Source organism: Eutrigla gurnardus (assembly GCF_963514095.1).
Source record: "Eutrigla gurnardus genome assembly, chromosome: 7".
Lineage (NCBI taxonomy): Eukaryota > Metazoa > Chordata > Actinopteri > Perciformes > Triglidae > Eutrigla > Eutrigla gurnardus.
In genome coordinates this window covers 25,897,140-26,167,320 of record NC_139921.1, presented here as the reverse complement: position 1 = coordinate 26,167,320, position 270,181 = coordinate 25,897,140, and the positions used below count along the sequence as shown (strand labels likewise).

The 270,181-nt window shown below is 43.0% G+C and overlaps 14 protein-coding genes, 1 long non-coding RNA gene and 1 pseudogene across 40 annotated transcripts; 8 read left to right on the top strand and 8 right to left on the bottom strand.

Moving 5' to 3' along the window:
- Positions 1 to 39,006: 39,006 nt before the first annotated feature.
- Positions 39,007 to 53,741, bottom strand: zbtb24 (zinc finger and BTB domain containing 24). 11 transcript variants are annotated; one of them, XM_084013684.1, is made up of 10 exons: positions 53,196 to 53,336; positions 52,983 to 53,086; positions 52,772 to 52,844; positions 52,364 to 52,549; positions 43,732 to 44,576; positions 43,044 to 43,211; positions 40,483 to 40,566; positions 40,316 to 40,399; positions 40,133 to 40,214; positions 39,007 to 39,990 (listed from the first exon to the last, which is right to left on the bottom strand). In XM_084013684.1, exons 4-10 carry the CDS (start codon positions 52,375 to 52,377, stop codon positions 39,129 to 39,131), a joined length of 2,139 nt encoding a protein of 712 aa, XP_083869810.1. In that variant the 5' UTR covers positions 52,378 to 52,549; positions 52,772 to 52,844; positions 52,983 to 53,086; positions 53,196 to 53,336; the 3' UTR covers positions 39,007 to 39,128. The 11 variants fall into 11 exon arrangements, 8 of the variants coding, with proteins under 8 accessions (XP_083869810.1, XP_083869811.1, XP_083869812.1 ...); XM_084013685.1 differs by lacking the exons at positions 52,983 to 53,086; positions 53,196 to 53,336 and adding an exon at positions 53,553 to 53,741; XM_084013686.1 differs by adding an exon at positions 45,299 to 45,371 and having other exon boundaries at positions 52,772 to 53,343.
- Positions 53,742 to 54,625: 884 nt separating this feature from the next.
- ddo (D-aspartate oxidase) lies at positions 54,626 to 57,239 on the top strand. Its single transcript, XM_084013754.1, has 5 exons — positions 54,626 to 54,704; positions 54,810 to 55,005; positions 55,484 to 55,592; positions 55,688 to 55,864; positions 56,019 to 57,239. Exons 2-5 carry the CDS (start codon positions 54,834 to 54,836, stop codon positions 56,575 to 56,577), a joined length of 1,017 nt encoding a protein of 338 aa, XP_083869880.1. The 5' UTR covers positions 54,626 to 54,704; positions 54,810 to 54,833; the 3' UTR covers positions 56,578 to 57,239.
- A 151-nt stretch (positions 57,240 to 57,390) lies between these two features.
- On the bottom strand, positions 57,391 to 95,710 carry LOC311016186 (SAM and SH3 domain-containing protein 1-like). Of its 2 annotated transcripts, none has more exons than XM_084013752.1 (18): positions 95,218 to 95,710; positions 67,269 to 67,397; positions 66,673 to 66,723; positions 66,188 to 66,237; positions 64,827 to 64,867; positions 64,397 to 64,483; positions 64,138 to 64,250; positions 63,588 to 63,689; positions 62,550 to 62,682; positions 61,505 to 61,905; positions 61,236 to 61,307; positions 60,994 to 61,134; positions 60,770 to 60,902; positions 60,372 to 60,541; positions 60,081 to 60,287; positions 59,669 to 59,819; positions 59,412 to 59,543; positions 57,391 to 58,169 (listed from the first exon to the last, which is right to left on the bottom strand). In XM_084013752.1, exons 1-18 carry the CDS (start codon positions 95,686 to 95,688, stop codon positions 57,451 to 57,453), a joined length of 3,303 nt encoding a protein of 1,100 aa, XP_083869878.1. In that variant the 5' UTR covers positions 95,689 to 95,710; the 3' UTR covers positions 57,391 to 57,450. The 2 variants fall into 2 exon arrangements, with proteins under 2 accessions (XP_083869878.1, XP_083869879.1); XM_084013753.1 differs by lacking the exon at positions 95,218 to 95,710 and adding an exon at positions 69,693 to 69,966.
- Positions 95,711 to 97,230: 1,520 nt separating this feature from the next.
- On the top strand, positions 97,231 to 99,203 carry LOC311016536. The gene is made up of 2 exons (XR_014597502.1): positions 97,231 to 98,522; positions 98,673 to 99,203. It is a non-coding gene; the product is annotated as an uncharacterized lncRNA (long non-coding RNA).
- A 267-nt stretch (positions 99,204 to 99,470) lies between these two features.
- On the bottom strand, positions 99,471 to 121,650 carry stxbp5b (syntaxin binding protein 5b (tomosyn)). 7 transcript variants are annotated; one of them, XM_084014284.1, is made up of 30 exons: positions 121,179 to 121,650; positions 119,773 to 119,870; positions 116,345 to 116,426; positions 116,094 to 116,194; positions 114,988 to 115,122; positions 113,235 to 113,298; positions 112,270 to 112,353; positions 111,234 to 111,357; positions 110,970 to 111,048; positions 109,736 to 109,890; positions 109,549 to 109,621; positions 108,648 to 108,795; positions 108,437 to 108,504; positions 108,280 to 108,320; positions 107,348 to 107,568; positions 107,068 to 107,252; positions 106,659 to 106,784; positions 106,381 to 106,532; positions 105,744 to 105,827; positions 105,255 to 105,317; positions 105,122 to 105,178; positions 104,986 to 105,033; positions 103,874 to 103,924; positions 103,540 to 103,659; positions 102,605 to 102,844; positions 101,865 to 102,222; positions 101,560 to 101,725; positions 101,282 to 101,393; positions 100,896 to 101,116; positions 99,471 to 100,806 (listed from the first exon to the last, which is right to left on the bottom strand). In XM_084014284.1, exons 1-30 carry the CDS (start codon positions 121,320 to 121,322, stop codon positions 100,765 to 100,767), a joined length of 3,642 nt encoding a protein of 1,213 aa, XP_083870410.1. In that variant the 5' UTR covers positions 121,323 to 121,650; the 3' UTR covers positions 99,471 to 100,764. The 7 variants fall into 7 exon arrangements, with proteins under 7 accessions (XP_083870410.1, XP_083870404.1, XP_083870406.1 ...); XM_084014278.1 differs by lacking the exon at positions 105,744 to 105,827; XM_084014280.1 differs by lacking the exons at positions 103,540 to 103,659; positions 105,744 to 105,827.
- A 5,325-nt stretch (positions 121,651 to 126,975) lies between these two features.
- grm1b (glutamate receptor, metabotropic 1b) lies at positions 126,976 to 145,568 on the bottom strand. 3 transcript variants are annotated; one of them, XM_084012799.1, is made up of 10 exons: positions 145,413 to 145,568; positions 143,723 to 144,552; positions 142,130 to 142,379; positions 137,140 to 137,375; positions 133,656 to 133,902; positions 132,386 to 132,554; positions 131,811 to 131,937; positions 129,486 to 130,413; positions 129,346 to 129,376; positions 128,658 to 128,765 (listed from the first exon to the last, which is right to left on the bottom strand). In XM_084012799.1, exons 2-9 carry the CDS (start codon positions 144,435 to 144,437, stop codon positions 129,355 to 129,357), a joined length of 2,694 nt encoding a protein of 897 aa, XP_083868925.1. In that variant the 5' UTR covers positions 144,438 to 144,552; positions 145,413 to 145,568; the 3' UTR covers positions 128,658 to 128,765; positions 129,346 to 129,354. The 3 variants fall into 3 exon arrangements, with proteins under 3 accessions (XP_083868923.1, XP_083868924.1, XP_083868925.1); XM_084012797.1 differs by lacking the exon at positions 129,346 to 129,376 and having other exon boundaries at positions 126,976 to 128,800; positions 145,413 to 145,567; XM_084012798.1 differs by lacking the exon at positions 129,346 to 129,376 and having other exon boundaries at positions 128,522 to 128,765.
- Positions 145,569 to 146,385: 817 nt separating this feature from the next.
- Positions 146,386 to 156,605, top strand: shprh (SNF2 histone linker PHD RING helicase). The gene is made up of 30 exons (XM_084012790.1): positions 146,386 to 146,532; positions 146,958 to 147,530; positions 147,643 to 147,772; positions 147,861 to 148,079; positions 148,205 to 148,283; positions 148,539 to 148,689; positions 148,867 to 148,969; positions 149,053 to 149,312; positions 149,405 to 150,055; positions 150,356 to 150,607; positions 150,690 to 150,768; positions 150,895 to 151,058; positions 151,151 to 151,407; positions 151,624 to 151,745; positions 151,974 to 152,062; positions 152,172 to 152,264; positions 152,359 to 152,466; positions 152,748 to 152,890; positions 152,979 to 153,152; positions 153,245 to 153,307; positions 153,399 to 153,624; positions 154,084 to 154,221; positions 154,401 to 154,502; positions 154,581 to 154,652; positions 154,736 to 154,924; positions 155,024 to 155,116; positions 155,218 to 155,304; positions 155,591 to 155,769; positions 155,924 to 156,004; positions 156,082 to 156,605. The coding sequence occupies exons 2-30, from the start codon at positions 146,967 to 146,969 to the stop codon at positions 156,170 to 156,172; spliced, it is 4,959 nt and encodes a 1,652-aa protein (XP_083868916.1). The 5' UTR covers positions 146,386 to 146,532; positions 146,958 to 146,966; the 3' UTR covers positions 156,173 to 156,605.
- A 405-nt stretch (positions 156,606 to 157,010) lies between these two features.
- Positions 157,011 to 162,905, top strand: LOC311015508 (uromodulin). The gene is made up of 9 exons (XM_084012791.1): positions 157,011 to 157,621; positions 158,334 to 158,422; positions 158,549 to 158,653; positions 160,333 to 160,493; positions 160,571 to 160,706; positions 161,392 to 161,486; positions 162,042 to 162,210; positions 162,389 to 162,509; positions 162,616 to 162,905. Exons 1-9 carry the CDS (start codon positions 157,534 to 157,536, stop codon positions 162,789 to 162,791), a joined length of 1,140 nt encoding a protein of 379 aa, XP_083868917.1. The 5' UTR covers positions 157,011 to 157,533; the 3' UTR covers positions 162,792 to 162,905.
- A 710-nt stretch (positions 162,906 to 163,615) lies between these two features.
- On the top strand, positions 163,616 to 169,083 carry fbxo30a (F-box protein 30a). Of its 2 annotated transcripts, XR_014597493.1 has the most exons (4): positions 163,616 to 163,790; positions 164,662 to 166,742; positions 166,840 to 167,412; positions 167,684 to 169,083. XR_014597493.1 is itself a non-coding variant. In XM_084014138.1 (3 exons), the coding sequence occupies exons 2-3, from the start codon at positions 164,730 to 164,732 to the stop codon at positions 167,041 to 167,043; spliced, it is 2,217 nt and encodes a 738-aa protein (XP_083870264.1). In that variant the 5' UTR covers positions 163,616 to 163,790; positions 164,662 to 164,729; the 3' UTR covers positions 167,044 to 169,083. The 2 variants fall into 2 exon arrangements, 1 of the variants encoding a protein (XP_083870264.1); XM_084014138.1 differs by having other exon boundaries at positions 166,840 to 169,083.
- Positions 169,084 to 170,931: 1,848 nt separating this feature from the next.
- On the bottom strand, positions 170,932 to 173,597 carry stx11a (syntaxin 11a). The gene is made up of 2 exons (XM_084014139.1): positions 173,460 to 173,597; positions 170,932 to 172,085 (listed from the first exon to the last, which is right to left on the bottom strand). Exon 2 carries the CDS (start codon positions 172,051 to 172,053, stop codon positions 171,184 to 171,186), a length of 870 nt encoding a protein of 289 aa, XP_083870265.1. The 5' UTR covers positions 172,054 to 172,085; positions 173,460 to 173,597; the 3' UTR covers positions 170,932 to 171,183.
- A 561-nt stretch (positions 173,598 to 174,158) lies between these two features.
- LOC311016450 (syntaxin-11 pseudogene) lies at positions 174,159 to 177,105 on the bottom strand (annotated as a pseudogene). Its single transcript, XR_014599281.1, has 2 exons — positions 176,985 to 177,105; positions 174,159 to 175,044 (listed from the first exon to the last, which is right to left on the bottom strand). The product of XR_014599281.1 is annotated as a syntaxin-11 pseudogene (transcript).
- A 3,643-nt stretch (positions 177,106 to 180,748) lies between these two features.
- Positions 180,749 to 187,155, top strand: akap12a (A kinase (PRKA) anchor protein 12a; the record flags this gene model as incomplete). The annotated part of the gene is made up of 4 exons (XM_084013873.1): positions 180,749 to 181,138; positions 183,692 to 183,785; positions 183,907 to 186,998; positions 187,117 to 187,155. Exons 1-4 carry the CDS (start codon positions 181,016 to 181,018, stop codon positions 187,153 to 187,155), a joined length of 3,348 nt encoding a protein of 1,115 aa, XP_083869999.1. The 5' UTR covers positions 180,749 to 181,015.
- Positions 187,156 to 188,315: 1,160 nt separating this feature from the next.
- On the top strand, positions 188,316 to 192,021 carry LOC311016271 (uncharacterized protein; the record flags this gene model as incomplete). The annotated part of the gene is made up of 2 exons (XM_084013872.1): positions 188,316 to 191,673; positions 191,754 to 192,021. One exon carries the CDS (start codon positions 188,316 to 188,318, stop codon positions 191,643 to 191,645), a length of 3,330 nt encoding a protein of 1,109 aa, XP_083869998.1. The 3' UTR covers positions 191,646 to 191,673; positions 191,754 to 192,021.
- A 930-nt stretch (positions 192,022 to 192,951) lies between these two features.
- rmnd1 (required for meiotic nuclear division 1 homolog) lies at positions 192,952 to 196,429 on the bottom strand. 3 transcript variants are annotated; one of them, XM_084013144.1, is made up of 12 exons: positions 196,293 to 196,429; positions 195,470 to 195,940; positions 195,279 to 195,384; positions 195,108 to 195,183; positions 194,924 to 194,963; positions 194,739 to 194,839; positions 194,540 to 194,646; positions 194,408 to 194,472; positions 194,195 to 194,271; positions 193,920 to 194,040; positions 193,730 to 193,846; positions 192,952 to 193,463 (listed from the first exon to the last, which is right to left on the bottom strand). In XM_084013144.1, exons 2-12 carry the CDS (start codon positions 195,881 to 195,883, stop codon positions 193,431 to 193,433), a joined length of 1,257 nt encoding a protein of 418 aa, XP_083869270.1. In that variant the 5' UTR covers positions 195,884 to 195,940; positions 196,293 to 196,429; the 3' UTR covers positions 192,952 to 193,430. The 3 variants fall into 3 exon arrangements, with proteins under 3 accessions (XP_083869270.1, XP_083869268.1, XP_083869269.1); XM_084013142.1 differs by having other exon boundaries at positions 195,470 to 195,985; positions 196,293 to 196,414; XM_084013143.1 differs by having other exon boundaries at positions 195,470 to 195,985; positions 196,196 to 196,313.
- A 479-nt stretch (positions 196,430 to 196,908) lies between these two features.
- ccdc170 (coiled-coil domain containing 170) lies at positions 196,909 to 200,201 on the top strand. 2 transcript variants are annotated; one of them, XM_084013900.1, is made up of 8 exons: positions 196,909 to 196,994; positions 197,157 to 197,339; positions 197,504 to 197,806; positions 197,975 to 198,175; positions 198,249 to 198,422; positions 198,567 to 198,809; positions 199,030 to 199,233; positions 199,939 to 200,201. In XM_084013900.1, exons 1-8 carry the CDS (start codon positions 196,968 to 196,970, stop codon positions 200,191 to 200,193), a joined length of 1,590 nt encoding a protein of 529 aa, XP_083870026.1. In that variant the 5' UTR covers positions 196,909 to 196,967; the 3' UTR covers positions 200,194 to 200,201. The 2 variants fall into 2 exon arrangements, with proteins under 2 accessions (XP_083870026.1, XP_083870027.1); XM_084013901.1 differs by having other exon boundaries at positions 198,567 to 198,798; positions 199,939 to 200,069.
- Positions 200,202 to 201,117: 916 nt separating this feature from the next.
- syne1b (spectrin repeat containing, nuclear envelope 1b) lies at positions 201,118 to 269,424 on the bottom strand (the record flags this gene model as incomplete). 2 transcript variants are annotated; one of them, XM_084013896.1, is made up of 146 exons in its annotated part: positions 269,409 to 269,424; positions 267,661 to 267,946; positions 261,914 to 261,975; positions 259,455 to 259,550; positions 258,485 to 258,568; positions 257,556 to 257,648; positions 257,200 to 257,375; positions 256,892 to 257,088; positions 256,143 to 256,252; positions 255,457 to 255,489; positions 255,174 to 255,281; positions 254,937 to 255,074; positions 254,327 to 254,491; positions 254,118 to 254,230; positions 253,839 to 254,007; positions 253,643 to 253,739; positions 252,981 to 253,183; positions 252,699 to 252,863; positions 252,459 to 252,611; positions 252,214 to 252,357; positions 251,888 to 252,055; positions 251,644 to 251,802; positions 251,388 to 251,552; positions 251,180 to 251,314; positions 250,705 to 250,863; positions 250,231 to 250,439; positions 249,783 to 249,891; positions 249,471 to 249,635; positions 248,780 to 248,947; positions 248,515 to 248,691; positions 247,398 to 247,538; positions 247,143 to 247,303; positions 246,815 to 246,965; positions 246,134 to 246,361; positions 245,948 to 246,046; positions 245,618 to 245,805; positions 245,380 to 245,503; positions 245,071 to 245,237; positions 244,694 to 244,847; positions 243,968 to 244,593; positions 243,691 to 243,870; positions 243,147 to 243,297; positions 242,824 to 242,982; positions 242,401 to 242,583; positions 241,968 to 242,069; positions 241,614 to 241,817; positions 241,300 to 241,507; positions 241,046 to 241,158; positions 240,716 to 240,921; positions 240,482 to 240,631; positions 240,096 to 240,387; positions 239,822 to 239,994; positions 239,390 to 239,699; positions 239,020 to 239,184; positions 238,439 to 238,795; positions 238,191 to 238,327; positions 237,660 to 237,837; positions 237,275 to 237,457; positions 237,009 to 237,152; positions 236,384 to 236,539; positions 235,905 to 236,069; positions 235,643 to 235,815; positions 235,375 to 235,528; positions 235,108 to 235,251; positions 234,720 to 234,884; positions 234,285 to 234,602; positions 233,878 to 234,033; positions 233,490 to 233,660; positions 232,987 to 233,313; positions 232,757 to 232,909; positions 232,484 to 232,651; positions 232,125 to 232,301; positions 231,875 to 232,021; positions 231,662 to 231,787; positions 231,202 to 231,378; positions 230,662 to 230,927; positions 228,237 to 230,397; positions 227,635 to 227,972; positions 227,390 to 227,534; positions 227,093 to 227,311; positions 226,720 to 226,988; positions 226,469 to 226,634; positions 226,220 to 226,375; positions 225,978 to 226,130; positions 225,697 to 225,879; positions 225,420 to 225,557; positions 225,104 to 225,289; positions 224,816 to 224,938; positions 224,521 to 224,703; positions 224,125 to 224,268; positions 223,735 to 223,914; positions 223,321 to 223,461; positions 222,856 to 222,969; positions 222,609 to 222,770; positions 222,183 to 222,377; positions 221,883 to 222,059; positions 220,711 to 220,902; positions 220,158 to 220,289; positions 219,887 to 219,987; positions 219,628 to 219,781; positions 219,395 to 219,523; positions 219,135 to 219,284; positions 218,784 to 218,993; positions 218,489 to 218,590; positions 218,275 to 218,394; positions 217,982 to 218,182; positions 217,678 to 217,851; positions 217,421 to 217,552; positions 216,930 to 217,126; positions 216,685 to 216,817; positions 216,338 to 216,520; positions 216,013 to 216,162; positions 215,726 to 215,902; positions 215,465 to 215,620; positions 215,209 to 215,364; positions 214,883 to 215,053; positions 214,557 to 214,690; positions 214,213 to 214,417; positions 213,883 to 214,065; positions 213,630 to 213,776; positions 213,377 to 213,531; positions 213,039 to 213,186; positions 212,861 to 212,958; positions 212,508 to 212,742; positions 212,040 to 212,234; positions 211,690 to 211,815; positions 211,356 to 211,511; positions 210,576 to 210,734; positions 210,042 to 210,208; positions 209,729 to 209,891; positions 209,176 to 209,363; positions 208,937 to 209,087; positions 208,613 to 208,795; positions 208,306 to 208,443; positions 207,606 to 207,797; positions 207,180 to 207,507; positions 206,477 to 206,545; positions 205,595 to 205,722; positions 205,268 to 205,394; positions 204,895 to 205,106; positions 204,586 to 204,786; positions 204,369 to 204,497; positions 204,065 to 204,277; positions 203,874 to 203,966; positions 202,996 to 203,054; positions 201,118 to 201,355 (listed from the first exon to the last, which is right to left on the bottom strand). In XM_084013896.1, exons 2-146 carry the CDS (start codon positions 267,725 to 267,727, stop codon positions 201,118 to 201,120), a joined length of 26,337 nt encoding a protein of 8,778 aa, XP_083870022.1. In that variant the 5' UTR covers positions 267,728 to 267,946; positions 269,409 to 269,424. The 2 variants fall into 2 exon arrangements, with proteins under 2 accessions (XP_083870022.1, XP_083870023.1); XM_084013897.1 differs by lacking the exons at positions 236,384 to 236,539; positions 255,457 to 255,489.
- Positions 269,425 to 270,181: the final 757 nt, after the last annotated feature.

The window sequence follows — 270,181 nt, the reverse complement described above, 5'->3', positions numbered from 1 at the left end:
CTAACATATGCTTCTATATCGCGTGTTAATCAAAATCTGAGTGTAGTGAGTGCAAAATAGTTATAAAAAGGCTTAGTCATATCCCCCACCAAAAAAAGTCATACTATAGCACGTCGAAAATTCACGAAAAAGTCAGTCAGGATATATTCATAAAAAAATATTTAAAATTGTTAAAAAGGCATAAAAATCGCTCATATCGCTTGATGCACCAAGTCTCAGTGTAGTGAGTCCAAAACAGCCATAAAAAGCCATGATCAATTTTTTCAGGGAAAAAAAAAGTCATACTATAAAAGTCCTAACATATGCTTCTACATCGCGTGTCAATCAAAATCTGAGTGTAGTGAGTGCAAAACAGTCATAAAAAGGCTTATTCACGGCAGGCAGGTGGTTGAGTGGTTAGAGTGCATGCCATTTACCCATGTCTGCATATATGCAGCAGCCTCAGGTTCGAATCCCGGCCTGAGATCCTTTGATACATGTCACATCCCCCTCTCTCTCCCATGTTTCCTCTCTATCCACCGCTAAATACAAAGGTTTCTATGCAAGAAAATAATCTTAAAAAAAAAAAGCCTTAATCATATTGTTAAAAAAAGGTCATGCTATAGCATGTCGAAAATTCACGAAAAAGTCAGTCAGAATATATTCATAAAAAAATATTTAAAATTGTTAAAGAGTCATAAAAATCGCTCATATCGCTTGATGCACCAAGTCTCAGTGTAGTGAGTCCAAAACAGCCATGATCAATTTTTTCAGGAAAAAAAAAAGTCATACTATAGCATGTCGAAAAAAAAGTGAAAAATCGACAAAATTCATAAAATGTTGTAAAAATGATGTAAAAGTCCTAACATATGCTTCTATATCGCGTGTCAATCAAAATCTGAGTGTAGTGAGTGCAAAACAGTCATAAAAAGGCTTATTCATGGCAGGCAGGTGGTTGAGTGGTTAGAGTGCATGCCATTTACCCATGTCTGCATATATGCAGCAGCCTCAGGTTCGAATCCCGGCCGGAGATCCTTTGATACATGTCACATCCCCCTCTCTCTCCCATGTTTCCTCTCTATCCACCGCTAAATACAAAGGTTTCTATGCAAGAAAATAATCTTTAAAAAAAAAAGCCTTGATCATATTGTTAAAAAAAGGTCATGCTATAGCATGTCGAAAATTCACGAAAAAGTCAGTCAGAATATATTCATAAAAAAATATTTAAAATTGTTAAAGAGTCATAAAAATCGCTCATATCGCTTGATGCACCAAGTCTCAGTGTAGTGAGTCCAAAACAGCCATGATCAATTTTTTCAGGAAAAAAAAAAGTCATACTATAGCATGTCGAAAAAAAAGTGAAAAATCGACAAAATTCATAAAATGTTGTAAAAATGATGTAAAAGTCCTAACATATGCTTCTATATCGCGTGTCAATCAAAATCTGAGTGTAGTGAGTGCAAAATAGTTATAAAAAGGCTTAGTCATATTCCCCCCCCCCCCAAAAAAAAGTCATACTATAGCACGTCGAAAATTCACGAAAAAGTCAGTCAGGATATATTCATGAAAAAATATTTAAAATTGTTAAAAAGGCATAAAAATCGCTCATCTCGCTTGGCGCGCCTAGTCTCAGTGTAGCGAGTCTAAAACAGCCATAAAAAGCCATGGTCAACTTTTTCAGGGAAAAAAAAAGTCATACTATAGCATGTCGAAAAAAAAGTTAAAAATCGACAAAATTCATAAAATGTTGTAAAAATGATGTAAAAGTCCTAACATATGCTTCTATATCGCGTGTTAATCAAAATCTGAGTGTAGTGAGTGCAAAACAGTCATAAAAAGGCTTATTCATGGCAGGCAGGTGGTTGAGTGGTTAGAGTGCATGTCATTTACCCATGTCTGCATATATGCAGCAGCCTCAGGTTCGAATCCCGGCCGGAGATCCTTTGATACATGTCACATCCCCCTCTCTCTCCCATGTTTCCTCTCTATCCACCGCTAAATACAAAGGTTTCTATGCAAGAAAATAATCTTTAAAAAAAAAAGCCTTGATCATATTGTTAAAAAAAGGTCATGCTATAGCATGTCGAAAATTCACGAAAAAGTCAGTCAGAATATATTCATAAAAAAATATTTAAAATTGTTAAAGAGTCATAAAAATCGCTCATATCGCTTGATGCACCAAGTCTCAGTGTAGTGAGTCCAAAACAGCCATAAAAAGCCATGATCAATTTTTTCAGGGGAAAAAAAAGTCATACTATAGCATGTCGAAAAAAAAGTGAAAAATCGACAAAATTCATAAAATGTTGTAAAAATGATGTAAAAGTCCTAACATATGCTTCTATATCGCGTGTCAATCAAAATCTGAGTGTAGTGAGTGCAAAACAGTCATAAAAAGGCTTATTCATGGCAGGCAGGTGGTTGAGTGGTTAGAGTGCATGTCATTTACCCATGTCTGCATATATGCAGCAGCCTCAGGTTCGAATCCCGGCCGGAGATCCTTTGATACATGTCACATCCCCCTCTCTCTCCCATGTTTCCTCTCTATCCACCGCTAAATACAAAGGTTTCTATGCAAGAAAATAATCTTTAAAAAAAAAAGCCTTGATCATATTGTTAAAAAAAGGTCATGCTATAGCATGTCGAAAATTCACGAAAAAGTCAGTCAGAATATATTCATAAAAAAATATTTAAAATTGTTAAAGAGTCATAAAAATCGCTCATATCGCTTGATGCACCAAGTCTCAGTGTAGTGAGTCCAAAACAGCCATGATCAATTTTTTCAGGAAAAAAAAAGTCATACTATAGCATGTCGAAAAAAAAGTGAAAAATCGACAAAATTCATAAAATGTTGTAAAAATGATGTAAAAGTCCTAACATATGCTTCTATATCGCGTGTCAATCAAAATCTGAGTGTAGTGAGTGCAAAACAGTCATAAAAAGGCTTATTCACGGCAGGCAGGTGGTTGAGTGGTTAGAGTGCATGCCATTTACCCATGTCTGCATATATGCAGCAGCCTCAGGTTCGAATCCCGGCCGGAGATCCTTTGATACATGTCACATCCCCCTCTCTCTCCCATGTTTCCTCTCTATCCACCGCTAAATACAAAGGTTTCTATGCAAGAAAATAATCTTTAAAAAAAAAAGCCTTGATCATATTGTTAAAAAAAGGTCATGCTATAGCATGTCGAAAATTCACGAAAAAGTCAGTCAGAATATATTCATAAAAAAATATTTAAAATTGTTAAAGAGTCATAAAAATCGCTCATATCGCTTGATGCACCAAGTCTCAGTGTAGTGAGTCCAAAACAGCCATGATCAATTTTTTCAGGAAAAAAAAAAGTCATACTATAGCATGTCGAAAAAAAAGTGAAAAATCGACAAAATTCATAAAATGTTGTAAAAATGATGTAAAAGTCCTAACATATGCTTCTATATCGCGTGTCAATCAAAATCTGAGTGTAGTGAGTGCAAAACAGTCATAAAAAGGCTTATTCATGGCAGGCAGGTGGTTGAGTGGTTAGAGTGCATGCCATTTACCCATGTCTGCATATATGCAGCAGCCTCAGGTTCGAATCCCGGCCGGAGATCCTTTGATACATGTCACATCCCCCTCTCTCTCCCATGTTTCCTCTCTATCCACCGCTAAATACAAAGGTTTCTATGCAAGAAAATAATCTTTAAAAAAAAAAGCCTTGATCATATTGTTAAAAAAAGGTCATGCTATAGCATGTCGAAAATTCACGAAAAAGTCAGTCAGAATATATTCATAAAAAAATATTTAAAATTGTTAAAGAGTCATAAAAATCGCTCATATCGCTTGATGCACCAAGTCTCAGTGTAGTGAGTCCAAAACAGCCATGATCAATTTTTTCAGGAAAAAAAAAAGTCATACTATAGCATGTCGAAAAAAAAGTGAAAAATCGACAAAATTCATAAAATGTTGTAAAAATGATGTAAAAGTCCTAACATATGCTTCTATATCGCGTGTCAATCAAAATCTGAGTGTAGTGAGTGCAAAATAGTTATAAAAAGGCTTAGTCATATTCCCCCCCCCCCCAAAAAAAAGTCATACTATAGCACGTCGAAAATTCACGAAAAAGTCAGTCAGGATATATTCATGAAAAAATATTTAAAATTGTTAAAAAGGCATAAAAATCGCTCATCTCGCTTGGCGCGCCTAGTCTCAGTGTAGCGAGTCTAAAACAGCCATAAAAAGCCATGGTCAACTTTTTCAGGGAAAAAAAAAGTCATACTATAGCATGTCGAAAAAAAAGTTAAAAATCGACAAAATTCATAAAATGTTGTAAAAATGATGTAAAAGTCCTAACATATGCTTCTATATCGCGTGTTAATCAAAATCTGAGTGTAGTGAGTGCAAAACAGTCATAAAAAGGCTTATTCATGGCAGGCAGGTGGTTGAGTGGTTAGAGTGCATGTCATTTACCCATGTCTGCATATATGCAGCAGCCTCAGGTTCGAATCCCGGCCGGAGATCCTTTGATACATGTCACATCCCCTTCTCTCTCCCATGTTTCCTCTCTATCCACCGCTAAATACAAAGGTTTCTATGCAAGAAAATAATCTTTAAAAAAAAAAGCCTTGATCATATTGTTAAAAAAAGGTCATGCTATAGCATGTCGAAAATTCACGAAAAAGTCAGTCAGAATATATTCATAAAAAAATATTTAAAATTGTTAAAGAGTCATAAAAATCGCTCATATCGCTTGATGCACCAAGTCTCAGTGTAGTGAGTCCAAAACAGCCATGATCAATTTTTTCAGGAAAAAAAAAAGTCATACTATAGCATGTCGAAAAAAAAGTGAAAAATCGACAAAATTCATAAAATGTTGTAAAAATGATGTAAAAGTCCTAACATATGCTTCTATATCGCGTGTCAATCAAAATCTGAGTGTAGTGAGTGCAAAATAGTTATAAAAAGGCTTAGTCATATTCCCCCCCCCCCCCAAAAAAAAGTCATACTATAGCACGTCGAAAATTCACGAAAAAGTCAGTCAGGATATATTCATGAAAAAATATTTAAAATTGTTAAAAAGGCATAAAAATCGCTCATCTCGCTTGGCGCGCCTAGTCTCAGTGTAGCGAGTCTAAAACAGCCATAAAAAGCCATGGTCAACTTTTTCAGGGAAAAAAAAAGTCATACTATAGCATGTCGAAAAAAAAGTTAAAAATCGACAAAATTCATAAAATGTTGTAAAAATGATGTAAAAGTCCTAACATATGCTTCTATATCGCGTGTTAATCAAAATCTGAGTGTAGTGAGTGCAAAACAGTCATAAAAAGGCTTATTCATGGCAGGCAGGTGGTTGAGTGGTTAGAGTGCATGTCATTTACCCATGTCTGCATATATGCAGCAGCCTCAGGTTCGAATCCCGGCCGGAGATCCTTTGATACATGTCACATCCCCCTCTCTCTCCCATGTTTCCTCTCTATCCACCGCTAAATACAAAGGTTTCTATGCAAGAAAATAATCTTTAAAAAAAAAAGCCTTGATCATATTGTTAAAAAAAGGTCATGCTATAGCATGTCGAAAATTCACGAAAAAGTCAGTCAGAATATATTCATAAAAAAATATTTAAAATTGTTAAAGAGTCATAAAAATCGCTCATATCGCTTGATGAACCAAGTCTCAGTGTAGTGAGTCCAAAACAGCCATAAAAAGACATGATCAATTTTTTCAGGGGAAAAAAAAGTCATACTATAGCATGTCGAAAAAAAAGTGAAAAATCGACAAAATTCATAAAATGTTGTAAAAATGATGTAAAAGTCCTAACATATGCTTCTATATCGCGTGTCAATCAAAATCTGAGTGTAGTGAGTGCAAAACAGTCATAAAAAGGCTTATTCACGGCAGGCAGGTGGTTGAGTGGTTAGAGTGCATGCCATTTACCCATGTCTGCATATATGCAGCAGCCTCAGGTTCGAATCCCGGCCGGAGATCCTTTGATACATGTCACATCCCCCTCTCTCTCCCATGTTTCCTCTCTATCCACCGCTAAATACAAAGGTTTCTATGCAAGAAAATAATCTTTAAAAAAAAAAGCCTTGATCATATTGTTAAAAAAAGGTCATGCTATAGCATGTCGAAAATTCACGAAAAAGTCAGTCAGAATATATTCATAAAAAAATATTTAAAATGGTTAAAGAGTCATAAAAATCGCTCATATCGCTTGATGCACCAAGTCTCAGTGTAGTGAGTCCAAAACAGCCATGATCAATTTTTTCAGGAAAAAAAAAAGTCATACTATAGCATGTCGAAAAAAAAGTGAAAAATCGACAAAATTCATAAAATGTTGTAAAAATGATGTAAAAGTCCTAACATATGCTTCTATATCGCGTGTCAATCAAAATCTGAGTGTAGTGAGTGCAAAACAGTCATAAAAAGGCTTATTCACGGCAGGCAGGTGGTTGAGTGGTTAGAGTGCATGCCATTTACCCATGTCTGCATATATACAGCAGCCTCAGGTTCGAATCCCGGCCGGAGATCCTTTGATACATGTCACATCCCCCTCTCTCTCCCATGTTTCCTCTCTATCCACCGCTAAATACAAAGGTTTCTATGCAAGAAAATAATCTTTAAAAAAAAAAGCCTTGATCATATTGTTAAAAAAAGGTCATGCTATAGCATGTCGAAAATTCACGAAAATGTCAGTCAGAATATATTCATAAAAAAATATTTAAAATTGTTAAAGAGTCATAAAAATCGCTCATATCGCTTGATGCACCAAGTCTCAGTGTAGTGAGTCCAAAACAGCCATGATCAATTTTTTCAGGAAAAAAAAAAGTCATACTATAGCATGTCGAAAAAAAAGTGAAAAATCGACAAAATTCATAAAATGTTGTAAAAATGATGTAAAAGTCCTAACATATGCTTCTATATCGCGTGTCAATCAAAATCTGAGTGTAGTGAGTGCAAAACAGTCATAAAAAGGCTTATTCATGGCAGGCAGGTGGTTGAGTGGTTAGAGTGCATGCCATTTACCCATGTCTGCATATATGCAGCAGCCTCAGGTTCGAATCCCGGCCGGAGATCCTTTGATACATGTCACATCCCCCTCTCTCTCCCATGTTTCCTCTCTATCCACCGCTAAATACAAAGGTTTCTATGCAAGAAAATAATCTTTAAAAAAAAAAGCCTTGATCATATTGTTAAAAAAAGGTCATGCTATAGCATGTCGAAAATTCACGAAAAAGTCAGTCAGGATATATTCATAAAAAAATATTTAAAATTGTTAAAAAGGCATAAAAATCGCTCATATCGCTTGATGCACCAAGTCTCAGTGTAGTGAGTCCAAAACAGCCATAAAAAGCCATGATCAATTTTTTCAGGGAAAAAAAAAGTCATACTATAAAAGTCCTAACATATGCTTCTACATCGCGTGTCAATCAAAATCTGAGTGTAGTGAGTGCAAAACATACATAAAAAGGCTTATTCACGGCAGGCAGGTGGTTGAGTGGTTAGAGTGCATGCCATTTACCCATGTCTGCATATATGCAGCAGCCTCAGGTTCGAATCCCGGCCTGAGATCCTTTGATACATGTCACATCCCCCTCTCTCTCCCATGTTTCCTCTCTATCCACCGCTAAATACAAAGGTTTCTATGCAAGAAAATAATCTTAAAAAAAAAAAGCCTTAATCATATTGTTAAAAAAAGGTCATGCTATAGCATGTCGAAAATTCACGAAAAAGTCAGTCAGAATATATTCATAAAAAAATATTTAAAATTGTTAAAGAGTCATAAAAATCGCTCATATCGCTTGATGCACCAAGTCTCAGTGTAGTGAGTCCAAAACAGCCATGATCAATTTTTTCAGGAAAAAAAAAAGTCATACTATAGCATGTCGAAAAAAAAGTGAAAAATCGACAAAATTCATAAAATGTTGTAAAAATGATGTAAAAGTCCTAACATATGCTTCTATATCGCGTGTCAATCAAAATCTGAGTGTAGTGAGTGCAAAACAGTCATAAAAAGGCTTATTCATGGCAGGCAGGTGGTTGAGTGGTTAGAGTGCATGCCATTTACCCATGTCTGCATATATGCAGCAGCTCAGGTTCGAATACCCGGCCGGAGATCCTTTGATACATGTCACATCCCCCTCTCTCTCCCCATGTTTCCTCTCTATCCACCGCTAAATACAAAGGTTTCTATGCAAGAAAATAATCTTTAAAAAAAAAAGCCTTGATCATATTGTTAAAAAAAGGTCATGCTATAGCATGTCGAAATTCACGAAAAAGTCAGTCAGAATATATTCATAAAAAAATATTTAAAATTGTTAAAGAGTCATAAAAATCGCTCATATCGCTTGATGCACCAAGTCTCAGTGTAGTGAGTCCAAAACAGCCATAAAAAGCCATGATCAATTTTTTCAGGGGAAAAAAAAGTCATACTATAGCATGTCGGAAAAAAAGTGAAAAATCGACAAAATTCATAAAATGTTGTAAAAATGATGTAAAATTCCTAACATATGCTTCTATATCGCGTGTTAATCAAAATCTGAGTGTAGTGAGTGCAAAATAGTTATAAAAAGGCTTAGTCATACCCCCACCCAAAAAAAGTCATACTATAGCACGTCGAAAATTCACGAAAAAGTCAGTCAGGATATATTCATAAAAAAATATTTAAAATTGTTAAAAAGGCATAAAAATCGCTCATATCGCTTGATGCACCAAGTCTCAGTGTAGTGAGTCCAAAACAGCCATAAAAAAGCCATGATCAATTTTTTCAGGGAAAAAAAAAGTCATACTATAAAAGTCCTAACATATGCTTCTACATCGCGTGTCAATCAAAATCTGAGTGTAGTGAGTGCAAAACATACATAAAAAGGCTTATTCACGGCAGGCAGGTGGTTGAGTGGTTAGAGTGCATGCCATTTACCCATGTCTGCATATATGCAGCAGCCTCAGGTTCGAATCCCGGCCTGAGATCCTTTGATACATGTCACATCCCCCTCTCTCTCCCATGTTTCCTCTCTATCCACCGCTAAATACAAAGGTTTCTATGCAAGAAAATAATCTTAAAAAAAAAAAGCCTTGATCATATTGTTAAAAAAAGGTCATGCTATAGCATGTCGAAAATTCACGAAAAAGTCAGTCAGAATATATTCATAAAAAAATATTTAAAATTGTTAAAGAGTCATAAAAATCGCTCATATCGCTTGATGCACCAAGTCTCAGTGTAGTGAGTCCAAAACAGCCATAAAAAGCCATGATCAATTTTTTCAGGGGAAAAAAAAAGTCATACTATAGCATGTCGAAAAAAAAGTGAAAAATCGACAAAATTCATAAAATGTTGTAAAAATGATGTAAAAGTCCTAACATATGCTTCTATATCGCGTGTCAATCAAAATCTGAGTGTAGTGAGTGCAAAACAGTCATAAAAAGGCTTATTCACGGCAGGCAGGTGGTTGAGTGGTTAGAGTGCATGCCATTTACCCATGTCTGCATATATGCAGCAGCCTCAGGTTCGAATCCCGGCCTGAGATCCTTTGATACATGTCACATCCCCCTCTCTCTCCCATGTTTCCTCTCTATCCACCGCTAAATACAAAGGTTTCTATGCAAGAAAATAATCTTAAAAAAAAAAAGCCTTAATCATATTGTTAAAAAAAGGTCATGCTATAGCATGTCGAAAATTCACGAAAAAGTCAGTCAGAATATATTCATAAAAAAATATTTAAAATTGTTAAAGAGTCATAAAAATCGCTCATATCGCTTGATGCACCAAGTCTCAGTGTAGTGAGTCCAAAACAGCCATGATCAATTTTTTCAGGAAAAAAAAAAGTCATACTATAGCATGTCGAAAAAAAAGTGAAAAATCGACAAAATTCATAAAATGTTGTAAAAATGATGTAAAAGTCCTAACATATGCTTCTATATCGCGTGTCAATCAAAATCTGAGTGTAGTGAGTGCAAAACAGTCATAAAAAGGCTTATTCATGGCAGGCAGGTGGTTGAGTGGTTAGAGTGCATGCCATTTACCCATGTCTGCATATATGCAGCAGCCTCAGGTTCGAATCCCGGCCGGAGATCCTTTGATACATGTCACATCCCCCTCTCTCTCCCATGTTTCCTCTCTATCCACCGCTAAATACAAAGGTTTCTATGCAAGAAAATAATCTTTAAAAAAAAAAGCCTTGATCATATTGTTAAAAAAAGGTCATGCTATAGCATGTCGAAAATTCACGAAAAAGTCAGTCAGAATATATTCATAAAAAAATATTTAAAATTGTTAAAGAGTCATAAAAATCGCTCATATCGCTTGATGCACCAAGTCTCAGTGTAGTGAGTCCAAAACAGCCATAAAAAGCCATGATCAATTTTTTCAGGGGAAAAAAAAGTCATACTATAGCATGTCGGAAAAAAAGTGAAAAATCGACAAAATTCATAAAATGTTGTAAAAATGATGTAAAATTCCTAACATATGCTTCTATATCGCGTGTTAATCAAAATCTGAGTGTAGTGAGTGCAAAATAGTTATAAAAAGGCTTAGTCATACCCCCCCCCAAAAAAAGTCATACTATAGCACGTCGAAAATTCACGAAAAAGTCAGTCAGGATATATTCATAAAAAAATATTTAAAATTGTTAAAAAGGCATAAAAATCGCTCATATCGCTTGATGCACCAAGTCTCAGTGTAGTGAGTCCAAAACAGCCATAAAAAGCCATGATCAATTTTTTCAGGGAAAAAAAAAGTCATACTATAAAAGTCCTAACATATGCTTCTACATCGCGTGTCAATCAAAATCTGAGTGTAGTGAGTGCAAAACATACATAAAAAGGCTTATTCACGGCAGGCAGGTGGTTGAGTGGTTAGAGTGCATGCCATTTACCCATGTCTGCATATATGCAGCAGCCTCAGGTTCGAATCCCGGCCTGAGATCCTTTGATACATGTCACATCCCCCTCTCTCTCCCATGTTTCCTCTCTATCCACCGCTAAATACAAAGGTTTCTATGCAAGAAAATAATCTTAAAAAAAAAAAGCCTTGATCATATTGTTAAAAAAAGGTCATGCTATAGCATGTCGAAAATTCACGAAAAAGTCAGTCAGAATATATTCATAAAAAAATATTTAAAATTGTTAAAGAGTCATAAAAATCGCTCATATCGCTTGATGCACCAAGTCTCAGTGTAGTGAGTCCAAAACAGCCATAAAAAGCCATGATCAATTTTTTCAGGGGAAAAAAAAAGTCATACTATAGCATGTCGAAAAAAAAGTGAAAAATCAACAAAATTCATAAAATGTTGTAAAAATGATGTAAAAGTCCTAACATATGCTTCTATATCGCGTGTCAATCAAAATCTGAGTGTAGTGAGTGCAAAACAGTCATAAAAAGGCTTATTCATGGCAGGCAGGTGGTTGAGTGGTTAGAGTGCATGTCATTTACCCATGTCTGCATATATGCAGCAGCCTCAGGTTCGAATCCCGGCCGGAGATCCTTTGATACATGTCACATCCCCCTCTCTCTCCCATGTTTCCTCTCTATCCACCGCTAAATACAAAGGTTTCTATGCAAGAAAATAATCTTAAAAAAAAAAAGCCTTAATCATATTGTTAAAAAAAGGTCATGCTATAGCATGTCGAAAATTCACGAAAAAGTCAGTCAGAATATATTCATAAAAAAATATTTAAAATTGTTAAAGAGTCATAAAAATCGCTCATATCGCTTGATGCACCAAGTCTCAGTGTAGTGAGTCCAAAACAGCCATGATCAATTTTTTCAGGAAAAAAAAAAGTCATACTATAGCATGTCGAAAAAAAAGTGAAAAATCGACAAAATTCATAAAATGTTGTAAAAATGATGTAAAAGTCCTAACATATGCTTCTATATCGCGTGTCAATCAAAATCTGAGTGTAGTGAGTGCAAAACAGTCATAAAAAGGCTTATTCATGGCAGGCAGGTGGTTGAGTGGTTAGAGTGCATGCCATTTACCCATGTCTGCATATATGCAGCAGCCTCAGGTTCGAATCCCGGCCGGAGATCCTTTGATACATGTCACATCCCCCTCTCTCTCCCATGTTTCCTCTCTATCCACCGCTAAATACAAAGGTTTCTATGCAAGAAAATAATCTTTAAAAAAAAAAGCCTTGATCATATTGTTAAAAAAAGGTCATGCTATAGCATGTCGAAAATTCACGAAAAAGTCAGTCAGAATATATTCATAAAAAAATATTTAAAATTGTTAAAGAGTCATAAAAATCGCTCATATCGCTTGATGCACCAAGTCTCAGTGTAGTGAGTCCAAAACAGCCATAAAAAGCCATGATCAATTTTTTCAGGGGAAAAAAAAGTCATACTATAGCATGTCGGAAAAAAAGTGAAAAATCGACAAAATTCATAAAATGTTGTAAAAATGATGTAAAATTCCTAACATATGCTTCTATATCGCGTGTTAATCAAAATCTGAGTGTAGTGAGTGCAAAATAGTTATAAAAGGCTTAGTCATACCCCCCCCCAAAAAAAGTCATACTATAGCACGTCGAAAATTCACGAAAAAGTCAGTCAGGATATATTCATAAAAAAATATTTAAAATTGTTAAAAAGGCATAAAAATCGCTCATATCGCTTGATGCACCAAGTCTCAGTGTAGTGAGTCCAAAACAGCCATAAAAAGCCATGATCAATTTTTTCAGGGAAAAAAAAAGTCATACTATAAAAGTCCTAACATATGCTTCTACATCGCGTGTCAATCAAAATCTGAGTGTAGTGAGTGCAAAACATACATAAAAAGGCTTATTCACGGCAGGCAGGTGGTTGAGTGGTTAGAGTGCATGCCATTTACCCATGTCTGCATATATGCAGCAGCCTCAGGTTCGAATCCCGGCCTGAGATCCTTTGATACATGTCACATCCCCCTCTCTCTCCCATGTTTCCTCTCTATCCACCGCTAAATACAAAGGTTTCTATGCAAGAAAATAATCTTAAAAAAAAAAAGCCTTGATCATATTGTTAAAAAAAGGTCATGCTATAGCATGTCGAAAATTCACGAAAAAGTCAGTCAGAATATATTCATAAAAAAATATTTAAAATTGTTAAAGAGTCATAAAAATCGCTCATATCGCTTGATGCACCAAGTCTCAGTGTAGTGAGTCCAAAACAGCCATAAAAAGCCATGATCAATTTTTTCAGGGGAAAAAAAAAGTCATACTATAGCATGTCGAAAAAAAAGTGAAAAATCGACAAAATTCATAAAATGTTGTAAAAATGATGTAAAAGTCCTAACATATGCTTCTATATCGCGTGTCAATCAAAATCTGAGTGTAGTGAGTGCAAAACAGTCATAAAAAGGCTTATTCATGGCAGGCAGGTGGTTGAGTGGTTACAGTGCATGTCATTTACCCATGTCTGCATATATGCAGCAGCCTCAGGTTCGAATCCCGGCCGGAGATCCTTTGATACATGTCACATCCCCCTCTCTCTCCCATGTTTCCTCTCTATCCACCGCTAAATACAAAGGTTTCTATGCAAGAAAATAATCTTAAAAAAAAAAAGCCTTAATCATATTGTTAAAAAAAGGTCATGCTATAGCATGTCGAAAATTCACGAAAAAGTCAGTCAGAATATATTCATAAAAAAATATTTAAAATTGTTAAAGAGTCATAAAAATCGCTCATATCGCTTGATGCACCAAGTCTCAGTGTAGTGAGTCCAAAACAGCCATGATCAATTTTTTCAGGAAAAAAAAAAGTCATACTATAGCATGTCGAAAAAAAAGTGAAAAATCGACAAAATTCATAAAATGTTGTAAAAATGATGTAAAAGTCCTAACATATGCTTCTATATCGCGTGTCAATCAAAATCTGAGTGTAGTGAGTGCAAAACAGTCATAAAAAGGCTTATTCATGGCAGGCAGGTGGTTGAGTGGTTAGAGTGCATGCCATTTACCCATGTCTGCATATATGCAGCAGCCTCAGGTTCGAATCCCGGCCGGAGATCCTTTGATACATGTCACATCCCCCTCTCTCTCCCATGTTTCCTCTCTATCCACCGCTAAATACAAAGGTTTCTATGCAAGAAAATAATCTTTAAAAAAAAAAGCCTTGATCATATTGTTAAAAAAAGGTCATGCTATAGCATGTCGAAAATTCACGAAAAAGTCAGTCAGAATATATTCATAAAAAAATATTTAAAATTGTAAAAGAGTCATAAAAATCGCTCATATCGCTTGATGCACCAAGTCTCAGTGTAGTGAGTCCAAAACAGCCATAAAAAGCCATGATCAATTTTTTCAGGGGAAAAAAAAGTCATACTATAGCATGTCGGAAAAAAAGTGAAAAATCGACAAAATTCATAAAATGTTGTAAAAATGATGTAAAATTCCTAACATATGCTTCTATATCGCGTGTTAATCAAAATCTGAGTGTAGTGAGTGCAAAATAGTTATAAAAAGGCTTAGTCATACCCCCCCCCAAAAAAAGTCATACTATAGCACGTCGAAAATTCACGAAAAAGTCAGTCAGGATATATTCATAAAAAAATATTTAAAATTGTTAAAAAGGCATAAAAATCGCTCATATCGCTTGATGCACCAAGTCTCAGTGTAGTGAGTCCAAAACAGCCATAAAAAGCCATGATCAATTTTTTCAGGGAAAAAAAAAGTCATACTATAAAAGTCCTAACATATGCTTCTACATCGCGTGTCAATCAAAATCTGAGTGTAGTGAGTGCAAAACATACATAAAAAGGCTTATTCACGGCAGGCAGGTGGTTGAGTGGTTAGAGTGCATGCCATTTACCCATGTCTGCATATATGCAGCAGCCTCAGGTTCGAATCCCGGCCTGAGATCCTTTGATACATGTCACATCCCCCTCTCTCTCCCATGTTTCCTCTCTATCCACCGCTAAATACAAAGGTTTCTATGCAAGAAAATAATCTTAAAAAAAAAAAGCCTTGATCATATTGTTAAAAAAAGGTCATGCTATAGCATGTCGAAAATTCACGAAAAAGTCAGTCAGAATATATTCATAAAAAAATATTTAAAATTGTTAAAGAGTCATAAAAATCGCTCATATCGCTTGATGCACCAAGTCTCAGTGTAGTGAGTCCAAAACAGCCATAAAAAGCCATGATCAATTTTTTCAGGGGAAAAAAAAAGTCATACTATAGCATGTCGAAAAAAAGTGAAAAATCAACAAAATTCATAAAATGTTGTAAAAATGATGTAAAAGTCCTAACATATGCTTCTATATCGCGTGTCAATCAAAATCTGAGTGTAGTGAGTGCAAAACAGTCATAAAAAGGCTTATTCATGGCAGGCAGGTGGTTGAGTGGTTAGAGTGCATGTCATTTACCCATGTCTGCATATATGCAGCAGCCTCAGGTTCGAATCCCGGCCGGAGATCCTTTGATACATGTCACATCCCCCTCTCTCTCCCATGTTTCCTCTCTATCCACCGCTAAATACAAAGGTTTCTATGCAAGAAAATAATCTTAAAAAAAAAAAGCCTTAATCATATTGTTAAAAAAAGGTCATGCTATAGCATGTCGAAAATTCACGAAAAAGTCAGTCAGAATATATTCATAAAAAAATATTTAAAATTGTTAAAGAGTCATAAAAATCGCTCATATCGCTTGATGCACCAAGTCTCAGTGTAGTGAGTCCAAAACAGCCATGATCAATTTTTTCAGGAAAAAAAAAAGTCATACTATAGCATGTCGAAAAAAAGTGAAAAATCGACAAAATTCATAAAATGTTGTAAAAATGATGTAAAAGTCCTAACATATGCTTCTATATCGCGTGTCAATCAAAATCTGAGTGTAGTGAGTGCAAAACAGTCATAAAAAGGCTTATTCATGGCAGGCAGGTGGTTGAGTGGTTAGAGTGCATGCCATTTACCCATGTCTGCATATATGCAGCAGCCTCAGGTTCGAATCCCGGCCGGAGATCCTTTGATACATGTCACATCCCCCTCTCTCTCCCATGTTTCCTCTCTATCCACCGCTAAATACAAAGGTTTCTATGCAAGAAAATAATCTTTAAAAAAAAAAGCCTTGATCATATTGTTAAAAAAAGGTCATGCTATAGCATGTCGAAAATTCACGAAAAAGTCAGTCAGAATATATTCATAAAAAAATATTTAAAATTGTTAAAGAGTCATAAAAATCGCTCATATCGCTTGATGCACCAAGTCTCAGTGTAGTGAGTCCAAAACAGCCATAAAAAGCCATGATCAATTTTTTCAGGGGAAAAAAAAGTCATACTATAGCATGTCGGAAAAAAAGTGAAAAATCGACAAAATTCATAAAATGTTGTAAAAATGATGTAAAATTCCTAACATATGCTTCTATATCGCGTGTTAATCAAAATCTGAGTGTAGTGAGTGCAAAATAGTTATAAAAAGGCTTAGTCATACCCCCCCCCAAAAAAAGTCATACTATAGCACGTCGAAAATTCACGAAAAAGTCAGTCAGGATATATTCATAAAAAAATATTTAAAATTGTTAAAAAGGCATAAAAATCGCTCATATCGCTTGATGCACCAAGTCTCAGTGTAGTGAGTCCAAAACAGCCATAAAAAGCCATGATCAATTTTTTCAGGGAAAAAAAAAGTCATACTATAAAAGTCCTAACATATGCTTCTACATCGCGTGTCAATCAAAATCTGAGTGTAGTGAGTGCAAAACATACATAAAAAGGCTTATTCACGGCAGGCAGGTGGTTGAGTGGTTAGAGTGCATGCCATTTACCCATGTCTGCATATATGCAGCAGCCTCAGGTTCGAATCCCGGCCTGAGATCCTTTGATACATGTCACATCCCCCTCTCTCTCCCATGTTTCCTCTCTATCCACCGCTAAATACAAAGGTTTCTATGCAAGAAAATAATCTTAAAAAAAAAAAGCCTTGATCATATTGTTAAAAAAAGGTCATGCTATAGCATGTCGAAAATTCACGAAAAAGTCAGTCAGAATATATTCATAAAAAAATATTTAAAATTGTTAAAGAGTCATAAAAATCGCTCATATCGCTTGATGCACCAAGTCTCAGTGTAGTGAGTCCAAAACAGCCATAAAAAGCCATGATCAATTTTTTCAGGGGAAAAAAAAAGTCATACTATAGCATGTCGAAAAAAAAGTGAAAAATCGACAAAATTCATAAAATGTTGTAAAAATGATGTAAAAGTCCTAACATATGCTTCTATATCGCGTGTCAATCAAAATCTGAGTGTAGTGAGTGCAAAACAGTCATAAAAAGGCTTATTCATGGCAGGCAGGTGGTTGAGTGGTTAGAGTGCATGTCATTTACCCATGTCTGCATATATGCAGCAGCCTCAGGTTCGAATCCCGGCCGGAGATCCTTTGATACATGTCACATCCCCCTCTCTCTCCCATGTTTCCTCTCTATCCACCGCTAAATACAAAGGTTTCTATGCAAGAAAATAATCTTAAAAAAAAAAAGCCTTGATCATATTGTTAAAAAAAGGTCATGCTATAGCATGTCGAAAATTCACGAAAAAGTCAGTCAGAATATATTCATAAAAAAATATTTAAAATTGTTAAAGAGTCATAAAAATCGCTCATATCGCTTGATGCACCAAGTCTCAGTGTAGTGAGTCCAAAACAGCCATAAAAAGCCATGATCAATTTTTTCAGGGGAAAAAAAAAGTCATACTATAGCATGTCGAAAAAAAAGTGAAAAATCGACAAAATTCATAAAATGTTGTAAAAATGATGTAAAAGTCCTAACATATGCTTCTATATCGCGTGTCAATCAAAATCTGAGTGTAGTGAGTGCAAAACAGTCATAAAAAGGCTTATTCATGGCAGGCAGGTGGTTGAGTGGTTAGAGTGCATGTCATTTACCCATGTCTGCATATATGCAGCAGCCTCAGGTTCGAATCCCGGCCAGAGATCCTTTGATACATGTCACATCCCCCTCTCTCTCCCATGTTTCCTCTCTATCCACCGCTAAATACAAAGGTTTCTATGCAAGAAAATAATCTTAAAAAAAAAAAGCCTTAATCATATTGTTAAAAAAAGGTCATGCTATAGCATGTCGAAAATTCACGAAAAAGTCAGTCAGAATATATTCATAAAAAAATATTTAAAATTGTTAAAGAGTCATAAAAATCGCTCATATCGCTTGATGCACCAAGTCTCAGTGTAGTGAGTCCAAAACAGCCATGATCAATTTTTTCAGGAAAAAAAAAAGTCATACTATAGCATGTCGAAAAAAAAGTGAAAAATCGACAAAATTCATAAAATGTTGTAAAAATGATGTAAAAGTCCTAACATATGCTTCTATATCGCGTGTCAATCAAAATCTGAGTGTAGTGAGTGCAAAACAGTCATAAAAAGGCTTATTCATGGCAGGCAGGTGGTTGAGTGGTTAGAGTGCATGTCATTTACCCATGTCTGCATATATGCAGCAGCCTCAGGTTCGAATCCCGGCCGGAGATCCTTTGATACATGTCACATCCCCCTCTCTCTCCCATGTTTCCTCTCTATCCACCGCTAAATACAAAGGTTTCTATGCAAGAAAATAATCTTAAAAAAAAAAAGCCTTGATCATATTGTTAAAAAAAGGTCATGCTATAGCATGTCGAAAATTCACGAAAAAGTCAGTCAGAATATATTCATAAAAAAATATTTAAAATTGTTAAAGAGTCATAAAAATCGCTCATATCGCTTGATGCACCAAGTCTCAGTGTAGTGAGTCCAAAACAGCCATAAAAAGCCATGATCAATTTTTTCAGGGGAAAAAAAAAGTCATACTATAGCATGTCGAAAAAAAAGTGAAAAATCGACAAAATTCATAAAATGTTGTAAAAATGATGTAAAAGTCCTAACATATGCTTCTATATCGCGTGTCAATCAAAATCTGAGTGTAGTGAGTGCAAAACAGTCATAAAAAGGCTTATTCATGGCAGGCAGGTGGTTGAGTGGTTAGAGTGCATGTCATTTACCCATGTCTGCATATATGCAGCAGCCTCAGGTTCGAATCCCGGCCGGAGATCCTTTGATACATGTCACATCCCCCTCTCTCTCCCATGTTTCCTCTCTATCCACCGCTAAATACAAAGGTTTCTATGCAAGAAAATAATCTTAAAAAAAAAAAGCCTTAATCATATTGTTAAAAAAAGGTCATGCTATAGCATGTCGAAAATTCACGAAAAAGTCAGTCAGAATATATTCATAAAAAAATATTTAAAATTGTTAAAGAGTCATAAAAATCGCTCATATCGCTTGATGCACCAAGTCTCAGTGTAGTGAGTCCAAAACAGCCATGATCAATTTTTTCAGGAAAAAAAAAAGTCATACTATAGCATGTCGAAAAAAAAGTGAAAAATCGACAAAATTCATAAAATGTTGTAAAAATGATGTAAAAGTCCTAACATATGCTTCTATATCGCGTGTCAATCAAAATCTGAGTGTAGTGAGTGCAAAACAGTCATAAAAAGGCTTATTCATGGCAGGCAGGTGGTTGAGTGGTTAGAGTGCATGCCATTTACCCATGTCTGCATATATGCAGCAGCCTCAGGTTCGAATCCCGGCCGGAGATCCTTTGATACATGTCACATCCCCCTCTCTCTCCCATGTTTCCTCTCTATCCACCGCTAAATACAAAGGTTTCTATGCAAGAAAATAATCTTTAAAAAAAAAAGCCTTGATCATATTGTTAAAAAAAGGTCATGCTATAGCATGTCGAAAATTCACGAAAAAGTCAGTCAGAATATATTCATAAAAAAATATTTAAAATTGTTAAAGAGTCATAAAAATCGCTCATATCGCTTGATGCACCAAGTCTCAGTGTAGTGAGTCCAAAACAGCCATAAAAAGCCATGATCAATTTTTTCAGGGGAAAAAAAAAGTCATACTATAGCATGTCGAAAAAAAAGTGAAAAATCGACAAAATTCATAAAATGTTGTAAAAATGATGTAAAAGTCCTAACATATGCTTCTATATCGCGTGTCAATCAAAATCTGAGTGTAGTGAGTGCAAAACAGTCATAAAAAGGCTTATTCATGGCAGGCAGGTGGTTGAGTGGTTAGAGTGCATGTCATTTACCCATGTCTGCATATATGCAGCAGCCTCAGGTTCGAATCCCGGCCGGAGATCCTTTGATACATGTCACATCCCCCTCTCTCTCCCATGTTTCCTCTCTATCCACCGCTAAATACAAAGGTTTCTATGCAAGAAAATAATCTTAAAAAAAAAAAGCCTTAATCATATTGTTAAAAAAAGGTCATGCTATAGCATGTCGAAAATTCACGAAAAAGTCAGTCAGAATATATTCATAAAAAAATATTTAAAATTGTTAAAGAGTCATAAAAATCGCTCATATCGCTTGATGCACCAAGTCTCAGTGTAGTGAGTCCAAAACAGCCATGATCAATTTTTTCAGGAAAAAAAAAAGTCATACTATAGCATGTCGAAAAAAAAGTGAAAAATCGACAAAATTCATAAAATGTTGTAAAAATGATGTAAAAGTCCTAACATATGCTTCTATATCGCGTGTCAATCAAAATCTGAGTGTAGTGAGTGCAAAACAGTCATAAAAAGGCTTATTCATGGCAGGCAGGTGGTTGAGTGGTTAGAGTGCATGCCATTTACCCATGTCTGCATATATGCAGCAGCCTCAGGTTCGAATCCCGGCCGGAGATCCTTTGATACATGTCACATCCCCCTCTCTCTCCCATGTTTCCTCTCTATCCACCGCTAAATACAAAGGTTTCTATGCAAGAAAATAATCTTTAAAAAAAAAAGCCTTGATCATATTGTTAAAAAAAGGTCATGCTATAGCATGTCGAAAATTCACGAAAAAGTCAGTCAGAATATATTCATAAAAAAATATTTAAAATTGTTAAAGAGTCATAAAAATCGCTCATATCGCTTGATGCACCAAGTCTCAGTGTAGTGAGTCCAAAACAGCCATAAAAAGCCATGATCAATTTTTTCAGGGGAAAAAAAAGTCATACTATAGCATGTCGGAAAAAAAGTGAAAAATCGACAAAATTCATAAAATGTTGTAAAAATGATGTAAAATTCCTAACATATGCTTCTATATCGCGTGTTAATCAAAATCTGAGTGTAGTGAGTGCAAAATAGTTATAAAAAGGCTTAGTCATACCCCCCCCCAAAAAAAGTCATACTATAGCACGTCGAAAATTCACGAAAAAGTCAGTCAGGATATATTCATAAAAAAATATTTAAAATTGTTAAAAAGGCATAAAAATCGCTCATATCGCTTGATGCACCAAGTCTCAGTGTAGTGAGTCCAAAACAGCCATAAAAAGCCATGATCAATTTTTTCAGGGAAAAAAAAAGTCATACTATAAAAGTCCTAACATATGCTTCTACATCGCGTGTCAATCAAAATCTGAGTGTAGTGAGTGCAAAACATACATAAAAAGGCTTATTCACGGCAGGCAGGTGGTTGAGTGGTTAGAGTGCATGCCATTTACCCATGTCTGCATATATGCAGCAGCCTCAGGTTCGAATCCCGGCCTGAGATCCTTTGATACATGTCACATCCCCCTCTCTCTCCCATGTTTCCTCTCTATCCACCGCTAAATACAAAGGTTTCTATGCAAGAAAATAATCTTAAAAAAAAAAAGCCTTGATCATATTGTTAAAAAAAGGTCATGCTATAGCATGTCGAAAATTCACGAAAAAGTCAGTCAGAATATATTCATAAAAAAATATTTAAAATTGTTAAAGAGTCATAAAAATCGCTCATATCGCTTGATGCACCAAGTCTCAGTGTAGTGAGTCCAAAACAGCCATAAAAAGCCATGATCAATTTTTTCAGGGGAAAAAAAAAGTCATACTATAGCATGTCGAAAAAAAAGTGAAAAATCGACAAAATTCATAAAATGTTGTAAAAATGATGTAAAAGTCCTAACATATGCTTCTATATCGCGTGTCAATCAAAATCTGAGTGTAGTGAGTGCAAAACAGTCATAAAAAGGCTTATTCATGGCAGGCAGGTGGTTGAGTGGTTAGAGTGCATGTCATTTACCCATGTCTGCATATATGCAGCAGCCTCAGGTTCGAATCCCGGCCGGAGATCCTTTGATACATGTCACATCCCCCTCTCTCTCCCATGTTTCCTCTCTATCCACCGCTAAATACAAAGGTTTCTATGCAAGAAAATAATCTTTAAAAAAAAAAGCCTTGATCATATTGTTAAAAAAAGGTCATGCTATAGCATGTCGAAAATTCACGAAAAAGTCAGTCAGAATATATTCATAAAAAAATATTTAAAATTGTTAAAGAGTCATAAAAATCGCTCATATCGCTTGATGCACCAAGTCTCAGTGTAGTGAGTCCAAAACAGCCATAAAAAGCCATGATCAATTTTTTCAGGGGAAAAAAAAGTCATACTATAGCATGTCGAAAAAAAAGTGAAAAATCGACAAAATTCATAAAATGTTGTAAAAATGATGTAAAAGTCCTAACATATGCTTCTATATCGCGTGTCAATCAAAATCTGAGTGTAGTGAGTGCAAAACAGTCATAAAAAGGCTTATTCATGGCAGGCAGGTGGTTGAGTGGTTAGAGTGCATGTCATTTACCCATGTCTGCATATATGCAGCAGCCTCAGGTTCGAATCCCGGCCGGAGATCCTTTGATACATGTCACATCCCCCTCTCTCTCCCATGTTTCCTCTCTATCCACCGCTAAATACAAAGGTTTCTATGCAAGAAAATAATCTTTAAAAAAAAAAGCCTTGATCATATTGTTAAAAAAAGGTCATGCTATAGCATGTCGAAAATTCACGAAAAAGTCAGTCAGAATATATTCATAAAAAAATATTTAAAATTGTTAAAGAGTCATAAAAATCGCTCATATCGCTTGATGCACCAAGTCTCAGTGTAGTGAGTCCAAAACAGCCATGATCAATTTTTTCAGGAAAAAAAAAAGTCATACTATAGCATGTCGAAAAAAAAGTGAAAAATCGACAAAATTCATAAAATGTTGTAAAAATGATGTAAAAGTCCTAACATATGCTTCTATATCGCGTGTCAATCAAAATCTGAGTGTAGTGAGTGCAAAACAGTCATAAAAAGGCTTATTCACGGCAGGCAGGTGGTTGAGTGGTTAGAGTGCATGCCATTTACCCATGTCTGCATATATGCAGCAGCCTCAGGTTCGAATCCCGGCCGGAGATCCTTTGATACATGTCACATCCCCCTCTCTCTCCCATGTTTCCTCTCTATCCACCGCTAAATACAAAGGTTTCTATGCAAGAAAATAATCTTTAAAAAAAAAAGCCTTGATCATATTGTTAAAAAAAGGTCATGCTATAGCATGTCGAAAATTCACGAAAAAGTCAGTCAGAATATATTCATAAAAAAATATTTAAAATTGTTAAAGGAGTCATCACCTGGAAATCGCAATTTCTCTTGTTAAAACATGCATATCTGTGTTTGACCTCAGTTGAAACTTTCCTGAAAGGCTGGAGTTTGAAAGTGGCGCCGTTTTTTCGCTTCTGCTCTTTTTCCGAACAGGAATAGCACACAAGGGTGTGCATTCCTAAAGCACGAGATTTTGATTCTGCGCCTTCGGTGACGTCACCGTGGAGGCTACTTGCATAAGCCCACCCCTCTTTCACCACCCAACCCCGCCCCGTCCGCTACCTGAAATCGCCGAAGCGCCGCCATTATGTTTTGGAGTCTGCATGCAGGCAAGCCCCCCCGGCTCTGTCCTTCCTGCGGCGAATCAACGCGCGCCTCATTACATATTATACAATGCACATCCGGACCAGTCAAAACCTCGCGCGTAATCTCGCGTGATAAAATCGCGGTACGAAAAAGGGTCAGAACAAGCTCAATGTTTGATTAAAATTTTTTTTTTTTTTTCCTAATAAGTTTTACGAATTGATCCAAAGCGATCCAAGGGGGGCTGGATACGTATAAAACCAGGTGATGACTCCTTTAAAGAGTCATAAAAATCGCTCATATCGCTTGATGCACCAAGTCTCAGTGTAGTGAGTCCAAAACAGCCATAAAAAGCCATGATCAATTTTTTCAGGGGAAAAAAAAGTCATACTATAGCATGTCGGAAAAAAAGTGAAAAATCGACAAAATTCATAAAATGTTGTAAAAATGATGTAAAATTCCTAACATATGCTTCTATATCGCGTGTTAATCAAAATCTGAGTGTAGTGAGTGCAAAATAGTTATAAAAAGGCTTAGTCATACCCCCCCCCAAAAAAAGTCATACTATAGCACGTCGAAAATTCACGAAAAAGTCAGTCAGGATATATTCATAAAAAAATATTTAAAATTGTTAAAAAGGCATAAAAATCGCTCATATCGCTTGATGCACCAAGTCTCAGTGTAGTGAGTCCAAAACAGCCATAAAAAGCCATGATCAATTTTTTCAGGGAAAAAAAAAGTCATACTATAAAAGTCCTAACATATGCTTCTACATCGCGTGTCAATCAAAATCTGAGTGTAGTGAGTGCAAAACATACATAAAAAGGCTTATTCACGGCAGGCAGGTGGTTGAGTGGTTAGAGTGCATGCCATTTACCCATGTCTGCATATATGCAGCAGCCTCAGGTTCGAATCCCGGCCTGAGATCCTTTGATACATGTCACATCCCCCTCTCTCTCCCATGTTTCCTCTCTATCCACCGCTAAATACAAAGGTTTCTATGCAAGAAAATAATCTTAAAAAAAAAAAGCCTTAATCATATTGTTAAAAAAAGGTCATGCTATAGCATGTCGAAAATTCACGAAAAAGTCAGTCAGAATATATTCATAAAAAAATATTTAAAATTGTTAAAGAGTCATAAAAATCGCTCATATCGCTTGATGCACCAAGTCTCAGTGTAGTGAGTCCAAAACAGCCATGATCAATTTTTTCAGGAAAAAAAAAAGTCATACTATAGCATGTCGAAAAAAAAGTGAAAAATCGACAAAATTCATAAAATGTTGTAAAAATGATGTAAAAGTCCTAACGTATGCTTCTATATCGCGTGTCAATCAAAATCTGAGTGTAGTGAGTGCAAAACAGTCATAAAAAGGCTTATTCACGGCAGGCAGGTGGTTGAGTGGTTAGAGTGCATGCCATTTACCCATGTCTGCATATATGCAGCAGCCTCAGGTTCGAATCCCGGCCGGAGATCCTTTGATACATGTCACATCCCCCTCTCTCTCCCATGTTTCCTCTCTATCCACCGCTAAATACAAAGGTTTCTATGCAAGAAAATAATCTTAAAAAAAAAAAGCCTTAATCATATTGTTAAAAAAAGGTCATGCTATAGCATGTCGAAAATTCACGAAAAAGTCAGTCAGAATATATTCATAAAAAAATATTTAAAATTGTTAAAGAGTCATAAAAATCGCTCATATCGCTTGATGCACCAAGTCTCAGTGTAGTGAGTCCAAAACAGCCATGATCAATTTTTTCAGGAAAAAAAAAAGTCATAATATAGCATGTCGAAAAAAAAGTGAAAAATCGACAAAATTCATAAAATGTTGTAAAAATGATGTAAAAGTCCTAACGTATGCTTCTATATCGCGTGTCAATCAAAATCTGAGTGTAGTGAGTGCAAAACAGTCATAAAAAGGCTTATTCACGGCAGGCAGGTGGTTGAGTGGTTAGAGTGCATGCCATTTACCCATGTCTGCATATATGCAGCAGCCTCAGGTTCGAATCCCGGCCGGAGATCCTTTGATACATGTCACATCCCCCTCTCTCTCCCATGTTTCCTCTCTATCCACCGCTAAATACAAAGGTTTCTATGCAAGAAAATAATCTTTAAAAAAAAAAGCCTTGATCATATTGTTAAAAAAAGGTCATGCTATAGCATGTCGAAAATTCACGAAAAAGTCAGTCAGAATATATTCATAAAAAAATATTTAAAATTGTTAAAGAGTCATAAAAATCGCTCATATCGCTTGATGCACCAAGTCTCAGTGTAGTGAGTCCAAAACAGCCATAAAAAGCCATGATCAATTTTTTCAGGGGAAAAAAAAGTCATACTATAGCATGTCGGAAAAAAAGTGAAAAATCGACAAAATTCATAAAATGTTGTAAAAATGATGTAAAATTCCTAACATATGCTTCTATATCGCGTGTTAATCAAAATCTGAGTGTAGTGAGTGCAAAATAGTTATAAAAAGGCTTAGTCATACCCCCCCTCAAAAAAAGTCATACTATAGCACGTCGAAAATTCACGAAAAAGTCAGTCAGGATATATTCATAAAAAAATATTTAAAATTGTTAAAAAGGCATAAAAATCGCTCATATCGCTTGATGCACCAAGTCTCAGTGTAGTGAGTCCAAAACAGCCATGATCAATTTTTTCAGGAAAAAAAAAAGTCATACTATAGCATGTCGAAAAAAAAGTGAAAAATCGACAAAATTCATATAATGTTGTAAAAATGATGTAAAAGTCCTAACATATGCTTCTATATCGCGTGTCAATCAAAATCTGAGTGTAGTGAGTGCAAAACAGTCATAAAAAGGCTTATTCACGGCAGGCAGGTGGTTGAGTGGTTAGAGTGCATGCCATTTACCCATGTCTGCATATATGCAGCAGCCTCAGGTTCGAATCCCGGCCGGAGATCCTTTGATACATGTCACATCCCCCTCTCTCTCCCATGTTTCCTCTCTATCCACCGCTAAATACAAAGGTTTCTATGCAAGAAAATAATCTTTAAAAAAAAAAGCCTTGATCATATTGTTAAAAAAAGGTCATGCTATAGCATGTCGAAAATTCACGAAAAAGTCAGTCAGAATATATTCATAAAAAAATATTTAAAATTGTTAAAGAGTCATAAAAATCGCTCATATCGCTTGATGCACCAAGTCTCAGTGTAGTGAGTCCAAAACAGCCATAAAAAGCCATGATCAATTTTTTCAGGGGAAAAAAAAGTCATACTATAGCATGTCGGAAAAAAAGTGAAAAATCGACAAAATTCATAAAATGTTGTAAAAATGATGTAAAATTCCTAACATATGCTTCTATATCGCGTGTTAATCAAAATCTGAGTGTAGTGAGTGCAAAATAGTTATAAAAAGGCTTAGTCATACCCCCCCTCAAAAAAAGTCATACTATAGCACGTCGAAAATTCACGAAAAAGTCAGTCAGGATATATTCATAAAAAAATATTTAAAATTGTTAAAAAGGCATAAAAATCGCTCATATCGCTTGATGCACCAAGTCTCAGTGTAGTGAGTCCAAAACAGCCATGATCAATTTTTTCAGGAAAAAAAAAAGTCATACTATAGCATGTCGAAAAAAAAGTGAAAAATCGACAAAATTCATATAATGTTGTAAAAATGATGTAAAAGTCCTAACATATGCTTCTATATCGCGTGTCAATCAAAATCTGAGTGTAGTGAGTGCAAAACAGTCATAAAAAGGCTTATTCACGGCAGGCAGGTGGTTGAGTGGTTAGAGTGCATGCCATTTACCCATGTCTGCATATATGCAGCAGCCTCAGGTTCGAATCCCGGCCGGAGATCCTTTGATACATGTCACATCCCCCTCTCTCTCCCATGTTTCCTCTCTATCCACCGCTAAATACAAAGGTTTCTATGCAAGAAAATAATCTTTAAAAAAAAAAGCCTTGATCATATTGTTAAAAAAAGGTCATGCTATAGCATGTCGAAAATTCACGAAAAAGTCAGTCAGAATATATTCATAAAAAAATATTTAAAATTGTTAAAGAGTCATAAAAATCGCTCATATCGCTTGATGCACCAAGTCTCAGTGTAGTGAGTCCAAAACAGCCATAAAAAGCCATGATCAATTTTTTCAGGGGAAAAAAAAGTCATACTATAGCATGTCGGAAAAAAAGTGAAAAATCGACAAAATTCATAAAATGTTGTAAAAATGATGTAAAATTCCTAACATATGCTTCTATATCGCGTGTTAATCAAAATCTGAGTGTAGTGAGTGCAAAATAGTTATAAAAAGGCTTAGTCATACCCCCCCCAAAAAAAAGTCATACTATAGCACGTCGAAAATTCACGAAAAAGTCAGTCAGGATATATTCATAAAAAAATATTTAAAATTGTTAAAAAGGCATAAAAATCGCTCATATCGCTTGATGCACCAAGTCTCAGTGTAGTGAGTCCAAAACAGCCATAAAAAGCCATGATCAATTTTTTCAGGGAAAAAAAAAGTCATACTATAAAAGTCCTAACATATGCTTCTACATCGCGTGTCAATCAAAATCTGAGTGTAGTGAGTGCAAAACATACATAAAAAGGCTTATTCACGGCAGGCAGGTGGTTGAGTGGTTAGAGTGCATGCCATTTACCCATGTCTGCATATATGCAGCAGCCTCAGGTTCGAATCCCGGCCTGAGATCCTTTGATACATGTCACATCCCCCTCTCTCTCCCATGTTTCCTCTCTATCCACCGCTAAATACAAAGGTTTCTATGCAAGAAAATAATCTTAAAAAAAAAAAGCCTTGATCATATTGTTAAAAAAAGGTCATGCTATAGCATGTCGAAAATTCACGAAAAAGTCAGTCAGAATATATTCATAAAAAAATATTTAAAATTGTTAAAGAGTCATAAAAATCGCTCATATCGCTTGATGCACCAAGTCTCAGTGTAGTGAGTCCAAAACAGCCATAAAAAGCCATGATCAATTTTTTCAGGGGAAAAAAAAGTCATACTATAGCATGTCGAAAAAAAAGTGAAAAATCGACAAAATTCATAAAATGTTGTAAAAATGATGTAAAAGTCCTAACATATGCTTCTATATCGCGTGTCAATCAAAATCTGAGTGTAGTGAGTGCAAAACAGTCATAAAAAGGCTTATTCATGGCAGGCAGGTGGTTGAGTGGTTAGAGTGCATGTCATTTACCCATGTCTGCATATATGCAGCAGCCTCAGGTTCGAATCCCGGCCGGAGATCCTTTGATACATGTCACATCCCCCTCTCTCTCCCATGTTTCCTCTCTATCCACCGCTAAATACAAAGGTTTCTATGCAAGAAAATAATCTTTAAAAAAAAAAGCCTTGATCATATTGTTAAAAAAAGGTCATGCTATAGCATGTCGAAAATTCACGAAAAAGTCAGTCAGAATATATTCATAAAAAAATATTTAAAATTGTTAAAGAGTCATAAAAATCGCTCATATCGCTTGATGCACCAAGTCTCAGTGTAGTGAGTCCAAAACAGCCATGATCAATTTTTTCAGGAAAAAAAAAGTCACACTATAGCATGTCGAAAAAAAAGTGAAAAATCGACAAAATTCATAAAATGTTGTAAAAATGATGTAAAAGTCCTAACATATGCTTCTATATCGCGTGTCAATCAAAATCTGAGTGTAGTGAGTGCAAAACAGTCATAAAAAGGCTTATTCACGGCAGGCAGGTGGTTGAGTGGTTAGAGTGCATGCCATTTACCCATGTCTGCATATATGCAGCAGCCTCAGGTTCGAATCCCGGCCGGAGATCCTTTGATACATGTCACATCCCCCTCTCTCTCCCATGTTTCCTCTCTATCCACCGCTAAATACAAAGGTTTCTATGCAAGAAAATAATCTTTAAAAAAAAAAGCCTTGATCATATTGTTAAAAAAAGGTCATGCTATAGCATGTCGAAAATTCACGAAAAAGTCAGTCAGAATATATTCATAAAAAAATATTTAAAATTGTTAAAGGAGTCATCACCTGGAAATCGCAATTTCTCTTGTTAAAACATGCATATCTGTGTTTGACCTCAGTTGAAACTTTCCTGAAAGGCTGGAGTTTGAAAGTGGCGCCGTTTTTTCGCTTCTGCTCTTTTTCCGAACAGGAATAGCACACAAGGGTGTGCATTCCTAAAGCACGAGATTTTGATTCTGCGCCTTCGGTGACGTCACCGTGGAGGCTACTTGCATAAGCCCACCCCTCTTTCACCACCCAACCCCGCCCCGTCCGCTACCTGAAATCGCCGAAGCGCCGCCATTATGTTTTGGAGTCTGCATGCAGGCAAGCCCCCCCGGCTCTGTCCTTCCTGCGGCGAATCAACGCGCGCCTCATTACATATTATACAATGCACATCCGGACCAGTCAAAACCTCGCGCGTAATCTCGCGTGATAAAATCGCGGTACGAAAAAGGGTCAGAACAAGCTCAATGTTTGATTAAAATTTTTTTTTTTTTTTCTAATAAGTTTTACGAATTGATCCAAAGCGATCCAAGGGGGGCTGGATACGTATAAAACCAGGTGATGACTCCTTTAAAGAGTCATAAAAATCGCTCATATCGCTTGATGCACCAAGTCTCAGTGTAGTGAGTCCAAAACAGCCATAAAAAGCCATGATCAATTTTTTCAGGGGAAAAAAAAGTCATACTATAGCATGTCGGAAAAAAAGTGAAAAATCGACAAAATTCATAAAATGTTGTAAAAATGATGTAAAATTCCTTACATATGCTTCTATATCGCGTGTTAATCAAAATCTGAGTGTAGTGAGTGCAAAATAGTTATAAAAAGGCTTAGTCATACCCCCCCCAAAAAAAGTCATACTATAGCACGTCGAAAATTCACGAAAAAGTCAGTCAGGATATATTCATAAAAAAATATTTAAAATTGTTAAAAAGGCATAAAAATCGCTCATATCGCTTGATGCACCAAGTCTCAGTGTAGTGAGTCCAAAACAGCCATAAAAAGCCATGATCAATTTTTTCAGGGAAAAAAAAAGTCATACTATAAAAGTCCTAACATATGCTTCTACATCGCGTGTCAATCAAAATCTGAGTGTAGTGAGTGCAAAACAGTCATAAAAAGGCTTATTCACGGCAGGCAGGTGGTTGAGTGGTTAGAGTGCATGCCATTTACCCATGTCTGCATATATGCAGCAGCCTCAGGTTCGAATCCCGGCCGGAGATCCTTTGATACATGTCACATCCCCCTCTCTCTCCCATGTTTCCTCTCTATCCACCGCTAAATACAAAGGTTTCTATGCAAGAAAATAATCTTTAAAAAAAAAAGCCTTGATCATATTGTTAAAAAAAGGTCATGCTATAGCATGTCGAAAATTCACGAAAAAGTCAGTCAGAATATATTCATAAAAAAATATTTAAAATTGTTAAAGAGTCATAAAAATCGCTCATATCGCTTGATGCACCAAGTCTCAGTGTAGTGAGTCCAAAACAGCCATAAAAAGCCATGATCAATTTTTTCAGGGGAAAAAAAAGTCATACTATAGCATGTCGAAAAAAAAAGTGAAAAATCGACAAAATTCATAAAATGTTGTAAAAATGATGTAAAAGTCCTAACATATGCTTCTATATCGCGTGTCAATCAAAATCTGAGTGTAGTGAGTGCAAAACAGTCATAAAAAGGCTTATTCATGGCAGGCAGGTGGTTGAGTGGTTAGAGTGCATGTCATTTACCCATGTCTGCATATATGCAGCAGCCTCAGGTTCGAATCCCGGCCGGAGATCCTTTGATACATGTCACATCCCCCTCTCTCTCCCATGTTTCCTCTCTATCCACCGCTAAATACAAAGGTTTCTATGCAAGAAAATAATCTTTAAAAAAAAAAAGCCTTGATCATATTGTTAAAAAAAGGTCATGCTATAGCATGTCGAAAATTCACGAAAAAGTCAGTCAGAATATATTCATAAAAAAATATTTAAAATTGTTAAAGAGTCATAAAAATCGCTCATATCGCTTGATGCACCAAGTCTCAGTGTAGTGAGTCCAAAACAGCCATAAAAAGCCATGATCAATTTTTTCAGGGGAAAAAAAAGTCATACTATAGCATGTCGAAAAAAAAGTGAAAAATCGACAAAATTCATAAAATGTTGTAAAAATGATGTAAAAGTCCTAACATATGCTTCTATATCGCGTGTCAATCAAAATCTGAGTGTAGTGAGTGCAAAACAGTCATAAAAAGGCTTATTCATGGCAGGCAGGTGGTTGAGTGGTTAGAGTGCATGTCATTTACCCATGTCTGCATATATGCAGCAGCCTCAGGTTCGAATCCCGGCCGGAGATCCTTTGATACATGTCACATCCCCCTCTCTCTCCCATGTTTCCTCTCTATCCACCGCTAAATACAAAGGTTTCTATGCAAGAAAATAATCTTTAAAAAAAAAAGCCTTGATCATATTGTTAAAAAAAGGTCATGCTATAGCATGTCGAAAATTCACGAAAAAGTCAGTCAGAATATATTCATAAAAAAATATTTAAAATTGTTAAAGAGTCATAAAAATCGCTCATATCGCTTGATGCACCAAGTCTCAGTGTAGTGAGTCCAAAACAGCCATAAAAAGCCATGATCAATTTTTTCAGGGGAAAAAAAAGTCATACTATAGCATGTCGAAAAAAAAGTGAAAAATCGACAAAATTCATAAAATGTTGTAAAAATGATGTAAAAGTCCTAACATATGCTTCTATATCGCGTGTCAATCAAAATCTGAGTGTAGTGAGTGCAAAACAGTCATAAAAAGGCTTATTCATGGCAGGCAGGTGGTTGAGTGGTTAGAGTGCATGTCATTTACCCATGTCTGCATATATGCAGCAGCCTCAGGTTCGAATCCCGGCCGGAGATCCTTTGATACATGTCACATCCCCCTCTCTCTCCCATGTTTCCTCTCTATCCACCGCTAAATACAAAGGTTTCTATGCAAGAAAATAATCTTTAAAAAAAAAAGCCTTGATCATATTGTTAAAAAAAGGTCATGCTATAGCATGTCGAAAATTCACGAAAAAGTCAGTCAGAATATATTCATAAAAAAATATTTAAAATTGTTAAAGAGTCATAAAAATCGCTCATATCGCTTGATGCACCAAGTCTCAGTGTAGTGAGTCCAAAACAGCCATAAAAAGCCATGATCAATTTTTTCAGGGGAAAAAAAAGTCATACTATAGCATGTCGAAAAAAAAGTGAAAAATCGACAAAATTCATAAAATGTTGTAAAAATGATGTAAAAGTCCTTACATATGCTTCTATATCGCGTGTCAATCAAAATCTGAGTGTAGTGAGTGCAAAACAGTCATAAAAAGGCTTATTCATGGCAGGCAGGTGGTTGAGTGGTTAGAGTGCATGTCATTTACCCATGTCTGCATATATGCAGCAGCCTCAGGTTCGAATCCCGGCCAGAGATCCTTTGATACATGTCACATCCCCCTCTCTCTCCCATGTTTCCTCTCTATCCACCGCTAAATACAAAGGTTTCTATGCAAGAAAATAATCTTTAAAAAAAAAAGCCTTGATCATATTGTTAAAAAAAGGTCATGCTATAGCATGTCGAAAATTCACGAAAAAGTCAGTCAGAATATATTCATAAAAAAATATTTAAAATTGTTAAAGAGTCATAAAAATCGCTCATATCGCTTGATGCACCAAGTCTCAGTGTAGTGAGTCCAAAACAGCCATGATCAATTTTTTCAGGAAAAAAAAAAGTCATACTATAGCATGTCGAAAAAAAAGTGAAAAATCGACAAAATTCATAAAATGTTGTAAAAATGATGTAAAAGTCCTAACATATGCTTTTATATCGCGTGTTAATCAAAATCTGAGTGTAGTGAGTGCAAAATAGTTATAAAAAGGCTTAGTCATATCCCCCCCCAAAAAAAGTCATACTATAGCACGTCGAAAATTCACGAAAAAGTCAGTCAGGATATATTCATAAAAAAATATTTAAAATTGTTAAAAAGGCATAAAAATCGCTCATATCGCTTGATGCACCAAGTCTCAGTGTAGTGAGTCCAAAACAGCCATAAAAAGCCATGGTCAACTTTTTCAGGGAAAAAAAAAGTCATACTATAGCATGTCAAAAAAAAAGTGAAAAATCGACAAAATTCATAAAATGTTGTAAAAATGATGTAAAAGTCCTAACATATGCTTCTATATCGCGTGTCAATCAAAATCTGAGTGTAGTGAGTGCAAAACAGTCATAAAAAGGCTTATTCACGGCAGGCAGGTGGTTGAGTGGTTAGAGTGCATGCCATTTACCCATGTCTGCATATATGCAGCAGCCTCAGGTTCGAATCCCGGCCGGAGATCCTTTGATACATGTCACATCCCCCTCTCTCTCCCATGTTTCCTCTCTATCCACCGCTAAATACAAAGGTTTCTATGCAAGAAAATAATCTTTAAAAAAAAAAGCCTTGATCATATTGTTAAAAAAAGGTCATGCTATAGCATGTCGAAAATTCACAAAAAAGTCAGTCAGAATATATACATAAAAAAATATTTAAAATTGTTAAAGAGTCATAAAAATCGCTCATATCGCTTGATGCACCAAGTCTCAGTGTAGTGAGTCCAAAACAGCCATAAAAAGCCATGATCAATTTTTTCAGGGGAAAAAAAAGTCATACTGTAGCATGTCGGAAAAAAAGTGAAAAATCGACAAAATTCATAAAATGTTGTAAAAATGATGTAAAATTCCTAACATATGCTTCTATATCGCGTGTTAATCAAAATCTGAGTGTAGTGAGTGCAAAATAGTTATAAAAAGGCTTAGTCATACCCCCCCCCAAAAAAAGTCATACTATAGCACGTCGAAAATTCACGAAAAAGTCAGTCAGGATATATTCATAAAAAAATATTTAAAATTGTTAAAAAGGCATAAAAATCGCTCATATCGCTTGATGCACCAAGTCTCAGTGTAGTGAGTCCAAAACAGCCATAAAAAGCCATGATCAATTTTTTCAGGGAAAAAAAAAGTCATACTATAAAAGTCCTAACATATGCTTCTACATCGCGTGTCAATCAAAATCTGAGTGTAGTGAGTGCAAAACATACATAAAAAGGCTTATTCACGGCAGGCAGGTGGTTGAGTGGTTAGAGTGCATGCCATTTACCCATGTCTGCATATATGCAGCAGCCTCAGGTTCGAATCCCGGCCGGAGATCCTTTGATACATGTCACATCCCCCTCTCTCTCCCATGTTTCCTCTCTATCCACCGCTAAATACAAAGGTTTCTATGCAAGAAAATAATCTTAAAAAAAAAAAGCCTTGATCATATTGTTAAAAAAAGGTCATGCTATAGCATGTCGAAAATTCACGAAAAAGTCAGTCGGAATATATTCATAAAAAAATATTTAAAATTGTTAAAGAGTCATAAAAATCGCTCATATCGCTTGATGCACCAAGTCTCAGTGTAGTGAGTCCAAAACAGCCATAAAAAGCCATGATCAATTTTTTCAGGGGAAAAAAAAGTCATACTATAGCATGTCGAAAAAAAAGTGAAAAATCGACAAAATTCATAAAATGTTGTAAAAATGATGTAAAAGTCCTAACATATGCTTCTATATCGCGTGTCAATCAAAATCTGAGTGTAGTGAGTGCAAAACAGTCATAAAAAGGCTTATTCATGGCAGGCAGGTGGTTGAGTGGTTAGAGTGCATGTCATTTACCCATGTCTGCATATATGCAGCAGCCTCAGGTTCGAATCCCGGCCGGAGATCCTTTGATACATGTCACATCCCCCTCTCTCTCCCATGTTTCCTCTCTATCCACCGCTAAATACAAAGGTTTCTATGCAAGAAAATAATCTTTAAAAAAAAAAGCCTTGATCATATTGTTAAAAAAAGGTCATGCTATAGCATGTCGAAAATTCACGAAAAAGTCAGTCAGAATATATTCATAAAAAAATATTTAAAATTGTTAAAGAGTCATAAAAATCGCTCATATCGCTTGATGCACCAAGTCTCAGTGTAGTGAGTCCAAAACAGCCATGATCAATTTTTTCAGGAAAAAAAAAAGTCATACTATAGCATGTCGAAAAAAAAGTGAAAAATCGACAAAATTCATAAAATGTTGTAAAAATGATGTAAAAGTCCTAACATATGCTTCTATATCGCGTGTTAATCAAAATCTGAGTGTAGTGAGTGCAAAATAGTTATAAAAAGGCTTAGTCATACCCCCCCCCAAAAAAAGTCATACTATAGCACGTCGAAAATTCACGAAAAAGTCAGTCAGGATATATTCATAAAAAAATATTTAAAATTGTTAAAAAGGCATAAAAATCGCTCATATCGCTTGATGCACCAAGTCTCAGTGTAGTGAGTCCAAAACAGCCATAAAAAGCCATGATCAATTTTTTCAGGGAAAAAAAAAGTCATACTATAAAAGTCCTAACATATGCTTCTACATCGCGTGTCAATCAAAATCTGAGTGTAGTGAGTGCAAAACATACATAAAAAGGCTTATTCACGGCAGGCAGGTGGTTGAGTGGTTAGAGTGCATGCCATTTACCCATGTCTGCATATATGCAGCAGCCTCAGGTTCGAATCCCGGCCTGAGATCCTTTGATACATGTCACATCCCCCTCTCTCTCCCATGTTTCCTCTCTATCCACCGCTAAATACAAAGGTTTCTATGCAAGAAAATAATCTTAAAAAAAAAAAGCCTTGATCATATTGTTAAAAAAAGGTCATGCTATAGCATGTCGAAAATTCACGAAAAAGTCAGTCAGAATATATTCATAAAAAAATATTTAAAATTGTTAAAGAGTCATAAAAATCGCTCATATCGCTTGATGCACCAAGTCTCAGTGTAGTGAGTCCAAAACAGCCATAAAAAGCCATGATCAATTTTTTCAGGGGAAAAAAAAGTCATACTATAGCATGTCGAAAAAAAAGTGAAAAATCGACAAAATTCATAAAATGTTGTAAAAATGATGTAAAAGTCCTAACATATGCTTCTATATCGCGTGTCAATCAAAATCTGAGTGTAGTGAGTGCAAAACAGTCATAAAAAGGCTTATTCATGGCAGGCAGGTGGTTGAGTGGTTAGAGTGCATGTCATTTACCCATGTCTGCATATATGCAGCAGCCTCAGGTTCGAATCCCGGCCGGAGATCCTTTGATACATGTCACATCCCCCTCTCTCTCCCATGTTTCCTCTCTATCCACCGCTAAATACAAAGGTTTCTATGCAAGAAAATAATCTTTAAAAAAAAAAGCCTTGATCATATTGTTAAAAAAAGGTCATGCTATAGCATGTCGAAAATTCACGAAAAAGTCAGTCAGAATATATTCATAAAAAAATATTTAAAATTGTTAAAGAGTCATAAAAATCGCTCATATCGCTTGATGCACCAAGTCTCAGTGTAGTGAGTCCAAAACAGCCATGATCAATTTTTTCAGGAAAAAAAAAAGTCATACTATAGCATGTCGAAAAAAAAGTGAAAAATCGACAAAATTCATAAAATGTTGTAAAAATGATGTAAAAGTCCTAACATATGCTTCTATATCGCGTGTTAATCAAAATCTGAGTGTAGTGAGTGCAAAATAGTTATAAAAAGGCTTAGTCATATCCCCCCCCAAAAAAAGTCATACTATAGCACGTCGAAAATTCACGAAAAAGTCAGTCAGGATATATTCATAAAAAAATATTTAAAATTGTTAAAAAGGCATAAAAATCGCTCATATCGCTTGATGCACCAAGTCTCAGTGTAGTGAGTCCAAAACAGCCATAAAAAGCCATGGTCAACTTTTTCAGGGAAAAAAAAAGTCATACTATAGCATGACAAAAAAAAAGTGAAAAATCGACAAAATTCATAAAATGTTGTAAAAATGATGTAAAAGTCCTAACATATGCTTCTATATCGCGTGTCAATCAAAATCTGAGTGTAGTGAGTGCAAAACAGTCATAAAAAGGCTTATTCACGGCAGGCAGGTGGTTGAGTGGTTAGAGTGCATGCCATTTACCCATGTCTGCATATATGCAGCAGCCTCAGGTTCGAATCCCGGCCGGAGATCCTTTGATACATGTCACATCCCCCTCTCTCTCCCATGTTTCCTCTCTATCCACCGCTAAATACAAAGGTTTCTATGCAAGAAAATAATCTTTAAAAAAAAAAGCCTTGATCATATTGTTAAAAAAAGGTCATGCTATAGCATGTCGAAAATTCACAAAAAAGTCAGTCAGAATATATTCATAAAAAAATATTTAAAATTGTTAAAGAGTCATAAAAATCGCTCATATCGCTTGATGCACCAAGTCTCAGTGTAGTGAGTCCAAAACAGCCATAAAAAGCCATGATCAATTTTTTCAGGGAAAAAAAAAGTCATACTATAAAAGTCCTAACATATGCTTCTATATCGCGTGTCAATCAAAATCTGAGTGTAGTGAGTGCAAAACAGTCATAAAAAGGCTTATTCACGGCAGGCAGGTGGTTGAGTGGTTAGAGTGCATGCCATTTACCCATGTCTGCATATATGCAGCAGCCTCAGGTTCGAATCCCGGCCGGAGATCCTTTGATACATGTCACATCCCCCTCTCTCTCCCATGTTTCCTCTCTATCCACCGCTAAATACAAAGGTTTCTATGCAAGAAAATAATCTTAAAAAAAAAAAGCCTTGATCATATTGTTAAAAAAAGGTCATGCTATAGCATGTCGAAAATTCACGAAAAAGTCAGTGTGAATATATTCATAAAAAAATATTTAAAATGGTTAAAGAGTCATAAAAATCGCTCATATCGCTTGATGCACCAAGTCTCAGTGTAGTGAGTCCAAAACAGCCATAAAAAGCCATGGTCAATTTTTTCAGGGAAAAAAAAGTCATACTATAGCATGTCGAAAAAAAAGTGAAAAATCGACAAAATTCATAAAATGTTGTAAAAATGATGTAAAAGTCCTAACATATGCTTCTATATCGCGTGTCAATCAAAATCTGAGTGTAGTGAGTGCAAAACAGTCATAAAAAGGCTTATTCACGGCAGGCAGGTGGTTGAGTGGTTAGAGTGCATGCCTTGTACGCAGACGACCCTGGTTTGAATCCCGGCCGGTGGTCCTTTGCTGGATGTCACATCCCCTCTCTCCCCCGTGTTTCCTCTCTGTCTACTGCTACATGAAAGGTGTCTATGTAAGAAGAAATTTTATGAAAAAAAAAATCTGTCACAATTCCTAAAAGTGATTTGCACTTCATCAGAAATCATTTTTGTAACTCATATGAATCATAATCGGCCTCAAAAACACCAGAATAAAGACGGCTCTTCTGCATATCATTTGTCTTCTAGTGCTCGTCATTTCAAGAATGTGTTTATGAAATTAACTAGCAGGTGATTTGAAATATTCAGTTTTCAGGATGTGACCTTTAACCAGTGGGTGTACTGAAAGTTGGAAGAAAAAAATCATGGTATGCTCAGGGAAATGGTTGACAGAATATTTATATATATAGATTTTGCAGTAAAACGTATCATTCTGTCCAACCACATTAATAAAGTGCCGTATCAGCATCATCAGTCTGGAGCCGGCCCACACTCAGCTCTCCTGCGGCAGCCCCGTGGTGTACAGGTAGGACACGGTCCCAGCCTGGATCTGAAAGGTCTGGCCCTGGATGTGGTGGCTGGAGATCTGCTCGCTGGTCTGGCTGATGGAGATGGGCTGGCTGCTCTGGCTGCTGATGTGAATGGCCTGGCTGTGTGGCTCCCGGGCCCCCGGCCCCTGCATGGCGTCCTGAGTGACGGCCAGCTGCTGGACGGGCTGGTGCATCACCTGCAGCTGCTGGACGGCTCGCTGAAGGGGCTGCGGGGGTCCGTGATGGGCCTGCAGGTGCTCCATTGCCTCTTTGCTCAGCGTGATGACGTGCATCTGCTCGGGCTGGTGCATCAGCTGGCCCTCCAGCATACTGATGTTCTGAATGTGGGGGCTCTGGTCCACCACGCCGCCCTGGGTGACCAGAGCCACGTTCTGCATGTTCCCCGACGCCCCGGTGAGGAGGGTGAGTCTGGAGTGGGCCGAGTCTGCCGTCTCCCCCTCTGTGGCGATGATGCTGATCTCCTGGTTCTGACCCGGCACGAAGTTGATGTTGTCCACGTCTGCCGTCACCACCAGCTGGATCTCCTGCTCGGAGCCGGGGGGAAGCTGGTACTGCTGCAGCTGAAGGATGTTGCGCACCTCCTCCGGTGGTGGTGCGGCGACGGCGTCCGGCGAGGCCTCCGTTGCTCGTTCCTTGTTGTGGGATTTGGTGTGCGTCTTCAGGTTGTCGAGGCGGGTGAACGACAGGCTGCAGAAGGAGCAGGTGAAGGGTTTCTTCCCCGAGTGCGAGGCGACGTGTCTTCGCCTCGCACTCGGGTCCGAGAAGGTTTTGTTGCAGATGCTGCAGTCGTATGGCTTCTCTCCTCTGAAAAAAGGACATTGTGATTAGAATTAAGTTTGTTTTGTATGATAAATACTTTCCTTAAATAAAGGATACAAATACTCTTCTACTTCTGTTGACTGAATGTTCACACTATGACTTTACTAAAAGCCTCTCAATGTCTCACCTGTGAATCCTGATGTGAGTCTGCAGCGTGCTCTTGACTGTAAAACACTTCCCACAAATCTCACAGGTGAAAGGCTTCTCACCTGCAGGGATATTATCATGTCATCGAGTGCCTCCACATGTTAGACAGACATTAGACCAACAGTATTGTATAGTTATAATTCGACAGCTTGTCTGACTTCACCTGTGTGAGTTCTCAGGTGCTTCTTCAGCTGAGCCGTGTCCATGAACTTGTGCTGACACTGAGCACATTCTGGTAAAGATTTCCCTTGGATTAAAGAGTAAAGAACACATTAGTTGACCTTTGGAGTGACTGCGTTAGAATAAAGCTGCTGCGGAGGCCATTCTCACCTGTATGAACTCTGTAATGGCTTTTAAGCTGCCTCTTCTGAGTGAAGGTCTTCCCACATTTATCACAGCTATAGGATTTGTTTCCTAAGGATGCAGGAAAGAGAACATATTTACAGCAGAGAACAAGAAAAGACCAAAGACATCAAAAGAAATACATTTCAAAAATGTAATAAAGTCATCAACATCAATTTGATTACCTGAACAGTGTTTCCCCTAGAATTTTTTTCAGGCCCGATGGTACCCACCGAAAAAACCCTAAACAGACGAGACGCGTGGCATATGGTTCTATATCGCGTGTCAATCAAAATCTGAGTGTAGTGAGTGCAAAATAGTTATAAAAAGGCTTAGTCATATTCCCCCCCCCCCCCAAAAAGTCATACTATAGCATGTCGAAAATTCACGAAAAAGTCAGTCAGGATATATTCATAAAAAAATATTTAAAATTGTTAAAGAGTCATAAAAATCGCTCATATCGCTTGATGCACCAAGTCTCAGTGTAGTGAGTCCAAAACAGCCATAAAAAGCCATGATCAATTTTTTCAGGAAAAAAAAAAGTCATACTATATAGCATGTCGAAAAAAAAGTGAAAAATCGACAAAATTCATAAAATGTTGTAAAAATGATGTAAAAGTCCTAACATATGCTTCTATATCGCGTGTCAATCAAAATCTGAGTGTAGTGAGTGCAAAATAGTTATAAAAAGGCTTAGTCATATTCCCCCCCCCCCCCCCCCCCCAAAAAGTCATACTATAGCATGTCGAAAATTCACGAAAAAGTCAGTCAGGATATATTCATAAAAAAATATTTAAAATTGTTAAAGAGTCATAAAAATCGCTCATATCGCTTGATGCACCAAGTCTCAGTGTAGTGAGTCCAAAACAGCCATAAAAAGCCATGATCAATTTTTTCAGGAAAAAAAAAAGTCATACTATATAGCATGTCGAAAAAAAAGTGAAAAATCGACAAAATTCATAAAATGTTGTAAAAATGATGTAAAAGTCCTAACATATGCTTCTATATCGCGTGTCAATCAAAATCTGAGTGTAGTGAGTGCAAAACAGTCATAAAAAGGCTTATTCACGGCAGGCAGGTGGTTGAGTGGTTAGAGTGCATGCCATTTACCCATGTCTGCATATATGCAGCAGCCTCAGGTTCGAATCCCGGCTGGAGATCCTTTGATACATGTCACATCCCCCTCTCTCTCCCATGTGAAAAGTGCGGAGTTCAACAGCACCACCACGTCACGTCGTAACGGCATTCAGGCAGCTGCGATGACAACTGTCACTGATCTGGGTTCATTAACAGACTGTACTGTCCGTACGTCAACGTCACTCATGTGAGCCCGCTTTTAGTGTATGCTCGACACAGAGACAGCAGGCTACTAGTTTGTAAGCTACCTGGCTCTAGCAGTTCGCGTTAGCGGCTTATAGTCACTCACGTTAAGTTAACGTTAGTAAACTGGTCAAAATTGATCATGGATACATTTGTTTTTAAACGTCGTCGGACGGAACAACAGATGGAGGTGGCGGGCGTGTTGGATAAAACTACGGACGCACCGTTGACACCTGCAGGGGAAGATGACCACTCGGGTCCCGGCTGTTAACGTAACTATTCACGTTTCGCTGTCTCTCTCTCTCTCTCTCTCACTGTGTGCGTGTTTATAGCTGCGGGAGGGTGTTGTCAGCGCCGCCGCCAGGATTCAATTTCAATGTACGCACAGAAACGGCAAATACAACAACAAATGGAAAAATACTTTTTTAAGACAAAATCTAATGTTTTCAGTATCAGTGAAATCAGTAGTGTATATCATGGTGATAGGCCCCGGTGCAAATAGTTTTTTGTGCCCTCCATCCCCGCCCTAAACACAAGCGCACGCTTGTGAGCACTCCACGCACGCACACACACGCTTGGACACGCACGCACAGTACGGTATGATAACTCTGCCGGCCCGGGGAGAGAGACATGCATCGGCTCGGCCCGCAGTGCTCAGCAGCAGAGAGGTGACGAGACTAGAGCCGAGCTGTATTGTGTAGTGGAGAGGGGCCAACACACGCTATGCGTAATTGCGCACACACGCGCGATCGTCCTCTCAAATGCGGCTGCATCCGGCCCGGTTCAGCAGCATCAATTTTTTTTTCCACCTTCAAAAAAAGTCCTCCCAGTGCGTACTGGATTCCGGCTGGCAGCGCCACTGGGTGTTGTTATATATTCACATTGAGATTCTGACATTGATTTGAGCCCCACCGTCGTATGAGTTAGCCCCACCGTAGTTGAACCAGAAAAAATACTCTGGCGCCGCCACTGGCTGCGCGGAGGCGCTCCTAATGTAAATGATTATTGATTTATGAATGAATTGATAGGTGGCTTATTTTTGGCATATTGATTTTTTTTTTGGCCTGTACAATGGTAGGGGAAACACTGCTGAAAATTCAGCTTTTGGATTCAAAAGATGGTTGAATATATATTTCACTTAATCTCAAACTTCCTGTAATCTCCCAGTTTAAACAGAATAATCTTTACATTATGCAATAAATGAAGAACTAACGTCATTGATCAGATACCTTCGTGGAGGTTCATGTGCTCCTGCAGGGCGTGTTTGGTGGAGAGCGCTTTGGAGCAGACGCTGCAGACAAACGGCTTCTCTCCGGTGTGCATCCGCTGGTGGACCAGCAGCGTGTGCTTCTGGGTAAACGCCTTCCCGCACACCAGGCACCGAAAGGGCTTCTCCCCTGGGGAAGGAAACCCACGACATGTTGCTTTAATGCTCTATTGTTGTAATGTACATTACTTTCAGCCAACTCGTGTTTCATTGCTGTTAAATGTAACTGTAATCAGATTACCACATTTAGACATTTAACATTTCAGGTAGTTTTCCCACTTCTTTTTGGATTATTGTTGTAATTCACAACTAAAATATCCAACATTTATGGCTTACCATCAATGAGTCGAGATCAGTTAACCTGCTATGACTTGATGACCTGATGCCTGTAGGAACTTACTATCCAATTACTTTTTTTAAATGAAAAAAACATTTTTATGACTACGATTTTGACTTTTTTTTTTTATGGCATACAATGCTAGGACATTTTTTATGGTAATTTTTGATACACCAGGAGCTCTCAAAGTCCTGGTGACTGAGAGACTCTATTAAATGTGAACTATTGCAAAGCAAAGTATTGAAATGGACAGCAGATTAAAAAATGTTTCTGCGGGCCACACTTTGATAGACTATAATCCTTTACACATTACCTGTATGAGTCCTCTGGTGAATCTTTAAAAAGAGGTGGTTTTTGAACACTTTGCCACAGTCCTCACATCGGGCCTCGGTGTCGGGGTACTTCCTCTTCCTGCCTCTCTTGCCCGGCTCATCACCACCTGCTGCGTCGCTGCCAACCTTGTAGCTCTTGTATTTCACCGGTGGCCTGATTTTGCGTTTGCTCTTCCGGTTCTGGTTGGCTCCTGGGTTGCGATCCGCCTCGTCCTTAGCTTGCGACTCATCATCATCACGGTCCATACTTCCAGCCAGTCCCTCCTCTGAGCTCTTACATGGTGCACTCCTCTCCTCCAGCTCTGTTACTACATTTCTCTTCGACCGTCCTCTTTTACATTTTGACAGATCTGGCTTCTTGGCCACGTCCACCTTCGCTTGCTCGTCTCTCATCGCTGCATTGGAGTGGGCGAGTTCAGTGAGCACCTTGACAAGGTCGCCGACCTCCATCAGACGAGCTGTGACCAGCAGCTGCTCCGCGGCGCTCTCCTCCACCGACACCTGGGCGCTGTAGATGAAATCCAGCACCGCTGCAAACTGCTTAGCCGCCATGCCGTCCAGCTGGTAGGTCGACCGGCCGGTCTGACCCTCTGCCATGAACATGAGGGAGAAGAACCCGCTGCTCGCCGCCAGCAGGGCTTTGTGCGCCTTGTAGTGCACGTTTTCCACGACGAGAGTGATGTCACAGAGCAGCTCCCTTTTCCTCAGCTTGTCAAACTTGCTCAGGATGCTCTGCTTGTGTGAATCTGAGCGGAGGGCCATCAGTGATGAGGTCCTGCCTGCTGCGCTCTCAGACATCTTCCCCTCAAAACTATCACCTCTGCTCCTGCAAGCAATGGAAAACAACATTAACACTTCCATTTCAACTTTCACGACCCAATCAGTGCACTCGGTGCAGTGTCAATTCAAAAGAAAAGTTGTGGGAAAGAAGATTACTGCTGTGAAGATTCATTAGTCGATTCATTTAGTCGATTAACAGAAAAATAATCATCAGAAAATGTATTTTCTGTGTTTTGTATCATTGTAAAGTGAACATATTTAGGGTTTAGTCTGTGATACAAGAGATGGGGTATCGATATTTTTCAGCTTATAGTCAATTGCTTGACTAAATAATCAAAAATGTACCTAATAATCAAAACACTGTGGTGTAGGAATGCCATACTTTAAATAAAATCAGCCCTTTATGAGGTTGATGCTTTCAAATGGTTAGGAAGGGAATGCTAATTGCTGATCAATCAATTAGTGTTGCAGCCCTCGGTGTATTTAGTAATGGCAGAGAGTCTCGACAGGTGCAATTCTCTTTATTTAATTGTAGCACCGTGAAAACTAGAAATAAGTACAGAATGAATTGAATTAATAACACTTTCAGATGACACAAATTTGACAAATATAATTTCCACAGTGCATCTAAATTTAACTTTACACTACACATAGAAATACATAAAGTAATTCAAAATAACAAACATGTATGAAAACAATAATTAGATTTAGCTTAGTTAACACAAGTTTGTCTACAGTTTATACACACACAATATACAAGATACACACCTCACTCCGCTCACCAAGGGTGCAAAAACCCACACATGGCTGTTTCATCAACGTGCCGCTAGCTTGATGGACTCTTCAAAATATGAACAAACGGCACACAAATACGGCGCAGGTAAGACTAATTGTGCACAAAACACGGAGTGTAAGTTAGTAATAAATGTACAAATGAAGAGTAATCAAAACTGAGATGATACTGCATGTGCTAACTTACTTTAACAACAGAGGTTCGGGAGATGTAAAGAGCCGGGAGAATGAAAGGTTGCCGACTAGCGCATTCCCGGGCTTGCAGTGACGAAACATAAACAAAAGGAGCTAGCTATACAGGTTCCGGGGTTACAGTGACAGAACATGAATAACGGAGTTAGCTATACAGGTTCCGGGGCTACAATGAAGGAACGTGAATAATGAAGAAGCTCGTCACTTACACTCCCACCAAATTGTGTTATGATGAATGAACTCATTAAAGGTAAATAAACAGAATCATACACGATTTCTAGACCATAAATAGCCATACTTAAACATATAGGTACACATACAAAATTGGCTCTAGGTTACCTTAAGAATACAATTAGCCTGACATGTCTGATGCAAGTATATTTTGGATTGACAGCCAATTATTTGCATTCGAGGAGGAGCACCAACTTCTGGATAGGCCGTTCGATGATTGAGGGCTTAGAGCGATGGTCCTGTTTCCTTGTTAGTTTCCGCTCCCCAACTTGTACCTTGACTCTGCGAACTAGACCGTCTGTCCCTTCTGTCGTTTCAACTACTCGTCCTATTTGCCACTGGTTCCTTGGAAGTGTGTCTTCTTTGATAATGACTATGTCATTCACTTTCAGGTTGCGCCGGGGTACATGCCACTTTTGCCTTGTGGCCACGTTCAGGAGGTATTCCCTTCTCCATCGGCTCCAGAACTGTTCACTCAGATATTGTACTCTGCGCCACCTTTTTGCAGCGTACACATCTTCTTTCACAAACTTTCCAGGAGGTGGTAAAGCAACCTTGGATTTCATCAGGATGAGATGGTTTGGAGTCAAGGGCTCAGGTGACATTGGGTCAGTGATTCCATCAATGTTCAATGGACGGCTGTTGACAATGGCCATTGCTTCATAGAACAACGTCCTAAGGGAGGCATCATCCAGTCTGCCTGGACACTGAGCGATTGTGATGTTCAACACACTGCGAATGGACCGAATTTGACGCTCCCATACGCCACCTGCATGACTTGCTGATGGGGCATTGAAGATGAACTCACACTGTTTATCTGCTAGGAAGGCTTCCAGTGCTTTGGTGTCACATTGCTTGAGAGCTTCCTTGAGTTCATTTTTGGCTCCCATAAAGTTTGTGCCCTGATCACAGTGGAGTTGGCAAATGGCTCCTCTAAGACTGATGAAGCATCTCAAAGCGTTGATAAAGGCGTCCGTAGACATGTCTTCAAGCATTTCGATATGGACCGCTCGAGAAGACAGGCATGTGAAGATGAGGCCATATCTCTTGCACTCTTTACGGCCCCGCTTGATGACAAATGGGCCAAAGCAGTCCATTCCACAGAATGAGAAGGGTGCTGAGACTTCAATGCGTTCTCTGGGGAGTTCAGACATTTGTTGCTCCTCAACTGGTCGTCTGAGCTTACGGCATTGCACACATCTGTGTATTAAGGCGGCAACAGATTTGCTCCCACCAATGGCCCAAAACCCATTTGCTCGGAGTTCCATTAGGGTTTGACTTCGGCCCTGATGACAGATCTGGACATGGTAGTGGGACAGAATTATCTTGGTAATGTGGCTGTCTTTTGGGAGAATGATAGGGTGCTTTAGTTCTTGACTGAGGGTTGACCTTTTCAGTCTTCCACCAACGCGAAGAAGTCCTCCTTCAAGAATGGGGTCAAGACGAAGAAGAGAACTTGAGCTTGGAAGACTGTCCATTCGTGAACCTCTTTGCAGTACCTTTAGCTCTTGAGGGAAGGCCTGCTGCTGGACAAGCTTGATCACCACCTCGGCAGCTTCCCTACGTTCTACGACGGTCACAAGGTCGCTGTGATGTTCTAGCTTGGACCCTAGTCTCTTGATTCTTGCAACCACTTTAACCAGCATGGTCCAGGTGGAAAACCGGCTCAGGCGGCTTAGAATATCCTTCTGATCACTGACCTGGGTTGTGCATACTTGAATTGCCTTAACTTCTGGATCACCAACAAGCAGCTCTGTTGGAGGGCTAGGTGATGGAAACACCTCTTGTTCCCATAAAAACTTGGGTCCTGATAACCAACCAGCTGAGGAGATGTCTGCTGCATGAAGACCTCGGGAGGCATGGTCGGCTGGGTTTTGCGCCGTATCAACGTAGTGCCACTGGCTTGGATTTGTATTCTCTCTTATCAGTTGAACACGGTTTGCAACAAACACATGAAATCTCCGTGCTTCATTGTTGATGTATGCCAGCACTACCTGAGAGTCAGTCCAAAAGAATTCCTTGTCAATTTTCATATCAAGTTCGGTCCTCAACATAACACTCATCCTGGCTGAAGTGACCGCTGCGGAGAGTTCCAGTCTTGGGATACTTACGACCTTAGTGGGTGCAACCCTTGCTTTGGCCATTACGAGAGTGCAATGTACTTTGTCTTTGTCATTTTTGTACCTTAAGTAGGAACATGCACCATATCCTATATTACTAGCGTCTGAGAAATGGTGCAGTTCCACCCTGACAATGTTGCCGAAGTCTTGAGGGTGGTAGCACCTGGGTATGGTGACTTCCTTTAGCTTTTGCAGACCATTCTTCCACTCCTCCCACCGTGGACGCAGGTTCTCAGGAAGAGGATCATCCCATCCGTTGCCTCTGCGACACAGCTCCTGCAGGATGCACTTTCCACTAAGGGTGAAAGGGGCAACAAACCCAAGTGGGTCATACAGAGAGGCAACAACTGACAAGAGACCACGGCGAGTTGGGGGGTGATCCTTTGCATCGATGTTGAAACTGAAGGTGTCATTTTCTATCGACCATTGAATGCCAAGTATGTGTCCTTCTGGTGTTACATCTGGGTTAAGGTTGAGCTGCTCAGTTGTTACTGCTCTTTCTGAGGGGGCTACACATGAGAGGACCTCTTTTTGGTTAGAGTTGAACTTGTGTAGACGTAGGCCTGCACCTTTACACAGCTCCTGTGCTTCAACAATCAGTTCCTTAGCCTCTTTGACTGATGGAACACTGATTAACCCGTCATCCACATAAAAGTTCTTCTCAATGAAGGCCGGCGCTGAAGAGTGGTCGGCCTTGTGTTGCTTTGCCAGGTACTTCAGACCGAAGTTGGCACATCCTGGGGAGGAGGCGGCACCGAAAAGATGGACTGTCATTCTATATTCCTGTGGTTCTGTTTCCAACTGGCCGTCCTCCCACCATAGGAACCTCAGATAGTTGCGAACTTCAGGTGAGACACAGAACTGGTGGAACATCTTTTCGATGTCACAGATTACAGCCACGGCTTCCTTTCTAAATCGACACAGAACTCCCACCAGAGAGTTGATTAGGTCAGGACCTGTCAGTAAGGTGTCGTTAAGAGAGATGCCACGAAACTTTGCTGAGCAATCAAAAACAACTCTTAGCTTGCCTGGCTTCTTGGGGTGGTACACCCCATGATGAGGGATGTACCACAGAGTCTCTCTCTCAGAAACGGAGGGGGCTGGCTCTGCATCACCCTTGTCGATTGTCTCTTTCATGAAGGCGGTGTAGTGGTCATAATATTCTTTGTTGGCCTTTAATTTCCCTTTTAGGTGTTGCAACCGAATTGTAGCCAGCTTTTTATTGTTTGGTAGTGTCGGTGGACCACTGCCCTTGAAAGGGAGGGGCATCTCGTAGTGTCCATCCTCCTTCTGCCTAATGTTGTCGCTGAGTAGCTGTATGAAGCGAACATCATCCTGAGAGACGTACTTGTCCTCATAACTCCTTTCGTTAAAGTCTGGTTCCAGAACTTTCAGCACATCAGTGGTTTGTGGCATTAGCATTTCCTTTACTGCAACTCGGTGCACGAAGCTCTGATTTCCCTGTCTATCCAAGTGGGGGTTGGCTGACCCTATAATGCTCCAGCCGAGTATAGTTCTCTGTGCGAATGGTTCGTTTTCACTACCTGTGATGACATCCAAGGGAGCTAGAGCTGATGGGTAATCATAACCAATTAACAATCCCACTTCGCAGTCTTGTAGTGGTGGTAACTTGTTAGACAGGTGTTTGAGATGAGACCACTGGAGTGCTGTACTTTTGGTAGGGATGTGGGACTTATCAACTGGGATGAAGTCTCGTGTGTATGCCTGCTTTATTTGGACATAGGTGTCAGAGTTGAGGCCCCGAACTTGTAGACCAAAGGCAGTCTTACTTGCTATGACCGTGTTGACAGCTGTCATTGTGCTGAGCTTGAGTTGCACTGATTGAGTGTCCACGTTTAGTTCAGTCACTAGATCCTCCAAGATGAAAGTTGAGTCACTTTGTGTGTCAAGTAGGGCATAAGTGAGAATTTCTCTCTGGGGCACCATTGCTGATGACACAAGAACTGGAACAATGCTAGAGGTGGCAGATGCGTGCTGTGTCAAGGCATGGGCCATAACCTTGTGGATTTCTTTGTTTGCATGGTCCCTTCTGGCTACAGGATCTCCGCCTGACGTTTCCACAGGTGTTTTGTCTCTCTCTATATGCAAGCATGTTGGATGACGTCGACCACATGTGCTGCAGGTGTGTCGCCATTTACAGTCCTTGGTAATGTGCCCCTTTCTTAAGCATCCGAAACAAAGGTGATTTTCATGAATGAAAGTTTTCTTCTCATCTGCAGACTTGGCTGCAAAGGTAGGGCACTTAGCAACACCATGTGTTTCATCCTTACAGACTAAGCAAGGTGGCCTTGGCTTGGAGTATGAGGTTTTCAGTTCTCCTGAAGGGGAGTTTTTCATTTGAGCACTTGTGTTGAGTGCTTTGGCTCTCTTAGGAAACCTCTCGTCTGTGATTTTGGTGTTCATTAGGAGAGGGGAGGCAATAGGGTTACAAGCTATTCGGGCTTCCTTTTGCGTAAACTCTGTGAACTGTGTGAAACTTGGATAGTCTCCAGACTTGTCTAATTCTTCCACCACAATTCGACCCCATCTACGCACCATCCACTCAGGTAGTTTTTTGAGAAGCTTGTGATTTTCCTCACAATCATTTAGGATGGCTAGGCCCTTAACATGAGGAATGGCCTCAACACAACCTTGAAGGAAATCTGAAAACTCTCTGAGTGCAATAGGGTCATTTGCAGCTAACTTGGGCCACTTCATGAGCTTGTCTCGAAAGGCTCTTTGGACAACAAATGGGCTTCCATACCTATCCTGCAAAACTGCCCAGGCACCCTGATATGCATCCTCCGAGTTTCGGTAGAAGAATCCTTCCACGGCTTTGCGTGCTTCCCCAGCAAGATAACTCTTTAGATAGAGCATTTTTTCACTTACTGGGAGGGGCTTCTGGCCAATGAGAGCCATAAAGGATATCTTCCAGTCTATGAACTTTAATGGATCACCGGTAAACGTTGCAGGTTCTGGGACAGGTAGACGGCTTAAGGTAAGTGAGCTTGCAATTGCCTGGGCTAGGCTAGCTTCCTCCTGAGCTGTTTGTGCTTCAGGGCGTGCATAGTAAGGCTGGAATGGCCTAGCTTGTGGATCTAGTGGAGTTTCCAATTCAGCATTGTAGCAGTCATATTGAATTTTATGGTCAGTCTCTTCATTAACACTTTCGGGACCATTGAAGTTCTTATACGCTCTCACCCGAGCGGCAGCTACCTTTACTTCATTGTCTACATGTAGTTGTTTTAACCTTGTTTTTTCCTCCTCTAACCTTAATTTCATTTCAGCCTCCCTCTGCTTGATTTCTGCTAGCATTTGTGTTTCCTTACATTTCCATTCGCTCTCCAGTTTGTCGAGTTTCGCTTGTTGGGCATGAATTATTTGCATAGCTTTTGCCTGCTCTAGTTTGGCTGCGAGGTCTGCTTCTGCATCTGCACGTTTGTTAGAGGACCTGGAAGTGGCGCTTGAGGAAGCATCTGATCCCTGTGATGACTCAGAGATCACTGTTTCTGTTTTTGAGTTCCCAAAGACAGATCCGTACTCATTTTTATTTAGCACCATCCTCACTCTTTCCTTCTCGAGGTGGTCATTGAAAGCCTCATCTATGTTCTCTAGTCATTTATTGATGAGGTCACAGATCTCAGCTGTCAGAGTGACACATGCATCCATTTTCTTGACAATATCTGGAGTAGAAGTATGGTTGCGTCGAATGGGTTCATAGTGCTGTTGTACTATGGCATGCTTGACCTTAATATCTGTTTGGGTTTTATCAAGTTCCTCAGCTGAGCAGAAAGCCTTCAGTCTCAATCTGATCCATTTTGCTGCCTGCTTCCAAGAGTCATAGGCTTTATTGAATGCCTTTTCATTTTTCTTTGCTTCCTGTTCATGCAACTCTAGACCCTTTGCTGATAAACTTCGCTCACGAGAGCTGGGCCTGACCTGTGTCTCAGGGGGGTTGTCTGTTTCTTCAGCAGGTGTTGACATCTTGTTGATTTTGTGCTTCTGTTTGATTATTATAGCCTTAGAGTGTGTTATGTCTGGACTCAAATTTAGATGAGTGGTGACTTTAACTTATCTTTAAACTGTGTAATACCACTCACATCAGACATTTACACTTTGTGGCCACAGCAAAGTTAGCAAACAGTGACAATGCAGGCGTCATAAACACGAACGCTGCTAATACTTTATAGTCAGACACTTTTTCTTTTCAAATATTGTTACGGGTTCAGGAGTTAGGATCTCATGAGATGACATTTACCTTAGCACACAGCTCATTGCAACTTTCAACCTTAGGGCTCTAGCATTCTACACAATTCAGTATCACACATTTAAAATTGTCCTTTGAATAACTGAGGTTATGGCAGTTATTGAACTCTATTTTTCCAACATCTATGATGAATTAGCTGAGTAGGTAGCTTTAGGTTGACTTTTACCACATCAACTTTAATACCATGTAGCCTATGTGATTAGTTTTACTAGTTAGCTAAAGGTCTCTCACTGTAGCTGTGGCATCCGTACGCTGGCGTGGTGGACATCAGATGATCGTATCTGCTGGCTGATGAAGACGCTGGCGTGGTGGATGACTGGCGATGAGTTTTCACTGTTGCAGCCCTCGGTGTATTTAGTAATGGCAGAGAGTCTCGACAGGTGCAATTCTCTTTATTTAATTGTAGCACCGTGAAAACTAGAAATAAGTACAGAATGAATTGAATTAATAACACTTTCAGATGACACAAATTTGACAAATATAATTTCCACAGTGCATCTAAATTTAACTTTACACTACACATAGAAATACATAAAGTAATTCAAAATAACAAACATGTATGAAAACAATAATTAGATTTAGCTTAGTTAACACAAGTTTGTCTACAGTTTATACACACACAATATACAAGATACACACCTCACTCCGCTCACCAAGGGTGCAAAAACCCACACATGGCTGTTTCATCAACGTGCCGCTAGCTTGATGGACTCTTCAAAATATGAACAAACGGCACACAAATACGGCGCAGGTAAGACTAATTGTGCACAAAACACGGAGTGTAAGTTAGTAATAAATGTACAAATGAAGAGTAATCAAAACTGAGATGATACTGCATGTGCTAACTTACTTTAACAACAGAGGTTCGGGAGATGTAAAGAGCCGGGAGAATGAAAGGTTGCCGACTAGCGCATTCCCGGGCTTGCAGTGACGAAACATAAACAAAGGAGCTAGCTATACAGGTTCCGGGGTTACAGTGACAGAACATGAATAACGGAGTTAGCTATACAGGTTCCGGGGCTACAATGAAGGAACGTGAATAATGAAGAAGCTCGTCACTTACAATTAGCATATAAGCTGCCAGTATATAAACATGTATTTTACTTATTGCGTGGTTTTCTACGCATCTGTACCGACGTGACCCCACTCACACAGAGTTCACCGGCTACGGTTGGCTCTCCAGCCTACAGGTGAGCCCCTGCAGGGTTGTGAACAACTTGGAGGTTAGCAAGCTAAGCTAACTCACATCGCACCGAAAACAATGCACCCGCTGTTCGCCAGAAACGAGCCGCAGCTAGCGGATGAACCGCGACGTGTGCGCCCGAAATATCGCGTCTCTGTCCGTTACAGGATGCGGGGACAGCTGGAGTGCACACCGGCGACATAGCTGAAGAATAGCAGTGAGCTTTTAGGACCTTACCTTCCACTCTGGACGGAGGGCGTGATGTGAGCGACTTATCGCGAGAGGATGTGATTCAGGCGAGACTTACGCACAGCTGAGTTCCCGTGTAACCTCGGCTGTGGAAACAGGACGAACTGGTTCGCGATTGGCTCCGAACCGGCCCTCAAAAAGGGACATTGTGACGTCGCCGTGCTTGTATTTTAAAGCTGGTACATGTATGGAGTTATGTACGGCGGCCCAGAGTGGCCAAAAAGGACGAAGCAAGGAGGCAGGCGTCTGAGGGGGCGGGCTATAAATATATATATATACACACACACACAAACACAAGGCAACATGTGGAAGACATTCTTTTTTCAGTATATTTCTATGTTTGTATTAAGATTACTTATCTATTAAATCTCTGACATTTATTTTCACAACTCTTTTGAGTGATTACAATCAAATAATAAACAAACCTGATAAATATCTGTTTTTAAGTGGATGTAGTCACTCATTACAAGGACGTTGTATTTTCATCACGTCAGTCATCAGCTGTCGCGTTTGAATTACGTGCTGTGACGTTTTTTTTAAGACGTTACCTTTAGCCATCCTAAAAAACAATCTGATATATTTTATTTAGTTTTTTTTTTTTACCACATATACATAGTCATTGGGTTCTTATTGTTCAGTCTCACAATGCTATTGGATCATACATTTGTTTATAAGTCCCGCTTTATGGCCATGAACTCACACAACCTCTCAACAACATCTCTCTGTTTCATTGGACTGGATTCATCAGATTCAAGTAAGTAAAAATATCTTTTAGTGTAGTAAATCAACCTTGCAAATGAACCCTTAGTTGTTCCGAATTCTGACAACGTGAGCACAAATACAGGAATTCTGCTCCCATCTAAGCCCAATTTTGCAATATTATTATTTATTATTATTATTCTCTAAAATCATACATAAACATTTTTTTTTTAAACTCTTTAATTTCTGCATCAAAGGCCTCCTACAACAACATCTGAGAGGTAAAATAACTTCTTTTCTTTTTTAGGTTTTTCTATATCTGGGTCTTACAGGGTTAAAGTTGAAGTACGAGTCACGTAACGCCGGGGATAACAGATTGAACCCGAGCCGGAGACGACGGTGCGGCTGCAACACACACGGGAATCCTGACCGTGAAACCGGGTGAGAGGACCGAAACACTAACATGCTGTTTACACGTTTATGTGTCAGGAATAACGGAATGCAATGCTTTTTTTTATTTGTCGTTAATGATTCATGCACGTTCAGCCTGGAGACTCGGCCCGCTCCGGAATGAAACGCGTCCGGGTGGTGGTGGTCGGGGCAGGTGTGATCGGCTTCTCCACCGCCGTCTGCATCGCCGAGGCCCTCCCTCTCTGCTCCGTCTCCCTGCTGGCCGACACCTTCAGCCCGGACACCACCAGCGACGGAGCCGCTGGGATCCTATTCGCTGCCCAGTTCCCAGGTACAAGAACAGGAGTCCTGACGTTCTCAATAGAAGTACAGGTGGTAAAAGTACAACAAGTACTGATTCAACTTCTCTACTCCAGTAAAAGTAAAACAAAAATAAAGTATCCCTATAAAGGACACTTCTACCTACTAAATTCTAGCAATTTTCTGCATTAAATCTAAAGTATTAGTTTTGCAAAACATGAGTAGAAAGTACAGATATGTATTTTATTTTATGTATTTATTTAATAGGGACAGTGCATATTTATGGACATCAGTATAAATACACAATGTAAATATCATCTATTGGCAGATAACATAAAAAAACATAAAAATAACAATCATACAACACCCTCATTTAATTTGAGGGGCAAAAAAAACAAGTGTTTTTACAGATATGGGTTTATGATTCATACTCGTTCTTATCCAATATTGTTAAATTAATTCGTTATTCATCGACAGTTTTGCGTGTTTAAATTGACCGGTTCTGTCAGATATTCCCTTGGAAAGACAAAGACGCTGGTTCAAGGACACCTTTGATCACCTTTTGGCTCTCGCTCAATCCGAACACTCCCCAGAAGCTGGAGCAATGCTGAGCTCTGGGTAATAATTAATACACGGGTCTATAAAGAGAATGAACACGCAGCATTCATTGGGCCTATTTGCATCCACTGATTTACGTTTTGATTCTTTTCCAGCTGGCAAATTTTCAAGGACATTCCAGCCGATAAGAAGCCGTTCTGGTCGGACTTGGTGATCGGCTTCCGATTCATGGCCGACGCTGAACTGAGAAGGTTTCCGGGTTACAAGTTCGGCCATGCGTTCACCACCGTGAAATGTGAATGCTCCACCTACCTGCCGTGGCTGGAGAAGAGGTTTGTCCTCCATTAAACCCTCATGGTCAGGTCAAAAGGTCTTAGGTCATAGGTCATCATTATCTGTCATACAACCATTTATTATTGCAGTTCCGTCGTTTCATTCCAATGAGGTGAATAACTGGATAAACTCACAACGACATCATTTCTTCAGGTTCAGGAAAGCTGGAGGTCAAGTGGAACAGAGGAAGGTCGGCGCTCTTCAGGAGTTAAGCAGCAGCTATGACATCATCGTTAACTGCTCTGGTCTGGGCTCCAGAACGCTGGTTGGTGACGAGGCGTTGTACCCCGTCAGAGGCCAGGTCCTCAAACTGGAGGCCCCTTGGCTGAGTCACTTCATCAGAGTTGCAGACGGAAAAACCTACATCTACCCCGGCGTGCACAGCGTCACCGTAGGCGGCACGAGGCAGGAGGGGGACTGGCGACTGCAGGCGGACGCCGCCGACACGGAGAGCATCCTGCAGCGCTGCGGCGAGCTGGAGCCGTCCATCGGCAGAGCCAAAGTCCTCGGCGAGTGGGTCGGCTTGAGGCCGAGCAGGGCCAACCCGAGGGTGGAGAGGGAGGCGGTGCAGCTGCAGGGTCGCAGGGTGCCTGTGGTCCACAACTACGGCCACGGAGGCTGGGGGGTCACCCTCTCCTGGGGCACGGCGCTCGACGCCACGGGGCTGGTGAGGCAGTGCCTCTGGGAAATGCAGCATCAGGCTAAACTCTAAAACGCTAAGTAACATACTGGCAGGGAGATACAAAATATAAGATATATAAAAACCTGAAGATTTAGCAGTATCATGATTACTTGAAGGCAACACATTTAAAAATCAGAGTTCACATGATTCATGTATATGAAAGAAGCCTTTATTACTTAAATTAATGAACACAACAAATACGGTACTTGGGTTTACTGATGCTAAGACAATGCTGGCTGGGTGGAACGCAACCGTTGTAAATTGCTGAACATTCTGTCCACACTGTATTTATACCTCAGGGCTTTAGAACTGCTGACACTTTACTGTATCAACGACACCGTGATACTTAGTATTTCCTCAGGGCTTCACTACTGGCAGTCAGAGCACACGGATATCAACTCATTTCCCAAACGTATCACTCCTGTATATAATAAAACACTGTTTGAAAATGTTTAGTCACAGGAAACCAAGCAATAAATAGTTTATTAATAAATGCTTTGTTCGATGCAGCACAAAACACTGCGTTTGTGTGACTCGCTGGACTCCTCTACAAACTGGATTCAGCTAAATGAAGGACGTCGACTAGAGATTTCATTATCGACTGTACTGTAATCAAGATCTTTACATAAACTGTATGGGACTTTGTGTTCGGGTGTGATCTGCATGAATCTATTAAAAGTGTCAATGCTTTATTGTTGTATTATACTTTCTGCTTATTGTAGGCATTATGTACCAAATATACAGTTCTGTGCTTGCACATTTAAATCCATGGCACTACAAACCCATGGTTATATTTTCAGCAATAATTGGTTATTTGGGCAAAAAAATAACATCTGCGTTTAAAACGTTCAACAAACATGTTTTTTAAGATGATCAGAGTCCGACAGCTGGTCCATTCTGAGATCAATCCCCTGCACCGGAAGTCTCTCCAGCATCAGGGGACCCAGAGTTACTGGATATCGGTTTATTTCTTTTCATTTTCAGCCGGCGGGCTTCAGAATTGGCTGAAACGGTAAGATTCCTCTGAAGCTCTGATGGAATGTGTTTTGTGTGGTTGTACATGCAGGGAGTCTCTGGTAGTCCAGGCTCTGGGTGTGGGTCACGGATGGACCGTTCTGCTGGCAGCTGGAGGTGTGTGATCTCTGCTGCTTCTGCTTGTTTAGTATTATATAATGTGGTTGAAGACCTGGAGGACGGAAACACGGCCTCACAATATTTTGGAGGATTTACTGTGTGCCGTCCGCTCTCCTCAGTCTCCACGCTGGGGGTCAGATTCCAGTTTTGAGGGTCGGTGATTTTTCTCTCCTGCACTTTGTGGATGACAGCCAGGGAGAAGGTCCGCCTCAGCGGATCTGCTGCCGGGTTTCTTCTGAGCTCCATGCAGCTCTGGCTCCGAGCAACGGCTCCACTGGGAAGATGACCTTTTGCTGGGCTTAGGAGACTTGAGCTGGTGTTGGGGGGTCTTAGCGGCGGTAAGACACAGGGCAGGCATCCTGGTTCACCGCCGAGTGACGTGGAGATCGGGGTCTGGGGCTGGGCAGGGTACTCTGGGGACGGGAGGTGGCTCGACTCAAAACCTGAGGAGGACCTGCTCATGGACGAAGGTGTCTTTTTGTCCCTCCCTGAAATAAACAAGTGAAGTGTGTGCAGATCATGCAGGTGCCGCTCAGCTGACATGGATTTGCCTCAGGCAGAACAGCAGCAGAGAGAGAGCGGCTGAACGTGTGCTAAACATGAACCATGGATGAAAGAAAAGAAGCAAGCAGTCAAGTCTGGATAAGCATGGAGTCATTTATTCCTCACGCTCAACCACGACAGAAGCACACTTCAGAAAATGCTGAGACGTCAGACTTGCCACACTCCCGTCAGAAGTGTTAGAGTTTAACTTTGACCTTTACTGTGTGAGACCATTTTAAAAGGTTTGTCCTAAGTCTGCATTTTAGTGCCTTTACAATTATACAAAATGCCATATTTCAACAAGTATAATTATACTATTTAGTAAATACTTTAATTTGTCTGCATTATGCAGTTTTCAGGCACATGATACAATATTGTGCAACGTTATATTTTACTGGACTAAAAAAATATACACACAAACAGCGAAATCTTGAGAGAAATACTCTGTACAAGTGTGGCTGATCCGACAGTCGAACCACATGACCCTCTGACATTCACAAGATCCCTCATTTACAGTTACCTTTCGCGTTTTGACACTTTTTAGACGTAAGCCAAACCGAATGACCACATTAAGAATCATATAGCTATGAATAAAGCAAGCATTCACAATAAATATGTACTGCAATTACTGAGAAAGTTTTTATTATTATTATTATGTAACTCGTAATAACACGTTGGTGTCGACAGCAAACGCAAAAACCCACCACACAACTCCGTCACCACTCAACCGCAGATCTACAAGCTGGTCCGCGTAGTTTGTTCAAGGGTGTGACAAAACGCCTCAAGGTCACCGCTCATTTTAACATGATGTGAGTGAACTTTCTAGTCCCATAATAACGGAGAGCCTTGTGTTATCTATGAATATTATGTTGAAAATGTTATGCTTGTGAAGAAAGGCAAGTAATGTCAGTTCTCAAAAGCCCTTAACACACAAAAAAGTGACTTTTTGACAGTCGATGATGTAGAAACAGAAGAAAGTATGACCTGAAGAAGAAGATGCTTGGGGGGGGAAACAGAGCACCAGAGTGTGACAATAGCAGAGTCTTTCCAGAAGAGCAGGGGAAACTGAATTTGGAGGCTTGGAATGCTCGAGCATCAAGAAGAACCAGTCTTTCTGGTGAAGGATGAGGCAGAAGAGGAGGAAGAGGAGGCGGACAGTGTTCACAGGCGACTCAGGCTGTCGTTACCGTTCTCCAGGTTCTCGTTACTCTCGTAGCAGCCGGAGTCCCGTGGGGAGTCCCCCGCGAGGCCAGGCCTGTCCAGGAGCTGCTTCTCCTGTGAGCTTCCAGACTGACTGCCTCGCTCTGGGTCGCTGCTTCCTGCAATGTACAACATCACCACCAGGGGGGGGGGGGGCAAGTCAGGGACGGTACCTCAAAATGTGTGACAAACTCACAGTACGCCAATTAGAACGCCTGCACCGACACTGACACTTTGGACCCACCATCATATTCTTGCAGCAGCTCCACGGCAGTGAGCAGCACAGCTCTGTGCTGGGGGTCTCTGATGTTCAGCTCATCCAGGTCCTCCTCCTCCAGCAACTTAAATGTGTCCAGATCCTCATAGCCGTTGAACAGGAAGGTGGGGAGATGCTCCTGTGGAGGAGGTGAGGATGGATGAGGCACAGATACACACACACGTCTATGGAAGGAATTCATTTTTCACCGCAAGAAGAATCGTTTATGCTAAGCTAACAGTGTCGTGGTTTTATAGATTTACCATACAGATATGAGAGGGCTATGGATGTTCCCATCCAACTCAGCGAGAAACATACTCAAATACAGCTAGAACCAAATGAACTTCACTTCACAAAGTATTTGTTGGTACGTGTACCGGTACGGTATTAAGAGTATTACTTTGAGGTTGATGCGATGAAGCAGCTCCTCTACAGAGGTGGGTTTGGGTTGCCGGGCCTTCCTCCTCCTGCGTGTCTTCTTGGGCTTCACCTCCTCTTCATTCAGAACATCCACATAGATGAACTTGAAGGTGCCGACTTTACCGTTGAGCATCCCCATCCAGGTCCCCATCGGAGGCTTACTGATGACATCGATGACGTCTCCACTCTGCAACACAAGACCGGTGGAGTTTCTTACAGCTCATCTCTTTACTTTGTGTCGTTAAGTGGCTGGATAATAACCAGGTCCCACCTTCAGTTTGAGGGAGTCTGTGTCGTAGGGACTGGGGGTGAAGTCCGTATGGACCAGCGCTCGTCCACAGAACGGTCCGCGGTACGGCAGCTCGTCCTCCTCCCCGTCCTCGGACTTCACGCTCTCTCTGTTGCTGTTGGAGGAGTCAGTGGTGCCCACGGTCTGCCCGCCTGCACAAACCACCACAAACACGAGTCACTTCAAGACCACAAGGCTCCACGGTTGTATTAGTATTTGAAAAATATTTGAAACGTCTGTTAAATCGGACTGAAGAAATCCACCAGAAAGGTGATATAATGAGCACTTTTCTGATAAACACCACACACCTGGTGTCCAAGGTGGAGTTCAAACAAACACAGAGATGCAGCACACACACACAGTAGACAACACAGACTTACTCATGGAACTCTGTCCGCTGAGGGAGCTCCTCAGGCTTTCCACAGACCCTCCTGGTTTCAGTTTGGGTTTCTCCAAAGAGTCGGAGTCTGTCTGAGGCGAGTGAGGGCAGTTGGATATCCGGTCTGGACTCGACTAGAACACAGAGAAGTGAAAGCAAATATATGATGCTTCAGAATGTTCACAACATGACCTCGTAACGCTGACCGATGCCGCATGCACATACCTGTTCAGAGAGAGAACAGTGGTATCTCTTGGATATGTGTTTTCTCATAGTTTCTCTCACAGACTTGACTTTTTTGCCCAGAGAAATACGGGACGTTGGCGGAGACTTGATGGGATCTCTGACACCATCTCCGTCTTTATTCTGATTTACACAAACAAAAAGATAAAAAAAAGACAAATAAACAAACAAAAAGATATATTTGGATTCAGCGTTTGGAAATTCCGGAGGGACGAGTTACGTACAGCGCTGTCGTTAGAGACGACCGCGTGCAACGAGCGGTTGGTCAGGTCGAATCCTCCAAAGCTGCATGCTCGCTGTGGGAAATCAAAGACAAAACCAGGACGTTCATAAGCAGACAAGTACGTGAAGATGAATGACTGTTATTGTTATATTGTGATTGTTATTAAGGTCAGGCCACCACAGATATCGGTTTGCAGAATATAGTAATCCAGTAGAGTAGCTGTAAACATGCAACACTTGCCAACAACATCTCGACAAAGGCTGTGCTCACCCCGTGTTGGCTGAGTGGGCTGAGGATCCGGTGACGGAGCTCCCCGTCGGTCACCGAGCGAGCGAGTTTGGGTTCCTCGTCATGGCAACCCTCCATTTCAGAAAAGGACGAGCCGCTGCCTTCGCCGGCCTCCCTCTCCGGCACCGCTCCACTCGTCTCCTGGTGAACGGGGCTTCCGCTGGACTTGCTGAAGGCCTGGAAGATCTTCTGGTTGCTGCAGGTGTCCAGGCTGCTGGATGACGGCGAGGTGGTCAGGCTGTCAGAGTCCCGGTCATAGGCGAGCTGCTCCCGCAGAGCTGAAGCCAGAGAGTCCACGGGGCAAACGGCAAGCTTCTTCTGCACACCCGAGTACAGGGAGGCGCTGGCATCTCCAAAAGGAAGACCATCTACCATTAGGCTCTCTGGAGGGTTAAAAAGAGACAATGCAATACAATCAACAGAATGACAACAAGATTATTAAATATCAGGTATCAGCTAGACAGATATCCACTGCAGATCGGTTCAGTAAAATCATAAATATAATAGTTTTTGCAGCTACAATGCATTAACTTGACTAAAATAATTCTTCTCATGGAGGTGAAATTTAACTTAAATCATTGAATAGATGCAAAAGCTGCTGATCCCACTAAAACACTGCATCGCCCCCAGTTTTAATGTCTTTTTTTTATGTTGTATTGCAGTGACTGATAGTCTACAAGCTGTTTCAGGGGCTTTCCCAGCATGCAATGTGCCAGATGTGCTGGAAAAAAGAAATAGCATAATCTTCACAACACATATTCACACTAAACACGCTCCACGACTAGTGAGAGCACTCGGGACAGACTGTTATTGCAGCACAGTAACTGACATTTAGACTCATGGCCAACTCAGCATGGTGGTGTCCCAGTTCCTCCTAATCATTTTGGCTGCACAGACGCAGCAGCATTCTCAGATGCTTTTCTCACGCTTTTGACCAAGTAGCATCACACAGTAGGACTCAGAAACCGAGACGGCTGCCCCGTTGACCTTCCCTCGCGAGTTAAAGGACTGATAGCGGTTCTAGTACCCTCTGCTCCAGGCCTCTTCGACTCATCAATTCTGATCAGCTTCTTCTTCACTTTTCGGGTGGAGTTGACCAGTTTATGAAGTCTCCTGAAGGTCACGGACTCTTCTTGTTCATTGTCCGACAGGTCACAAGGCTGAGAGGACAGAAAGAAATGTCTTTAAATAACATTTAGTCACGGAAGTGGACGGCTTGTAAGGCTCACGCTCACGTCGAGGCATATTTAAAAATGTTTCTCTACGTTTATAACTTCGGCATGTCAGCGGTCTGCGAGGAGATGCTACCTGCTGAGTCTTCTGTACAAACAACTTGCAGTTTAATATAAATACGTGGTTGGAGACCACAGCCACGACACTAAAGTCTGCTCTGCATCACAAAGCACCATGAAAGACTTTCTATTCGTGGGAAAAAAAACTAAAACGCTAGCTGCTTGGAAATAACCTTAACCACGGTAAGTGAAACGGTAAGTGAAAGAGTCAGTGGCGTGTTTGAAGACTCGGGTCGCAGATGTTGAGGTTTTCTTCTGCTGACCAAAACATGAGCGTTATTGACATCCCAGAATAGACGTCGATGGACAAAATGAAAGCAGATTCAAATGCAACAGAAAGAGAAGTAAGGGGAGAAAACACACACAGACGCAGCAAAGAGGAATAGTCAGGCCATCCAGACGAATCTGAAAAATGTGCCCTGATCCTGAGCCCCCTAATCACCTCACCCATGCATAAAAGAGCTGTGGCCTGCATAACCGGGCCCTGTGCTGAATCCAGCCGCTCCCTGCAGCACAATAGGGGGTTAGCGCTTTCACAGTGATGAATAGAAGTCTGCTCAGTGCCCTGCAGTTGGGAGAGGGCCCTGAGCTTTAGAGGGGCCCCGGTTCATCGCTGGGACAGGGACAGAGGGAAAGAGAGGGACGCTGTCAACAGCTCAGCGGCCTTGGCACTGGAAGGTCGGAGGCCCTCATGCACAACACGCTGCCTGAAGTTCTGATTCAGCATTAAAGAGCCACTAAGATGCCCTCAGACCGGGAGCTTAGAGACTTACGTCGCCGCTGAATGACTCATTTGTGGTGGGACTGGAGGGCTCGGTCCACTCCGCGGGGTCGGACCTGCACGTCTGTCGGTTCTGTACTTCAAACTCCTTCAGCTGCAGAAAAAGATGATCCGTTTAGTACATGATGCAGAGCTGGAGAGCGTTCAGGAATCCAAAAAACACAACAGCCGGCACACACAAAGGGATTCCTTTCATCATTGAGCTAAAAAACATCTTTGGACCACATGCATACATCAAAATACTATTTCTTTCACTAAGATGGAAATGATGTTCACTTTGTCAGGCAAACAATTCCCTTCATAGATCACTTCCATGTTTTAAATGCATTCAGATATTCAATAAAACCTTTTTTGCAATCAATTCGATCATTTCCTGATGAAATAATGTTGTTTTTTTCCCATGAACTCAACCCAATAATGCTTTCAAGTATAGACGTTAAAGTTTGAGTTCAACTTGATCCACGCAGAAGCAGAAAAAGGGCAGCATCTGTAGCGTTGGTGTGTGGTTTCAGTGGATACTCGTAGGATGCAGGACATCATACCCGTGCCAGGGCTTCCTCTATAGAGATCATATTCTCCTTCACCATCATCATCAGCTGGATGCGTTCTTCGTCACTCATGGTGATTTCACTCGCCACAAAACCGACGTCATCACCTGTCAAGTAAAGAGTCAGGTTTTTGTCAGCGAACTTTAAAGAGGTGTGTCATTAAGATAAATCCTGAATGTCACATAAAAAACCAGTACGATGGTGATTCCTACATAAAGCACTTCTTATTTTTCGTCTTATTGACTTGACATACCTTTTGAAATCTGACGCAATGTTCCTTTCTGTGGCTTTCGAAAACTCTGCCAGAAAGACTTGCTCTTTCTCTTTCCGTCCCATTTTCCTTTTAGTGCAGAGGAAAAAACTCTCAAACAGCATCGCCACAAAACTAAACAAACATCCAAATGATAGGTTAACACTTAATAACTCCAGCACCTTCGCTGACAACATCACAAACTATTGGCTTTTGCACTGAAATACAATATAATACAAACATGTGTTTAAACATCACATTGTCATTACTGCCATCAAAGAATGCTGGATTTAAAACACCAAGCAGTAATAGGAACAAAACGTTTGTTGTGCATTAAATGGCTGCGTGAATCTACATCAATCTGAATGCATCAACAAATAAGCATTAAGTATCTCATGCATGTACTGTAGATGTATATAGAGGTTCAACTCACCTCCTGATCCATCGTCGGAGCTAGATTTGTGCACAGGAAACCTAAAAATTAAACAAATGTTTACTTAATTTGAAGATCAAGCGTGGAGAAAAACCCGGAACAGAACAGTACCTGTCGGTCAAAGTTATTTTCTTCATTTTCCTTGTTATCCCACCATCTCCCTTAACGTGTCTTCCTATCCTTCCACTCCGCGTCAGATTAAAAAAAAAAAAAGAATCACAAAAGCGCACCGTCTCTCATGACACTAGCATCTTAGTGAAGGGAAATCAAAGTGGTCAAAACCGATGAAAAAGGCCGGCTTCTCTTGGCTGATGAACAGAGGTCAGCGCTCCGCGGCCATGGCAGGAACAATACATCCTTTTTCATGTCCACTCAGGGTTTTGCAGCAGCAGCAGGGCTAACGTGGCCTCTGCATTCCCTGCACACTTTCACCCTCCCTCTGTCTGTCTGTCTGCCTGCCTGCCTGCCTGTCTGTCTGTCTCTCTTCATCTCTCTGGGCTGTTTGTTGTCTAGAACTGTCTCTCCCTCTCTCAGTTGACACTTGCTGCTGGCGTTGGATCAGTGCACGAGTGTGCAGATCATCTTCTTTTTGCTTTGTAAATGGGATATTGGTGGTCATATTGTCCTCTGTTGGAGTGTTAGAGGGTTATCTCTTGACCACGGCTACAAAATGAGCTCACAATGAAATACATTTTGTTCATGTATGGTCAATTATGGTATAATATATGGAAACACGTTCCCATGAAAGCCCTCTTGATATTCCTCCAGCATTAATATGATCTCGTCCCACTAGGGGGCAGTCTAGGTTTCCTGTTAATCCTGTGTTTCTGTCCACATTCTTAAACAGGCCTGTTCCTTGCTATAATAAAATACGGATATTGCTCAATTTTCACACGCTTAATCAAATCAAATGTGTTGCTTTATCGTTAGTCATCACCTCTTATTCGCGACAAAATATGACTAATCTTTGAAATCCCTGAAAAGAAACAATGGAGAGAAGGAAGGAAGTTCATAGGTGACACAGAAATGCTTCATAAATGGTTTGGCACCAGGAAAGCAGAGGAAACGCTCAGACCACAGGATAACACAGAGATAATGCCGGATGAGTGATCGCAGTTCAGCCTCCAGTGACTTGGATTAAATGATAGTAGTGTGATCTATAAACCCACAACACTACACATTATCTAGTCAAATTAATAGTCCCAGGCTTATGTATTATCTATCAAGTATTTACTGATGCTTAGAATGCCAACATCTGTCATTTCCTTGTCTCTACAGATAGTCCAGAGCTTTTCTGGCCTGAACGTACATCAAAATACTAAAGTTAGTAGTAGTTTTCAGAGTTATTATTGTTTTTTTACCTTCTCTCGGTCTCTGGAGTGGACGTGGTACTGCTGAGTCCAAGGGATTCCTTTAGGAGATGAAAGCAGTGTCACATTAAATACAGTTTTAGTTGTAGTTTTTTTTTCTAAGCAACAAATAAAGGAAACGTATGGCGTTGTCTTTCAAAAGGAAAGGAAAGTTGAAAATATATGTAAGGCAAAATAGATTTTACAGACTGAATCAAAAGGAATTTATTGGGTATTTCAGCTTTCCATTTAGTTGTATTTTGTTGCACTTTAAAAATAGAAATCTTATAAGTTGGTGGCAACAAAAACCCACACAGTCTCACACCTCTCAAGGCCAGCTCTCTGCATCACAGCTAGTCAAATGTTACTCTCTAGTCTCATGCTTGGGCTTTGCTCAGGATAATGATGACAAGGCTCTTATCAGGCCGTCTGCTGACGCACACGGGAGGACGCCGGCTTCTCCGGGGGGTCTGACACACTGAGAGGTGGTCACTCACCTGGATCTGAGAGCGGAGCTGCAGGGATGTAGCCGCTGAGTCAAGTGTTCCCTGAAACACACAGGCAGGGAAAGCAGAGGAGTAAATTACAGTGTCATCATAACACAGGAATAGAAATAATATTCATCTGACTGGATCGGTTATGTGTCACCGGTTAGAGCCTCTGCAATTACTGGACTTCCAACAGGTTTTGACCAGATTTCAGAAGCTATTCAAATTTAATTGGCAAGGTCAATAAATGGGACAAAATAAAGCATGTTGCCGTCTGTACTCAAGAGGCAGATTATAGCCCACCTAAAGTAAATTGTCAGAGCATAAATCGAAAATAGGTCTGTGACCTTCTGGTTTATTTTCTCACCATATCTGTGTGGTGTACCACATGTTTTCACCTTCTGATAGAGCTAAACCAGCTGTTTCCTCCTGTTTCCACTCTTTATGCTAAGCTGGTGTCTTCTTATCTAGCTCTCAGCCAGAGAAGTGCATTTAATAGACAGTGTGGGAAATTAACAACGATGGCAGCAGAAAAAAAACACAATTATTTAGTGCAGAGATATTTTTTTTGATGAGCCACGGTTTTAACCGATCAGAATGTTTACCATCTCTGCATCTTGTACTACTTTGCGTTTGCGTAGCTCCTCCATCCTTTCGCACACGTCGCTCATGGAGGTGCCGTAATACTGAGAATACTCCTGAGCCAGGTCATCAAGGTTCCCCACCGAGCCATCCTGAGGGAAGATAAAGAAGGCACTGAAACACTCAGATATATGACCTCAGACCAGCGGAGGGGGAAGGCACACAGAGATTGATGTCAAACAGCAGCCAAACCCTGTAAACACGGACCACTGTGGCGATTAAGTCCATTGTTTGGAGCTTCAGTACGGTCACGAGAAAAACAAACAGCCAGGAAACACCGAGATAAAGCACCAGAAGTGTGAAAGTATCAGAGACACCCAGCTGTGATATTGCCCCCGTCTTCACCAGCGTCTTGCCTTCCTGCCCTGCGACCCCTTCCACCTCCTCACACCTGACCCCCCCCCCCCCCCCCCCGGCCAGAGGAAGCAGCGTGTGACGCAGCTCGAACAGTCGTGAAGAGGCCACGGTTCAGTCACCATAAATCACAGGTAGAGTCACTCAGCCAGTCTCTGACACGGAGCTCCTGGATGCCTTTTAGCTTCCTACCATTGTGCTTCCTGGACTTACGTGCCTTTTGCCATGTGGAATGAGTAAATACGTTTTGTGACCTGGTGACCACAATCAATGCATTGTGGCTGGTTTCATTGTCAGGGGATTAACCCTAGTTACCCTAGTTGCCCCCTGCTGGCCATCTGAAAGGATGGAAGTTTAAGGCACTTATGCATTGGCCTCACTTTTCACCCAGAGGTTACATCGCGGTTCAGACCAATATTTTCCTTCTTTAAAAAAACAAAAAGTATGGTTAAACCTATTTTGTTACAAAAAAAACATCATACAGTCAGTTCAGAGACGGCTGGGGTCAGTCATGACTTATACAAATAACTAAAGATATGATGACAATACACTATAAAAGGTGGGTCCGTATCATGCCGTGTTATGAGTTGGGAAGACGGATACAAGCTGTGTCCCATAATAGCCTATCCACTCTGTCCATAAACAGTTTCACGCATGATTACAACAATTATTATTATGTCTCACTCAAGCCAAACCCCCGAAGGTATGCAAATGTACCCACTGAAAACAATCCTCTGCAGTGAAAAATAATGCTGTGGGCCCCTTGTTCCGTGGCATGATAGGCAGTGACTGGCTCAACTGTCCAGAAAAGAGGGCCATTCATCTGGTGGATGACGTGCCCCCGGGTCGAAAAGGGCCCTGAAAATCTGGCTGCTTTTCATATAGTCAAGAGACGAGGCTGAGGACGACTGAGAGGCTCTGAACAGTGCCTGGCTGCAGTCGCTCTTTTGCCTCAGTCCCGCCACTGATCCACATAGACAGCCTATTGTCACACAGCCACATGATATTGCATTGCCCTGAGTGCTTATTAGACACGCTGCATGTATACAGTACCTCCCTGTTGCAGACGAATGTAAACGGATAAACAATATGAGCGCCCCGTTCGCATGCCAGCCATTCTTACAGAACGGGAGTTTTTTCGGAGGGGGAAAACATTCCAGTCTGCTTTATATTTCTCTCTGTCTCCTAATTAATGGTCTCCAAGCCAGAACTTCAGCATGAGACATCAACCACAGAGGCTTGAAAAGGAGAGCGTGGTGTCACATTTCTCAGGCGCTGAGCATCTCATAGACGGACAAAAGATCCACGTGCCCCCGGGGCCCCACAGTGTCTAATGAGTGATTTTACAGTTCCCCCGTCTTGTCTCACTCTTTTAGGCCACCAGACCTGGGTCACAGAGTGCCAGCTTATCATTCCCATCACTCTATCCTGCTTTGAGCCAGAGATGTTGAAGGACGGTCCTGCTTCAGAAGTCAATGCCACGAAGCATCCTTTTCTATGACCGACGTGGTCTCTGATAATAAATGAGAGGAAAGTTAAGTAAACTCCATTTTTAACTACAGTACGTGTCGTCAGACATCTGATTCACGTATCAGAGCAGCACAGTCGCCAAACAGGACTTAGTAAAACCAAATAGACTGAAAAGATTGCATGTTGACAGACGATTTGACGCAGCTATTTAAAAAGCCTTATCCCACATTAACTAAACAACTACAGCCTCGATCCCAAAACACGTTAAAGTTCAGTCGAGGATGTCACGTTTGAAATGTCACCGACTGCAATAAACTCGTGTTAAACAGTGTTAACAAAGACTGACTGTGTTCATGCTTTTTCTATTAAAATAAAAAGTCTACATTAACCAACAAAAAAAATAAATAAAAAGCAAACATTTGAACAGGAGAAGATACGCACCCTACACAGAGTTGTCATTTGAAATGAGGTTATATGAATTCAAATGTTCCAGTGAATCTACAGGAAGCTATAAGCTCCAACCACTGGACCACATTCCAGCACAAACATAAAAATACACTCACCACAAACGGGCATCTGGCTGCCAACGGTAGCTACCCGGCACTAGTTGCTCCTCGGTTCCACCACACTGCTGTGAGTGAAAGGCAGCGTTCTGAAAAGTTAACTCAGTGGAGTGAGTGGAGGACAATACATCCTGAAGTGAAGGGGAGGGGTGTCCGGCACGCAGACATCAGGGGGAGTTTGGCTGAGGGGAGGTTTGGGGGGGGGGGTTGCAACCACATATGACGCTGGTGCTGCTGGGTGGGGCAGTCTCTCCAGCTGCAGCCCACAGGGACCGGCTGACTCACATGTTCAAATAAACCACCGCCTCTTTTGTGTGAGTCTGAGCCTGCGTGTTTACGTCTGCAGCCGAGTTGATGTGTCAGGCTTTAGGAGAGATGTCGAATATTGGTCAGATATGTCTCCCTCTACTGATACGGAGGCTTAAACAAGTCTATTTGTGCATTTTATTGAATTGTATGAGCTTTCTCTTTTAACAAAAATACATTTAGGTCCTGTTAATTCCCCCCTCCTGACAGCTTGCAGAAAGCCGTTTTATGACCATCCGACCATCAGTGGATCAAAGTTAGATGCAGCAAATGTGTCTGGGTGTGTGTCCTTGTGTGGTTGCATGACACAAACTGGGGGACACATTTTAAAAATGCAGTTCTTTAGAGCTAAAACTCTGCAGGGTATCTTTAAAGTGTCCTTCCATTAAATGCTTATACACATCCTGCTTTAGATGCACCTTCAGAGGCTTCCAACACCTAGCAGTGCACTACTAAAACATTTAAATCACTACATTCATTAAGCTGATCTACGGCTGTTAATCAGTGAATGACTGACTGAATGAATGGACTTTTTTTCCTACATTGTATTTGTGACACAAATAAACAGGAGCATACAAAAGAGCATCCTCACACTTTCATCCATATGAAAGGCTCACATCCTTTTATTTCATAAAGAATAATATCAACATGAAGTAGGATATAACATTACAAACATGCAGGTCTACATAATCAAAACAAACATATCTAAATGTTACTCAGGTTCTTTTAAAAACACTAGCAGTCTGTAGGCCAGCAGGTGGCAGCAAATATCAACTCTACTCAACATCTTTCAGTTACTTGCTGATGTGCCGTTTGATAGAGAGCTGAAGGTTGGAATTCGACTCATTAAAGTGTAAACTAATTCCCCTCAATCTAAAGAAAACTGCCTGGGTCCAGAACTTTCAATCTACCCACTCCACCAAGATGACTGAAGAGTTGAAATTCTGTCTGATATCGGCGAAAGAGAAAGCGTAGTAATCAAACACTAACTCTAATAAAACACCTAAACGGGGTGACCTTGCATCCGAGTCTCCCTGTAGAAGTGTAAGCCTCTCCAGGAGGAGCATGGTGCCTCACTGTTGTTGGCCGTCTACAATTCAAAAAGCATCTTCACATGCCCTTGAGGCATGAAGTATCAGGGTGGTGACCTCGTTTGCTTGGAGTGTTAGTGTGGAGAAATAACCCTCAGCATCTTTGCCTAACCCGACCCTATCTTCATCTTTAGTAACTGACCGCTGACTCCAGATCAGCAGCAGGAGGTCACAATACCAGTGTCAGATCTCCTACAGGAGGCTGCAGATTACGCTGAGCTGCAGATGGATGGTGGAGATGGTGGAGATGGTGGACGGCCACGTTCTGCAGACACTTGCCAAAGGGCTAAGGCGGCTCATGCCAGGATGGGGAATTTTACGCTTGGCTAAACCGCGGCGGACTGCTCGTCACCTCGGAGCACAGGGGAGCCAGGGATAGATGCCATTCCTCCCTGACAGCCAGCTCCTTTCCTATCACCGTCAAGTCTCCTGATTTTGTCAGTTCTGACCTGGAACGCCTGAGCACTCATCTGAGCTGCGACCCCTGGGGAGATCACTCTGTGCTCAGTAGAGTGAGAGACACAACCCTTGTGTCTGTGGAAAGACTAGCGCACACGATCGGGACAATGGAGTCGGTATCCCACACTCCGACGTTAAATCCAGAGCTGGGACAAATCAGATCATGACACCAACGTCTGCCGAGTGCACGTTAGAGATGATCCAGGGAGGTCTCGGATGGGTGACTGAAGGGCATTTTCTAAAACCTTGGGAAGCCATGAAATCATTCAACCGAAGTTTAAACAATCAGAAATTGGAATCACAAGGTTTTCACATGATCTGCCCTTCAGGAGAATCAAACCAGTCGCAGCTCATTCCTCTATAACGAGAAAAACCAAAACACCTACGACGGAAAACATGTTTTATGGGATGAGCGTTAAGAGATATTTTAAAACAACCGTGACAAAATGCTGTGAAAACAAGAAGGAGGAGTCTTTTTTTGATTGGATTCTGACATATTTTCCTACGATGAAGTGCTACTTCAGGTCTAGTGAAATTCAGCTAAATAGAAGTACAAGAAAGTCATGTGCCAGATGTGTGTATGTGTGAGAATCACTGATTTTCCAGAGCACCCAAGGGCCCAGTCCAGACTGACAGGCCTGGAAGAGGAAAAAGAGGATCAGTGGAAGAGCTTAACCATTCATGTCTGAGTGGTAAGTGGATTTTGACAAGTCCCAAATGAAGGGTTGATGGGAAGGGTTCTGGTGTGACATGCACACTGTCAGTCACACACACACACAGTGCATATAAAGCATCTAGTGTTCTTTGAACTGCGTCTGTGATACGCAGCTCTCATCCCACGTTTCACTTCGTCGGTCACTGAGCAAATATCTCTCAGAAGACAGCAGGCAGGTAGACAGAAGAGAAACCCACACCAGCGATGGTACAGCAACTCTGAACCAGGATCAGCATTTAAGTCAAAGACACAAAAACGGAGACCGTTCCAAAAAGCAAATTAAAAACGACATAGTTGCCTTCTGGTGTGTAAATACAGATTCATGGGGAAACCAGCCAGAGGTCCAGATTAAAAGAGGACGGAGGTGAAACTCCAAAAAAGGAGATTAAGAGGGGAGGACAGGAGGCACAGAACAAACCTTTTGTCTATAGCACTAAATCTTGCAAATCTGATTAGGATTTGCAACATTTGATGAAAACCCAGATTCAGACGGAGAAAACTAGACCCTTCCAAAAATCCCGTAGCTATAAAAATGCTGCACAAGTCAGGTTTAAGTATGTAGAGTATCTTGTTGATATAAAAGCATGCTGTGGATTGTTTGGGGTTCTGGTTTGCCCCTGTTCTTTGGGGCATGATTAATTCAGCAGTGCAGAGATCAAATGGAGAATCATCCCCTTTAGATTTCAGTTGAATTACATGCAGGGAACGTCTCCTCTGGATGGCAGTGTGTATTTGGCCTGTAGATTGTTCCCGTTCCTTAGAGTAGGTTTAATTCAGTGGTGCTGAACACAAATACAGAGACCTCCCTTTAAAATTCAACACAATTAACACCCAGAGAGACCGTTTGAATCCCTCACTCGTAAAAGGCTCTGGGATTTTCTTTTTTTAAGTGAAGCAGCCTGTGGATTGTTCATATTTCTTGGAGCATGTTTAATTCAGAGGTGCTGAAATCATTTCATCCACCCCTCACCCCCGTGCTTTGGGTAATTACCCTGGTGCGACTGTGTCCCCCAGGACACGACAGCAGGCTCACGCCGTCTCCGGCTACATTATCAGTGCGGCAGCTCTGCCCTCACAAGACCACAACATCCACTGATCCTCCAGCAAGACACGGCGCAGGACTCAAACGCAGCTGTCAATCATGCAAGATCATGGGGGCCCAGAACGAGGTAAGTCTACATGGTGTGAAAACCAAGTGAATTGGTCCAGTGAGGAAAGAGAACAGCCTCTGGGCATGTGTCCTTTGAAACCATGAGAAAAAGAAAATGCAGACGAGACATTGCCCGGCAATAAGTCAGATGGAGAAAAGAGAGGGAGTGGACCTCTGACCTTACAACTGACGGATGTGAAACGGTTAACAATGGTGCCTCATGAATGGATTTCAAGCAGAGTGGGCTGTTAACTGGTGTCAGGGTTTAAACTTCATCCAGACAGAGTGGGGGAAGCACCAGACTGTACTGTAGACACTGACAGGCATGTGAACTACACATTTCACAGCCAAAACCTTCGTCTTGCTATGGAAATGACTGATATCTCACTAGGATGCGCCTGACAACACTTTCCCCCCCCATTGTCTAGTCAGAGCCGGCATCTCTGCCAGACTCGCCGGTTGGCCCTGCCCTCCGGGATGCTGTTTCTCAGAGAGCTGCATCTCAACACTGCGATGATGTCCCTCAAACATTCAGAGGGCCGTGCTCTCCGTTTGCACATGCCCCTTCTGACAACCGCAGACATCCCAACAGGGCTGGTGACAACATCTCCTGTCCACTTCAATTTGCCTCCTCCTCTGCAGTCTCCCGACGTCGCTTCCCCTCCTCTGTCATCCCAAGGACATCCACCTTACAGCCACTACATCCATTAATGGATGCTAACTGCAGCTAGCCAAGCATGCCCTGACATCATAAGAATTGTATGAGGAACTATAATGAAGCTGAATCTCCGATAGAAAATAACATCCAAGAGAGGTCTCGCTTTCAGTGTTTGACATCGGTTCTACGACAGATTCAATTCTTCATCTGCTTATCATCGTGTAGCTATTAAACCTTGATTTCTTAAGGCTCAGATATTCCTCCCTGCACACCACGGGCTGACAGGAATAACAAGGTTGAGATGGAATTCAGTCTGCTGCAATTTCATATCATTTTCACACTTAATTTTTTGCTGAATGTCAGGAAGAACATCCAACATCCTGTCAGTCACATTTTGGTGCCTCATTGAAGTTTCAAATCAATCATAAATGTGAAATACCTGTATTTATTGGAACCAGGGCAAAACATGAGATGACATGAAAAGATCTACTTCATTTCATTAATAAAATGTCGTGTGACATAAACGCCCAACTTATAGTGGCATCTGTGGACAAAGAAAGTTGAACTATTCTTTTCTAAAGGCGCATTTAGAAGATCCGAGTGGCCACGTTGTAAAAATATCATACAAAATTTAATAATGCAGAATGCTTAAATCATATTAAGTCAAGCGTAAGCACTCAGGAATAAAAAATTCAATGATTAAATTCATGCATAATAAACCATCTCCCCGCAGTAAGCTATACAATTCCCACATACTGTGGCTCAAAATTCACTTTAGTTGATATAATGAATGAGTCTTCCCCCCGTGACTAATTCACAAACTAATGAAAAGTGCTCCAACTTTCAGGATCAATATCTCGGAGGCAATAAAAAAAAAAAGGATTAAAAGAACAAATAAAAGAATGCACCATGGTGTTGTTGCGCTACGAACCAAACAATGAATCACCAAGGGCACTTTAACAGATAATCCACCTTTAGAAACATTCAAACTGCTGGGATTTATTCATTTTATTGGATCCATTTCATCACTATTCATCATTACATCTCGGAGGAGCTGGCGAGTTACGGCCAAAAGCTCATTCAAACTTGGCCATCACTCTCTCAGAGGAGTGTCCGAGTTTCACCGACACATCGATCGGTCTCTTGATTGAAAATCTCAACCTCTTGGTCCAGATTTTGGACCCCTTTTTCAATTCCCCGCCTCCTCACTGCCTCCGTGGCTCTCCTTTTCACAACCCTTAGTTTTTAAAAAACATCTCTTCTGTCCCACCCTCTTCTTCTCGATTGCTTGATGATGCATGAAAAGAGGCATTAAAAAGTACTAGGTCATAAATCCCATCCTTAGAGGTTCTAAATAACTCAAATAGATTAAAAAGGATTCAATGTGAAACATTTTGAAAATGGAGAAGGGGTAGTATTAAATAAGTTATTCTTCTTACTACTCCTTTTCGGACATGTTAAAATGTTTAAATATTTTGTGTTTTATTACTGGTAAAAAAAAAAAAAAAAAAAAAAAAATGTTATTATTCTTGTTTGTTGTTTGTTTGTTTTTGTTTTTGTTGTTTTTCCTTTTCTTTACATTATTTCTATTTATGTTGTTATTTCTTTCACATGTTCGAAAAAAAAAAAAAAAAATGATGACTAGGCATGTGGATATTGAATCTGGATGATAAAAGCAGATCATTCATATACAGGCGGACCGTCATTTAGTAAAATTATTTCTACTCCCGAGGTGAACTGAAGGTCATGACAAGGTTAAGAAGAGAAACATATTTCGGCAAAAACAGAGGTCATGTGATAATATTAGTCCCATGACTTTGTGATTTGGCATTGACTTTTCTTTTCCTTAAGCCTTTTTAGGTGTTACGCAGAGCTGTGACATCATATCTGGAGATAATGTAGTAACCTCCAGTGAACTAGTCCTGTGCTAATAAGGCTTTAGTAGTTTTTTTTAGGGGCAGTAGATGAGGAAATATGTCTGGGTCTTTTGCAAAGTAGAGACGAAATACCCATGGTTTGGCAAACTATTTTCCTAAACCATAACAAAATATACAGTATGAATACAGTACGGGACATGCCTGTTAAAATGGTCATCTTAGCTTGTTTTATTCGAGCAACGGTCCAAAACCTGAGGATGTTTTATTGTAAGAACTTGGAACCAGCAAACGTTGACAATCAAAATAGTCGAAGATTAATTCTGTCGACTGACTTTTCGATAAATTGCCGTCACTCTATGAGGAATATACTTAAAACACAATAGTAAGTCATCTAAAAAAATATTGTAGACAGTAAAAAAATACAGTTCAAGTGAATCGTCTAATATATTCAGCATTACCATACGGTTATGAGATGGCATGTCATATTCTGGCATACACCGGAGCCATATTAATAAAAAAAAAAAAACATATGATTATATTTACAATCTCAAACTAAATGTTAGTGGAGAGGGAGGATCGTTACATTCATAAGAAATAACCGTTGTTTTTAAATCACGTGTTTATTTGTCTTGCAATTATATAACTAATAATTACAAAACCCCCGAAGGAAGGTCACCTGCCAACTTTGGTTACAGCAACGGTCAAGGGGTAAATTTGTGTTTGCTCTGTCCATCCTGCCGGCCCAGCAGATACAATACCTGTCAGACAGCTTCCTGTCATTCCTCACAGAAAGGCACGTTCTGCATTTCTTTGCAGCTTCCCTCACAGCTATGACCAGAACACGTGCTCTATTTCATCTTCTCTCTGTACACACAGGTTGACATTTCCCATGTGCATCGTGAGACACACTTTGTGGTATTTTGTAAGAGCTTTTTATACACAAACAACAATTCTGGGTTTTTATTAACTCCGAGTCCTGCTGGGTGGAATTTACTTTACTTAAGCAGCTGAGGCTACGTGTAAGGCTGGGTAATCATTGATTTAACTAGAGCCAAAGAAGAAAAAACAGCCCAAAAACTCCCCTCTAGCTGTCGCGATGACGTACACGACTGACTGGAGCGTTTACAGGTAAAAGTGAGCAGCTGTTTATATGGAACACTGTCACCGCTGCAGCAAAACGAGCTTCAAAATGTCCCTCGAGGCCGGCTGTATTTACTGCATCTTTACACAAATCACTTAAGAAGGTTGGGCTTGGATCAATTTCTTTTTTGGGTGTTGTTGAACGCCATCCATCCATCCATCCATCCATTAGCTATAATGTGTCCATTTAGAGGGTCAATCCCAGCTCAATGGGTTAAATGCTATAGACATAAGTAAATCAATTACCTGTACAATGTACAGTTGTTATTGTTGCAAACAATAACACGATATATTGATCAGAAAACAAATAGTAGGCTGTCATACACTCTGCTGTTTTCAGAGAGAAATCCAGGTCCAAAAACAACATCCAAAAAGACATCAAAGATAAGCCAAATGATGAAACACAGCTAGTTTCTATGGAGCTCAGAGTGAATTTCTGCTGTTTGAAACCTGGCAACCATGCATGACATTGACACAGATGCTAGATTTGCCAACAAAGCTGAAAAATAATTCTGTATTTCACAGTGACAACCTGTCCACTGGGAATCATTAGCCCATGAAGGGGAGTCCCATTTGTGGCCACTCAGATGTTAACATATACATATATATATAGTGTGTAACTGATATTATGAGTTGAACTGACAGTGATCGTCTCAAAAGGGGAGCCAAGATTCTGAGTCACTCTTCTGCACATAAGATCATTTAAGATGGAGGCCAAGCTGCCCTCGCCAGAACAGCAGTTTGAGTGTTATTACATATTAATGGACACAATGAAAGTCAAACCTAATCACAATCTCAGAGGTGAGTGAAAACTATAAGAGGACATCCACTGGAACGGTTTCCGTTAGTGGCAAGGGTCCAAACTCTGTCCTTTGGGGGAAGTGTGGGTAAAAGGGGGAACAATCAGGATCCGGTCTGATGATCACAAAATGGAAAATATTTGCAAAACAACTGGGATTGCTGCATTATTTCCGCTCTGGTGTTTAGAGGCATGCTAGTGCAGGAAAATAAACATAGGCACTGCAAATGAAAGCAATTTCTCGTCCCTACAAAATGCACTCAGATGTTATTAGGTAGAGCTCATCCAACGGTCCTGCAGTTAATCCTATATGAAGGTTCTTGAAGGCTGAAATGTCACAAAGACACTGCATACACATCCCACAGCAGATGTGATTGTGGAATGTATTATCCAGAGTAAGCTGCGGCAAGAGAGCATCTACATACTGTAAATCATATATGAGGTTCATTTTAAGTGTGTGTGTGTGTGTGTGTGTGTGTGTGTTGGGGTACTCAGTCTTCCCCAAAGAACAAAGGGAGCAGATTAAAGAACAAATTCTAAAAGCAGGGGAAAAAATGCATTACGTGATGTGATCCTCTATGTGAAACTTACATGCGGACAAGCCATAAATATGTCATTTTCCAGAGCTAATGAGATAATAGATGAACACAGTCACGTTTCCCATGTAGACTTTATTGGCCACTATGGAGGCAATTAAGTGATCATGTCTAATAGGCCTCAAAGAACACTGTGTGAATAATGGATACGGTGCATCAATGTGGACATAACCTTGACAACGATACAAAGACAAGGCCATTTCTAAAAGACACTAATAAATCCCCACTTGGAAAACAGCGATGATCCAATACCCCAGTGAACACATACAAATACAACTTTGTATTTGTAGAATACAAATTAAAAACAAAGACAGTATTTCTACTAAATATCCAGTCAAAAAATGAAGAGCCAAAGCGAAAGCCAAGGAGCGGCTTTCTATTACTCCACAGATTTACATCCATGGATGAACCTGTTTGGGTCCGTCGGTGCATCATGTCAACCATGTCAAATCTGTTGCACTCTGAATCAATTCTTCTGCCAGTATGACTCTTCAGACAAACTTTGAAAAGCTGAGAGCTAAATGTCAGCGGCTCCGACCTCTCCCGCGTTTACTTCACCGTTTCATTATGACGTGCAAGTCCAACGTTTTCAAAGTTCAAGTCATCCGAGTTTTAACGAGGTGACCCCGCGATACGGACCCGCAGTCTGCGGAGTGATATATTCGGACACTTAGGCACATTTGAATGAAACATGAAAGCAAGTCTGAGTGATAAATATTCAAGCCAGTGGACTTGAGCCACAAATAGATGCAGCCTGCCGCAGGCAGACACTGGCCCCCGGGGGACACCAACAAGACTTCTTCAGGAATCTCTGCAAACTCATGTCATGCAACACATCTGAGCAACAACACACAGTAACAATGGAAACTGTGAGGCCCGAAATGTGCACACTAAGCTTACTAAAAAATCAAAAACACAATAATAGCTTGGCATGACACTCTCATCTGATCGGTGTGAAGTCTTTCTTCTGGGTTTCCCTTTTAGGACTACAAAAATGCGTCACAGTCAAAGAATGTAATTATAAGAGAGGCTTATGAATTCATAAATAATCACACTAGTGTGATGATCCACGTTTTGCATAGATTAACTGCATTTGACCTTCTTTGAGGGCAGATCTAAAAATCGGAATAAACTGCACAATTAGATTAGAAATTCATTTCAAATATGCATTTTGAGTTCGTCCCCTGGTCAATTGGCTTGCCTTCATGCATTGTGGCTGAGGAAACTAATGCAATATTCTCCAGCCCAGTTGACACTTTCCTCCACAGGCACGACCCCTTCCCGACCCCGCAGATAAAACCCACCCATCTGCTGCACTAAGAAGATTAAAACAAATGCTAAAAATTTGCCAACAATACTTGACCCAGGTCCAACCACCACAAGCGGATGTTTTTCACCCTAAATTGTATTATTTACTTCTCTGTATTTTTGCGGTGATCCTGAAACAGCTATTGTTTAACGTTCATAGTGACATTTTACGAACATGGACGGGACAATGTGTTCACCTCCAAACCATGCCACCATCCACAACCTTTTCACTGAACTTAAAATTCAAATGCCAACAAAAGCATGGCATGGTTCGTAACAGTGACATAATAACTATGTGACATTTAAGAAACTGTCTGCAAGATGTAAACTGTCTACTTGGATAATAGTCAAGAAGAGGTATGCAGCAAGCTGGAAATCAAACCGTAACGAGCCAGACCTCTCTGTTTCCAAATAAATGATTTTAATATTTATTAGACGCGTGACTGGAGGCACCACTCTCACTAGTGACTCACCCTGACTAGAAACCACCAGACATTGGGCCAGAGGTCCTGGTGCAGTGGTACGTTGGCCTCATTATGCCATATGGATTTTTTTTTGGCCTGTCTGCACTAATCCCAGTGAAAGCCAGGCGTACGCCAGCAGACATGCCAACTTCTGAAACCTGTTAGTGCAAAGGTGAACCCCAGGCTTCAGTATCCACCACAGCTGTCATGTCTGGTTGTGTGACTGTGCAGCCCGCAGCAGAGGGGGCAGCAAGACAGGCCAGGGTTAGTCATGAATGCAATGGGCCTCATGACAGTCTATCACATCAGACTCCATAAGGTACACAACCAACACTCCACCCATGGGGTGTCACTGAGCTAATGACTACCCAAAATGCACTGCTCAAAGTGCCAGAAAACAGAAGAAGTAGTCCACAGCATGCAATAAGACATTCAAACAAAAAAAAAGCAATATTCTTGACTGTTGGTTGTGCATCAAGCCTTACTGACCCATATAGCTGTATGATACCACATTACGTCTCACATGGCTTATTGAAATCCCTCTGTGCCTTTGCATAAATAAGAGCTCATCATGGATTTAAAGTGCTTTGATAGGGTTGGTTTTAGGGTTGTCAAAAGTATCGAAACTCAAAAAAGTATCGATACTAAAATGTTGTATCCGGATACGATACTCATTTTCAAAAGTATCTTTTTTGTTAATAAAAATATTTCTTTTAAATTTTGGGGTCTTTTTTTCATCCTTGTGGTATCGAAAATGGTATCGAGTATCGAATATTTTCCTGAGTATCGGTATTGAGTTGAAAATTTTAGTATCGTGACAACCCTAGTTGGTTTGTTATCATTCTTAAAAAGGTTTCCATTGTTTCTAATCTAGAGGAAGGTGTTTTCACAATGAAAATGGTTCACAGCCAGATCTGTGGATTATCCTGTGTGACCGGCACACGGTTGTTGGCACATTTTACCAAGCTCAATACCACAAATGAAGTTACACAGCTTCATTGTGTCGGGATGTCAGCAAGAATCTCACAAACTCTCAGCAGCGACCTAACATCCTCGGCAAGTGAACCGTTCCCATGAATGAATGGCACTCCACTACCAGACTTTTGACGATGTCATGATTTAACACAGTGACTTGAAGTGATCGGCCCTCAACATCCTCTCTGCACATTGTTTAATGATGCTGCACTACCATGGTGATGCACCTTACCTTATGCACAAGAGCATAAAGCAAGTCAGACCGTTGATGGATAGGAAAACCGCAATGCTTTATCCCTCTGGTTCTCCATGACATTATCAAATCACACATCAAGGTCAGTCTCTCCATTAGGTATTCTCTGTGACATATGACTGCACACACATTTCCTAATGGCACAATAGTTCTGACCAAAATAGGCACATAATTCAACTAGAAAAGTGCACTTAGCAGAGTGCAGAACTCTGGCAGGTGTGTCTGAGGGCATGTGGGTGGGGAGCAGGGCCGGCTGGCTGTCCAGAGTGTTTGCATGACAGCAGGAGAATGAAGGGGAGAGAATATACAGGTTACAGTAATATGCAAGATTAGCTGTCGATAGACCGACACACACAATGAGCTTAAATGTATTCATATCCAGCACTCTGCACAATTGCACAGCAGGACTTTCACAAACAACAATGTCATTCTGGTTAAATATAGACAGAAGAAGAAACACTCGTATAATATTGGGTTGCAGTATTCTCATTTCATTAACGAGAAATAACCGTTTGAAGCAATGAGATTAAGCCTAGGGGATGTTTATGTGTAAACATATGAATGTTTATTATTCCACAATGAGATGCATCCTGTTGTTACTGGTGTGTGGGTTTCCATAGAAAACAATAAGGGGAGTATTTAAACACGAGTTAACTTGTTTGTTTCCACCAACCTGTCAAGATACGGTTTACACCCATGTCTGTCAAAATAGAATCACTTCATAACTTTTCATACATTAGCATAAAATTGTCCTAATTCGTATATCAATCCTTGACTAACTAAAAATGTGTTGGGTAAGGTCACAGTGACCTTGACCTTTGACCACCAAATTCAAATTGGGTCATCCTCGAGTCCAACTGGATATTTTTATCAGTTATAATAAATACATCCAGTGAATCCCAATGTTTTGTCCATTTGTTGGGTGTGAAGATGCAAACGAAAAATAAAACAATAATATTAAAAATATTTCTGGAGCAGGTCACATGTCTTGCCGTTTCTGTGCAAAATAGATTACTTTCTATCAAATAACCAGGAATCTGAGCTACAATCAGATACAACAATTGAGATTTGATACAACTATTCTAGCAGGTCCCTAATCAAATGGTAATTGGTTGAATTAAGCCAATCAATTTCACCCTCGCTTGAACATCGTTGCGGTTTCAAAATGGTAAACACGTTTCAATTTGACAGGTTTAAATGTGTATTATTAAATCCAACCTAAAATGAATTAATCAAAAGACAAGGCAACCCTCATCAACTGAACAAGCAACTTACACGTCCGGATGTCATTGATTCCTCTGCTGACATAAAGTGTGCCATGTAGATATAAGCTGTATAATATCACCAGTTGGCAGTGAGGGAATAGGGATTTACCCAAGCTATCATGTTTGGCCCACTTGTGAGTGTTAAGCAGTATGAGTGGAGTCTACCATAATACATGTCATTTAACATTTCGCTAAGCCACTTGGCACAAACGCCAGGGGATGTTTGGAACGCCCATAGCCTGCTGCCTGGCTCGGATGTTAACAATTAACAGTTATCAGACTACAAGAATTTGACCGATAAATACCATCAGTTAATGAAAATAATCAAAAAGATTTTGCGAATGTGAATAGCTGGTCTACCTTTAAGGTCAGTCCACCTTTAGTGAGCCTGAGCCTGAGTTGTTGCCAAACCCCTTTTACTTAAATCAGCAGAGGGCAAGCAAGACATGGGAACTTGGTTTTTTTTTTGTAGTAATTGTAGTGTAACATTCATAGGCATATTTACTTATTTATATTGAATGAAGTGGCATTCCATATACCTTGACTTGGACTCATCACTTTGGGATTTTATTCAATAATTAGTTGGATGACTTTGCCTAGATTATACAGCTCATGCAGATAGCTTTAGAACTCTGTTAAACCTTTCAAATCTGGTCAGTCTTGGCTTGGTGCGAGACCTATTTTGGATTAAACTTCAACACACTCGGACATAGTCTGGTAACTGACAGGTAGTAAACTGGGGCGGTCACCAAAACCTTGTAAAATGGCCAAAATGTGTTTTTTTTACCGATGTGCAAATGCATGTTTAGGCAGTCATACCAACTCTAAGAAACATCTAGGTCTCAGGGGCCAATCCTTTCTCAAATAGAGGATCAAGAGACCTTACTTGAATAATGTTTAATGTATATGGCAGGTCTGTTGCACAATGCTGTTATACCGGTCACAAAAAACAGCTAATTCCTATTGCAATCACCGCTACTGCTCACATTTATATCTGACCTGTAGCACGCAAGTGACCTTTTTAGGGTTTAATATTTTAATCTTTTACATGGTATAGACAGTTGGTAACCCCCAACATACTGTTGACTACTGTGAGATTAAAAGACTAAGCATGCCGACAGCAGAGCAGGATCAAAGACAATAAACAGAGGACATGAGAATGTAAGCACTATGAAACCCTTCAGCACCGCCACAACACTGCTGGTTCTCAACAAAAAACACAGGGAAATCTGACCAAAGCCTTCTGACTCAACCTGTCCAGATATAAAAAGTGACAATCAATATTTCACAACTGACATTACTTCGTATGCGGATACGCGTAGCCTCACAGAGTGCTACAATTTTGTTTGCCCTGATTCTTTGGTATGATAAAAAACCGGAATGGTTTCAGAAACATACTGTAACATCACCATCACTCTTCTTTGGCTTCCCGGCAGTCACCTGAGGGATACGTCACAGCGGTACACGAGTACGCCAAAGAGCTCTGCTCATGGCCATTTAGTTTCCCAGGAGGCCCAGCCTGCTCCTCAGAAGGTATTTTAGAGGAACATGCTTCTTCACTGTAACTGAGGCAGGAAAAACATGGCTATCCATTATTCAAAGAGTTGCCACATGTATTCAGATAAGATGTAAGAGATATGCAGCTAGGAAGCACTCGATGAGACCGATGAGAAGCAGGAGAAAGACGATTAAACGCTGGCTCCAAACCTTGACTGGGGGTCCAAAATGGTCAAACAATGTCACTTTCTCAATGCATATGACATAAAATAATCACAACCCAAAACTAATGCATTTCTGATGAGGCTCAGCAGAGGTGAGAAATAAGATAGTTGCAATGTATTCTGAACATGTCATGTGTGGCACATACCAGCCATCTGAGCATTAACCTCAATTTAACGGTGTGCACTATGCTGGGGCCGGTTTAAACATTAAACCGGTCTGATACTAAGCCAAAGACCGGACCGAACCGGTTATACCGACCTTTCCCACTTTTCCACAGCAGACCTTTCCGAGTGATACGTTTTTTTATTTTACACAGAAGATTGCGGCGTAATTACGGAAAGCAGACTCAGAATTATGCCGCGATCGTACCGTTAATAAAGAACTTTGCTCTTCGGCGTAACAACGGTGTCTCTTTTTACAAAACATTGCGGCATCGCGGAACCAGATCATCATATACGTGTTGATGATGCAACGGCGGCTAGCAGCTTTTTATCGTCTTCGGATCATTAAATTTCTCGGCTCATTAAATGCTCGGCTCATTAAATGCTCCTGTGGCGCATCGCCTAGCAACACGTCTTCAAAGCGTCGATGTAAACAAATACAAGGTACTGTGCGCGCATCTCCCCCTCCCACCTCGACTGAAATGTGATCTCTGTCTTCCACAACACAATATTATTTTAATCACTTGTCATTATTGCTGCTTATTACTAATGAAAGACGCGTTGATTTAGCTGATTGTTTTTAATTTTCCAGAATGTGCCATAAGGACAAATGCCGGTTCAACCGGTTTGTATAAATTAAACCGGTTTAGCCCAGACACCGAACCGGACCAGTGAAACTGGAAATCGGCACAGCCCTAGTGTGCAGTAGGTGCTCTCAGCCACTGCAGTCCCAGTGAAAAACACACAATAACATTTGGAAGTATCCAGCAGACCCATTGCTAAGTTCCCCCCTTGAAGACAGACTTGGCCAATCATAGCGTAAAATTGGATCCAACCAGGGTCTGACAACTCTCTGGCTCTGGGCCAGAGATTCTCATGCAAGTCATGGTTAAATGTTTTGCAATAGTTAAACTCAATACCCAGAAAGCATGGAAGGAGGTTTTCGCTTCTATCTTTTTTTTTGTTTTTACCAGTTTTCACTGCTAAATCAATTTGACATCCTGGATATATCCTGCAAATGCATATTCAAGACCCGACTGTCTGCATGTTGTCTGAAATTGCTTTTTTATTTCTCTACCATTTATGCAGGGAGTGCAGTTAGAGACAGCATGGGCTACATGGGTGAGGGTTTATCTAATGAGCCTCTTAACTAAGGGTCAATTAACAATGTAAAGTACAGCAGCCTCTTGAAACAAGTGAGAACTACAAAGCATAAATGAGAGAAAGAGGTGTAAAATGTGGATTTAATTAAAACTGAGTGGGACGACCGAGCGATCTGTTCGATTTATTTAATGGCTCTGTGATCCTGCAACCTGAAGTCAGTGGATCAGATGTTACCTAAAAGGTGTAACAAGGCAGTCAATGATTTCCCATACTTTCTGTAAGACCTGACTTACATAGGCATTAATACAATCAGTCTAGTGATATCACTTGCATCCCACTTTCAGAATATTACTGGGTTGTTAAGGTTTCTTGAGGTCTCAGGTTTCCAACATAGGTCTACCCAGAGAGGAAGGTTGAATAAAATATGTGTAGTACAAAGTGCAATCTTTACAACAGTATCCATATAGTGTCAGGATTTAGCACAAATGCATTAATATACAATAATGGCTACAAATAAATAAGATTCAGGACATTTATTATCATTGCAGAAGGATTTTTTCCCTGATAAAGGATATAAAAAAAAATTAGAAAACTAGCCTGATCTAAATTAGATTAAAAAAACAAAAACAATTAAACAATTATCCAGCAGTCACAACATTTCCTATATTTCACATGAGGAGTGAAAATGTGTAGCAGCTCACACTAGCTTATAAAAATCCACTGAGAGAGAAAAAAAGGAGGTTGATGTGAACCAGAGCCAAAACAAATTGAATTGCAGTGTTGCTGCTTCATTTAACTTGGATTTCTTGGAGTAAATATACATTATGTATGCAGACAGGCTGAGATCAAGCGCATTAAATATTCTTAGGAAATAAAATGCAGGATAATGGGGATGAATTAAGAAATCCTGTCCCCTTGATTTCACGTGGCAGTGAATACATGAAAAGACATTTTCTATGCAAATTGATCACCAGGGAGGCAGCTCAGCTTACAGTTTGTTGTGGTTGAATCTTTGCAATAGTGTCAAGTTGATTTTTCATATGAAATTTATAAGGGGGGGGAGGGTCGAAGCTGCTGTGGAGAAGAAGAGAAGTGGTTGGAAAGTGGGTCATAATCTGAAGATGCAGTATTCGCTGCACTGCAGGAGTGTGACCCTTGGCTTTTCCCATGTATAACTTGCCGTAGTCTCCATGAAAGGTCAGTTAAAACGCTGTTTATACTGTATGAAAGCTCTCTTGCATGGGCAGACCAAGGTTACACTGATCCAACCGGTAGTACAGCTGGCTGTCCACGCTACCAATCCGGATGGAAGTAGCAGCAGACTCTGTGGGGAAGCTGACAAATACCACTGCATTACTGCTCAATAGTGATACATTTCCATAAAACAATAGGTTTGCATAAAAAACCACAAGGCAAATACAACAATGTCAGTAAAAACCGGTCTGCAAAAAATGTTTTAAGAGGTGGGAATCATAAACCGCTGATTGAGTCTTGCTAAGCTCTTAAGGCTGTGGGAGCAAAGGCATCAACATAAGACAGGCAATCACAATCGGTCTTTAGGCATTTTCTGAATTTTCTGATGCTCTTTAATTTGATTTGCTCTTTGAGGTTTGCATTTTACTTATTGATGACTGGATACCTGTCAATCCCAGCGCACAAAAGCACATGCAGGGAGCAGAAAAATAGATCAACCCTGACTTTTGATGGATGGATGGCTGTCATGGCACACCGCACAAGATCTATCAGTGGAGGAAATGTAAGTCTAAGCCCGATGGCCGCCAGGGCCAAATCACTAATGGACCGAAACTTAAAGCAGACGGATTGGAAGCCAGAGATTTCCTCTAAGTCACTTGAGTCAAAACACGAAAGTGTCATATCGACCATATCCGTAATACTTGCAAGACATGTACAGCATGAGCATAAAGGAACTTGATGTGTCTACTACTGAATACGCATTTCATTCAATCGTTTTGTCCCCGAGTGGCATTTTCTGACTTTACACACCTCTGACCACGACGTGTTGGAATGGAAAGCTCTTAATTAAGGGTCAAAATCAATCCTGTGTTGTACACGATTGATGCTCAGCGTGGTAGAACTTAAAATTCAATACCTCAACAGTTGCACACAGTATTAAAAGACAGCACTGCAGTGGACATGAACACAATGACACCAAAATATAATATTAATGCACCATTTATGGAGAACAAAATCAACCAAAAATGCATAATCCTGCCAGGAATTTCCTTCACTGTTCATAATGCCTTTGCATAATTACAGTGAATTACATTATGATTATGTGCCACGTGGAATTAGCACTAATTTACTGAGAGTCTGAGCATGTAAACAAACTACAAGCTGCAATCCATAGATGACCTATATTTGAAAAGGAATACAGGACTAATAGATTGCATTATCTGTGATGATGAATGAAAAAAGCAACAAACAAAACTAATCGCTTCTTTTTTGTGAAAAAAATGTGGTTCCATGTTTCCGACAAGTCATAACGGATTACAGTGCAGTTTAGTCAGGCTTCGGTTGATCTCTGTGTTGGTTTAATTGATCATGATGAAATATTTAGTAACAAGAAGCGTATGTTAACAGAGTCTTTATAGACTGACGATTAAAGTATAAAGAAATAAGGAATTGTGTCCGTTAAGTCCTCTTAGTATTACATATATTTACTAAACATGATAAATTACAATACTTTTTACAATGAAACATTTAAATAGTGAAGGTGAATTATTATATATGAATGAACCGACTTTAATGAAATACGCCCGAGGGTCTTAAACTGATATGAATGGCAGAACCTTTACAATGGACCAATATATTGTATCCAATCATGCAAAATGTGGCCCCATAAATAAATAACAAAAGAAACATAAGAGCATTAGAGTAAGGGGGCCTCTTTTCTGAGAGAGAATCTACATCTAGCAACTCAAGTTCATCTGCTTGACCGACTGAAAATACTTGCTAACCCTGCTGAAATGGCCCATCTTGCACATGCAGTAAAAATAGCCCAGCAGGGAGCATCGGTAGACCCTTGTAATGGAACGTGATCAAGGTCAATGTTGAGTGGCTCAAAGACCGACGGAAAAAGGAAGGGTTAGGGCCTCAGAGACACTCAAAAACATCTTTATACACAGAAATCCATGCAGGTTACAGGCAAATCTGCTGCTGGGAAGCATATAAAAGTCTCCAGCAGCTTTAAGACCATCATATGATATGAAATCTAATAGGTGAGTAAATATATCAAGGGAAAACCGATGCACTGACTCACAAGACCAACAAATGAGCAAAGACATTTAAATTCCAACGCTTTAATACAGACTTAATGTTGTTAAGGTTATGGAGTGAATTATATCCTTATATAATAATATAATATAGATATACACATGTCTCTGGCAATCTTTATATTTCATCTCTTGCAAAACAAATTAACAGACACCTGCATGTGCAGCTCTGAGTGCTTTTTCTCTAATACGGACTTAAATCAAACTTCCCGTCTCATTTGAACGGCCTCTTGCGTGCGCCACACAGCAAAACGACCACCGCACAGTGATTTATATTCAGAGAGCGCCACATAGTCTCAAAGACCTACTTAGCATCGTAATACAATAGCTGAGGCAACAGAGAGGTAAAGGCTGTTTCAGTAGCTGGGGCTGCGAATGAAAGGTTTACACACAAAAACCTTCACAATCGGGAAAAGAAAACTCTATTCTTGAGTTTACATCCTGTTAAATCCAAAATAGGGATGAACATGGTGTCGCGCTGGACATACACTAAGTGCGTGATGCACTTCTCTTGGTTTCTCTGGGCGAACCCCTCAAGACATTCTTCTGGATCAGTTTTTAATTTGAAAAAGCAACACCAATTGGAAATCAACTAGATGGACGGGTATACACAGAAGAACAATTAGCTATTATCTGTGTTGAACCTCCAGTCCACTGACGCTGGACAATGCTATTCTTAAATTCACAAATATGGGTCAGGGATTATGCTCTGTTTAACATATTGGGTTTACATTATACATAGCAACGGATTCCCTGTGTAAACAACATACATGGCTGCTTTCACGCAGCGGTGATGTAATGTGCAGTGGCTGAATATGTGCTGGTACATCACAACTGTCCTTGTACAGCCCTGTTTTAGTGGAGGAGAGGAACAGACTACTGCATGACTAACAAGCTGGACACGAAACTAACAAATCTCAAACTAGGATGTGACAAGCGTGTTCATGGCATGTTAAGCTTTTGAGTGCTCGGTGCAATACTATACAACCCCCCTCAGCACCATCAGTGCAATAATCCAGCAATAGTCCTGAAATGGTCCACTGGTTTGCTTTAATCTATCCTGACATAACATGAATAAAGTCCATAAAGTAGGCATTCCCTATAGTACTCTCCATGATGAGAGAGAGGAGGGTGGTAATGGATAGATCACACAGTAACACAACCAAATGTGAATATGCAATCAGTGCTGTGTGTTGGTTTTTTGGTGTTTATACGACCAGTGTTCCTACATAATAATGAAAACTAGAAAATTCCCCCGCCGGGAAATTTTGAAAGGGCCACGGGGGCTACTGCCGGAGTTTATATACATTACGATGAGATTCTTCGAGATTTCAAACGAGACAGAGTTGTTTTAGAGGCAAATACAACTACAAATACTTCGCACTCAACTGTTTGCCAGTACATGTCACCGAACTCAGCTGTCACTCAAGTACTACCGAGTACTACTGAGACTCAAGTACTGAGAACTACTAGGTACTATGTATTGTCAAACATTTGCCAGTACATGCCAGAGCTTGAGTGACACTGAGCTCAGCTGTCACTCAAGTACTACCGAGTACTACCAAGTACTACTGAGACTCAAGTACTGAGAACTACTAGGTACTATGTATTGTCAAACAGTTGAGTGCTCATAGCTGTAGGGGCCAGTGCTCGGTGCGATTGCACCGTGGCCCTAATCAATCCCAGAACTAAGGCGATGACGTGAAAACGCAGCACCAACTCAGCTAATTTGCCCAATATCGGTATTTTTTGGCAAAAGCACACGTTCCGGTACATTCTTCTTCCTCTGTTCAACAGCTATATTCCACAGAAAAATAATCAGGCAGTATGGATATTTCTGTGACCATGGCCAATACCAGATGTGTTCATTAAAAAGGTCTAAAAAGCACCGATATCAGTGGAGCCGCTGTGAACATATCACAAATCACAACAGAAGTCATCTCAGGACACTTAACACAATTTCAAAGTCCCAACAACACCCAGGGGCAAGCGTTACAGCGACAGTGGCGAGAAAAAACTGCCTTAATAGGCTTTTAGGCAGAAATCTGGTGCAGCCCAGGCCCTTGGGTTCCTACTGCTGAGTGATCAGGTTTGTCCTTTGACTGAGGGAAGAAGCCGAAGCACCCCGAGAGCGACGGACAAGCGGGTCCCTCGGGACTGGGGAAAACAACCACACGAGGACAGGACCCAGCTGACCTCAAACAGGCAACGTGTTGCTTTGAGGCACCGTGTTTTCAAGCCTCGTTTTAAAAGCGATGTGTGTGTGCAGCACAGAGGAAACACTGACAGACGTTAGTCTCGTTTTAATGGCAGGTCCCAACCCACACAATGTTGCACCAGTCCTGGTCGTTAAAAAACGGTGCCCGTGTTTCAAAACCAACTTTGTTCCGCAAAAACACGTCTATTGAGTCTCCGTTTTAAAAGCGACAAAGGCAGAGGCAGCTGTCAGCTGCTGCAGAGCCTGTATTTTAGCAGGACCTATTCAGACGGGCTTTTCTTCCATCCGAAAGGGGCCTGCTGCTTCCGCTTGTCCTCCGATCCGCTGGCAGAGCAACACAGGGAAATCTTCTGAACAACTAAGACTTGTTTCCCCATTCTGAAGGTGTTTTTCAGGCCGGGCTCTTCAATGAGGCACTCCGGGGATGTGAAGCCCTTTGTTCACACGGCTAATAAAGGAATCCTTCACAGCAGGGTCTGTGTGTGAGTGACGATATCACGTTTTCTTTGCTGCCAAATGACAAAGCTTATCATTTGGCGCAATGTGTAGAAACCTGAAGTTAACAACTACATTTTATATTTAAGATCTTTTTAGACTACGTCAAGAAGAGACGCTGCAGTTTAGGATCTTCTTATTCCCACTAACTGAAACTATGTCAGGTATGGAGGACCAGTTCAAACAGGAAGACTTTATAGATACGGTTTGGCCATTATCCTTTGGTATAAACATCTTTATTTCTTTGGGTTCTACCTTTGGGAGAAACAAGCTCACGCTTTTATTTGAGGTTAGATTGCCTTTAACATCTATGTTGTGTTAATTAATACACCTTCAGTGAAACACGTGTTGTGGTGCCAGCGTTTAGGTCACTTACAGCTCAACCAGCTTTAATCGAATTACTTTTTTTTCTCTCTCTCTCAAAGGCACTAATAGGTCCTGCAGGCCTGTGTGAACTAGTGATGCATGACTAGTCAGAAAAGCACATTGCTCATTGATTGCACTACCAAGCCCGGACTGAGTAGCAGAGGCATTGTGGGACAACGGATCCACAGCGCTACCATTTCTGAATTTAAAAACCGCATAGAGCCAGACGACACACCGTGCTGTTCTACTTTGCCTAGAAACGAGGCCTGTGTGAATCCGTCTACACAAGGGTAAAAAAAACAGGGTAATATAGAGCAGAGTGAGTGTTTTAAATGTTCCTCATTCTTCTGACAAATTTGGAAAACAAATGTGACTGTAATACGTAGATATATTTGTGTGTGAGCTTCACGGATATTCAAATCCATCTCCGCTCCGCGTTACACTTCATGGTATTTTGTCTAAAAAGAACAGAAAAAGACAACAATGAATTGTATTGTGATTTATATTACAATAACCAAAAATCCCAGACAATGTCTCCATGCATATCTCAACAATGATACCATATTCCTATTATAGTGTGCTGACATTTGGTCCTGCTCTGTGTGAATTTAAGCCAAGTATGGCTGGCAGAGTCAAACCTAGCCTGAAGCTGCTGTATGCTATTTCTAGTGAGAAACTGGGCCGTACTGGCCTACATACCTGCTTCCTGCGACTGTTTAATGGACTAAGTTTGATGAACCTGAAAGGCCAAACTGTTCCAAAACGCTGTAATCACACGGAGCCCACCACCTGAATATTTTAAAATCAACTGCTGCTCTAAAATCAAGAGATATATATTTATAGATTAGTTAATGAGCTGAATGATCATCATAATAAGTACTGAGGAGGATCAACTGGGCCAAATTTAATGAGTCTAAAAGGTTGGCCTATTTTCTACTGAAATGAAGCAGGATTACATAATCCTCCAAATGTTAACCGCACAGCCAAGGCTGGAGAACCACAGTTAAACAGAAATTATTCGTTAGTGATGGCTTACTTTGCAGAGGATCAACCACCAAACCTGCGGAGCATCAGCGTAGCTACTATCCCATTCATCCCTGTACAATCTCGGCAAGCGACGTATTTCACAGGTTTTGCCCTACGAATGAACCTACAACCCCTGTTTGACTGTGCCGACTCCAGAGCCGTCCAAAGAATGAAACAAACTTTTCTAGATCGAGCCAACTGCACCAGCGTGGCTCTGACGAAAGGTTGAAAGTGAATCACAGAGCGCCTTTGCACTTAGTATTGTTCAGCCTCTGAATCTTTCATGAAGTAGCTGTGAAACGTACAATACCATTGGTACACAGGGAAACTTTTTAAAGCAAATGGCACCGCGGGGGTCCCGGCAATTATACAGCTTATTCTTAGAATAAATGCAGCAATTTCCCACGTGGGTACGAAAGCCTGCACGATAGGAAGGCATTATGTAAAAGTGCCGTAGTAAAAAAAGCAGCCTCTGTGATTTCCTGTGACACGCAGATCAGCGTAATCAGCTGGAAAGCTACACCTGGCCCACCAGTCTCTCAGACCCCATCACTCACAGTGGAGCTTTTTTTAAGTTTGTACCTCCTGGAGGAAAAACAAAACCCAAGACTACTTTAAATGTGCATTAAAAGAAGCACCGCTGCTGAGAACAGCCTGCCTTCGGGTCTGGAAGTGTAAAGTTATTCTGGGGTGCGTCCCAACAGTGCTGCTTTAGCAGGGATTCACTGTGACAGTCTGTCAAAATACAGCTGAAACAGATTCACCCGTTTTGCCAAGTATTGTCTCGTGGTAAACAGCAGTTTTCTGTGATGTAATCAAATCCAGGATCCATCAATCCCACCTCCTGCTGATAGCGACGGATAGTTGAAAGTAAGCCAAATGTGGCGCTCAGCTTTTCATCCGTCTCGCCCGCGGATCATTCACCGACACGTTTTACGGATTGAACGGATTTGGTCGAGGCCAAAGAAGGATAACTATCCTCAGCAATTACATTAAATCAGAGTCTCTGCGGTCCAGACAGACCGTGGTCAGGACGGAGAAGACCCCCGGAAATAAAACGGCATGCTGTCGGTAAAGTGTAACATCTGTGCTGACGGCAGACTGATCCAGCGTCCCACTGACCTTAGCCTGCAGAGTTCATTCCTGTTAACCAACTAAAGCATAAAGGCTCTTTTTTTTGTTTCCATCTGTGCCCTTTATTCATCCCCCCCCCCCCCAACACACACACACACGCACGCACACACACACACACACACACACACACACACACACACACACACACACACACACACACACACACACACACACACACACACACACACACACACACACACACACACACACACACACACACACACACACACACACACACACACACACACACACACGACAAGCCATGCAACACGCAGGTCTAACAGAAGCAGTTGATGTTCAGTGCCTTGCTCGAGGACACCTGGACATGAAACCACCAACCTTTTCGACTAGCAGTCAACCTGTTTTAACGGCCAGCCTCTGGTTTTAATGCAAAAAACTTTAGTTTTAATGCATGTTTTATTCAGTAAAAAGGCAGTAAAACGGCGTCTTTAATAAGTAAAGTTGTGAACCCACAGGTGAATGCAACACGTTCATAACCATTATCTGCTAATTGAATGGCATTCTGGGTATTATATGTAGGCCTAAGGCGTCAGAACAACAGTTGAAATGCAGTGTGAATGTAATAAACTATTGTATAAAAGATTTCTTAAAAAAAATGTAGTGGATGTTTGTATCCAGTTCAGCTCACTTTTGCTGTAATTTCAATGAGCGATGAATATCTGAATATACTGTAAATCACGTTCCACCCACGTAGATTTTGGGTCTAAAAGTTATCGATTGGATTCATTTTGACCACTGAATGAAAACGGTTTGATGGATTAAGAGAAAGTGATGTTTAAAAACAGTAGATCTTTGCCAGAGAAACCAAAGCATCCGTGGAGCGATGAAGAAGAACCGTTGGACGTCACACTCTTCATCACCAACGTAACAAATCAACATATAAAAGTGTTTGAGACTTCTTTTTTTAAAGGGAAGTAATAACTGCCTACCTTATGGGTGTATGGTGCTCTTCCCAGGTTGATGCCATCTTTTGCAAGTTTGTCCCTCAGCAGCACTTTAAGCTTCAGTTTGGGATAAGTCACAAATTCATTGCAGTCCGTGAACCTCAGGTTGTGGTTTCCGGGGCAGGACGCCTGGTGTATCCCTGTGCTCGGTGACCCCAAAGTCCCGGAGTCGTCTTCCGGGTTCGAGTGGATGCGAGTTAAAGGGTTCAGAGGCTCCAGGGTGAAATAGTAGCCGGGCGCCTTCATCTCCTCCTCCTCCTCTCTGAGCCGGTGCACGGCTGTGAGCAGCCGGTGTCTGTGGTACTGGATCTGGACTCCTATGGCGTCGAGGTCTGGCTCCCCGATCTGCTTGCAAACCTCCAAGTCATCGTAGCCGTTGTCGATGAAGGACTCCACGTACTGGGCCAGGTGGAGCTTAGACAGCCAGTCCAGGACGAGGTTCGGCCCGTGGCTCATCTTTAAGGAAACACAGGTTATGACCCCTTAAGTGCACGTCATCCTTGACGTTCTCCAAGTTCTCTTGACGTAAGACGGGTTCAAGGCTCCCTTGTTGACCCTGACCTTTGACACCTCTTAGATGTTAGCATGTGAAACCATTTACACAAAGAGGGAGGGGCTGTTTTCTAAGCTTAAAAGGGAGAATATAACTTCTTTGAGGCGTAAACACACGTAAAACAGCGTAAAGTCGAAGTTAGCAAACAACAAAAACACGTTTTTTTTCTCAACGCTAACTTACTCTGTTGTCGTAAAGTTAGCCGGCTTTAATCGAGTTGACCACATTGCTGTGAAGTTGTTCTTTCTTTTCGTCACCACGAAGGTGGAAACGAAGCCGGTTCTCAGGCAGCGTCCATCCTCTTTGTTTCATTCATCCGTTACGGGGTCAGAAACACTCATCCCGATCCAAGAGGAGAAGGTCGACGAAGCCAGAGCGACATTTAACGGCCACGAAACCGCCGGTAGAAAAGAAGACGGGGTATTATTGTCTGTTTGCTCCGAGCGGAGCCCGACTTTGTGCCTCTCGCTTGCGCCGAATTCAACTTCGCCGTCCCTCCGCTCCATCCGCCGGTCCGGGCAGCGTGTGTGAAGATGCGCAGCTCGGCTTCACTCACTGATGTAGTTTTCTTCTCTTTTTTTTTTTTTTGCCCCGCTGGACGACGGGAGTTCAGGGAACACTGGCGCCACCTGCAGGGGCTTCTGGGAAATGTAGGACTCGTGAATAAAATTAAATAATAAAAAAATAAATGGATAGATAAATAACGAAGTTAAACCACTTTGGGTAAAATAAAAATACATGGGCATTTAATTAAAAAAAAAACAAGACAACGAAATAAAAAATAAAACCTGTATTATTTTACATTCATATGAATTTCTACACAGTAAACCCAAGATCCAATAATGTTCAATCTGGAAACATCTTTAAATTAAATAGAAATACTAAAAAATGTTGTGCATAATTTAAAAAAATAATTCAGCTTGTTTTTTTTAAACTGTTGGATTTGTGCTATAATTTTATTTGATCATTTAAGTTCAGTTAAGTTCAATATTATCAAGTATAGGTTCATCGTTAATTTAAAAAAAGTAAAAAGACTTGAACACTAAAAATATAACAATACAAGCTACAATACAAGATGAAGACACCACATGAATGATCGTTTCAAGAGACGTTATATCTTCCACAATTTGAAGACAAATTGAAAATGTTGTACTAATAATAAAAAAAAACGTTGTGGTTTCCTCACACTACAAATTAAATAGATGAATCCAATTGTGCACAAAACTGTGGCATAAATCAGAGGCACCATCCCTCTGGATGAAAAAAAGGCAGTGTTGGGCCTTGCTTGAAGGTTTTGGAGCATGAAAATTAAATCCGACACTTCTGACCTGTGGATGGACAGAGGATTCCAATTTAAGAACCAGTAAAAGATTTACTCTGTATATGAAGTCAGCGAGCAAACGGTACGACGTGAAACAGAAAACACAAGACAAAACGTGTTATGATTGGTTTTACATTTATTTTTCCATTGCACAATAATATCTATATATACTGTATCTACAGTCTAAATTGTTTGTGGCAGCAGATTAAGTCAGACATCCATGTGAAATTTATTTTAATAAAACTGTACAAAAATTGCCTACTATGAGAAAATACTGCAACTCCACAGATATTCATCCCAGAAGACAGACAGATGGATGGAGGTATGGCGACTGTGAAACCCTTGAGGTCTCCTGCACGGCGCTGTGAGCTTGGATTTCTACGCGTCTCTACAGTGCAGGGAAAGCCAGAGTTTTCATGGAGCAAACAGTAACATAAACGGATGTACCAATAAAATAAATATAATCTCTCACACTTACACAATTGGCATGATGGAATGGAAAATGGGACACCTTCGGACGTGTGACGAGAACTTCAGTTTTGTTCAACATGATGGTGAATACAAATGACAGAACAGACAATCTCTAAGAGGGATAATACATGGTTGTTTCAAGTTTGTAAACACTTAATATCATGCATCCTTCAATGTGCAATAAGAGACCATTTAGACCATATATGTTGCAAACTGAAGCACTTTAAAGTCGAGGCCACACTTTGTAGAAAGACTCAGCAGGCCCACCCAAGAGGAGAGGACCCTCCTGCAGTAGCAAAGCTTGAATCTGACGTGAGCATGTTCAATATATAACCAGAAAATGTTCACTGTCATGTCTGGATGATTGATTATTATGCACAACCATTGTTTGGACATTTATGTGTTGTTCTTTCCCAAAAAATTACATTAAAGGTATTCATTTGTAATATATTATTGAAATTAATATTATATATTCATTTTCAAATATATATAAATATATCGTAGTATCATCAACCACGACATTGAAAACAAATCTGAGAGTGAAGCAATCCGCGTGAATGGCAAATGACATAGATAAGCATAGGTACTGTCATATTTTGGTCCTTTCAAAAACAAGACAATGGGACTGGAACAAAAATAAGCACATTAAAAATGATTTTAAGTACAAAAAAATAGTGCAAAACCCACACAGCTGCTCTTTCAGGTGGGTTTATCTCAGCAGTAGACGGTAGAGGAGTCGGCCACATTAAAATCAGCTGAACTTGAAGGGTTTTATTCCAAAAATGCTTAGAGAAAACAGTTTTGGTGCGATCGATAACTCGACACAGGATACTTTATAATCTATGAAAAATGGATGAAAACTTCAAGCAAGTTTTACTTGATGCCTGCATTTCCAAGAGCTCATTTTGGAATTCAACTCTTCAAATTCACGTCTTGTGAACACACGTACAGCAGTCTGGGTGGTGAGGGTATCGAGGTGGTCATGGTATCATCATGGTATCATCATGGTATCATCATGGTATCATCATGGTATCATCATGGTATCATCAGGGTATCATCATGGTATCATCATGGTATCATCATGTATCATCATAGTATCATCATGGTATCATCATGGTATCATCATGGTATCATCATAGTATCATCATGGTATCATCATGGGACGGACTCTTTACCATTTGGGAAAAATCAAGACAACTCTGTGAAATTAAGCAACTCTTTGGTGTCGGAAAAAGAACATGGCCGCAAGCATACAATATGTCCCGTTGCCTGAACCTGCACAGTCAGATTTGTGTCCAGCTGTCCCGTATTTACAACATTTGGCAGAAATCTGGACTGACAAAAGTCTCGTCTCTCTTTTTCAAAAAATAAAAAGACCAAATAGCAGCATGTCCTCATGAAAAAAATAAATCTAATTACAATAGAACTCTAGTTAACCACATTAAAAAACACTGTCAAGCAAAAGCAAAAAAAAACCTATTACACTGTATCTATGTAGTATTATCTCTCTCACACACACACACACACACACACACACACACACACACACACACACACACACACACACACACACACACACACACACACACACACACACACACACACACACACACACACACACACACACACACACACACACACACACACACACACACACACACACACGTTAGAATATATGCATCATGAGGCGAAGGCAGAAGAGAAACGGCTCTGAAGGTTCAGGGAGAGATGACCGGCGGCGCTGCGTGTCACTCTGGTCATTTCTACTGGCAGCTACGAACACAAAGACGCTCTAATGTGTCCTTTGTGCTGTGAGAGACACATGCTTTTTTTCCCTACACGTTGAGAAACGAGACAAAAAAATCAGCTGTGAGAAAAAAAAAGAGATTTGAATAATCGTGTACGGATAGAATCTTTATCACAAAACACTTTAAATTGTAACCAAAATATACATTTATGCTAATCATAATAAGGACAATCTTTATCGTGCCCTTCAACACATCATCCTTCTCATATGTTACTTCGCTACAGCCCCTTAAAAGCCAGAAGAATATAAGACCTTTGGGGGTTTTTTTTCCAGTGTATCAACTCTTCATTTTCCTAATAGATCTATGTAAACTCTTCATCGGGGTAAACATTTCTTTTTGCGCATTTAATTGACCACAGGAGAGAGAAAAAAGAACAAAAATTAATGCCCAACGAACTTCTTTGACTCCTCATCTATTATACTGTTTCAATAAATAATCTAGATTCAAATAAAACCAAAGTGACTCTCAGAAATCACGCCATTTGTCTTTCTCAACAAAAAGATCTCGTTTGGAAAATGCTGTAAAAAAGGAACGGTGGGTGATGAACTAGCGTACTACCAGCCCTTATTTGGTGAGAGGCAAGAGATTCATCATCTCCCCGACTCGTCGTTTTACGGTTCTAAGTGCTTGAAAAGCTCTTTCTGGACAGACTGGCAAAAAGGACAGAGGTCAAACTCCATGAATAATTGAAACCAGAAAAAAACAAACAAGACACAAGCCCTTCACTGATCCACTGGTTCCTATAGAAACCTACATCTTCATCGACTTGATTGGATTTGAAGGACAAGGGGGGGGGGCATCAGACTTTTCTCCTCATTTAAGTCCACTGTGTTTGGCAGACATCATAAAGGGCAGAGAAACAAAACAAAAAGAACAACTGCTATCAGGCCACCACAAGTACATGTTTTGCAGAATTGTCTTTCCTCTTTCAGAACAAAAACGGCAGGTTTTGTGTGTATTTTTATATATCTATATATATCTAAAAACATAGACATATATAGATATAAATGTATGTATGTATGCTGTACAAAGCGCATGACTGATGGATATGAAAGGTCACCTCTCTCCTCTTCTGCAGCCAGATGTTACAAGAACATGGCTCTCATGAGAAATGGAAAGAGGGACTCCTAAGAGCTTTTTTTCTCCTTCTTCCACTTCTTTCCATTCTCATTGCGTGGGGTCGGCCAGTGTCTACTCCGCGGCAGTCCTCCGGTGACTGAGGTAATGCAGAGTGTGTGATATTGTGCTGAGGATAAAAGCATGAGTCTGCTGAGCAGACCCCCCGTGGAGAGGGATGGAGAAGAGAAGAAGAGGGACCTGCAGCCCCCAGGAGATACTGGTGAGCGTGATAACAGAGTCTGATGCTCCTCACGCTGCCATCAGAGCTGGTACCACTTCTTATCTTTGTACTTCAGCATCATCTGGGAGGAGAAAAGAGAAAGGGGGTCAGGAATGAGGAGTTCACATTAAAACCCTCTATTCACTGCCAAAAGAAACGAGAGGTGCGTACAACATGGGCGTGTTTGGAAAAGGACTCTGCGCCCGCCATCATGGCCGCCGTTCTGTCCTCCAGCTCGCCCAGTTTCTGCCCCCTCTCGTCCAGAGCTATCCGGGCGCGGGCCAGATCTCCCACAACCCCGGAGGCGGCACCCTTCATGCCCTCCATGCCCCCTGGGCCGGGGATGTGCTGGGCCAGGCTACGGGACGCCTTACCAGCACCTGTTTCCCCAACTACCCAAGACAAAAATAGAATTAATCCATTCATCCTGCCGTGTTCGAAGTCAGATCAAAGGAAAATTTCCCGTAACCGAAAGGTCGCCCAAACCCTCCAAAATACACCTTGTGGCTTTGAAAAAAAACACAGAATTATACAGAATATGATGTAAATGTACTCACAGAGGTCCTCCCTGTCCAGAGACTGAGCTCCTCCCCCAAACAGGCCTTTGAAGAAACCTTTGTTAGGAGCCTCTGGTGTCTCCACGGGGGTAAATAACTCACTGAGCATCTCCTGGGGAGGACGTTAGCATCAGCACATGTCTATCAATCTACATCCTCATAGAAACACAACACTGACGAATCACCACTATTGTAATAATAGTGACTTCAAACTGGCTCCAATTGTGAAAGATGGATTTTTCACTGAGTAACTCATTCACTAGTTTAGAGCATCTGACCTGGCGGTTGTCGCAGGTCTCCTGGCTATAGGTGATCCTCTGGATCTCCGTGGGGGAGGTGAGGTACAGGGCCTGACCCTGGTGGGAGAAGCAGAACGTCCTAGCTATCCGCATGTCTGTCAGCGGCAGGTAGTTGACATCCAGCAGAGGCCGTAGACTCGGTAAGCTGTGGTGATTCAAAGGACAGACTTCGTTTCAGACAACACAGGTACTTGCAGTGTTTTGACATACAAGTGTAGCCATCGTGATTTCGTCAGATGTTTTGACAGTAGATCACATAGTCTAGAAGCTACCAGAGGTCATACCTCAGAGCCATGATATGCCCGTTGGCACAGAAACAGGCGATGCAGTTTGCTCCGGCCATCTGCACGACATCAGCCCTCAGCACGAAGGAGGTCTCCGTGATGTTGTGTTTGTAGGCGCGTGTTTGGGAGGGCATGGTGACCACCTTGGCCTGTTTCTCCGAACACAGCACGGCAAACTGGGCGTCTTGAGCCTCCTGCGATGATGAAGGGGAGGGTGGCCTGCGCCTCCGGCTCTTCTCCTTCTCCTCATCCGAGGCGTTTGGGTCATACCACGGCTCGTAGGAAGGGGGCAGCAGAGCTCCAGTGGCGTCCAACAGGGCCATCGTCAAAATGCCTCCTTTGAGTGTGACCATAGTGCCTGCAGAATGAGGAACACAAAGATATTATTTTCACTTGCTTTGGAGTTGGACATCATTATGTAGCATAACATCATTTTTCCAAATTAAGTTTGAGCAAATGTCAAACATTTTTAACCGTTTTTAGCTTTTCAATTCTACTTCAAAACACTGTGCCTGGGGATTATGCTACTGTGTATTTGTACCACTGATTATACAGTAAAATTCACAATAGCAGCTTCGACTGAATCTGATGTGACCACTGTCCCTCCTTTCCACCACTTCCTTCCTAAACGTAAACTACTGACAATACCAAAGATATTTCAACTCTGAAGGCCAGTGTTGCCATGGTGAATCCCTGCCGTTAACCTGGGGAATGACCTTCAGCCCTGTTCGGCTTCTTACCACAGGAGGAGATGCCGACGGGCTGCAGCAGCCTCTGGTCCCCAGCCGGAGGCAGGCTGAGGGCCACCGTCATCACGGTGCCCTGGGTGGTTCCCACCAGTAGACAGGGGCTGACCACGCTGTCCGTCTTCCTCGGGAAACTCTCGCAGAAGTGGAAGGAGGAGATGGCCTCTCGGGACTCTCTGTCTATGCTGGTTACACTTGAACTACGCGAGCGGGTGAATGAGTTATCCTTGGCATCTGGACAGCAGGAGTGAGCAGAAAAACAAAGAGAATGAGGAAATGATTTGTGTCGAATGAAAGCGGTTAAAAGTTTCCAGAGGACTTCATGCATCCAGGACACTTAGACGTGTTAATAAAATCTACTGGATCAGAATTCAGTTAGCATGTTAGTGTTCAGATACATATCCAGTACAGGCTAGCGTCCACCAAAAAGCTTTTTGACATTGAGATGCTTTTGCACGTTTTACATCCAAGGATGCAATTTATTTAAACGCTTCCCAGATTGTTATTTTTTTCTCCTCCAATTAAACTGACAACAACATGCTCAATGTGAAAAAAAAAATGCATGTAGTACGACAGGGATTCCCAAGGAAGAACTGGTATTTAAGGAGCAAGAAGACGGAAGCTGAAACACCAGCTCACAGCGTCTTTTTTCAAAAGATCCCGACAGAAACACAAAAGGATCCGTGACACAGAGGGGAAGGCTAAACACACCGCCCGTCATGTGTGTCCTGTAAACAAGAAAAGCAAGATTTTTAAACACGGAGTGCAGTCAAGTCAGCGGAGCTTCCTCAAAAAGGACGAAACCAAATCACTGTGAGGAGGATTAATGTCATGTTAGCCAATTTCAGAACAAAAGCCCCAGCAGTGGTGGGGGTTAGTACCAGTTATCCCACTTCAGCCCAAGTCAGACCATGGAACGGTCCACTCACAGGTGGTGGGGGCCGAATTAGTTCTACAGATGCCCCCCTTCTGGGTCACCCGGGCCGCCGCCTTGCAACAAAAGGTCTTCTTACACGTGAGAGAGCGCCATTGTTGGGACCTCTTCTCCGCTTACAGTGCAGACAGAGACAGAATGTGTGTCTCAATTTACAGTAGAACATCCCGAGACAACAGGAGTCTCACATTTACACCATTAGACAATAAAAAGTACTTCCACATTAAGTATTTTACAGCTGTAATACAAAGAAAGAAGCTTCGAATGACAAAAGGAAAACCTGCAGAAAGACGTAAAGGTTCTTAGAAGTGTCAGTAGTGTTGGCTTACCCAAGTCTGACTTTTGCTCGCCAGACGAGCTAATTTTCCGTGACATCTTGGCTGTAAAAGAAACAAATACTCATATTGTATGAGGAAAGATTGGTGGCTGAAAATGGAAATTGAAAAATCAAAAAAAAAAAGGTAGTTTAAATAAATATCTGTGACATTGTTTTTACTGTGCAAATCAGTGCGCAATCAAAAGTAATGATTCTTGATTCTTAAGAGTGGTGATACACTGTAGGGCAACCGCTGAGGACACACACATGTGTATATTATACATTATACCTCTCACCATAATGACCTTATCAACTAATAGTAAGGGAAGTTTCATGTTTTCTTTTCACAATCATTCCAATGTCTGAATACTCCTTTTAAAGGGCGTACTTGCATGATCATGCCATTATATTATCCTTATAGCAGAGGCATAAAATAACACTCATGTTTAACTTTACCAGGAATGTTGCCAATATAAAGTGTAAAAGTTGCCTGTTGCGGTCTATAACCACCCTTAGAGAAACCCTGAGAATACAAATTAGGCATCACAGGCAACCAAAGGGCCTGCAATGTCAAACAAAGCAAGAGGCAGTCAAGAAATAAGGTAATTGCAATTCAGTGAACACGGTTATGCAAGAGAGTAGGAGGAGCACTGGACTAAAGCCCTGGAATCAGAAACACACACAGTAAGTGAATACAATCCAAGCTAAATAATTCACTTAAGTTATGAGGTTAGACATTAGTAGGCATGAAGCAGATTTTCTATGCTTTTCAATTAGTAAAAAGAGGAATGTTTGCCAATCTGGCGTCATGTTTTCAGCCCGGAGTAGCAGCTGCCTGCAGCCTTTAGACAAGATCTATGGGCATAGAAAATCTGAGGCCATGAAATACGTCCCTGTCATGCATTTGATAAAGACTCCTGATTCAATTCATAAATCAACCATGAGACCCGCAAACCGTATGATTAGTAAAAAAAAAAACACATTTCTGGAATGTAATTCTGTCTCTCATTGGCACAAGACGCACAGACGGGCATAGGGGTGAGGCACAGCGTGGTTAGACGGCCGCCTTTCAGAGAGAAAGAGTGAGTGATCAGAAAAAAAGAGTACATCCGGATGATACAGTACCAAAGTCATTGGCAACCGTCTTGGAAAAGCGTCTGCTTTTGAACTTCACTGGAAATAAGGTTAAAGAGAAGAAGAAGAATCAGATGACTGCAGCCGTGTGGAAATGCTTAAAGAACAGCTTTTAACAAAACAGTACCCTTCTCCATGAAGTTCTGTTTTCGTTCGTCATCAGAATTGAAAGGTGAGGTAGATCCTACGTGAGAAAGGTCAGCATTACGTCCAAATAATGCATTTTAAATGGAGGACAGTCGGAGTTCAGGGAGGCTTACCTGAAGTGGGGGACTTGCAGCGGTCCTCCGAGGTGTTGGACGCATCGTTGGAATCACAGGTAGCTGTGGGAGCCACAGAGGTTGGAATTAAACACTGCAGAATTCATCCTCCTGGAACTTCTGTCAGACTAAAGCAAAGTCCTACATAGACTGGTCATAACAAAGGGTCACCTACTGAGCAAAGGCAGGGACTGCTAACCATACATGACACACACACACACACCTAGTACACGTCTGTTGACTCGGGGTGTCAGTGTTTGTCTGGTCAAATACATGGCAGGGTTTAAAGATGCACTACCTGAGTTTGTTGGTGACTTCATGTCTCAAAATGTCCTCCCAGGTCACTGCTGATGTTTTTTTTTTGTTTTTTTTTAAGTGAGTTTTGGGAATTTGGGAGCACTATATCAAAATCTGGGAGTGCATCTTTATGAGAAGGAGGGAAGACTGAGAGGAGAACGTTTATGCTGTAGGGGAGACAACATGACTTACTGAAGTGGGATGGACGTAGTTTTTTCACAGACTGAGAATATAAGTTAGAAAGTCTGGACATGCAAGACGTCACAGTTGGAATGTCTTTACCAAATCACAGAGAGAGACCGACAGTAAAAACAGTGAAACAGAACAACGACAGGGCATCATAAGTGAAAGAGAAAAGAGTCCATATAATATTCTTGCAGTGTGCATACATTAAAATTAAGAGAGCGTCTGGGACTGAAAAGAATGAAACGGTGAACACAGCAGAAGACAGTGAGGCTAAAACAAGCAGATAAATACAAATGATGTGTCATTTTATCACGTAAAAAGGAATCAAAAAAGAAATGCTACTGCAGCACCGATACAGCATTCGCTCTGTCTTTAGTCTGTCCAACTGAACAGATGGCGAATCTGTCAGTGATGCCCCCTGTTGAGGGACAGGAGCTACTGCAGGGGGCAGTGCTCACGGTGCGAAGTCACGGCTGCTGCCGAGTGTCAGTCCTGCCTCGCTAACCCGGTTTACGTCGCCTTAGCAACCCACAGAAATACGAGGTAATAACAAATAAAGCATGTAGTTCAGGGTTAAAATAATGTGAGTCAGCCTTAGCTGGAGACCAACAGAAACATGTAGACATGTGGGAGTGCGGCTCACCTCCAGAGAGCTGTCGTGCTTTGCGCGGGGAGCAAGGCTGCCTCTGGTAGGGGTCAGAAGGGCTGTACAGGTCCGATGTGCCCATGTTGAGGAGCAGCGTTTTCTGGAGGTAGTCGACCACCGCCAGACCATTACTGTTTCCAAACACCACACTGAAACACAGGAGAGGTGAGGGAATCAGGATGCTATCTTTGCTCTGAACTCTGAGCAGGCTTTTATTTACAGGTGACCACCCACGATCGAGGAAGCCTCAAAGCGTGCTGGCAGCGTAGACTTACAGGCCGTAGGAGGAGTTGATAGCGAGGCTGGTGATGGGCTGAGGTGGCTCCCCGCTCACCCACACCAGCTGGATCACCAGCTCCACCTGGTAGCCCGGAGACTGCTTCAGTGGGGAGCTCCGCACCCTGCATCAAACACACAGCAGGACGAGACAACAGGCTGCTTCACGCTGACATGATTCATCAGCCTCTGGGAGAGCCGCACTGACAACATAATCATTTTTATTGTTGTTATTCCCCCGCCCACCATTTTTACTGTCAAAACATTATTTGATATTTTTCATATACAGGATTATTTGGCCCCGGTCTACTGATGTGGGAGAGGATTGAGCTCAGAGGAGGACTACATCACTAAACCTAAATTGGTCAGTGACAACCTGCTCAACCCAAACAGAAAGCGTGTCCGTACTGCAGGCACGGTATGTTGTCCCGAGGTCCGTCGGAGGAGTTGCTGCCTGTGGCGGGCTGAGTGGGAGGCTCGCTCTCCTGGGGGCTGGAGGAAGCTCCTGGGGTGGGCAGGGTGGGGGTCTGGTCCCCTCCTGGATCAGGAGAGTCCCCGCCGTTGAACTCGCACTGCATCCGCACCTCCAAAAGCTAAAACACAAGAGATGACGCAGCACGTCACAGAAACGAAACAACCATTCATATTCGTCCCAAAACTATGATTGTGCACGTTTCTGACGACGCACCTGCACAACTTCCGTGGTGACTTCCTGTTTGCTGAAGCGATAGACGATCACGTGGGCGGACACCCCGGCCACACAGAGCATCCTGCTCTCAGGGCACCAGGACAAGGTCTGGATGGCAAACGGGTCCTCCTCTACTATATCTGTATTTGCCTTGTCCTCCTTACCGCGAGTCCTCTCAAACACCTTGGCCGTCTTCAGCTTGTACAGCACTTGAAGCATTACTTTGAGGAGAGTAGGGGGAAAAGAAGGTAGAAAGACACGTTGATATACACGAGGACATTAACTCCATAGCATGTGATGTCATGCATTTAAGACAATAACAAGCCGTAGTTCCAGGCATCATGAAGGGTGCGTTCTGCGACAGCAGCACGTAGTGGACACAGTTGTCTGCTTACACATTCTTCAAAATGTTAACCCAACTTAATCCACTGTTTTTTTAAAGGTTTCATCTATTCAAACAAAGTGTTTATTTAATGTGACGATAAGGATGATGATCACTATAACCTTAATATGACTCCAGATGGAAATTAGCTCTAACTAAATAATCACTTCCACTTGAGCCTTTTAAATATTTCTTGCTGCAAGCCCAGAAATGAAAAAGTATGTTTATTCCAAGTGTGCCACAGATCTACTTATCGTCCTTCCGTTCCTTAAAACCAGCAAGTCAACACTTCATTCACCAGATGTTTTCTTTCATGATTAAATTCAGTTGTTTTAATAAATATCATTTAAAAAGCAATCAGGACGGTTGTAAATGTAATATATTATTACTTAAAAATGATATTACAGCACATTTATGACTCCTTTAGGACTCGAAACTCGAGTCGGCACCTAGACTTACATGTGATCTGCAAAACAATGACTTGGTCCGGTCTCTGTGACACACAGCTCCCTACAAACACATGTAATAAAAACCAATAAAACCCACTCACGTGCAGAAGCATCCCAAAATTTGATCGAGCCGTCAGCATGTCTGAACAGGTGAAGAAAAAACAGAAAAGAGAATATGAGATCATTAGTTCCCTGTGACGCCATGTTTGCATGTGAATCATAACAACAACCTGATTTGTTCATTTATTAAATAATTACCCGGTGATTATGATCTCCGGGTAACTCTGAGTGCCTTGGCCCCAGTTTCCTCCACTAATGGGCCATTCCTGTCAAATCCAGAAGAAAAAAAACTGATGCAGACTTCTTTGAGCTGTGTTATAACAGTGTAATAGCACACATATACGTCTCTGAGAATCAATGCCACTGACCAATGCATTTTAAACACAGATTAACCGGAGGAGCACTCTACCTTCTTGCTGTAACCTTGTCTCTTCTGCCGACTGCCGACGGAGTAAAGTGCAGGAATGAGTTCAGCGGGGCAGTCGACAAAGTACTCACAGCAGGTCACCGGTGACTCGTGGATAGTCAGAGGATATGGATTCTCAAATATCGGGTACCTGTCAAGACAAGGTGCCATGAGGTTTGATTTAAAAACCGGCTCCCACTTCATCGTATCTGCTCTTGTCTGTCAACGTGAGATGCAAACGACAACTTCCTTGCTGCCAATCAATGCTGTTAAATACTCTGAATGGCCGTTCCGCCAGTTTAAAGGTCTCATGAAATGGCATACTTTTAGCATTAATTTAAATTTAAAAGAAAAATGTCTGTAATTGTCTCTTAAAAATGAACAAAAGCCAAATACACAGTACATCTAAACGTGTGCTTCAACCCATCCGCGGTGAGTTGGGAGGAAGTGGGAGATTTGGAGGCACCATAGGGTACAATAACAAACATCGAGATCATTCACATCGTCTGGGTTGCCATTAATTCATCATATTAACAGGATGAAGTTTTAATATATTCCCACTGGCAGTTTAAGATGCAACAGCAATAAAAATGTTGCTGAAAAAAAAAGAGAGAAACGGTTGGGATTTAAAACAGAGATGTATCTCTCACACACACACACACACACACACACACACACACACACACACACACACACACACACACACACACACACACACACACACACACACACACACACACACACACACACACACACACACACACACACACACACACACACACACACACACACACACACACACACACACACACACACACACAGAGACAGATCTCCACTACCCGTATTCTTTGATGCATTCCCAAAATACTCTAACTAAACTATATTTAGAAAGCAGAATAGTTACCCAATCTGTCCGAGGTCTATTAAAACCAGATCCTTCTCGAGGAGGACCACCACAGCGTAAGGCTCCTGAAAGTCTGGCGAAAAGAACCGAAATCAGCACAAACCGAACAACGATGTCATTCCAGGTCGTTGATACAGAATTCTGAGATGCATATCAAATCCGTCCAGAGATACGTGCTGCAGCTCACCATTGGGATAGGGGGTTTCACACAGTGTTAGGAAATCCACGATGGGGTAGTCCATCTCCAGGACGGCGGTGCTCTTCCCGTGCATCACAGTGAGACAGGCTCTCCTCCCCACGGTGTCGTAAGACAGACCTCCAGACAGGACCATGAACGGGTCCCTGGGTTCAGGAGAAAAACACATTTTAACTGCTTCTTCAATACATCTTCAGCTTGTTGATCCAACCAAGTGGTGAACGGGTGAAGAGGGACAGCAGAATGGTGCTGTTGTGTTGTCTCTGTAGGGATGGGAACCAGCAACCCCGGTATTAAACAGGCTCTTAGACAGTACTGATAAGCTCCGACGTTACTGGTTGTTTTATCTGTACTCTTTATACTTCTGTTGGGATTTATTAGCACGCATAACATTTAGACAACATGTATCTGCTGCAGCTCCTCCCCTCTGTACCAGTACAGCCAATCAGAGGGCAGGAGGACAGGGGACACGAATAAGGACTGATACGGTCTTTCTAAACTGCAGGAATAGAATCATTTCATTATCATCTTCCATTTGTTTCCAGTCAGATATTACATTTATTTTGTGACTTTGCTGTTGCCGCTCTAGAAACTAGTTATATTTATAATGTAAATAATTTCCTTTTTAAATGGCATTTTAAAAAGCAATCATTTTGTAATAAAAAATAACCGATAAGCGTATTGATAAAACCCAAATGATACCCATCCTTATTTCTCTGGAGAGACTTTGCTCCCCTTTTCAAGGGCATTTATGACGGAAGGAGCCTACTTTTTAATTATAATGGCAACTATATTAATCCGTGTCCTGAGAGAAAAAAAGGGATAATTAGATCAGCTTCAGTAAAATAGGTAATTTTTTATGACCCGTTTTTATCGGAAAGGCTTTGTCTTTTTTACACGGCGACTTCGGCATTACAAGCTTATTAATAACGACATCTGCGTTAATAGTAATCACTACAGGATTAACATGTGACCTCAACGCAACAATAAATCATTTGTCTCGACGTATTTAACGGTCACACAGAGATCAAGCCTGTCGGAGCGTGAAAACGATTAGACGGGGGCCGTCCCGGCGTTCCACCTTCAGCAGCAGAAGGAGAGCGTCGACAGGATCGGTGAGTTGCGACAGAATAACAGGAAAGGCCACTTTCAGTACAGGATACAGATTCAGAGCAGAGTCGGTTAGGAGGCAGGATGGGTGGGGATTTGCTGCCATCACACTTACCCAGCCCTTGTTGTTTTGTACTCCACCTTCAGGATAGGCTTGCATGGCTCGGGCTTTTTTCCATCCTTAGGCTGCTTTCCTGGTAGAGGTCAAACGCCAAATTGTCACAAGTGTAAGAAGATATGGTTCCTGTACACACATGGTTTTCTGTCCCACCTCCAAGGTTGGAGCGACACTATGTGCTTTAAAGACTTGGCTTCTATTCAACACGTGTGCGTGTGTAATACACAAACAATCAAACGGTGTGCATACAAGCGTTCGTACCATGTGGTGTGATGATCTGTGCAGACTTGGCCGGGGCTCGTATATTCCACGTGGTCAGAGTGCCATCGGAGTGGCTGCAGACAAACTGTTTGCCCTCATGGTGCCAGGCTACCGAGTGGATCGCCTGAAAGACACGCGGCAGCGCATCGTCACACAATGGTAAGGAGAGTGCATGCGCATCCTCACAGCCGTGCAGCGATCCACAAGAAGAGCTGCAGAAGCTCCCTGTTGTGTTTCCTATTGTCAACAAATCCCATGACAAGTTTGAGTGTTTTCTGACTTGCCTGTCTGCGGCGCTCAGCTCCGCCCACACGCCTTTGAAAGTGGATCAGCGACGAATGCTTTAATGGTGCGCTCGCAATTATGTTGCCTCATACACAGCAGGGCGGCGTGTGTGGGCTTAGGCCCAAAATAAACTACAGTGTTAGTCAAATAAACAAACATGTTACTCAGTGCAGCGTGCGGCTCGTTGATGGGTTTTTAATGGGTTTTTGGACAACAATGAGGCTCTATGGCACGGAGGAATGAGGAGGATCAGGCTTTGCATGCAAAAGGCAATGCTTGTTTGTAGGATCCGTTCATTGTTGGGTTCAGTCTTTTGATTCATAGGAGGACGATCAAAAAAAAACATAAAATATCAGCAGAATTATCCTTTGAAAAAGGTATACTTTGCAGGGTTTTCCTGAAAACAACAAGAGGAATCCCTCTCAGTCACCACTTATGAGAAGTATGTAGCAGTGTTTGTGTCTGCAAATACAAACTTGATTTATGTGTTGGCACAAGGCAACAACAACCCAGATAATAGTTTTGTCTTCCTTTATTTGAGGAACAGCCGACGTCATTCTAATTATTTTCCTTCACGATGTGAAACTCAATCGACAACAAAAGTATGAAAGCTCCCGAGACAAAACCTCAAAAGGCAGCTTTCCTTGGTTTTCATTTCAATGCTAGATTATGCAAAACCTCACAAGACCAAACATGTTGCCGGGACGACGGCGAGAAAAAACAAAAATAAGAAGAAGAAGAAAATGCTTACCTCGTCATAATTGTAGCGGCAGTCAGCTTTTTTGGACTTCAAATCCCACAACACCACTACGCCGCACTCAAATCCAATCAGAAGCTGAGAGAAAAGAGAAGCAGCCGATTACTTACTATACAGTATATATATATATATATATATATATATAGCTCCGTCTGCAGTAAACCACCGTCTGTGATCTTCCAAAGATCGCTCATCTTTAACAATACTTTATTTTAATCATAATACTCAGAAAAAAAGAGATGCCGTTACATTCATGATGTAATTTTGTACAATTATAGATTTATGAGGCAGATTCCTAACACATATAAGTACAAAATCAAACTGCTATTGTAGCTGTGTAGAACTTCCATATAGTAGTTGATTTCTAGAGGAAATTCCTTGAATGAACTGTTTAAATGTTAATGATTGAAGTGTGAATCATTCATATTTTTAGCTTATTTGTTTGGCATTTTCACCTTTATTAGATTATACTGTAGCGGCACCATTCATAAACCACCAATGATTGTTTTATTTTGTGATACTAAATTCCAAAGTTCACGTCAATAAAAAATATATATATTTTTAAGAAACATTCAAAAGGGATTTATGGACATTTGTCCAAAGTATGTCATGAACACTAATAAGGCATGGTTGCTTATATCACATCCCTCACTTAGAAGACTATTGAGGCGTATTTTGGCAGCTCGACATTGTAGAAAGTTTCTGATTCATCTCAGAAGAAACCTCTTCTTGTCGTTTATGACACCAAAACTTGATGTTTACATTGACATTTGAATTAGCTGAGAATGTTCTGCCATCGTTCTCCATTGTAGCTGTATTGACATTGTGTCGTCTGCGCTGAACAGTCATTCGCAGCAAACGTAGCCTCCAGAAAAAAGTGGTGCAGTTTGCTTTGGGTTTTAGGGTAGCGATGTGTCTCTGTTCCACAGGTGTAGTGTGTATATGTGGTGGCCGGCTACCTTTCCTTCATCCATGGGGTTATCACTGATGTGCACCACCGGTCCTGGGTGTGTCTTGGTAGATCTGACACAGAGGGAATGTGTGTGTAAATACCAGAACATCAATCGTTATTATCATTATTCAAACACAAGGAAATTGCAGTTGTCTCAGCGTCAAACGGTGTTTTGCATTGAAAGACTTTTATAAAGAATAAAATAAAGGCACGATTGAGAGAAAAGGTGATAAATATCAGCATTAAGAAGTCCCGAACCGTAGCTGTAAAAGTACAAAAATAAAGCAATTTATACAAGCGTAGGAAACGGCAGCAGTGAAAGTCCAGTAAAAGTGCAGCGTGACAGATACGGAGTGGTGCTTATTGGCCGTTGGATGACATATTTGTGTTCTGCAGATTGACGTGATGCATCCTTGACAGGTCAAATGTTTCCGATAACATGCTGTTACAAGGAGAAAGATGGGGAGGCAATTAGGGAAGAAAAAAAGACTAAAAGCCAGAGAGAGAGAGATAGAGAGAGCAGGGTCACATGAGGGTCTATGAGATATTATAGTGTGTGGAGACAGCATCACCGTGGCAACAAGGGGCACGGAGGAAGTGAAGGTCTGGCCTAAAGAAAGTGTTGCTGCCTCTGAATGCGGTCTGGCTCCAGGAACTAATGATGTCATTGCTGCTGATGAGTCGAATAAAAGGAATCCGGTCTGTAATCACCGTATGATACGCCATCATGATAAAGGACTGTTTTAATATATAATGAGCAGAATAAACGCATGTTTTACAGTCTTAAAAACAATGACTTATAACTGACTGAAATCGTATGTAAACACCATTTTAATGAGATGATGATGAGTTCAAGTGCGCTCACACTCCTCTGCAACACTAAGTGATTCAGAGAACATGTCTATCAGAGATCAGACAACTCTTCCACCAGGAAATGACTGAGTATCACGTTTTGAATTTCACACTACGCCCGAGAGCTCTTTTCATTAAATCATTTTCACAGTCACGGAGCCAAAAATCCTTTCCCGTCTCCGCTGTCTGTTGCTGAGGCGTTTATCCCAGCTGATGGCATACTTTAGATCTGGGAGTTGAAAGTCAGAACACCAATTTATCAGATTTCACGAACAAACCACACTTTATACTATTCTTCCAATTTTATCTGCCAGTCACTGTCTCAAATATTTTTTTTAAGCTCATATTTTTTTTCATTTTCAGTGCCGTTTCACGCACAGAATCAAGCACTAATACATCAAATAAGCAACAGTTACTAGTCAGCATGTTGGGCGACACAGACGGTATCCACTGAAATTGAATTCCACCTGCGTGTGACCCCTGAAGTTACATCTGGACGCTGCAGGAAAGGCAGTGCACCATGTGCTGCTCCACAGGATCTAATGTAAAATGCATCTTGATCCTTAAAGTGGGTGTTAACGTGGGGGAGAGGGTGACCCAGGGTCACCGGGGTTATCGAGTGGGCACTTCCTCAGAGATGTTCGGTTAAATGAGGCAGCAAAACACCTCCAGGAGTCTCGTCTAAGTTCTGGCATTGGTATGAAATCACCACCTCCGTACCGCCCTCGCACTGATCAGAGCTCCAGATCCTCAGCTTACAGGACACACTGTACCCGCAAGCATTATTCTTTTGCATTTCAGAGTTTCCTGGTTGAGTGTCAACAACAAGTGCATAAAGAAGATATGCAAATAGGAAGAAAGTGAAGGGAGGAGGAAAAATAGGAGACAGTTGTGCAACACGGACTCACAGTTCGATGGCTTTGTTCCACATGATGACGTAGCCTGAGAGAGTGAAGGACTCCACGTTGACGATGTGGATGTTGCCTCTTTCTGTGCCGATGTACAGCCATTTGCTCTGGAAGGGCAGGTGGCAGTACGTGATTCTGCGGGGAGATGGGGATCCATCACAACCAGGCTTTTCATTATGTCGTGACTCAGCCCCCCGCCAAAGAGTCACCCATGCCCCTAATCACGCTGCTGCGACTGGAAGGAGTAGCGAGTGACTAAGATTTAATTACAAAGGCCATGCTCTGTGTCACACAAATGAAGCCAGACTATATATAGATCAGTGGGGAGGAACGGCAGAGTAAACCTGCTGTCCTTTCTCCACTGGTAACAGCGTTTAAAAGGACCGGGCCAACGTTAACCGCTTACCACGTTGGACTGTTTCTCTGTGAAGAGGTTACTGTGTTGATGCTATGTCAAAGATGTCTATGTAGTGTGTGTTGCAGAGATATCTACTGGAATTAGCATGCTAACCGATTAGCCTTGGCCCACAATGTCTTGCAATAGTCCAACATGTTAGTAGTTTAACTTAAGACTGCACGTTTAGCTTGCATGGACCCAGAAATAGAGGTGCGAGGCTGATTACTATTGTTTGGAGCATGTGGCTCATTATGACACGTTGCACCTTTAATTGGTTCTGTTGTTTTTTGGGGGGAAAGTAGTGAAAAGAAAGCACCCTAATCTGCAAACTTTAGAATGGTTGCAAAGAAAAATCAGACTGTAGAAATCTTTGAGAAAATGAAACAAATTCTCATAACCATAAACATGAGTTGATGGTCTCAATAGCTAGTTTCAATTAATCTTCAATCCAGCATGATGCTCTTTTAATAAATGACGGTCCCATTTAGAGTCAAATAGATGTGAAGCAGGACATGCTTTAGGGCGGGGCTACCTTGTGATGCAGTATCATTCTCATTGGCTGAAAGGTAAAATCATCATTTACCGTGACCTCAATTTGTTTGGTGAAAGAGGAAAATGTAAGTTTTTACATAAAAACAAGACGACGCTGATGTGTTCCTTTTCAAAGAAGATGCAGCATCTGTGAAAACAGCAGAAAGCCGTACTCTACCTCTCCCTGTTGAACTTGAGAGAATGCAGAATCGCAGGGATTTTTTGCCTCAGGTTCCAAAGGTGGATGCTGTCATCAGCTAAGGCACTCACCAGCGCCCCCTGCGGGGAGGGTGGGAAACAGGAAGCTCGTTAGAACGCACAGAACATCTCGAGGCTTGGTTTCATGCGGCGCTACGATGAGCAACAGGGTGAGGAGAAGGTGGAGTGGAAACCAAACGAGAAAACAAGGGACAGGTAATGACAACAAACCTCGTTGATCAGGAACTGGAGCTGAATGACAGCCGCCCCGCTCTCATGCTGACAGTAGCACTCCACGCCCGCACGGCCGAAGCTAGAAGTCAGCTCAGTCAAGGAAAAACAGGAACAGTGAAGTTCATGTAGACACGTGAGGAAAAAACACCGTCAACAATAATGTCAATTAAACTAAAATCTTAGTTTCTATAACTGGATGGGATTTCCATTTGTCATTCCAAAACAGCCACTGGGAGGAACATGAAATCCATCAAACTAGTGAGTTATAAATAAAAACCGGTGGGCCTCGTCTGCCTTATTTATTCACATGCGTCAGCCAGCATGACGACAGCGGGATAAACTTAACTCTATAGGACGGTTAAGTTCAGGTCAGAGAATCCCCGCCTGCTAAATCTGTCCATTCAAGAAACAGCAGATGTGGGGCCTTCATTTGAACTGTGCGTTGAGCTAAAAGTGGAACACAAATGATTGCATGAATGGCAAAAGGGAAACCACAGGGGAGCAGCGCCAGGTAGGCACTGGACTGTTACGGATCCCACTGTTACTGTTACGTATCCCACGAACAGCCCAGAAACGAGGAGCACGATGAGGGAAATCTTATTTCAACCAGCTTGTAATCACGTTCAGACACACCAGTCCTGCACACCAGCACAACACAAGGAGGGAGCGCGACATCTAATCGCAGGGAGGATCTCTAGACGGATGAATTAGACAAAGACAAAAAGGGTGCACCGTCTCTGAGACTCACTGATGTGATCACGCCGGAGGCAAAAAAAAGCTCCAAAAGACGGACCTTGGTTCATTCTGAGCCGACGCAGCACAATACGCCGGGATTAAACCGAGCTCTGATGAAACAATCCCTCAATGTCTTCAACGAACTAGGGTGGGGTTTTCAGGACTCCACGGCGGGCATCACTGCAGAAGAAGGATGGAGGGGAAACATAGACCTTCAGACTTCAAGCTGGCGCCACTCGAAAGGCTGTTGGCAACTAAACTCACATTCACCCGTGACCTTTCTGTCCGGTTTTAGCTCCTGGCCCCCGCAAGTCCTGTACAACATTTGTCAGAATTATTAATGGATATCATGTCTCCGAAAGGTCCACAATGGAAGGAGGACGAGTCATTAAGTCGGCTTCATACCCTCTGGTCGTGCATGAATAAGAACATCGTCTAAAGAGCACATTTTTAATACGTAACACTACAGATGCTGTTGGGGTTTATTGTTCTGTTCACTCATCAGTGTATGTAAATGCACAGAGTCTGACCTGGTTCTGATATCAGGTAGGTTAATGGCACTGCTGACACAAGCTTCAGGAAACGGCTGAGATCTGATCATCACAGCGGTGAGCCGGTTAGTTTGTACGCTGCATAATCACACAAGCTTCACTGTGAGCATGTAGGCCCCAGGTACAAACCATACAGGACGTCAGCTGAGACTGTTTTAGACTACACTACCCGCTTCCCTCGGGGCTTGATTTAATTAGTAGAACATATGCTCCGAGGATTGTAGTGAGCACAGGAAGCTGAGTCACACCAGTCAAGTGTGACTGCATGTAACAACATATCGTGCCGGGAGGGAAACAAAGCGCTCGAAGAATCGTTCCTGTCACAATTGTTTGGTCATGAGTTTTAGGGTCAACCGATCTGCAGTAAGAGTAAGAGTTGAAATGTCGAGTTAACTGAATGTCTTTGGGGTTTTAGGGAACGATGTCAACTTGCGGAAATTGAGCAATTTTAAATGTTGTGCTTTGCAATACGTTAGATGAACCGATTAATCTAGAATATAATCTGGAGTTTGATCAAAAATGCAATACATTCCAGGTGCCAAATGCACTTTGAATATCAACACTTCCCCATTCGGTAAACCAACGTGGTTGACCACAGCGTTTCGGCATCAGCAGGTTTCCTCGTGTAGTCATCTGATAATCATCCTGACAGGAAGTTATCTTGATCATGCAAGCTGACGAACCAAAAAAAAAAAACAGAAGCTGCTCTTTGCAGCCTAGAGTCTCGGTAAAAGCCAAAAGAAGAGGAAGCTGCAGGCCAGCGGCTTCATCCTTTTATCAGTGTTTTTGCAGTCGAAGCTCACCAAAACACACGTTTGACTTCTCGCGTGACACGTCAGCTACAGGAGCACGTTGAACCGAAATGCAACCCGTTTGGCACAAACTTTTACGACTTCTCATGTCCAAAAGTTCAAAACATGTACCGCCACCGCTGGCCTCCATTCCCATGTGGGAATATGAATTGCTGTTTTGCTTCGGCTCCGCCAGCAAACAAGGAGCAAGTCTACATTTTGTAGTGGCCGACATTTAAGAGCACACGTATTAAAAAAGGAGCGGGGGAGTGTCTACAGTAACACAGTGATTCAAACACGGTCGTAGAGACACATCTTGTAAAAGCAGACATTTATTGCTTGTAGACACCTCATTGAGCTTTTGTCTACTGAGCTGTGGCAGCGTTTCCAAAACTCCAGGGGCAATGAGGTGGATCGATACAGCCTGTCGTTTGATAAATGGACCTATTGCCTGAATGACGGTAATCCCATCAGCTCCACCTTGCACATTAGGACAACATGGAGGCAGTGTGTGTGTGCTCAGGGAGTCGCCCTGTAAATACAACGCTCTCTTAATCTGGAGAGTGGATAAAGACGAGGATGGAGCCACTTCTAATGAAAACCTAAATAAAGCAGATGGGCCTCCCAAGCAAGATACCAGCACACTGTTTACACACACACACACACACACACCCTGCAGACACGTTGTAAATGGCATCATCTGGATATGACCACACTATCACATAATGTGTGTATTAATCTGTAATCTCGGGGCAGTTTTGTTGCTGTGACTCACGGAAACTTGCTCGGTTGGCTATAAAAACACATTTTTACTCTGTAATACCAACAAAACACACAACTAGACTCCCAGCTACCTGAGGGGGCCACGCAGCACTGCAGCAGCTTGACTGATCCAATGATGTTTACAGCACATATGAAGTGGCATCCTGGCGCAGGCCGGGGCAGCACAGTTGATGAGGTTGGCTCCTCGGCATATGGCGGAGGAGCTGTTCATGCTACTGCAGAGATCCCACTAATGAGCCTGGTGCTCCAGGAGAAGGAGGCTGCTGGCTGCACAGAAACACAACCTCGCTGCCTTTGAGCCCTGCACTTCCTTCTGTGCGCTTTGGATTTGTGTTTTTTTTTCTGTCATGGACGATCGGTCACTTACTGTATGAATTCCTGAGACTTTGCGGTATGTTGAAGGGTGACTTGGTCATGACTTTGCAGAATGGATATCAGGAAGTTAGACATGGAGTGTGTGCCAATATGTGTGTGTAGAAAACCGTCATCATCCAAGCTTTACTTTCCTCGTGTGGCTCTCATCATTTTCCCCCTGATAAAAAAAAGAAAATAAAAAAAAGGATACAGCCTCAAAGCTCCAGTCTGAGTCCCGATGGCCAAGATTTTCTGCACGGGGTCAAAAGCCATCGAGGACGGTTGATATGGGAAGCCATGACGCACAGTCTGCAGGAAAGAGCAGGATTTATATTAGTCTTCCAGCCAGCTAATCAATCATCTGCTACACAGTCAAGCTGGCTTTACTGGAGCGGAGAGAAAAAAACATTATCATAATCTCCAAGAAATGTAATCCATCAATGGAAACTTAGTCTCATTATCAAAATAAATCAGATTCAAACATAAACAGTGCAAATGGGGACTGGAGCATGTTTTTTCTGATATCCACCTGACATGGATGCAAGCTCCGTTCTGTAAAAACACGAGTAATAAACTCGTGTTATCCAGCCGAAGGCTCACACATCTCCGGCCTTTGGAGTGCACGTCATTCGCCGGGATGTCGCAATCCTCCAGCCACCAAAATATTATCGTCATAAGGCGTTATAACTCAATCGTTCCCAGGTTGGGAACCTTGCCCAGCCATCCATAAGCTCTGTCCAGTTTGCAGTAATATTATGTAACAGGTGTGGCCCCTGTAACCCCTGACCTGCTCTGATCCCAACTGGGGGGGCAGGTGGGCCGGCTCAGGCAAAACCTTTACAGGCTAGATTATTAAACCACTTATCTTATTTTAAATGTGTGTGCATTTCAGGATTATGGTCCACATTTGTTTTTAAAAGTCCCAGTCGTGGATTTTTCAGTGAAAAAGTGATCTGCCATCGTCCTTCCTGCACTCAGGGACGGACGTAAAGGAGAGCCCGTAATGAATCATCTTATGATCGTGGCATTAAGCCTTCAGCTCAAACCGGTGTTCCCTCCGGAGGCAGGTTAGCCAGCTAACTTAAAACAGTGACCGGAGGCAACATTCAGTGCAACGCAAACAGCCGACGTGCTCCGGCAGCCAGCCAGCCAGCCACCGCACACAACCACGGGACACACGGACCCACTACCCACGGGTCTACTTTCACATTCAGAGCTTTTATTTTTAATAATAATAATCATAATAACAATAATAATAATAATAATAATAATAAAAATATAAATAATAATAATAATAATAATAATAATAATAATAAAAATAATAATCATAATAATAACAATAAAAATAATAATAATACTATTACAAATAATAATAAAAATAAAAATAATAATAATAGTAATAGTAATAATAATAAGCCCTCTATATGCCTTCACTCGTGTTATTTCCACCCCGGCGGGGATGAAAACAAACGCCGCTGTCATCTGACTGTCGGTGTGGAAACAAGCAGCTAGTTTACGGTAAACAAGCCGTCGGTCCACGGTAAACAAGCAGCTAGTTCACGGAAAAACAAGCCGTTGATTCACGGTAAACAAGCCGTCGGTTCACGGTAAACCCACCTTGCAGAGCTGGAACTGCTCCGACTGGAGGGTCTCCTGGACAACGTCGTTCTCCCGGGGAGCACCGGGCTGGGCGGTCGGGGACGAGGAGGAGGACGCCGCTGTCAAGCCGTCCAGCACCTTCCTAATGTTAAACTTCTTCATTTTACTCCGGTTCGGACGAGCGAGCCACCATCAATAGGATAGAGAGCGAGAGAGATAGAGAGAGATAGAGATAGAGAGGGGGGGGGGGGTAGCTGCTAGCTAGTTAGCCGAAATAACGCACCGTTAATATCGTTCTTACATCTCACATGTTACGGAGGGTGTTGCTGCCGGCGCACTCTCCGAACCAGCCCCGAGTCACGAGCATTGATTAGACGAGTCCTTGCCGATACACGAGTTAATCCGCCATATGTGTTGCCAGCTCTGGCGTTATTCGATCGGAATCAATCGTTTCCGTGAGCCGTTCCCCGGTCAGGCTCAGCGGGTAGCAAGCGGGCTACGGAAACGCAGTGAGCTGCAGCGAGCATTGAGTCTGCGCTCTGCTGTCACCCGGATGCTGGCCCCGGTGTTACGGTGTTTTCTGCGACCTGTCAGATCCTGTGACCTCGATAGGATTATATCATTTTAGCTATCAAACGTTTTAACCAGATTTCCCTTAACCTGGTTTTGTACGTTGTATTAAAACAATTTAAAAAATAGATACCGGTAAATAAATAATAATAATAAAAGAATAATGATGATGACGATGACAATAATAATAATAATAATAATAATAATAATAATAATATTATTAATAATAAAATATTAATAAAAACGGTTTAACCAGATTTCCTCAACCTGGTTTTGTACGTTGTATTAAAACAATTAAAAAAAATAGATAAATAAATAATAACAATAAAAGAATAATGATGATGACGATGACAATAATAATAATAATAATATTATTAATAAAATATTAATAAAAAACGGTTTAACCAGAACTGTATTCTGTATTTGATAGCTGTAAGCAAAAGTGATGACGTCGCATATTTTGATAGAAACAGCACGAGCCGCCAGTGGCACGAGGAATCTCATTATGTCATGAGAGAAAATAAAACAATTTATCATCACATCATAAACAAACAAGTAATCTACACAAGTCATTGTCATGGAAAGTGCCAATATAAGAATGTCATACTATATCTTTAAGATAAACTTGATTTTGTTACAGCACCCCCACCCCCCCAAAAAATTTGTTGTAACTATGATAACTTGAAGTCCATTGAATAAATTCAATAAATAGGGAATCCACATTTTCAGTGTGTTTTGTGGCCCCCTGCTGGCTAAAGAAAGAGAAGCTGAACCTTGTGAGAGCTATCAAAGCCTTAAAGTCTAAGACACAATAATGCAGAAAGCATCCTATAGTTGTTGTTTGGAAATGTTAAAATTTGAAAAGATTGTGCTTTCAAATCTTCATGTGCATAATCCTCTTCACTGAGGATCTTTCCCACGGAAACTCAAGATCCTTTTGTAACCGGTTAAGTCCCCAATCAAGTATCCGATCTATTGTGTGTGTGTGTGTGTGTCTGTGCGTGGTGTGTGTGTGTGTGTGTGTGTGTGTGTGTGTGTGTGTGTGTGTGTGTGTGTGTGTGTGTGTGTGTTTTGTGAATAAGCTGCTTCCTTTTGTTTCTCAAGGAGGAAACAGGTTATTTTACCTTCAGAACTCAAAAATCTGGTTATGCCATTTAAGAAGCCCATATTTATTTATTTGTTAGTTTATTTACATTTAGGGCATTTAAATGCACACATAAATAGCAATATAGCCATAAAACTACCAGTGATTGCACCACGTGAATTCCTGGTTATTGTGTCAGTGAATGGGAGGGTGTTAACATCCCAGAGTATAAATTCTTGTATTGGACTGTTCTCAAACCAGAAAAACACAGAAACACTAGAAATGATATTCCTGGCATTGTGGTGGTTATGAAGTAGCATTTAGGCAGTCATGCAAATAAATAAAACAATACATTCATTTTAGCAGGTAGATTAAAGGGTTGTGAGTACAATTTGTACTTTACTTATTTTATTTTATGCTATGCTATACTTCAAATATTGTACTTTTTGCTCCATTGAATTGTGGTATTACTACTTTAACTGAAGAAAATGATTTGTTTACTTCTTCCGCCACTGCTAAAAAACACATCAGAGGATCAGTTGCACCCTTTTCTGTTGCACATCCATGTTTTCTTACACTAGATGGCGTAGTCTACCAGCATTCTACCACCATGCATCTGACAGCCTTTTGCTGTTGTGGTGGGCTCTTCTTATAGCCAAAATTCAGCACCATGGACAGCAACATATGGATCCCTGCCCTTGATTGGCCGCTTTCTGGTACAGGATGTGATCTGTTTTTCAATAATTAGGTTCATTCACATTCTGGCGGTTTTGCACACACAAATAATTTGCCATTTTCATGCAATAGGGACCTCAAAGAGTCAGTTTAACAGCCAGAATGGCTGCACAGGGAAATATCATGCTGCTTACCACATAGAGTGAATACTTAATTTACATGGGCTGTCATAAAATGGGTCACTCAAGACACAATAAGAGACTGAAAGAGGCATACACTTCATCAACGTGTTCACGAGTTCGAGTGAATTGAAATTTTCATGCAATCATGAATATATGAAGGAAGCTGTGAGTGAAAATGCTCACTGGAGGGCAGATAAAATAGGACAATATCAATAATGCACAAGTAATGGGATCCGATGCAGAGAGTGTGACTGACTGTCATATATTCATAAACAACGAGTTAAGAGGCTGAGCTTTTGTGTCCTAAGTGAAAACGGATTCGGGCCAGCCTTCCTGTTTGACTTCAGAATTTAGGCCTCTAGTATCTGGGACAAAAATCCATAATTAGCCGTTTTAGCCGTGTTTTACTTCTTCCCTCACTTTCCCTTGGGCACAATTGCCACACGAGGTAAACTTCCTTCCTTCCTTTTATTGCTGCAACTCGCTTGATCAGCATAGGTGTATAACTGCTGCTATAATAAAGCAGTGTTGGCGTTTACATGGAAAAGGTTAAGTAAAAAAAACATGGCCATGACCAAACCACCACAGAGCAATGAATTTGGACAAAAGTATTTAGGTTCCCGGCGGCAGGATGTGGAACAGTTCCCTAGATGCACAGCAAGGACACTGACAAGTAAAAGCTACAGGACAGCAAAGAACAGATTGGTGTGCAGAAATAACCTCCAAGAGCGTAAAGGTTTCACGGAAATATCTACAACATACTGAATCATATCGACGACTTCTAAGTCATCAAGTAAATTAATTTAAAAGCATCAAATGGCTTTCAGAATGAATTGGATGATTTGACATTTCCCTCTGAAATTGACTCGCTTCGAAGAAATGAAGGGATTCATTAAAGTACAAAACAATAAAAAGCATTTGCTGACAGATATAAGTCAAATGAACTAATGAACAAGGTGACCCAACATGCTCCTTTTCAGGGTCTAGACTTTATGCTGTGCAGCGCATGCAAAACCTATATGATGATCTCTTAAATGATGGATTCAACGAGTACATTTTGTCTGCAATACTGCAGTTGTATCTGGTTAAAATTGTTCTGTGTGTTTATATTGTTGCATTGCTATATTCATGTATGAAAGTCATTACTATGAGTCATTGTCTCTCCGTTTTTCTCTGCATCAACAAATCCATAACTGACAAATGCATCAATCTGAAAATTCAGTCATGTCATGGTTGACTTCCTATTATAGAAATATATATATATATATATATATGTTGTCGAGCTCTGCGGGCGGTACGTAGCAAATTTCCTCCCTCCACCAAAATCAGGTCATGCTGATAGCTTTTCTCTGCTATTGGCCATATCAAGGCAGGCGGGGATGCTTCTGCACGGGTCTCAGCTCATCTCACTGTGAAGTGATTAACAGATAATTATATGCATGGGTTGCATAACAGACAAGTAACACTCAAAAGAACTGAGACTGAATAGGTTGACATTTAATGGGGAATGTGTAACAGAAACATGTTTCATTTATTTCTCTCTCTCGTTGTTTTCGTTCATTTGGGAAAAAACGCAAGTTGTGACAGTTTCACGGTTTCTCGGCTCTCTCTCTATTGTAGGTCGATCATCAGCGAGCCTCGGGTTGCACGATGAGAGCCAGCCTTCTCCCAGCAGGTCATGCTGATCTCTTTATTAGCCTGACTGTATCTGCGGATTAGCAGAGGAATGAGCTCACTTGTCTCCACAGAGGTGTTTATGATGCAGCTCACACATGACTGAGGAACCTGGCAGGGCAGAAATATGGGTTTAAAGTTCCTGGCTGTATGAACACAGGCTCAGATAGAGTCTATGCGGCGTAGCTGCTTTTGCTTGGCTCTTTGCCTCAGAGCCGTGGTCTCCAGCAGCACAATGACTGGCTCAGACTCTCCCTTTGATCCCGTCCCAGCAGGGCTCTTCATTAGACAGGCCGGTGTCGCAGAGCATCATTTGTTTGACAAGGAAGGCACCTGCCTCATCAATATGGATATCGTCCTATAAACGGTGATGTGGGGGGGGGGGGGGGGGTATGATTTAGAACATTGTGTATGCATCTGTTGAGTTAAGTGTTTGGCTCGCCGCTGGAAACGTGGCTGCACGTTGTTCCTGGGTGTTAATATTTGAACACATGGCTGTAAAGCTGCAGTGTTAGAGTTCAGTTCACACATACAGCGATAGTGTAAACTCATGCAGTTCTAATAGTGAGCCACAAGAAGCTTAATGAAGGCAGCACATTTGTTTTTAGCTTTCTCTAAATCTATCAAAGTCTATCGCTCCTGCTCATTTGATACAGCCATCTTGATTGAGCTGCCTGTTACCTTTTTCTCTACTGCAGATTTTACAACCTCTTTTCACAGAAATTGCACATTTCCATTTAAGGTAAAAACAGATGTCACAAAGTCTGATTTCCGTCTATTATTATACACTTTCTATAACAGAGACTTCACAATCTTGACACATTCACCTCCAATATCCCCAAAGCTGCAGTTTTAAAGCAAAGCCACCTGAAATAGACCCCTTCGATGTAGTAAATAATATATTTCCTGAACCATCGCAGAAGTAGGTCTGCCTCCAGTTTTACAAACATGAGCCCAGAAGCAAACAGCAGGAGTTTGACATAGTCTGCAGATGTCTCAACGCTACATTACGACTCCTGAAGCAAAACCATAAATATGTGACCTTTGATTTAGAACAATGTTTCACCACGAAAAACAGGAGACAAAAGCATAAAAAAGATTTAATTTACTCCAATCAAACGAGTGTCAACGCTCTACAGTATTTGTTTAAAATGGCAGACTTCATGTATACTGTGTATATATATATCAGGCTGCAGAAAGCTTATTCATAGTATTAATGCTAACAGGTAATCACATTATACGGTTTTGATAGGCTCTTAATATTTAGGAAATTGATTGGCGTTCACAACCAATCACACGATAGAAGCACACAGAGTTCTTTGTAATACGGATATAGATATAATCTGAATATCAAAATATGATCCCACAATTCATACGTTCACAAAACATGATAACATGATGTCATTTATATCTTATGCATAAATCTATACGATTATGAAATCGATGTCCAATTATAAAAGATACAAATATGAAACTACTTATTTAAAGACCATAGAAATAAATACACGTACAAAAGAAAGAAAACATTTTGATGAAAATGTGGCACTTGAAATTGTCCTCTGCTACATTCGTGACACGTCAGTTGCCTGGCAACACCGTGTCAATCAAAAATCCACACGATTGTAACAAGAAATTACATTAACAACTTTAAAATGTCCTCAAAGATATATTTTTATTCTGCTCTCCCAGCTTAGAGCAAAAGTTAGATATATATGTATTAATTAAACTTAATTGCTTTCTTGCCACAGGTTTTTAAAGAGTATATGAAGCTACCACCAGTAGCTAGCATAGCTTAGCATACAGACTGGAAACGGAGGGAAACAGCTAGCCTTGCGCTATCTAAAGGTACCTCTAAAGCTCACTAATTAACACTTTATATCTCATTTAATTTGTACAAAAAGTGTAAAAATGATAATGAATGGTCATATTTAGACAGAGCCTGGCCAGCTGCTCCCTTTTCCCCCCCGAGTCATGATGCTAAACCAAGCTAACGCTGCTAGCTGTAGCTTTATACTTAGTGGATTTAGTGGAATTGATCTTCTCATTGAATTCTTTTCAAGAAAGCAAATAAGTGTATTCATCAAAATGTCAAACGTTTCCTTTCAACCTCTCCATTTCTTCCATTCCTGATATAAAGCACAAAACACACGATGTGCAACACAACACGTATTCCTCCAAAAATAATTCACATTACATACAACGTATATTCACCATTAAGTCGGCTTGTTTAAAATCAGCAGACTCCTCTGCTTGTTATGTCGTCTATATTTCTCAAATTAATGTATTTATATAAATAACGTGTACGTACACAGACGGCCTAGATTGTTTGTCTCATAAGCACAACATCTACTTTATCCTAAAAGCTTATGTTAGCATATAAATATATATGTTTGTAATAGGCCAATTCTTTTGCTTTCATAGACAACATCTAAAATCATTTTAAAATGTGGTGCCTTGTTGTTCACCCTTATCATGTAACAGCTATTCATTATAGAGTGAAAAATGACTTGTCAGAGCACAGAATGACCCTTATTCTATATCATCATAATCAACACAAGTCATTATACACTTGATATTATAGTAAACTGGGAATCTTCAGAGTGCACCCTCACAGAGTCGAGGAGCTCTGCTTATAGTCTCTGAGGATGACGGCGGCGTACGTCACGTTTGTCGGACTGCACAAAATCGACTCGGACAGCGGCGAGTTGGGAAATGGGCTCGCTGGAGGGGCGGCGCAATCTCGGAAGGGGGACGGGGGCATCAGGGCCAGAGAGTCCCCCGCCATGGCCGACTTGACCTCGACCGAGTCCTCCTCGTCGTGAATCTGAGCGTTGTTGTACATGTAGCCGTGGAGAAGGCCGAACTGCTCACTCTCCATCTCCTCCTCCTCCAAACAGGAGGTGAGCTCCTCGTCGAACGGGTCCAGGTGCAGAGGCAGGAGCGCCTCCTGCTGGACGAAGTGGGCCTGGCGGTACACGGGCATGCCGCCGCTCACGGCCTCGGGCATGCTAACCATATCGTTGAGTGGGGGGATGTCGCTGCTGAATTTGCTAACCACCGCCTTCTCCTGAAGGCGCTCCATGATGAGGCGTTGGGGGGCGGTGCAGTTGTGCTGCACGCGCTGAGGCGCGTAGAGCTCCACCTCCTCCACGACCTTTATCAGCCCGCAGGCCGGTATTTGCCCGCGGGGCAACATGGGGGGAGTCATGGGGGGGTTGTACGTGATGGGGTCGCTCTCGTCCTCCTCGGTCACATTGTATAAGGTCTTAGTGCTGAGGTCTGAGAAGTCCAGGGCTCTGCTCTGGTAGGTATTAGTTAAGGGTTTGATGACAGCCATCTGATTGGAACCTGCTTCCTGTCTCTTCACATGCACTGACAGTCTGTGCCACGTGTGATCCCCTTTTGGAGGATGTCTTGCACCTGGTTCAGACCATGACACAGACTTTCCATTAGAACTATAAACAAAATAAAGATTGGCTGTTACTTCACAGGAACCCACAAAAGCGAAGAAAGTATTATTATTGTTTTCTAAATATATGAAATATATGTATCTCAAAATATATCATCTTGCATGTTATATTTCAGGATGTCTGCAGGTCTTTTTAAAAAACGCTATGAAGCTCATTGAAGCATAATGGAGATGGTGTTGATTTTAGCATGATTTAAATACACTTAAATGAATGAATTTTGATCTAATTCATCCATCATATCCTGCTTAGCTGGGACCAGGTTGCACTATTTAATTAATTATACAATTAGGAATTATTGTTATTGCTAGAAAGTACTAAAAAGGAGGACATAAAAAATTATAGGCCATATTGTTGTTGCTTGTTTTCCAGCATACGTCCCGCGTGTATTTTATATTTACCCTGCAGAAACCCTGTAATATATATATATATATATATATGATCGTCCCTTGATCCCTTAGCACACAGAGATGCTTGTTTTAATTGTACCATGAGTTCAAAGGTTAAAACGGCTGTGTGGATTGAGCACTGACCTATATCCGTCACACTTTACAACAGGTGTCCCTATGAAAGTGAATACAGTAAGTCGTCAGGTCTCTTGGAGGGGAATTACAGTAAAACCAGCATCCCTGAGGTGCCTCAGGACTCTCACACTCAATTAAAAGGGACCCACCTGCCGTTTCCAGTGTTCTTCTTCCTCTTGAACATGTTGAGCAGGCTGTTGCTTCTGCAGGCGATCTTGCCGTCGCCGACGTGCATGCGCACCGCGTCCGAGGTGGTGAACGCGCTGCGCACGTTTCGCTCGGGCTTGGCGATGATGATGTACATCTTGGGGCTGAACATGCAGCCCAGAGCCACGGTCACGCTGAGGCTCACGGAGAAAGACGTGGTGATGATCTTGTAGTTGCTGCCGAAGTAGATGGGCACAAAGGCCAGCCATATTATACAGGTGGTGTACATCGTGAAGGCGATGTATTTGGCTTCGTTGAAATTGGCGGGGACGTTGCGGGTCTTGAAGGCGTAATAGGTGCAGCTCATGATGAGCAGGCCGTTGTAGCCCAGCGGCGCCACCACGCCCACGTTGCTGGTGTTGCAGATGAGGAAGACTTCTCGGATGCTGGGGTAGGATTTGATGGGTTCGGGGGGCTCCATGATGATGAGGGTGACCTCCAAGGTGAGCTGGGCGCTGATCAGGATGGAGGCGATGACCACCTGAGCCCAAGCGCTCATGAACCTCGGTTTCCGGGTGCAGATCTTCTTCTTGCTGCCCGCCAGGATGCGGGCGATGCGGTTGGTCTTGGTCACCAGGGCGGAGTAGCACATGGCGGCCGAGAGTCCGACGAGGAGCCTCTGGAGGTAGCAGGAGGCCACGGTGGGCCGGGCGATGAGGGTGAAGGGACACAGGTAGCCCAGGAAGATCCCTGCGAGGATGATGTAGCAGAGCTCCCGGCTGGAGGACTTGACCACAGGCGTGTCCCGATACAAGACAAAGATGAAGGCAACGAAGGACGTGACCAGGATGCCCAGGCAGGCGAAAACCACCTGGATGATGGACTCTGGGTTGCTCCACTCCAGGTAGCGCAGGGGAATCGACTCACAGCCTGACAAGGATCAAAACCATGACAATGTAAACGCAGCCGTAATACACTTAAATGCAGCTTATAGAACTTTAAGTATTTCAGCGCTCGCTTGGTGGTTAGATTTTCAGATTATTTAGGAAAAACATTTACTTTAAGGGGAAGTTAATCAAATAAAATGTAGCCTGAGAAAACACAGTAAGTCTCAAAGTAGGTTTTTAGCTCAACTATAAATAAACCCCGTTTTCCACTCAGCCGTGGCCGGCCGGTGCTGCAGCCAGTGGAGGAGGGGGCAATGCGGCAGGACCGGAGTAAATCACTCGGCTTTCATGGATCCAAACAAGGTCTCCTTTTGGCTTCATGTTGAAGCAGTCGAGTTGTTGACTTTCAGTATCGGATTTATGTTGTTTATGAACGTTGGGTTGGGAAAAGTGCACAAGAATAATGTCATGGCGTCCCTTCGCTCCACATTTTATCATTAATGCGTGTAGCTAAAGGTCTTGTTGTATAAAATAAATAAATAAATAAAATGAAACAGCGCGGAGGCAGGATGATCCCATTAAGAAAGTGTCTTGTCTTTGAAGAGCACGGAGGCCCGTGAAAGTGGGCCAGAAGAAGAGCGGTGAGTGAAGTAGGGCTGCTGTCGGGATAAAACGGTGAAGATGATGAATGGCTCTCAGGTGTCATGGGAAAGCAATGAAAATAGGACAGAACCGGTTTATGCTGCAGAGGAATCTTTGCAGGACAGAGTGTGCGGAGAACAGGTGGGGAGTAAAAGCTTGGAGGAACTTAACTTTCTACGGAGCGGAATAAGAATCTCCTCTTGTGTCTGTGAGCATCGATCACGCAACGGGAACTCTGAAGGAACCTGAATTCATCTAAATGTAAATGTAAAGATCGCACAACAGCAGAATCTGTTCTCATCAGAGGCATTTAAAGCACCAGCGTGAGACTTTGGACAATCCATTCATTCATTTAGACGAAAACCACTCTTCTATCTGTTGGGTCAATATGAAGGTACAGCTGATTAGCTTAGTTTAGCTTAGCATAACGACGGGGAAACAGCTGGCCTGGCTCCGTCAGCACGTTCACTCATTAATGTTACATTTAATTTGTTTAATTTGTACAAAAACAACTATAAAACTGCACTTATGTGTGGGTAACGGGCCAAACTAACTCTTGGCTGGTGACCTGAGACTTCTTCAAGTCTTGTTGCCATGGTGAGGCCGCCTTGCAACCAGTGAAGACCAGAATTGATTTTACACGTTGCTTACTGTACATATTAAACAGAGAGGTGTAAACGTTAGAGATCCAGTCTTTACGCTCAGCTAATCACGTATACATCTCCTCTAAAAGGAAAAGCAGTGAGCTCCTCAGAGTCTCCAGCAGCAGGTAAGTGGGGAGGGAGGAGGACACGCTACCTTCCAGGTGTTCGTCTGGCCACCAGCCCAGCTCACAGGCCTTGCAGGTGAACTCGTCCTGGACGTACTCGTTGTCCTTACAGGCGGTGCAGATCCAGCAGCAGCTCACTTCTCCCTTCCTGATCACCTGGTCAACAAAACATGTCAAAAAAGATATGAAAAGCAAGTATTTTCTTTCAACCCAGAGTTTGTTTCTGTGTAAAAGGTAATCCCACTGTTTGAATATTTGATTTGAGTAAAATTAAGATAGTTACAAACCATCATAACCTTTGAGTTGCCAGGTTGTGAAAAGTCCATTAACAACATCTCATTAATACTTACAGCTGCAGACATGATGATTAAAATGATTAATGACCGGTTAATGTGTATTTTTAGTGCCGTTAGTTATTAATACATTTCTAACATTTATCATTTCATTGATACCAAATAGAAAGGAAAGTGTTTGTTCACAACCTGGCAACGGCTTAATATGTATAAAGTCATTAAATGAGTAATTGATTTATTATCCATTCATAAAGCCATTAGCTGAACTACATGCATTCGTTTTGGAGGGATCTAAAGGGATCCTCCCTCACCTTGATCTCTCCTCTGGAGCAAGGCTCGCTGCACACGGAGCGGACCATGTCGCTGCGGTTCATCTGCATCATTTCATCATCCAGACTGAGGCGGCCCTCGTGCCAGGAGCCGATGTTGATGTAGTCGTAAACGCCCGGCTCCACATGCTGGAAGTTCATTATCTCGTACCTGAAAGTGGATGGAAAGACTGAACGAGGTTTCCTCGATGCTGAATCAGTTCTTAAGAATGGGAAAATAAAAAGAGTTTTACTGCCACAAACACATCATATTGTATCAGCGGGGGGGCGTGTCACCTTCTTGATTCATGCTTGTGACGAAGGGATTATTACGCCAGCTGCTGATATGTCTTTCATCTCTTCCTCTCTGGTTTGTAATAAAAACCTGCACACCCCCCACCCTTCACCTGACAACGCAATTTCAGTTGCTCACTGATGAAAGCAGCTGGAAACAAGCAACCGAAAATATTGCTATGTGATTTATTATACATACAGTAACTTCATATTATATAGACACGCTGACAGGAGTCATTTCAATATCATCTGCTGTTGAAAGGTTATTTTTGTGATCTTTAATAAATGTGAGAAGCTGTATTAATTTTTGGCTAATTTATTCTAAGTCACTTTTAGTTTTTTCAATTCACCAACAAATTAATCTGACAACACCGGTAATTACATTCATACTAAAGAAATAATGGACAAATATATATATATACTCAGTAACATTACATTTAAAGAGCACAACAAGTCCCTAGCTCCATTATTATTATTATTATTTCGGTAACAAGTCTATTTTTTAGAGACTTTTTAAAGGGTTAATGATCCCTTTGTTTTCGTTTTAAGAGACTTTATTTTGTCATGCATTGTTGTACTTATATATTTAGATGAGAAGTATTTTTTTATGGGGTAAAGTATACCTGTAACACTAACTGTAACGTTCTGGGGTTAATGGTTGAGTAGGTGATTCTATTCAGGAACACTTTCACTTATATTACTTGAAATCCTCATAACATACTGATAGCAATGAATACATTAAATGTTCTGACATTAAAACATTTAAAAAATCATCTGCGGCCGTGGCAGGACTGCGACAAACCCGTCCAATCAAAAATGTCGGGCCGGGGAACATGATTGGACGGTCTGCCTGTCTGTCAATGCTAACTTCTCAAGCACTCGTTTGGCGTGAACACGCGTCTGGATGAAGGGGGCGGGACTTTTTTCAGTTCGCTGATGCGTTCAAAGCCAAACGTTTCCGTGGTTTTTCATGTCTTACCTCCCAGGTGAGTCGCCGTTCTCGTCGAACCATATGTCCTCCCCGGAAACACCGGCGAAGGTCGTCTTGAGCAGAAAGTCCAGCAGGTGGCTGCCGTCGACGGGCTTCATGTTGTCACAGAGGCCCACGCTGCCGGGGCAGAGGACGGTGTGCATGTCGTGCAGCCCGTGGGCCATGGCGTAGATGGCGTTGATGACGAAGCCCATCTTGCTGTCTTGGACGTAGTTGTCCTCCAGACTCTCATAACCTGCCCACACATGAGACAACGGTCCAACACAGTCCTCTGCCGAAGGGGAGGCCTTACAGAAAGGTGCAAGCGGTAGCATGTTGTGTGTTTGTGTGTCAGAATCATTTGTCATTTCCAGCTGTTCAGGTGTGTTCAGCGTGATGTCACGGATTACAAAGGAGTGATAGGGTGCTCACAGATGTAGTCGTGTAATTATCTCTGAATGCAGGCAGCGAGCCGCACGCCTCTCTTGCCTCAGTGGGAGACGGCTTTAAAAGAACTGGGATCCTCAGAAAATGGCTTCAAAGAAGAAAACCTCGTTACCATGGCGAGGCATTCGTGAGTCAGGCTTCAAACTATTCGACAATATTCTATTCTGTCAACTGTTCTCACGTGTTGAGGATCTATTCGGATCGTTTTCATTCAGACAAACACAATGAGACGAGCAGCGTGTGACGTTCAAACACACCCTATCAGTTCAGTGTAATGCAAGCTGGAAGCAGATTGAGCAGAGCTTTTTTTTTTTTGCTGCTTTGTGATAAAAGTAACAACTTAGACGGGCTGTCCTCGACCGGACGCGTTCTAACACTTCTTTCCTTGGGAATATGTCGTTCCATCACTTCACTCCCACTATTTAAACCCAAACTGTCTGATTTTAAGTTATCGGTTGTTCCTTTTTTCACTACATGTTGTCCTTGAGTGTTCAGAAAGATGCCTATAAATCAAATGTATTATTATTATTATTATTATTCGGCATGACACAAGCTTAAAAAATGACTAATTGGGTCCAGAAATCTTAGTCGACTCCCAATGACCATTTACTCTCCTGACTTACAGGAGCGCATGTTTGGCGTTTTTTTAAACCTTCATTTAGGTGTTAAAAGCAGGATTACTATCTAAACTATTTTCTACTAAATAATTGCCCTCCTACAATCATCAATTTAATATGATTCACACATGTGGAGTTGTTTTTTAACAAAAAGGATCATGCTGGAGAAGCTGCTGCTAAATTACCACAGCCTATGAACTTTTTTTAAAGATTATTTTTTCGGCTAGAGCGCTGTTCAAGCCTGTTATTATTTGATAGAGACAGTGTGGAAACAGGGAGATAGAGGGAGAAGACATGCGGGAAGCTGATCGCCGGGCCGGGAGTCGAACCCGGGACCACCGCTTCGAGGACGTTGAGCCTCTGCTTGGCTTCACCCGATCAGTCACCTGAATCTGTTTCATATTTCATGCAGAGGAAGTGGAGTGTGATGTAATATCTGATGGGAAATCATACAGCTCGTCACCCAAGACAAGAATACGGTTCATAACAACACGTGTTCATTATGACGAGGGGTTTTACAGTCGATTCATGATGCAAGAACGTTGTAATATGAACCCAGAATTTGATTCAAGTGACTAAGAAGTTGGATGTTTTATTATTAATCATTTAAAAAGTAATACTATTTAATCACACAGTTCTTTTAATGTTTTCCAGCAACAGGGGATTAGGTTGAGTAGTCTTTTGTTAGCACTTCTAGAAAATATCTGGGGATATTTATTTATTTACATATATCATTATATCTAATGTATTTACTTGAGGTATAGGTATCTAATCTTTATTTTTTCTTAATATGTTTTTCTTAAATGTTGTATATTGTATTTTATTTCCAAATAATACATTTAAATTCATACTCAGTTGTTAGCGTTGTCCTTTTCTCTCAACTCTAACGAGATTCACAGACGGCACAAATCAACAAGCTGACTGACTCCGTGAGTATCATCCCCGTTGCCGGTGTGTTTCTCACCAATCAAGTAATGATCCATTTAAAAAGGAAGAAGAAGAAGAAAGGACTGCTGGGGAACCTATACTGCCTGTTCAACTGAACACACAAACAGAACGTTGAGTAGTCGGGGAGCAGCTGGGCGAGCACCGACAGGAACCGCTGGTGATGACCTAGTTTCACAGCTCCTTGGCTTCAGTGAGCTTCAGTCATGATGCAACGATGTCCCCGTGAACGCGAGCAGAGATCAGGATCAGATCTATCCAAACGTGCATAAAGACTTCAGTGCAAACGTGTGTTGTGTTGCAGCGTGGCTTCGCTCGTTTCTGTGGCTATACGCATGCAAGTCAAGCCGGATCAGCCAGTTACCATCTCACTCAAACGTTATTGGGCTGTTTGGTACGACTTAACGGCCACAAAGGGTGCAGAGAGCAGATCAATTATGGGGCTCTCGTTGAGGTGAAAGGAAAAAACATCCCAATAGCTTCATATATATTAGAGGTTAACTGAGATTAATATGTGCATTATGGAATTTAACCTTAATATCAGTCAACCTCTTTGTATATTGCCAAAGTGAGGAGGAGCGTTATAGTTCCATTCAGACTGATTCACTCACCGTCTTGGAGTTCTACACCGAAAACATGGATAAAGTTATTCATAATAATGAAGTAAAAAACAACAGAAGTGACAGCAAACAATAACTCTATCTCCACTTACAAATCAGATACTCTAAGAACCGTTATTTAAATGTGATGCTTTGTGGGGATGAATGAAAGCTTGAGGTATGTGCATTAATAAAGAAGAGGCTCCATTCTCATAAATAATGTGCAAACGCTGCAAAGGAATAAAAGATTGAAACAACTGAAGAGAGTGAGGCGCGATGGCAAAATCTATTTCCACTCATCGGAGCCGTCAACTGAAAAGTGTAAACATGGATTATGTTTTGTTCGTTTTTTTTTTTTTTTAAATCGCTGCATGCATTTTATATTTACGTTTATCAATATTATGAATTTGAAGAATTTTAGAAATACTGGTTTAAACAGCAGCAATAATCTCATCAACCTGGCAGATTAAGATTAGGATTGAAAACGTAAATATACATTCTGTAGACATATTTGTAAAAGAAATATGAGAAGTATGTAAAAAAGAAATATGTTATATAGAAACATGCTTGTTGAGCATTGTTTCGAGAAACCGGGAACTTAAGCATTTATTGATTTAATTTACCTAGATCATCATCCTCTGTAAAGAAATGAACAATATGGAAAAATAAAAATGTGTTATTGTATTGACTTGGAGAGAGTTCTTCCCTCTGGCACTCTAATTCATATTTAAAGGATGTGTTCCAGTTTAAGGGGCTTCGTCCTCCGGGGCATCGCACACATCCGAACGGCTCACAAAGACGAGCTGATGTGCACGCCGGCGTAAAGAATGCAAACCACGAGCACTGCGGGAAACGTCGGGGTTGCTGAGGCATTGTTCAGCTTACCTGTGCAGTTTCGTGCATAATTCAGGTTCTCCAGCGGGTGGCCGGGGAGGCGGCACTGGAAGCGGTACTGCCAGAACTCAGGGAACCACGGGTTGCGGGCGTTGGTGCTGAGCTTGAGCTTCAGGAAGTAGTCGTCGAAGGAGGAGACCTCGTCGGACTGCAGCTTCACGGTGATGCCGCCCACGGCCTCGTGTTCGAATCCCTCCACCACCTCCACGCGGTCCGCCCAGCCGTCACTGCAGAGACAGAGCACACTGCAAATACTACCACTGAACATGCATTTACATGAGGCCACAGAGCTGAACATGCAGGTTTTTAAGGGAAAGAAGAAGAAAATCGGATGACCTTGAAAAATCCAGAAGGTCATTCACACGGTTTACCTATTTTCTGAAGGGATTTCCAGAACCCTCAAAGACTTTACAAACCATCAAAGTTGGAAATTATATAGTGTATGTCACGACTTAATTTATATGACGTGAACCAAAAATTCAAAAGTCCTATAATTAGTTATGTTGCTGGTGTTACATTGTATTATTTTATATTTTCATTTTAAAATAACGCTCTTCTTGTACTAAATCAATAGTCATCCATCCTTGGATGGGAAAATCTATATTTCCATCTAGATGGTGTAAAAATAGGTAAATGTTGTAAATGACCTTCTGGGGGTTTTAGAGGTCACTGGGTGTTTTTTTTATAAATGTAAAACAAATCTGTTTACACTGTGACTTTGACGTAATATTAATATATGAGGAGCCTAGCCTCGCTAACGAGCCTAGCCTCACTAACAGGCCTAGCCTCGCTAACGAGCCTAGCCTCGCTAACAGGCCTAGCCTCGCTAACAGGCCTAGCCTCGCTAACGAGCCTAGCCTCGCTAACAGGCCTAGCCTTGCTAACGAGCCTAGCCTCGCTAACAGGCCTAGCCTCGCTAACAGGCCTAGCCTCGCTAACGAGCCTAGCCTCGCTAACAGGCCTAGCCTCGCTAACGAGCCTAGCCTCGCTAACAGGCCTCTCAGTCTCGCCACTGAGGGCCGTGCGTCGCTCACAGTACTTGCTGAAACAAGAAAAAAAAAAGAAGAAGAAGAGTCTCCGAGTCCACAGACACAATCACAAGTGCGGTGAGATTTCACAGATCAGTGTTAGCAGTACAATCTGCCCTGGACAGAAACCAGCTCCCACCACGGTCACAGTTGAGTATTTATAGTTCTGCATGATCGCACCGTTTGAAAATCATTTCTGCAGTTGGAGATCATGCCGACGAGACGAATGCTTTTCATGAACGGAAACCTCCCTCCATTGGAGTCGCTAAATGCATCTGGAGTCGTTCTCAGCAGTGTGGGATGGAACCCGCGATGCATATGTTTGATACTTGCATGAGTGAGAAATGAGATCTTATATAGCATCGCTGCATCATTTCAGGGATGAACGACTCCCGATACCACAGCACCGCACAGAAGAAAACAACACTCGTCTTTTTTCCTCATGTGCAGCAATATTATTTGCTGATTGATGGTTTAATTCCGTGTGATAAAGCTTGACAACTTGAATAAATTAATTACATGGAAAAGGCTGTGGAATCTTCACCTTGCATACACATGAATCATTAGTTTTCAGACAGCAGCACGGCTCTGTGGAAACACTGATTCAATGAATTTCTATGTTTTCTCTATGAGGTTGACATCTGTGGTTGCATTGTCTCCAAAGTGGTAACACCCGAGGAAGCCTGGCTGCGTAAACGAGCCAGGAGAAGCTCTGATTACGACACTAACGGAGGGGAAGCGACTTCATTCTCTGCTCAGGTATTATTCCACTTTATCCACAGCAGATAGCTGCTATATTATCGCTCTGAATGTTGAAAACATCACCTTTGAGGATTCACAGAGCTGCTATCCTTGTCCGAAACAATGAGAAAACTATAGAATATGTCAATAGCTCCCATTTCTCTGCCCTAAGCCCCTCCCACCAGACAAACAGGGGCATATACCTGTACTGGTCATTCATTTCAAACATCGTGATTGTGATCCTGATGCAGTTATACAATATAGTGGCAATCCTATGAGAGCTCCCGTCCTGTTTTCTCTGCAAACGTCTGTGATGCCCTTTGAGATGGCGAGCTAGCTTCATAGCCTCTGAAATGGTTTGCCAATCATTTTATTGGCAGACTGTTATTGGCCACGGTCTCCCATCACAGGCTGGATTCCTTAAAGCCTGAAAACCACTTGAATAACAATATGTTGAAAGGTTATTATGGCATTTTGAAAGAAAAAAAAGTTGCCTCTCCGACTTTTGAATGCTGCTTCAAAGGTTTTCTTCACCCTGCAACGACTGAATTAAATCTGAGGCAAAACAACAGAATTAGTGTTCAAACCTAAGATGCTGAATATTGCCCACAATGCACTTCATCCTCAGTACAAAAATAGCAGTCACCAACACTTCAAAAAATATCCACATTTCATGAAAAGCCGAAGCCAACGGCACATTTTTGGCTTGGCGGGCACTTCAAGAATAAACGGACAATGGCCGTCCAGTGTGGCGGTCTCAACAGCACCTGGCCATCTGCTTCCCAGCATCACACTCCCTCCAGTCCAACACTCCGAGTGCCAAGAACCTACAGCTCTGACGTCAACACACACATACGGCACCGATCTAGGAAAGAAATCTCACATCATTCATGAGTCATTTCACTCCAAGGGGAAGACATTTGTTGCGAGACGGCACTCGGAGAGTATTAATGTCAACTCAACCGTGTTTCAGAAAAGGAAAAAAAAACACAAAAAAACATATTCAAAGCAAAACGGATCCAATGGTTTGGTGATGTATTCATTATCATTTTTCTCTCGAGAGTCGATCAAATGATTTGTCTGTTGTTTTGAGATGTGTGGCATCTTAAAAAACGGCCATGTCTTTCATCCGGCACGGAAAGACGGCTGGTGAGCTCCTCAGGCGTTTCAGACTGGACTGCATGTTTTCACTTCCTGCTCCCTCTAACAGGACATTTTCCTCTTTCAGTCGTCTCCTTGACCCAGAAAACACACACACACACACACACACACACACACACACACACACACACACACACACACACACACACACACACACACACACACACACACACACACACACACACACATCTTGGAGACTTTCACAGTGCAAATCCAAGTGGAAAGGAGGTGAAGGGCAAGTTTAAACTCTTTTTTACATCCATGTATTTCATCATTTGGGTTGAGAAGAAGGTTTTTTTTTTTACTTCTTCTCATCAGCCTTTGTGAATAAAAGTAGCCTCAGATTAACCGACCGTAGCGAGCTTTCATCGTGGCCTCTTTCAGGTGCCGCCGCGGCGTCTAACAGGACCTGAGGTGAGCTGAGATTTCACAAAGAGGGAACGTCTGGTAGAAGCGCTGATATGAGCTTTGATGTTCACCACTTCTCATTCCCCAGCTTATGCTGGAGGTGCTGTCCCATATTAGCCCATCCTGCCTGTGATCTGACAGGGAGAGGAGCGAGAGCTGCACGGATGCATTATTTATTACCGAGTCTGACTCAAAGCATCTTCTCCTTTCAGAGGAACTCTACTCCCAGTAGGAGGAAAAAAAGATATTTCGGTTCCATGTGAACTTTGCGTACACCACCCGTCCTGAGTAGAGTGGAATATAATAACATGCTTATTTTCCTCACAGGACAACGTTGAGATCCGTATATAACAATTATTCACTTGTTAAAGGTCCAAAACTGCAACTTGCCATAGGAGCAACTTTAGATCCTTACTCTTATCCGGGTTTGTTTGGTTTTACATTGTATTTATTTAGGATTTTGGAGATCTGTTCATTTATATTTTATTGGCACGCTTTATATTTGCTCTCTTTCCTACTTCGTGCTGCAACAGCTGCACAACAGAGTCCCTCGGGGTCAAATGTTTGTTTTCTTCTTTTGGCAAGTACAGCGAGCACAAAGACACATCCACATGTCTGATGAAAGTTTCTCACTCAAACTAAAAAGAGTTGACTGAGTTCCAATAAAACCTCCTGTCCCTGAACGCCCCTGGTAGGCCAACCAAGGGTAGCTATATACGGATAAGCACACTAAACAAGTAGCAGCATATCCATCCTGCATCCCACCACAGGAAGAAGCTCTGCCACAAGTTGATGATAACCATCTTTTCCAAGATTAAACTCAATTCCAACACCAAGCAACTAAATGCACTACTTCGTGCAGAAAAGACATCATCATTATTAAAGCTGAGACACGTATCCACGACAACAAAAACGTCTCTTTATACAGTCGTAACGATAAATTACGCCTTACCTTTGCGGTTTGATGATCAACAATTGAGCTTGACGGCATCTCAACACTGATAACGGCACCTAAATGTGTCTGGATACTTTTCGACCGGTTCCAGAGGTCTGTATTCATTTGCATTAGCTTGTTGTCTGAAAATATTCTCTATATCTCCATCCGGTGGATGAATGGTGGCACTGCACTCATCCTAAAGGCATTGAGTGATCCAAATAGACCAATGAGATATGGCTTTCTCTAAAATGGGACCGTGTGTAGAGGTCTGATTGAAAAGCAGTTGTATTTAGATGGAAATAACAACTATAGTGACATGTAAATGAGAATGAATTCCAAAATGACCAATTCTGAGATTCAAGGGTAAGATTCAGATGTTGAGATTTGGTTTGCTAGAGGTTTTGGACCAAATACTGAATCAGGAGATTCAGCGCCTGCAGTATCCTCAGAATCCTTTTTCTGGATAATAATGAATATAATGTACACATAAGACGCTCCATAACAGCTGCTAAATCGACCTTTTGGTCAGTTTTGTCAGCTGCTATTTCCAAGGTTCAACGTGGTCAACCTCTGTCTGCTGAGATACATGATGTGATGGAAACCCATTGAGAATGTCATGAATCTATGTGGCACAGACAACTGTATCTAGGTAGGTTTAAAACAAAAAAACCCTGACGGACACACAAACACTCCCGTGGGAACGAACCTGCCAATTAGGAGGAACTCTCCGGCTACTCCGAGCCGCCTCATGGCCATGAGCAGCCCGCGGACCGTCATGCCCTCACAGAAGCAGACCACCACTCGGGCTTTCGGCAGACGCTCACGCAGCTTCCTCAGCAGCCGGTCGAAGTGCTTCTCCCCGGCGTTGCTGTAGATCTTGTCGGAGTGGGCGACGCAGAGGCCGTCCTGCGAGGCGAGCTCTTTGAACACCTCCATCCCACTCTCGCCGTAGTTACCTGAGAGAGACCAGAGGAGCTGTCAGAATCAATTGGGATGTCGATTCACAAGGTTCACTCTGTGTTCACTAGTCAAAGTTTAAATGCTAAAATGATTCAGGGATGGTGCACTGAGGGATGAAAACCTCTTCCTTTTGCATTCCAGTGGTTTGTTGTGTGTAATTGAATCAAGAGGAGTACAAATAAAGCAGGGTTAAGGTATAGCAGTGGGAGTAGAGGGGAGCAGTTTTGACCTAAAGTTATATCCTCCCATTTAATTATTGTATTTGAGCAAACGAACCAAAACCCAAAAGCCTCACAAATCCTCACATTTTAAATGAAATGAAAAATGACTCATTCCTTTTCTCTCGATCAAACAATCACTGATTTATTTCAGCAGCTAAAACCTGTAGGAACAACAAAGTAAGACTCCTCCTGAGGAAGAAACAGAAGTCTTTTGTGTCTTGGTATTCGTGATTTGTCTTAATGTACTTTGATGAATAAAAAGGAACTCTAATCGATATTCTGTTTATACCAATATCATGGAAATGAGCCTCACAAAGCACAGCCGTCTGCAGCCACGTGCCGTCAGCAGAGCAGCCTACATCCTCACGACCAGTGGCGGTTCTAGACAAATTTTACTGGGGGGGCCAAGGTGGGGCCAATGTTTGATCAGAGGGGCACATTAAAAAATGGAAAGTGCCGTTCTCACTCTCATCTCGCATCCGGCAAGGCAGTGTTTGGGTGCGTCGCTCTAATTATTCCGTGTAGAGCGCTGAGTCACATTAGTTCCGCTTTTGGCGCTAGCGCATAAAATCGTAATAACTTGATCAATTTATTTCATTTTCATTTTATCATTCAGTCAGCTTATTCAGTCAGCTCTGGGGGGGCCACAGGGGGGGCCTGGGACATTTTTACAGGGGCACTGGCCCCTGTAGGCCCCCGTGTAGAACCGCCACTGCTCACGACAGAAGAGCCGCTATAACGTTGCAGAGACACATTAAGTGCCGAGCTGGCAGAGATGGTTAGGAGCTCCTCTGTGCCGTGATGAGTTTCTAAGATGACATTTCTTTCTTGTGTCTCCTTGTCTTTAATTTCCTGTTTTGCAATGTGTTCTGGGGTTTGTGGCTGAAGCCTGCGTTACAAACTGGATGTGTCAGGTGGCAGGAAGGGTCTAATGAAGGAGGATATTGAGTTGCATCATGGGAGACAAGGGAGCGAGTGTTTTTTTGGAGCTCGATCCAATAGGGACTTAAACGTTTTGAGATGGCTGCTTCAGTTTTGATAATTCTCCTTTCAATCTGTCTCTTGTGATCCCCACCAACTTTCTGTGAGCCCAACACTAAATCACCTAATCGTCTCACCCTCTGTGTGCACCGCCGACACGTAGGTCCAGTTGTAGCGCTTGACGATGTCCAGCAGGGCCCTGGCCTGCAGCGTGTCCGACGGCACGACCCTGAGGAAGTACTTAAATAACGTCTTGTCGCTGAGGTCGATGCTGGTCGCCGAATAGGCGATCTGCGGGATGTTGAACAGCTGCAGGAGGTTCTGGACCTGAATGGCCACCGAGCTGGAGCCGGGCCCGATGACCCCCACGATGGGCTTCTTGGTGGGCGGCGGCTGACTGGAGGGGACCCCTTCGATGCACCACCTGGAGCCGTCCCCCTCGTCCCGTATGGAGATGAGAGAGTCCCGTATGAACTCGATGCTTTGCTCCAGGGCCACGGAGGAATGCCAGCAGGAGTCCCTGATCTCACAGCCCAGGGTGATGTTGGGTAACAGGTTGGGGTCCGAATTAATCCGATCCAAGGCGTGGAACATGGCCTCCACTCTTTGGATGCCGTACTGCTCACGGACCTCTCCGCACTTCCTCTCTGCCACCTTCTCAGCTGACGGCTGGTGGTGAACGGAGAAGAGGGCGCCGATTAAGATATCCCCATCCATCCTCGCCACCAGGCGAGAGGCAGAGCTCGGCACCACGGACCTCTCATACTTGCCTTTGGATAGCACGAACGCCTCGAACAGTAAAACAGGCAAATACACAATGCTTATGGCAGTCAGGTAGATCATGTTCAACATTGTGCCGCCGCTGCTGAACGTAGAATCATGTCCACTTGGTCCTAATGGAGGTCCATCAATCCAGTTTGGATGAAAGGTGAATTAACTCAGCTGCTCCTCCTTCAGCGTTGTCACCCTGTACGACAGACAGAGTATTCATTTGTGTTTTTCCACACAAGAAACTACATCAATTAATCGATCAAAGCAATCAATCAGCATCAATTAATCATTATAGTAAGCCTACATACCAAATATCATCTCATTCCAGCTTCTCAGATTTGATCTTGTCTAGATTTTATATCTTTGTTTTCTGGACTGTTGGTTCGACAAAAGTCATTTGATTATACCAAATTCAGCTTTTTCTAATTTTCACTATCCTCTGATATGACACGATAAATAAATCAAACAGATTAATATCAATTCAATTCATAACTGATCATTGGGCCACCATATACATCCGTAATGCGTAAAACCTTTCTTCTATCACAAATCATGCAAAAGGGCATTAAAACACACAGAAGTTGAATGAAAAACATAAAAAGGTAGTGGAGTAAAGTATACAATCAGCAGTGATCATATCAGACAAGCTTTAAGGACGCCGACGTCTAGATGTAAGAGGAAAACAAAGTTGTCTCTTGTGGGGAACGTCTTGAGTTTCAGCACCAAGGACAGCTGCCTGCGTCTCTCAGCTGATTCGGTTCATTCGATCTGATCCGCTGCGACCTGCGACTGTTTCTTCAACTTTTGCCCCTGAAGGCATCACACGAAGACACTGGGATCCGTCTACGTGAATCCTGACAGCTGACTCTCCAGCCCGACGGTCGCAGCTCTGCAGCCGGTGTCGTTCACAGGACAGCATCGTCACCTACCTGTGCTCATGCATCCTAATCCAAAAGGTGCGGAGCTCAGCTCATAGAGCACACCAAATAAATAAAATACATGCTGCCATATCAAGTAGACCGTCTGTGTTATTAATGATAACTGGCATTCACCTACCTGCACCAGGCGAGTCGAGACATAGCGGGTCTGTGTCTCCTCACTGAAGCAGCCAGTCGGGACTCTCCTGCCGAGAAAACATAGTGGCGCTCTCTCTCTCTCTCCCTCTCTCTCTCTCCTGATGATGAGGTGCCCCCTTCTCCTCCTCATCCTCACTGCATCTTGAAAGCGGGTCACACTCACTGCAGTGCCCCTGATTCGGAGCTACAATTCGTACACGTCGGGGGGATGTTTGAGACAACAACGGTTTAATGAATGTTTGTTGTGTGTGCACATAAAGGGGGGGGGGGGGGGGGGGGGTGGGGGCGTGGTGACCTGAAAAGCAGACATAACTCTGTGAGGTGGAAGGTCGTTTATTCTCCTGGTGAAAAGTGTAAAGAGACTGGTCAAACTTGAGTCCTGCTGCGTCGTGCCTGTCAGTAACAGATGTGATGCGTTTGCAGTTCGCCGCTGCAGCCAGAAAAACATCTTACTCTGCTGCCACCGTGTGGCGTATATCGAGTACTGCGCCTGCACCATGCTTTTTTTTTTTAATAAAAACTTGATTCAACAGAAATCAATACCGTTGTTGTTGTACTGTTGTAATTACAATCATGTTCAAGAGATATTTTACATCTTATTAATAATTCACATTAAATGTCAAATTAAAATAAAAAGACAAAACTTACAAAAATATAGTTAGATTAATTAATCTGCATTCGTTTTTTCCCCTATATGCACAATTTAATTATTTTTTTTACAGTTTACTTGAAAAAATAAAATAAAATCAGGGTTTTTTTTATTAACCAAAAGTGCAAAAAAAAAAAATAGATTGAAAGCAAAAAACAAATAAAACACAGGGATTATAAATATGGTAGAGTGAACATTTACCAGTTGTTTTTAGTATTTAATTATTTATATGCAAATAGTATAGAAATAAAAAAATATCCCCATTACGTTTGCTGCGGCAGACTCTGACGTCACTTCCTGTGTTTAAAGATGGCGAACAGCAACATTAGAGTCGGTGAATAAAGTGTGTTGTTTTGGTGTTTTCAGCGTGATTATCCGGATCCGTTGGGACCTGGAACCGGTTCCGATGCCGCGATAGAAACTCGATCCCGTTTCTGGGAGGATTTAAAAAGTAAATGTGCTCGGTTCTTTTTATTTGCTTTGTTTATTGCGATATGAAAAACTGACAAAACGTGTTGTTTTTGTTGTGTGACGCTAACTGTTCATATCCTGAAACGCTGTTTATCTTTGAGCAAAATGGAATTAACCCATGTTGAAACTGTCATTTGTGTTATAACGTGTGAATAAACGGGCACAGCGGTTAGCTAGCTAGCTATGTAGTTTAACGTGAGTGTTATTAGTTAGACGTTGACCTGCTAACTTCACCTCTGCGTGGCTCTGAATGACCGGAAGCTCGTTTGAATGGTGGTTCTGTCTAACTTGGAGGGAAACTAACAGCGTCTGTGCCTCAACACTTATAAATGTGTAACAGAAGGCTGCTGATGTGATGAAATATAACAGCTTGTGTTAATAACGCCTCATTTGCTCTTCATGTAGAGCGTAACCATGAGCAACCGGAGGAAGAGGGCCCCTCCTGTGAGGGTGGACGACGAGGCCAAGAAGAGGTTGGACTGGAACATGCTGGACGACCGCAAGGACGAGGGGACGCAGGACGACGGCCAGACGCCGACCTGCTCCGGTGACCCCCCTCCTGCCAGCGGATCCTGTCTCTCCGAGGACCCCGGGGAGGCCGGCTGTGCCAGCTCCGTCCGGTCCACGGGGGAGCTTCCCAGCACGTCGTCAGACAGCACCTGCGCCACGGCCTCCCTGGCCCTCGCCGTGGGGCCCGCTTCGGAGCTGGGCCACATCTGGAGGGCGCTCATCGGGGAGTTCAGCGTCCGGATCCCGTCCGAATGTGAACCGAGAGCCTTCGTGCTCCACAGGATGGGTGACCAGCTCTGCCTCAGTTACAGCAGCTGTGATGAGAGCTCGGCGCTGCAGTGGAGGCCCGGCGAGGACACCTGCACGGCGGAGTGCAGCCTCCGCGTGATCCCGCTGGAGGACCTCGACTGGCTGCAGAAGAGGAGGGTGGTGCAGCTCTGTCACCAGGCCAACGAGGGGTCGGTCAAGGTGTGGAGGCATCTCAGAGAGGATGGAATTACTTTCCTTCCTCCATCATCAGATGAACGCATGATTCATTGAGTCATTCCTTCTATCAGCTGTTGTTTGTCTGCTTCTGCAGGTGGGGATTTACTTGATAGAAACTGGGCTCGGGAACCCGGAGTTCCTCAGCGAGGGAAACGCTCGGATGAAGAAAGCAAATCAACTAATGCAGAAGTTAATGGAGTACTTCTATGATTTCATTATCCCTGGTAAGGGTCTGGGTTCTCATGTCTTAACGCATCCTGTTATCCACGTTCTCAAGTACAACTTGCTTGATCTGCCGTGTCATCCATGTAGAAGTTGTAGAGAACGAGGGGGAGGAATGTGACACCGACCTGGAGAGGCAAAATGTAGAGGAGCTCTATGATTACGTCAGGCATCTGCACCAGGGAGAGGGCCGGGGGGAGACCTATGACGTCCAGCACAAAGCTCTGATTCCTGTCCTCAGACCGTATCAGAGCCAGGCCGTCAACTGGATGCTGAAGAGAGAGAAATACAGGAACGCTTCACCTAAAGGTACTCGCTTCTTCTCTGGCTCAACTGCTGCCGTCTCATGAGATGCAAAACTTTAGGAAAATTAGGAAGATGCCGCATGTTAGTGGAAAAGGCCGTTATTGACACTATTTCACATTTCATTACAGAGCAAATTCTGCATTTCCTTTGGCGGGAGTTGATCACTTTGTGCGGCAAGAAGTTGTTCTACAACCCTTTTACTGGCTGGTAAGAACTTGAATGGTAACAGGTCAGTTCTCTTAAATAACAAGAACTTATTTTCTTAGTTATTATCTTAGTACTGTCTGTCTAAAAAATCATTTTATGTGCTGAGGATTGAACACCTCTCAAACATACTATAGTTTTTGATTCTTTGAGCAGCACAAATGAACACAAATGAATGAAATTAACCTTGTGTTGGGTCAGAAGCAGAGGTGTCACGAGCTGCTTATCAAACCAAAACGTATCTGTGTTTTTTCCCAGTCTAATCCGAGAGTTTCCCCTGGCGGGTGTGGAGTGGCCCGGCGGGATCTTGGCCGATGAAATGGGTCTGGGAAAGACGGTGGAAGTTCTGGCTCTCATCCTGTTTCACACCCGACAGAACCTGAAGCAGGAAACCCTCACTCTGCCTGTGGTGAGGACCAGGCAGCAGCTACAGTTAAAAATACACCTTTATCGTCACCCTGTTGGTGCCGTAGATGTTTATAATGTTGGATTTGTATCTACTGTGTCCGTTTAGTTCGATATGCTGTGTACAGACACCATCAGCTACATTGTAAACCTTCTCTAATCGTCTCTTTTGGTCTTGCAGGGAAAATCTGTAAATTATTTCGTACCTCCTCCTCCCCTCGAAGGAAAGAAAGTTATCCGCTGCAAGTCTGAAGTTCAGCCTAAAATGAAAATATCCTACCCAAGTATGTCACTCACCCTCCTCTCAGATACCATAGCTTTGATCCGATGCAGATATTTTGACACAAACCTGCTTCTTTTCGTGCAGCTGTGCGCATCATGCTCCTCACTGCCATCAAGGAGATGAGATCCGGCAAAGGAGCCTCCGTCAACGCCATTTTCACCTACATCCGCGCCACTTACGGTTACGACCTCTTGAAAAACCGCAACCACATCAAGAAGACGCTGGCGAAGCTGATAGACGAAGGCCTGGTCCACCGGGTCAAAGGTCGTGGATTGGCAGGGTCATTTAAACTGGGAAAGAACTACAAAGAAACAAAGAAGACGTCGGCAGGAGCATCCAAGCCTGTAAGAATGAAATAACACTTCAAACATAAGTCTTTCATGCTGCAAAAACTCGGTGGTGTCGTTGAACTTTTGTCTGATTTATTTTGCGGTAGAGCTCCAAGAATCCGGAGAGCACGCCCAGGAGAACGTTTCAGAGACGAGCAAAGGAGAAGGCAGAAGCAGCGCTGCAAAACTCTCTGACAGAGGATCAAAGAGATCAGCGCTCCCCTGCATCAGACTGTCTGCTACCAGAGGAGACAGACACAACGCAGGAGTGGGATGAAAGTCTGAACAAGAAGGCGGATCAGTCGGCCCACATGCTGGACGCCTCCACCGCAGCCTTCCAGATGTCTCTGGATAAAAGGAAGTCGGACACGCAGGACGTACCCGGACAGGATGACCTCCCCGAAGAGAGGGGAGGAGCTCCCCGGCTTGATTCCCAGGAGGTAGAGACCCCCACCAGAGTGTCCGTTGTCCCCTTCAACACCCCGGACTACCGCTTTGAATGCATCTGTGGCGAGCTCGGCATTGTTGACTACAAGGCTCGCGTCCAGTGTATGAACTGCCAGCTGTGGCAGCACGCGCACTGTGTGAACTACAAAGAAGAAAGCCTGGAAACCACGCCGTTCTACTGCCCTCACTGCCTGGTCGCCATGAAACCCGTCTCCACCGGCGCCACCCTCATCATCTCCCCGAGCTCCATCTGCCACCAGTGGGTGGAGGAGATCAACCGGCACATCAGGTCCTCGTCACTGCGAGTGCTGGTGAGGAAGGAGATGGATATACGAGACTGTTTTTATTTATTTTTTTAAGTATACAGGGTAAAAATGTTGCATATAAACATCTGAGAAATTCCAAATTAGCAGTAAATGTTGGGATGTTGTCTCTCTCAACACCGTCTTAAACGATCACACATTTCAGTCCCAGACAGTTGCATTTGTGTATTAAATATTAGTTATGAATCACTAAATGTTCCCTACCTTGTCTGGCCTGCTGAGGAAGCCTCCGAGAGCCACTTTACCTTCTGAAGAACTTTGCTGATTTCTGCATCTGCTCCATCTCAGGTTTATCAGGGCGTGAAGAAGCACGGCTTCATCCAGCCACATATGCTCGCCGAGCAGGACGTGGTCATCACGACCTACGACGTGCTGCGTTCAGAGCTCAACTACGTGGACATTCCCCACAGCAACAGCAAGGACGGACGCCGCTTCCGCAACCAGAAGCGCTACATGGCCGTTCCCAGTCCCCTGGTGGCCGTGGAGTGGTGGCGCATCTGTCTGGACGAGGCTCAGATGGTTGAGTGTCCCACTGCGAAGGTGAGTTCAAGGTTTGGTTGGACGTCCTGGGAGATGTTTAAAGTTTGAGTTCAGATGTTAATGTTTATTTTATGTCGGTCAGGCTGCAGAGATGGCTCTACGCCTCGCATCCGTCAACCGCTGGTGTGTCAGCGGCACTCCCGTCCAGAGAGGCTTAGAAGGTAACACCCAAAAAAATCATTACCCACAAAATACCCCAATCATCAAGGCAGACTAGATTCAGTCTTACTGAATAAGAGGATCTGTGATTGATCTCTTATGACTATCAACGTTTGGTTTCTGCACAGATCTGTACGGTCTCGTACTTTTCCTGGGAGTTGACCCATACTGGATAAAACACTGGTGGGTCCAGATGCTTTATCGTCCTTATCGCCTTGGAAACACAGAGCCACTGTACAGCGTAATCGCTCAGTTACTGTGGCGATCTGCTAAAAAAGATGTCATTGATCAGGTAGGACAATAACCAAACATTAAGTATCGTTTTTTACTTATTTTGAAGAATCTGTGAAGTAGTCCATGAGACGGACTGTTCTGTTTTTCTAGATCCAGATCCCGCCTCAGACAGAGGAGGTTCACTGGCTTGACTTCTCCCCCGTCGAGGGTCACTTCTACCACCGTCAGCACGAGGTCTGCTCCCAGGACGCTCTGGTCAAACTCAGGAAGATCTCCGACTGGAGCCTGAAACTGGGCAGCCTCGACCGCCGCACCGTCCACACCATCTTGGGCCCGCTGCTGAGGCTGCGTCAGGCCTGCTGCCATCCTCAGGCGGTGAGGGGGGAGTTCCTGCCTCTGCAGAAAAGGTGGATGACACTTGTGTTTTCAAGGCGCTCATAGGCCAAAGGAGAGGTGTTTATCCGAAGGCAGCTGCAACGGTTAATTACCAATCTAGTTAGGCTAAATAGTAATGTTAATAGCCCGCAGCAACCTTTTTGTCTTTTATGCAATGTGTAGTTGTGTTTATTTACTATGTCATTTGCATTGGAGGGTTTGTTGAGTGGCTTGTCTCCCGTCCGCAGCACCATGACGATGGAGGAGCTCCTGAAGTCCCTGCAGAAGAAATGTCGAGTGGAGTGTGAAGAAGCCCACAGACAATTGGTGTGCGCACTCAATGGCCTGGCTGGAATCCACATCATCAGAAGTATAAAACCCCACTCCTGCACTTGTTCTCCCTCTGCTCCCGTTTTCCCATGGGAAACGGGAGCCATGAGCGCATCTTTGTTTAGCGGGGCGTTTTTGTTGCAGCGGGTCTCTGAGCCGTATAATGCAGCTGGGGTGGTTTTGTGTGGCGCGTCTCATTAACTCCACGTCCAGCAGGACGTATCGAGTGTGTATGGCTAATAACCGCCGTCCCCTTTGCCACCTGCAGATGAGTACGTGGAGGCGACGGAGATGTACAGAGAAGTGCTCCGCTCATCGGAGGAGCACAAAGGCAGACTGAAGACGGATTCACTGCAGGTATACGACCTCATCACATACATGATTTACTTTCGTTTCAGAAATCACACACCATCTGACAAAAAAAATGCCCAATTGTGTCTATTTTTGCTCTTGTGGTTAAAAACAGAGACTTCACGCTACCCACAATTTGATGGAACTGCTGAGTGCAAAGCATCCTGGGATACCTCCCACGCTGAGAGATGACCGGTTGAGTGAGGAGGTGATTCATAAACATAGTTCTCAGGCAGAGCACATTCCAATAATACGTTTTTGTTAATGTGGGGAATAAAGCTGTGATATGCGTGCGTCTGCAGGCGGAGCAGCTGCGGCAGCATTACATGACCAAATACGACTCGGAGGTGGCAGACGCCCATCAGGCTCTGCAGCCGGTGCTACAGAACATCAAGGAGCTGAAACGCAAAGTGAGAACAGACGAAAGAAATGAAAATATCAGCCACAAACCTGCATTTACATCCTGACTTAGTGGGGTTCAGGGACTCTGTTATTGGTAGAAGTCTCCTTGTTCTAATTGTATGAGGTTTTATATCGTTTACTTTTGATTCTCTACCATACATTCAAGCCTTTACATACATTAGCTCTGAGACTATTTAATGGCTGGAATGGCTTTTGTTAATCGTCTGGAGATGGTTTAAGATTTGGGCACACTGAAGTCAGACTGATGTGACCGTGTTACTTTCTCCAGGTCAACCTGAAGACTCCGTGGTGGCTGGACGTCGTCGAGAGGGCGATCCAGTGCTCCAACGACGACGACCTGGTGTCCCGCATCAAGAACGAGCTGACGTCCAGCTACAAGCAACAAGCCAACAAGCTCACCATGGCAGACAAGTAAACGCTTCACTTAAGTAAGAAAAGGACGATGGTTAACAGTTCTCCCGACACAAATGTACTAAAAACAAAAATGGGGGTCCTGCAGGTTCCGTGATGCTTGTGGTCTGCAGTTCCTACTCACCACGCAAATGGAAGATCTGATGAAATCCCAGAAGACGGTGCAAGACGCGGTGAAGAGTCTGGAAGGCCCGGCTTCAAGGAAAGTGATCGACGAGGTCACCATCTGTCACCTCAGGCCCATGAGACTGCCACTCAATAAGTAAGACATCGGCAGTTTTAGCTTCAGGAACACTTATTCGCTGCTTTCTAATGTTTATTAAGCTGCAGCAACATGCCTGTTTTGTTTTTTAGTTGCGTCTTTTGCAAAGCGGACGTACTTTTCATCGATTACGAATCCAAGCTGTTTTCTCACACGTAAGTAGAGCCACTATTTTAGATATTTTTATCCGTTAAATTGCATGGAAAGAAATGCAATTCTTGATTAATGAGGGGAATTTACCGACAGGGTGAAGGGTCAGACGGCCATCTTCGAAGAAATGATTGAAGACGAAGAGGGTCTGATGGACGACCGCCTCCCCACCACCAGCCGAGGCCTGTGGGCCGCCAGCGAGACGGAGCGCTCTCTGAAAGCCGTGTTGTCCTTCGCCAAAGTCAAACGCATGGACGCGGAGCTGGTGGAGGAGGGCAACACTTTCATGGAGCTGTTTGAGAACTGGAAGAAAGAGTACAAGGTTTGCACACTCACTCGTTCATTTGCAAGCACAAAAAGCCATTGATCGCATTACTGATGAGGACAATAACGTCTCTGTGTTTGAGAGAGTCTAGAGAGGCGTACGAACACGACAGCTGTCTAATTTAATCATGCATTTCATGTTTGTAATCTGTGTTAAATTGCAAATAAGGATCATGAGGCGGTTTGTTAATATGGAAGCTAATGTTTAAAAATGTGAGCATCATTTTACTAAAATTAAGTGATTTATCAAAATATGTGACACATTGCTTAAATTAACGAGCTAGAAAGTGAGTTTAGAAGCCAGGAATCTTGTTGGAAGGTTTGTATGCATCAACAAATCGCTCTCCTGCACGGCCTCACTGTCGTATCGTTGGCTGTAACAAATAGACCCCTTTTAAGTGCCGGTATTAATAAAGAGAATTGAACTGGCTTGAGAGGTACCCGTTTGCCTTCTCAGGTGCTGCACGAGTACTGGATGGTGCTGAGGAACCACGTGTCGGCCATCGACGAGCTGGGCATGGCCACGGAGAGACTGCGTGTCCGTCTGCCTGATGAACCGAAGCCCAAACTGCTGCACATCATCGAGCCACACGAGGCGAGTTAACGACGGTGAAACGTCTTACTATCCAACATCCTGACGACGTGGCTGGTTTGGTCCTAAATTTAAAGAAATGTTCACGGAGGGATTAATAGATCAGGTCTAGCCCCTGACCCAGTATCGGGCACCATTGTTCTACGTTTCCTGACCTCTGCCCTCGGTCACGTCGCTTCCAGGTGGAGCAGAACCGAGTCAAGCTGTTGAACGACCAGGCGGTGGCGAAGTCTCAGCTCCAAAAGAAGCTCGGCCAGTATCTGTACCTCACAAACCTGGAGAAGGTAGTTCACATTTCATAGGAAGAGTACAGAAACGCATTCACCAGCTCAATCCAAATAACACATAATCCTGTGTTGCAGTCCCAGGACAAGTCCACCGTAGGGCTGAACCCAGAGCCGTGTCCCATCTGCGCCCGGGCCCTGGGACAGGAAGTGAGCACCGTCGTTATTTGACATTTCATCTCGCCTATCTGGTTCCACTTTTCCCATTTTTTAATTTGCTCTCCGTTTTCCAGTGGGCAGTGCTGACCTGCGGCCACTGCTTCTGCAACGAGTGCATCGCCATCATCGTGGAGCAGTACAGCGTCGGCTCGAGGCGGCGCGCCATCAGGTGCGCCATCTGTAGGCAGACGACGTCCCACGCAGAGATCTCGTACGTGTTCACCACCCAGTCGTCCAGTCAGGACCAGGACATACCGGTCAAGGTCAGTCAGCAACACAATCATACATTCAGGCCTCGACGTTCATGGAATTGTAATTTAACACAGCGTTGGCCTCCTCCTCCTCCCCCCTGTGTTTGTCAGGGAAGCCACTCCACCAAAGTGGAGGCAGTAGTGAGAACGCTGAAGAAGATTCAGCTGACCGACCCCGGGGCCAAATGTCTCGTCTTCTCCACGGTAACTGTGAACTATCCCCCGCTCTGCAAGGTGCTGATTTATTTTGCTGATATCCAGTTTGGCACTGATCCAGTTTGGTTCTTTGTGTGTCTGCTGTGCAGTGGCTGAGTGTGCTGGACATCATTGCTAAGGCCTTGTTTGACAACAACATGGAGTTCTCTCAAATCAACGGGATTCACAAATTCCAGGTTTGAATGTTCATTGGAAACCTCTTCTATCCATCTATTCTGGACATTTCATGGAAAGCCATTCCAAAGTGATATCCTGCTGAGAGACGGATGGACAAATATATAAATAAAAATCATCACAACCTCAGCTTATAATGATGGAGGTCAATGATATATTAAGTCTCATAAATTAACTAAAAAAACCTCCAATCGTATTATTATATCTTTCAGATATTTCAGATTTTGACAAATGCAAACGATATTGAGTACCGTAACCAAAGCTAAATTAAAAGCGTTCATTTCCCAGGAGAATCTGTGCTCCTTCAAATACGAGGAGAAGATCAACATCCTCCTGCTCCCTCTGCACACCGGCTCCAATGGTCTGAACATCATCGAAGCCACTCACGTGTTGCTGGTGGAGCCGATCCTGAACCCGGCTCACGAGCTGCAGGCCATCGGCAGGGTGCACCGGATCGGCCAAACCAAGTAAGAAGCAGGGAGTCGCCAGGAGCTTTCCCAGCAGTTTGGACCTGCAAAAAAAAATGTTTTATGGCTTCAATCATGGCGGTTATCTGTACAGGATCTACTCTAATATTACACTCTATTCTGTGTAATTCCTGGTGTTTTTTCTGTCCGCCAGGCCAACATTTGTTCACAGATTCCTCATCAAATCCACGATTGAGGAGAGAATGCAGGCAATGCTGAAGACGGCAGACAAAAGGTAAGTGTGGTAACAGGATACAGCAAATTCATTATGCCTTTGATGAAAACGCTGATAAAAGCTTCTTTAAAATCTAGTCACACCAGCACGACCATGAAGCACTCGGAGGCTGCCGTGCTGACGGTCGCCGACCTGGCCGACCTGTTTACTGAAGAACATCTGGAGTGAATCCGAACACCTGGCTGCAGGAGGATCGCCTGCTGGAGATGCACAGGCAGAGAGAGAGCTCACTCTTTACACAGTAGTGATACAAAGTACTCGGATTGATTTTGCACATTCAACTTTTTTTATGGAAACATCCTGATGTTATCAAATACATTCCCGAGAAGACATTTTATCAGACCGCTGACAGAAGACCGACACGTCTCTGAATTGTATCGTCTTTTCAATCTCTTTGGAGTATTTGTGTATTTGGTGTCACATTTGTTACTCAACGCTGTCGCTTGTGTTTATCTAGTAATAAGTATTATGCTTTTATATACAACTTCACTGTTAGTTACGTGGAAAATGGAGGAATTCAAATACAGTGCTTTGAGATATTCTCACAACTATCAGGAAATAAACGTCCGTCACGACCAGCTCTTTTTCTGCCCGGTGCTTTTATTTTGGTATATTTCTGTCGTAAACTCGCTTTTACTTTTACAATTGAAGTAGAAGCCAGAGATTATAGCTGGATTTTATTCTGCCAAGACAATCCTCTAAAAGCTATTTGTCTGTTAAAACAATGCCAGACAATTCCAACACTTATTTGCAAGACAAAAAAAAAAAAAGAAAAAGCTTAGTGTCTTGGAAACTAATCCTGTAAATTATACTCATAAAAGTCAGAACGTGTGAGAAGTTCTCTGCCTCATTATCTGCCACATTATCTAATCTGTTCCTTGTTGCCACTTACAAATCGGCTGGACGGATGTGTGGCCGTTTTATTGCGTCTCTTTCTGTTCAGAAAATAATGTTTCCTTTCTTGTGTTTGCTCGCTCGAGTACTTTATGGTCTCTGCCACCGCACACGTACACTCCCTGGTCTTTTCGGCACGGTGGCTGAATTGCCCTTGACTTTGTAATGACTTTCTTTTCGGGCCTGACTGACTGGGATTCCCGCACCAGTAAAGATTTTAAAATGTCCAGAACAAAAGACGTGGACAACAAAGAGTGCCGTCCCGCCGCTGTTGTTCCTCTTCACATGGTTACCAGACGTCTCGTTGCTCCTGTAGTAGGAAAGCAGTCGTAAGATGTTTACTGAGAGGACATCGACGCAGTAGGCGGTGACATACGTGTTACCTTGGACTCCCCTCAGTTCCCCCTATTCATGTGTGGAATCTCATTGTTGGCGGGGGGACATCATTCAGGCTGGTGGTTTAAGGCCGGAGGGAGGCTCCCAGTTCATTAGAGCCGTGTTTCGAGGGTCGGCACTACGTCTTGTGGTTGACAGTGAGCTGTGGTGAAGATTCACAGAGTTTTTCTCCCCCGAGGAGAGGGGCCAAAAAGGTAGCGGAGTGGCCGAGCTAACCCCGGAGGCAGAGTCCTTGGAAGATGGCACCTGCCAGTCTGGTTTGGGTCTGGTTGCTGTTCACCGTGAGGACGGTCACCTCGGCGGTGTATCTGGAGCCCCAGGAGGAGGGTGAGCTCACACCTCACATCTAATGTCAAGGGTCAAACAAATAGCTTTTCCTTTTTTTCTTAGAAATAACTTAGAGAAGTATTTAAAGAGCAATTTATCATATTGATGATTATTGGTTTGACATGGGCTTGCCTGGCTTTCTTTAAAAAAAAAAAAAAAAACACTTCTTTCACAACATTAGGAGTTAATACAGATCATTTACTGGAGTAAAAGTAGCAAAATATAATACAATCATACGTAAAAGTCCTTCATTTAAAAGTACAAGTACAGCAGTATCGGGATTAAAAGTACTCATTATGCAGTAGAAGGATCCCTGCCTGACTTATATTAATATACATGATGTTATTGGATCATTATTATTGATGCATTGACATGTTTTAATATAACTGGTGAAACTCATTCTAACTACGGTGTATTTTATTTTGAAACGTAACTAACTAGTGTATATAAACTAGTGTACAGTGGAGTAAATGTTATATACTCGACTACATTTCGGAGGGAACTATTCCAGGTATAAAGTAGAAATACTACAGTATTTGAGTAAATACACTTTCCACCACTGACCTTTAGATATCGCTGGCTGGTCTTTGTGTGCAGATCGTGTATCATCACATGTTAAGTATCATAGACAAAGTGAATCTATACTCCCAATGTTTGAAGTAAATTTGGTTTTGTGAGGGATGTAAGCTGTTTTTTATCTTCTTTCTATTAGAACTGAATGAAACTGTCATTTGTACCAACGACCACATGGAGGTTGTTATTCCTGCTGCTTTTTTCCTCAACAAAGTGCCTCCGGTTAATGTAAGTGAGCACCAACAAAACTCAAAAAACATATTTTTACTCCAGAATAGGCATTCCCTACTGCTGATGTCCTCGATGATTTTGTTCCTTGGTCATTTATTTGTGTACTATGTGTGTTTTGTTCAGGTTTGGGATTTGCATTTAAATGATCCGGAGTGCCGCGGCATTGAGGTCGGGGACGACTATGTTTTCAGCATAAAGACAAATCTCTCCGACTGTGGAACGATAATGGTATTCACCTTCAACGTCTGCTCCGCATTTGCATGAAAGTCTGTGACACCCCGTTGTTCTCGGCCGAGTCTGCAGAGTCAAAGGGTCTCATCAACACCGACACTCAGACATTTAAAACAGCTTCACACAAAAAGGATGAAGACAAACTACACTTTGGTCCATTATTGACAACATAAGATCCCCATCAGAATAAATTACCTATTTTACGACGTCTACGGTTGTTGTGGGAACGAGGCCACCAATCAGGATCTTTTCAAAATAAGAGCTTTAGTCAATGTGTTGATTTGATTGGACCAGACCCTTTTTTTTCCTCCTGCTGTGACGTAAATGTGGACTATGAGGCTCTGTGTTCAGATATACTATGGAATTAGCTCAGAGGAAGTATAAGAAGATGGACAGAGAAAGGCACATACTGAGTCCAGACAGAAAGGCGTGAAGAGAAAAGAAGGGGGAGTGTCGAGAAAGAAGGGTGGCGTTGTTCCTCGTCCCTATAAAGCTACAAGACCTTATGCAAAGTGGCAAGGGGGACCCTGAATGGCCTTGTAGCTCTAAATCATCAGGATTTACATGGATATGATGACTATTTGTTGGTGTTGACTGAAAAGAAGGCCATGCATCATTGGCCAACTAGCCTTTTCATTATTTTAATCCAGCCACTCTGGTGGATTCTGGCAAAGGGTAAATCCCTACTTCAGCTCACGAGTGTCCTTGAGTTGCTTGCTTGGAATGTGTGGAGGTTTTTTCTTGTAAAGCAAAGCAAAAGGTTAACACAGCGTTGACCCGGGAGGAACTCTCCCAGTGCCCCACCTCGGCAGTTTAACAAGGGTTGTTCTCCGCATAGCGGCCGAGGAGAGTGAGCCTGTTCTGGATTAGATCGGCTGTTGCTAAAGGAGAAGAATGCCAGAGCTGTCGATCCGAGTTTCACCTTGAACTTCGAACTTTTGTAAACCCGCGCTGTCAGACGAGAAATTGTTGGGTTTAAAGGTCAGCCTGTCTGAGAGTCCGTAGAGCAGGTACCAGTGGAGCTCTGTCGTGGGTCATGATGACCTGCTGCTTGTTGTCAGAGGTGCTCAGGGTGGGGGGTTGTGTGTTTACCAAGAGGTAGTAAAAGAGCTCAGTGACCGCAGAAGCCTCCCTCCATCGGCTCTCAGCAGGATCCCAGACAAACTGTGGACACGACCTTTTCACCCGACCGCATTTAACGGTTTCGCCTGCGTCAACTGCCGACGGTTGGATGCTGCACGGCGTCGCTCACATTTACAGTTTGATGATGACTGTAGACGTTAAAGTGACGGGATGGAACCTCAACCACTCCCTTTAAGTTTTAATGTCATTTTCCCTCTAAACCCATTCACACCCACAACTATACCAACTTACAGTTAAGACAGAATTACAATTAATCAGAAACTATTGAATTATTTTCAAGCAAAAATGAGTTGAATTAGTTAAAACCATAAAAAAAACTAAGATGTGAGAATTTGCCAACTAATCAGCTGAATATTTTGGAGGTTTTAGACCAACTTGGAAATTATATTGTGTTTTATAACACTTTATATAAATAAATAAATAAATAAACCTACTTAATTTATCATTTAGCACAAAACATAGAAAATAAAACAGTTAAATAAAATGTCTGGATTATTCCAAATGTGGCTTTATATTGATGTTTCCCTCCTCAGGCCTCGGATGATACCCACATCATGTTCATAAACACGATACACAACAACGACTCAGACGTTATAACCAGGAACTACATCAACATCACCTTTGTGTGCCGCTACCCCATCAACTACCTGGTCCAGCAGCCCAACGGCGAGAACATGATCAGAGTCGACGTCAGGTACGCCTTTATTCACCCGTTTACGTATTAATCTACTCCTGAACTGAATGTCAAATGTGTTGGTCTTCTCTCCACAGAACCATAACTCTGAACACGGAGGACGGGAACTTCTCGGTGTCCATGTTGCTGTACAAAGACGACGCCTTTGAGGACAGATGGACGACCGTGCCGTCGCTGACGCTGGATGACGACATCTTCGTCAAAGTTTTCATGGTATTTTTTGTTATTAAACTCCTATTAATGACTTACAGCTCACATTGACCTGATGATTGTGTATAATTCAGTCATGTAGTCGAAGGTCTTCAACGTTTCCAGGCCACGTACTTTGTAATGATGCATGTATACAATGCCATTAAAATAATTGTTGACAGATTCATATTTTAATTTCATTTCTACATCACAAATTCACAACATAATATGAAACAAACAGGAAGATGTATATTTGCTTATTATAGGTAGTATTCATCTTAAGGTGTATTTTTTTGACATATTTACATTTTTGGAAGAAAAAAATTCAAAATAATTTTGGGGACCCCTGCAGTAACTCTGCGGACCCTCTAGGGGTCCCGGACCCCATGTTGAAGATCTCTGATGTAAGGCATTATTTTGGGTTTTGGATGATAAAGTTGGTATTAAAATCTGATAATAGGAGTTCAGTGATTGTTTATGCTGACCTTTGAAAACAAACATATTTGGGAGTTGGTTAAACGCGATGTTGATGAAATCTAACACTCGACCTCGTGAGCAGATAGTAATCTGAGCACGGCTCCTCTTCTCCGTCGTGTTGTTATAACCTCGGTACAGACGGACAGCTGCTGTTTACTTCCGTAGAATCACCAGTGTGTGTGTGTGCCCGGTGTGGAAAGTTAAAATGACTCGCCCCCCCCCTGTCTCACAGATCCCGGCTCACCTGATGCTGCGTATGGAGAGATGCTGGGCCACGCCAACCAGCGACCCGTACAGCAACATCCAGTACACCTTCATCCGAGACAGGTGAACATTAAACACAGAGGAGAGGGATTATTTAATATGATGGGGAAAAGAGGAACATCTTGGAAAAGTCTGTTATTTTCCTTTTTTTGCTGTCTTGCAGCTGAAAAAGTACGAAATAAATAAAAATACTTAATAGATGTGATGAAACCTGCTTGTGCTGCTTCCACACACAAACAGTGTTGCCGTGTGTGCGCTGTTGAAATCTGAAATAAGAGAATGGTGTTGGCTCAGACAGCTGCCCAGACGCTCGCGCTGCCCGGTCATGTGACTCCTGTCTGAGAGGCCACGTGCGTCTCAGTTCAACAGCTGTGCATGTCCTTGACGACCAGGCAGTATTTGCTCCCGTTAGCAACAGCGTGGGGCAATGAAATGCACAGTGATTTCAAAATGCCAGAGAGGAAATACATCCCGCCGTGTTCAACCACACAGGCAGTATTTGCCTCATTTCATCACGAGTTGAAATCCGTTTTCCTGTCTTTTTAAAGCACAGTATTTCATGCTCACTCTCTGCTGACCTCTCTGACCTCTCTGACCTCTCTGCCTCCCTTCACGTAGCTGCCCGGTGCTGTCAAACGAGCAGACTCTGAGCGTGCTGAGGAACGGCCAGGGCCCCGAGGCCACGTTCAGGATCCAAATGTTCAAGTTCGTGGGCAGCTCTTACACCAACGTCTTCCTCCACTGCAACGTCCAGATCTGCCACGACACCCAGGGGCAGTGCCAGCCCGTGAGTGAGCCACCCATTCCTCAATCTGGTAGTCAGAGGCCCGTTCAGACAAGCTGCCTGCTGCTTCAGCCCTTAATATAGAGCCGGTGGCCTATAACCGTTTCTCGGGGCGCATGAGCTCGAAGTCCTGGTGTTAAAAACGTGGCATCCTGTGTGTCTTCTCTTGTTTTACAAACAGAACTGTTCCGGTGAAGGTGAAGAGGAATTAATCAGGATACGGAGAGACATCCCGCTGTCCCACACGGTGTCATATGGACCAATCAGACGGCTGCTAAATGAGAGCGAAAAGCCTGATCCGAGTATGTTTATTTCAGCTCTCTAACTCACATAAATCTGACATACATGTACATAAATCACCAGTCAAGAGCGTAGTCCCACCTGTGGTCCTTATTCTCCCCTACGTAGATGCCGGTGGATTCCCTCACGTGGAGACGTTTGTCCTCGGGGGGCTGCTGGCCGTCTTGCTGCTGATCACAGGGGTGTTTGGGAGGCTGTGGCTTCGCTCCAGACATTTCTACCCGGCTCAGGAGGCGCAGCTCACCCTGTCCAACATCCACCACATCTCAGAGGTGGCGTCGTGAACCAGGGGAGCGCGTACCTCTTTGAGAGGGGAAGAGCGTTCACATGAGCATGAAAAAACACAAACACATGTACAGGAGTGATTTATGATAAAAAATAAACAAATAATGCCTATGTTTCTCTTTATAGAATTCATTTCTTGCATTGTAAGAAGTCAGTTTAATAAAAGATCTTCCTCATGTTGTCTCTGATTATTTTTGTTTTTTTTTCTCCCGGGGTTGAAAAGGTTTAGATTTCAGGATAATTATTTATTTTATCCCGCAACAATTATCAGACAGGTGTAGCTATCTGAATCTGTAGAACATATAATTGTTTTGTAAAACACGGTGCATTCTTACCTGACAGAAATTGTTTAAATTAGCTTCACCTCGACCAGCTGCAGCATTAAAAGTATAGTAATAAGCCAATACTACATAACTTTTACAGGGTAAAACGTGAGTGTTTTCTGATATTTACTGGAGGCAGGAGTATAATAATAATAATAATAATAATAATAATAAGACTTTATTAAGGACACAATCAGAGGTCCATAGGGACTAGAAATACATAATAGACAGACAATAAAAACATGGCAACAGTTAATGTAAAACAATATAGTTAGTATTTTAATAGCTTTTCATTCCAAGTAAGATCACAAATAGTTTTATTAAAGGCTAAATAATTCCCTAAAGAATTCAGACTGATGGAAATGTAAAACTGCCCCCCGGGTATTTCCCCTCTCCGTCTATTTCAGTGCCCTCACACACTAGAAACCCGTATGACACGTTGACGTGATGACGTAGCGCGGCGGCGTCCCACTCCAGCAGCCGGATCAACACAGTGAATACGCCGCCTGACACGCAGAGTCACAGCCGAGGAGCCAGCTCACATCACAGGACGACTAGGAGACATTTAAAAACGGTGAAATGTGTCTGTAGCTTTTAGTTTCTCCTCAAGTGACGACGGCTGAAAAAAAAGTCAACAAGTATCCGCGCAGAATTCACCGGAGAACCCGCAACTCGGTAAGCAGTGTCACGGAGACATCGGCTAACTAGCTAACTGGAGTAGGCTAGCGAAGTTTAGCTTGCTAATGCTAACTGGCTGGCCATGTTGTTGATGTTCTTTTGTTGATTTCAACTTTTAGTTGGAAAAAAAAAAAAAAGTGTTGAAGCTTCGTCGTCTGACGTAATTCGCCGCGCAGTTCATCGAGGAAAAACAACTTGTTGCAGTTAAATAAGTCGAACTGTGGCTAAAATGATTGTCGGTAAAGTTATAAACTGTTAAAAGAGAGAGCCGGTGTTTTTAGCTCCGTGGCTAACTTGCTAGCTATGCGTGTGCGTATTATAACTAGCTGCTGCTCACCATGGCTGCAAAGACCTCCAGCAATACTGTGTGTGTGTGTGTGTGTGTGTGTGTGTGTGTGTGTGTGTGTGTGTGTGTGTGGTGGGGGGGCATTGTTGTGGTCGTTTATAAATACTGGTTGGTGTCCCTCAGGGCAGCATTCATCATCGTCACAAGTAACAGTTCATGCCCGAGGCTAATGATTCGGGGGGGTATTTACCGTTGCAACTGGCGGGGCAACGGTTTGCATAAGGTGTTGAAATCAAACAAACTCCTGAAGAAGCTCTCGGACCCTGAAGGTGAGGGGGGTCAAGTCTCCCTGTGAAACCCAAGAGGGGCGTTGTGAAAGGTCCCGAACAGCCTAAACATGAGTCAACATGCAGAGAGGGAGCAGTGTGAGTTACAGACTAGTTTGTGGGAGAGTTACAGCGATGTTTATGGGGAAATGTCACCCCAGAAGTCTGGCTGCTTCTCTGCTTGCATAAAAACATTGTTGTTATAACTGTATTGAGTTTAAGGGTTGTGAAATAAGTGTATATTTTTTTGTTTCAGGGGTGAACGCTTCTTTTCCCCACCAGAACCACTTGGGCATCGAGCAATAGAGTAAAGATAAGAATAAAATGGAGAGCCTGCACTCCCACTGCCTTCAATGCATCAACAGACGATGCATGGTGAGACCGGAGACGGGCGTTTGCTGCAACCTCATCTGCTGCCCTCTCGTCTGCGGGGCAGTTTTCCACTCGTGCAAACTAGACGAGCACCGTCTGCTGTGTCCGTACGAGCGGCTGCCGTGCCTCAACAGCGGGTTCGGCTGCCCGTTCACTATTGCGAGGATCAGGATGGCGCAACACCTCGAGACGTGCCCGGCGAGTATAGTGTGTTGCACTATGGAGTGGAACCGCTGGCCCGTGAGCTACGCTGACCGCAAGTCCTATGAAAACCTGAGCAAAGACTTTGATGACGTGGAGCAGCTAGACATGGCCTTGGCTCTGCAGGATCAGAGGATGTTGTTGGAGTCCCTGAAGGTCACAACCACCGTGTCAAAGAACGGAGATAAGGAAGCAGACGAAAGTGACAAAATGGCCACGGCGTCGAGTCTACCGGAGACGGTGTTGGGTAATGTCACGGTGGAAATGGAAGAGGAGCCCTACAGCGGGTTGTATAGAGCCTCAGTGGAGACGAGCAGAAGTTTAGCAGCGGCCTTGGACATCCTCACCAATTCTAAGGATATTGATGTCATTGTTGGAAATTTAAACGGGGAACAGACTGATAAGAATGGAGCACTCCACAATGGAGAAAATGGTGATTGTCATAATGTTTATGTCGCAGAGGGTGTGAAGAACGTAGATATGCAGGAGAGCGACTCGGATTCAGAGTGCGAGCTCGGAGCAGTGGGTGGAGTGGATTGTGCCATCGGGACGGACGGAGACGAAGACGCCATTAGCTGGGCAGAAGAGAATGATTTCGTAGAGTTGTTTTCTGAAGAGAAGGAAGAGGTCGTGAAGGAGCCGATAAATGATTCCAACCTCGTCTGGCCAGAGATGCCTCAGAATTACGTGCCCGTTGTGGCACTGGAACCTCCGGCGCCTCAACAAGCGCCGGCTCCACATCCAGCGCCGTTCCTGCTGTCTGATCACGTGAGAAATAACTTATTACAACAGTTACCTACTGAACTCAGGTATAGGTGTTTAGAGCGCAAACTACAGAATGTAGAAGTGCTGAGAGGAATAAGCATGTTTACATTAAATGGACGTCGGGCTCTGCTGTCTGACCCTTACTTGTTTCGAGCAAAGATGGAGGACAAGTCAGTGGACACGTCTGACCTGGAAGTAGCAGATGACCCCATGGGGCTCCACGGCATTGATCTCATAACTGCTGCCTTGCTCTTTTGCCTCGGCGACTCTCCGGGCGGCAGAGGAATCTCAGACAGCAGGTTTGTGGACGGCTACCACATAGACTTTGGTACTCAGACATTCTCCTTCCCGTCAGCCATTCTTGCAACCAACACCATGGTGGGAGATATTGGCTCGGCCTCGGCCTGCGATCACGCCAGCCCACAGCTCTCCAATCCGAGCCCCTTCCACACGCTCAGGCTGGACCTGGTGCTCGAATGTGTGGCTCGATACCAAACTAAGCAGCGCTCCATGTTCACGTTTGTGTGCGGCCAGCTGTTCCGGCGGGATGAGTTCTCGTCTCATTTCAAAAATGTTCACGGGGATATTCACGCCGGGCTCAACGGCTGGATGGAGCAGCGCTGCCCCTTGGCCTACTACGGCTGCACCTACTCCCAAAGACGATTCTGCCCGTCCGTACAGGGCTTCAGAATCATCCACGACAGGCACCTCGGCTCCTTCGGGGTCCAGCCTGGTTTTCCCTTAAGAACTGGGGAGAACCTCCCAAGAAAAAGCTGCCGCTTTGGATCTCGGTGCGATCAGGTCAGCAATCTTCCACTTGAAGTGTTGCAACATGTAGCGAGCTTCCTGGACAGCTTCAGCTTGTGCCAACTGTCTCGAGTGTCCCGCACCATGAGGGACGTCTGTGCCAGCCTGCTCCAGATGCGTGGCATGGTGGTCCTGCTGTGGGAGAAGAAGAGGCGTGCTGACGGCTCTCCCTCATGGCAGATCACAGACAAGGTGAGTCCTATTTTTGAAAATGAGATGGTTGGTTTAAACTGCACACCATCACAAGCATGAGAAGTAATGGGTTGATTCTCTGTTGTTTTCCGTGCAGGTGTGGAGATTTAGCACAGCCTTCGGTACCGTGAACGAGTGGAAGTTTGCCAACATCGCCAGCATGGCCGACCACCTCAAGAAGTGCAAGTTCAACACGATTTCTCGTCGGGACGAGGCCATCCCGCTGCCATGCATGTGTTTCACACGAGAGCTCACGAAAGAGGGAAGGTGTTTACGCTCAGTTCTCAAACCAGTAGCATAAGTGACTGAACGGCAAACGATGTCTCTCGGACTTCTGAGACCTTTTGAGACCGTAAGAGCTCAAATACACATGTATCTTCCTCCAGTGTTTACAGACGTGAGTCTCTTCCAGCCTCAAACACGTAGCTCCCGGTTGAACGTTGCGGTCGCTCGCCCTTTGCCTCACAGTGGAAATTATCTTTTCTCTCCCTAAATACACGTCGTGGGTGGATTTATACTTTTAACAGAAGCCGACGCGCTGCAATCAGATCAGAACTGTAAACAAATTAAATTGCTCGCCTTGCCTCTTCCACTCTGATGGATTTATTACTACTAGTGTACATCTACATCTTATCCACTCTGACATTGTGAAATAACCAGATGTTTTGATGTAGAATTTTCTATACGTGAAAAAGTACTGTGCTACAATGAGGGTGAGAGTACAGCCTTAAACTTATGATACACTTGATTTTTCAAGTCCTGAGGTTGTTTGGAACATCTCAGTGAGATTTCTCTGCTGCTTCCAGCGGGAAAAGTTTCCTGGTATCACACAGTTGGACATCTTATCCTGATACATAGACCGTGTACTTTCATGGCTTTAACAGACTGACCAAACATCTGCGTTAGCACAATGTAAAGCACGTCACCATCATTAAAGGCAGTGCCGTTTGGTTATAGCAGTAACCAAGGCGCTCCATCTTTCTTTTCTCACCTCTGATTAATTGGCTGGCACGTTAATCACGTGAGAGACACTATTCACCAGCGTTTTCTACTTTAACCAGCAGCTGTTACTAGGGTGTTTTATACAGAGAATCCATCAGTGTGGTCAGCTTGGTTTGCCTCCCCGAGTGTCAGACCTCTTCTTTTTAAGAAAAAAACCTGCAGGCCAGGTGTTAGAAAACACATGCTTCCCTCCAGTAATGAGCATCACTAATTATGTTCATAGTCATTATTTATCACGGTTGTATGCTTTTTGTACGGTATGCTGTTGGCGTCTCAGGGTTGTAGCTTTGGTCTCGCAGCAGTGCGCCATCAACGGCTGTAAACGACGCGACGACTTGTCAGCTACTTTATTATTAGAAGGCCCGTCTGGTGTACCACTCAGTATTATCAGACGTGTGTGTGTGTGTGTGTGTGTGTGTGTGTGTGTGTGTGTGTGTGTGTGTGTGTGTGTGTGTGTGTGTGTGTGTGTGTGTGTGTGTGTGTGTGTGTGTGTGTGTGTGTGTGTGTGTGTGTGATGTTTGGGGGGGGAGGAGATAAAAAAAACACAGTTTAACGGCACATGAACGTAACACATTTTTGCTCAATTATGTGAGAAAATTAAATGTTTTGCATCGTGCGTTGGGAGTTGGTCATGGAAGTAACGGATTACTGCCAAGAAGAAAAAAAGAGATTCCTTTGAGGAATGTGTGATTTTGTTGTTTTGATATTTCTGAAGTTTGATGTAAACCCAACGATTACAGAACTAACCTGTTTGTTTGGTTCATTTATTTTCTTTTGTACTGGTACTTTTATCTCGAGAGAAAAAAAAGGATTTGCCTCAGTCATGATTTGTATTATTGATTTGCACATGAAGGCATGTACTGTAAAACATTTTCTTATAATGATGCCGTGTTATCTTTTTACTGAAGTAGCGGGACTTTTACTCCCTCATGTTTTTGCATGTGAGTTTGATTTCTTCTGGAAAATGTGTCACTCAGTTCAACTGCAAACTCATTTACAGATTATTTCTCAGGCACTGTGCACCAGTTTAGCATATTTTCATGTTAATCCTTACGTGTTTTTTTGTTTTTTTTAAACTTGTGGCGTAATGAACTTCAGCCAAATCTGATCACATGCCCTCATTCTTCAGGTTTAGTGGGTGGAGTTACATGGATGACCTGAGCAATAAATCAGTCATTTATTCTATTTAGGTTCATACAACGGTAATATGAAATGTATTTAATCGTTTGGTTGTTTTTTTTTAGTAATGTAGTCTTTGCAGGCACTCTGTTTTCACTCCTGCTGAAGTGTTTTTCACTACAATACGTCAGGTAAATTTGACTTTGAGATTTTGTTAATAAAGAGGTCTCCGTTTTTAAATGTTTGATTCTTTTCACCTTTTTATTGCAGCGGTTTTAAACTGGCTTCAAGGCCCACTTTTGACAACGTTCCTGAATAAAGCTTAGTTTCAACATAACTCGACAATGGGCTTTACAAGCTGAGGAGCAGATTAACGTTTGTAGAAGGTAGTTCTAAGCTCAAGCAAGTCTATTTAGGTCAGGTACAGGAAACTAAATTAACAGAGATTCAATCCTATGGTCTTTACAGGGAAAAATGGTCAATATGACAATGTGAGGTATCCAGGCAACAACACTGATTTAATTCTGCTAATGGAAAATATTCAACACTTAGTCATTCACTTTAGATGAATAAAAATAAAACATTTAGAGACTTCAATTCATTGTGCATGTGTTCTACCCGTTTGCCGCTAGATGGCGCCAGATCTACACAAACACGACAATGGATTAAGCGTGTCACTTAGTTTTGATCTAAATACACAGTAAATATAATAAATAAGCAAAACCTACAGATGTATTTACGTTTAATTAAGTGACGGGAGAGGGACAAAATCCCATTTTAATGGTTTCAAATTTTCCTGCGTCAGAAAATCCATTTCCGCATTTTGCTCGGTCCCGTTTTTTTCCTACCGTTGGGTGGCGTTTGATACACACCTGGACCAAACTCTGCATTTACGCGTTGCTTTAACGTCGTTTTCCCCACAAATTCCGCAATGCAAATAAAGGAAACACGTCGCAGTCCTACCTGCGTGCAGGTAAGCCTGGCAGCGTCACAGCCATGTGTCGCGTGCTCCTGAACCTCAGTGGCTGCTGATTGTCTGCAGGTGCGCGTGACGTCAATAATTAGCAGACACGTCGCAACTCCCCCAGCTGTCCGTTACGAGGCAGCCATATGCAAATTAAGCACTGAACAGGACGTGCATTGAACAGGAAGTGTTATGACACATGAGGAAGTTACTTTACTCATTATTTCGTCATTAATATATTACATATTAACAGGTTAAAACTTCCGCTCTCTACCAGGAGTGGGGTTCGAACCCACGAGGACTACGTCCATTGGATCTTAAGTCCAACGCCTTAACCACTCGGCCATCCTGGTACACATCTGGCCTGCATCACGCACAGAAATACCAAATACGATGACGTCATGTCAGAGACGCGCTTAGGGTCCAGCTGAGTCAACGTGTGTGACGTCACGCTCTCTCGGTAAAAAACGCCCAACATCAAACCCACACAGGGTGGAGAGGAAGTGCACACAGACCAGTTATACTGATTGTGCTATACTAGCACAAGGAGCTCCTCCCAGTTTCAGGCCAACTGGTGAGAACTGGGAATCCCCCAGTGGGCGGTGGGCCGCCACAGAGGATTGTTTTATTATCATCACACACGACGAGACCAGCCCCGCTGTGCAAACAGAGCTCCGATTTTCTCTACCTTCCTTTTTACCTGAGAAAACCTGCTTCATGATGGAAATCTGATCGACCTCTGAAACGTGGAGGCAAGGGTGCAAAAAAAAAATGGCGGTTTCTTTCATGTGAAGCAACAAACCTGTAGAAATAACGACGTCCTGGCCTGTAAGGGGTGATAAGTGTGTGTGGCCGGTTGCACCATCTACACAAATCTATCTTCCTCCCCGGCTAACCACAATCACAGGCTTGTGTTGTGTTGTGTTGTGTTGTGTTGTGTTGTGTTGTGTTGTGTTGTGTTGTGTTGCAGTGGGTTTCTTCACACTTTGAGCAACGGCTGCAACAAGAACAGTTCCAGAGAACAGTTCCAGTTTTACAGAGAAGCCCCATTCAGACTGTGGGAACTAGTCTATATACATGTATTTATTAACATTACTTAAATAGCTAACGTAACATGAGCGACTTTACACTGAGATGGAAGAAGGATTCATGCGTTGAGTTACAGCTGCTGCAAACACCGTTCTCAGTAACAATCAGGAAATGTGACACATCTCGCCGCGCATTTGCATTCGGGGCGTGCGGTTAGAAATGTTTCTCGGACCAGCTCAGACTTTACTCGGGTGAGAAACTTGGACACGGTAAAAAGTCAGTGAGTCATTTCAGTGAAATAAATATACTGAAGCGTAAGCGTTCATCTCAGCAGCAAGGGAAGCAGCAACAAAAGAGTTTCTTGCACGGGTTGTTTTTCTTGTACTTCACAGCCTTCTTGATGTGGACGGTTGCCTTGGTAACGTAGTCTTGGGTGGCGCCCACGTTTGCCTCTATGTTGTCCAGCATGACGCCCTGCTCCTCCACCAGCTGGGCCATCTGGGAGAAGAGCTCGTGGATGTCGCGGATGCGGCCCTCCAGCTCCAGCAGCTCCTTGTGCCGGTTCTCCATCTCGTTGAGGGCCGACCGGGCGGTCCGGCCCTCCAGGAGGAGGTTGTCCGAGAACACGTTCCACTTGCCCGTCTCGATCATCTCGTCGATCTGCTCCCTGCTCACCTCCTTGCCCATGATCTCCGCCTGCCTCTGGATGCGGGTCTTGCAGTTCTCCCTCTGCAGCATCTCGGCCTCGTTGTAGTCCGATATGGCGTCGTGGAAGGCGCTGGTCAGGGAGACGCACTGGGAGCGCGCCATGCGAGCCGTGGCCGACGTCGGCCCCTGCTCCTCCTCCAGCTCTTTGCTCAGCGTCCTCAGCTTCTCCAGCCGGGCGTAGATGGCGTCCCCTCTGGCCTTGATGTCCCGCCCGAGAGCGTTGGAGTCCCGCTTGATGCTGCTGATCCTCCGGACGGACGTGAGGAACCTGGTGTTCTGCTTCCCGAGGCGCTTCACGTCCAGCTTCAGCAGCATCATCTCCTTCCTCATGGCCTGGGCCTCTTTGTAGACGCTGTCCATCACGTCCTCGCCCTCAAACACGACGGCGTGCTGCACCAGATCCTCCACCTCGGTGACGGGGTCGACCTCGGGCGTCTCCTCTGCATGCTTGGAGACGACCGTCTGCAGGTCAAACAGTCGGTCCTTCATCTCACCTGCAACAGGAGTCTGACCTCTGACCTCTAGATCGTTTTGAGAGAAGAAAATAGACATTTTGGGGAAATCTGTTCATTCACCAGCCAGTATTTATCACAGAGATGGAAACGGCGAGCCTGGCTGCGTCCAAAGCTGATTCATTAACACATTACATCTTATTTGTTTCATCTGGACAATAAAAACAAAACAAGTGTAACGTTTCAGGTAAGTTTTCACTTGCAAGGAATTTGTCTTGGTTGTGTTTACAGTGGCGGCGGCAGGGAGGAGCTAGGTGGTGCTGTAGCGCCCCCTATAATAGCCATAGCACCCGCCCAGCACCCCCAAGAAATGTCTGTCATTTTTTTATATTTATATTTTAATGTCATGTTTGAATAGTCTTTTTCATTTACATATATGCTTATAGTCGTGGAACGAGTTAATGCGGGCGTGTACGTGTGTGTAGCTATATATACCATAGCGGTGCTCCGATGCAACCGCCATAATAAAAATACCCCGAAAGTCAAAGCACCTTCTCTTAAGTGTTCCACCTGCAACAGAAAATCTCTGGAGCCGCCACTGCGTGTATGGTGCATACAATAAACATGTAATAAAAAAGAGAAAAAGTACTAAAAAATATATAAGAGACACTATAACATATAACATAAACAAGTATGTACAATATAACTGTTTTGAGGCAAAAAATAACAAAACTTCATGTCATGTCATCCAAGACGTTACTGTTACTAAAGTCCAGCACATACAAAACAGCAAACTATCAGAATGTCCAAGAATAATTCATATCTCATCCCACGACCCCTCAGATTTCAACTTGTGGCCTGTTGGAGGAGCCGACCCCCCAGGTTGGGAACCAACCATCTCCTCATGCTGGACGGATGATGTCATGTTACTTTAAAGACAAATCTTATCATTTTAGACACACTTATATCATATTTATAAGCAATTTATTTATTTATATGTTGTTATTACTATGTGCTTTACATTTGACATCTAGTGTACACATCTTGGATACACCCTGAAATAATTGCATTCTTTATATATTGACTTCTTTCTTTCTTTACTTCTTTTTAAAGCATAATTCTGTTCTTTCTCTCACAGTCAGCATCAGTTGAACTCCTCTAGAGGAAGCTGATGGCTACTTCCTCAGCTGTGACGCTCTCATAGCACTTCTTTCCAGACCGTCCACTCAACACTCCACTTATTTCCCACCGAGACACGTTTTTAAAAAGCGAAATAAATCACATTAACACACTTTAAAGCATTTGACCAGAATAAGTGACGAGAAACTCGACACCAATGTCTCGCTGTTACAGATCCTCAGGTCTGTAGTCAGTTATGACTCCATGAATAGATGATTTTAGTGCCTTTTAATAAAACCACACAATACAACAAAGCGCTCGTACCTCGTTGCGTTTTCCTCCGGAGCTCCTTCACTGATTAACGCGCTAAAGCAGAAGAAGCGATTTCCTCTTTTTGTGTCTCGGTTCTATGATTAAATGTCAGCATGTAGGAGTGAACCAACGCTCCGTATGTGATCGCAGAGGCGGCAGGTACTAACGCGGAAGGTCACGCCTTCCTCCGCCTCTCATCGAACACACACGAGGAAGGACTTCCATCGTCCATCGCTCCGGTTTTCAATAAGGACGTTCAACCGACTTTTGTTGTTGCTGTCAGGACGGAAAACGACATAAACCTATAATAACGATAACATTTATTATCCTGACACAACTAAGAAGCAATACCAGACTGTATATTACTCCAGTATCGAAGTATCACCAGTACATTTTACATAGAAAATATATACCCATAATGCTTTAAAATGACCAGTGAGTGCAGATATTATAATGCTTTAACGTGTATTTCATAACATCAACATTATGTTTGGTATCCAACTGTCAGATATAATGTATAATATAAAGATTTCCTTAGAGAAGCGTATTTGATTGGATGTCCTTTCGATCATACACATGACCTTCATCGTTGTCATGTCATTGTTCCTTTATTTCCTTCACTCCGAGGAAGTAAAGTTCCATAAAGTACATTCAGTATGAAAAGTGTGTTGCTGTAGTTTGTAGTGCAGCTTCTCGCCCAGAGCCAAAGATCAGGCCTAGATGTCAAAACATGGAAAACACCAACAGAACATCCTCTTGAAGGGGTTGTTGTTATCCGATTTCTTCGCTCTCTCAAGCCTGCCGATGGCCTCCTGAACGGCCCCTTCGGTGTTCTGGACGTTCTTCTGGATGTTTTCAGCAGCTAAGCCCTGCTCCTCGGCGAGCACGGCCACGTCCAGGAACAGCTCCTGGATCCCCCGGATCCTCTCCTCCAGCTCCAGCAGCTCCCTGTGGCGGCTCTCGATGTGCAGCAGAGCCGAGCGAGCCGTCTTGCCCTCCGCCTGGACGCTGAACACGTTCAGCTCCCCGCTCTCCATCATCTCCTCCAGGTCCTCGGCGCCCACCTGCCTCCCCACCACCTCCATCTGCCTCTGGATCTGCCTCTTGCAGGCCTCCCTGTGGCTCATCTCTGCGTCGTTGTAGCTAACCATGGCCTCCCGCAGGGCGCCGCCCAGACACTGGTACTGGGTTCGAGCGATGCGCGCCGTGGGGTCAGAGGTCCCGCGCCGGGCCTCCAGCTCCCCTCTCAGAGCGTTCATGGCGTGCAGCCGCCGCAGCACGGCCTCCCCCCTGTGTTTAATATCCGCCCCGACCGCGTTGGAGTCCCGCTTTGTCTCAGCGGGGCACGAGGTCTTGTTTAAGGCCTGGAAGTTCACATCTTTCAACTCGCTGACGTCGTTCTGGATCTGCTGGATCTCCAGACGTATCTCTCGGGCCTCCTGCAGGATGCTGTCCAGGTCCTGGTCCTGGTCCAGGTCCTGGTCAGGATGCGATGCCCTCGCTGCTTCCTGCTCTGACCAGTAGTCCAGCTCCACCGAGCTGAAACCCTGGGAATCAGTCTGCACCTGATGGAGGTGCGTCAGCCTGTCTCTCATGGCTGGAAGGACACAAAAGAAAACAAGAGAAAGGATTTACTCATGTGGACGCGAGAATCTCTCCATCACGTTAAATTTGAGAGGAAAACAAAGACATTTAGAAGACAAGCAGTGATTAAATGCAACCGACAAGTTTATTCTTGTGTTGAATGTTTCTGAGCGTGACTGAAGACAGGAAGCAGGCCCGGACTCAGTCAACACATACCGATCAGAAAGTTTGGTTTGCAGCCGTGAGCCTTTCTACCTCTTCAGTATCCTGTAATCTGAGATGGATGAATGAGATCTGCATTCACATTCACTCTCCCTTCAGGACTTACCAAACACGTTTTCAGGCAGAAAACTATTCCAGCATGTAAACAATCTGCTTTTAAGACAGTAGAGATGAGCCGTCCCTCCGAATCAGAGCCTTTCCATCACCAGAACACTACATACATACATACATACTTAGATACTTAGATACTAACATACAAACATACATACTTAGATACTTAGATACTAACATACATACATACATACATACATACTTAGATACTTACTTACATACATACATACATACATACTTAGATACTTACATACATACATACATAGATACTTACTTACATACATACATACTTAGATACTTACATACATACATACATACATACATACATACATACTTAGATACTTACTTACATAGATACTTACTTACATACATACATACTTAGATACTTACTTACATACATACATACTTAGATACTTAGATACTTACTTACATACATACTTAGATACTTACATACTTAGATACTTACATACATACATACTTAGATACTTACTTACATACATACATACTTAGATACTTACTTACATACATACATACATACTTAGATACTTAGATACTTACTTACATACATACATTAGATACTTACTTACATACATACATACATACTTAGATACTTAGATACTTACTTACATACATACATACTTAGATACTTACATACATACATACTTAGATACTTACTTACTTAGATACTTACATACTTAGATACTTAGATACTTACTTACATACATACATACATACTTAGATACTTAGATACTTACTTACATACATACATACATACTTAGATACTTACTTACTTACATACATACTTACATACATACATACATACTTAGATACTTACTTACTTACATACATACATACATACATACATACTTAGATACTTACTTACTTACATACATACATACATATATACTTAGATACTTACTTACATACATACACATGAAAGTATCCGTTTGGTACAAAAGATTATCAAGCAAAGTGTTAAATCATGTCAAACATAATTACAACACTGAAACGGACTCACTCTCTAACTAAACCATGAAATATAATGATTATTAATTATGAATGATTTCCTTAAGAAATCGTTCATCATTTATAACTATTGGGTGACTTTTTTTCAGTTTAGACATACAAATACATCTTCTCAAAATTCACAATGTGTTATTTAAAATACACATTTCAGTCGTGCCCCCTCTTGTTTTTTCTCTTGTAGAAATATGAGACATTACACAAGTCACATGACCAACAGGCATCAATGTCATGTGGTTACATGTCATGTATTTGCTAAAGCTGCTGTTAAACTCAGTCCTGATCATGTGGACCATCTTCTATTTAGAAAAACCTGGTGGAACATAAATACATAAACGGCCTGAGGCGGACCGTCGTACATTTTGATTTAGTGCTGTAAGAAACAAAGTGAAGTTTAATTAGAAGTACCGATTCAGTGGAATGGCCCAGAAAGTCTGCTTTATTGTGTTTTTGTTTTCTTGACAGTAGATTCATGTCCTTATTATCTACAAACTATAAGAGGAAAGAGGCCTCGATTTAAGGCGTCGAAGGCTGCTGTAATGACAATGTCATCTTTATCATGGAACGACGACCCTATAAGAGAACGGCGGTACTTACTGCTGTGCAGTGTGTTGTCTGTAGATACCGCTGATCCTGGATCTGCTCGTCCAGTCCAACAGCAGGCAGCGTGTCGACTGTGAGGAGAGAGAATGACTTTAAAACAATGTCAAACATCGTCTCTTCTGTCCGAGGAGGAACGTCTCCACAAACTAAACGTTCTGCATTCCTGCTGGGTCACGTGGGGGTGAAATAAAGATGTGCTGATCTGATTCAAGGATCAGTTATTGTCATAAAGCAACGATAAAGAAACACGCTATTCTGTTTCTCATGTCCAACACACTTGATGGTGAAGGCTTGTGAACAGAGAAAACCCATCAGATACCAGCGAGATTAAGAACATGAAGCGGAAGTGTTTCAGATCTCTTCACATGTGGAAACAAGCCACTTGAAGAGTCGGTCTGCTTTGTCACCTGATAACCTGACAACCACAACCATCATGGGATGTAATCTCAGCAGAGCAGCGAAACCACCGGCTGTCACGTGCCGGAGCAAGATGTCGATTTAAGGGGAAATCGGCGTCTCAGTTGCTGCGTAGGAAGCTGTGGATTTCCAGCGATTAGTCATATCCACCGAGGCCTATGTGTGTTGGAGTCACGCTGGTTTCCCCCCCGGCTGGTTGTTGATGTGTCACTAAACTGAAGATGAAGTCAGGCTGCATGAAGGAGGCTGAATGTCCCACAAACCACAATATCACACAATCAGGTTTCCTTTACCAACGCTCACCTCAATCACCTCAGGAATGTTCAGTTCACCTGCTTACTCATACATACAGTATATATATATATATATATATATATATATATATATATATATATATATATATATATATACACACTCTAATCTACAACACTAAACCATTCAACGTTGGTAAATCCCACAGTTTATACTTTACAACTGAGCATCTATTTGTGTCCAGCAGAGGGCAGTGACGCAGCAGTTCACAAACTTTTCTAAAGTGAATGCATTCCAGCTTAAAGTCTGAATAACAACGTTATTGAGTTGGAAACGTCTTCATGACTAAGAAATAACACTTTGTGTTTAATAATAACTCAGTGTGTTAGTGTCAAAAAGAGAGCAAAAGGCAATAAAAGGACATTTACAGTCAGTTCTAATGATCCTTCTGTGCACTAACATGTATAAAAACAGTTCACTGAAACACCCAAACGCTATTTGCTTAAACAACTATAACCTGCATACATTACTTTACATTTTTAACACTTTATCTTTTATGAAATAAAGAATATTTGTCCATTTAAAATCTGTCAGAAACAAGCCCACCAGTGTCCTAAATCAGCCAGTGAGTTAATTTTAGACAAACCTTTTATTTATTGCAAACTTTCCTGATTTTCCTTCAAAGCACTCCACTCTTTTTACACATTCATTTATTTTTTAATGTTTTCTGGCACTAAATGCTCCATTACATTACAAGAAATTACAACATTACAGGTTGAAAGGTAACCTTTAAATCCAATTATGTCTTTTCAGTCAGCTGATTCTGATTCGAGCAGCATGATATTTATCAATAAACTGTGCTGCATGAGATATAGAATTGACCGCTTGGGAGGAACCGGACTGAGCAACGGCAGAAACAGCTCGTTGTGAATGTGCCAGGGAGGTTTTTCTTAATTACGGTTGTAAATCTGCCAAACATGAGGACAAAAGGTCTAGTTATGAATTTAATCCCCCTCACCAGATTTGTTTTTGAGATAAAAAAAGTTGAACCTATATTCATGTGTATCACCAGAATAAAAATAAGTACACGATCAGGGTCACATTAAAGTGGCCACAATCCAAATATGACTCCGCTTCCCTCTTTCAGACTCTCTTTTTTTCAAAATAACGTTGGTTCTGTTAATCCGATATTAAGTTGATTTGTTTTATGTATAAAAAAATGAAATAAACATCAACTGATCCATCTCACTGGGATCACTTTAAGAATCACAGTCTCTGATTTTAAGCTTCCTGTCTCGGGAACACAGCATGCTTAATACGATTTGTAAGATTTGCTTCGTTTTTCTGTGGAATTTTGTTCTCAAACACATTCTGTACGACTGTAAAAGCATGGAGAACCAAAGAGTGAGTCAATATCATATATATGTTTATGCCAACATTAATTGCAGAGCACCTTTATTGCATTATATTGCATCAGGATTTGGGTTACAGTAATCACTGGAGAAAACATCAGCTGTTTCCAGTTACCCAAAGTTGTGACTCCAATTGATTCGGCTTATTGACTTGAGACTGGAGGTTCAGATAAGAGCACCAGTGTCTCGGAGCATCTGACCAAATTAACATGAATGTATGTCACGGGTTTGGGGATGTTTCCCGAGGCGAGGCGACACATCAATCCTGTCTATGGGGAAGTTTGTCCTGTGAGGTGACAGCTGTGGCTGCTCCACATGTATCTAAGCCATGGAACACTGAGCCTCTGAAGAACTCTTCTCTAGAAGACGACAGCTATTCTCTAAAAATGACACCTGCACTGGTAAATGATCACAAATATTAGTTTTGATATGATGAGCTTTCCATCTCTCCTGACAGTAAACGTATGAATACTGGAAAGCTTTCAGGCCTTTTGTGTCATTGTCTTTTAAGCTGTCTGGGAACCAAAACTCAATTAGACAACAATTAGAAACCTCACTTGTATCCTAATTGGAAAAAGCAGATTTAACACCAACAGAGCAGGCAGTCCCGCCTCACGCCCTCCTGCCTGAGAAAATGAAATTTGGAACGGGTGATTCTATCATAATATTTGTGTCTCAATTCAATCAATTTTCAATACTGAAAAATAAAAGTCTATAACAATAACATATCGCCATTCATAACTGGTACGTGTAATATGGAAAGCATTGCAAGAATCACCGAGCCAGCACAAAAGCCTGAAAGAAAGCAGTCATTTAATTCAGATTTACAGCAGCAGCTTTGCACACATGACACTCGCTGGATCATGCATTCTCCGCCAAACCAAATTAACATTATTTTCCAATGAGTCCTTATGTTTGTGGCCCAAAAGGAACCTTCCAAATATGAAGCAAAAACAAACAAAAAAAAGTATAGTCTGTTCTCAACATTGCAGAAAAGTGTCTCCTTCATGTCCACAGATAGCTTAAAAAGTGTTGAAGGGTGGAATAATAAACTATCAAACAGCATTAGTTTGAAATCACATGAGTCACAAAGTCTGGAACCCAAATTAAAAACTCCCTTTCATCTACAGATGAAGAATATATATATATATATATATATATATACACACACACACAACTGACAAACAAATTGGACAAATATGCACCTTGTTCACGAGGACACCTGATGTCCCAGTTATAAAAACCTCCTAATTAAAATGCATCACTTATCAGTCAGACTGTATCTCCCTAAAAAACAAGGATCAAGTTAAGCTACAGTTGATTAGGAGAGTTAACGACCTTTATATGCAATATGTGCACGAACAAACCGAAATGACAATAAGAGGTTAACTTTATTTAAGCTCACGAGGTTTTCTTTCATGTTAATCATCATGCAGTTTGTTTTTTGGACATTTAATTATATAGACTGAGAAATCTGGATGCAGACAAGCAACAGGGCAATTCCATGTCAGCACACCAGCTGAGACAATGTATGGAATATTAGTATCTAAAATAGAAAACAATAAAAACCACTTGTCATTGTTTGTTTTGGGTGGGTTTGCATGGACCTGGGAAACAGACCCCTGCGACGTCCCGCTCCTTGCTGTGACGTCCGCCTCTGTCATCTGAGGACGCGTTGTGTTTTTCTCTGCAGGTTTTTTTTTTTTTTTTTTTGTGATGCAGCAGGAGGCGTGCCGGACCGGGCCGGGCCGGGCCGGGCTCGGCTCATAGGCGGCATGTGATCCTGCAGGGAGGCGTTTGGAGGACCTTTTTCCAACACCAAGGCTGCATTTGAGGACTGACCGCTTCAAGCGGAGCTATACCGGATTGCTTTTCCCCTCCCGGTGCACATTTTGGGATATCAGCATCACTCGCCGCCGACAGTGACGCGCTGCAGCTCCGATCATGGGAGACGCTCAGTCTGCGCAGCGGGAGGACGAGAAGGATGCGGCGGCGGAGGAGGAGGAGGAGGAGGAGGAGAGCGGAAACGTGGATGATGCTCAGGCTGAGGCGAATATCCAAGACAAGGTATCAACTCACGTCCCACAGATGCACATAAGACCTTTACAAACTTATCTGAGTTGTCCTCTTCGTATGTGCTGATGTGGTATAAAGCCTGGTGGTGGTTGTGTGTCATAAACATGCTGAGGAGGGGAGTTATTGTTGTCAGGACAGGGAAGGTGTTGCTTGCCAATATTTCTATTAACCCCTAAAAAGCCCTTGTCCCATTTGAATGAGTGACTTTATTCAGGTGCAGAATTAAGACATCACAATCAATCTCACTGGCAAAACATAAAAGTTGAAAATGTGTGATTTTTGGTCGTTCGAGGCCAAGTCAGCTTGCAGTTAGTGCACCTCTGAAGATCCCGTCGAACTTGTTGTTTTGATGCAGCAAAGCTTTGCGTTGAGTGTAGATGGAAGGAAACAGTGGAGGGAAGATGACCTTTCCCTCTCAGAGGAACCCGAGTGAAGTCCCGAGGGCAGAGATGGAATTACCTCTTTGCTGCAGAAGGCAACATCGATTAGTCAGCGTCGTCACCTGGTCGGGCAGCAGGAAGTCAACTAGACAGCGCTGGACTGCAAGAGTGAAAAACTACTGCAGCTTATAAGATTTTGTGGCATTTTTGGGTGGAATGAGGGGCGAAGTATGCCACGGTTGGTCATTCCATTTAAAATAAAGTCTGATGACTTAAGTTTTCAAGTAAATAAGTAAAAAACAATAATATACAAATAATCTGACCTTTTCTATCCAAAATATGCTAAATTTGTATTGCCAGTAAACCAGTAAAGATAGGGTCCATATAGGGTCAGTTAATCATTTAGGTTCACGGAGACTGAAAACAAAGTGATGCCTGTTCACAGCACCTTACTGTGTACGTGAAAAATGTTGAACTTTTGACTGGAAAAATCAGCTCACAGCTACACGTAATCACATTACGCCACCTGATGTTTTCCACATACAGTCCTGTTACACTTCAGAGTGTATACTGTAGGTATCTCTACATTTATGGAGGAAACGCTGGGTCTTTATTAGCTGGGAACATTTGACTTATGTCGCATTTTAAAAAAAGGAAATGGTGGCTTCAAATGCTAAATGCCCTATACGTGACTCATCAAAAATATTACAGTGTATTACTGCTCTGTGTGTGTTAAGGTATTAGCAGGTGCCTTATGAACGGCTTTCTTTATAGTAGTTTAATTACTGTGTTTCACATTTCTTGTCCCCTTTCCCTGCTCAGACTTTCCCAACTAATCTAGCTCAAAGATTTGAGATTTGGACAATTAGGGTTGTTTAACTGTAAGACACAAACCCCCCGACACAGACCGGACTTTGGAGCATATGGAGCTAAATCAGGGCCAACAGTTTTGAAAGTTTGGATATTTCAGGTTAAATATCATTTTGAGACTGGGATTCTTTTGAATACATTGTTTTCATTTTTCACTTTCATATATATTTCATGGTTACGGGGCTGTGTGTCAAATGTGAAAGGCGTGGTGAGTGAGTGACAGCATAACAAAGAAGGCGGAGGACCGCCCTCAGTCACGTTGCCTTCAGGAAGCTCTTATTTGAGCATGTTGTGCTGTTTATCAGTCTTAATTATTTTGGTGGGAGTTATCTGGTTTTGGAGATATCGGCTGTTGGGATTTCTGTCTTCTCGAAAATATAACAGGACTATTTGGCGCTATAATGACCCTCTGCTGGTCTGTGGATTATCTTGAGTAACTGGGTCATGATTTCTGGAAAGAGACATTTCTGTTGAGTTTTTCAAATGTAGAGCTGAGTGCCATATCAAGTCAAAAGAAAGGGACCACAATGGAAATGAGGATACAGGCTTTTTTGTGTTATCCTTTTGACACACTGGACATGTGTAGTGGCTAAGGGGTTAATTATTTCTGCAGCATAAGGATATCTAAGTTACCATGACAGGCTGTGATTTAAAGGCCCTGCACCTGGGTTCATGAGTCCATACAAACTGTGTACACCATTGTGTCAGAATGGCCTTGAGGCCTGCTACAGTGAGGAGAGGTGTTTTAGGAACGCTTTAGGAAGCTAATGGGGAAAAACCCCTACCAAATTGTGACAACTGGGAGAGTGCCAAATGATGGGTGGGGATATTATGACAGTCATTGTTTTTTAGGAAAATAAGATCCTGATTTGTAGAAAAGGTGTGGGTGGCAACCTGACATGGGCGTGGAATCCTGGGTTCAACAACATATAAACCGAGGACACGGGGCTCTCGGGCGCTCTTACCCCGGGGTAACCCGTGATGTTTGGATCCTGTATTGGCTAATAAACATCTCTTTTGGATTAAAGACTGTTTGGACTTCTTTTCATCTGGGACTACACTTGTGAGTTTTTTAGAAAGATAGTTTAGCTGAAATGGACCTAGAAATTATGTAGTTGAAGGTTTTTCGCTACAACACATGTGTATGCTTATCTTTGGACATGTGTCGATAAATAATTTCAATCAATCAAGGCAGGAATCTCTACAACCAATATCTCCAAAATCAGGCAACTAATTGATATACCATTGTACCACAAAAGCAAAGGTGCATTCTAAGTTCTGTGCTTTGTTTCAGCCTCTCAAAAACAAAGGGAATATCTCCGAGTTTAATGGAAAAGCAGACAGCCCTATAGCAGAAGTTATCTGTGAGGATGCAATCACTGCAGAGGGTAGGTACTCTATTATTATAACTGCTTAATGGATTTCAGCTGAAAGAGTTTTGTCTCAATAATTAGACTTACAGTTCTTGCATTTAACATATATTAATATTTCATTTATTTCCTGGTTCAGCTATCCTTTTACCGGACGAAGATGTTCCAGTCACAAAAAAGCTATTGAAAGAAGAAGCACCGTTAGAAAATGTTGAAATGAATGAGAAGGAATCACCGACTGAAGCTGATGCTAATGAAGATGCATCCCTGGAAATTACTGAAATGGATGCAAAGCAGAATGACATCAATGAAAGTTTTAGGAGATTTTTCAGCAACATTGGTTTGAAATTTACAGTGAAGAAGGGCTCGGATACAGATGTCCCCAATGAGACCAACGAGGACGAACCAAACAGACCAGAAGACGTTGAGGATACTGCAAAGGACACCACATGCGAAAATGCTGAACAGAATACTGACGTGACAGCACAGGAGACGTATGATAATGATTCCACAACATGTCCTACCCTGACAGATGGTACAGCGGAGGACTTTCTAGAAAATGCAGAGGAGAAAACAACAGAAACTAAAGAGGAAGGTGAATCCGATAACGCACATGCTGTTACAACTTCACCTGGAGGAGAAGACGCACACCAGGATGCCACACCCGAAGAAGAGCCATCTTCCAATTCACCACCTAGTCCTGAAGAAGAAGTGGTCGTATCTCCAATTAAACGATTTTTTACAACTGGAATCTTTTCTGGACTGCGGAAGAAAAAAAAGCCTGCCGAAGATGAGGAAACTGACAAAGAACTGAAAGACATGGGCAAAAAAGATGTCGGGGAGAAGACAGAAGGAACTGAACAAGACCAACAACAGGATATGGAGGAGATTAGTTGGGGTGTTGAGGCAGGTGCAGTTGAGAAAGAACTTGAAGAAAATGAACCTAAAGAGGAGATCCCATCTACAGCTCAGACGACTGATGCATCAACCATTGCAGTCACCGACCCCGAAATTCTAAGTTCTCAAGAGAAGGACAAAGTTCCAGCTAGTCCTCTAAAAAGGCTGCTGTCAGGGTCTAGTTTGAAGAAACTTTCCAAAAAACAAAGAGGCAGGAAATCAAGTGATGCAAAGCTGTCAGACTCTGGAGAACATGTCTCAGATCATCTCCTATCATCTGCCGAGTCGGCTGAGAATCAGAACGAAGAAGGTTGTGCACAACCCTCTGTGGAGACAGCAGGAGAGGAGGATGGTGCTTGGGCTTCCTTCAAAAAACTTTTGACTCCGAAAAAGCGAATGAAGAAATCCTCCTTGAGCAATGAGGAGACACAAATTCCTTCAGTAGAGGAACCAAAACCAAGCGAAGGTGGGCAAATATCAGATCACAGCACAGAAGAAGGCAAAAAACGAAAAGACTCATCTGTTTCATGGGAGTCGGTTTTGTGTGGATCTGGAAGGAGAAGAAGCCGAAAAACGTCAGACTCAGAGGAAGAAACACCTCAAACTATAGATAAAAATATGAAGAAGCAAGATGGTGGATCCAAACATAGTGGGGAATGGGGCCAAGAAAATGAGGTGAATGAAATGGTAGCCCATTCCCCCAAACAAGCAGGAAGTCCTTCAGAGGGTGATGTAGCTTCACCATGGAAATCACTAAAAAGACTTGTCACCCCCAAAAGGAAAGCCAAGGATGACGATGAAACCAAAGACAATGCACAATCCGATAGTGAAGTTAATCAAGATGAGTCATTTTCAATGAAGAAACTCCTACCAGGACGAAAAAAAAGGAAGTCTCCTGAAAAGCACGACCAAGTATCCTCAGATGAGGCTGATAAGGATGCAGCTTCCGATGATGAAGACTCTGACACTCCAGCTGTGGTTCCATTGTCTGAGTTTGATACCGTTGAGACAGAGGTTCACATACAAACAGGGGCAGACCTAGAAAGTCATAAACCCAAGGAAGCAGACTATGAGCAAGACCTCCTTGATCAGACGACTGAACCAGTCCTGCCATGTGACGGTCTGCAAACTGAAGCAAAGAATGTCCAAGACAATGATGATGCATTTAAAGAGGCATCTAAAACCCCTGCTACAAATGAAGAACCTGATGATCTTACAGATTCAATCAATAAACAACAACTCAGTGACATTCCAGAGGAGGCCACTCCAGCGTCATTCACTGAGGAGGCAGCCAGAGATGACACTATAGCGGAGGACCTGATAGAGATCACATCTGAGGCCGTTACTGCACCAGAGCCTTTAGACATTACCCTGGCAGATGAAACTGAGATGATCTCTGCAGTTTCCCAGTTATGTTCAGAGTCTTCGAAAACATCTGGCAACACAACACCAGTTCCAGCAGAATATGTCTTTGTGGAAACAGATGTGCTTCTGCATCAGGTTGTTGAAACTATCTCCGTAAGCCCAAAGGCAGTTCCAGTTTGTTCGGATGAACCAAGATCTGAAAGAATAGTTGTTTCTGTCTCACAACAAATACTGGAGAAATGTGTAGAGGAAGAACCAACAATTCTGGAAAAACACAGAACATTCGATGCAACTAAAATCGACACAGGTCTCCGTGTTGAACTGCTGGACGCAGTTAACGAACTTGCAGTTACCGTACAAACAGAGAGCGTACCTGAGGTCAATAACTCTGTTGCCACAGAGACTGTATCCATTCCTACTGAGGAATTTGACACCGCTGACATGTCTGTAGATGAAGTACATGAGGTTGACATTACAAATCCAGAAGAAAGCATGAAAGAGTTAGAAAGTATTGATGAGAGTCATCATCTGGTGGAATGTCTATCTGAGGGACATGCGGCTCTGTCTACAGATATATTACCCGGACGTGATGAAATTGCCCCAGATGATGGTTCTCTAGTTGAGGAATATGAAACTGAAACAGAGACCCAAAAACTGAACTCTCAAGAAGCAGACTCATCAGCAACAAATGAAACTACCGATGGGGCTATGGAGCAGGAAGGCCAATCTCTGACAAAAAAGGAGGATCAGATGGTGCACAACTTGACTGGTCAGATTCAAGCTGAGGATAAAGAACAGCCAACAATAGAGGTGAAGGAATCACAAGACTTAGCAGCTGTACAAGCTGCCACATTAGATTCAGAAGAGGGTAGTGCTCAATCACTTGAAAAGGACGTTATATCAGAGGACACATCAACAGCCGAAACAGTTACATATGAACTCAAAGAAGAAACAGTGCCGGTACCTGAAGTCAGTGATGAGCAAGAAACCAAAGAACTACCATTGAATGCTATCAAAACTGTTCAAGAAACAGAAGTATTAGAGGCTGTTCAGTCACTTGATGCTTCCAAAACTGAACATGTTCAAGAGCCAGAAGCATCAGAAGTTGTGCAAGCCTCCACATTAGATTCAGAGGAAGGCGGCATTCAATCACCAAGCGAGGAAGTAAGATCAGAGGGCATTTCACCTTCAGAAACGATCACAGATGAACCAGAACAGACATCAGAACATCTCACAGAAGTCAATGTTGAGCCAGAAAACAATGCAAATGTTATCAACACTGTACAAGAACCAGAGGCATTAGCGGCTGTTCAAGCACCAATATTAGATTCAGAGGCAGGTAGCCTTCTATCTCTTGAAAAGGAAGTAATACCAGAGGATATTCCAGTAGTGGAAACACTTAGATATGAGCACAAACAGGAAGCTGACGTTGAGGCAGAAGAAAAACTACAAGTAGAAGCTGAAGTCACACAATCTATTGAGGAAGGTAGTACTCAGATCCTTGAAAAGCAAATATTGTTAGAAGACATTCCTAAACCAAGCATTGACAATATTATTGCTTCAGTTACAGATGGACTTGGCGGTGAAGTTGTGACACAACTGGATCACTCTTTAGAGAAAGCTGAGGATCAGAAAACAAAGGGCACTCCACAAGATAGTGGGGCTGAGCTCAAATATCACATACCTGAAGTCACAGACGAGTTACAAACAGTTTGCGTTTCCTCAATTAATGCGGAAGAAAGTGATGTTCAGCTCCTAGAAAAGACTGCATTGACAGAAAAATCCCCAGCACCTTGTGAAGACGATGTTGCAGTTAATAATGAATCCAAAGATGAAGTCCTTCTCAGTGCAGTGCAAGTCGGTGTTGAGGTAGAAAGTGAATTTCCCAGCACTGAGATAAAGACTGCAGATGAGCATGCTGTAGTGGCACAAGTAGTCATATGTAATTTCAAAGAGGTCTCAGCTGAAATTCCTGATGTTTTGATGGAGATCACATCACCCATTACTGAACCCTTGGTAGAAATAGAGACAAGTGAGCTAGTGTTCAAGAAGGAAGTCGAGACAGCCACACCATTAGTGAAAACAGATGATGTGACTGAGACAGCAGTGGAAGGCAGTGTGGTTGTGGTGATGCATGTGCCATCAGTAGTGGATGTTTCCAAAATTGAATATTTTCACAAACCAGAAATATTAGAAGCTGTTCAAGCACCAGCATTAGATTCAGAAGAGGGAAGTGTTCAATCAGTTGAAACAGAGGTGATATCAGAGAATGTGCCAGGAGAAAAAATGATTACAGATGATCCCAAGGAAGAGATAATGCCTCTCACTGAAGCCAATCTTGAACCAGTGGATGCAACCAAAACTGAACATGTTCAAGAACCAGAAGTATTAGAGGCTGTTCAAGCACTGACATCAGACTCAGAGGCGGGTAGCCTTCTATCTCTTGAAAAGGAAGTAATAACAGAGGATATTCCAGCAGTGGAGACACTTACAGATGAGCCCAAACAGGAAGCTGGAGTAGAGGCAGGAGAAAAACTACCAGTAGAAGCTGTCAAAAAAGAAGATGGTCAAGAACCAGAAGTATTAAAGGCTGTTCAAGCACCAACATCAGATTCACCAGCGGGTAGCCTTCTATCTCTTGAAAAGGAAGTCATATCAGAGGATATCCCAGTAGTGGAAACACTTACAGATGAGCCCAAACAGGAAGCTGAAGTTCAAGCAGAAGAAAAACTACCAGTAGAAGAAGCTGTCAAAACAGAAGATGTTCAAGAATCAGAGGTATTAGAGGCTGTTCAAGCACCAACATCAGATTCAGAGGCGGGTAGCCTTCTATCTCTTGAAAAGGAAGTCATATTAGAGGATATCCCAGTAGTGGAAACACTTACAGATGAGCCCAAACAGGAAGCTGACGTTAAGGCAGAAGAAAAACTACCAGTAAAAGAAGCTGTCGAAAAAGATGGTCAAGAACCAGAGGTACTAGAGGCTGTTCAAGCACCAACATCAGATTCAGAGGCGAGTAGCCTTCTATCTCTTGAAAAGGAAGTAATAACAGAGGATATCCCAGTAGTGGAAACACTTACAGATGAGCCCAAACAGGAAGCTGAAGTTAAGGCAGAAGAAAAACTACCAGTAAAAGAAGCTGTCAAAACAGAAGATGTTCAAGAACCAGAAATATTAGAGGCTGTTCAAGCACCAACATCAGATTCACCGGCGGGTAGCCTTCTATCTCTTGAAAAGGAAGTAATATCAGGGGATATTCCAGCAGTGGAGACACTTACAGATGAGCCCAAACAGGAAGCTGAAGTTAAGGCAGAAGAAAAACTACCAGTAGAAGCTGTCAAAACAGAAGATGTTCAAGAACCAGAGGTATTAGAGGCTGTTCAAGCACCAACATCAGATTCACCGGCGGGTAGCCTTCTATTTCTTGAAAAGGAAGTCATATCAGAGGATATCCCAGTAGTGGAAACACTTACAGATGAGCCCAAACAGGAAGCTGACGTTAAGGCAGAAGAAAAACTACCAGTAGAAGCTGTCAAAAAAGAAGATGGTCAAGAACCAGAAATATTAGAGGCTGTTCAAGCACCAACATCAGATTCACCGGCGGGTAGCCTTCTATCTCTTGAAAAGGAAGTCATATCAGAGGATATTCCAGCAGTGGAAACACTTACAGATGAGCCCAAACAGGAAGCTGAAGTTAAGGCAGAAGACAAACTACCAGTAGAAGCTGTCAAAACAGAAAATGCTCAAGAACCACAATTATTACCATCTGATATAAAAGATAATGTACCTGAAACCAAAACTGAAGCCACGTTCATCCCAAGCCCTTGTGTTGACAATGCTGAAGTTAGAAATGAACCCAAACATGAAGTGCATCTCAATGCAGTGCAAGTCAATGTTGAGGTAGAAAAAGAATGTGAATTTCTCAACACTGACATAAAGACTGCAGATGAGCATGCCGTAGTGGCACAAGTAGTCATATGTCATTATAAAGAGCTTTCAGCAAAAATACCTGATGTTCTGATCGAGAACACATCACCCATCACTGAAACCTTGGTAGAAAGAGGATCAAGCGAACTAGTGTTCAAGAAGGAAGTCGAGACAGCCACACCATTAGTGAACGATGATGTGGCTGAGACAGCAGTGGAAGGCAGAGTGGTTGTGATGATGCAAGTGCCATCAGTAGTGGATGAGGACAATTACAGAATTAATGTACAGGTGGTCAATGCTGACATAGAATTAGCTGAGAAAACTGTGGACACACTAGAAGTACAGGTAACAGAATTCAAAAAAGTCTTAGACGTTTGCCATGAAACATTAAAAAAGTTAGATAATCTCACTGCAAATCCAGAGACTGAAGAAGAATTAATTAATGAGGAAGACAAAGTGACCATTCAAGAAGTTATTCAACATGTGAAGGAAAATTTACCAGAGACGGCGCCTGAATCAGTGGGTGTCAACTTGGACCAGGAAGGTAGTATTGCAACATCCAGGGAAAGACTAGATGAAGCACCTACTGTCATCAGTAATGTCTCTGCAACTGAACAGCAAGTATCCGAGGATCTCACACAAACAGCTGGTATTCCAGGAAGTTTAGATATCTCAACCCGTGATCAAAAAGTCCTCTTGGAGAAAACTAAAGTTGAACAGGAAAAATCAGAAGCAGCTGTCGCAGCAGAAGAGGTCAAAGCAAATCAAATATTCCACGAAGGAGCACGAATTATCCAAAGTCCGATTGCACCACCTCGTAACCTTGGATTTTTAGCCCCCCAAAACACGGGAAAGCCAAGCAAACCATCAGAGCAGACGGAGGTCGCTGTTCAGGCAACAGAAACCACAGAACCAGCAACAAACTTGGATTCAATGAAAAGAGCCATGATTACGACACAAACCATCCTGCAGGTTATCAGCAACCAAGCGGTGGAACCAGTAGAACCGATCGAATCAACAGAGGGAGTAACCTCCAGTGTGCAAGCAAAGGAATCGGCTTCCCCACCACCTTCAACGGACAGATTTGAAGAGGAGGCAGAACCCGTAAAGCCAAACAAACAGATAGAGCGAACGGAGGACGCCGTGCAGGCAACCGAAACCACAGAACCAGCAACAAACTTATATTCAACGGAAAGAGCCATGATTGTGACCCAAACTGTCCTGCTGGCTGCCAGCAACCAAGTGATGGAACCGGTAGAACAAATCGGATCAACAGAGAGCGTAACCTTCATTGTCCAGGACACGATGCAGCCAGTAAGGCAAACGGCACTCTCTGGAGCCTGCGACCAAAAAACAAAAGCAGGAGGGCCTGTTAAGGAAAAAGACGAGGACCAGGATGTGTGGATGGATGCCGAAGAAGACATTTGCACTCAAGAGGGAACAGAGGTGTTCCCTCTTAAGGTGGAGGAATTTCTCGAACCTCAGACAGAAAGCGAACAAGAGGAAAAGGCAGGAGTTGAAGAGGAGGTTGAAGCGGCTGCAGAGTCCAAGAACGAGGAACAAAAAAGTCAACTGAAAATGCACACAACAGTAGAAACATGTGGAACTGACAGCGAAGAGGATTTTGCAGTTGCACTCGAGCATCCCGAAGCTGAAAGCGTGAGTGTCACGACGATGGAGGGGAATTAATGTCGCCCAACTTCAGCGTCACTAGCCGGTAAGCCTCTCCCATTACTGTTTTTTGTTGTTGCAAGATTTGATTTAATATGTTATATATGTTGTTTTTTTTTCTTTCAGGCGTGAACCATGAAAAATTGAGTCCCTCAAGTTTGTAAGACGTTTTTAAAGACAGAGGGGGAAGGACACTAAAGGAAACGGAAGAGATCTACTAGGAGAAGCATCAACTGGAAGAGTGCAAAGCCGGACTCAGGGTGCATGCAGTGTGATTATTGAATTTTGATAGTGAACGAGATCCATCATGCAGTTTCAATTAATCTAATGGCTTTGTAATGCATTTTTTGAGGTCATGCAAGGTCTTTTCGATTATAAATTATGTTTCTGCGAAGATCCATCTTCGTCAGTATTTCTTAGATTAACGCATGACTCAGAGGGTAAGTCAGCATTTTTTTCAACAGTTTCTGTGCTTCGCATCCATTATTGTAAGTATTATAAACATTAATACATAATGTATATGACCTGGGCACAGGAGAAATGTTAAGTTCTTTTGAGACAATACGATGCTATTAGTATATTTAGATATTTCACAGCTTTTACCATGTATCATCGGTGTTCATAAAGTGTTTTGTCACTCTGCTTTTGTTTAATCATTCCACTTCAATACATGTTACCATAAGATCTATGCAGGTAGAGAACAGGCATACTAGTGAGCATATTGCTATTGCTGTATTTTATCTTGTACATAACCATTTTAATGCTTACACAGGCAGAAATGTGCTCATTTTGATACGCAGGTTTCAAAATAAGAGCATGACAAGAGCATGGCACGTCTTTGTTTAAAAAAAAGAAAAAAATATATATATTTACACATTTATTTTTATTTGAAGTTGAATTGATCTTTGCATATGTATGATTAATTCAATTATAATCGGCAAAACTTTAAACAACGGCAGCTTTACTCACAGCTTTTACTTTCGCAGCTGTTTGTGTGTAAGCCTCAACGATGGTGATGATAGGCTCTTCAGGTGTCAGCTGGGTTTTTATGAAAGATTCTTGCTAATCTGTGACGTTGACTACTGACAAATTTCAAAATATAAGGCTGATTTATGTGTTTATATAATTATAATATATTTACCAGTGTTTATATATTATTTTATTTGAATAAATTCATACTTGGAAATTTGAAATACTTCTTTGTAATGCAAATGATTCCTGTATAGTGAAACTTCTGGTGATCAAAGTTAGCTTTAGACATTTTACTGAACTGATAATAAATGAGCTCATAATTTACATGCAAAACACAGAAACATAACTGACAAACTTTTAAAACACTTTATTGCATATTTTATAACAGCACTCACAGTTGGAGTTCCCAAACGTAATAAATTTGAATGAATTAGCACATTTTGTTTTCTGTTTTTTCTTACTGCTCATGTTGCAGTCACAAGAATAATGTTGAAGTGAGTCCCCGTCCTCCTTTAAAAACCAGCATCTTTCATACTAAAACGATTCATAGGCAAACAAAAACGCTACTGCGTGGACAACTGATGCCATTTGGTTTCAGCCATGATCTTCAGCAAAACAGCAAATAAAAGTATTTGTGTGTCGTTGAAATGTATATACTGTGTAACAGCAATAATAAGACATTCAAAAAATATTCTGGTCCGCTTCACGATTGCAGTTTCTTCCAGAAAACATCGTCACATATCACTGACATAGTACCTCTGTAAAGTGCACCATTGTTCCTTTGCAGCTCCCAGTGTCCTGGAGAGATGTGTGCATTGTTGGAGGAGCAGCTTAGAAGATCATTTTTGCAAGTTCAAACATGACCTGGAAGGGGAAAAAAACAATCTATATATATATATATTTAGTATATAGATAGAATATTATCTATCCTAAAAGGCCGTTTGTATCCTTAACTGCTAAAGAGAATGCATAATTAATACAACAAATACGCTTAAAACAAAAATTCATCAGAGAAGTCAGATTGCATTATGATTTAATGAATAATTCAAGTAGACCAACCAGTAGTAAGTGTTTGCAAGTTTTGTACGAGTAAAGGTTAACAACAAAAGGGCACTCTTTTATCTCCTCACCTCGATAGCAATGAGGATGATTATCATCCACTCCAACCTCAAGCTGTGCTTCTCACTCAGGTGGCTCCTCATCAAATCCGTCAGCTGTGAACAATGCTCCAGTTTCTCATTCACCACCTAGACACACAAGCAACGTGTCAGCACGAGTCTCCACATTACTACCTTGTTCTTTCGGAGCTGCTTTATTTACATTGACTCTGCGGTTGATGCTGAGGAACTGGCACGTCTTGTCGTAAAGTTTCTCCAGGTTTTCTCGGTCCCAGTAGAAATCAGGTGTGATGAGCAGGTCGGACCTCAGGTTAATACAGTGTCTTATCAGAGGTGGACGTACATGCAAGAGGTGTTAAACAGACGCCAGAGTTTGAAAATACAACAGCAGACATATAATGCTTCTCACAGTAATTTGCAAACACCTTTTAGAATTGAATGTAAACCAGCTGCTATTTAAAGAAAAGAAGAATTTACCTCAACGTGAAAAGTTCGCCTATTTTCTTCATAACCTCTGCTGAGGACAACTTGACTCTTTTGCCAGACTTCAGCGTCTGAGGGAATAAATAGATAAGGACGTTAGCATTAGGGCTCACTGATGCTTGGTCTGCATTACACACAAACAAACAACCTTCTCTGAGAATCAATTATTCAGAACGACGTCTGCCTGCCGTTAAGTGTCCACTGTACCTCTGGAATCGATTGAATTGACTCTACAAAGCCGTCTAGAAAGACCTCCCATATGGCCAGCTTCACTGCAAAAGAGAGTATTCGGTAAACTCGTGCTGCCACACAACGACATAAATCCTCGTGGTTTCTCACCTGACAAACACAGTGCATTTGAAAATGCAAATTTCTCCAGAACAGCTTCGTGCTGATCCATCCTGTCACTCAGAATGAAGTTGCCGCGCTCAAGCTTTGTGTTTCCCCTGTAGGATAAAGATTTTAAATCAGATCCCCAAAAAACGTCTGAATGTACACAGAAACACCAACTACTGTGAGTGAGTGATCATCAACATACTCTCCAACAGCGTAGTTAATCTCTTCATTTTCCCAGTGGACTAATGCTACTTCATAGGGCTGGATCTCATGATGCTCCAATATTCTCAACACCTTTTTCATCTGTAAAGACAAAAAAAAGAACATTGTCTTGCTACAGTAGAGAAGTAAAAACTTTACTTTATATAATATATACAGTTTGTTTACCATTTTCTCTTCAACATTCCAGAAAACGACTGAGCCTTCCCTGAAATTTCAGATGAAGATAGTCAGAACCATTCCTGTCAGTACTACCACGGACCGTCAGTCATTGTAACTAATTTAACATGAGAATTCATGCGAGATGAATCGTAAGACGAAGCACTTTAAAAGCAGAATATGTTGTCTCTACCTGAAGAAGAACATCACAGCATCGTCATCGGGTTTCGCAGCCATGTCCGTGCTGATCACCAGCACGTTTGATGCATCTGACATGAAAACGTGACACGTTATAAACTGCTCCACATACGCCACATGTGATTCCCCGGAAAGCTTCAACATGGGAGGGAATGTATTCAAACACCTCTTGGTAAGTCTATCTCTTGGAAGCCGTGGCTCATCAAGTCGTGGCAAAGCGTTGGGAGATGATACTGATCTGCTGTTGCAAAGGCGATGCATTGCATCATATCCTGCAGAGAAACACAGCCTTGATTTCATCGCTGAAACAAAAAGCACGTTACCAACGCCATGTATGAGACAACGGGGCTGAATCACCTTGTCCACGTACAGGGCGGGCTGGTTGGCTCTGGATGGTTGTTTTGTCCTTGGTCCCTTGGGGACCCTTTTCCCAGGCACCGCTGCTGGTTTTAAACTGGATTTCAACACCGACTTCACGAGTTCGGGCGAATAAAAACGCTTCTGTCCACAGTTCCTCAGCATCCCAGCCATCGCCGTGCTGGGACGTTTAAATACACACAGAGCAGGAGGCAGGACGTGTCTCGGCTGCTGCTGATGGACAGCGTTTACGTGGGTAAAGACGGTCGGGGCAGACCGGTCCCAGAGAGTCCCGGCTCTGGATTCACACTTGTGTGGTTGGACGGACTGGGAGAGACGGGCACAGATCCAGATGGTGTTCCTCTCTACGGGCCTCTGGCCCCCCAATCTGGACCACAAGGTCCGGAGAAGCATCTTACCGCAGACACCTGCGCAGGTGAGCTTCCACACAGGGAACAGCTGCTCGCGAACCTGCAGGAGATGACGTCACACTCCAGTCTGTATGCATTACACAATCTGTAACCAAAGACATGTATGGACGTTTAAATACACGTTTACAGACGTCTTAGATCTAGTGTTGATACACAAATAGGGGCCAAAACAAGCGAGACCGACCTTGACTACAAGCTAGCTAGCTAGCTATACCCGGCTAGCTGTCTGTTCATGACATTTTACATAAATAACACAGTAAAAACACGTTACAGTCTATACGTGAACTTCACGTACATTAACTGACATATCGAAGGAGGTGCTAACGTGCTGCTGACGTTACAAGTCGGTGTGTGACGTTAGCCGATGTGTAGCCGTTAGCGGGTTAGCTTACCTCTGAATGGAAGAAGATGCGATTCAACCGTTTTTAAAGCGCGACTCGACGCGCCGGAAGTCGACGGTGACACCTTCACGTGAACGCAGCCACACTGACCTGCATGCCGCGCACCGAGGAGGAGGCGTGTGTGCTAATAGTTTTGTTTACCGCTCATTTCCTGTTTGTGGTGACGTAATACCGTCATACAGTTGCCCAGAACTCTGACTGGCAGGCTGCTGGTGAGCCAGCTAGTCAACGGAGAGGGACAATACAATAAATAAATAATGCCATTGGTAGCCCTAAAACCTCTGTCGCATGTCCTCCCACACATTTGTTTACTTTTCTCAGTTATCATGTGATAAGAGGTCACGTGAAGGCATTGCTTCCTTTTCAGAGGAGCTGAAAGATGTGGAATTACTACATTAGGATGCTGTTGGACTATAAATGGTACACTTGCAATGCAAAAGTGGAAACTAGATTCAACTGTCTAGATGTAATCCCTGTATTGTGACTAACGATGGCCGGCAACTTCTAAAGGCTCAAAGTGATGCCTCGATGTCAGGCGTTCTCACTGCTACAGCGCCCCTCTGGTGAAGCCTGGTATAGCTTGTCTTTGGTGTTGCCAGGAGACTTCTTAAAACCAAAACAGAGGCTAGTCTCTCCTGAATCACTCGCCCTGCAACACTTGTGATTATGGAAGTTATGGAAAACTCAGATGAGGTAAGCCAACACATCAGAAATTAATTTAACTTCTTTTTAAAGTACACATTATTTATTGAGCATGACCTGAATTGCACCTAATATTGACTAGGTTTTAATTGTGTTTAATAGCGATAATGTAAAAATATAGCCGACAGAATTTAAATATTTTTTAATTATAAGGTGGACGAGTCTCATGAGAGGGAGAGGCTGAAGATGAGAATAGCTGTTTTGGATGAGAGCGTGACGTCCTGTGAGCTGGAGTGTAAAGCCAGCAGAGAGACGGTGCTGAGGCTGGTGGCAGAGCTGGACAGAGAGAGGAGGAAGGCCGCCGGCAGTGCAGCAGCACTCCAGTCACTCAGAGGGGTAGGTCTGGGTCTACCAAAGGTCGATCACGTCCCAAGTCCCCCTAAGAATACACCTTTGTGTCTTAGCTACAACACAGATGTGCAGTTTTTTCTCCAGGACGTTGTCTCATATCTAACATTTGCCTTCATTGTGACACTATGTGGTGTTTTTACCTCCTTCAGGAGTTAGATGACCTGGCGGCGGGCAGGAGGAGTGTTGAGATGGAGAGGGGAACTCTAATGGAGAGGCTTGAGGCCAGCAAGAGAGTCATAGAAGCAGCTAGAAGAGAGTCCCTTTGTTTGGAGAAACAGGCGGAGGAGCTTGAAAGGAAGCTACAGTCAAGCCAAGGAGAGACCCGGGCAGCTGAGGAGAAACTGCAGACGTTCCTGAACAAGGTGGCAGCCGTTCTGCAGGGGAAGGCTGAGAGCGTCGTCCCGCCCACAGAGACAGATGTTTTCCACAAACTGGATGATCTCTGCAATAAGGTGAGGAATCAGAGGAGGGATTTCTGGCATTAAATTGTTTACAGCAAATGCTCAACACTTGAGTAAATACATTTAGTTACTTTCTCCACATTTGCCTTTGCATGTATTCAAGTGGTACTACAACATCTGACATAAATAGCATCCTTACTACATGTTTTTCGGAGGCAGTCTTTGTCAGAGATGGAAGCCAGGCTGCGTCACGTCTCCGAGGAGCTGAGCGAGCGGACAGAGCTCCAGCACAGTGCACTGCAGAGGGCTCAGCTTGCAGAGCGGCGAGTCCAGGACCTGAGGGAGAGACTGCGAGGTCTGGAGGCCGAGCTGCTGGCTTCAGACATGCATCACGACGGGCTGAGATGCGGCAAACTCCACGTGAGTAAAGTCAGCAGAAAATGAGCTCCAGTTACAGGAAACACCCTTTGGGACTTGTGTTTTATTTCAACAGTATGACGAGTTCCTGGAGCGGCTATCGGAGACCATGAGAGTTGACAGTATTGCTGTGGATCTAGGCTTCGACATGAGGCTGAAGCTCATCTCGTCTCGTGCAGAGCAGCTTGTTAAACAAGAGGCTGCTGCTTTGGTGGAGAGCAAAAGTCTGACCTACAGTCTGCAGCGGAAGGTTGGCTGTAGAGTGAAATTACTGTTGATTTTATTATTGTGTTTTAAAAGGGCTTGAAACAATTATATGACAGTGATATGACGACTATGAAGAAAACACTTTTCTTTTCATTTCAACAGTGATGAAAACTTCTTCTCCCAACAGTTTAAGTCGCAGAAAGACCAGCTAGAGAGCAAAGGACTCCACGTCCAGCTCCTGAGGAAGAAGGTGTCAGATCTGGAGGAGGAGAGGAGGAGCCGGTCAGCGCTGGCTGTGGAACGAGACGACGCTCACCTGGAGGCGAGGAGGCTGCAGAAAAAGCTGGAGCGTGTCCAAGGAGAGCTGAAGGCTACCAAGCTGTCCAACACTGAGCTCAAGGCCCAGCTGTCCCACACCAGTGAGCTCAAGGTAGAGGGTAGAGGGGTTCAGACCCCGACAAAGAAATCCAGGGGCATTTTCACCTCATAATTTATCACGTATTTGTGTTTATATCTGTGTGAAAGGAGGAGTACTTAGGAGGACCTATTATGTAAAGCAGGTTGGTTATGAAAACAACTGCGTGTATATATTTTTTAAGCGCACAAGGCCATTAAATGACTCACTGAACACCTCTGTCTGACGTGCCAAGTTGAAAGTCGTGGAACAGAGTCAGAGCACGGAGGAGCAGAAAAAGAGGCTGGATCAGCTGGTGGACGGGAAGGCCGAGGTGGAGAAGAAGCTCAACGCAGTGAGCTCGGACCTGCAGCGCCGAGAGACGAAGACCGGAGAGGACGGGCAGCAACTCAGCACCCTCAGACAGAGCCTGACTCAGCTGTCTGAGAGGGAGACGGAGGTGAGGCCACGGTGAACAGGAACGCTTTAAAGAGTTTAAAATGATGTGGTGATATTTATTACAGATTATGCCTTTAGTTTTATGCAAAAACAGGCACTTGTGGTGCAATTATTGAAATAATATTGACCAGGTATGTTAAACCATAAGCACATTTTCTGCTTTATACTAACTAACTTTTTTTGTAAGTTTATGTACATTAGACAAATAATTTAAAACTAAAAGCCTACGCGTTGGTGCTAAAAGCTGCTATTTAAATACCACACTTAATTACTGATCACCTGCACCCATACCCCTGCAAAAACACCTGGAACAGCTGGATCACTTAGAAACCAGAGCTTGAACACTTTTTAATATGACTCTGGTTTTTTTTTTTTTGATGAGCACAACAATGAAGGGCAATTAATCACAATATACTGTATTTTGTTCATGACATCTTCAGTTAAAGTAGTTGAAAATAAAAACATTTGTTTGTTTCCCCATTGCATTTGTGATCATAGTCTATATTTATGGTAGTGTTTTAGCCTTTTATACTTTTTGCACTTCAGTATATAGTTTTGAATGAGATGTTTGCTTTTAATATTTTGTTCATATATTTTTTGTGCGTAGAGTTTCAACAAAATGTAGTTTCAGAAACTGTTTTATCGATTGCAAAGAAACAACAAGCTGTGAAATAAAACCCAATATTCTTTTGTCTCTGTTGTTCAGTTGGTGGATTTCCGGATGGTTATTTCCCAGATGTTGGGTGTGGATGTCTCAGCCCTGGCTCTTCCAAATTATGAAATCATCAAATCACTGGAGACCCTTCTTCACCCTCATCATCACCATCACCACCACCATTGTCCTACTCACCAGAGGCCTCATCTCCCCCAAATCCAGGACCTCCCTGACAGCTCCTCCTCTGATCTTTCTGCCTCCAGGTCTGCTTATCTCGGGGATGCAGGTCCCGTTCACGAAGCCTAGATTTATACATTATACTTAAGCCAACTACACTTCAAATATAAATGTATCATTGTGGTCCAAAAAGTATATGAAAACGGACCTTAGTATGTAATAATGTATCAAACACCATGTTGTCTTATTTGTGATTCACCAACAATTCACTGAACCAATAGTTAACATGTAACACTTTCAAATCAATTAAATAAAAAGACAAATATGAACATGAGGATTTGGCATTCATTGTTTTTGATGGTCGCATATACATACATTATTCATATTTCATATTTATGTTAAATAATCCTGAACTGTTATACTTTTGATACTGACGGTCATACAAAATATACAAGAGTTCTATATGTCATAATTCTCAATCCTAGTCATATTTTATAATTTGTTAAAAAATAAAACAGCAACAATGTATAAAGAACCATGGGTGACTGACGTTGAAGCTTAAACTCTTGAAAATGTGTCTGGCTTTGATATTAAAAACACACGACTTGGCTTAAAAGAATCTTACGTGAATCAGTGAAATTCAAGTGAAAAATGGACACAGAGTCAGACGGAAGTAAATGAAAGCAAAGATAAGAACTGCATGCCAAAACACGGGTACAAAAATAATTGCGATGTAAGATATATTAAATGATTTTTGTTTGTTTGTCGGTTTACAAATGTTTGAGACACGAGCAAATTCACAGGCTATGTTTCAACAGTTAACTTTGGTGCTATCCACTGACACGTATATGCCACTGGGTTGATCTTCGGATCGTTCATCCAGCAACGTAACCACGCAGCAGCACAGAGAGTAACATAGTGAGAGGCTTGATCTGTCGTACAAATGGATGAACCATTCGTGACCCAGCAGGGTTTCTGCTCCCGACGCGGTCGACCTTTCCAGGATGTCACACCGATGCATGAAGACTGAAATGAAAGGCTCTGGCAGCCAGTCTACACTGGAGGTGGTCCGTTGGTGTAGCTGAGCATCGGGTAGAAGGAATGGGCAAAGTTGTTGGATTGAGCGCAGTAGTCCTCCTCGGTCAGTGGCAGCAGGAAGGCCAAGACCACCAACAGGAGCAGGAAGAGCTGGAGAGGCAGCGCGACCCAGAAGACCCGCCGCAGAAACGAGGACCTAGGGACCGTCTCCCAATCAGAAGGGAAGGAAGCGGATCCAGCGCCGCTGCGGGACCTGCTCACCCACACGCATTCACAAACACAGCAGCACAGACCCACGTTGAGTTCCTCGCATCGATCGCCCGGAACATACTAAATCACGCTTTTGTCGTCGGAATCGTCTGAATCCCCAATTGATGTGTGATCATGGGCCAAAACAACTGGCAAATGCAATTATTCTAATTTAATAAACAAACTTCCCTTGAGTTGCTCTGTAATCTAATATTGCTCTCTACATAAGCACCATTGTTTTCGGTGTTGTCTACCATTTTCAATCCAAATAAGACCTCAGTTCAGCAGCAGGAGAACTGCGTGACAGTGCTTATAGGCACCATGCTGGGTTCGACGACATCGCCGACGGGTTCAAGGCCATGTCGGGACATTGTTTCACACTGATCTACATGCTGACGGAGACTGGGTGCATAAACACAGTCACAAACACGGTCACAGAAGCAACAGGACGGTACAATCCTGTACCAGACGAACACATTTAATACGTGAGCTTGCATTCCTTTGCAAAGGATGTTAGGATCAAAGACAAAGGGCATGCTGCAAGTATCAGCTGGATAGTCTGATCCATCCTAAAAGGACTGTTTGAGAAGTCCTGCTGCAAAAGCATGCCGACGTAAGAAGAGCAGCAGCGATTAGAAATAGCCTCTTTGATAGTTTAAGTGGGTTTTTTGGGAAAAGATTAGAGTTAATTTGCTTTCTTTCTCAAATCTGGGTTAAACAGGAAGCTAGAGCCTGGAGACGGTTAGCCTAGCTTAGCATAAGAACTGGAAGCAGGGGGAACGACTAGCCTGTTTCCCTGCTTCCAGTTCTTACAAAGACAACTCCCAGCAAGAAATCCCAGCATCGTCTTCTTTGAGCCTCGAAGGTCAGAAGCCACAGTCAGTTAAAAGGATTTTTTTTTTTTTTTTTATAAAAAAGCCACTTACTCACACCCATCTACTGTGAAACAACAGTTGATTCACTTCTTTAAATGAAGAGAAAACAGGTCTGCGTGTATTTCCCTGACTCCAGGGAGGAACATTCATGATCTATGGTTTACACTCATGTTACCAAAATGCCCCTTACCACGTCACGAATGGAGACCTGAGAGTCACAGATGACGGAGTGACGGGGGGTGGGGAGATGGTGGATAGTTGGTGAGATAGCAGCAGCAGCAGCAGAAGAAGAAGAAATGTCACGCGAGAGAGAGAGAGAGAGAGAGAGAGAGAGAGAAAGAGAAACTGCAGCCTTTGCGTTGTTCATTGCAGACATTTACTGGCTCGGCAATTTGAGGGAGTGTTAGCTGTAGAGAACCATTCGTGTTATATGTAATAAATGCCCTCTGGTTAGCGATATTAAGCAGCCAAGGACGCTGGCGGAGAGGAGGCCTCGCACCATCCCTGTGAACATTTATTTTTGAAGGATGTGTGGACTGCATCACAGAGCCTACACACAGCGTCTAGACTTACAGAAGATGATGGAATTCACTATCATGAGCTGCTAATCTGGCACGAGCATGAAACGCTGATTGGAGATTTTCTGAATTCTTTAAAAAAAAACGCTGCCGTTGTTGGGGGAGGACTCGATGAATCGGGCCTCCGAGTGCGTCATGATCGGATGAGTTCCATTATCTTCTGGGTGTGCTAGGAACCGACAGAAAGGTACCTGTGGTGTGGACTGCTCACAGACGCTCCAGGTTGTGACAGACTACATTTGCCCCCTTGCTGTTTGCAATGAACAGGGGGGTGGGGGAGGGGTAAAAGAAAGAAAGTATGTTTCAGTCCAGACAAATCAAGACAAGGCTACCGATGAAAAGAAATCCCAAAATGAAAAATAATACGTGGAGGTTGAGTTTGCAACCTGTGATAACGAGGAGTCTTTCAAAGACTACTTTGAAGTGCCTCAACTTGCGAGGGCAACAAACTGATTGCAAATAGGAAGCTACAAATTATGCAATGTGATGGATTTCTTTGATAACAGTGACATTTAGTAGCATAAACATGATATAAGCAGCGGCATGCTTATTTGGACTGATATTTAGATACATAATGAATCGATACTGATCTCATGCTTACAAATATGTCTTTCTACTCATAGAACCACAGTGTCTTTGCTTCTTTGGTACATTTGATAGCCAGTAATATTCATAATAACACTACGGGGATCGTCTAGAGGAACTTTGGTTGGGGGGAAAAAACTTTTTTTTTTTAGTGTGGAAATACTGAGGGAGAAAAAAAAGTGAAGAAATAAAGAGTTAGAAGGAAAGGTTTCACCAGTTGCATTGAAGGATTGTGCTCTGGAAGACCCAACATGCAAAAAGGAGTAAAAGGCTGGAAAACAGGTTCAGAATTCAGAGGGAGGGAGTTTAGAGCAGGTTGTGAAGGTGTGGAAAGGTGTGAGGAGAGATCTTGGGATGACAGGGGTGAATATGGCCTTCAACGGGGCATTCGGGGCACTGGTTACTGTGTGCACTGTGTGCCAGAGGGGTAACCGAACACCTGGCTTCTCATACGGCAGCATGTACAGATAGACGTATACGTTACCGATCGGTGTCGACTCGGTGTACTCCTTCCTGATACAGGACTGAGGGAGCCGGACGTGTCCAGATCATCGGCAGACGACCAAGACGCCAGATCCTGAGAAAAGAAGAGGTTTACACATAAGAGAGGGAGACACATGAAGAATCAGTGATGGGGAAAGTAAATCGTATCGTGTATAGCACCAGAAGATCTACCTGTTGACTGCTTGTGATGTCCAGAATCTTGGCCAGCTCTCTGAGGTCTCGGGTCACTTCCTTTAGCAGCAGTTTGAGGCGGTTGCCAATAACATGAACCTTCTCCTTGGCCTCCAGGCAGTCGCTGCCCTGAGAGTTGACCAGCAACTGGAGGGACATGTCTTGCAGCGAGGCCACTTTGAGCTGGGAGTCCAGGAGCTCCTGGCGGATTTGCTGTGGGGATTTGTGGACTTTAGACATGAGTTCTAAAACAGTAGGAGGACGAGGATTCTTCATACGACATAGAAATAACTCCGTTCTGTACCGTAAGTGCTTTATGATGCTCGTGGAGAGTGTCACTATCCTGGATAGGGTCGATGGGAACCACCTCGTTCCTCCTGCGGTCGATGTTTTCCAGCCAGAGCAGCAGACCGTGGCTCATCTCATGGAAGTCCTGTTGGAAAACAATCTCACGTTAGCATTCAGAACCCCCCCCCCCCCGTCTTCATTTTGAGGGTGTCATGGTGAAGAGGGGCACCTACTTGACATTGCATGAGGGCTTCCTGTAATGAAGACCTCCACTCCTCCAGTGAGCTGCCCAGCTTGTCCCAGTGGTTGTTCATGTCCTTCAGTTTGGCCTGCAGCTCTCGGGACTCCTCCGTGTCCGACTGCAGGAACTCGGCGCTGCACAGGTTGATGGACAGCACGATGGCTTTGCGTTTGTCATACGCCTTCTGCAGCTCCTGTAGACCAACATTAACATTCTCCATACAGTGAATGAAGTCATCAAGACCAACGTACAAAGGATGTTATAACGAAAGAAATGAAAAATAAGGTATAAACTATAATACCTTGAGCTTTTTGATGCGCTGCTCTATCGTCTGTATGTCTGTGCTGAGGTCCAGCCTCCGCTGCTGCTCCAGCTCTTCCGCCGTCTCTCCCAGCCAAGTCCAAACTTTGTTCAGGTCAGAGTTCAGCTGCTGCCACTGCTGCTGGTTCTGCTTGGTGCGCATCTCTTTGCTGAGGTCCTGAGCCTGCAGGAGCTCCCAACGCTCAATCACTCCTAGAGTGTCAGGGAAGATAGAGATGCTATGTAAGATGACTTAACCAGTGTTGTATCCCACAAATCACACATTTAAATCTGTTTTTTTCCATATACATTCATGTAAATGTATGCTAATCTATTATATATGCGTGCAGGATCGGGTTGTGGTGAAGTATCACCTGATGTCTGGGACTCTGAGCTACTTGGATCTGCCAGTCCAGACACCGCCTCTTCCTCCTCCTTCAGCTCAAAGCCCATCCTCTTCACTGCATCAATATTGCCCCGACACTCACCCAGCAGCCGCATCTACACAATGGATGGATGTTTGGATCGGTGTTATACAACAGATTTCAGAATAGGACACAACTCTAACTCTAAAGGTGAAGGTAATATCAGTGGGTGGTGGTACGCGAGCAAACCATGACAGGAAAGTATTTAAATAAATAGATATTTGTTTTTTGTCTCATGCCAATGTGTTGGTTGACAGCTGTAAGTGTGACACATACATATCCCATATACGAGGCATCCAGTTCTGTGCTTGTGGGTGTGCGACTGCGGCCGCCGTCCGTTTGTTGCAGGTGGAAACGGCCAGAATCCAGGGGGTGACTATGAGAGTCTGTAGAGCCAGCCTCTCCTGTAGACACACAATCAACCGGTCATCTTTGCAGATTATAGTCATGCATTGTATGAAAATGGTAACTTGAAATATCCCTTACAACCCAACACCAGACGAGGCCCCATTCAGACAGAGAAACACAAGACGTGGAGAGCAAAGAGTTGGAAGTCGTGGACAGGAACTCATGATGCCGAGTGATCCGCCTCACACTCTCGGGCCTCGCGGCAGCGCTCTCCTGTCCCGCTCGCGTTAGCATCCTTTATTTGAAACACGGGCCTCAAATGCAATTTCTCTCACGTGATGTGTCTCATTGTGAATGGAGCCTATGAAAAGGAGTACGTTAAACAAATCTGCACCTCCTTCAGCGAGAAGTTCAGACTTGTTCACCGTGACAATAAAACACCATGCTTTTGTGAAACACAAAAAGCACATTAAAAAAAATAATCTGAAGAGGTTAGCTACGCAGCACACTCAAACACAAAGTAAGAAAGCCGTTTAGAAAGAAGGGTTAGGCTGAATTCCATTTCAGTTCTGCTGCATAAGAAACCAAAGCAGAACCAGTGAATTGAAGACGTCAAAATGGAATTGACCCTATCCCCCCTGGTGTTAGAAAGGGTTGCCGTTGGTTACTGTGTTTGCCCAAAGTGTGTATAAGTGAGGAAATCAACACAAATGAAAAGTCCAAGCCAGTGAATAGGCTATGAATGTGGGTATCACTCTGTTAATTCTGGCCCCAAACACTTGTGGCATGCTGGGGTCTGCTGTTGCCTACCAGTGGAGGACCTCAGTGTTTGTTCTGTAAGTTTAACATAGACCTCTGGGCTCTCTGGGATCACTACATCTGGAAGAAACATTATACAGTACACACATTCAGTTTGACTCCATGGACTGATCAACTTGCTACTCATCTGCTCGTTTGAAGCACCATCAGACACTGTATTGACAACGTGTTGTGTGATAAACCTCACAACAAATACTCTTTGGTCCAGGGCTAAAACTATGGCTATAACCCAAAGAGTGAGGAGCTGAGGAAAGAGCTGGCTAAAGAGTTATTGAAGTCAACATCATACAGTTTAAAAGAGGTTTTAAGCTTTAAAGTCTTCTTTTCCTTTAATTAATGTATTTTAGAGCATATAGGATATCATCTAGAATTTGATGCTACATGTGATATTACTAAGATATTCATTTTCAAACAGTTATATAGTGTTGCTTACATGTCGTTCCTATAGCGACACCCCTCCAGGCATCAGTTAATAACAATATTCACGTGAAACAACCTGAGTTTGAGTGGTGGACCCGCTCAAACCTGTGACAAGAGGTGGCAACTGCTTCAAGCAAAAGACGCTTTCCCTTCTCACTTAGAACAGATCGGTTTTCTACATCTCAAAAACAGCCACCGTACCTCATACAACATTATTATATACGATGTTAAAAGTCTCCATTTATCACTTGAAGCAGAATGTTTGGAAACTAACCAGACAAGGCGGAGGCAGGCCGCTGGAGGAAGTCTCCCTCCTCACTCTGCTGCTCTCTCAGGGCCCTGCTGGCGCTCTCCAGCCCGCGGCTCAGGTCGTAGTCGTGGTCCCACTCCAGGGGGATGGAGTCCACGCTGGCCGGGGTGTCCCTGCCTGAGCGCTCGGTCCGGAGCTGAGCCGCCAGCGAGGCTGAGCGACCGGAGGAGGGCAGAGGTGACAGGAAGCCGTCGCCCAAACGCTCCCCCCATGGTAGGCTGGACAGATCGCCGGGCTCGTCCAGCTCCAGCTCGCGGTCCGAATACGACACTTCGGTGTCATCGTCTACGAGCTGCATAAAACACAAACACATGACATACAGTTTTGAGCGTGAAAGAGGTGAAACCATGGATGAATAAAGATGTTTTCTGTGTAGATCTCTGGTCTTACAGGAAGCCGAATGAGCTTTTTGTAGTAGCGCTCCACTCGACCAAAGACTTCCTGGCAGTAGCGCTGCAGCTCCTCCAGCTCCTCCTCGATGACGGCAGCATCCAGAGGCTCGCTCTTCTCTATCAGCGCCTCTCCCTGGTGGAAGATGAGCTCAATCTTGGCTGTAGTGAGGGAGATCTCCTGCTGGAACGACTGTGGGACCGCAGACAAGCAGAGCCTTAGTAATTCTTTTTTTTCATGCTAAACACGAGGTTCAATAATGGTCTCAACTTTAAAATGGATGCGATTTCCCAGACCGATTTTCACTTCTTGATTTGATTTAATTATCTTAATATCAGTATGACTACAGATGACAGATGAGAATGTAAAAAAAAAAGTCTTTCCATAGTTTTCCAAACATATCAAGGGCTAGAAATTAAAAAAAAATCTTTCTCGATACATGTTTCGGCCCCCAGAAAGAATACTTGAAGCCACTTTTGATCGAAATCAAACCACTTTGTAGCTCAGTCAGTGTGTAAGAAAATCCCAAGTGCAAAAACCTTCAGGAAGTCAAAGCTACAATGAATCTAACACTACACACACACACACACACACACACACACACACACACACACACACACACACACACACACACACACACACACACACACACACACACACACACACTTCTGGAAGCCAATCGAAATGAAAGAAACCTCACCCTGAGTTGTTTGATCTTGGCCTGAATGTCGCACTCGGAGAAGTGTTCGATGTTGGTCAGCTGCAGGTCCATCTCTGTCAGCCACACCAGGATGCCATCTCTGGCTGTCTCGAACTCCTCTCTCTGACTAATAAAGTGCTACACATTTGAAACACAGATGCTGCCGTTAGAATTATCGACACATTGATCGCTGATTTAACACAAAGTAAAACAGAAAGGACGTGCAGATGCTATCACCTAACATGTGAGAAGACAATTCAGAATTCTGATTCCAATGAAGGCATCGTGGATGTTATAGCGTATATACCTTAAGCCTGCGGAGGATGGATGCCACCCTCTTTTGCAGGTTGTCCCATCGCTGATTGGCATCGTGAGCCATCTCCCTCAGCTGACAGGAAGAGTCGGTGCGGTTTTCTCTGGCCAGGCGGCGATATTGCTTGTTGATTAACTCCAGCTGGGTGAGGCTTTCGTGGACTTGCCTCTGAAAGGCCTACAGAAACACACAATTTATTTAATTAGTGTGATACTATTCAACAGCACCATCCTACTGGGTCAAGAAAATAATCATTTCTTAACTTTCCTGTCTCAGTTGAGGGTTTAAAATTGTGTACACGGAATACTCTTGCAATACCTCAAATTTCTTCAGCTCCTCCTTGGCTACAGTGTACAGAACACCGGAGGAGTTGGGCAGGGCTGCAGTCTGTTCTGAAGTGGCCAGCCACTCCTCAAATCGTGCAAAGTCATCCAGGAATTTCTGCCATAAACGCCACGTCTCCTCAATCCTGACAAATGAATATGAATAGAGTTATAACAATGACCTATTTTTCCATCCATACTATCCACACTTTGTCTTTTCATCCGACATCTTACTTAAGTCTCCTCTCCATCGACAAGGCACAGATGCTCCTCCAGCGGCGGTCGAGGCTACGCGTTGCGTGCTGGATGGACTCGCACTCTGCATCGGTGGCACAGGCGTCACAGTCGTGCAGGAGCACCTCGCACAGGTTCAGCACAGACGCCACGCCCGTGCTGTGCTTCTCTATGTCACGCTGAAGCTCCTGAGTGTCCAGAGAAGACAAACGGGGAGTGTAATATTAAGAGGCTGATACACAGGGAGAGAATGGTGGAAATAATTACATAATGCAATAAAAACAATAACACTAACTTGGGATTAGTTGATTTAATAGAAGAAAATCCCAAAGATGAAAATTCAGAAGAATCGTTTTTTAAAGCTATAATAATTATGTTGTTAAAAGACCATAACCATTATTCCAAAGAGTTCTTCATTAAGCTGTCCCATTAAATGAATGCTTCTTTTTTTGAGGAAAAAGACGGAAACTTAGAAACAGTAGAATTGCTACAAAAGATATATAAAATCTACAATTGTACATATTTCATGCACTATACTGTACAGACGTGTTACCTGCTGCAGATCCAGCTTCCTCTGAATCTCCTGGGAGTCACAGGCCTCGTAGGCGATGGGTTTGGACAGCTCGGTCTCGATGTGGGCCAACCAGGAGCGAAGGCTGCTCATATTTTTATCCAGCTGCTGCACGGCCACCAGAGTTTCTCTCAGCTTCTTCACTCTGTTAACACATTCATTCAGCATCGTCAGTACAATCCGATGCACGACGCTCTGGCAAGGGGAGGCAGTAAAGCAAGCTTGTTGTGTGTCTCAGTCTTCAAACTGTAACACACAGGACTGCTTCTCGGGTGTGAGTGTGTGTCTTCCCCACCTGGCTCCAACGAGGTCTAGGAGGTGCTGCCAGCGGTCGCCCACTTTGTTGAGTTTCTGTTCGATTTCGTTGGCTTTGCTCTTGTGACTGGCTCTGACCAGGCGCTGTCCCAGCTGGTGCAGGTGCAGCTTGTTCTCCTCGGCCAGAGTGATCTCCTCCTGGTAGTCCTGAGGCGCAACGCGACACAAAGAGTGTATTTAAAAAGGTTAAATGCTGTACTTAAAAGCACCAGCGTGAGCACGAGAGTCTTTTTTTCTGCTCGACAGTATAAAATAAAGATTCCACAAATCTGTGTTCTTCACCAATAAATATGTAAGATGCAGGAAATATATGAGATTGGAAATGATAAAAAAAAGAATACTGAAGAAGCACGTTGGAGCAGCGTCAGCACCATCGGCTTACACAGACTTGACTGGACAGAACACTTCTATCAGCAGCAGCAGTCATTTTACATGAGACATGGGGAAAGGTGCAACATCCACTCAAATATTTAGAAAAGGGCACAAAGAAAATAAGCAGTATATTTGTGTTTACCTTGCGGAGCTTCTCGATCATCTCCTCAATGCTGATGTCTCCATTTTGGGAGACCTTGCTCTCCATGTTGGTGAGCCACTCGCAGAGCTCCTTGTACTTTTCGGTGAATACAGTCCACTCGTTCAGCTTCTCGCTCACCTGCTGCCTGCGCAGTGACAGCTGCAGAGGCACAGCAACACTCAAGTCAAGTCCTTACGCAAAGTGCGTGACAACAACCACAGAAATGCATGTTAAATTATCACAGAAGTCTCAAAACGGAAGCGTTGTTCGACGTCGCTGCACCGCGACTGATTCCTCTGCATCAAGCAGCGAGTGTGCGTTTCCTGTGTGTGTATTTCATCTGCTCTGCACAGGATGTCACTCATGCCTTTGAGGTTAACACCGAAGCGACTAAAGTTAATTTTAAAATGTCACTTTGAGCTACATTTAAGTAACGTGGGAACACTGTATTCATAGGTAACAGCTTCTTTAGAACACATCAACGTGAGAACAAAAGAGGAAATGCCTTATTTTCTAACTGAACATTCATTACCAAAGCTCATTAGTCATAGACGTGTTCTGTTATACATGATGGGAAGCTGTACTTCATGTTGGCTAACTGTCCAGAACAAAGTGTAACACTCGTGTGGTTTTGTTTGACACCAGCGCCACCGTCATGTATCTCAAGGAACTGCAGGGACAGATCAGATACTGTCACCTCCGAGTGGTTAATACTACTTTAATTTGAATAATGCTCTATATGCAGTATACAGTATGTATACGTTTGTTGGTACACTGTACCTGGTGGCAGATTTCGTCCCATTGTCGATGCAGCAGCTCAATCCTCTCCTGCAGGACAGACAGGTCCTCAGCACTGATGTAGCAAGACAGGGACTCTCTCAGCACAGTCAGATGGGCCAGATCCCCAGTCCAGCCGTCGAATGTGTTCTCCAGGTCCTGTTGTTGGAATTAATGTTGTCATCATTATTATTATTACGAGAACATTCGTTTGTAAATCATGCAGACTCTTTGTCTGGTCAATTAAATGTATTTCAAAGAAAGTTCAAAAGGTGAGGCAACTTATTCAAGTAACTTCTTCCAATCCACACTTTAGGTCAATGTAAAGGCTGCTAACCTTGCAGCGCATCTGCTCCGCCTGCAGATCCTCGTGGTGATCAGGAAGAGGCTGAGAGAGCTGCCGTTTGAAGGCTCGGAGTTTTTCTAGTGATCCACCAATACCTCTTTCACACCTCTCCCAGTCCTGCACGCGAGACAAGCAATGGTTGCAGCCGCATCAGTTAGATATAACTTAGAGGTAAACAGCAAAATAATAGTTCATTTCCATTCATTTCTCTAAAGTTAAAGATTGTTTTGTGTTGTGTCTCTTGGTAGAGATTTTGAAAAAACAAAAGCAAAAGCATACAAATGCTTTCCCTTTAATGTCCCATGGGGTTCCCTGACCTCCACACGCTGCTTGCTGTTTACCTTTAACAAGGTGGCAAGCTCTTTCTTCTGTTCATCCAGACAGACGCTGGCATGTTTCCAGCGCTCCTGGATATCAGTGAGCTCTGCCTGCAGGACGACCTCTGCCCGGCTGTCGGCCGACAGGAGCAGTTGTCTGCCAGCCTCCACTGTCAGGATGTAGCTGCCCTGCTGACGCTGCAGCACCTTTTCCTTTAACTGAACCAGAAAGCACAAACAGGAAACACTGTCAATCTCCTGCCCAACACACATATAAATAGATATTTGGGAGTATAATGTAGGTAGGGTTTATCACAACAAGAAAAAATGAAATGTTATTCAAGCTGTAGATCAATGTTTTCCAAGCACTTTTACACTCTCTTCATTCACCAAGAATTTGAGCTTATAGGATCCACTGCATAATACGTCCTTGTGTCCTGACCTATGTGTCTCTTCTAGAGAGATCTGTGGCTGTACTTTTCCATTATGTACCTGAACAGCGTCCAGCATGGAGCGGGCTTGTTGCAGAGGTATCGTAGTCCCTGCCTGAAGGGCCTCCGCGGGGTGGGAGACCTCCACCAGCCATTTGCGCAGCTTCTCCACCATATCTCTGTAGCGCTGCCACTGGCGGATCAGACCGTCAATGATGCCCCGCCTCTGTTGAGCACGCCGCACCACGCCCTGCCACTGGTTACTCAGGAGAGTCAGCTTCAGGTTGAACTCATCTCTGCAGGAGGGGGGAGCCGTAAAAATGGTCAAAGAAGACGTTTAATATATATTTTTTACAAGGTTCAGCAACGTGGAGTCATATTGTATAACATTAAACACCGACAGGTAATCTTTACCTGTCATCCACCTGACCCTGCTCCTCTAACATCCTCTGTCCATCACTGATAATAGAGTGGAGAATCTGCTGCCGACTGAACATCTCTGCTTGGAATAACTGGAAGACAACATATTGATGATTCGTACATTTTTAAAAATAACTATTTCATGTGATTTTACTTCAGAAGGGACTCTTACCTCATGGGTTTTTTGCTGCTCCATCAAACTCTGGTAGTTCCCAGAGATTTCCACAGCCAGATTCTCCTCCGTTTGGACCAAGAACTCCATCCATGTTTCACACTTCTCCAGGAAGGTCTGCTGCTGCAGCAGGAAGGACTGGAGTTTGCTGCAAGGAGCAAACAAAATACGTATTTTCCCGATACTGATTACCTGTGTTTTAAACATTAGGATTGTGCCAGTGTGAAGTTTTTAACTTCTATTGTGTGTCTTGAGACGGAGCTGGGATGGTCACAGTTGTTTTCAGAAATTGATTGACATTTTTATTCTATATTTACGGTATTTTGGATGTGTCATACCTGAATCTCTCCGTGGTCTGTGCGGAGGTTGTTGACCAGCTCCTGTTGAGGGTCTGCATGCGCTTGATCTCTGAATCGTTGAGAGGGAGCCGGTAACCAAGCTCATTAAGGCGCTCCAGTTCAGGAGCCATGCTGCTGAATTTCAGCATGAGCCTCTGTAGAGCAAAGGAGAGAAATGTTGAAACGCCTCAATTACAGGACAATCTGTTAATTGTGTTCTTTCAACTTCATGGAAAAAAGTAAAAAAAACAACCTTGAGATCATCCATGCGGTCTTGGATGACTGTCGGGTCGGTGGAACCGTTGGGATCCTGCACCTTCAGAGCCTCCTCAGCTTCAACTATCCAGCTCCCCAGAGAATCCAGCTGATCGTTGAAGGTTTCGTAGTCTTGAACTCCAGTCTGTTATGGAAGACAAAGACAGCAACCCATGCCTTTAAAATGCATGCCTCTGACCAAATGACTGCCTACTTAAAATGGATGACTTGTAGTTGAAACTAGCCACTACCTGCAGTGTGGTGAGCTGTCGGGTCAGGGCCTGTTCCACAGCAGCCAGCCGCTGGGTGAGAGAGAGGTGGTCTGACTGGATGGCAGATGCTGCTGACGTGTCCACCTGCTGTTTCAGCTGATCTCCCAGCTGTTGGAGAACCTGCAGGGAGGCCTGCACCGGAGCTTGGGACCGGAGCACCTCCTGAGACAAAGCACCCATAAAATGAATTCACAGCTTTAAAAAAAAACACAAATCCTACTTGCCTAATACGGCCTTAAAACACTTGGTCATATGCTGAACGATGTGCTAGTTGCCAAATGAGTCAGCCGTGGCACTGCCCTCACTCACGCTGCATTCTTGGATCCAGTCGGACACTTCCTCGTCAGCGATGTCCTTGCTGCAGGCGAGCTTGAGGAGCCGGTCTGACTTTTCCGTCTGCAGCTGGATGCTGCAGCAGCTCTGCTCATAAAGCTCCTTGTAGCGCTGCCATAGCTGAAGCAGGGCTTTGCTGCTTCTTAGACGTTCTGCAATCTCCTCAAGTAAGCCGGTCCATCTGGTTGCAAATATGACATGGAGATAATGAAAACTATTTAAAAAAAAATGGCTGCACCTTTATGATTGATGCTAAAGAAAGTCCCTTCACGTGAAAAATGCCTACGATATTCCTTTTTTTTTTCCTATTTTAAGATCACCTTGCATTGACGTCCTTAAGGGCGTTGTTGAGCGAATCTGACACTGACGGATGACACTCCCTCAGCAGCTGGTGGGTCACAGCACCAAACTTTCTGAGACTGCTCTCTTGTTTCTCCAGTTCCTCTTGCAAATCCTTCACAGGTGACAGAGAAACTCTGGGCTTAATTCACCAGCAGGAACGACCACATTCAGAAACAATCAACTGATGAAAAATATACCTAAAACTACTGCATTGCAGCGAGGTTTCTTAAATCAGTGTAGAGTTTCTCTGGGCGACTACAGTTAACAGGTATAATAAATCAAAGCCCTGCTCATCCTCACATACCTGCAGACTTTGCACCTGCAGCTGGACGGCTTCCAGGGAGCCTGTGAGGAGGCGGAAGCGAGATACGGAGTACCTTCCCTCCATCAGGTAGCCATTGATCTCTTCTGAAGCCCGCTTGTATAGACTCCACTGATCCAGCACTGAGTTCAGGCAGATTTTTAGCTGTCCTATCTGTGAAAGGTGAAATAAAAAAAAAAACACACCGTGACATAGAGAGAGAAGAAGAAGAGAACAGAACAAGGAAGAGCAGAGTAACGTGAAATAGATGGGTGTAACCGGTGTACAACATAAAAAATACAGCGTAGAAAGAGAACAGAGGAGATTACCAAGTGGTCCAGGTTAGCCCAGGTGTGATTGACACCTTGGAGTGTCTCCATGACGATAGCACAGGCCTCATCAGTCTTGTTCTGGACGAGGGCACAGCCCTGCTCCTCCACCCTTTCTAGCTCTCTCTCCTTTTCCTTGACTAACTCCTCCATTTCCTAAAAGTTAATCGTTTTCACGTGATTAAATCATGGACTCACAGTAGTGAGACAGTGTATATAAGGGTTTAACACGGTTTGATTAATGAGCGTTAGCTACCTGGCAGTCTTTGAGAGCATTCTGCACAGATGTTAAATCCTCTATGCGGTGTTTCCTCTTTAGCCTCTCTTCCTGAGTTGCCATCCAGGACTTCAGGGCCTGAACGCTACTCTCATACTCCAACCACATCTCCAAAAGGCTCTCCAGGAACTGGATCTGCAAGCATTTCATATCAATTAAACCTCAACGTCCTGATTCTGCACGACTACAAGACAATGGCTGTGGTTGTTTCATCAACAGGATCAGTGCCCATGGCCTCACCCTCTCGTTGATGCGGCCTTGTAGGATCTGCCAGCGTCTGTTCATGGCTCCCAGTCGCTCAGCAAAGTCGGTCTTATCACTGCGCTTGCTCTCCACATCGTGACCACTGATCTGCAGCACCGACTGGTTGACGAAGTCCACCGTCAGCTGCTTACAGCTTAAATCTACTCTGAAGCCCTGAATTGACGAGAAATCGACAGTCAAATCACAATTAAAACTCAAATGCATGTAGCTATCACATATTATCATATCAAAATGTACATCACTTTGTAAACAAAATACAATACCTTGTATTTTTGCAAGTAGTCCTGAATCACATTTGACCCCACTGCACTCTTGAGGTTTTCCTCATTCTCCTCAATGACATTCTCCATCAGTGATATCCAGTTAAACAGCTCAGAAATGGCGTGACGGGAGGCCAACTTCTCCATTTGGATCTGAGATTTAAAATAACAGTGGACCAGCATATTAAACATCCAGGGAATAATAAGGCACATGCTGCCAGTTTCAGGGCAGCCACACGTCTGTATACCACGAGTGAAGCAGCAGGAAGAGGTAATCCTATTTGCTGTGATGTAGCTAAGCCTGTTCAGTCAGTGCGTGTGACCATACCTGATGCAGCTTCTCCTGGACCACTGGGATGCGTGTGAGCAGTTCAGTCCACTGGTTGTCGATTCTCGCCAGGTCAGACCGCAGCACCACCGTGTCCACTTTCTTCAGACGCAGCAGCTGGTTGCCCTCGGTTACCACTGAGCTCTTGAGGCTGGACTTGCCTTCGACTTCCTTTGAAAACTCCTGAGACAAACGGATGATATAATATATGGAGCAAGATTATTACTTACGACTGCACCCATGACAAGTACTACTGCTAACCAATGATGGACTACAGCTTTGTGAAGGTACTCAAGTACTGTTCTTAAGTACAATTTTGAGGAAGTAATAAAAACGTTTGTCCTCACAAGGAAAGCAGAGAGGTGGTCTCTGACAGTCTCCAGCTCCTGTGGGACTAACACCGCCTGCGTATTCCAAAACTCCAGACGCTCCAGAGCAGACTGCAACCATTCACTAAGCTCTGCACACTCCCTCTGATACCTAGAGGAAACACAGTTCAGTCACAGAACAATGTCACGCAGTGATCCTCCAGGAACCACACGTACGTACAGTCTTTGCTTTGCTAATCTCCAGGTTTTCCATGTTGTCTGACCTGGTCCAGTGTTTCAGGATGGCCTCCAGGCGCTGCAGTTCCTTGTTGACCTTGTTGGTGTTGTCGAGCCAGTGTTCCCCCAGCAGGGTGAGTTGGTTCTCCAGCGTGGGGCAGCAGACTGACAGCAGGAGATGTTTGCCCTCATCCAGTACCTGGTACAGCTTGTGTTGGTACTCTGTCAGTCTCCCCTTTAGACCCTTTACGGAGAATGGGAGAGGGACATTGTAGCTTGAGTAGTACCAGCTGAGGTTTAAGTGAAGAAAGTGATTGAGACTGAGTGAAATTAACTATAAGAGTCTAAAATAACTATATCAAGAAGCTCAGAGTAGGAAATATGATGCGTGCTGGCCTCTTGGACCAAATCCTACCAGAATACTCCCTGCACTACTTTATAACTACTTTATTAACAGTAACAAAATGTTACATGTTACAGTTAATGTTGGCTATTTAGGATGATTACACCATATCCTACAATCTGTCTTGATGGCTACCTGATACAATGAGATTCTGTCCATGAGTCGTTCTTCAGTCTCTTCCACCAGGCCGACAGTAGGAATATTTCCTTCAACTGCCTCCAATTGGCGGTTCAGACTTTGGTAATCCTGCACCAAATGGCACCAAGTCTGAAAAAAGCAACATTTGAAATTGAAACATATATTAACAGCACAGCATCAACAACATCATTGTCCGGGCCAGACAAACAGTTTTAAATATATCAGTAGAAACATAAAGGTCAACACTCTCCCACCTCCAGGATACACTCCAGCTCAACCCCTTTACTGTGGGCCTCTTTGAGGACGCTCCGAGCCTCAGCCAGTGTCTCCTCCAAGGCCTGATTCTCTTTGGGAAGCATCAGAGCACTGATTTTTCTGAAGTATGTTTCTGTTAGAATCATATGGGACTCCAGCCCCTGGAAGAATTCCTAGAAAACACAATCACAAACCCCGTTGAGCAGTTATGTTTCCCTCAGTAGTGTGTCTCCAGCATGACTAGCTGTGCTCTAAACATTCCTTAAGTCTTTCAGGATTAACGGAGCTCCAGGTTGACCAAACCTTGTGTTTGTCCAGGTGATTCTGGACGTTCTCCACGGAGCCGGCAACGATCCTCTGATCCGCTGCCATCTTGTCTTTAGCCGTGTCCACCAGATCAGTCAGGTCCTGCAGAGCACGCTCGTACTGCTCCTTCAGAGCCATGTTCTGGTTCAGCCCACTGCGCCGGGAACCCACCGTCATCACCAGCTCCTCATAGGAGTCCTGAAAACACACACGCAGAATATAAAGCTTATAATGAGCAGCTTTTACCGCGTGGTTTTCAGACTGAACAACGTTTTCAGTGAGTTCATTACCTGGAGTTTGAGTATCTTGTTGGTTGATATCTGATCCGCCTGGAGTGCTGCTCCTCTGCTTTTTAGCTCCGTAATCCTCTGTTCAAAGTCTTTCAGGCTCTCCTCTGCACTGGCAATAACCTTAGAGAGATGACATTCGCCGTGTTTGTTTGGTTCTTGATGGCAGACAAGCGGGGTGAGTGTGCATGCATGTCTATGCCAAAGCTTTCATTACCTCCAGTTGTTTTGAGGCTGGTCTCTCCATGGCTCCAGCTAAGGCCTGCAGGATCTGGCACTTTGTCTCGATTAAAGCAGTTTGGAGAAGTTGCAACTCAGTCTGTATTAGACAAAAGACAATTTATAGAATATGTATATGAAGGCGTATGGAATAATGACATAATATATATACATTAATGTGCATATACAGATATTTTCATGTCTTTTTATTAGCCATGTTTTGGTTTTACATTCATGAAGTCAAATAAAAATGAGTGTCTTGAAAAGCTACAAATGCTAAATATCAAGCTAACCTGGTAGGCTGTGAGCTCATGTGCTCTGGTCCTCATGTGGTCACAGCGTTGCCCCAGAGCACAACTGAGCACTCCTAATCTCTCTTTCAGGCAGTCGAGGTTGTCCTGGAGCAGCGATCGTTCCTCTTGTCTCAACGCTAAAGACCCAGCGAGCAGAGCCTGGCTGAGCTTCACCTCCTCTGTGACGTGCCTCACATCGTTCTCTAAGGTCTGGAGGCAAGATCAGACACAGTTCAGATTTAACTGAACTTTAGGGTGAAAACATGATACTTTTTTAGGTCATGGGTATTACCAGGCTCGTATGATTTGCTATTTAAAATGTCTGCAATAAATACAGAAGCTGCACAAAACCTCCTGCTTTTGTAGCTGGGTCTCTGCGTTGAGCAGCACTGAGCCGGAGAAGACGTTGTTCTCCACACCGTCCAGCCAGGAGGAGGTGGATGACACGGCGGTGTAGAGCTGCTGTTCCATCTGCGCCACCTGAGCCTCGCCACCGCCAGTCTATGAACACACAAGAGTGCAAAGCTCCATTGACACACGTGGAACTACACATTTTATCGTTGCAGTGGATTGGATTCAAATGTGTAATAATGTTAAAGAAATAATAATACCTGCGTGGTCATGTCCTCTATTGTTTCCCTGAAGCTATCATACAGAACATTCAGGGAGGATTTGTCAGCCTGTGTTTCTCCTTTAAACAATGATCCAGCTGTGGTCACACGAGAAGCTCTGGAGTAAACCTGCAAAAAACACCAGGTTTTAACATTTGATAACAAGAAGAGCAATGGCAATGCACTTCACGTCTACTGCCACTTAAAAAATAACAATATAACAGGGCGTGTACCGGCTGTTTGTGGTCCTGCTCCAGGGTTTTCTGCAGGAGCTGCAGTTTCGTTTTGAGCTCGAGTCTCAGGCTCTCCCATTTCTGCCTCATCTGTTCTCGAGCAGCCTGAGATTCCCTCTCAACCAAAGCTGCTGATGAGAACGGCTCTGATGTACTGCACAGTGACAGGAACATGAATTAATGCATGCACAGGAACTGGCAACATACATTAAGTGAACATGTTCGTATTTAATTTCAGTTATATGTGAATGTTAAATACCTGGCACTGCTGGGAGAGGCCTGCTGGATGAGGATCTCTTCTCCTCTGCTAGCGACCGACTGAAGCAACTTTTTCTGCTCTGCAAGCTGCTCCTCCAGTTCCTAAAAAGCAGACACGCAACAATTAATGCAAACAAGTAACAATGGATATTTCCAGTGCAAGTGTGCTACATGAAAGCACCACCCGTTAAAACATATGATTAATCATTTGAGCAAGGCGATTTCAAATTTAGCCTGGGGCTGCATGAATCCTAAAACAAGGAAACCCGTACCCTCTGTCTCTCCAGACTATCCTGGCGTTGTTGGGAACGTGTTGTCCGGGCCTGGGCCAGCCAGTCCTGAACACTGGGACTCTGAGAGAGGCTGGAATCTGATTCACTATCCTCCTGCTCCTGCAGAGAGCCCTGTGGGACCAGACAATGTTTTATAACATAGTTCAGAAACATAAAAGGACTATTGAACGCAGTAATTCTAATGTGGTTCACAAGTTTTACAAACGTGTCAGTGGGTCTAAAGAAAGGCTAAAGCAAAGGTGTCACATAGGATATTCAGAACATACATTCAATATTCTCTTATATCTATCTTATATAGATAGATGATAAAGACACTTAGGTCAGCCTATTGTATTATGATGCTCTAATGAATATGGTGGTTGAAGTCTGGTGAGTATAAAATGTGCTTCATGGTGCAGTTAGAAAGAAAAGTGCCCACAGTGGGGTCTGAGCCTAATTGCCATGTGGTATGAAATGTTTGGTATCTCACACACACACACACACACACACACACACGCACACGCACACGCACACGCACACGTAGCCACCTCACCTGGATGTGAATCTGCTTGTCTTGAAGCATCCTCTGCAACTCCAACAGGCTGCCTTTCAACATATGTAACTTCCCGGCCAACTGCTGAGCGTCCTCCCTGGTCTCTGTCCGGCCCTCCAGCAGCAGGTTCTCACTGTGCATGGACAGCTCCGACAGGGCCAGCACCTTCTCTTCAATCTCCACCAGCATGTTCTGCAGCAGCAGGAGGAGAGAGGCCAGCTCAAACATGGCGTCTCAGCACCTACAGCAGCCCCTCCCCTCTACACAACGGACCCTCCAGGCAATCCGGGGGGCCAAGGGTCCGGCTGAACCCCCTAGACCAGTGGCTTTCCCGAGCCACAGGACAGGGAGAGTTCTCCCTCTGCTCTCATCCTTGGCCCACCTCTCCGGCCTCGCCTCCTGTGCAACATATCACCACTAATCCTCCACGCTCCATGCTCTACAGCACACAGTCAAAAGCAACTCGCGTGTGCAGAACACCATTCTAAGTCCAGTCCAGTTGACGATGCCCATCAGTGGATGTTGATCCAAAGCTTGAAGATACATTTGTTTTCATATAGCGTTGTCACAACCCTGCTATTGATAGCTCCAGCAGGTCTTTCTCGGTAGAGAGTAACACTCCTTCCCTCCCGCCTCGCCCTACCCGTTCTCTAGGATTCACCTACTTGGATATTCGAGCAGCTTTATCACCAACACCAATCCCAGCCGTGGGATCTATTAGTCGTCTGAAAGTCACAACCTCAGACTGCTCCGCCCTATGCTGCTAACAGGCCCATGTTAAATAGAGATATCTGCATAATCTTCTTAAGACTAGTCCTACAGTCGCTAAGGACCTCAGCCAGCTGAATGCCCCTCTAACTCCTCTAATGCTCTTGTTTACCCACAGAATGGCTCCTGCATCACTGGGATGATCCATATGCGATATAAGAAACACAATATTGACGTATAAACCGTATGTAAATAATCCACTGGCATATTTGCATTAGTGTGCTGACTATAAACTATGGCTGAACACCTAGAAAGCAGTGCTGCAGAACACGGTACTGCCATTCCTCACAGTTGGCTTTGGCATATATATATTATTAAGCAACCTCATATTCTTATTCATTTATTCATATAATTAATCATGTTTGCATCCATTGTTCTGAATGAACAGCAGGGGGAGCTCTTACCTGACATTCAGCCAGCTGATCCTCCATCTCTGTCTCCTCTAGAGGTTTAGGTTCAAGGATGAAGGTGATAGCACTGCGCATCCGAGTCAGCCACAGGTCCAGTTCATCCGCCTGGGCGTGATAGAGCTGTATCGCCTGTTCCTGCTGTTGACCCTCCAGACGGTCACTAATGCGCTCCTGGGTCAGAGCACATCACATTTCACTCATCACTCATCATTGTAATACCAAAATAAAATGAGGTTAGCCCAACTATTAGCTACTGTGGCATCAATGCAGTTTCACAATCTTCACAAAAAGTACCTCCAATATCTGCTGTTTCCCCGAGGCCTTCATGTGGATGGTGGCCATCCTCTCAGCTAACACAGCAAGGGAAGAGTGCATAGCCAGCTGGTCAGCCACGTCCGAATCCACAGTATCAGAGGCCAGATCCTCCGTGAAGCTGGTCTGCAGCCTGTCGATCTCCTCCTGCACACTCTGAATCTCTTCGATGAGACCCTGGAGTGAACACAACGGTTATACACCAGGAGCTGCATGTTGCCATTTTACTGACAAAATATATTCACCACAGATGTGCTTTATTAAGTAAATATCATTTTCTTTTAACATAGTTTGACACGTATACTTTTCATTACCATGAGTTCTTACGTTATTTCACTATCCTGTCAACGTGAACGCTTTCTTTCCGTCAAAAATGTTCAAAAGCTTTATCAGAATGTAATTGCTCACCTCCTGTGCCATAATGTGGCTGTCTGGGCTTCTATCTGCCTGCAGCGGCTCACTCAGTTTGGCTTCCAGAGTCTCCATTTTAGAGGAGATTGACTGGAGTGAACCCTGGTAATGCTGTTGCTTTTCAAGAGCTTCATACAAAGACCTTTGCTTCTCGCTGATCTGTTGGAAGACCAGTTGGACAATGTAAAAATCCTGAAACTACGCAACAGTCACTGAGAATCAACAAACTGCCAAGCAGACGTACCACGTTCTTTAACGTCTCCCATGAGCGCTGCAAGTCATCTAAGTTGGCCACAGACTCAAATGCCGGGTCGTATAATTCTTGGATTGGAGCCCTCGTGAGTGTTCCTCTTCCCATCTAAAAAAAAAAAATGAATCATTCAAACGGCGCCATCAGCAGTTTGGATGAATTAGTTAGTCATTCATTGTCAGTCATGATGAGCTTGCGGGGGCAGGCAGAGAGTAGATATGGATCATTACTTCACTTGGGCTTTTTTTTGCATTCTTTGTTAATAAATTGTATTTATTAATTGAGAGTGCTTAGTTTAATTAGAGAGTTAACAGGGAAGATTACAGAAAAAGAAAGATTATTAGAGAAAGATTATTCATTGACCAGATAGAAACCCCAAATTTCACAAGTATGTGGAAATTTGCTGGAAGGCCAGAATAACTGTAAAGAGCTGTCAAGAGTAAGAGGGACGGCAGATACCTTGTTAAAAGTGGCGTCAGTATAAGTGATGGGAGAAGGAGAGCGACAGACAGGAGGAGAAGAAACCTCGCTGTTCGTGCCCTCCTCCCCAGACTCCTCAGTTACAGGAGACAGGAGGGTGTGACAGCGGCCAGCCGTCATCTGCCACGCCATGCAAAAACATTAACACAAGAGCAGACGTGCAAGGTGGATTGGGCAAGATTAATCATATGCAATGTGTTTTTTAGACATGAGTTGCATAACGCACCCATCAAAAACACATATCGTATGATGACGGCAGGCAAAGAGATTTGAATTAGTAAGATTAAAGGGATACAAAACAGAAATAGCAGAATGAGTTTATTAAATAGGCAATGTCAGCAAACAGAAAACAGTCAGCAACATTGTGTTACGTGGTATATTGTCCTCTCTTACCATGACGGCTTGTGCTGAAGATTTCTTGGTTTTCTCCGCGTCCATCTCCTCGGGCAGTCCCTCCACATCACTCACCGTCAGAAGCATGGTGGCGTGCTTGGCCTTCACCGCCAACATCTTGCATTTTGAGTTCAGTGAGGCGATCTGCTCTTGGTAACCTTTGATCTTCTGGGCCAGTTCCTAATCAAAAACACAAAATTTGCAGCTTATGCAGTTATGAGGAAATCACCAGTACAGAGTACTTTTCTAGAAATGCAGACTGCATTGAATTAGCTGAATAAATACAGATGTTGCAGCGCAGTGGATCATTTTTTAACACTTTATTTCCACATTCCCTTCCTTCCTGCTCAGGGAAGGTGGGTTAAGTGAGTTCGAATTAATGTTTTGTACCTCATGGTGTAGGATCTGGGCCTGCAGCTCCTGGATGTTGTTTGTGGGGATCGGCCGGTCCTGAATGACACGGTGTGCTTCCTCTATCAGCCCCTGAAGGTCTCTCACTTCCTGTTCATATTGCTCATACTGCACCACTGCCTCCTAGATTGAACGATAGATAGATTGAGTGATAGTGCTTTGTTGCAACAGTTCCGACCTCCAAGTTTTGTTTCGAGTACACGTCTCAAAATATGCAGGGAAACTGAAAAAAAAAAATCATCTTGTTTACTTGGCAGTATTGTGACTCAAGCTGCTAGCTGTGCATTTCTACAGACACCCTGCATTGCATATTGTGTCATAATGTACGACTTCTATAGAATATGCTGTGCTGCAGCCATCGTGGCCCTACTGTACCTGTAGGATGTTGCATTGCTGAATGGCAACGTGCTGCAACTGACTGGCCTCTTGCTGCAGACGCAGCGCCGTGCGGCAGATGGCAAGGTTAGGCATCACCTCCTCTGGGACCCGCAGAGCGCTCTGACACAGTTGCACTGCCTGCACCTGCTGCTTGAAGCTCTCCATATCTGCGAGGAGACGCTGCGAAAGCGGGGAAGGTTTACATTGCGTGAAATTGTTAACGAGCTAGAATCTGCAACGCTAGTGTCCAAGGTGCTACAGGCCATATCCACATCTAATATGGTCTGGTTACCTGTCTCTGAGCCAGCTGTTCTTTGAGGCTTTGGCGTGCCAACTCTGGTGAGGTCAGTGTCGCTTGGACCTGCTCCAGAGCAACATGTAGGGCCTTAACTTCATACTCCAGGGCTTCCATACTCTGAGGATATATAACACATGAGCTAATCAGTACATTTATCCATGCACAGTATGAGTTAGAATACGAATACTCCTTCAGGGAAGCTTAATGTTATAAAAGCAGAAAGAGAATGTTTTTAATGTAACAAACGAGCAATCGCTAATACATCTTTTTTTGTGGCTGTACCTTATCTGCATCCTCCAAGCTTTGCAGTCGTGTCTTGATGCACTGCTGAAGCTCCTCGGTGTGTCGACTAAGTTCACAAACCTGCTGGCTCATAGACTCCACTTGCAGCACCTCGGACAGGAGCTCCACTTTCTCTGCCATCGACTCCAGGTCTCCGTGGAGCTCCCGAGACTCACGAAGCACGGCCTAAAGCACAGGACAACAAGCTAGTGGTACACGTCTTCTCTTGGTGGGAGGAGCCCAATAACACAAAATGCCTGCAGTTAAATATCACAATAGGACCAAAGAAGGTGTCTTTCTGGAGCCCCCAACTAACCTGGTACATTCGTATCTGCTCCTGCAGATGAACAGAGGAGTTCCAGATGATGTTTGCCCTCACCAGGCTCTTGGCTTTCTCCGACCACCTCACAATAAAGTCCAGCATCTCATTGTACTCATCTAAATAGCAGACAGCCTGAGGAGCCAAGATAAGAGAGAGCCTATTCAAGTACCAATGAACAAAATATGACTACTAGTGTACCTGTGTCTTAATTTCTGAATGACGTAGCATAAGAAAACATTTCCATCTCAATAGGAGCCCTGTAAACGCAAACCTTTTTGAGCCAGTTGTTCCTACAGTCTGCTAGCCGTGTTGTGTGGTGATGCGTCTCCGAGAGCTTGCTGATGGCGTCACTGAGCTGTTTGGCCAGCAGGGGGCTTCTTCGGGCAAATTCTTGTACAGCAGCATCCAGTTCTGAGAGGCTGCGACCACAACCGTCCAAGTCCTCAGCCAGGCTCTGAGATAAAGTGAAATGTAAAATTTGATATCTTCTGTATTTCTAAGCCAACTGCATCAACTATATATCACAAGTTCAAGACGAGTAAGTTATCCCACCTTGACCTCTTCTTTGGCGTGATCGACATCAGGAGATTTTTCCTTGAATTTAGCGGAGACTGCTTTGAGTTTCTCAGAGATGTCATGAATCCTAGAGCTGAAGTCCTCTTTTATTTCTCTGGTTTTCTGAATTTCTCTCTCTCTTGACAGAACCTAGAACATATTATGAAATAACAAATGCCTCAAGACTACAGGACCATTACGGTCTTAGTTACATGAAAAGATTTGAAATGATACAGTACCTGATCCTCAATGGCACCCAGTGCAAGTGAGACCTCAGCCAGCAGCATGGAGATTTCAGAGGGTAGTATAGTGTAGAGGTCCAGATACTTGCTCTGTTGCTGCTCCGCTAATTTATCCACATTCTGACGATACGTGATCACTTCTCCGTGAACAACCTATACACAGCAAAAGGGAGGTCCCATGTTTGAGATTTAACTCTTCTGGGAATGGATAATCAAAGATTTCTGTTTTTAAGAAATGAGATGTACCTCAAGCTCCTGAAGCAGAGAATCAAGATCTGGAGTGGGATTGAGAAGAAGCTCCCTGGTCTCCTGAATCCAGCCTTTTACAACACTAAGTTCCTTCTCCACGTCCTCTCTGTCCCTCAGTTCCTGAGCAGTTTGAGCCCGCTTGGTCCTGGACTGTGTCAGGAGGCTGCAGGCAAAGAGAAAATGACCCGACTGATATTCTGAATGCCTCTTGTTAACGCAGCAACCTCGCGGGTTTATCTTTTCTCTACCTCTCCATTTGGTCTTGAACAGCTCTGATCTCCTTTAGGCTGGGCAGCTCATCCTGTTCGGTTGTTGGCGACGGCACTTCCACGTCGTGCAGCAGGCTGAGAGCGTACTGGCGCAGCAACATGAGGGAGGAGAGCTCTCTCTCCAAATCTTGGCTCAGCAAGTCATGCTGGTCCAGCAGAGACTGCAGGGTGGCTTTGGAAGCCTTCTCCACGGCACTGTCAGGGAATCGACCTTGGAGCTCATCGGAGACGGCTCTCACCTTCACCATCTGTACAAAGTCATTATGAACGTTTAGCTGCTGGTCAAAAAACGGCTTTGATTATGAAACAGATGTCCCCCCCCCCCCCCCCCCCCCATCATGTGTCTGTGTACCTTCTCCCTAAAAGTCCTCCAATCCTGCGCCGTGTCCTGAAGTACTCGTTCTCGCCCCCGTGCCACGCTGCGTAGTCGTGTCCAGCGCTGCCAAACGGTCGTCATGGAGCGGCTGATGGTGGCCTTGCTGGCGTCGCTCCCCACCAGCTCCAACTGGGCAGCTTGCTCCTCCAAACCACTCAGCTTCTCTTGGAAGCCATTCACCAGTGAGACAAGGGACTAAAAGAATAAGAGACAATTAATGGACTAAGTGCACAGCATTCACAGAAGCACCACCCATTTTTTTGTATCTCGTACCTGATGACTGCATAGCTTATGCTCAGCCTCTTGGCTTGTCGCTGCCTTTGCGGTGGAAAACTCAGTCAGCTTCTTTTCCGCCTCATTCATGAGCTCAATGACGGTCTGCCTCGACTCCTGGTATGACTTCCACTGAGCCACACAGCTAAGAAAAACAATAATCATATCGTAGCCCCATTATGAAGAAACCTTCTGTACGTTCACGTTATATTACAAGTGCACCATCACTCTTTTGTTCTCACTACCTTTGAAGGACATCCTGGTGACACTGGAGCTGATCTCGGACCTCCACGCCTCTCTGCTCGGCCGAGTCCACGCTCAGCCGGAGCTGCTCTTTAGCCGTGGGGTTGACCAGGTTTTCCAGCTGAGGCAGCAGGGACCGCAGCTCCTCCAGGTGGATGAGGAACTCCTGCTCCGTGGCCATGATGTCCCCCTGCTGCCGGAGACACTCCTCGTAGTTCTCCACGTCTACACCCAGGCTAGCTTGCTGCAGGAAGGACACAGCATCCTCCAGCCATTCACAGGCGGACTGCATCCTGAAGTGGTACTTCTGGCACAACCCCAAGGCTTCCTCCAGAGTAATCTTTACACAAAAGCAATGAGGAACAAAACAATGGTTTAATGTTGTGGTAGAAAAATACAGATTCTGTGTTTCTGTCTTCAATTATTACATTTTTATTGTACTAATAATAACAAATCCTAAAAAAAGGACAGATTCTGCCAATAATATATATAGTCATAGGCTTATAAAGGCAATATATATTAAGCAAATAATATACAGATATAGCATTTCACTAAAACTACGATGACCTTGTTTTATAGAATATTAAATGTAATATTGTCCCACCTGTTTGGAGCTCAGTGCTTTCTGAACGTCTGCTTGCAGCTTTGCCATTTCTTCCAGGCTTGTGTCTACGTGGGCAGGGACGAGCTCATTTGCGGTGATGTACTGCTGTTTCTCCCTGCTACTGAGAGCCGCCACTATCCTCAGCCTCGACTGAACTTCCTCCTGCATGATTTGCTGCTTTCTGATCTCCTCCTGCACCTTCTCCACCCTCACGTCAACGATCACAGCGCAGCCCAGGTCATCCCTGACCTTCTGCAGCCAGTCCAGGGTCCTTTTCATCTCCGTCTCAAAGTCTTTGCTTTGGACAAACCTGTTCTCGCACTCTTCGATCAGATCCCCTACTGCGGCCTGCAGAGACCGCAGCTCGTCTTGCCACAGAACCACTTGCTCCTTGGAGGCATCGTGGGCTGCTTGCTCCACGCGGGGTGCCAGCGTGTCCATCTGCTCCATGAGCCTCGACAGGTGAGAGTTGGCACTCTGGAGGCTCCCTGCCAGAGCGTGGTAGTTCTTCAGCCTCTCCTCAGCTGACTGCGTCTCTGCATTCACTTTGACCAGCTGCTCTTTTGTGGCCTTTAACTCAGAGTCAACCTGCATAGCCATGGCCTTATGGTCCTCGAATGACTCCAGGGTTTCATCCAGATGCTCTACTTTCTGTTCAACCAACCTCTTTAGGCCGTTGTACAGACTCACAAGCTGGGTCATTTCGTCCGGGCGCCACGGTTGACCGGTGCTACGGAATCCCTCTTTCTTCTGGTTGAGTTCACTCACTGCGAGGCCGAGGGTGCTCAGGTCTGCCTGGATGGTTTTGTAATCACTCTGCAAGCTGACAACCTCTTCCGTTTGCAGCCCTACAGGCTGAGTGCCGAGCTGATTGAACTGCTCCTCGAGCTCTTTCAGGGCTTTATGAGTGACATCTATGAAAGAGGTGTACTCATTCCTTGTAAGAATGGCCTGCTGGATTTTCTCCTGTTTTTCTTTGGCTAGTGCTAATATGCTATTATATTGCTGGGGGAGCGTGTTGAGCTTTTCATCCAAATAGCAGTGGTCTATCTCATTCAGACTGGGCAATATTTCCTGGCCGGCTCTTTGGACAATTAGGAGAAGATTCTCGTACTCAATTGCCTGCTCGACGATCTGTTGATACTTTAATAGCTGCACTTCCAATTCAGCATCTCCAACCATCAGATTGATTTCAGGGAAGGTGACTATATCGGCTTGTTTAATCCACAGGCATATTTTCTCTAAATCAGTCTTGAAATACTTCCTGGAAACTAGCACTTTTTCAAGCTCCTGGAGTTTCTGGCCACATCTATGTAATGTTTTGTCAAAGATGTTTTGTAACTCCTGCAACTTTGTGAGGATCTCATTCCTTTCTTCATCACTGGCATCCCTCATCAGGTCCCTCCCCTGAGACCACAGGGAGGTCAGCTCGCTCTGATAGGCTTTCAGGCTGCTTTGGATGTTCCTACATGTTCTGACCTGCTTGGCCAGATCATCGGGCAACAAAGCGATGTACTCCTCAGCCTGGGCCTTCTTCTCGTTCTGCTGGACCCAGGAAATGGACTGGCTCACAGCCATCAGGAACTGTGTTCTCTCAGTGAAAGCCTTGCTAAGATGTTTCCTGCGCTGCACGACCTTCACACTCAGAGATTCCACCTCATCGTGAGTGTCGACGATAAGCTGCTGCAGACGCTGCCGTTCACTGAGGCCCAGCCGGGCCAGCACCCTGTCAGCGTCAGCCATGGCCTGTGCCAGCAAGAGCTGCTTGGCTTCCAACTCACTGCAGATGCTCAGGTGGTCGAACAGGAAGCTCTGAGCCAGCTCCGGTGGAGGACTCATTTTCATGGCCTTAGACAGGGCAGGCTGCTGCTCCTCTGCCCAGTCCCGAGCCTCTCTCAGACGGGCTTCCACCTGGCCCATATCTTCCAGGGTGACCACCGAGTCCTGGATTTTCCTCTCAATTAGGTTTTGCATCTGAGACCATCGCTGCTCAAAGTGGCTGATCTGCTCCTTTACCAGCTCCTTGTCATCTAAGTTCAAATGCTGGATGACTTTTTGTTTTTGTTCCTTCAGGTCCTCAAGAGTGCCTTTTTGTTCCTCCAGAGTGACTGCAAGCTTCCGTAAAGCCTCCAAATGCTGGGATGAACTTTCAGCATCCGTTCTGTAACACAAGAAAACACAAAAGGAATTTCACAAGTGTGGAAGATATTCTATGGCAAAATGGCATGTAAAGACTGCATATTTTGATTTAGAAAAACAGGAAATACAACTACATTTTTTTTATATTTAAACAAGATTGTTTAAAATGAGTTCCCAAGGTGACGACGGCCTTGAGCTCACACTCAAAAAATTACAATAAATAGCACAACTACATTTCTTGTAGCCATAAAGAAATGTATTCAGAATCAGATTACAGCAAACACACCTGGCCAGGTTGTCCCACTCTTTGGACACCTGTTCAAACAGCACCTCTACTGCACTGATGCATTCATGGTATTCTTTAGACCTCTGCAGGTCCTCCTCCCTCTGGCTCTGCAGCTTGTTGGCCTGGTGACAGAGTTCCAGCCAGGAATGGCCCAGACGGTCGAGCTCTGCATGTTCTGAAGAGTCCTGGCCGCCAGTCAATCTGCTGGCAGTCTCCGTCATCTTGGTCAGGACACTCTGTTTGGACTGCAGCTGCTGGCTGCATTCCTGTGTGACAAGCAATATGCTGGACGTTAACTATATCCAAAGAGAAAGCAGGCCTCTTTAAACCTACACAACCCATGCCAAAATGTTGAATAATAACAACAAAATCACCAACAGACAAGCATTATCGTTTAGACTCATTCTATTGCATAGTGGAGGTAAAACACACAGTATATTATTCTTAATAAGCATTAAAAATAAGTTTGATGAGTATTAGGAAGTAGTTCCCCTCTGTATGTGTTGTCAAGGGAACACTGGCTCTGATACGGTTCCCTACCTTGGCTTGTGACAGCATGTTTTGAGCTATCTTGGTCTCCAACTCTGCAGGCCTTCTGGAGAGGCTGAGGAGCTGCTGCTCCATATCCTGAAACAGGCCGGTCAGATCTTGCTTCTGTTCCTTGATCTCCCTCCAGCCCTCTGAGAGCACCTGTGCACTGGACATCCTTTCCTCTATCTGCAACAACACAGTCAGTATTTGCATTTGCATATATTCATAAGTGCAGAACAGATACAACCACACAGCATGTCACACTACTTGTATTATTACAGGTAATAAGTACTCACCGTGTCTAGCACTCATTGGACAGCGTGCCAGCATACAGTATTTTATGGGTCAATATAACACAAACAACATGTTTTTTCCATGTAATTACTATCAGTGTTTGTGAGGTATAACCTAGATTCATTAAATGTGTCTCCTGTGTTGTACAATGGTCAAGGAAGTCGCCATTACTGACCGTGAGTTTGACCTGCTGGACCTGAGCAGCCGTCACTCTCACGGCATCATCAGAAAGGTCACACACAGAGCACACCAGGTCCAGGTAAGTGCTGGCCTGCTCCTGCAGGGCCCTGTAGTGCTTCACCTGTGTGCATGAATTCAAATAAATGAAAATAACTTCATCACCACCATTGCTTTTCAAGAGTAGGAAAGGCTCCACTGTCTCAGTCACCTGCTTCAATGCTTCCTGCAGACCAGACGGTCCCTGGTCGTTGAGCTGAAGCTCCTCCTGCACTGTGGAGAGCCAGGTTTGGCTCTGCTGCAGAGTGTCCTGATGGTTGACATGCTTCTGCAGCTCGCGGTCCAGACTCTGGTACACCTGTTGAACAAGGTAAGGATATTATATCATATAAAAATGATCAAATTTGCTGAGGGTTCCTAATAAGGAAAAGTAAGAGGATGAAATGTCTATAGTTTCTTACACGTTGGGCAGTGCTGCAGATGGCAGAGTAGCTGTCTCTGGTTCCCTGCTGGTGAGACTGGACTTGTTGACTGATCTTAGCTTGAACTTGGTCTGTACAGCTGGCCACGAGATCTTCTCCTTTCTGCTTCAAGCTGGTGAGACGCTCCTCAAAACTGGCAATTTCCTCCATTATTGCCTGCAAAAGAAGTCAGGTGTTTCAAAATACAGATTACCAGCTACCAATTACATGGATTCCCAGTCATCCATCTAATTGTAAACCACAAGTATTCCCAAGGCCTGTAATTAGGTAAACTGCACACCTTTACGTAACAGTAGATTAGATTATGAATTTTCAGAGAACAGTATGGTCAAGGTCACCTTGTGCCGGGCAAGTTGCTGAGTGGCCATCTCCATCCCGCTGGTCTGCATGGAGTCTGAGGTGACCAGCCTGCTGGACATCTGTAAGAGCCACTTCTCGTTCTCTTGTAAGTCACTGTTGTAATCCTCGTGCTCCTTCACCCACTCCACCAGGTTCTGGACCTGCGTCTGAAGCACAACACACAGCTTTGTACAAACAACACTTACACTGAATACAGTCTGGTGTTCTGGATCCAGATCCCTCATGTGAGAGGCCATTCAACATGCCAATACCTTGGCTGCTAAGCAGAGATCCTGGTAGTCAGCCTGCAGCCTCTTCATGTTGTCCCTTATAGAGGGGTCGTGGACTGTGTCGAGCAGGGCTTCTCCTTTCTCAAACACAGACTTCACCGCCGACTCATGAGACTGCACGGTCTGCTGGATGGTCTTTATGCAGGAAAAGAGAGAAAAACATTTCGTTTTTCTGTATTTCCTTGAGGAAGAAAAGATGACCGTGAAGTTACCTTGTACTTCGCTAGCTGAGCCTTCTTCTGGTAGAGTTCAGCTTTAGGCTCAACGCTTGATGCTAAAAGGTTTTTGGTCTCCGTCACCCACTGGGCCTGGGACTTGTACTTATCCATAAAGTCTTTAGAGAGTGAGATACACTTCTCGAGGGAGCTATGCTCTGTTCGCAGAGCTTCCATCAACTCCTTTAGGTGGGAGAGGCGGCCGTCTACTTCCTCCTTCAGCTGATCTGCTTCAGGCTCCTCCAAGAATGCCATGGATGCCTCCGTCTTCTCCCTCATCGTCTTCAGGTAGGAGTGACCCTGCTCCATGTCTCCTTGAAGAGCCTGAAATGCACACGGGATGGGATTATATGGTTTAAATAGAGACCGGATTTTTCAGTCTGATAGTAATGCATTTCCACTGAAATCTGTCATAGTTTCGTCAGGCTAGAGCGTTTATGTAGATTATGTTGAATGGTCTCTACAGAGCAGTCAATAATTATCTATGTTAGAGCACGTACCTCTAGTTTTTTCATCTTTCGGTCCATAGCAAAGCGATCCACTACATCAACACTGATCGCCACAGTGCTGAAGTTATTCTGAGCTGTGCTGAGCCAGTCTGAGAAGGTGTTAAAGACACACTGTGCCTCTTCAATGCAAGACATCTCCTCCTGGAGCTGTTTGATCGTCTCCTGCGATATAAACGAAGAGGGAACAACAGAAAGCTTTGTGTGGCTCAAGTGAGGAAATCTTCCCAATAATCAGTCAAACTAAAGATTTACAAAAGAGATTTTAAACAGGACTTCTGGGTGGTCATGTATTGAAGTATATATATATGTGTGTATATAGGTCTATATAACATTCACAACCATGTATGACTGTGACACTATGTGTTCAAAGGAAGGTTACCAGTAAATGCAGAAGCAGGACGTGGTAGCGGGCTGTAATCTGGGTGGCTCTGGAACAGATCCGGCTGCTAATATGGGTCTCATCCAGAACCTGCTGGGCCAAGAGACTGAGGCCTTCCATCTCCTCCTGATAAACCAGCACTTCCTCCTGCCAGCTCTGACCAAAGAAGCATGCTTTAAGTAATTATTTACTTCAGTAATTAGACTGACATCCAAAAACTGAATTGCTTCCAATGCAAATTAACCTTTTGGAAGACTTGCTTTCGATTCTGATGGGACTGAAAACTGATTTATTCTCACACTCACTGAAGCAGCATTGAAAACTATTAATATGAGCATAATTATGTAGATTTGTACAACAGTGCAAAACATTTCCATGTGCACAGCTCCTGTGTGTGTGACGCTTACTTTTATTAGCTGGAGTTGAGCGTTTTTGGTGGTTCGGTCAGACCGGCGGTGGCTACGCAGTTGTGCTTTGGTCTCCATGCCCTTCAGCCAGCTGTCAAGACGCTGAAACTTCTGCTCCATCTGACGAAGTTTGGCCAGAGCGCTGTTGAGCTGAGCCCGGGTGTCGGCCAGCCGGCTCTGGTACAACCTCCACTCCTGCTGCTGGGTCTCCAGTGCCCGGTCTTCGATTTGAGGCAGTCCCCAGGGGATCACCAGCTCTCGACTGACCAACAGCATGTTCAGCAAAGCCTGGCCCTCTGTGCAGTGCAGCTGCAGCTCCTGGAGTTGCACAGTTGTGGTTGAGCACTGAATGTAACTTCTGGCTATGTGGTAGTAGCATTTAATATTGAATTTGAATGCTTATTTACAACCTTTCCCCACTGAGAATATTCAGACCTGTAGCTTTTGCAGAGTCTCCTCCAGCATATCAACATCGCCCTCCAGTTGGGTGTAGCAGCCAAGTTTCTCTTGTTCTTGTTCCAGCCAGTCCTCAAATGCCTGGAGGCCCCGCTGATACTCCTGGTGGGCGGCCACCAGCTCCTCTGCTTTGCCTACAGCCCTCTGAGGATATAACAAAGATAAGGATTCAGAGTCATAATGATCAAAAAGAGTCAAAAACAACTTACTAGAAGCGACAATGGATGATTATCATACAAATTACATCTTTTAAACACTGTATTCTTTGTAAATGTTACTACTTTAAAGCAGCTACACGAAGAGTAATGCTGATATATATGTAATTAAACTATGATTCACTGTTTGTGCCCATTCAGCTTTACAATACCACGGCATTGTCTTTGATGGTGTTATAGCGCTCTTGCAGATCTTGGAGCTCCAGTTGAGCGACATAGTTCTCAGCGATACCAGCACTCTTTGCTGTGATGGTGTCCAGCAGGGTGCTGTGGCTGAGCACCTCCTCATACAGCAACTGAAACAACAAAGCAACACTATCATCAACGGCAAAGTACTCTTTATTTGTAAGTCCATATGAACTTTACTAAATCATGTATATGCTAAATAGTACATAGTATGACTGAAAAGATTGCAGTACCTTGGTTTTGCTCAGATTAGCAGTTTTGTCTCTCATCTCTGGGCATTGTTTATCAGTGGGGTCAAGACTCTCCTCCACACGCTCCACCCACGCCACAAACTGGCGTACATCCTCCTGGTAACTGGTCCACTGGGACAGGGAACCCTCCAGCTGACTGTAAGCAAAGAACAACAGAGACGATGGAATAGCAGGAGTATAGGACGCCAAGGTGCCGTGTACATTTTGCGTTTTCTTGTCGTTGTGTTGTTACTTGTGGTCAAGAATTAACCTTTTGCATTGGATTGAGGCGGAGAGCAGGGCATCCCAGGAATCCTTTAGGTCTTGTATTTGTTTTTGGAGTACGGGAACTCCTTCAGGTGAGGTGTTTCTCTGAACCGACTCTCCTCTTGTGATCAACATCTTCAGCTGGATCTCCTTCTCCTGCCGAGCCGTCAGCAAGGCCTGGTGCAACAATGACACGTGTGCATTTCATACACTCATAGAATGGGTAGATTTACAGTGTTACATCTAATTGAGATTTGTTTTTATACCTCCAACTTGATCATCCTGCTATCGAGAACATTTTTCTCAGCAGTGGGGGCACAGTAAGTCTGCAGCATGTGGCTGGTGTCAGACACCCAGTTCTGCAGCTCCTTCAACCCTTGAGAGAACAACTGGTGCTCAGTGGCTATTCGGTCAATCCGTGATGCCTTCTCCTGTAGATCCACGAACAGGACACGACCAAGAAATTACCACTGAATCTTTTAGAAAGTGAATACACAGCATCTAATAGTAATACAATTTGGTACAAAATACATAAAGGAAATTGGCTTGTAAACTCTCTGTATAATAGTTACACTAACAACTGAAATCAGTTTAATCATGCTAAGTTAGTACCTTCAACGTTTAACACTGAAAAATAAGGTTTAGTCAGAGCTCGATCCAGTCTAGTGCCTCTGTCTCCTCTCCAGCTCTACCCCCAGAAAAAAAAAGCCCCAGTGCACAAGCAGATTGGTCGGCATTACTGTACCTTGGTCAGGTTGGTTAAAGCTAGGTACTGAGCAGAGAGCTGCGAGACACGATGCACAAAACCCTTGCCGGCCGCGTGTTCATCCCACAGCAGCTGGGCCTTCTCTTTCAGCTTGTTCAGCTGAATCTTGTGAGAGGCTAACTCCTCAAGCACAGACTGGAAGAGCACAAGCAAGGTTATCAAAGAGGCATGCGAGCTGACACACAGACATAAGAAATCCAGTCACAGAATGCAGGGTTAGAGATGGCAACGCGGCAAAAGGAACAGACAATGAGACATTTGGCCGATGCTACTGCTGGTAAAGCTCTTGGTGGTCACGACGTGCGAGGACTCTGGAAACAGCTGACAATGAATTTTGCAAAAGCAATTCTTTTAGAAATGAGGCAAGTATATGATAGACACTGTTAAGAGGACATGTGAGAGTAACAAAGCAGAAAGTAAGCTGGCAGTTAGTATCGCTGTTGGCAGTGCTTCCTAAAAGAAAAACGATGCTAAAAACACTAAAACACAACATTGCTGGAATGTGGAGTTTCTGCGAATGACAGTGATAGTCATGCTGGCGCTCTAGCACTGAGTGGTTGTTTGACATGAGTGGTCTTGAACATGAGGGGGGACATCGAGGTACCTGTAGCTTTTGAAGCTCCAGCTTCTTGGCCGAGAGGTCGTGAAGCCTCGTGCAGCTCTCGTGCACAGCCAGCTCTGTGGCATTCAGACACTCCTGCAGAGGCTCGGCACTCGCCTCGAAATCTTTCATCTGAGACAAAACATTCTGAAACACAGGAGGACAGACACAAAGAGACTATTGAGACGTTTCCTTGACTTAAGATGTAATAATGTGCATGTATTGTATAATCTGTCCGGATTAATGAGAAGGGACATTTGGGTGCTTACTTGCAGATTGGCCTCTCTGTTGTGCAGGTTGGTCATCATATTCTTCCAGTCCTCTCTGGCGGTGTTCATTTTAGCCCGAACCGATTCCACTTTGTCTTTAGCCGCGGTGCTACAGACGAGGTCACCGTTCGCAACCACGGCGTTGAGCTTTGCCTGGCCGAGATCTCTGTCACCGAGAAACTCCTGACGAGAGAGTCAGAGACGAGATGATGCCCAGGCATGTAGAGAAACTCTTCATTCTACCGCTCAGGCAGGACACACATGTCAAGCTAACTATTTCTTGCAACAGTGAACATTTTAGCAGTGTGTGTGAGTGTGATGCTCTGGGAAACATAGTGTTTGATACACTGTTCCCTCCTCCCTCCTTAGAAATTGAAAACTGTACCTGAATCTTCTGCAAGCTAGACGAGGCCTCGCTGAGATTCTGAGGGACGTCAAAGCACTTGGCCGTGTTGATCTTTGCATTGACCAACCACTGCTGGAACTCTCTGAAGGCTGAGCGGAACGCTTGTTCCAGCAGCTTCTCTTTGCTCTGGCACTCCCTGGATGCTTGGAGACTCAGACTGGAAACAAGCCAGGTGTCATAGTTCATCAATTTAGAGATCCATACAGTATTTGTAAGTACGCTTATTGGTGCTTGTTGGTTTGACCGTTTTTTGAATTAAGCTTCAAGTGTGACAGAAGGAAAACAGAAACAACATCTACTGTAAAAATCCTGCGGCAGATATTACCTGTGTGAAAGTAGAAATGCTTGTTGAGTGTGAACGATTCAGTTATATGGCAACACCACCACAAAATACAGTTGTAACCCTAACCCTCAATTGCAACGGCTCCTGTTTAATTCTAAGGAAAAAGTCTAAAATACTGCTAAATGTAGCAACAGATTTTCTAAAAAGAGTAAATACACCTTTCTCACCTGTTGTATTCCTTAATGAGAGCAGACACTCTCTCAGATTGTGTGCCCATGTCTCTGGAGAATCGGCACAGATCGTTGAGTTGAGTCTTCAGGCTATCAGACATGGGCTCAGCTTTGACCAGTTCCTCCAAAGTGTCCTGAGTGGAAAACAAATGGACAACCTCTGATGAACACCCATGAAAAATGTAAAACATTAGTCATATGCTGCAACCATTGCTTGTTTCCGATCACTGGCTGCAGAGACCTACCTTTGCTATCTGCCAGCCTTTAACAGCCTCCTCTCCTTCCTTTTTTCTCTCCGCTTTAACCAAGTGCAGACGCCAGTCCTTGAGCTGACGGCTGAAGTCGTGCAGGTCCTGCTCCAGCTGTCCTGACAGGCTGCTGAACTCTTGTTCAGAGCTGGCTATCTGAGAGAGGGCGGTCTCCAGACTGGCCCGTGTCTGCAGCGCTCCACGTTCCCACTGGTCCCACGACGACAAGAGGGTTGCTTCCTCTCGCTCCATAGCCTCGTAGCCCCCTGAGCCAGTGTGATCTCTTGATAATCCCCCGCATCTTTGAACCCGGTTCAGCCTCTCTCTGCCTCGCTGTTTAGAGTCAAGCAACTCCTGGAAAGGACAACAGGAATTACAGTTGTCACCTGTCATATATGTCTTTTCATATTCCAAGTAGGAATGCCCTTGAATCCCACAGAATAATCCCAAATGTGTGTGTTCCCCTGGACCTAGTCACTTGAAATCAAATAATTAAATGGTTGAGGGATTGCTGTTGAAGTCACACGTCTAGCTATGTTTTTTTTTTTTCATAAATATAATATTTGAAATGTCCTCACCTGCACTTTGGAGAGCTTCCTTTTAATGGAGACTGAGTCTCCCGACAGGTCGGACCAGCGCTGGAGTTCCTCCTTTGCTGAAATCAGCCAGTCGTTGAAGTCTCTCACAGCATCCAGATACTGCTCATGCTCAGACACGATGCTTTGCATGGACTGCACTTTACCCTTCGTGGAAGAAAAAGACAACGTAAATACCAATAACCAGATATGGATGAATGTGCTCAATAGGATTTGCAAGATTAGTATGTTTCAGAGTAATTCCTTGCCAGGGAAAGTAGGATCCATCACAGTTTTAGTCCATTTAATATACCCACATGTAATGTAATGTAATATTGGCACTGTTTAAGCTAATACGCCGTGTTAAGATCACCTTGACAACAGCCGAGATATCAGCAAAGTGTGCATTGAGTTCTGCCCTCGACTCCGGTCCAAATGTCTGGTCGCCAGTCTTTTCGTGCATCTCCACTGCCTTGTCTGTTAGGCGCGACAGTGCCGCCGCATGAGCGTCCACATCAGCCTGGATGGCCCTGAGGCGCTCGAGCAAAGCGGACTTCTCCTTGAGGCCTGGCTGCTGAGGCAGAGCCGTCCCCAGCTCCTGCTCCACCGACTCCATCCACTGCTGCAACTGGCTCTTACTTTCGTGGAAGCTGGTCCACTGGGCCACCGTCCACTCCAGACGACTACGGACAATAATAACGGTTTATGAGAATTAAGATGTGCATTTAACCTCGATTTTTGAAATAAGGTGTCAGCCCTCTGGCTTACTCTTCTCCCAGAGTGCAAAAGGTGACTCATTTCCTACCTGTGGCAACTCATGGAAGTCATCAACATGTTGGCCCATGCGTCCTTCAGGCTCTGCAGCTGTGAACAAATGGCCTCCTGCCCCTCCATTCTGTTGTGCTTCAGGACCTGTTCTCCTTTTCCTACGGTCATGTTGAGCTTCACCTCACCTTCGCCCTTCATTAGCAGGATATCCTGCATGTATGATAAAAAAAAAAAAACATCACGTTTCAAATTGTGTGGGGAAAACATTGTAATCCAAAGAAGATTTTTGGACCAGGGCAGTCTTCACTGACCTGTACAAGGCCTAGTCTTTTCTCCAGAGTCTCTTTATTGCCAACTGTGCTGTTGAGAGATGCCAGGCGCTCCTGGGCGCTGCTAAGCCACGCCCAGGTCGTCTGCAGCGTCTCTTCAAAGGCTTGTTGCTCCTGTAAAGTGAGCTGAGAACTGCGCAGCCTCTCTTTCACACGCCTCAGCAGGGCCTGGTGCTGTGACTGCAGCTGAGCGGACACTCTTGTCTCACTACCATCGCCTCGCCCACCTTCATTCAGCGCCGTGCCCTCCTGACATAGGCGCTCGAATGAATCCCTGCATGGAAGGAAGTAAAAGCTTTAAGTAAACGTATGATTTTGGACAAAATTAGGGGCATCCTTAAAGGGGCATTTGGAGGCAAATTCAGCACCTTTCTTTGAGCACTTCCTGCTGATATTCTTCTACTTGCTCCAGCACAGCCTTCTCAGGGCCACGCTGCTTGGCTTCAAGCAGATCCGTGGTCATCCTGTTTTCCATGTGCTCCAACCACCACCTGAGCTTCTTAAGGCGACCCTCAAACCTAGCAGGAATTTACAATGCAAATGCTAAATAAACGTTTGGCTCACCAAGTGCTTTAAAGAAAGGGTTTGTGTGAGTCTCTTACCCCTTCATGAGTGACGCGCTGTCTTCCAGGATCTGTTGGTTCTGTCTGCACTGCTCCACAAAGCTGTCCCAGTCCTGCTGGATGGAGGAGAGGTGCTGCTGGACTTGCCCACCACTGGCTTTGGGAAGATGGAGCAGGAGCTTCTCCCCTTCCTCACAAACCTGAGTGAGACGTACCTCACCCTCCTCCACACGATCCATGGCGCCCTGGCAGATAACCCACATCACTGTCAGCTGTATATTTGTAACTCCTATTTCAGGCCAATTTTGTTTACGCCCACGCCCATCGAAGACTACAATTAAATGTACAGCTACTTAGTCAAAGTTTTACCTTTAGTTTCTGTAGTTTGCGTTCCACAATGTGAGTGTCTCCAGATCTGTCAGAGCACTCTTTCACAATCTCCCTCTGCTCTGAAAGCCAACGATGGAACTCCTGAACTAGATCTGAAGAGGCAGGGCGGAAAAATAATTTATATCTGCTTTAGATTCACACAGAAACAAGTTTAACACCATCAAGCATTTTCTTTCTAAAGCAGAAATGTTAAACTCCATGACCACCACTGTATGTGAGGCATGATTTCTCACCATTGAACTGCTGTTGAAGCCCGTTCTGCAGTGATGCCAGCGTCCTGGCAGAAAGCTGGTTCACAGACTCATAAGTCTTGATGAGGTCAGTGAGAGCTGACCCCAAACCAGCCAGCTCCTCAGAGGGATATTTTCTGCACAGGGTGTTGAGGCTCTCCCTTGTGGAGTCAATACTCCCCTGCTGATTTTGCAGCTCTTTCTGAAGGTCCTTTAAACATTTAAAAAGATAGATTGGTTGATTAGCTTCCTTACATTCTCATCTCCGACCTCTATAAGAAAAATCTGTTACGCCAACAACGTTGTTCAGGCTGCACCTTCACTCTGCAGATGTCCTCGGGATCCGACCCAGTGGGAGAAGAAACAAGGGAATCCTCCATGCTTTTTAGCCATGCAGACATCTGGGAGATGTAGTCTTCCAGCTGTCTCCTTTGAGAAGTGAAGTCCATGAGGTTCCCCCTGGCCTGCCCATGTAGCTTCTGAACAGTGCTGATCTTATTACGAAGGTCATTCTCCAGCACCTGATGCAAGAAGGATAAAGGTTTGTGGGTGAAAGAAGTGCAATATACAGAGGACGGCCTCTATCTTCTGCAGGGTTAGGGACTAATGTCTGTAGATGCAAGTACCACTTGTCAGATAGTGGTAGATAAGATTATAGTCATCTTTAGTACCTGTAATTTAGCAGGTGTCTCCTGACTTTGACTGCACATCTTCAGCTCTGATACTTTGCTCTGCAGGATTTCAAGGTTCTGCTCCTTCTCGCCCATTTCTGCCTGTGGATGCATGGAAAGGATTTATTAGTTTTCCTTGGTTTCTATGAGACAGTATAACCTGTGGATATGGCTGCACAGTGTGTGTGTGTGTGTGTGTGTGTGTGTGTGTGTGTGTGTGTGTGTGTGTGTGTGTGTGTGTGTGTGTGTGTGTGTTTTTAAGTCTTAATTGAAAGCAGGAGACTATTATGTTAAGAGTTACGTCGGTCATTTGATTAAACAAAATTATTTTCTGGGTGATTTAACATTTGCATGGACCTCTGTGGGAAAACATACTTGCAAAGAAGGTAAAACTAATGCCTGGAAGGTTTTCCTGTGATATCAGATACCTTACCTGTAACATGGAGAGCCGTGCCGACACCTTCTGGCTGTCATTGAGGTTGTTCAGGCTCTCGTTCAGCTCGATCATACAGCTGCTTGTCCAGCTCTCAGTGTCCTCGCTGATTTTACGCACGTCCTCCCACAGGGTCAAACTCTGATTCAGGCGATCAATGTTTTCATCTATCTTCTCAGACACCTGAGGAGTGCATTATATCACAAACACTTACTCTCTGGAGTGTTTCTGGCAACCAGTTTTCACACGATACTTCTGGCCTATTTGTGTTTCATAATAGGTTGCACTGCAGCTTAATAAAGATTAAACATGCTATGTTTATCACTGTTTCTTCAATAAATAAATAGGCATGCAACAATAAATAAAAGTTTCAACTGATCAATGATGCCTCATGATCGGAGCAAATCCTGAAGTCAGACTTACATCCAGCCACTGGTCAACAAGTGTCTCCATGTCCTGTTTCAGCATCTGAGCGTTACACTCAGGGATCTTCTTCAGTTCAATCACCAGATGTTTTCCTTTACTGGAGAACTGGTCCAGTTCATGTTGCCTGCTAGCCATCTCTACCTTCACGGCCTCGTGCTACAAATGGAATAGAGACCGCAAAACGTTTAAAGCATTCTGATTTTATCATAAAGACAACACCGAGGTGCTCGTTTATCTGGATTTGTGTCATGATCAGTTTGATAACAAGAAAAACGAGATGAGGCACGTCCCTGAAATCTTTAAATAGTAAGTAACCTGACCTTGGTTAGTGACCTCCTGGTTTCCTCGTGGTCCTTCAAAACGGTGCTGATCTCCACCAATGGTTCAGTGCTCTCAATAACGCTGCTGATGGAGGTTTTCAGTATTTGGTATTCTCTCATAAGATCAACAAGGACATTACACTGCTCCTGTCTGTCATGAGAGAGAGAGAGAGAGAGAGAGAGAGAGAGAGAGAGAGAGAGAGAGAGAGAGAGAGAGAGAGAGAGAGAGAGAGAGAGAGAGAGAGTAGTAGTGCAGTAGTGATGTAATGTTGAGCGCAACAAACTTGAAACAATAAATTACATTCGTCACAATGTTTTTGTTTTGTTCCATAATCCTTCAGTGTTTGTGAGAATTAAGTAGTTAATAGTTACTAGTTAATTCACATTTGCAACAATAAAAGAAAAATGTCTCTTTCTCCAGTAATACCTGTTTTTTTGCCGTTTTTATCTCCGTATTGATTGGCTCCGGTTTTCAGTAATTGCCTTTTACAACACACTTTTTAATGATCTAATTTCCTGACTCATGGCAAAGCCCTCTCAGTACCTCTCCGTGAGGAGCTTCTTGGTGTCCTCCCATGTGGTCTCCAGCAGACCGATTTCCCTCAGCACCTCCCCAGCCAACTCTGCATCCCTCTGGGCCAGCTGGTTGCCCTTGTCCCTCAGCCACTGCTCCTCATGGTGGTGTGACTGCAGCTCGTCCTCCAGCTGGTTAAAGAACCGTAGTCTGACAAACAGAGGGATAATGCTGTTTAACATCTTCTCATACCCACACACAGGGTAGTAGCCCGTACAACTATAAATAGATCACAGTCCTGCTTTACCTCTGCTGTAGTGCATGCAGGCTTGGCTCTTTGAAGCTCTGGTGGTCGGCTTTTTCTTCAATGTCCTCCACAGCTTTGAGCAGCTGTTCTTTGCGCTGTCTAAATGAAGTCCACAGAGACCCCAGGGCCTCTGCTTCACTCTGCTTCGTACCGAGCAGGTTCCTCACTGCATCCAGCTCAGCGCTGAGTGAATCAGCCAGCATGCGGCATGACTTACGAGCACCCTCCTCAGCACCGATGTGGAGGTGGCTTTTGCATAGGCTGCTGTCCAGATTGACGGCTAAAGTCTCGAGCTGGCTAATGTCTGGGACAATAGTGGAAAGCTCCTGCTGCAGCTCCTCTACTCTTCCGCGGTCCCAGCTCCCAGCACTCTCTACAGTCTGCTTCAGACCCCCCAGCACTCCTGCGGCGACACCGTGGGTCTGCAGAAAAGCCTCAAGTCTTTCAAGGCACTCTAACTGGAGCTCAGCTATGTGCTGGGCCTCCACGTAGGGCTGCAGACAGCCGTCCGCTCTGCTGCGGAGGAGCTGTGCATCACCAGGCTCACAGAAATGACAGAGCTTCTCGCCCTGCTGCTCCAAGCTCTGTCTCACACTGGACTGCTTCTGTAAGGTCGCCTGGGCCTCCTGTGAACGGCAATCGGTAGAAGATCAGTTGTTGCTCCTAAGTAAGACGCTATTCGTTTGCTAACTGACTATGAGTGGCTCTGGAGGGCGTAGCTGTTACCTTGACTTGTGCAGCGGCAGACTGCAGGTTGCTGATGTTGATTTGAGAAGCTGAGTGTAGATTCGACAGCATGGTCTCACTCCACTGGGAGAATTTGAGCAGAGCCTGGTCAAACTGCTCCACCAGTGAGAGGTGGTTCTGAAGCTCTTTGATTCTGGGGGACGGAATGGCAGCACAGAGAGGTAATTGGTATTAAAGCAAATATTTCACACTCCTTCACTGTTATGTTTAAATGCATGGCATTAATATGATATACAACATCGTTAATATGTTCTTTATTGAAAACAAATGTAAAATCGCAAGCATCTCCACCTATCTTTCTATTTCTTGAAATGGATTAGAAAACTCTTGTTACACTGATGATTAAAATGAGTTACCTTTGAGGGATGACTTCATTTTGAACCTGCAACCTCCTCTGCAGGGTCTCCAACTCGTCTTTTAGCTGCTTCGCTCTGTCCTCTGGTGCAGTCGGACACAAAGATGTCCCCAAAGATACCAGTTCCACATAAGCGGGCTCGAGGGACTGGACGTCAGAGTGCAACGCCTGCAGAGGAAACATGTGTTTCTTTAAAAAGAACCCAACCTGGTTTTAGATGTGTTTTAGACTATGCAAGCGTGCGTGTGTGTGTGTGTGTGTGTGTGTGTGTGTGTGTGTGTGTGTGTGTGTGTGTGTGTGTGTGTGTTACCTGTACATCTTGTAGCTCTATGCAGAGCTTTGCTTTATCAGCTGACAGATACTGACTCTCTGGTTTGCATGCAGATTCACTTCTCTCCAAGCAGGAAACAAAGTTTGAAAGCTGTTTCTCATACCTGAAACACATCAATAGAAACACTGGTGTCTCAGATGTATGTTGGCTGTCTGTTTTTTTCCTATATTCATTTTATATAACTTAAATAGAAATGTATCTGTTCAACAGCTCTTACTTTTGCCAAAGAGAAAGCAAGTTTTCCAAAGTGCTCTGCTTGTCCTTTGCCTCCTGGACGTTTTGGTCGTAGCTGTTGTTTAGCTCCGTCACTATCCTCCCTGCTTCCTCTTTGTTGCTGAGTCTTCGGGCACCAGCTGACAGGGACAGCAGGGTTCCCTTCAGCTTTTCCTGTTGCTGACCGACATCCTGGAGGACAAAACACAAGACGGTGACTCACACAGCATTATCTGTGAGCTGGAAGACGGCTGGCACTGTGGTAGGCTCACAATATATATGAAAACAAATACAATATTTTTCATAATGGATCAAAATAACAACAACTAAGCACCAGGTGGGTTTGAAGAGCTTTGTAGGTCTCTGATGAGGAAGTGCAGGTCTTGATTGGAGCCTCCAGTTTTGTGTGCAGCTCACTGAGAGACGCTTGTACCTAGGAGAGATCAAAACGTACTGTATGCCCATATCTTCCCTAAATTAAATTCTGTATGCTTTCATTGAATTAGAGAAGGCTTTCTACCTCCTCAAGGCTAAGCCTGAACTTCTGCTGTTGAGAGGAGCTTTCCTCCAGCTGTCCATCGAGCTGCTGCACGCTCTCCTTCAGCTCCTCCCAGTACCTGCCGATTTGGGTCAGACGGGCCTTGATGCGAGCTGCCTCTCCCGAAGACACAAACTGGGATAGTGCCTGGGAATCGGCCTCCAGGTGACAAGGAACCCCAGCTCGATCCTGAAGCTCTGTACCAACAGCCTGGACATGCAGGGATGGATGCAAAGCAATAAAGACTTAAGAACAGTCCAGGGGAAACAGTGAGTTGTTCAGTGAGGTAAAATTAAGTGTACTTAGGTTGGTGCCTGTAATGGCTCTGGCCCTGTGGCATCCCTAAATACTTACCCACTTAAAACACGTCCATAATAAATAAAAACATATTATTGGTGTACGTTTCACAGCATAGAGCGAATAACAATCACAGCTATTAAAAATCCCTGAGCGCTTTCATACAGGTTTACTAAAGAGTTACGCCGTATCCTGAAATGCTAAATAAAACACAAACCACAGCCTTAAAGGGCAGTTCCTCCTGAGAGACAGCGAGTCAGTGCTTAGGCAAAGAAGGCCTGTGTGCTTGTTTTCTAATGGCTTTAAGGCTTACTGTTAAGGGCATGGTGTAAAAGAGTTGTAGCTTCATTATACACAATACTGTACCTTTACTGTGTTGATCTGTTGGCCGAGAGGCAAAGAAGAAGATTTCAGCACATCCAGCTGCTTTTCCTTGTCGGATATCCACACAGAAAAGGTTTCAAACCCAACGGCAAACTGATCCCATTGAGTTTTCATTTCTTGCAGGGTGTTGACACTAAAAAACAAGAGTATTCATTATGAATCGACTGATTTTGATGTTGTATTGCCCTTTGTTGGCAAACTACATTCATCTGGACCAGTATTGTATTAGGCTAAATCCATAATGTACTTGTCAACAATATTTTAAGACGACTAAACACTATCTAGCAAGGCAACGAGAATGCAATCTTACTCTTTTTTGAGCCCGGCCTCTACTCCGCCCACTTGCTCGCTGAGGGAGCGAGCTTGTTGTAGAAGCAGCGTCTTGTTGTTTGGACCAAGCTGGATTTCTTTTGCTCTCTTCAGCAAAGTGTTCATATGTGAGGCTTCTGCTTCACACTGCTTCGACAACATCTGTTTACAAATAAAAAAAAATACTGCTTATATTGTCCGTTTAGCTAATAAACTCCCAGAAGAGAAACCCGGAGAATGACACAACTTTACTTACTCTGGCTTGGTCAAGTTCAACAGCCAGGCTCTCTGGACTGCTGAAGTTCAGGTCCCTCTCCATTGTTGAGCGTGCCTTATTAACAAACTCGTGCACTGCCTCCTGCTGGCTGTCAAACTCCTGCCAGGCTGCCAGTGTGACCTGGGGACGACAATCAAATCAACTTCATACGGCACCTTTCTTCTTTCTACTTTCACTTAAATGTTGCATAAAAGTTAGAGGAAATAATGTCTTTCTAACGCCAGCACACCCTGATTAAGATCACCACCAAAAGAACAGGCACTCACGCCGATGCAGATGCCACAGCTAAGTTTGGTTGTAATAGCAAGCGTGATGAGTCACGTTGACGGAGGTAGCACAGCTAACATTACGGGAGCGCCGCGCCCCGCTGGCGCTGCAGCAGTGATTCTGCTGCTGAATCAATAATGGATATATTGGTGAGCACCCTACTTAGAATCTTTGATCCATCGTGCATTTTCCCGTAAACACACGTAAGCCAAACAAAGTTTCCATTTCAAGACTCCCACCTTCATCCTGTCTATGATATATATATCTATATTTATATATAAAAGCCCCATCAGGACTGTGATGACTGACTCACTGCCTCACTATCCTCTAAAAGAACTATAAAGCATGACGACACATAGATACAGTAGGAGGATGCAGCATAAATGAAAGGACGCAAAAACGGTCACATAGAAGCAGACGAGTCCAAACGTCACAAAGTTCTACAGAACTATAGATTGCATATCATAGTAGAGGTGAAATGTGTTTCGAAACAAGAAGTGTACGACTTATTTAAATGCGCCTCAGAAGAAAGCTGCAGAAAGAGGCACAATATCACACAGCAAAGGAAAACGTATTTAATGAATGAAGCAATTATTAATGCAGTCAATAACAGAATAATTGATCACAAGATGAGATGTGTCAGGATTCATCTCAAAGGCTGACAGTTATTGATCACATTGTACATTCATTTCACAGTAATTAAGGTGGGCAAAGAAAAGTAAAGACCCTTTCTTTTCATGTTTTGCTCATATTTTGGTTGATTTTATCCACTTTGAAATGTTATCCAGTAACAGCATCCCCGAATCATTGCTTTAGTGACATCGCTCACCTCAAGGCTTTGCTCCTGTGAATCCATATTCTGCTCCATTTTGCAGAGTGTGTTCTCTAAACTCTGCAGGTCTTGCTGCAGAGTCTCTCCCAGACCCTCCTCAGCCTGGAGCTGCTGGCCTCTGGTGATCAGCTGCTGGACATCCTTTCTCTTCATCTTTAAGCGCTTTAACAGTTGCTATGGGAAGGAAGAAACATTCAATTGACAATCTGTTGAAATGTATTTAAACTCTGCCTTCCATTTGTTGGGGAATGTCCTACAATACCTGGTGAACGAGAAGCAGTTGCTGGGCTTCTCTCACAGTTGGACAGTCCAGTATTTTGGTGACCTCAGCCTGAGCCTCCTTCTGCCCCTGGAGGAGATCATCCAAAGTAGTTTGTACCTCTTCCCTGAACTGCACACAGTCCCCCACAGCCAGCACCATCTTCTCAGCCTGGAAGAAAAAACAGAGACAAAACATGATGCTTGGGTATGTATACGAACAAAAATATGAACGCAACACTTGTTGTTTTGGCTCCTATTTTTCATTAGTTGAAATAAAAACATCACAAGACGTTTTCTATGCACACAAACGTCTCCTTGTTAATGAGCACTTTGCTTTTTAAATCAGAAGTATAACACAGGTGTGCCTTGGGCTGGTCACACTAAAAGAACTTTAAAATGTGCAGACATTTTTGGAAAAGAGACATTTTAGGATCTCTAAACTGGGTCACAGGGATACACCCATCAAGAGAACAATCCTCCAAAGTGCCGGAGGCGATGAGACGTGGGCATGAATGCAGGACAATGACATTCCAGCTATTGCAGAAAAATGATTTTGGTTCTGCTGCAGATGGCTGAACAGGGATTTTAACAAATTTGTGACCAAAGTTTAAACGTTTAAGGAGAATAATGTAAATTCCCAGAAGGGATACGATGTCCGACACCTCAGTAAAACAAGTAAAAGCTGTGCCTACCTCGAGGAGAGAAGCAAGGAGACCCTTGAAATCACTAGAAAGCTTGCTCAGGGCACTTCCTTGCCTCTGGGCATCGTTGTCATCACAGATCTCAAAAAGTACGGCCATACGAGCTTTCAGCCATCCCAGATTCCCCTCCTGTAGCTCTGCATCATTCCTCAGCTCCTGCACACAAAAGAGTGTGACACAGCCCGTCTGGTCAAAGTGGTTGCAGTCTCAACTTCTCAGCGGTGACACATCACAAGTGAGGTACACAGAGGAGGAACTGTCAGCGGATGGTAGGGTTGTTGGGGGTTTGATGTCATCACTCACCGTGATGGTGGACTTCACCTGGCCGTATTTTCTGGGGTCATTGGCTCGGTTCCTCAGCAGCCTCAGTTGACTTTCTTTAGATATAAGCCAGCAGGAGAGTTCGGCATACCTGTTTCACACCACGACGGGAACATTTCATGTCAAATTCTTTTGGTCACGGACCTTCGTCAGGTATCAAATTCACAATAGGAACCAACTAACCTTCAACCTAAAGCCCCAGGCTGTAACAACTGATCAAACGGGGAGCCGAGTCTCACATATTAGTGCTTTAGAAACAGTGTGTAATTAATATGTGGGAAATATATCTTTCTATAATGAATGTGTTTTTAGAACTCCAGAGGAATCATACCTGGACAAAAATCAGTTCCTCTGTGTATTTATGCTGCAACCACTCGAACCCCTTGACTGCATTAAAAGAGGACTTCATCAAGATAATTAATGATTGCACCTTGAGTTGTACTCCTTCCATTTATCTGGGTGCTGCATTAGCTTCTGATGGGTGTTCTCGATTTCCTCTCGGACCTCAGAGAAGTCCTTCCTCGCCGTGTCCAGGGTCTTGTGGACTGGGTCACCCTCAGGGAGTTTTTGACAAAGTTCCTCCATCAGATGCAGCCTTTTCTCACAGATGGACTGCGGACCCTTTTCCCTAAAGAAGGCCTGACGTAAAACAAAAATCAAGAAGCCAGTGGGCTAAGTCTTAATGCTAGGTACGAGAGAAAATGCATGTAAATGTAAGCCGACAAAAGGGCTGCTGATTGAAGACAGGGTTTGTGTTGTGACTGTTGGGACCTCAGTTCTTCTGGATCGAGTTGATCAAAATCCTCCCACGCCGCTACACAGCTGTGCATTTGCACTGAATTATTTCACACAAAGTTAATCAATACATGAAACTCCGCCAGCCGGCCAGCCACTCCGTGCTCACCCTGTGCTCCTTGACGAGCCTCTCGCTCCCCATGCTAGTCAGGTGGCGGTTTTCCCTGGTCACCTCCGCCTGGCACTCCTGCAGCAACAGCATCAGCTTGCTCCGCTCCCCCTCCACTTTAAGATGCAGGAGATGAAACGGGGCATCTGTCTGAATGTCCTGTGAAATTAAAAACACAACAATTATCAGGTCACATTCAGAGCAATTTGTGCAGTTTATTTCAGGGAGCTTTTTGGCTAAAAATTAAGAAAATTGCCACACAAATTTTCTATTAGCGATAAATGAAAAATATAGAGAATGGCATTATAGATTATTCATAATTATTACTCTTAGTTTATACCTTAAATCCTAATTGTGGAGCTGCACAAATATGATCACAATTAATATGTCTGCCTGACATAATTAAAAATGGATGAAAAAAAATGTTACTACTTGGAGCTGCATCATTGTACACAACTGAAGCCAAGGCACTAACCTTCCAGTGTTTGTGAAGCTTCCTGACTGTTTCCTGTAGCGACTGCTGCTCCTGCTCTGGCAAAATATCTGTCAGCTCATCACAAGCCTTCAGGAAAGTATTCAGGACCCGCTGGTCCAGCTGACCAAAGAACTCCTGCAAAAAAAGACCCCATGTATGTACAGCTACACATGGCATTGTGAGTCGTGCACGAGGGTCACGTCCTTACGGTGTGTTTCTTCAGCAGCTCCTCTGGGTTGCCTCTTTCCGTCAGACAGCTCTGTGCCATTTTAAGAACCTTCTCCAGCTCTATCTGTGACTCATCAAACCTCTTCATGAGGCTGCTGTTTGCCTCCACATGCTTCCGCCACTCTGTCGATTCCTTAATCATGCCCTTAACACGGAGACGAGAATTTAAAAAAAATACTCAAACAGTTTTAAGAGCAGAATAGAAATGAGAATGCACCTTAATGTTCACTGTATACCTGTGAGGAGGACTGCAGATCTGCTACTCTTTTCTGCAGGAGGCTCATGTCCATGTACTGGAGGGTGTTACTGTTGTTCATTATTTTCTGGATGTTCTGGTGGTTCCTCTCTATCGCTGTCAAACACTTCTTACAGCTGTGCGTGTAAGTCGCCAGCTCCTGCAGCATACGATTACAAGCAGAGTGTTAGTCATTTATTCATATCTTGGGGGCTCACCGTCTTGAAGCTCTTAGTATTAGTTACCTGGCATTTCTGTTTAAAGTCTACTGGTCCCTCAGAGTCTCCGGTGCTGGTGATGTGACTGGCCTTCTCCAGAGCCTGGTAGAAGCCCGTAATGTTCTTCTCCATTTCTTCCAGTGGGGGTAATAGAGACTGGGACTCCCTCAGGAGAGGCAAACATCTCTCCCTCACCTGATTGGAGGAAAGCATGTTGATTAACGTGTTTTGTCAGAGGCTTCAATGCCATCGTCCATGGCTAAAAATGACATTTTATACTGATATATTTAAGCTTTGGTTCACCTTTGGGTAAGATAAGGTAGTTTATTGTGGTTTACTTATAATGTACACACCTTGCTCAGCTGCTCTTTGATGGAGGCCATCACAGCCATCATCTGTGAAACCTCCTCCTGTGGAGTGTCTTTGGTCAGCAGCTGAGCAGTGCGGCCGGCTGCCTTACAGGCGGCTTCCATAGCTGGCACTTTGTGCTTGATTTCCTGCAGTGAGTTGGTTGATGTAGGGCATAATGATTTTTCCATTCTACAGGAGAGAGATGAAAATCAATCCTACCAGAGAAAAGGATGAGCGAACCGCTTACCTCAACATCTTGAACAAAGGCTCTGACGTTCAGGAAAGATACTTGGACAGGGGCAGTCATCTTCTCATTGGTTGCCTCCATGAACATTTTCAAGGTATTAATCCCGTCTTGGTAGTCTTGTCTTAACTTATCTACCTCGTCTGCTCTTGCATACTGCCGATGAAACAGAGGAAGGCATTAAGTGGATGGTTTTTTTATCTTTTTTGAAAGCTGATGTGACCATTATTCAAAGGTGTTTACATGTTTGACTTTGACGAACAGCTCCCTCCATCTCCCGTTCAGAAGCAGAAGCTGCTGCTTCAGATCTCTGGAGACGGTGTCATCACAGGTCTCGATGAGAAAGTTCCCGGCGTCGTTCATGTCCATGTGCTGCTGCATCCAGTGAGAGAGGTTTCTGAAGAAATCCTACAAGAGGAAAGGAAGAGACTCAAATGCTTTGTGACCACCTCGAGAGAAAAAAAGCATAACTGTATATCACAAAGAACACTGTTTATCATTCCTAGTATCTGTGATTCTACTTACACGTTTGGCATTCTCCGACTGATTGAGCATCTGCTCCCCGTCCTCCAGCCAGGCCTGCAGAGATGCCACCGTGCTACTGTACTTCTCCCAGTTAGAGATCACCTCCTCCAGCATGCTGCGAACACTCCGCACCTCCAAAGCCAGGTTCCTCCACTGAGCCGAGGCATCACTGAGGAATTTACCGACCCCTTCCGCTTCATCAACTAACAGTAAAATATTGAACAAGTTCAGTGTTTATTTAAACCAATAGGTGTATCAACTGTCCAGCACTTGATTATGTCTACGGATCATTTGGTTGATCGGAAGGTCAGAAAGGTCGTGCTTAAGTAGCATTCCGACTGATGCAATTATTGTTACTGTTTCATGCATAAAGCAATGTTATGACGTTTCAGTTCTGAGGATTAAAAGTATGTTAGAAAATAAAAGTGCAGGCGCAGATTTACAGGGAGAAATGACTCAGGAGACAGGCAACTTTAAGGTTTAAAGATTGTCAGGCTGTATTTGGACTTACCTTTGTTACAGGTCTTAGACCCTGTAACGTGAAATCAATAATAAGACCATGTTTACCATGACCCAAGCAAATGTTTATATAGAGTGTATATAAAAACATACATTCATACACAAAACAAACAAATTGGTAATAAAACAGAAAAGAGTCTTACTTGAACTGTCGGACTTCACATAAACCTCTGCAGCCTGCTTGAGGCCCGTGAAGATGATCTCATACTGCTCAAAGAACCTGTGGCCTTCTACAAAAGTCTGGAATAGAGAGACAACCATGAAAATATGGATTACATAGTCGGATAGACACAGTGCCATTCAAATACTGTACCTACAGCACCAATAAAGTCCACTTACAACGTAGGTTTGCAAAAGGAGTTCAACAGACTCCCGTCTGCCGTATTTAATGATCCAGGACTTGAGCTTCGACTCGGCCAACATAAGAAACGCCATCACTCGATACTTCATTTCCCAGAATTCCAATTTAATCAGGTGAGCGTGTGACGACGTGGACACAAAATTGAACCTGCAAATTCCAGAGATGTTCGATCATCCTTTCCATTTGTATTTGAATTCACAGGAGGCATATATATATATATATATATATATAATTTGTTTTAGTGGGGGGGGTCTCACCGTTCAGCCATATCTTGGAGTTGCTCGGGTGGGACGGGTACCCCATTCACTGACCTGTCCCTGTGGATCTGCTGGAAGGTTTGTCTGTGTGCTTCCAAGTTTTTCAAAACCTCCTGTACATTTGAATCACATATAATCACGCCAATGTGGATTTTTCATGTATCGAATACATTCGGACAACCAGCATGGTGGAAACTCCACTGCGTTACCTTATGCTGCTCTAGTTTTCTGTGCAGGACATTGGCCGTCTCCTCGTGAGCATGTTGGACGGGAATGTCCTCCCTCAGGGCCATCTCTGCCCGGTGAAGCCAGGCCCCGATCACTCCCAGAGGACCAGGCAGGGACTTGTCCAGATGGATGTGCCAGTCCAGCAGCTGTGATTGACACTGACGTTAAAAACCCACTCTAGCAAAGCAAGATCCCACCATAGAGGAGGCTACGCTGATGAAAACATGCCCACATGTTAACAAGCCAGCAGGCTACAAACGTGTGCTATGCCAGTCTAGATGAGCTGTGGGTGTCCAGAGGAGCAGGCTGGCCAAAGAACAAACCCTCCTCTGTTCCTGTCTCCCCTCTGAACAACCTCTATGCAAAGCCTTCTATCCCACTGAACTGTCCCTGGCAGCCAGTGAAGAGAGGAGTCCTGAGTTGTGTGTCTTTCATTCCGATTCCCTCACGGCAATGCAAAACAAAAAAACTGATCGTCTATTACTTATTCTCAGAATCTGTTTAATTTGGGTGTGATTATCATAATGAATTCTGCTTTCTTCGAGTCCTTCTCATGAATCATTCATGCTAGAAGTACGCAGCACAAATTACCCTGGCAGAGACGCGGTCCCAAGCCTGTTTGACCAGAGCTTGGTCCACGGACAGCTTGCCGTCTCTGTTGACTGGCTGGAGCAGCGGATCGGTCTGCTTTTTCTTCATTTCGTACTGTACGCGGAAGCTCTTAAATCCCTGCAAAACAAAAGGGCAAAGTTAGAGTGGTTTATAAATGTCTCTGTCGAAGCAGAGTGTTATGGAACAATGCACTCTGTCTTTCCAGGCCTGACTCACCTGATATTTGTCAGTGAGGTTGCCCTCTGCTCCCTGGGCCCGCAGCACATCTCTCTCCAGCTGATCTAAAAACACCTTCAGCTCTCTCAGCATCTTCCGCTCCTCTCTCTGTCACAATCAGGGAATACGCCGCTTAGAGTCACCAGAAATACACGTTATAACCTCGCACCATACCATTCCAGGAACTCTGCCTTTGTTGGCGTGTTAGCACAGATTATATGTTTTATAAGTCATGGTAGGAGGAAAGGGACATATCTTAGTCTGTTAATATAGTGGAACATACCTCAAGCATTTGCTCTATATCTTGGGGACCAAACTATCCAGGAAAGCAGCAAAGCACACAAAGAGATGCAAACACACCACAAAGTGCATTAGAATAGCAAGGAGGAGAAAAGGAGTGAAGTGGATGGGAAATGGGATGAGGGCGTGGTGGGAACACACTCCAAACAGAGAGCATGCAGCGCTGTGACCTGAGCTCTCACCTGAAGTACTGGCACTGACAGTGCAAAAGTGGGAATTGAGCCAAGAAGAAGCTTAATGTGCACAAAAAAAATAAGTAGTTGGAGAAATGAAATGGGTCCGATGATGACAAAAACAAAAATGTTCATCGTTATATTACTCCTGTGTTCGTGCTAGGATTATTTTTGATTCATGAGAGAGCTTCGTGTGACAAAATGACAAATGTGAAAAATTGCAGGCAGAGGCAACGATTAAACGCAGCCGTTAAAGCATGTTTTCATCAGGCATACACTGTTGATCTCTGCATGTGGTCATTGTCTATGGACGATGATGTACTAGGTATATTTTGGGAACTGTGGATGACAATATTATATACAACTTAATGATGAAATTAATAACACATGGAATTAAAACGTGATTGTAGAGTATTTAGTAGTAACACAATAACGCTAGACATGTCCCAGTGTATCGCTGGCACTTATATAGTATGAAATGTTTTAAACAAAGTACCTCATCCGGTTGTCCATCAGTGTCGGAGTGGTGCGGGTTTGGGTAGTGCTTGAGGAACTGAGCCACATAGGTCATGATGGATTTATCATCTGGCTTGTCTACGTCCACATCTACGGAGCAAACATGATGTTTAAACACTGCTTTACTGATGAATTTAAGGCCTCCAAAAATAATACCAGCATTTAACTCCAAACATCTGTGCCTGCAAAAATAAAGGGCCGATATGACAGAGCCATTATATTTGGTATTAAGTCAATATGACATTAAAAAAAAAAGCATGTCGTGTCCTCGAGAGGGTAAATCTCTGCAGCTAATTATATATACGTCTACTTTCATCTCCATCATTGACCTGATGTTTCTAGAAATCAGGGCCGAGCTCCCATAACAGACTTCTCAGTGCAGCTCATTGTACAATAAAGCATCACGACTCTGCTAGTGAAGACAGGAATGCAGAGTCACTGCAGACTGCTTCACTTCCATGGATTTAAAGTCAGAGTCACAAGAAAACACAGCATTTTTTATCTCCTGGAAGGGTTCACTCATCTTTTCTGCACACCTAGTGTCAAAAACCGAGTCATGAAAATTAATTGACAGTGAAGCACAACTTCATGTATCTAATTATATTAATACTATATATTTGCTGCATTGATGTTTGAAAAATTGGAGATGTTTTAAATGATTTTAACTCGTAAACTTCGATGCCATCTTGTCTGAATAGTCTGAATACTAGCAGAAAACGTCAAGGGCACCTTCTGGATCCAGCAGACGGGGAATACCCAGCTCATTTTCTGCAAGAGCGAAGGCTTCCTCCAAATTCTCCCTGTTGCTCCTTCTCCGCACCGCCTCCATGTCCACCAGGTCGGGCCTGATGGCGTGCACCAACGACTGGAACGCAACACCATCACGCCAGCTGGGGCCAAAGTCCCTCACCTCAATCCCATGATACCTGGAACACACACGAAGTGGCCATTTCTGTTTTGCAAATGTCTATAGAGGAAAACAGAGCCACCTTATCTAGTATATCTATAAAAAAAAAGGTGGTTTTAAAGTGACATACTTGGCCGCTGTGCACTGCACCCATCTGAGCAGAGCCTTCTTGGCATTGCCCTGGAATTTGTTAACCACCTTTCGCTTCATGGGAGGGCTTCCTGCTTCTGAGCTGGCACTCTCCACAGATGAGTTGCTGTTGGACAGGGCCTGGAGGGCTGGCAGGTTGCTGGTTAACTCCTCAATCTAAACGGAGAACCAGATCAATGGGATATATATATTATATTATATTATGCATGATTGGAACAAAAAGCATTCGGTGAAGGAGTTGAAGTGCAGGGTTTATTTGTAGAGCATCAACTCACTTTGGAGTGAGCACAGTTATCACTAAACTCTCAGGATTTTAGGGATCAGATCAAGTTTTACCTGGAAGTAGAGGATAACGGTCCATATCAGCCCAAGAACAATTGATGGTCGTCCATCTGCGATGTCGGTGGCATGAATGTTAACAAGCTTGATCTGAAACAAATGCAGAGCAGAGGATTATTCTGGAAGTGAGATTTATTTGGCATTTTCACCCACAGAAGCCCCCAGAAGTTTCATACTGTCCGAAAGAATACTGCAAGCTTCTTTTTTTTTGTTGCTGAAAAGTCATCAAAGTCAGGTCTTTGATGCAGGTAAGTGTTGTAATAAAGCCAAACCAGGAGGGCAGGAACAGCCACAGTGACAAGTGAACACAAAAAAATAACCCAACACAGTTGTGTTCCACTGAGCATTAAAGGAAAAGCAGAGCACTGCAAACCTTATATTGGAGAAGTGCCACAATCTGCCATGTTTACAACTCACAGCTCACGATTATCGGCACATCAGTAACTGGCGTTCCAGTCAAAATGCATCAAAATGCATGTGAGTGGGAAAGTTTAATTGCTATGTCCAAGCGTTGCCTAGTTCACATCGTGCACCAAATAAAAAGAATGCATACAGTATGTGATCACACAGGAGGTTTAATGGCGACTGACCGGTGATCCTCGATACACAGACTGAAGGCACACATGATGGGAGAGAGATCACAACATGGTAAGTCTGCGTCCTCATGGAGCCCAGATGAAAGTGGGACACAGGCTTCATGCAGCCAAGAGATTTAGAGATGGATTATGTCATCAAAAAGTGCTATTTCTTTCTATCTGCTGCTTCTCTGAATATAGCGCATGCTGTGCAGACTTTATGTGCACCAACAGATATCTAACCACAGCTGTTTTTCCCTGGACTTCTTGAAGACATGCCACAGTTTTTCCCTCATTCTTAGTTGTCAAAAACAAAACGTTACAAAACTGCTGATATGAATAAATGCTTACCTTCCTGCCTTCAAGGAATTTGAGTGCTGTGCCGATGTTGGAAACCCAGTGGATCCTCTTCAGCTGGCGGCCTTGCTCGCGGGGCTTAAGACAGAGAGAACAGACTTGAAAATCAAGCTGACCACATCACACAAAGCCGAGGATATCCTCAGTCAACCATTTGCTGCTTTGAAACATCGTAAGAAATGAATGAAAGTGGATTTTGTCTCCTTTCCTTCTTAACCACTCATGTTTGCCACTAGTTTGCACAGTAATAGTGAAAGTGGCCTGGGAGTATTAGTGGAGCTTTTCTAACAAATTAACTGGTGAGTGCCAAAGCTGCTTTAAGAGAAACAGGGTAATCCTGTGCTTTAAAACACAGCTTCAATAAGATCCGTCTGTGATTTTCTTTGGCTGATATAAATCAGAAGAAATCCACGCTTCATAGCAGCAATTGAAAGCATCAGGCAGTATTAACCATGACATGCAACTGACTGATATGCCAAGTAACAGCTTCCCAGATGACGTAGCAGTTTGTGTTGTTGTCTAAATCCCTAGTCGGGTCCAGTATATATATATGAAGGTGTGGACTTGTATTGCTATTTTCATGAGGACCACTTTCAGTTTTAAATGTGCATCAAAACATTAGTGCGCACTGCAGCTCTCATACATTTAAAAGATAGCTTATATATTTATCCTGCTTGTCTTATTGTTCTTAAATCACAATTCTTTAATTCTATACTTATTTTTAATGTGAATGTCTTTGTAATTACTGTATTCCTCTGCCTCTGTAAAGCTCTTTGTGTGTGACTGGCAATACAAATGGTCTTGCCTTGCCTAAGGGCTTTCCAGCTGAGTGTGTATATATATATCATGGCATGGTACTATGGCATTATATAATGTAGTGAATCATTACACATGTACAAGTTGTGTTAAATACAATTTAAACATCTTTACAATCCCATGCAAAAACAGTTAATGTGTTACTTACTAGCCTTTGGCCAGACAGAACCTCCAAAAGAGCCAAAAGCTTCACCCCATCTTTGATGTCCTCAAAAAGGTCGTTAACCTCTAGTGGTGGTTTGTACTGGAGCAGAGAAAACACAGCTTTAACAGCACAGAACGTAACCGTTAGAGCAAATGAAGACGTCTTGAGAACCAACGCATTTAGAGAACCACCAATGTTGCATTGTTGCATTGGTGTCAAAGGATATTATTATTCTAATCATGTTTGTGAGAAACTGGCTTGTTAGAAAACAACCACAGAGCCTCCCTGCAGCTGAAAAGATGGTGCCTTTTCCCCAGCAGTGGCTTGGTGCCCAGTCCTGAGGCGGTGCTACTCCTTTAACCCTAATTGGACTGTCTCCTGATATCATATCCACACATTTACAGAGCTGTACAATCTCCAGGATGAATGACAACGTTACAACCCACTGTGTTACACAAACCGTATACGTAAAGAAGCAGATGTTCATTCAGCGGAGTGAAGCTTTAATTAAAGGGAAAGTTCACCATGGGAATTCTTTACTTGGCACCATATACAGGCCACTTCACAGCAACATATTCCATGACAGGATGCAGTTGGCTGCCTATTTGGGGCAAAGCAGTGTGAAGAGGCAAGCGTCTGTCCTGTTATCACGTACACTTCTCTTCCTCTCGTCACAAAAGAACTATCCAAGATGTGTCATGTTCATATTCATGTTTGAGATTTATACTAGTCTCAAAAAGGAGCTGTTCAATTAACAGTGGGTTAAAGGTGCATCAGTGCATGACTGCACAAACAGTTATGTTTTTTATTTAAGAAAATCTAAAAGTTCTATTCCTAATAAAAACAAAATTATCATTTTTTTTTTTTTTTTTTTTTCAAAATTAAACTGCAAATATGCACCATCACGCAACAAATTGCTTCTGTCATGTGGAAATCATTCCCACCCTGGAAATCTATTAACAGAGTCACATGAGACCTCCTAACAGTGGAAAAGCTGTGAAAATCCCTGGAAACATGCTGAGTGATACAATATCAGAGGAAATGGAAACAAAGAGAGAAAGAAAATTGTGACAACTGGAGGATGTTTAAACTTAGATAATATACTCTTACCAAAACACAGGAGATTCCATTCAGACCGACATCCATCATTTATTCACACGCACAAGGATCGCCAGAAACCTTTAGTGCACCGACAAGAAAAGTCACATCTCCTGTAAACGCAACCGTTAAATGAGCCAGTCGCTTTTAAAGCAGCGGTGTAAATACAACTGTAGCGGAGCTCCTTCATGATGTAGCTTATGCCACATTAGTCCTATTGATATGCACGGGGAGTGAGCTTCAGCGCAGTGCATGAATAATGAAGAATAGACCAACAGAGCGCCTCTGCGTTGGCCCACCACATAACTGAGATAAAGTTTTAGAAGCCACACTTTTAACCAACGCGGGCAGATCAGGCTCAACACAAGACCCTCTGCTTTGCCGGCTTCCAGACTCGAACCCTGTACCTGTCTGACGAGTTGAACAATCTGCTGTGTCATCGGTGATGACGTCACAAAAAGCCCACTCAGCACTGATACTGAATTCTGAACAATGTGTTTAATCTGATATAGTTTGTAATGTTTGGGTCACAGTGTGGCAGAATACAGATATCCAGCTTCAAATGTGTTATTGTTGTGATTTCCATGCATGGCGACTGCCTACAGGGAACTGTCCTCACCCTCTTGCTCTCCATCTGTACACCGTACCACTCTCCCTGCCAATCGTGTCCACAAATACACACACCCACACACATACCTACACACTCACACACAGCAACAACACACAGCGTCTCCCACACGTCCACAAAAACACACTCCCGCTGGTAAAGATCCAAGTGTAAACGCTCACAGTGAGCTTGTTTAAAGCAGAACTGCAGCTCTGCGTTGCGAGGATGCTTCCGAGCTCCGTTATGTCTGTTTCATCTATCCCGCAAAGCAACAAGCAGCGTGACCTTTTCCAATGGTTCTCCTCTCAGGAATACAGGCGAATCCTAGTAATACTGTAGGTGTGTTCCCTCCCCGTCGTTCCATCCAGCAAACTGTCAACACCATAAGCAATGTTTGATCTTAAATGCTCAACAAAAAGGTGGCCGTCGTTTTGGGTGAACTGAATAAATGCAGTATTATTAGAGGCCATATTTGTCGAATGTCAAAGCTCATCTTGCAATTCCCTCCGCGGGCGTGACAGGTCAGTAGCCTGAAATACCACAGCCCACGGGGAAGCTACTGTACATGGTCACGACGAGCAAAAAAACATCACACTCATAGCACAGCTTCCAACTTACTTGTGATATTTGTGACCATTTGTTTTACATGAGTGTGATGAGCTGGTAAAATCCTACAACCTCCAACCCCCGTGCAGAGATTCATGACTGCCGAGTAGAGCGCATGCAGCGGAGAGCAGGGATGGAAATCCACTCTTACCTTTGCTAAGTGAGAGTTGATCCATTTTGTGAAGGTTCTCTTCTGCACTGCCTCTTGCTCATCTGGAAAAAATGAAAGCCACAGAGGTCATGTTAATACCTGAAAGACACTGACAGTTGACAGTTAAGCCCCACACTGATACTAGAGGGGACGTGTACACAGTTGGTAAAATTCATAAGATGCTCATCTCTAACCGTAACTTTTGTCATGTTCGTAGGACGCCCCCAGCCAGAATCCCACACGACATCATTTTTAATCTGCTTCTGGGGATGTTGAGTTGCATTCCGGCAACCCTGCACCAAACATGTAACCAAGTACGACTCCTGCAGTGGTTAGATGTGTGCAATGTGAATAAGACCAGCGTGGCGGTGCTAGTATAATCGATGCTCCTGAGAAGTGCTCTCAAAAAGAGGTCATACAAGGAGATTAGAGAATGAGTGGGGAGGACATTTCACAAGCCCCCTCTGTGTTCAGTAATAACATGCATGATTGTTTTGGTCACCCCGAGCCTCTTTTGTGGTCTGTTAATGTATTCAGTCACAATGCTTCATGCATTATGCAGCATATGCAACAGAACTACTGACATCTTTGCCGTAGTGGTGCTGTTGTTGGGTGGACGACCGGTTTCTAATACCCTGCTGTCACGCATGCCGGTAGGCTAGTGCTTCACACTGCACAGTGGCCATTTTTAAACATCCACCCTTGGAGATATAGACCGTGGTCACGTGTTTAAGAAGCAAGGGGAACACTATGCAGGGAGCAGAGACATGGAGTTAACCCACAGGCTTCATCACTGATGCACAGGGGATGCCCACTGAACCATAGCACATACAAACACAAACAGATGCAGCACACATCCAGCTGTGTTTGTGCAGCGTGACACTGAAAGTAGTTCACGTAGCAGGGACTCACCTACGAAGCATTAACAGCTGTTATTTCTCCAGCTATAGCCCAGATTAGCTACGTACGTGCACACTGATGAGAGATGGAGGTCGCTGCTGCCCTACTTACCACGTAGATACTGAAAAAATCCAGTCACCAGATTCAAAGAAGTCTTTCTGACAGATACATCCTTATAGTGAGCCATTCTACAGCCCACTCTCCGGCTCCCTCCTCTTGCCTTTCATGAGTTCCAGGGTACATATATGTACGTGTGAAAATAAAATCCACAGTGGGACCAAAAGGCACAAACACACACGGCTGTCCTTTTTCCTTTTCTTTCCAGCAGGAAGCAAAAACAGATCTGGCTGCCTGCTGGTTTCCCCCGGTGAAAGCAAAAGAGCTGCTGGACGCTGTGGTGAAACCGTCCCCTCCTCCCTGACACACACACACACACACACACACAGGCACACACGCACAGATGGCAGAGGGGAAAACTCTAACGGATCGGGTCATTCACAATCCCTCCCGTCCATCTTCCTGTGTTTTTCCCATCCAGAGGAGCCATGCCTGTGAGGATGTGCACAGCCCCCGCTGCACTGCCTCCGTGTATCATCATACCGCCTGATGCTGGAGAGAGGGATCAGCTAAAGGCATGGCTCCACCAATCAGCATACGGGAGGCGATGATGTCACAGCATTGACTGCATTACCATGATTTATGCGTGTCTGTATGTGTGTGTGTATGGGGCCTGTGTTTGTCTATACGATGTGTCTAACATCCTGTGAGACTGACACAGATAAAATGCATTACAATGTTACAAAAGGAAATTATAAAATATAATATAAATGTATTTATTTCCCATAAAAAAAAATTCTAATTTTGGCTGTAAAAATCCCTGTAGGCCTATTGATTAAATAGACCAGAACTAAATTAAAAGGCTGCTACCCAAAGCTCACCATTGTGCAACAAATCTTAATAATTAATGCTGAGGCTGATGAATGACATCCACCACCTGCTCTCTCTTTCTCCCTCTCAAGAGTCCAGCCATTGTGACGACAAAGCAGACACACCCACCACGGGATTCCCACTGCACACACAGCATCACGTAAAAGCTCTCAAGCATATCCATGTTAAGACCCTGCAGAACTGTGTTTCTATTGGACTATCACTCCACTCTCCTGAATATAACACACACTAGTGAATAAGTAAAGTACTTCAAAGCTTATCATCTCCTGCAGAAAAATCCCTTTATTCTTTCAAGACCACCGGCACACTAAAAGCTTCTCTGATATACTAAAAATAGCCCTGAGCTCGTGATTCTATTATAACTGCTCTATAGACTGCTGGTGAAACTGGCCCAGAAAAGCTATTTGGGTGAAGATGGGTTTTTTTTTCTCCCCTTTATACGTCAAAACAGCAAATGTTTTAAAATAGCACCATTTAAATGATGTGTAAAGCTTTTAAAGATAAACAAATGCAATAAATGCACCTTAATGAGTAGCTTAATGCAAAGCAAATAAAAGGTTAAAATAAAATATTAACTGTATTAATTCATTTTAATGAATTTTCATATTTTAGCGCCTTTTTTAAAAACTCTTCAACACCCAACCACCCGAAAACATTATATTATTTAGTTTAGTTTTTACTGTTCCTGCATTATTTTTATGCCAGGGCGTTCTCTTTGAAACTGACCAAAAAACAGGGGTCTAATCTATATATTACACGTTCATATTAATGCGACACATGAAATCATGAGTTTTTCCTGATATTCCAGTTTGTGCAACAAGACGTTTGTAGGTTGAGTCTGGATCGCTGACAAGCATGAAATCCTTATGTAAAGTAGCTCCTCATCATTGAGTCATTACGTCTTAGTCAACTGATTTAATTAAGCTTGATGTAGTACTAGTAGCTAAGTGGCAATTAAAAGCAGATAGCCCAGCAACAAACACCAGCAAAGCATCAAACCGCTGAAGCATCCGCAAGCCACATGAGTAATGGAGTACTTAAGGTGATCTTAGGACAGATGATACCTTTGGCAATACCGTACTGTAGGTGCTTCCCTTAATTGGCCTGTGTTGGTCACCTGGGAGCACCGTAAAAGCCCACTCACTCTGCTGTTCCATTTAGTCGAGAGCAGTCTTACTTCAGCAACAACAAGCTGACAACCATCAGGCAGGAGGATTCCTGAGCTGTCTTTTCTGAGATGCTTGACACTGCGGACTTACTTACAGTGTGAATGGCTTCCTGGACTTTAAAACAACACGGCAACGCTGTAATCTAATATTCAAAAACAAAGCTAACAAATAACCACATGGTTTGATTTAAACTACTAACTGATGCAATAATTAGTATCCAAAACAGTCCGAGGCCGCTTGGCTCGGTTAGGAATCGGTGTGTTGGCTGTCAGCTGTTACTGACACTTTAGAGCAGCAGCATCTCGTACAGCTGACAACATGCAAGCTTGTCTTTCTTTTACTTGCTTTTACTCCACCGTGGATTTTCTGGACTACACCCTCGCTGAACCCTGGTTTCTAATAAAGCTCTCAAAAACACACATTCACTGTTTTCCCGAACAACATTTGAAGATATCACATTGGGGTCCAAAAGAATTGTGATCGGCACTTTATCACTATTTTTTTTACATTCTGTAGATGAAATAAATAATATCTGTCTGTTCCAGCCCTAATGTTGTGTCACTTAACGCAGGAAGCAAAGAGGCAATATCACATTTCATATCATTATATTACTGGAAATGAGATTAGTATCTGAAAAAGTAAGCATGAAGACACAAACTATATTAATCGTGTTTTATCTGTCAGTTCCTGATATGGGATTGCAATCACCACACTGTGAGACGTCACCGCAAACCCTTCACCAGTTGTGTGTCTTCATATCCTGTTTGACACACGATCGCGACTGAAACCCACAAGAAACCCAGGCATAATGAGAGCAACACGCTTGTCATGCACCCCACCAGGCAACTAGCAGACAGCAGTAGTACCCTGAGGGCATTTAAGGCCGCAAGGTGTTGCTACACTACAGTGTTATGGAGCTGATATCAAACAAAACAGATGCTACGATAGCAAGATGACACGCAACAAGTTAAAACAAGTACTTTTTCTTAGATTGGTTGTTCATACGTTTAGGAGGTTTCCTCAAAGATCTGTTTCAAATAAACAACGTAGACAACTACAGTCAACACAAGCAAGCTGTATTCACAACACTACAGATTTGCTATTGTCAATAATTCATCCACCCAGATGGACCGTTGCTCCAGTCAAAGTGAGCCTGCAGGATCCTTTAATGACAGGATTTGAATTAACAGTGGAAAAAGGCCCAGCCTACCATCTACAGAGCACCTAAAACCTCGGGCACAATCATTTCTTCAGGTGTGACCTCGCACTAAATTCCACTTCCTGTCATGAAACACAGTGGTTGGCACTTTGCAGATTGCCATTTGTGCACTGCTCAGCTACATTTCCCATATGTAGTATTTTTATTTTTCTGTGTGATCGGTCAGAAGGATACATTTATTAAACGCATCTCTGTGTTTCTACTCGTATCTTGTATACTATACAGCATCACCAGAGTAAATATCAACTTAAAAGGCTTAAACATGAGTCTTCTGTTCAGGTTCATGTCTGAGTCAGTGCAAGGGATTCAATGTGAAACCAAGTCTCTGCGGAGCAGGAACTGGGTTGAATTGGCACAACCACAGACAAATGTTTCATAACGGTCGCTATGGTAACAAGCTATAACATGTAAAACTTCCCGCTATAAACTGAGAGGAAGCGGATGTCAGAATCGACCAGACTTGTGAAGTGTCGGTCGCCTAATGCCCTTGTAACAAAAGGGGGACACCAACAAAAAGAGACTCTCGTTATTGATCTATTCTCTTATATTCTCAGTTCTCAAGGGCAGGAGGGGTTTCAGGTTTTAGTCTGTGCATCCATGACGCCACATGTGACTCAGAATCCCATGTCAAGATTCTGATTAAATGTTCCCTAGCTTGCCTCAAAGAGAAAGAATACAATTAAGGAATTATCTTTCAACCCAAGACTTGAATAAAAGCATAACATTGTCAATCAAATAAAAGGGAAAAAGAATTGTGTCCAAAAAACATCACGTTCTTTCCACTTGCCAGAATGAATTGATACTTGAATAATGATGTGAAAATGCATGCCTGTCAGGCCTCAAAGCCTGAAATGGCTTGCTAATCGATACAGAAAATCTAATTTAAAGATAAACAGATCAAAGGAGAGCCCGGATCCATGTGCTGAGATCAGGAGTTTCACAATATTCACTCAATAAAACAAATCCTGTTCCTTTTAAATAACTCAATAAATAACTAATTCTCAATTAACTTATTTCAGCCGGCAAACAATGTGGTGTGTCTTTTTGCAGTTTGGTCACAAGATGTCACAAGAATGGAAATTCATTTTCTTATTATTCCAAATAAGATTATGTGCTGCTATAGGAAGAAGATGGTGAAAAAAGACACCGTGTGCACATTTAATCTAATTTTCTCAAATGTGCGAATTCAAAGGCTACATATGCTTGAGAACAGGCCAGTTACACAACTTCAAAACATACTTCATATTGTAGAGAGACAAGACAAAGTTACAGAGAACAGACAGATTCTAATATCTATTCTATCTGTGTATGCCTGAATGCTTCTGTGTGTGTGTGTGTGTGTGTGTGTGTGTGTGTGTGTGTGTGTGTGTGTGTGTGTGTGTGTGGGTGTGTGTGAGAGCAGCAGCGCAGAAGCAGGCAAACTTCAGATGGGCACGCCGCCCAGGCATTGAATCAGCACAATATCACTTTGCAGCAGCGCAGGAGGAGAGGGTTTTCAGAATGACACTTACCCTGCAGTTTCTGCATCACATTAGCGATGTCCACAGACGGTCGACCGAAGGGCCGTGGCGAGGCCATGTCGTCTCGCCGCAGCTGTAAGACAACGTGGGGTGCTGATGCTGACGGCAGAAGATCCTTCAGACCGGTGCTGAGTGGGACATCCCCTCTGCCCCTGCCTCACTCCCCTCCTCGCTCTCGCTCTAATTTCACTGCAGGACCAGGTCCAATTGAATCTCAGGTTTCATGCAGGGAACAGCAGGTTTACTATCCAATAGAAGCACCTCTTCCATTCATTGCCTGCAAAAGAGAAGTAGCATTAAGAGAAATTCAATTGAGGCCACACCTGACTGTCAAGCCCTTATATAGGCTTTATTAACATATCAAAAGGTTTTTACGCCTTCTTTTGGGTCACAAGATATTAGGGTTGTCACGATACTAAAATTTTCAACTCGATACCGATACTCAGGAAAATATTCGATACTCGATACCATTTTCGATACCACAAGGATGAAAAAAAGACCCCAAAATTTAAAATAAATATTTGTATTAACAAAAAAAATGCAAAAATAACAAGTTTCAGGTTTGAGGTAGTGCAAAAAAATAAATAATAAAATAAACAATAACAATTGGAACAATATTTTGAGGTTGTAAATATTAGGCAAGCCTGATAAAAACTAAATTAACTTAAGTGTTCCTTCCTTGGCTATGCTTTATATACATAACAATAAACTAAATGACACTAGCCAAACCAGTTAACATGAACATTACACTGTTGAAATGCTGTATTCTCAGCAGCTGCACCTGTTACAAAAAAAGTCTGAAACTGAAAAGTGCACAGAATTATTCGATACTTTTGAAAATGAGTATCGTATCCGGATACAACATTTTAGTATCGATACTTTTTTGAGTTTCGATACTTTTGACAACCCTACAAGATATCAAGAAATAATCGCGAATGTGCAACTTGGAACAAAATCTTGAATGGCCTCTTTTAACTTCCATATAAAAACCTGTCTGTCTGTCAGAGAATGCAGCGTCATGTTAACGTGAACCGAATTATCCAGATATGTTCCTATTATGCTTTCAAGCTCTACAAGTGCTGAAGAACAGGCAAATAATTACACATCATCACCATTCCTGTGTAGCAAGCAATGCATGTGGGGGATGATGATGCAGTGAGTTCTCAAGAGGTGCCAGTAAGACATTTACAGGAAGACACCAATATAAATATAGACATCCAGCTGCACAAATAACAGCAATCATAACCAGAAAACTCTCATTAACAGGCAAGAACCTGGACAACAAAGAATACACAAATAACTCTTAACTATAGCATAGAAATGTGCAATAAATAAATAAACTGCACCCTTTCAACGTATAAAGCCAAAATCAAAACGGAAGTTAAATTGAGTGAAAAATGAATAATTAGCCCCAAAGAAGTGTCGAAGTTAGCTAGCAGGACACGTTTGCCTCTTACCGGTTTAATTACGTGTATGTCAGCTGTTCTGTTAACACATATTATCACCAACTTATCAACACTTAATGACAGTTCATAAAAAAAACGAAGCTGGACACCTGCAAGCGCCATTAGAGGAAGTTACCAAAACACCACCAGACTAGCTAAAACTAGCTTAAAACACCAAGTTACACCCGTGAAACCCGAAACCAACGAAAACAAACAGTGAAGGCTTCAGAAAACACGAACAACCAGCAGACATTACCGCTAACATGCGACATGTGAAGTCATTTAGCTCCTTACCACTCTCAGGACCAGCGTGTGTGCGTGTGTGTGTGTGTGTGTGTGTGTGTGTGTGTTGCCTTGTTGTCATTGGTAACGCTGAAAATGAAACATGGTGGCCGTGAAGTGACGTTTGTGACCACAGGAGGAAGAAGATGAAGATGAAGATAAGAAGATGAAGAGGAGAAGAAGAAGAAGAAGAAGAAGAAGAAGAAGAAGAAGAAGAAGAAGAAGAAGAAGAAGTCAAAGGTAATTTGGTGAGCAGGTAAAGAATGTCCAGTAAAGAGGGAAGAACTCATGTTTCTTGCATGGTGTTCCTGGTGAACCTCCAGTCTTTGTCATGCAGAGCACAGTGACTGTAAAGTGTAAGTACGTCAGCGCCACCTGCTGGAGTAACATTCAACGTTCAGTGACAACTCCTCTCATAAAGAGACATTCTCCATCATGGCCTCTCTTTTAATAAAACTGTTTGAGTAATTTTACAAAGTCCAATTAAAGTAAAGGTCTTATTTAATGAATAATAATGACTTTATTTTTACGCCATGAAAATAGTTAGTGCAATTAGTTCAATTGATAAAACAATAAATCATATCAATACAATAAATATTGGTGGTGGGAATGTCAGCCCGGAGGCTGGTAGAGGGAATGTCAGCCTGGAGGCTGGTAGAGGGAATGTCAGGAGGCTGGTAGAGGGAATGTCAGGAGGCTGGTAGAGGGAATGTCAGCCCGGAGGCTGGTAGAGGGAATGTCAGCCTGGAGGCTGGTAGAGGGAATGTCAGGAGGCTGGTAGAGGG

What these genes read in the sequence shown, in the direction of transcription:
- zbtb24 (XM_084013681.1), bottom strand. Translation starts at nt 45,598, where the DNA reads ATGTTTCGTCACTGCAAGCCCGGGAATGCGCTAGTCGGCAACCTTTCA. An exon ending in TCACCAGAGGACTCATACAG is followed by an intron (nt 43,212 to 43,731) that starts GTAATGTGTAAA and finishes TTCCTTCCCCAG; the next exon opens with GGGAGAAGCCCTTTCGGTGC. An exon ending in GCACATGAACCTCCACGAAG is followed by an intron (nt 40,567 to 43,043) that starts GTATCTGATCAA and finishes CTGCATCCTTAG; the next exon opens with GAAACAAATCCTATAGCTGT.
- ddo (XM_084013754.1), top strand. Translation starts at nt 54,834, where the DNA reads ATGAAACGCGTCCGGGTGGTGGTGGTCGGGGCAGGTGTGATCGGCTTC. An exon ending in GGAGCAATGCTGAGCTCTGG is followed by an intron (nt 55,593 to 55,687) that starts GTAATAATTAAT and finishes ATTCTTTTCCAG; the next exon opens with CTGGCAAATTTTCAAGGACA. An exon ending in CTGCCGTGGCTGGAGAAGAG is followed by an intron (nt 55,865 to 56,018) that starts GTTTGTCCTCCA and finishes TCATTTCTTCAG; the next exon opens with GTTCAGGAAAGCTGGAGGTC.
- LOC311016186 (XM_084013752.1), bottom strand. Translation starts at nt 95,688, where the DNA reads ATGAGCCACGGGCCGAACCTCGTCCTGGACTGGCTGTCTAAGCTCCAC. An exon ending in TAGAGGAAGCCCTGGCACGG is followed by an intron (nt 63,690 to 64,137) that starts GTATGATGTCCT and finishes CTTTTTCTGCAG; the next exon opens with CTGAAGGAGTTTGAAGTACA. An exon ending in CAGACTCCCTCAAACTGAAG is followed by an intron (nt 60,288 to 60,371) that starts GTGGGACCTGGT and finishes CTTGTGTTGCAG; the next exon opens with AGTGGAGACGTCATCGATGT.
- stxbp5b (XM_084014284.1), bottom strand. Translation starts at nt 121,322, where the DNA reads ATGAAGAAGTTTAACATTAGGAAGGTGCTGGACGGCTTGACAGCGGCG. An exon ending in TCACCACGGAAGTTGTGCAG is followed by an intron (nt 107,253 to 107,347) that starts GTGCGTCGTCAG and finishes CTTGTGTTTTAG; the next exon opens with CTTTTGGAGGTGCGGATGCA. An exon ending in TTTCCAAACACGCCCATGTT is followed by an intron (nt 100,807 to 100,895) that starts GTACGCACCTCT and finishes TTCTCCTCCCAG; the next exon opens with ATGATGCTGAAGTACAAAGA.
- grm1b (XM_084012797.1), bottom strand. Translation starts at nt 144,437, where the DNA reads ATGTTGAACATGATCTACCTGACTGCCATAAGCATTGTGTATTTGCCT. An exon ending in GTCGGCGGTGCACACAGAGG is followed by an intron (nt 142,380 to 143,722) that starts GTGAGACGATTA and finishes GGTCTCTCTCAG; the next exon opens with GTAACTACGGCGAGAGTGGG. An exon ending in TTATGCACGAAACTGCACAG is followed by an intron (nt 133,903 to 137,139) that starts GTAAGCTGAACA and finishes ATGTGTGGGCAG; the next exon opens with GTTATGAGAGTCTGGAGGAC.
- shprh (XM_084012790.1), top strand. Translation starts at nt 146,967, where the DNA reads ATGAGCAACCGGAGGAAGAGGGCCCCTCCTGTGAGGGTGGACGACGAG. An exon ending in CAGGAACGCTTCACCTAAAG is followed by an intron (nt 148,080 to 148,204) that starts GTACTCGCTTCT and finishes ATTTCATTACAG; the next exon opens with AGCAAATTCTGCATTTCCTT. An exon ending in TGGAATCCACATCATCAGAA is followed by an intron (nt 151,746 to 151,973) that starts GTATAAAACCCC and finishes TGCCACCTGCAG; the next exon opens with ATGAGTACGTGGAGGCGACG.
- LOC311015508 (XM_084012791.1), top strand. Translation starts at nt 157,534, where the DNA reads ATGGCACCTGCCAGTCTGGTTTGGGTCTGGTTGCTGTTCACCGTGAGG. An exon ending in TCTGGAGCCCCAGGAGGAGG is followed by an intron (nt 157,622 to 158,333) that starts GTGAGCTCACAC and finishes TCTTTCTATTAG; the next exon opens with AACTGAATGAAACTGTCATT. An exon ending in ACAAAGTGCCTCCGGTTAAT is followed by an intron (nt 158,423 to 158,548) that starts GTAAGTGAGCAC and finishes TGTTTTGTTCAG; the next exon opens with GTTTGGGATTTGCATTTAAA.
- fbxo30a (XM_084014138.1), top strand. Translation starts at nt 164,730, where the DNA reads ATGGAGAGCCTGCACTCCCACTGCCTTCAATGCATCAACAGACGATGC. An exon ending in CATGGCAGATCACAGACAAG is followed by an intron (nt 166,743 to 166,839) that starts GTGAGTCCTATT and finishes TTTTCCGTGCAG; the next exon opens with GTGTGGAGATTTAGCACAGC.
- stx11a (XM_084014139.1), bottom strand. Translation starts at nt 172,053, where the DNA reads ATGAAGGACCGACTGTTTGACCTGCAGACGGTCGTCTCCAAGCATGCA.
- rmnd1 (XM_084013144.1), bottom strand. Translation starts at nt 195,883, where the DNA reads ATGCTTCTCCGGACCTTGTGGTCCAGATTGGGGGGCCAGAGGCCCGTA. An exon ending in GGAATGTTGAAGAGAAAATG is followed by an intron (nt 194,840 to 194,923) that starts GTAAACAAACTG and finishes TTGTCTTTACAG; the next exon opens with ATGAAAAAGGTGTTGAGAAT. An exon ending in CAATTCAATCGATTCCAGAG is followed by an intron (nt 194,272 to 194,407) that starts GTACAGTGGACA and finishes TTATTCCCTCAG; the next exon opens with ACGCTGAAGTCTGGCAAAAG.
- ccdc170 (XM_084013900.1), top strand. Translation starts at nt 196,968, where the DNA reads ATGGAAGTTATGGAAAACTCAGATGAG. An exon ending in CACTCCAGTCACTCAGAGGG is followed by an intron (nt 197,340 to 197,503) that starts GTAGGTCTGGGT and finishes TACCTCCTTCAG; the next exon opens with GAGTTAGATGACCTGGCGGC. An exon ending in TGGATGATCTCTGCAATAAG is followed by an intron (nt 197,807 to 197,974) that starts GTGAGGAATCAG and finishes TTTCGGAGGCAG; the next exon opens with TCTTTGTCAGAGATGGAAGC.